Source organism: Rhinolophus sinicus, chromosome X, assembly GCF_036562045.2.
Source record: "Rhinolophus sinicus isolate RSC01 chromosome X, ASM3656204v1, whole genome shotgun sequence".
Lineage (NCBI taxonomy): Eukaryota > Metazoa > Chordata > Mammalia > Chiroptera > Rhinolophidae > Rhinolophus > Rhinolophus sinicus.
In genome coordinates this window covers 35,733,488-36,021,845 of record NC_133768.1, presented here as the reverse complement: position 1 = coordinate 36,021,845, position 288,358 = coordinate 35,733,488, and the positions used below count along the sequence as shown (strand labels likewise).

Genomic DNA, 288,358 nt, shown 5'->3' with positions numbered 1-288,358 from the left:
AACTAATATTGTCATCATCATCACAAAGTATCTACACATGTCCATGTGCTATGGAAATAAATTTTAAACTGGTAAGATGTTTCCTGTAAGAGCTGACGTTCTAAACCCTACTTATGTTTTTAGGTAACTAAATTCTTAACAATGTCTTCTCTTCAAGTTTGGTCTATACCAGGAGTGTGTTTTTCTCATAATCCTAACATCCGATTCTTTCCTCTTTCACATTGGGATGGTCTCCTTCTCTTTTCTTCATTAGATTCTACAACTCCATTTGTGATTCATGGCTTTTTAGGTACCTGTTGTTTGAAGAGCCATGAAAAATCACAGTACTAAAAAAATCACTGGTCTGAAAAGAAACATGGAAGGTATGCAATTCAACTCTCATTTTGTAGAGGATTTTAATCCTGTGTCTCCTGACTTCTCAATCAGTGTTCATACTATCAGCCAATGCTGTGTTCTTGATTCTTTTTGCACGACAGCTTCCCATGATCAACACAGCAGGATTCTTCCCTATTGTCGAAACCAACATTCTAAGACTTTCTTTGGCTATTTACCCACTTTTACCTACTGACTTATAGTGCTCAGCACACATACCATCATTATATGATAAGAGCATGAAGACTGGGGCGAGACTGCCTGAGCTCACATCCCTGCTCTGAGGTTTGTTAGCCATGTGACTTTCAGGAAAGTTATTTGGTCTTTTTGTACCTTGGATTTTTTTACCTTTTTGTACCTCAGTAACATAGGATGAGTTTATGTATAGACTTCATGGTGCTATTATGAGCATTAAATGAGTTAATGTATGATGTGTAGAAACCTAGAACAATGCCTGACACCAAGTAGCACTCATAAGTACTAGCTACCATTTGCATTATGCATTCATTGCTCAAACAAGTTGTAACTTCTCAAATACAGCTTTAGTTACACTAAACATTATTCTTATCTTTATTTTTCCCAAGCAAAAATTATGTATTCTTAAGATTTCTTGTTTTATTATTCTACAATAAAGTTTTAATTTTTAAGTTTTTAGTACTAAATTGATATAAATAAATCAGTGCTGTTTATTTTATAGCTTAATTTTTAACTTGTATATTCTGCCTTAAAACTAAATTCACACTAGTGGCAGAAGACACCTTTTAGATCATTTTATTAGCACTCCTACATGACTGAATAAGAATTAGATGGAAACAACTAAAGCAATGAAATGTGCAAGTTTCTCAATAGTTTTTCTGGGAAATTTATTCTGAAATAAGTGTATAGCCTTCTCTTCCTCCCATCATCCAATTATTCTCAGAAACATTGTCTTCTCTACCCCTGCCCCTTTAATAATTCCTCTTACAGTTGTAAATTAACAAGCCTAATCTGAAATATATTCTGAGTAGTGGCCTGCTGAAAGAACCTCATGAAGGCAAATTTTTAGTTAAATTTAAATTTAAGAGCAGCAAAGGGTCAGGGGCTATATGTTTCACCCCAAGGAAGGGAAGATTATAGTATAGTACAAATTAATTCATGTAAATCATTTCTTGTTTACTTTAATTTCTATTTTTCCAGAAGAGTGCAACTATTGATTAGCACAATTTATGCATTTTTTCCAAAACAGCACAATTATTGTTTTCTAAATTAGGTTCAGGTGTACAAAACAACCCAGTGATTAGACATTTATATAGCTCACAAAGTGATGACCCCAATAAGACTATTATCCATCTGACACTGTACATAGTTATTACAATATTATTGAGTATATTCCCTATGCTGTACTTTATATCCCTATTTTTTATAGTTGACATTCAATATTATTTTATATTAGTTTTAGGTGTACAGCATATTGGTTAGACATTTATACAATTTATGAAGTGATACCCCTGATAAGTCTAGTACCCATCTAACACTATACATATATATTTTTTAAGTTTATTGGGGTGACAATTGTTAGTAAAGTTACATAGATTTCAGGTGTACAATTCTGTAATACATCATCTATATATCTGCGTTCACCACCCAGAGTCAGTTCCATCACCATATATTTGATCCCGTTTACCCTCATCTATCACCCACCTCCCTCCTTACCCTATGGTAGCCACTAAACAATTGTCTGTGTCTATGAGTTTTTGTTTCTTCATTTGTTTGTCTTGTTCTTTTGTTGTTTTCAGTTTTATATACCACATGTCAGTGAAATCATATGGTTCTTGACTTTTTCTGTCTGACTTAAACATAATAACCTCAAGATCCATCCATGTTTTAGCAAATGGCACTATTTCATCTTTTCTTATGGCCAAATAGTATTCCACTGTGTAGATATACCACATCTTCTTTATCCATTCATCTATCGAAGGACACTTTGGTTGTTTCCATGTCTTGGCCACCATAAATAAAGCTGCAATGAACATTGGAGCACATATATCTTTATGGATAAATGTTTTTGGATTTTTTGGGTAGCTACCCAGGAGAGGGATTGCTGGGTCTGTGTACCAAAATTAACTCAAAATGGATCAAAGACCTAACCATAAGACCTGAAACAATAAACTGCATAGAAGAAAACATAGGTACTAAACTTATGGACCTTGGGTTCAAACAGCATTTTATGAATTTGACTTCAAAGGCACGGGAAGTAAAAGCTAAAATAAATGAATGGAACTATATCAAACTTAAAAGCTTCTGCACAGCAAAAGAAACCATCGACAAAATAAAGAGACCACCAACTGAATGGGAGAAGATTTTTGCAAATAACACCTCCGATAAGGGGCTAATATCCAAAATATATAAGGAACTCATACAACTCAACAACAGAAAACCAAACAATCCAATTAAAAAATGGGCAGAGGAACTGTCCGAAGAGGACGTAGAGATGGCCAATAGATATATGAAAAAATGTTCAGCATCACTAATCATCAGAGAAATGCAAATAAAAACTACAATGAGATATCACTTCACACCAGTCAGAATGGCTATCATCAACAAGACAAATAATAACAAGTGTTGGAGGCTGTGGAGAAAAAGGAACCCTCATACACTGTTGGTGGGAATGCAGATTGGTGCAGCCAATATGGAAGGCAGTGTGGAGGTTCCTCAAAAAATTAAGAACATAATTACCATATGACCCAGCAATCCCTCTCCTGGGTATCTGTGCATAGTTTTTATAATATTATTGACTATATTCCCCATACGGTACTTTACATTCCCCATGACTATTTTGTAACTATCATTTTGTACTTCTTAATCCCTTCACCTTTCTCATCCAGCCCCCAAACTGCCCTTCCATCTAGTAACTATCAACTTATTCTCTGTATTTATGAATCTGTTTCTGTTTTGTTTGTTTATTTATTTTGTTCTTTAAATTCTGCATATAAGTGCGATCAAAACAGCACAATTATTGATTAGCGTAGTTTAATACATGCAAATCATTTATCTCTTACATTACTTCCTATTTTCAAAACAGCAGTTGTCTCTTACCCAAAGCCAGAAAACTTTGTAGCAAGTCTTGGATTTGAACAAAAGGTGGAATATCAAATTATAATTTGAAAATTACTATTCTGTATTCCCTAAATCCATGCTGCCTAATAGAAATTAAATGTGAGCCATATAAATTATTGTTAACTTCCTTAGTGGCCTCATTAAAAAAATAAAAAACAGGTAAAATTAATTTTATCAACATATTTTACTTTATTCAATATATCCCAAATATTATTTCAATGTGTAATCAATATTAAAAGTTATTAATGAGATATTTTACATTATTTTTGTCATACCAAGTCTTTGAAACCTGGTGTTTATTTTATACTGCGTATCAATTTGAACTATATATTATTTTTGAGATTTCATGGATGCACTGAAATCCCTGAGAAAAAAAGCAAATATGGTAGAGAAGTCTAAGAACAAGAGCAAAGCAGGTAAGCCTGCAAATTATGCGTGAACCAGCTTAGAACCTGGGAAAGCAATAGTTACTTGGACATTTCAGAGACTTTATTACCAATGTGGCTTTGCCCAACAATACCCTAATAGTCAGGAAACCCAAATGCACTCCTGCCTGTACCATTAACCAGCTGTGTGATCCAGAGCAAATCCCTTATGCTTTCCATGTCTCAATTTCTTAGACTAGATTGCAAAGATCTCTTCCCATATCACGAATGTTCTTTCTACACACACACACACACACACACACACACACACACACACACACACACTTGCTCTAACACTTATTCTCAAGGTAAATGAGCTTTAAAAAATCTGTTTCTGTTGTGTTTTCACTACTAAGAAATCTTATACTTTTACTTATTAAGTTTCTCCATTTTTCTTTTTTCTCCTTACAAGAGTTGTGCATGAGTGATGTTTTATATAAGTGATTAAAAAAACGGGAGTAAGCTCATTAAAATATTGCTTTGACTAATCTCAGAACATAGTGAATTGCTGATAATGAATCATTCATTTTGAGAATTGAAAAATTTAAATAGGGTATATTTCATTTAAAAAATATGTTATGTATTCCCTTTGCTTTTCCTCCTAGCTCACTCTTCCTCTCTTCCCTTTTAACAAAAGTGGCAAGCAGCAGATTGATGAGAAGGGACGTTCAGTGGTGGGTGGGTGGGTCAGTCATATCTTTGCTTTTGTGTATTGATACACTGGATATATGCCAGGGGTCTTTGAGGTTTTTTAAAAAGACTGCAGTACAGGCTTTTAGGCAGAGTGCTTATTCATAATTAAGTTGCTTAGTGGCAGGGCCATCAGAGGAAAACTTCAAATATCCTGACAGCAAAGCCACCTGTGCTAAAAGCAGAAGCAGGATCATGCAGGGGAAACATGGGGCCAATGGCAGATACTGAGGAAGCACTGAGCAGAGAAGACATTTTGAAAGACAAAAGCAAAAGCCTGAGCTGTGTGTCCGAGGAACCTGGCAAGCATTTGTTAGGTCTGAGACTGCAATCTATCACTGGGGCCTGTGCTGATGTGCAATAAATGCAAGCCTTTCTTTGGATACTGTGTGGCCTCAAGCAGAGGAGTGATTTTAAAGTAATAAGCCAATGACATCACTCATAGAATATTTGCTCTGCATTGAGCAGTGTGCTAGGCATGATGGGTATAATATCCCATTTAATCCTCTCAACAACTTTGTTGTTAGAGGCATTTTGAAGACTGGGAAACCAAAGCAGTTCCCATGATTTGCCCAGAGTCTCATTACCAGTAAGGTAGTGAGATTAAGATGTCTGCTAAATTTAAGATTCTTTTTCTTTTTGCTCCATCCATCCTTTGTTGCACCCACTTAGGTTTACCCTCAGACAAAATGCTTTTCCACTGGATTATGGCATCAGAGGGCCTGGGTCAGGATCAAAGGTCAATCTTTTCTAAAAACCTCCTACCACTCAAGCCTTTTTAAAGATCAGGCCCTATTTCTAAAAGGTCCTTGGGAACTTCTAGAAAATGCGGGGACTCCAGCTAGCCAATAGGGCCCCGTAAACTTCCCAGGGAAACTTTAAGTCAGACTTTCCTTGGGCTTAAATCCAAAGGATTTGGGTGAAACTCAGCTGTGCTTAAAAATTCCTTAACAGAAATCTGCCTAGATCATTTTATTTTCCCCCCTGCAATGATATGAAGTAGAGTTATGGGACCACGCCATTTACATTGCCTTCCCAGAACCCGAGGCCACACTGATGGAAGAACAGGAGACACCCCTAGAGATAATTTAGTTGAATGGCCTTGTTTCATGCATGAGAGGCTCAGAAAAATTAATGTCACAAACCTAGTGAACAGCAACACAGGACTGGAGCTTCCGTCTCTGCTGCCAAGGCTAATGGGTATTGGATGACTATCCCATTCTCCTAATACCATTTCCTGTACCACCCTACTTCCATGCTCATGGCCAGGTTCAGACTAGGCCTACTGGCAGAGTGAACTTTCTGAGTTAAAGAATAACAGATACCTACACAAGAAAGCAAGACAGCACAGCTTATGATAAACATGCCTCTTCTTTCAAACACCAACCTCTCTAGGAATATAATGGTCACAGACACACAGCATGTGTCTGCTTCAATATAGGTGGGCAAAATTTTTCACAAAGTCAGTCTCCCAAAGAATCATGTCATCACAGCAAACAGCATTTTGAGCATCATTCACACTGGCAAGACATTTGATATGCAGCCTTTAGATGGTGCTAATGTTCTATTATAACACAGAATCTGTAAGAACTCTTTATACTCAGAATCAAATTGGTGGAAAGAACCCAAACAGCTAACTATATTTCAAACCTCCTGTGCTAAGCACTGGGAACATACCCACAAACATGTCTGGAGGGATCTTGATAAAAAATACATTTCTGGTGCTTTTGTTGCTACAGCAAGGTTTGGTAATACTAAATGTACCAGCCTACTCTAGGCAGGTCTCATACAATCTATGCTATCTGTCAATACTTTAAATGTGAATACATATCCTCAGAGTTCAGATTGTGTCTATGCATTGACTAGAGCTTATGGCAATTTTGGTTCATAATGTTGTTAAATTGTGTGATGTGATGGAGCCATTTATTTTGTGTGACAGTGTTCTTCAGGAAAGCCTCACTCATTCACTTAAGAAAGAATTGGTGAAACTTACAGTCATTCATTTTTCTTCCTAGCTCTGAAAAGAGGGGTGGAGAAAAACATATCACACCACAGCAATGTTTCTGCAGCAGGCTTTTGTGTCTTGTTTCTTCTCTTTTCCACACATTGTGAGTTCCTGAGGCTCCATTTGTCTCATAGTCTTGCCAAAAGAGACAATACTTTGCTGTCCAGTTTTTCTTTGGCATTGCAGCAGGTTACAGGCTGTGTCACAGTCACATTGAGAAGCCCTGGACATTGTTGAGGTTTTTTATGCAGGGAAGAAAATAAGTCCTTATCCATTTACATGGATGGCTCTGCACATGTGGGAGCCGACAGAGGTTCCCAACGTATAATATCACACTTAGTGTATGTATGTGGTGCTTGTGGGTACGTGTGTGTGTGTGTGTGTGTGTGTGTGTGTGTGTACCTGCCCTGAGTAGAGGAGAAGGAATGAGGAGCAAAGAGGGGTGAAGGTCAGCAGGGACATGAAGTTCTCATCCAGATCATCTGGTGAGACAAAGATTGGGAGAGTCACGATACCATTGTCTTTAATGTTAGAAATTCTATTATCATGGGGGAAAAGTCAGTTTGTCCAGAAAGATAATGTAAGGGGCAGAATTATAGCCAAAAGGATGGAAATCTTTGGGAGATAGATTTCAGTTCAATTTCAGCAAGAACATTTTTTGGTTAAAAAATATTTCTAATTTACAGGAGAGCTGCAAGCAAAGTACAAAGAATGCCCATATGCTGTTTACCTAGATTCCTCAATTGTTACTATTTTGTCACATTTGCTTTATCTCCATATATGAATATATATTTTCCTGAACCACTTGAGAGTAAATGGCATTATAGTATTCCTAGATTCCTAAATATTTCACTATGCATTTCCTAAGAATAAGAATGTTCTCTTAAATAATCAGAGTAAAAATATACACTCCATACCCAAATTTCAGCAATCGCCCCAGTGATGTCCTTTACAACAATATTTTTTCCTCTAATCCAAGATCCACTAGGATACATTACTGGTGATGTTAATAAGTATGAACTTTTTAATATTTATGATTTTCAGAAATGAAAGGGACTGTCTCAGATATCAAATTTCAAATATCAGCTTGGTAAGTATATCACATAGAGCTTACCAACATAAATGTGTGGCAGAATAAATCACCTATTCACATAAATAACCTAAATAGCAAAAAACTCTTATAGCTAATGCTTTTGGTGTCCTGTGTATAAAATTTGCCTGCCCCCAAATCATGGAAATATAATTGTATGCCTTCTAGAAGAGTTATAATTTCAGGTTTTACATTTGGGTTTATAATACATCTCAAACAAAATTTTTTGTGAATGGAGTGAAGTATAGTCATGCTAATCATCAGGTCTCTTTCATAGATGAAGAGATTTGGCCAAAGGGCTGTACCCAGATCTAGAGCTGGGAAGAGAGGGCATTGCATTGGGGCGGTGTGGTCATATAAGGGACAGAGGGATTGCATTCCTTTGCCTTGAACTTCAGTGGTTGAGGATTAGTCCTGGAAGTCTGAGATGTATTTGTGCTAAATTTCAGAAGAAAACAAGAGACTTGCTTGTTGTTTCAGAAAACACCTGTCAGTGGCCTGGCCAAATGGTAAGTTACCACTCAGGAAGGTCATGATTCCCCAAGAAGCACCCCTACTCCAAACACAGCACAAACACAACAACCATCTGCAGATCACGTTGTAGCTCATACCAAGTAGTCCCAGGCAGGGCGCAGGAAGTAGCTGAACTTTGCCTGCACCAGAGCCCATCCAAAGAGGACCCAGAACCAACACAAAGTGTGGCCAGCTTCAGACCACACTAGAGGACCACCCAATAACCTCCACAAACAATGCACCCAAGCTGCAGACTAGGCAGGCACCAGAAGCCTGGTAAAGCAAATCCTGCTCTGTGGGGTCAGCCCCTGCATAACAGCTCCTCCACTGTAGTCATGGCCAGTCCTCATAGCCAATCGGCCTGAGGGTCAATCCCTCCCATTGACGTGCCAACAACAGGCAGGGCTCAACTATAACAGGAAAGCACACACAACTCACACAAGGGACAAACTTGGAGTGTGTGGCTTAGGTGACCAGAGAGACTGCACCACTGGGCATAAGGCTGCTCCACTAAGACCAGGAGACATGGCATCTCTACCTAATACACAGAAATAAATACAGGGAAGCCACCAAAATGGGGAGACAAAGAAACATGTTCCAAATGTAAGATCAGAACAAGGCTCCAAAAAATGAACTAATCAAATTGGAGAAAAGCAAATAACCAGATGCAGAGTTAAAAATACTAGTTATAAGAATGCTCAATGATCTCAGTGAGAGCTTCAACAAAGTGATAGGAAACATAAAACTGGAAATAGAAAACATAAATAAAGAACCAGTCAGAATTGGAGAATATAATAAATGAAATGAAGAATGCACTGGAAGGAATCACCACCAGACTAAATGAAGCAGAGGGTCGAATCAGCAATTTGGCAGAAAAGATAGGAGAAAACACCCAATCACAACAGCAAAAAGAAAAAAAAAAAAGTAAAGATAGTTCAAAGGGCCTCTGCAACAACATCAAGCATACCAAAATTTTCATCATAGGAGTACCAGAAGGAGAAGAATTGAAAACCTCTTTGAAGAAATAATGACAGAGAAGTTCCTAACCTGGCAAAGGAAATAGACATACAAGCCCAGGAATTGCAGAGTCCCAAACAAGATGAATCCAGAGAGGCCCACACCAAGACACATCATAATTAAAATACCAAAGGTTAAGAAAAAAGAAAGAATCTTAAAAGCAGCAAGAGAAAAGCAGTTAGTTACCTACAAGGGAACTCCCATAAGACTGTCAGCTGATTCTTGACAGAAACTTTGCAGGCCAGAGGGATTGGCACGAAATATTCAAAGTAATAAAAAGCCAGGACCTACAACCAAGATTACTCTACCCAGCAAGGCTATCATTTAAAATTGAAGGATAGATAAACAGCTACCCATACAAGAAAAAGCTGAAAGAGTCCATCTCCACCAAACCAATACTACAAGAAATGTTAAAGGGATTTCTTTAAGAAGAAGAAAGAGATTAAAAAAAATATGAGTAATAAAATGGCAATAACTATGAGGTGTGATAAAAACATACAGTAAATGTTTAAATGAAAAATATCGGTTACAGTAAAAGACACATTGCCATTAATCCCCCTTAAAATACTCCCACTCACTTCAAACACACTTATCCCATCATTCTTGACACTTTCTGAAGCAGTTCTGGAAGTCCTCTTTTGTGAATGTTTTTAGTTGTGCTGTTGTGTCTGCCTCAACCAAATGTATCAGGGCAATCACTTCGTAAGTTACAGAAATGTCTAATCACTTTGCTGCACACCTGAAACTAATATAATATTGCTTGTCAACTGTAATTGAAAATTAAGAATTTTTTTAAAAAATGAAGCAGGCCCTGAGAGTCCAGCAGTGCAATTGCTTTAATACAAAATACAATTAATACAAAAGCAATTAATAGGTGGGAATTCTGAGATGGATTTTACCTGCAAAGTAAATGGAATACCATACGAGTTCATTTGGTTGGGGGGCGGGGCTTAGTCAGAAGAGACATTGAAGCTGAGAATTGAAGGAAGGGCAAGAAAAAGCCAGGGTTGAGGAGGGTTAAGACGACACCAGCCCATGTGGGGAGATGATATGGAAAGGCAGGCAGTAGCTGACTTGCCCCTCCAGGGACTTTGCATTGAGCTAGGAATTTTAGACTTGATTTTAGTTCTTTGAAAAATTTTAAGTGCTAGTGTCTTTTCTGTCCAAGGAGCTTTCATGCACACAAAAATATTCTTCGAGTTACTTGTATCTTACTATTTAATTTATCAAAGTAATATACATAAAACCTCTATTTTAAGCTTTTAAGCTCAACTTATAAGTTATATTTATAACCTTAGTGATTTTTGTATAAGGAAAAGAACCATCAATTTAATTGGTTATTTGATTAATGTGCACTTATTTCATAAGTTTGACGGATCAAATTCTCCTAAATATTTAACACCAGTTCCATGTTTAATTAATCAAATTACTTTAGATATTTCAAACTGCACTTACAAATGTAGTGTATTTGATTTCCCCACACTTACAAAGGCAGACTCACAAATTTAGCATGAAAAACCTTCGTAAAATTTAATAGATCAAATTATCTTAAGCATTTCAAGGATATTAAAAAAAGAAAAATGAGCCTCCTTGGAGTAGCACAAGGAATGGGTGAGGTAGGGTAGGCAAAACAAAGCATGTTTAGGATTGAATAGTTTGAATAATTTTAGCAGGCTCTGGGCTATAAGGTGGTCCTTAGTTGTCTGGTACCTGGCCTTGGAGTGATTTAGGACAGGGGAATAGTGCCCTGGACTACAGGAGACTGATAAAAGGATGTAGATAGTGGATATAGACTCAGAATTGGTTGGTTTTCAGAAACTTGTTTGCTAGCCTGAATTAGCTAACCTGAAAAGGGGAAGTTCCTCCCTGAGTCCTCAAGGCCCCAAGATGTCAAAACATCATAAAATATAAAATATAAAAAACATGATTAATACACCCTGGGAATCCTACCCACGATCAAGCAGGCAACTGTTGGGAAAGACTCTTTTTTATTTAATTTTTTTTTTTTTGGGGGGGAGGACTCTTTTTTTGTAGTCAGCTTTTTTCTACCGTTTTACCTGTCATCTGGGGCTGAACCAATTACACAAATTTCATTTTCTAATAATATAACATAGCATAATATTTGTGATCTGAAATCATTCATTTATTTTATTAGCTGGGGCCCTTTTTGGGCCCTCTGATTGTAATTCCCTTTTGTATAATCACTGGAAATGCCCTACATACATTAGGACCTATTACACTATACGTAGATGGAATTTTGAATGTTGTACTCTGGCTTCAATTGCATTTTTTTTCTTGTTTCTTTTTCTAGTTCTCATATGCTTCATGAATTGCTCTTCTGTTACTGTTTTATTCATTTATTTGTGCAACAACCAATTATTGAGGTTCCACTTTGCACCTGGCACTGTTCTAAGTGCTGGGACACACCAGAGAACAAAACAGACAAATATTCCTGTCCTGTGGAGCTTTTATTCTAACAGGGAGACAGACAACAAATAATGCCGACAATAAATAAGTTAATTGTACAATATATCAGAAGGTGGTGTCATAGGAAAAAAGTAGGGCAGGGTAAGAGGGATTGCAAATGTTGGCAAGGGTGTGAGAGAAGTTTGAAATAGAGTGGGAAGTGTAGACCTCACAGAGAAGGGAGAATCTGAATAAAGGCTTCACATTTACTAGTAGAGTGATGCAGTCATATATGAAGATCAAGGCTGAGGTTCCATTGGCTATATCTGTCATCCCCTAAGGGTTAGATGAGGACATAATAAGAAGAGTACAGAGAAAAGGGACATGTGACTTAAAGATGAGATGATGTATTTAGATGTTGAAGGCTGAACTAGGATGGCCCTTTTGTGAGTTGCCCTGTACATTCTGGAGGGAATGGGGTGCTAGGACCTTAGAAGTGCTGTGCTGGCCTGGATAAGATAGGGGTCAGACACAGACACAAGTATAGCAGTCTTCAGTCCAGAAACGGTAGTGGAAGCCATGAGAATGAACAAACTTAAAAGGGACCCACATTTAAGGGGAAGGTAGAAAAGGGGGAACTGATGGAGACACCTGAGAGGTTTCAGCCAGAGATGCTGAGGCAGGACCAGAAAAGAGGGAGTTGAGGAAGCAGAGGTTGGAGAAGATCCAGGGAGTGGTCAATAGTGCATCACTTACCAAGGACTGCGTGAGGAGTGGGAGGGTTTGGTGGCATTATGGGGAGTCTTTGGTGACTTTGGCCAGAGATGTTTCATCAAAGTACACAGGAAAGAGGATAGATTGTCAAGGAAGTTGGGCTTCAGTGACTGGAGGTTACATAAATGGAGCCAACAAGACAAGTCTACTGTGTGTTTTGCAGATTCCTGGGCGGGGAAAAGGAAAAGTCCTATGTGGTGAGCTCCTGTGGCCTGCTCTGTCCTGTCCAGGACCTATTAACTCATACCTATTATTCTCCACCACCTCAATTTCCTTTTATACAGAACTTGTTGCCTTACATTAGTCTGTATAGTCAAGAAAACTCTCCTCTGACCCTCAGGGTCATTACCACAAGGAAGCAGGAAAGTGATAAGAGTTCTCTTGTTCTATGATATGACTGCACACTTTGGTGATTACTTTCCAGCATTTTTTTTTCACTTTCCAGCATTTAAATCTTGCCTCTGGCATCTTTAAAATATAGTTTCAAATTGTTATTAAGTGAATTCACTTCTATCTTTCTCCTTTTAGCGATCTCTGTTAAGACTTATTTTGATCAGTTTTAAAGTAAATTGCTCTTAATAACTATAGGGGTTTACAGCTATAGTTTTCACCTGGGAACATTTCTGAGAAAATCCACCAGTGGCAACATGAATTTCCATTTTCCGATGGACACCTTTTATTCGACCAGTTTATTTCACTTAGACCTTTTTTTTCTCTTTTTTGATCAGGTTCTGCTTCTGGAATGTTGCATTGAGGATTAGAATAAAAGGTGTTAAGTACGTACTTTCCATCTGTTTCCAGTGTGTAGTTTAATAACAGCAATAATCATCTGGAAATACAGGTATTTTGATTTCAGTGCATGGTGTCTGATTGCATCCTACCTCCTCGTGACACTGAGCAATCAATGATTATGAAAATGAGCTTGTCAACGTCTAGTGTGCGGATGTTGCATTCAATGTGGTCCAAGCAATGAAGGGGCTTTAGTCCCTCTCTTCCACAGCAACACAAAGTAACATGTTCTGTGGTTATGCATGTTCTCATAGACATTATCTCATTTGATTTCTATGATAACTTTCTGGCTTAGGAAGGTAGGTTTTATTATTATTTATCAATGTTGTTTTACTGAAAAGAATTTGGGAAAGACACTGCTGCTGGTATTCAGCATTGCTTTTGAATCTTCTCACATAAAGAAAATATAGAGCAACTAAGATAGTAACACTAGAAACATCTACAACAAAACTAAATGGCAAGGGGTCTTCACAAACCCTGGTAAATAAACAGATTTGGTACAAAACACCAATAGCAACAAGATTCAGCCACTGTGAAGAATCAGCCACTGTGAAGGAGGAAGTGGAGGAAAGGAATAGGAACTTTCAGTGACCCCAAGAAACAGATAATACAAAAATTTCCCACAGATTTTAAAGTACACACACGCACACACACACACACACGCGCGCGGGTTTTCAGGCCAGAAGACCGTGTCATTGATAAGGAACACAAATCAGATTGACATTAGTCAATTTATGCACAGAGGCAATGGATTAGCATATTCATATATGACATTAAAGGAAAGAAAATGTGAGCCAAGGTTTTTATAAGCAGCGAGGTTAACTGTAAATTATAAGGCTATGGGCAAACTGCTGTGAGTCTATAAGAACTTGGGGAATATTATTCCCATGAGGTATTTCTGAAAAATCTAGTAGACAATAAACTTCAGAAAACCAATATAGAATCTAAAACTAAAATCGTGGTAAGAAGTAAGTAGCTTGTAATGGTTATCTCTGACAATGTAAATATAGTAAAGTATTCAAAAAACTACTTTAGAAAGTATCAGTATGAAAATATCAACTGCCTTTCTGAATGCCAAGTGTTTAATTGAAAACATTGAATGAGAAAGGAAAGAGCACATAGATAATAGGATGGGTTTACTGACTGTTATATATGCGGTTTGACAATTAAGTTCGCGAACTCATCCTAGAAAAAGTGCTACATAGCTCAGTGCTGAATATCACTATGGTCACATTTGAAGTACTCCCCTTGGTAAGCTAATCACCAATGCCAGCACTTAGTCCACTCTTCAGAGCAATTTTGGAACTCTTTTTCTGGAATGGCCATGAGAGCTGTCGTCGTATTACCCTTGATGTCCTGAATGTCATCAAAATGTCTTCCTTTCAGTATTTCCTTTATCTTTGGGTAAAGAAAGAAGTCACTGGGGGCCAGACCAGGTGAGTAGGGAGGGTGTTCCAATAATTATTTGTTTATCTGGCTAAAAGCTCCCTCATAGATAGTGCCCTGTGAGCTGGATTGTTGGCAAAGAGTTCAGGTTATCTAACTTTTTCATGCAGCCTTTTCAGCACTTCCAAATAGTAAACTTGGTTAACTGTTTGTGCTGTTGGTACAAATTCATAATGAATAATCCTTCTAATATAAAAAAAAAAGATTTGATCTAGAGGAATAAATCTTGTCTTTGAGGTAAATAATAAGTGGGCAGACATCCAGTTAACTGGTAAAATGGAGCCATCTGTTAGTGGCCTGCTTCCACAATGGGCACATACTTATTTGCAGGCTAAAGCCGTTTGTATATACAAAGGTGGAACAAGCTTATCTGTTCTAGATGTGACATGTCAGTGTGGATCAAAATAAATACCTTGATATATTTCAGTTGACATGTGAAAGCATGATGAGAATTTTTGGCAAATTCATATTCAGTGAATCATGACAGCCCTGTTCTTCCAACATCAGCATAAAATATAGAGTTGTTATGTAATTAAATGCCATGACTAAGAAAATAGGGGTGACAGGAAGGCTTAAAGGGATGAAACTCTTTAGACCAGCATTGACATCTCTAAGAACAGAAGGAAATTTTCGTAAACTCAAGAAAAAGTTCACCAGCCGGTAAGGGGGGTGCGGAGTGGGAGATGAGGGTAAGGGGGATCAAATATATGGTGATTGAAGGAGAACTGACTCTGAGTTGTGAACACACAATGGGATTTATAGATGATGTAATACAGAATTGTACACCTGAAATCTATGTAATTTTGCTAACAATTATCACCCCAATAAATTTAAAAAATAAATTAAAAAAAAAGAAAATAAAAAAGAAAAAGTTCACTCACAACAGTGATATTTTCCCCTATGTTCTCTGTCTGTTTTTAAACTTTATTCTCTATTCTTTTCTACATTTTTAGGGTTTAATCCCTTTGTTTATTAATCTTTCTTTCCACGTCTTTCATTTCTCCCATCCCTTTTCTCATTAAAAAAAATTCCCCATGAGAAGGGCACAAGTGGCCAGGTCCAGTTCTGATCAACAAGAAGAATCAATGCAAACAACAGGCTAATTGCTTTCATAAAAGGAATGAAATGTCACATATATTAGTTTGCTAGGGCTGTCCTAACAAAATACTACAGACTGGGTGGCTTAAAACAGAAATTTATTTTCTCACAGTTCTGGAGGCTGAAAGTTCAAGATCAAGGTGTCGGCAGGTTTGGTTTCTTCGGAGGCCTCTCTCCTTGGTTTGCAGATGGCTGCCTTCTCACTGTGTCTTCATACGGTCCGCCCACTGTCTATGTTGTCTGGGTCTTAAACTCCTCTTCTTATAAGGACACCAGTCATATTACATTAGAGCCTACACTAATGATCCCATTTTAACTTAAATTACCTCCTTAAAGATGTTATCTCCAAATGTTACATTCTGAGGCACTTCAACATATGAATTTTGGGGGATATAATTCAGCCCATAACCCCATGCTACTGTAAATCAGTGTCCATCTGTAGATCAAGGTGAAGAGAAGACTTTACGCCTGTAGTATTTCTTCTTCTTTAGCAGCATCACCACCACCATTGTCACCATTTCCCTTCTCCTTCTCTTCTTTCTGGACCATCTCTTGTCATGAAATATAGCATCAGGGAAGGTTAGACTGGGAACCAGAAAGCCTGATCTGGCTTCTAGACCTGCCTCTGACACTGTACTTTGGGGAGATTCCTTCAGTTTACTGGGTCTTGTCTTCCCTCTCTAGGAAGTGTTGGTGGAAAAGAATATATATTCATAACATGGGCTCATTTGTATTTGGGAGTCATACTCATTTTTGTGTTAATTATAATTTCTCTTTAATTTACAAAAAGTTATTAACACAGTGTATAAATGTTTATTGAAAACAGTTTTCTCAACTTTTCTCATTAGTATTTAATAATTCTTGACAAGTAGTTTTTTATTTTTGTCAGTCAGATCTGTCTATTATTCTGTGTTTCCTAACAGTTTTTAATTTAAACTTAGAAACTCTGCCTGGAGAGATAAAATAAATATTCATGTCTATTTTTTTGTATTTGCTTTTTGTACTTGCTTATTTTTGATTTACAGTTATTCTTTACTCCAACTGAAATTTATTTCAAGTATTTTGTGTGGTGAGGATATAGACTAATTTTGTTCCCAAACAGTTAAGTAATTTTCCAACTCATTTTACTAAGTCCTCTGTTTTGCAACTGATTTATGGTGCCACTTTCATTATACATTGCATGACTATGTGTCAATGATATACATATTTATTGATCTGTCAAAGAAATTTTGCATCTGTTTTTTCAAAAAGCTTTTAATAATTGCATCATTGTGATGTATATTACAATTTTTTATTTCATTATTATTTTTTTGAACAAAAAATTTTATTCTTTTTTTTTTGGAAGTAAGCTGGAAATTTTTAATAACAGAACAGATTCTTCATCAACATTAACATCCATTTACATAATTAAATATTTTTTTTATTAGTTTCAGGTGCACAAAACAATGTAATAGTTAGATATTTATCATTTATATACCTCACACTGTGTCAGCCCCTCTCCCCCAATCCACTATCTCTCTGACATCGCATACAGCCATTACATTTCCACTGTCTCTATTCCTAAGGCTGTACTCCACTTCTTGTAACTATATACATACATACATGTCAATAATGAATGTCAACTACAAGTTTTTATACATACATGTATATAAAAACTCATACCCATTAGTGGGGTATGAGAGTACTGTTTGCTCTTTAATATCACCAATACTTGGTATTGTCATCAAACTTTCCCAACCTCAAATCCCTATATACATATAAACTTGTAGTTGACATTCATTATTGTTCAGCTTTAGGTGTACAGGCATCTACATCTTCTCTGAGGTGGTCTCCCTAACGAGACAAGTGTCCATCGGATACCCTACAAAATCTTTACAACATTATTGATTACATTCCCCAAATTAACTTTCGTAAGCCCGTGGCAATCTTGTGGTTACTGACTGTGCTTTCTAATCCCCTCACCTTCCCCTTTATCCCCAACCCCCTTCCATCTAGCAACCCTCAGTTTTTCCTCTATGTCTCTGAAACTGTTTCTGATTGGTTCATTCATTTATTCTTTTCTTTAGATTCCACATATAAGTGAGATCATATGGTATTTGTCTTTCTCTGTCTGACTTATTTCACTTAACATAATGTTCTCTAGGTCCATCCATGTTGTTGCAAATGGTAAGATTTCGTTCTTCTCTATGGTTGCATAATACTCCATTGTATAAATGTACCACAATTTCTTAATCCAGTCATCTACTGATGGGCATTTCGGTTGTTTCCATGTCTTGGCTGTTGTGTATAGTGTTGCAATAAACATAGGGGTGCATAAATTTTTTTGAATTAGAATTTTGGATTTCTCTGGATAGATACCTAGGAGTGGAAATGCTGGATCATAAGGTAGTTCCATTTTCATTTTTTGCATGTGTCTGTCCAGGTTTCCCAGCACCATTTATTGAATAAAGTGTCTTTACCCCACCGTAAATTCTTGCTTCCATTGTTGGAGATTAAATGACGATATAGGCATGGATTTATTTCCGGGCTCTTTATTCTGTTCCATTGATCTATGTGTTTTTATGCCAGTTCCATGCTGTTTTAATTACTGTAGCCTTGTAGTATAATTTGATGTCAGATATTGTTATATCTCTCACGTTGTTCTTATTTTCTCAAGATTAAAAATTTTTGTTTTATTCCCTTTTTATTTATTAAATTTATTGGGGGTGACATTGGTTAGTAAAATAAGATACAAGGTCTGACCATTAAGTTTGAAACTCATGCTAGAAAAAGTGCTACATACCTCATTGTTGATTATCACTACGGTCACATTTGAAGTACTCCCCTTGGGAAGCTATGCACTGATGACAGTGCCTAGTCCACCCTCCTTCAAAGCAATTTTGGAACTCTTTTTCTGGAATGGCCATGAGAGCTGTCATCGTATTACCCTTGATGTCCTGAATGTCACCAAAATGTCTTCCTTTCAGTATTTCCTTTATCTTCGGGTAAAGAAAGAAGTCACTGGGGGCCAGACCAGGTGAGTACGGAGGGTGTTCCAATAATTATTTGTTTATCTGGCTAAAAGCTCCCTCATAGATAGTGCCCTGTGAGCTGGATTGTTGGCAAAGAGTTCAGGTTATCTAACTTTTTCATGCAGCCTTTTCAGCACTTCCAAATAGTAAACTTGGCTAACTGTTTGTGCTGTTGGTACAAATTCATAATGAATAATCCTTCTAATATCAAAAAAAGATTTGATCTAGAGGAATAAATCTTGTCTTTGAGGTAAATAATAAGTGGGCAGACATCCAGTTAACTGGTAAAATGGAGCCATCTGTTAGTGGCCTGCTTCCACAATGGGCACGTACTTATTTGCAGGCTAAAGCCGTTTGTATATACAAAGGTGGAACAAGCTTATCTGTTCTAGATGTTACATGTCAGTGTGGATCAAAATAAATATCTTGATAAATTTCAGTTGACATGTGAAAGCATGATGAGAATTTTTGGCAAATTCATATTCAGTGAATCATGACAGCCCTGTTCTTCCAACATCAGCATAAAATATAGAGTTGTTATGTAATTAAATGCCATGACTAAGAAAATAGGGGTGACAGGAAGGCTTAAAGGGATGAAACTCTTTAGATCAGCATTGACATCTCTAAGAACAGAAGGAAATTTTCGTAAACTCAAGAAGAAGTTCACTCACTATGGTGATATTTTCCCCTATGTTCTCTGTCTGTTTTTAAACTTTATTCTCTGTTCTTTTCTACTTTTTAAGGGTTTAATCCCTTTATTAATCTTTCTTTCCACATCTTTCATTTCTCCCATTCCTTTTCTTATTAAAAAGAATTCCCCATGAGAAGGGCACAAGTGGCCAGGTCCAGCTCTGATCAACAAGAAGGATCAATGCAAACAACAGGTTAATTACTTTCATAAAAGGAATGAAATGTCACATATATTAGTTTGCTAGGGCTGTCATAACAAAATACAGTTATTTGTTTACTGGCTAGAAACTCCCTCACAGATAGTGCCGTGTGAGTTGTTGCATTGTCGTGATGCAAGAGACATGAATTGTTGGCAAAATGTTCAGGTCTTCTAACTTTTTCACACAGCTTTTTCAGCACTTCCAAATAGTAAACTTGTTTAACTATTTGTCCAGTTGGTATAAATTTATAATGAATAATCCTTCTGATATCAAAAGAAGGGTAGCAACATTGTTGCAACAAGTCCATGAACTTAATTGTCAGAACTTCATAGTTTTCAAATGTACATTTCTATAATACACCATGTATATACTGCATTGTGTGTTCGCCACCCAGAGTCAGTTTATTGAATAACAGGGACCTAATGCAATTTTTAAAAATTTTATTGGGGTGACAATTGTTAGTAAAATTACATAGATTTCAGGTGTACAATTCTGTGTTACATCATCTATAAATCCCATTGTGTGTTCACCACCCAAAGTAAGTTCTTCCATCACCATATATTTGATCCCCCTTACCCTCACCTCCCACCCCCACCTCCCTTACCCTCTGGTAACCACTAAACTATTGTCTGTGTCTATGAGTTTCGGTTTCTCATTTGTTTGTCTTGTTCTTTTGTTGTTTTCGGACAGATAATATAGGAACATTTGTGACAACATGGATGGATCTTGAGAGTGTAATGCTGAGCGAAATAAGTCAGACAGAAAAAGCAGAGAACCATGTGATTTCACTGATATGTGGTATAATGCAATTTTTTTAATGGAAGAAAATATATGAAACAAAAATTTTCAAAGATTGGACCTCAGGCAGTGCAGGACAGTAATCCCTGAAAGAGTATAAACAAATGAGTTGAGCCCTAATACTGCCCCAGGTTGCTACTCAAAGAGGATTTCCTGGCAACAGTACAGGGAGGGGGAACCCCAATGAAGCCTAGTGATCTCCATGAGTTGAGTTGCAGGACAGAGTACCTAAGAAGAGAATGTCCAAAGAGAGTTTTCCAGAGCTCCACATAGGGTCCCCTTGACTCTCTAGCTGTGAGCTGACACATGCATGTGCATAAGGAAATTCCCAGAATCTCGGGGAAAGAACAAACAAAAAATAACAGAAGATAAAATACCCAGAAGTCACTCAGAATCAAGAATAGTTTGTATTCCCACTAGACAGAGAAGAAAACCTCATAATTCACAGGACATCAGATAGAGTAACCACATGGATATTGACTGAATTGTGAAACAAAATCAGACCTACACCAAAAGTTACTCAGGTCTCACCTACCATGTTTCCCTGAAAATAAGACTGGGTCTTATATTAATTTTTGTTCCAAAAGACACATTAGGGCATATTTTCAGGGGATGTCTCATTTTTCATGTACAACAATGTACATTTATTCAAATACAGTCATGTCATCTTCTTCTGGAACATCATAATGTACTAAATGCATCCATCTGGCTGATGATCTTAATGGGGACTTATTTTCAGGGTAAGTCTTAGTTTCAGAGAAACATAGTTCCAAAGCTTAAAACAGAGCCTCAAAATAATCAAACTGTTTCCAAGTATCTTAACTACATTGTAGAATAGAGCTCGAGAATTTTTAGAAACACTAAAATATCCAACTACTGACAAGGTAAAATTCATAATTTCCAACAACTAGTCAAAAAATTATCAGGTAGGCAAAAATGCAGGCAATTGTGAGCCAAAATTAGGAGAAAAATCAATCGATCAAAACATATGCATAAATGACAAAGAAGACAGAATTCGTAGACAAGGATATTATAACTGATAATTATATTCCATGTGTTGTAGAAGGTAGATGATTAAACATATTAAGTAGAAATATGATGAAACAGAAAAGACTGAAATGGAATGCTAGAGCTAAAAATGACAATATTTGAGATGGAAAATTCTCTTGGCAAGACTAACAGCACATTGAACTTTACAGAAGGAAAGACTGGTGAACTTGAAGACACAGCAATAGTAAGTATCCAGAATGAAATAGAGTCACAAAAAAGACTGACAAGGGAGTGTCTTACATAAGCTGTGGGACAATGTCAAGTGACATATGTGTATTTGGGATCTCCAAAAGAAAAGAGAGAGAAGGGAACAGAAAAAAATTAAAGTAAAAAATAAAGTTCAATTTTGATGAAAACTATAATCCCACAATTCAAGAAGCTCTATGAACTACAAGCATGAGAAATAAGAAGGAAACTACACAATTTACAATACCAGGGGTGCCAAAAATATTGTATACAAGTGGACACTTTAGTCAACATTGCTCAAGCAACGTTGCTCGGGGAAAGACCCAGTATTATATTAAATTATACTATATTATATTATATTATATTATATTATATTATATTATATTATATTATATTATATTATATTATATATTGTACATGTTATATTAGACCGGGTCTTATGTTATAGTAAAATAAGACCAGGTCTTATATTTATTTTTGCTCCAAAAGACGCATTAGAGCTGATGGTCGGGCTAGGTCTTATTTTCGGGGAAACAAACATGGTAGTAAATCTTACATTCAGCAAGGTATTTGATGAGACTTTTCATTACATCTTTGTGTGAAAAATTGTTGGATTAGTAGCTATTTGAACAGTTTTACCCAAAGGATGATGAATTGATGTCAACCAGGTGTATCCAGCAGGGAGCTCAAGGACTCTGTACTTAGCCTAGCTTTAAGAACAGGGAGGATTTGGATAGTTATGAGAGAAGAAGCAAACATCTTAAGCAAGAAGGAAAGGTTGAGACAAAGATTTTTATGCCAGATTATAAACAGAATGATTTTTTTAAACAGAATGATTTTGATATTTATTGTTCCTAAATATTACAGTTTATGAGTAGATGTTTGTGCTTATCCTTTTTAAGTTAAAATATAAGCATCATGTACCTTTAAAGATTATTAAGTAAACTATCTTAAGGAAATATCTCTAAGAAGATAAGCTTGTATTATTACAGGGCAATTAGAGACTTTGTAGATTAAGAATAAGGACAATACACAGTAAAGAGCTAAGAGCGAGATTAAGTAAAATGGATATTGGAAATTCAATGAGATTGGCCAAGAAAGAATTTTAGATTTAAATTCTTTGAAATTTAATATACTTTGCCCTGGGTAAGATTTATGGCCTGCATGCAGTGGTTTTGCATTCTTAGTGAAATACATCTAAGGCAGAGCACAAGGACAGCAAAGAGAATGAGTTTAAGCCCAATATTCGGCAAAGGAAGCCCTTTAAGGTGTAGGGCACATGAGGTATTAATGCCTACTGACAGGGCAGAGGTCTTGGGATCCCAGTGAACTTACTACTGATAATAGTAAAACTATGTCAAAATTTGAAGTGAGTGGCATTATCGTGATTCAGCAAATAAAAGCCATTTTTTCCACCTGCTTTTGTCTTTAATAGAAATATAATCGTAAGATGTATAGGGATGTTTGAAAATAAACAGATGAAAACAGTCCTTCCTTTATTCTCAAACTGGGCAGGTCCATACTAAAATGCCATATCCATTCTACATGATCTAATGTAGGAAGAATCTAAAGACCTAGGTAAAAGTTCAAAGGACAGTCACTTTGCCCAGTAGAACAAGCTCCATAAAAAACTGTTTTTATTTTTGTCTGAAAATGAAATGACTTAGGAGTAAACTTAATAGTGCTTTAAATAAACAAAGCACAGGTTGATGAGAGTGAGGCTTATTTTTCCTTTTCATTGAAAGAAGAACCAAAGTGAAATGTTTAACAGAATGAAGAACTTAGTATGAAAGGAAAGAAGGATTTTTTGATAATAAAGATCTTCTGACAAACACTTGAATGGATTACTCCGTGATCTTGGAAAACTTCCATCAAAATCTTATGTAGACAATTACAAGAGCACTGGGCTGGAGATCAGAAGAACTTTAACCTTAGTAGATAATTAGTTCCATAACCTTGGGCAAGTTACTTAGCCTCTCTGTGTCTTAATTTCTTTTTCTGCAAAATGACAGTTTTGGATTAATAAAGAACACTTTTCACTCTTAGTTAGATTCTCATCTTGCTGGGATGATTCTAATTTCAAATCAAGGAAATGAGCTAGAGTTCGTCATTAGGCTATTTAATGGCTTACAATAATGCTTTTCTGTTTCTTTCTTTTTTTGCTGTGAACTTTGTTTTATTAGTTCCAGGTGTAGGAAACAATGTAACAGTTAGACATTCACACCCTTCACAAAGTGATAAACCTTCCCCCAATCTACTACCCCTCTGACATCATATATAACTGCTACAGTTCCATTGACTTTATTCCCTATGCTGTACTTCATATCCCGTGATTTCATATATATATATATATATATATATATATATATATATATATATATATATATATATATATATACACATATATACACATATATATGTATATATACATATATACATATATATGTATATATACATGTATACATATATATGTATATATATATAGATAGATATTAAATTATAGTTGACATTCAATATTATTCAGCTTCAATTTCAGGTGTACAGCACAGTGGTCAGGCATCTACACCATCCATGAAGTGGCTTCCCTAATAAGAAAAATGCCCATCTGATACCCTGCAAAATCTTTACATCATTATTGATTATATTTCCCAAACTCTCTTTCATATCCCCGTGGCAATATTGTGACTTCCAATTTGTGCTTTCTAATCCTCCCACCTTCTCCCTCATCCCCACCCCCTCCCAACTAGCAATGGTCAGTTTTTCCTCTATATCTCTGCGACTATTTCTGTTTAGTTTGCTCATTTATTCTGTTCTTTAGATTCCACATATAAGTGCGATCATATGGTATTTGCCTTTCTCCATCTGACTTATTTCACTTAGCATAATGTTCCCTAGGTCCATCCATATTGTTGTGAATGGTAAAATTTCCTTCTTCTTTATAGCTGAGTAACACTCCATTGCATAAATGTACCACAGTTTCTTCATCCAGTCGTCTACCAATGGGCATTTTGCTTGTTTCCATGTCTTGGCTATTGTGTATAGTGCTGCAATAAACATAGGGCTGCATATATTTTTTCAAATTAACATCTTGGATTTCTCTGGATTTTTACCATATTTAGGCCAGGAGCAGAAACTTTATCTTAAAAGCCATCTTGTCTTGGTCCTGTCTTTCTTTATCTACTAGGGGCCTGTGATCAGTGGGCTCGGGTGGTCTAGACGGCAACCTAGGGCCGGGGGGAGCTGGAGGGCTTGGTCATGTCCTGAAACCCTTTGTCAACGAAAACCCCCTGAAGCATTGAAGGGGAAACAGCCTCGTTTACCCTCTCTTATAAAACTCCACACCCCTTTTTTATGATCTTTTCTAGTCTGACCTCCTGCAGCTCAACATGCCAAATAAATTCTAATAGACCAATTTTGGTCTCCCGTGCCTCATTCCTCCGGCCGTGCCTAACATGGACAGATACCTACGAGTGGAATTGCTGGGTCATAAGATAGTTACATTTTCAGTTTTTTGAGGTACCTTCATACTGATTTCCATAGTGGCTGCACCAGTCTGCAATCCCACCAACAGTGCACGAGGGTTCCCTTTACTCCACATCCTCGCCAGCAATTGTTGTTTGTTGATTTATTGATGATACCCACTCTGACTGGGGTGAGGTGATATCTCATTGTGGTTTTTATTTGTATTTCTCTAACGATTACTGAGGTTGAGTATTTTTTCATATGTCTGTTCACCATCTGTATATCCTCTTTAGAGAAATGTCTCTTCATGTCCTCTGCCTCTTAAAATCTTACATTTAAAACTTTAATCCATTTTTAATTGGTTTTTCTTTTTTTTTTTTTTTTTTTTTTTTTTGGTGTTGAGTTGAATGAGTGTTTTATACATTTTGGGTATTAACCCCTTATCAGATGCATCATTGACAAATATCTTCTCCCATTCAGTAGGATGCCTTTTTGTCTTATTGATGGTTTCCTTTGGTGTGAAAAAACTTTAAAGTTTGATGTAATCCCATATGTTTATTTTTTCTTTTACTTCTCTTGCCCGAGGGGATATATCAGTAAAAATATTACAAAGGGTAATGTCTGAAAATTTACTTCCTGTATTTTCTTCTAGGAGTTTTATGGTTTCAGTTCTTACATTTAAGTCTTTAATCCATTTTGAATTTATTGTAAATGGCGTAAGGAGGTGGTCCAGCTTCATTTTTTTTTTGCATGTGTCAGTCCAGTTTTCCCAGCATCATTTATTGAATAGACTGTCTTTACCCCAATGTAAGTTCTTGCTTCCATTGTCATAGATTAAATGACTATATAAGAATGGACTTTTGTCTGGGTTCTCTATTCAGTTCCATTGACCTATATGTCTGTTTTTATGCCAGTACCATACTGTTTTGATTACTATAGCCTTGTAGTATGATTTGATGTCAAGTGATGTGATACCACCCATTTTGTTCTTATTTCTCAAGATTTCCCTGGCTATTCGGGTTCTTTTATGGTTCCATATAAATTTTAAGATTATATGTTCTATTTCTATGAAAAATGTCATTGGTAGTTTGATAGGAATTGCTTTGAATCTATATTTGCCTTAGGTAACATTGACATTTTAACTATATTAATTCTTCCTATCCATGAGCATGGTGTGTGTTTTCCATTTATTTGTAAGTTCTTTGATTTCTCTCTTCAGTGTCTTATAATTTTATGAGTGCAGGTCTTTTATTTCTTTGGTTAAATTTATTCCTAAGTATTTTATTGTTTTGAAGCAATTGTAAATGGGATTGTTTTCTTAGTTTCTCCTTCTGATAGTTTATTATTGGTGTATACAAATGCAACTGATTTCTGAATATTACTTTTGTGTCCTGCTACTTTACTGAATTCGTTTATTAGTTCTAATAGTGTTTTGGTGGAGTCTTTGGGGTTCTGTATATATTGTATCATGTCATCTGCATACAATGACAATTTTACTTCCTCCTTTCCAATTTGGATGCCTTTTATTTCTTTATCTTGTCTGATTGCTGTAGCTGGAACTTCCAGAACTATGTTGAATAAAAGTGGTGAAAGTAGGCAACCTTGTTTTGTTCCTGATCTTAAGGGAAATGGTTTTAGCTTTTCCCCATTGAGTATGATGTTAGCTATGGGTTTATCATATATGGCCTTTATTATGTTGATATATGATCCCTCTAGTCTAGTCCCACTTTGCAAAAAGTTTTTTTTTTTATCCTTTTTTTATTTTTTATTTATTTTATTTTATTAAATTTGTTGGGGTGACAATTGTTAGTAAAATTACATAGATTTCAGGTGTACAATTCTGTATTACATCATCTATAAATCCAATTGTGTGTTCATCACCCAGAGTCAGTTCTCCTTCCATCACCATATATTTGATCCCCCTTACCTTCATCTCCCACCCCCCAACCCCCTTACCCTCTGGTAACCACTAAACTATTGTCTGTGTCTATGAGTTTCTGTTTCTCATTTGTTTGTCTTGTGTTTTTTTTTAATCATAAATGCTGCTGGATTTTGTCAAATGCTTTTTCTGCATCTATTGTTATGACCACATGATTTTTTTTCGTTTTGTTAATGTGGTGTATCATGTTAATTTATTTGCAGATATTGAACCAAGCTTGCAGACAAGGAATGAATCCCACTTGATTGTGGTATATGATCTTTTTAATATATTGCTGAATTCTATTTGCTAATAATTTGTTAAGGATTTTTACATCTGTGTTCATTAGGGATATCGGCCTTTAGTTTTTTTGTTGTTGTTTGTTTTTGTGTTTTTGTTTTGTAATGTCTTTGTCTGGTTTTGGGATCGGAGTAATAGTGGCCATGTAGAATGTGCATGGGAGCCTTCCTTCCTTCTTTTTTTTTCTCAATAGTTTGAGGAGAATAGGTGTTATTTCTTTTTTGAATGTTTGATAAAATTCACATGTGAAGCCATCTGGTCCAGAAATTTTGTTTGTTGGGAGCTTGTTGATTATTGATTCGATTTTATTGGTAGTAATCAGTCTGTTCAGATTTTCTGTTTCTTCTTGATTCATTTTTGGAACACTGTATGTTTCTAGAAATTTATCCATTTCTTCCAGTTTGTCTAATTTGTTGTCATATAGTTGCTCGTAGTGAACACATAATGTGATACATAGAATTGCACACCTGAAATCTATGTAGCTTTGCTAACAATTGTCACCCCAATAAACTTTAGTTTAAGATAATTTTTTTTTTTTGTATTCCTGTGGTATCTGTTGTCACTTCTGCTCTTTCATTTTTGATTTTATTAATTTGGGTCCTGTCTCTCTTTTTCTTGGTGAGTCTGGCTAAAGGTTTGTTGATTTTGTTTATCTTTTCAAAAAAACAGTTCTTTTTTTTTATTGCAATTTTTTTTTTTTTAATTTATTGAGGTGACAATTGCAACAAGACAAATCGTAACAAATGTTGGAGAGGCTGTGGAGAAAAAGGAACCCTCATACACTGTTGGTGGGAATGCAGACTGGTGCAGCCGTTATGGAAGGCGGTGTGGAGGTTCCTAAAAAAATTACGAATAGAATTGCCATATGACCCAGCAATCGCTCTCCTGGGTATCTACCCAAAAAATCTGAAAACATTTAGAGATAAAGACACGTGTGCTCCAATGTTCATTGCAGCTTTGTTTATGGTGGCCAAGACATGGAAACAACCAAAAAACCAGTTCTTGATTTCATCTTTTGTATTTTGTTTTCTGGTCTCTATTTCATTTATTTCTACTCTGGTCTTTATTATTTCCAATGCTTTTCCTTTTAAAGCGCTAATTCCTTCACATTTCTTATCATTTCAGCAACATTCTGAGATAGAAAAATGCAAAATATCTTTTTAAAATGTTTCATATCAAACATATATTTACACAGACAAGCTAAACTTGTAGGTTGTTTGAATTTTGATGTTTTGCAAAGAATACTATGTGATTTCTTGAAGCTCTTTACAACTGCTCTTTATGTTTGAATAGCGTGTGGGCTCAGCTATCAGAGTCTTGTATTTCTTTTCTTTTATCACTGGAGAAACAGAAAGAATAATGGCAATCTTTCCTTTTAAGCCTCTTTGGACTGGTATGTTCGGGATGTTTATTTGTAAGGCTACAGATATTAAGGTCAACCAATATTCATTGAGCAGGCTTCATGCTGGGAATACAGAGTTCCATTAGGTCCTGGAAAAACTTAGAGACTAATGGAGGACAATACTGCCTCAAACGAGAATTTCACAAAGATGTGCTATATGCTATGATGAAGGCACACACATAGGTCTAGAAGATATTCAGACAACCCAAGGGTTTGGGGTAGGCTTCCTGGGGGAAAGGACATTTGAAATGTGTCTCAGAGAATGAGTAAGAAAGCATTCCAGTTAGGGTGGCCAGATACAATACAGGGCACACAGTTAAATTTGAATTTTACATAAAAAAAACAAAATTTTAGTATAATTTTTAGTGTCAATATGTCCCAAATATTGTATGGCTCACACTCACTCTAAAAAAATATTTACTGTTCATCTGAAATTCAAATTATACTGGGCATTGTGTATTTTTATTTGCTAAACTTGGCAACCCTAATTCCAGCCTTAGCTCCATCTGCTCTTCTATGCCCCTGACACACTACATTACTTGTCTCTCTCCAAGGTGAGTACTACACAGCTTCATCCCTCCCTTCTATAGCTTCTTCTTAGAATGGCCATCCCTGACTAGTGTGCCTCACCTCCATTAAAGTTAATTACTCTCTACTTTGTGCCAACACCATCTCTTAACATTAAAATCTCTATCAAGACTTATTGCACTATATTGCAATTATTTACTTAATGTTTATCTTGCTATGAGAACACAAATATCTGGAAGACCATATATTACTTAACTTGGTATATTCAAAATACATGGAAGCAGACAAGATCTCCATGAACATACGGGGTCAGACAATTAAGTTTGCGAACTTTCCACCATGTAAGTGCATAGTGATAAGTTCGTGAACTTAATTGTCTAACTTTTCATATGTTGACTAAGTGAATATATGGATGTAGGTATGAGTGAATGGTCCATGCAGCACTGATTTCCACAGTAATCGGAGGACAAATAGAAATGACACTTTGAACAAGACCATATATATGTATTTTTTCTATTTTCTTCTGCAAGTTAAGTGTATTGGGCATTTATCATGTAGTGGACATTTTTCTCCCTTTTGACTACCCAGGGACTAGAGTCTCTTGCATTTGGGAAATCTGCCATGAAATTTACACAATGACATGGGAAACAGGTAGTGGTAGCTGGGACATGATCAAGTGACCCAAGTCCAGTCAATTAATGTGAACTTCAAATTCAGAATGCATTCAGGGCTTTGAAATCAGCATGAATGATCAGGGAAGTTTAGCCTTTATTCTGGTGGTACTAATGGTGGATAACAGTGTCCAGTGGTGGCACTGTAACCAGGGAATTTTCCTTCTTCATGACTGTAATAGTACTAAAAGCTGTTTGTCAAACATTTCCAGTTATTTCCTCCTTCTGGGTATATGGCACAATTTCATTTCCTGGCTGCCTTGTGATTGAGTGGAGCCATATGACCCATTATGGACAATAAATTGGGCTAGAAATGATGAATGTTACTTCATGGCTGAGAATCTAATTGGTTTAGTGAGACCCTTCAGAATTATCTTTTCCTTCTGACATGGCTACTGCAAAAGTTTGAGACTGTGGCTGCCTTATCAGCCTGGGGCTCAAAGTGACAATATTGAGCAGAAAGTCTCTGTTAACCTAAGATAGACATGTGCATTGAGCAAGAAATAAGCCTTTATTGACATAACCTAGTCAATCCTGTAACTGGTTCCAGTTTATTTATTAGCCTAGTTCTTTAGTCTTCCCACTGATTCTGTGAGCCAACCTGTAACCTTTCAACAAGTTCTTTCTTTCTTAAGATAGATAGGATTAATTTCAGTTGTTTACTACCAAGAATATCAAGTGGCCCACTAGGAGTACATGGACAATTGACAAAAGCTGGTGATTGCAATGTCCTAGTTTCACTTTGTAAGAAAAGAGTCATTTTGGCTTAATACCTGTTACCAAATTATTATGGACAAGAAGTAGAATGTCCCGGAAGAAAGAACATTGTTGGAAATTCTAACATTCTATGCCTCGGTAATTAGGCTACCTCTGGAATATAGCTGCTACTTCTACTATTTGAAACGTTTTCCTCCAGGGTTGGTATGAAGGTCAAATAAGAAACATCATGTGTAAACGTTCTGTAACTTTATCAAAGCTGTACAAATGTGCCTGTTCATACCTGACTCAGGCTAGAACTGAGCCAATCTAGGTCATGGAGAAATTGAGGAGTCCCATTGCAGTGACTTATTAAGTAATTATGCAAAAAGCATGTTGCTGCAGCTGCTATGTAAATGTGAGTGGAGATTAGGAACCTTGGGAAGGGAGAAACCCTAAGACATCAGCTATAGTTTCAGTGGGCTTGGGTGCATGGTGTGATAAAGGAACACCTGCTTGCCCATCCCAGCTGTCACTGGGATGAAGCCAGAATCGCTATAAACTAGTGGGAATAGCGTCACATCCAATTGAAGTCACCTGGAACCTTGTTTTTTATGATAAGGCAACTATTTCTGGATTCTTCTTCTACTTAACAAAAGCATTATACCAGACCCCTCAGATGCCTTGCCTCACATCCTCCTAGCACATCTTTTGCCCCAGCCATTGAAGTGGCAACCAGTTTTGCACAGGTATAAGATCACAGCTCCTCATCTCAACTGCGTCTTGCACTTCTCCTGCCCCAGGGTTCCTCTGGCACCACTGTATGGGATACCTGCAGAAACCCTCTTAGTACTCATATATGCATAAACTGGAAGTGTGGGACACTTAGCAGCCCACGATCAACTCATGGCTAATGAAGGATGGGAGTCAATGGATAAATGTTCCCTTCTTCCGCACCATTGGCAGATGATTGTGAGGCACATTCTATATAGCTCCCAATGAAGGTCTCAGTGAAATTAATTCCCAGGTGCCCATGTTGTGTTCCTCCTTCCTTATTTCCCTTTCCCCAGTCCACATCACCATTCTCTGGATTCACTTCCCTAATTAAACTATCTGCATGAACACTCTTGCCTCAGGCTGCTTTTCATGGCAAACCAGGCTAAAGAAAGCACCATATTTATACAAAGCTGAGACAAGAAATTAATGGTCTCCAGGCTTATCCATCCTAGTCTCTCCTTTCCTTGTTCCCAGAATTCCCCTCTAAAATCCCCATATTCCACACTGGCTTTCCCTATTTCTCTCTTTTACTTTTTGTGTGTCTTTCTCTTTCCTCTTTCACGTACACTTACACATGCACACCACAGATTTTGGCACTCTTTTATTAAGATCAGTCATTTTTTGTCTCAAAAATGCAGAATACTCAGACTTGGAGATTTCACAGATTGATATAATTTACCTAATAATAATAGTAATAACAAATTGGTTGACTGGTGTAAGGTTGTCAAATTTTAATTCTGAAAATACAGATATTCTAGAGAATATCTTCTTTTGTCATTATTTTATAAAATAAAGGACATGTTAACGCCAAAAAAGCTGGAAGGATGTAATCTCAGACTAGGTGATGGTCCCCAAATTAGCATAGTTTTTGCTTTCTATTTCACTGCAGTGTTCTTTGTCTTCCCATTTTGAGAAGGATTGATAATACTTGTTGAGTACAGGGATTACCTGTTTCCTCTGGGGTCCTACGTGCACTCTGCTATTCCTCTCTCACACTCTTCGGCCCCTGTGACTCCTCCCCCCCCCACTCCCTTCCAATGCTGCCACCCAACTCTGTTGCGTTCACTATGTGCAAAAGGATTTGCATCTGTCCCACCAAATTCTTTTTCCTAACTAGACATAACATTTCTGAAATTCCAAAACCAAGAAAATAAGTCAAAAACAAAAACAGAACAACAAGGATATTTTGTGCTTAATTGCTTCACTATTTTTTTAAGATGAAAATTCAGGGAAATGATAGAAATCTATGTTCTTGATGTCAGAAGACCAGAGGTGAAGTAATAGCTCTGTCATTTATCAGTTGTGTGATGTTGGAAAAGCCCCCATCCCTAGTAGACATAGTGTACTTGCGTGGGTGCGTGTGTGTGTGTGTGTGTGTGTGTGTGTGTGTGTGTATGTGTTTACCAAGGGGGTTCCTTGGGTTTCAAGTCATCTTGTAAATAGACAAAGGGTAGGGCTGTGACCTCTGGCATTTGGACTCTGCTACCCTTGCCCCTCTGACATTGATGACCTCTGCCCAGGCCCTGACGTGGTGACTCTCCCTTAGGAGTTCTCACCAACTCTGTTATTAGCTATGTGGCTGTTATTTTTCCTCACAGTGCTTGGGTATACATTTACTTTATTCTAAAAGTATTCATAGCTTGTTGTTTTTGTGTTGGTTTCGTATACTCTTACTTGATGTAGCTTATTTGAAATTATTTTTATGTGAATTAGTACCCTATTTTTTATTCTTTGATTCTCTAAGATTCATGCTTTTAAAAAACTCTTCCCTTTGAGTAGCTTTCACTTTATACGACCTTTTATTTTTAAAATCACCTTTATGTATTTCCATTCTTTTCCTTTTTACTTTCAATGCACTAACAAACCTTTTGATTTCAACTCCTTCCATTTTATCATTTTGTTTAATTTTATTTAATAGTTTAATATGATAAATATCTTTTTTAAATTATAAGTCTTTAACTGTTACTTTTTCCCATTATTTCCATCATTCATTGTAACATTCTGTTACAGTTTTTTAGGCAGAAACTTTTTTTTTTATATGCATATCCCAAGCTATGTTCTTTTTCTTCTACCTTTCAGGCAAGTGGCTTGTGTCCAATGAGCCCTTTCATTGACTCATTCCTTCTAGTGTTTGGGCTTCATTCAAGGGTCTCAATTCCAACATCTCATGCAGCATGAATCCAAAGCATTGCTTCCTTTCCTGTGCTGCCCTCAAAAACCAGTTCCTTTCATTAGGAAAATCATCAAAGGCCCCAGATAGCTGTAGTTTCAGATGATCACTTGTGTTTCCATCTGCCTCCTAAGTTTTGGCCCCTTTTGATTTCTATCACTTTCTTATTAAATTGGTTATACATTTTTAAATGTTTGTTATGTCTATATTTTTTTATTGTGGTCACACTCATGCAACATGCTATTACCATTTTGAAGTGAACATTTCAGTGACATTTAGTGCATTCACAATGTTGTGCAGCCACCACCTTTATCTACTTTCGAAGTATTTTCATAATCCCAAAGGGAAACCCTGCAGTTGTTAAGCAGTTAATCCCCCATGCCCCCTTCCCCCAGCTCCTGGCAATCACAGCTCTTCTTTCTGTCTTTTGGATTTACCTATTCTGGACATTTCATATAAATGGTATCATAAAATATGTGACCTTTTGTGTCTGGCTTCTTTTATTTAGCATAATGTGATGTTTGTTGTGTTTTTATCTAGAATTTTTAGCTGTTTTGCATTGAGAGAATTTTCAGGACATCTAGTATATATATATCATATTGCTGGAAACAGAAATACTACATCACATTATTATTTAATGTTACTGTGAGTAGGAAATTAACAGACTTTATTGAAAATCCATTTGGACTGATATTTATCTGTCAGAGTTCTGAAACTTTCACTCAGTGCTTTACGTTTTTTAAAAAACAAGGATAAGAGAGTTTCCTCTAATATTTGGTCCATAATTCCATAAAAACAGTGGGCATTCAAAATATAAATCCATTTTATTCATATTTTGAATCTCATACTAAATTTAACTTAATAAATTACCAGAAAAAAATTCTTTCTAATTTCACCATAAGAAAAATTAATTTCTTGAAACAAGAAAAAAATACATTGTGAATATATGTCCTTGCTTATCTCTTCCATAGGGATCAATTCTTAATGAGCTTCCAAATAGTAATTGGAAGTAGTAATTGTTTCTCAAAGTGATGAAATAATGTCTCTAGCATAGGATGACCAAAGGCAAACAATATGGGATCTATCTGATTTGCTAGAATGATTTTGAATGTGCAAATTTCTTAAGGGATTTTGAACTGACAGAACACAGTGTTTACCACCTGAGGAGAAATGCCTCTCAAGAGGGACTCCTGATTTTCAAAGTCTTTTTTTTCCTTTATCATGGGCAATTTTTCTTCTGCCCCAAATTGTACATAAATAAAGTTTATTAAATGTAGTAATCCTTGTAATTAGCCAGTAACAACTTGCCTTTGTCAGGTACACTTATTTCAATGAGTGAAATAACTGAGGTTGGCCCAGAACCACTGAAGTCAGGAGCTTTGAAGTGAATGTATGTGGTCTTAATAGATAAAGTTCATCATTTGTCTTTTCATCATCCAGTATTCATGTCTGCCAGCACTTTCATTCATCTTAGACACAAGCTTTTCAAAGGAATAGGCTTTATTTGTTTAAATTGTCCCTTATTTGTCTCAGTTGGATAGGAAAAAATTACATTAGTGACTTCTTAGATATCTAATTCAACTGGTACAGGATGCTTTCATCTAGACCGATGGTTTTCAACAGGGCATGATTCCATCCCCCACCCAGAGGTCATTTGATAATGTTTGGAGAAATTTTTGTTTGCCACAAATAAATTAGGGGGCAGTGTTACTAGTATCCAGTGGGTAGATGCCTGGTATGTATTAGTGTTCTCCAGAGAAACAGAACAACAGAACCAGTAGGATGGATATAGATGTGTATGGATATATGTATATGTATATGTATATATATATATATATATATATATATATATATATATATATATATATATATATATGGAGAGAGAGAGAGAGAGAGAGAGAGAGAGAGAGAGAGAGAGAGAGAGAAATTGGATTACATGATTATGTAGGCTGAGAAGTTTCACAATTTGCCATCTGCAAACTGGAGAGCCAGGAAAGCCAATGGTGTAATTCAGTCCAAATTTGAAAGCCTGAGAACAAGGGGAGTCAGTAATTTAAATTCAAGTCTGAGAGCTGGAGAAGATGAGATGAGATGTGCCAAGTCAAGCCTGCAGGCAAGAAGGAAAAGGGGAAAATTACTCCTTTCTCCACCTTTTGTTCTATTTAAGCCCTCAACAGATAGGATGATGCCCACCTACATTGGGGATGGCAATCTGCTTTAGTAAGTCCACTCATTCAAATGCTAATCTCATCTGGAAATACTCACAGACACATATGAGTATATCCAGAAATAATGTTTAGTGTGGGCACTCTGTGGGCCGTCAAGTTGACATGACACCAAGAGTGCTACTAACCATCCTACATTGCACAGAACAGCCCCCATAACAAAGACTTTTCCTGTCCAAAATGGCAATTGTGCAGAAACTGAGAAACCCTGATCTAGCCTGAAGCAATTCTAGAATTTAAATCTTGCTCCCTTTTGGTTTCAGATTATTTTAATTAACTGTTAAAAATGCATTTAAAGTCTTCCAGGACAAAGAATACGCTGTTCGTATTAACACTTTCGTATCAAAATGTTAAAAGTCTAATATTTAGTCTCTTGCTTTTCATTTTTCCAGCTCAAGAATCTTAATACGTACCTATATTCTAGTTGAATGTTTCTCAAAATACAATCCTTATACCACTACTGGGTGACAGGGGTTTTCCTGAAGAGCTATAAACAGACCTAAACATACAAATCTTTATGTCATATCCCTGTTTCTAGGAGTATCACATGCAATTCCGTAGACTTTAAGTTCTACTGGAAAGGACAATGCATAGATTCAGCAGCTGTGGAATCTTTTGCTCTGCCCAAGTCATTCTCAGTTAAAAACCAAAAAAGTTCGAGAACTTTTTTGCTATCGAAATTCTTTGTAACAGCTACTCCTGCCAAGAAGGATATGTCCATTCCTTCTCTCTGCTACTCTTTACCTGCGGATCTTGGTTTTCCTTCATGACTCACTTCAAGTCCCCTCACAGTAATTGATGTATTTATTTATTTGTTCATTCATTAGACACATTGAGAATCTAGTAAACACCATGCCCACTATGCTAAAGGCTGGGGACATAGGACAAACCTGCTAAGACAGAGTTCCTTGAATAGCTCATTGGAACAATTCTGACCTCTGTTAACACTTCCCTTTCCTTATACCCCACAATTTAATACTGGATCATATCCTGCTACTGATTAGTCTCAAATTGATTTCTTTGTGTTGATTTCTCCTTCTGAACCAGAACAAATTTTTTTTGGGGGTGGGGTGGGGTTAGGGTTGCCAAAGTATAGGACATCCAGTTAAATTTGAATTTCAGATGAACAATGAATATATTTTTTTAGTATGATTATGTTGTAAACGTTGCATGGGAAACATTTGTTTTCAATTAAAGTTTACTAGGCTGACAATTGTTAGTAGTTACATAGATTTCAGGTGCACAATTCTGTATTAAATCATCTATAAATCACATTGTGTGTTCACCACCCAGACTCAGTTCTCCTTGAAACATTTATACTAAAAAATATAATTTACTGAAATTGAAATGTAACTGGGCATCCTGTAATTTTATTGGCTAAATCTTGCAACCCAGTTTAGGACAACTGTTCTCTAATATTTTCTCTACATCTTCAAGAACATATGAAAGAGAACTGGCTGTGCAGTCAATACTCAAATAAGTACATAAATAAGCAGTTGTCTTCTTTTCGGGTAGACAGAAAGTTAAAATATTCTTCCTCTAAAGGCAGGGACAGTGAGTAATTTGTCCTAATTATACTCATATCATAGCAAAATCAGTTGTGATCTGAACTAGGAGCAGGCTTCCAGGGAATGATGGAGCTTAGGATATAACTTCAGAAATGACAAGTTAGGAGAGGTTCGTATCCAGGCCCTAGGGATTTTTTCCCCAGAAAAATACAGTGGGTGAGAGTTTGTCTTTTAGTCCCATTCATTCCAAGCCTGAGTTTCATATAGGACATTGGCATCTTGACAAACCAGGAAAACAACTTGTTTCAGTCTCAGCTATTAGAATAATTAAATTTAACCCCAAATAGTAATTTTTATCTCTAGCACTTGGCTATCAGTAAGTTATACTATTTCTATAGTGAATAACATGACTGAAAATACCTGGAACTGCTTCTAAAATCTCAGCACTGATGAAATGACTTGACTTAAATGCCCCGGCAGCTTTTACATAAACTTAAGGGTAACCACTCAAAAAAAAAAAAAAAAAAAATCCAGAACTGAAACATATACTGTAATAAAAGAAGAAACAAAGGGAAACATCATAGAATACCACCACACAGAAATAATAGACAACAACAAAAAGGCAAAGAAACAATGGAGACACAGTCTTACCAGAAAACTAAAGATAGAATGACAGGAAATCCTCACATATCAATAATCACACTAAATGTAAATGGACTGAACTCACCAATAAAAGGCGCAGAGTAGCAGATTGGATCAAAAAACTAAACCCAACCATATGCTGCCTCCAAGAGACGAATCTCAGCTACAAGGACAAGCGTAGACTCAAAGTGAAAGCGTGGAAATTGACACTCCAAGCAAATGGTATCCAGAGAAAATCAGGTGTAGCCATAATGATATCAGATTAAACAGACTTCAACAAGACACAAAGATGGACATTTCATAATGGTAAACGGGACTACACAATAAGACATAACAGTCATGAATATGTATGTCCCCAATCAGGGAGCACCAAAATATACCAAGCAACTACTAACAGAATTAAAGGGAGAAATAGCAGCCCTAAATGACACATTACATGAAATGGACATAATTGACATTTATAGAGCACTTCATCCTAAAACATCAGACTATACCTTTTTTTCTAGTGTACTTGGAACATTCTCAAAGATAGACCATATATTGGGATCTAAAACTAACCTCAGCAAATTTAATAAGATTGAAATCATACCAAGCATATTCTCTGATCACAAGGCTTTGAAATTGGATATCAACTGCAAAAAGAAAGCAGGAAAAACCACAAATACATGGAGATTAAACAACATACTTTTAAAGAATGACCAAGTCAAAGAAGAAATTAAAGGAGAGATGAAATGATACATAGATTTCACTTAACATAATATTCTCTAGGTCCATCCATGTTGTTGCAAATGGTAAAATTTATTTCTTCTTTATGGCTGTGTAATACTCCATTGTATAAATGTACCACAGTTTCTTAATATAAATGTCTAAAATGTCTTTGTTTTATGCACCTGAAACTAATAAAAAAAGATACATAGAAACAAATGGCAATGAAAATACATCCTACCAAAATTTTTGGGATGCAGTGAAAGCAGTTTTGAGAGGGAAATTTATATCATTACAGGCCTATCTCAAGAAACAAGAAAAATCCCAAATAAATAACCTCATGTTACACCTTAAAGAACTAGTAAAAGAAGAACAAATGAAACCCACTGTCAGCAGAAGAAAGGAAATAATAAAAATCAGAGCAGAACTACTGTTGGTGGGATTGCAGATTGGTTCAGGCACTATGGAAAACAGTATGGAGGTATTTCAAAAATCTGAAAATGGAACTACCTTATGATCCAGCAATTCCACTCCTAGGTATCTATCTGGAGAAATCCAAAACTCTAATTAAAAAAACTTTATACACTCCTATATTTATTGCAGCACTATACACAATAGCCAAGACATGGAAACAACTGAAACACCCATTAGTAGATGACTGGATTAAGAAACTGTGGTACATTTATACAATGGAGTATTACACAGCCATAGAGAAGAATGAAATCTTACCATTTGCAACAACATGGATGGACCTAGAGAACATTATGTTAAGTGAAATAAGTCAGACAGAGAAAGACAAATACAATATGATCTCACTTATATGTGGAATCTAAAGAAAAGAATAAGTGAATGAACTAATCAGAAACAGTTTTGGAGATATAGAGGAAAAACTGAGTGTTGCTAGATGGGAGGGAGGGTGGGGATAAAGGGAAAGCTGAGGGGATTAGAAAGCACAGTCAGTAACCACAAGATGGCCACAGGGTTTGATAATTAATTTGGGGAATGCAATCAATAATGTTGTAAAGATTTTGTAGGGTATCAGATGGACACTTGTCTCATTTGGGAGACCACCTCAGGGATGATGTAGATGTCTGATCTCTGCACTGTACACCTGAAGCTGAGGCTAAACAATAATGAATGCCAACTATAATTTTATATATATACATATATGTATATATATGTATGTATGTACTTACAAGAAACGGAGTACAGCATTAAGAATAGAGACAGTGGAAATGTAATGGCTCTGAGCGATGTCAGAGGGATAGTGGATGGGGGGAGGGGGGTGACACAGTGTGAGGGACATAAATGATAAACGTCTAAGTATTATTCTGTCTTGTGCACTTGAAACTAATAAAAAAATGATGACAAAAAGTTTTCTAAATTTCATCATAGAAAAACTCAGAGATTCAGGAAGCTCAGTAAATTCCAAGCAGAATAAATAAGAACACTAATGCTTCTTTCAACTCTGAACTTGGGAGATTTTAATTACAGAAATCATTTGTTATGGATCAAACTGAAAATAAATGAACTATTTTATAAATCATTATAGAAGTAAAAAAAATCATACCAGAACTAAATGAAACAGAGAACAAAAAGACAACAGAAAAACTTAATGTGACAAAGAGCTGGTCCTTTGAAAAGATTAACAAAATTGACAAACCCTTGGCTAGGCTCACTAAGATGAAAAGAGAGAAGACACTAATTTAAAAAATCAGAAATGAAAAAGGGGAAGTTATCATGGATGCCACAGAAATAAAAAGGACCATCCAAGAATACTATGAAGGACTATATGCCACCAAATTCAATAACCTAGGAGAAATGGACAAGTTCTTAGAAACAGATAGCCTTCGTAGGCTGAACCATGAAGAAGTGGAAAATCTAAACAGACCGATGACCAGTAACGAAATTGAATCAGTCATCCAAAACCTTCCCAAAAGCAAAAGTCCGGGACCAGATGGCGTCACTAGTGAATTCTACCAAACCTTCAAAGAGGATCTAATTCCAATCCTGCTCAAACTCTTCCAAAAATTTGAAGAAGAGACAGTAGTCCCTAACTCATTTTATGAGGCCAACATTACCATGATACCAAAACCTGGTAAGGACAACACAAAAAAAGAGAACTACAGACCAATATCTTTGATGAATACAGATGCAGAAATCCTAAACAAAATTCTAGCAAATAGAGTACAACAATGCATTAGAAAGATTATTTGTCATAATCAAGTGGGGTTCATCCCAGAAGCACAAGGATGGTTCAACACACACAAATCACTCAATGTGATACACCACATAAACAAAATAAAGGACAAAGATCATATGATTATATCAATTGATGCAGAAAAAGCATTTGACAAGATACAATATCCATTTTTGTTTAAAACACTTAATTTATTTTAGGCATAGAAGGAAATTACCTCAACATAATAAAGGCCACATATGAAAAACCCTCAGCTAATTTCATAATTAACGGTGAAACACTGAAGCCATTTGCTCTACATTCAGGAACACGACAGGGATGTCCCCTATCACCTCTGCTTTTCAACATAGTGTTGGAAGTCCTCGCCAGAGCAATCAGGCAAGAGAAAGAAATAAAAGCCATCCAAATTGGGAATGAAGAAGTTAAATTGTTACTCTATGCAGATGACATGATGCTACATATAGAAAACCCTAAAGACTCCACCAAAAAGCTATTAGAAAAATTCAACGAATACAGTAAAGATGCCGGCTACAAAATCAACGTAAAAAGTCCATTGAATTCCTGTATACTACCAATGAAATCGCAGAAAAAGAAATTAAAAAGAACAATTTCTTTTGCAATTGCAGCAAAAAAAAATAAAATACCTAGGAATAAACTTAACCAAGGATGTGAAAGACCTATATGCTGAAAACTACAAGACATTTTTTAAAAAATTGAAGAAGACACAAAGAAATGGAAAGACATTCCATGCTCATGGATTGGAAGAATCAACGTAGTTAAAATGGTCATATTACCCAAAGCAATATACAGATTTAATTCAATCCCCATCAAAATCCCAATGGCATTTTTTAAAGAAATAGAACAAAAAATCATCAGATTTGTTTGGAACCACAAAAGACCCCGAATAGCCAAAGCAATCTTAAGAAAAAAGAACAATACTGGAAGTATCACACTCCCTGACTTTAGCTTGTACTACAGGGCAACAATAATCAAAACAGCATGGTTTGGCAGAAAAGCAGACACATAAACCAATGGAATAGAATTGAGAACTCAGAAATAAAGCCACATAAATATGGACAGATAGTTTTTGACAAAGAAGCTAAAAACATACAATGGAGGAAAGACAGCCTCTTCAATAAATGGTGCTGGGAGAATTGGATAGCCACGTGCAAAAGAATGAAACTGGACTGCTATTTGTCACCATGTACCAAAATGAATTCAAAATGGATCAAGGACTTAAGCATAAGACCTGACACAATAAATTACGTAGAAGGAAACATAGGTACTAAACTTATGGACCTTGGGTTCAAAGAGCTTTTTATGAATTTGACTCCAAAGGTAAGGGTAGTAAAAGCTAAAATAAACGAATGGGACTATATGAAACTTAAAAGCTTCTGCACAGCAAAAGAAACCATCGACAAAATAAAGAGGCAACCAACTGAATGGGAGAAGATTTTTGCAAACAGTGCCTCCGATAAGGGGCTAGTATCCAGAATATACAAGGAACTCATGCAACTCAACAACAAAAAAACAAACAACCCAATTGAAAAATGGGCAGAGGACTTGAAGAGACCTTTCTCCAAAGAGGACATACAAATGGCAAATAGACATATGAAAAAATGCTCAACATCCCCAATCATCAGAGAAATGCAAATCAAAACCACCATGGGATATCACCTCACCCCAGTCAGAATGGCTATCATCAAGAAGACAAATAGTAACAAGTGTTGGAGAGGCTGTGGAGAAAAAGGAACCCTCATACACTGTTGGTGGGAATGCAGACTGGTGCAGCCATTATGGAAGGCAGTGTGGAGGTGCCTCAAAAAATTAAAAATAGAATTACCATATGATCCAGCAATCCCCCTCCTGGGTATCTACCCAAAAAATCTGAAAACATTTATCCATAAAGATACGTGTGCTCCAATGTTCATTGCAGCTTTATTGACGGTGACAAAGACATGGAAACAACCGAAATGTCCTTTGATAGATGAATGGATAAAGAAATTGTGGTATATATACATAATGGAATACTATTCGGCAGTAAGAAAAGATGAAATAGAACCATTTGTGACAACATGGATAGATCTTGAGATTATAATGCTAAGCGAAATAAGTCAGACAGAAAAAGCAGAGAACCATATGATTTCACTGATATGTGGCATGTAAACCCAAAACAACAAAAGAACAAGACAAACAAATGAGAAACAAAAACTCATAGACACAGACCATAGTTTAGTGGTTACCAGAGGGTAAGGGGGGAGGGGAGTGGTAAATGAAGGTAAAGGGGATCAAATATATGGTGATGGAAGGAGAACTGACTCTGGGCGGTGAACACACAATGGTATTTATAGATGATGTAATACAGAATTGAACACCTGAGATCTATGCAACTTTACTAACAATTGTCACCCCAATAAATTTTAATTAAAAAGAAAAATGCCCCATCAGCACAAAAAACAATTGCCAAATGCATTTGTTCTGAGCCCAGCAGGTTAGAGTTTCTATTTGCAACAACTACAACTATTATTTTCTGAAGCTTGATAATGCCCTGTTAGCTGGAATTTGTTGGCCAATGTCTCACATACAGCAGAGTATTATATGACTACAGTCACAGAAAATGCTATGACAATTTCACAATATTTCAGCTTTTTCGTACTTGTTTTTCATAGCCAGGAATCCTGTATTCTAATCTGGGCCATATAATTGGTGTTGTGGTTTGCAGTAGAAAGGGTTTTCAGAGATGAAATTACTTCCTGTTCTTATTTAGAGCCTTCTGGCTGTTCTACTGCCTCACTGTTAGGGCCTGCTTGATGCTGACCTTACTCCTTGTCCCCAAGTCTTTAGAAGGGCCACTGTAAGGAAGTGACGGCAGAGATGTAGACCAAATAGCTCCAAAGGTCTTTTCCAGCTCAGTGGTTCACATTATCAGTTCTTTTAAGATTGAAAGGTATTAACTTCTCATATGTTTTGAGGAGATGGAAAGTTTATTTGTATTTGTTCTGGGTAATTTCATGTGGAGAAGAAAGAATCTGAACAATTTGCTAAAGTAGGAAGTAAAGGACATGGGAAAAGTTCATTTGTTTAGCAAATCCTCTATTACCCAACATAGTTGAACAATATTTTCCAAATTAACACAATTTTATCATTCCATTATCAACTTTCAAATCATTTGAACATAATGAAATATGCTTAATAAAATTATAGTGAATAGATTAAAAATATTTTATTCTGGAAATCTTCATAAATGAACACAAGTAGAAAGAATAGTATATTGTATTCCTCATGTACCTACCATCCAGCTTCAATATCTATCACTATTTTGCCAGTCTTGGTTTATTTACAGCCGCCATTATTTTTTCCTAGTATGTTTTATACCAACTCTCAAACATGTTTTTCACCCTCGAATATTTAGTATACATCACTAACTGATAAGGATATTTTCATATAACTACCATACCCTTACCGCATATATCAAAATGAAAAATAATTGCTTACTACCATCTAGCAGCCAGTCTGTAGTCAAATTTCTCCATTTGTCCCCAAAATATAGTTGGTTTACTCTGTCAAGACTCAAACAAGTCTACACATTGCATTTGATTTGGTCTCTTGTTACTTTTATAGTGAGTATATTCAATCTGTTTTGTTGGTTAATTTAGGAAACAGGCCAAGATTTCAGAGGCTCTTGGAATCCTTGGCCAGATTCCGTAAGTGGTTATATTATAAGAACATCAGACTGTAGTTTAGAACTTTGGGATAGAGAACTTCTTCCATGTGATACACAAAGAACCAAAGTGAGACCATAGCCTTTGTTATTTTGCCTTTTTCATAAAATGTGTAAAAGGCTTAGGTGAACTTTGTTGGCTTTGTTGTGCAAATGCTATAGCCAAAATTTTCCAACTTAAAACAAATACCAGAGGGTAAGGGGGGCGGGGGGTGGGGGGTGGGAGATGAGGGTAAGGGGGATCGAATATATGGTGATGGAAGAAGTGACTCTGGGTGATGAACACACAATGGGATTTATAGATGATGTAATACAGAATTGTACACCTGAAATCTATGTAATTTTACTAACAATTGTCACCCCAATAAATTTAATTAAAAAAAACAAACAAACAAATACCTACAAAACACTACCTAAAATCAAGACTGTCTATTAGAAAAATCACTGTAAAATTTGAAGACATTTCTACTGCAGGATTTTTATAGGTGCAAGATATTTCAAGGAAAGGCTCATGGATCATTTGATTTATTGAGAGAGAAAACACAACATTTCCAGTAAAATAAGAGCCTTTACCAAAGTGGCTGAGTAGCTAGGCTCGGGAAAATGGAGAAATCTTGTGGACAGGGAACCAAGAAGGAAAAAAATCAAGCAGGCATAATATAGAAGTTACAAGATGATTCTGCAAAGTGACTCAGTAAAGGTATGTTAGCATAAAAATTAAAAAAGGGGTAGCCTGAGGAAGGCTAACAGTAGAAGACAAAAAAGTCCTGCCATTGTGCATTAACCTGCCATAACCAAGTACCATAGACTGGGTGGCTTAAAGTAACAGTTTTGGAGGCAGGAAGCCTGACATCAGAATGTTCACAAAGTTGGGTTCTAGTGAGGCTTCCTGGTGTGTAGATGGCCACTTTCTCACTATATCCTCACATGGCAGAGGGAGAGAATGAGGGGGAAGGAAGAAGTGAGGGAAAGAGAGAAGGAGTGAGTGCTCTCTGGTGTCTCTTCTTAATAAGGGTACTAACCCCATCATTAGGGCCCCACCCTCATTTAAACTTAAACACCTCTCAAAGGCCCCATCTCCAAATACCATTACACTGGGGCTAGGGCTTCAATATATGACTTTTTTTGGGGGGCACAATTCAGTTCATAGCATATGAGAACTGTGAAAGGGAATGAAAAGCATAGTTCTGTAAACCCCAACATAGCACCAATTGTCTCAAGACATGAGTGGCACTATTCTCCTGGGAAACGCAAAGGCAGAAAGCATATTTAACAGTTTTTCTAGTCCCTAAGTAGGAAATGCAACCTATGCATGCCTTGGATGGAAGAGGAAAAAATAAAAGTGATAATGTAAGAAGCATGATGCCAACTTATATAGAGTATAAGAAAGCAAGGCTCGAAAGGCAGGCAGCTCTTTGGATTTTCCACTAATTTAGGGTTCAGATAAAGCTAATGGATAGCTGGACTTAGCAAGTTGTTAAAAACTAGACTGAAAGCTCTGTAAGGGTAGGGTCTGTGTCTCTACATTGTTACTGTTTCTAGCACTTAGCAGAGTGTCTGCCCTGTGATGGGTATTCAATTAATACATGAATATGTGAAGTATTTAATCCTCATGGAATTAAAGTGACGACACATGTGCAATTGTTATTGTGCACCTGTCAGCCACTCTGGTTATATCAGGAGCTGTGAGGATGTGAATGTGTGTTCCCCGTCCTCAAGAAAGACATGTATTCAACAAATACAGTTTAAACTGAGTGATACTACTGGTGTTTAGGGATTTGGGGTAAGGGGAGATGAAGTGGGCATGAACACCTGGGAAACTTCATGGGAACAGAGAGATTGATCTAGACCTTGCAGGAGAGGCAAGGAATTGGGGGAGGCAGAGGGAAGAGAGAGTAGTCTGGTGATGGGTTGACAAAGACAGAGAACGGGGAAAAAGCAAAGATGCAGAGGCTATAATTGGTCTGGGTGATGGCAAAGAGGCTTGCTTAAAAGGCTGTGCATTTGGAATTGTGGGGAGGGCTGCTAAAAGCAGGGGGATGAACGTCAGCTCAAGGGATGCCGTGAAGCCAGGTAGAGAAGTTCTTAGATGTCATGCAGACCCCATAGGGCAAGGTTGATCACATTTATTCATCTTTTCTCTCAATATTTCTGAATTTAAGTCATTGTTAGGAAAAATTTCCCACTCCCATTTTATAAGGATTTCACCCATGTTTTCTTTTAGCACTTGTATAGTTTAATTTTTGTTCATTTTACATTTAAATTCCTGACCTATATAGAATGTATCCTGGTATGTGATGTGAGGCACGGATCCAATTTTCTCCTTTACCTTACAGCTATCTAGTTATTTCAATACCATTTATTAACAATTCCATCTTTGGAGGGATATGTCAAGAAGACAGAGAAGTCAGCTTGAAGGGGCATCCATTGGCCGATTCAAAGGCAATTTGAACATCAAAATAAATAAAGATAATAATGGATTATAAACCATTTAATAAAATAGGGCAATTTGAACATCAAAATAAATAAAGATAATAATGGATTATAAACCATTGAATAATATAGCAGTCCATACTGCTATAAACAATAAGTGAATACAATGAAGGTTTGATGAAGAATAAGATTATTTAGTTTCAAAGTACTTCTTCAGAAAATAGTTATTAACTACAAAAGAAAAAAAAGTACCTTTATAGTAGAAGCCTGGAAGATGGCATCATAACCAAGATATCAAAATTAACATCACTAGTAATCAGACCAATTTAAATTGTACCCGAAAGGATGCAATTAGAAGAAGAGAGATACAGTTCTGTGATATTTCTACCAAAGATGTATGATACAAATCTAAACACAAGGAAACATCACACAAACCCAAACTGAGGGACATTCTACAAAATTCCTTGACTAAAGTCTTCTGAAGTGTCAAGGTCATGAAAGTCAAGGCAAGACTGGGAACTGTTTCAAATTAAAGGAGTCAAGGAAATAGCACAACTAAATGCAACATGATTCAGGACTGGGTCCTTTTGATAGAAAAGACATTATTGGCACAACTGGCAAAACTTGAATGGGGTCTGAAGACTAGGTGGTAATTATGAGTGAACGTTAATTTTCCCATTTTGCATGTCATATTGTGGTTCTGTAGGAGAATGACTTTGTTCATAGGAAGTACACACTAAAGTATTTTGTGGAGGTGATGATGGGACATCATGTGAACAACTTATTCTCAAATGCTTCAGGGAAATAAAGGTTCTTTGTGCTGTACTTTCACTTTTCTGTAAGTTTGAAACTGTTTAAAATAACGTAGTTATGGAGAAAAACAACCTACATCATTTCCTCACTGATTTGAAATTCACCTTTTGTCACATAGCAAATTTCCATGTGTAATTGAGTCAATTTATGAATTCCATTCCATTGGTTTGTCTATTCATGAGTTAATGCCACTCTGTTTCAGTCATAGAGGCTTTTTAAATATGTTTTTATACCTAGTTAGTATAAAACTAAAGGGAAGCTTTCTGCTTCCCTTTATTTTTCCTCCTCTTTTTCAGGATTTTCTTAGTTATGCTAAGGTAAAATTGTCTTTATTTGCATTATCTTTTATGTAAAACTCAAATTAATGGAAAAACTACTGCAAGTGACAAGAGATTTTGATAAAGTAATAGGTTATAAATTAATTCTACAAAAATGAAAGTCCTCCATTTTAAAAAAAGGAGTATTATATTCAAAGATATAATGAAACAAAAGGTCTCATTCACAATAGAACAAAATAAATAAAAGAAAATACCTAAGGGACAAGATCCAAGATGGAAGCATAGATAAATACTGTGCTTGCCTCATTGCGTGAACACCTCAAAATTACAACTAAATTATAGGACAATCAACCTGGAGAACCATCTCAAGTCTAGCTGAACAGAAGTTTTATAGTTTTATAACTAAGGATATATAGAAGAAGCCACATCAAGACTGGTAGGAGGAGCAGAGACATGAAACGGGCTGGCCCAAAACCTCTGTGTAGCAGATGAAACTTGGGAAGGATATTTTGGCCACAGATGTTCCCCAAGGAGGAACAAGTGACCACAGCCCAACACTAGCTCCCCAGCCTTGAGTACTGGTGTTGGGAAGAGGAGCCCCCACAACATCTGTCTGTGAAAAAAAAGTGGGGATTCCAACCATCTAGGTGGGATAGAATGCTTCAGGAAACCCAGATGTCCTCTTAAAAGGCCAGCACAGATGTGCCTGCAGGCACTCACACTGGGCTCTGGAGGAGGGACAGTGACTCAGGGGGCCTCACAGACAAACAGAGGGGCAGACTGAGGTTTGTGGCTGCAGGTGAGGGCTGGAAGATAGTCACCATTTTCCCTGTATGGGGTCCTTCTCCCATGCAGCCAGCAGTTGTACCACTGTTCCTGTGTTGAGGCATCCCCTATGCTCATGGCCAAATCAGCATCTAAATTGGTCTGGTTAGCTACTATTGCTTCACCCTGGTGCCTCACTGAGACCTCATCCCACCCAACTCCATACTGCATAAGGCTTTATCAGCAGCTGAAACTTACAGGAGTTGGCAACTGGCAGCAGGCCTCAGTGTGTCCTGGCTTTTCGTAGCGATATCCCAGACCCAGATGTTCTTGATTCACAATTTGGCCTCTCCCATGCTCCTCAAGGTCCAGCATAGTCAATGACAAACTATGGATAAATTTATAACTCCTACCAGGTAGTCCCTGACTGGGCACAGGCAGTGGTGACCTGGGCCTGCACTGGAGCCCCTCCCAAGAGTCCCCAGAACCAACGTACTTGCAGGTTGGCATTAGACCACTGCAGAGCACCACTCATTTAACCCCACAAGTAGCACACAAAAGGTAGTCTCAAAAGACACCAGAGCCCACGGGGGTGAAGTGGGGGTGGCTAGGAAAACTGCTTCATGTGGTAAGCCCCCCCCCCCCACAGAAGCCCATAAGCTGTGTTCCACAGCCAGTCAGCCTGAGGGTCAATCCTACCCACTGATGTGTTAATAGTAATCAAGGCTCAACAATAACAGGGAGATCCATGATGACAGAGTAGATAAACACCGTGCCTGCATCCTTCCATGAACACATTAAAATTACAACTAAATTATAGAACAAGCAACCTGGAGAACCATCTGAAGTTTAACTGAACAGAAGTCCTATAACTAAAAATATAAAGAAGAAGCCACGTTGAGACTGGTAAGGGGGTGGAGATTCAGAAGGGGTCCCAAACCTCCCTGTGGAGATTCCCCCCAGAAAAGCGAGGGACCATGGCTTCCCACACCAGGCTCACCAGCCAGAGTACTGGTGCTGGGAAGAGGAGTTTTCACACCCACAACACCTGGCTGTGAAAAACAGTGGGAATTCTGACCATGCAGATCGGACAGAGGCTGTGGGAAACCCAGACGTCCTCCTAAATAGCCTGCAAACGGTCTCACTCACTCCCAGGCACTCACCTTGGGCTCCAGCAGAGGGTTGGTGACTCGGGGAGCTTCAGAGACATACGGGTTGCAGACTGAGGTGTGTGGTTTTGGGGAGGACTGGAGGAGAGTAAGCATTTTCCTGGTGAGGGGGTCTTTCTCCTGTGCAGCTGGCAGGTGGGTGCCATATTTCTTATGTTGAGCCTGCCCCTACCATGGCCAAATATGAATCTGATTGGCCTTGTGAGCTCTGCTGCTCTGCCCAGCGGACTCATCTGGAACCCTGCCCCACCCAACTTGCACACAGCTGGAGGCACTTTCTCTGCGAGCAGCCAGCCCCTCCTACATTGCACTCTTTCTTGGAAAACTATTGGAGTCCATAAGCCCCAGGTGGGCAATGACTGGTGTCAGTGTGCTCTGTGACTTTTTCTGCATTGCTCCAGGCTCAGCACTGGCACCAAACCAGAGTCTACATTAATCTGGTGACCACAACTCTTCCCACTCTAGTGACTCCCTGAGATACTGCCTCACAGAACTCATGTATTGCACAAAGCTTTATCAATGGCTGAATCTTATGGGAGCCAGCAGATGGCAGCAAGCCTCTGGGTGTCCTGGCATTTTGTAGTTACCCCAGGCCTGGTACTGGTTGTAGCCATCCTTGGTTTGCAGCATGGCCTCTTGCAGTATGGCCTCCAGTTTTAACACAGGCAGCGAAGAACTATGGATTGTTTGTAGCTCCTACCATGTAGCCCCTGGACAGTTACAGGCTGTGACTGACCTGGGCCTGAACCAGAGCCCCTCTGGAGAGGCACCAAACCAATATACTTGGAAGATGGCTTTAGACTATAGCAAAGCACTGACCAATCAGCCCTACAAGTGGCACACTCAAAGGGTGGCCTCAACAGGCACCAGATCCCACTGAGGCGAAGAATCCCACTCAGTGGGGTAAGCCTCCTGAATAACAGCACATAAGCTGTGGATGTGGTCAAACCCCACAGCCAGTCAGCCTCAAGGTTAATCCCACCCACTGACATGCCAATAGCAATCAAGGCTCAATTATAACAGGTGAGCACACACAACTCACACAAGAGACACTCCTGGAGCACCTGGCTCAGGTGACAAAAGAGACTGTGCCACTGAACCCCACAGGGCACCTACCACACAACGCCACTTGGCCAAGACAGGGAGACATAGCAGATCTACCTAATACGTAGAAACAAACACAGAGAGGTAGCCAAAATGAGGAAACAAAGAAATGTGTCCCAAAGGAAATAACAAGAAGTGAATCCAGAAAAAGAACTAAACAAAATGGAGGCAAACAACCTACCAGAGACAGAATTCTAAACAATTGTTAAAAGGATGTTCAAGGAACATAGTGAGGACTTCAACAAAGAGATTGCAAGCATAAAAAAAGACAGAGAAACCATAAAAAAGAACCAGTCAGAAGTGAAGAATATAACAACTGAAATGAAGAAGGCACTAGAAGAAATCACCAGCAGACTAGATGAAGCAGAGGATCCAATCAGGAATTTGTAGTACAAGGTAGCATAAAACACCCAATTGGAACAGCAAATAGAAAAAAGAATCCAAAAAGAAATAAGGGTAGTTTAAAAGACCTCTGGGACAACATCAAGTGTAACAACATTCACATCATAGCAGTACAAGGAAAAGAGAGAAATCAAGGGATTGAGAACCTATTTGAAGAAATAACTGAAAACATTCCTAACCTGGCAAAGGAAATAGACATACCAGTCCATAGAGTGCAAAGAGTCCCAAACAAGATGAACCCAAACAGGTCCATACCTAGACACATTATAATTAAAATGGCAAAGGTTAAAGACAAAGAGAGACTCCTAAAAGCAGCAAGAGAAAAGCAAATAAGAGAGCTCCCATAAGACTGTCAGATTTCTCAACATAAACTTTGCAGGCCAGAAGGGATTGACACAAAATATTCAATGTGATGAAAATTAAGGACCTGCAACCAAGGGTACTCTACCCAGCAAGATTATCATTTAAAATTGAAGGACAGGTAAAGAGCTTCTCAGACAATAAAAAGCTAAAGGAGTTCATCACCACCAAACCGGTATTACAAGGAATGTTAGAGAGACTTCTTTAAGACAGAAAATAATCAAAATTATGAATAATAAAATGGCAATAGCTACATATCTATCAACAATTCCTTTCAATGTAAATGCATTAAATGCTCCAATCAAAAGACATACGAGGACTAAATGGATTAAACAAACAAACAAACAAACAATCAAACAAACAAAAACCCTTACATATGCTGCCTACAAGAGACTCAGTTCAGATTGGAAGACACACACAGACTTCAAATAAAAGGATGGAAAAAGTTAATTAATGAAAATGAAAGTGGGGATAAGGGGAAGGTGAGAGGTTTTGGGAACGTACAGAGGGATAGTGGATGGGGGGAGGGGGGTTCACACAGTGTGAGGGATATAAATGATAAATGTCTAAGTTTTGCTTTGTCTTGTGCACCTGAAACTAATTAAAAAAAAATGTAATTCAAAATGAATCATAGATATAAAAATAATGCATAAACTACAAAGCTTCTAGAAGGAAACTTAAATGAGTATCTTTTTAATCTGGGTGTAGACAATGTTATTTTCCAGATACTACGCAGAAAGAAATACATAGAAAAGGAAACATATTTGTCAACTAGGCTTAAGGAGAATGAAGAACTTCTGTCTATCAAAAGATACCATTAAGAAAATGAATAGGTAATCCAAATGCCTTGAGAAAATATTTATAAAACTTATAATAAAAAGGTGGGAAATAAAAAAAAAAAAAAAAAAAAAAAAAAAAAAAAAAAAAAAAAAAAAGAAAGTGGGGGAAAAAAAGCTGGGATAGCAATAATTATACCAGACAAAATAGAATTTAAAACATAGGCTATAACAACAGACAAAGAAGGACCCAGTAATCCCATTTCTAGGTGTTTATCCAGAGAAACCCAAAACGCTATGTCGAGGGGACATGTGCATCCATATGATCATTGCAGCATTATTTAAAATAGTCAAGATGTGGAAGCTGCCTGGGTATCCATCAATGGATAAATGGATAAAGAAGAGATGGTACATATATTCAGAAGAATATTGCTCATCCATGGAGGAGATTGTGTGTTTGCTATCTATCTGCGGTGGCGTAGATGGACCTGGAGGGTACAATGCTGAGTGGAGTACATCAAACAGAGAAAGACAGATATACTGTGATTTCACTTATATGTGGAATCTAAAGAACAATATAAACAAACAACAAAAACAGAAACACACTCATAGATACAGAGAACATTTTGATGTTTGACAGATGAGAGGGGGATTGTGGGGTTGGGTGAAAAAAGAGGAAGGGATTAAGAAGTACAAATTGGTTGTTACAATGTAGTCATGGGGATGTAGAATATACCACAAGGAATATAGTCTATAATATTGTAATAACTATCTATGGTGTCAGATAAGTACTAGATTTATTTGGGTGATAGATTGGAGGGGTGTTGGGGAACAGGGTGAAAAAGGTGAAGGGGTTAAGAAGTACAAATTGGTAGTTCTATAATAGGTATGGGGATGTAAAGCATAGGGAATATAGTCAATAATATGATAATAACTATGTATAGGGCCAGGTGGGTAATAGACTAGTCAGGATCACTTCTCAAGTTATACAAATGTCTAACCACAATGCTGTACACCTGAAATGAATATAAAATAATATTCAATGTTAAATGTAATTGAAAAATTAAAAAGGGGGGAAGGTGAAGGAGAATAAGTGGTTCAAAATTCCAGATGTAAAACAAATAAGTTATGGGTATGTAATGTACAACATGGGAAATATTTTCAATAATATTGTGATAGCATAGTATGGTGTGAGGTGGTTCCTAGACTTATGGTGATCACTTCTTTAGGTATATAAATGTTGAACAACTATGGTGTACACCTGAAACTGGTATAATGTTGCATGTTAGCTATATTTTTTAAAACAAAAATCGTTTTTAAAAAAGAAAATACGTAGGCATAAACTTAACAAGATAGATCCAAAATCTATATGAGGAAAGTTACAAAACAGTTTGCAATACACAAGATCATACTTGAACAAGTGGAAAAACATTCCATGTTGGTGGATAAAAAAGAGTGAACATCTTAAAGATACTGGTTCTCCCTAAGTTAATTTTATAAACAGATCTCAATAAATTCATGTCAGCCTTCTTGGGGGATTGTCTCAGCTTCCGAGAGCCACATTACCATCCCCAGGCAGCCCACATCCAATGAAGGATCGAGGCAAGAGTACAAAGGCCTGTCCTCTGTTCCAAGGGGAAACAACTCTGCAGGGCTGCTCCAGTGCCAGAGCTTGGCTGAGGCTTCCATTGGGACTCTATCCAGCTCAACTTCTTCAATTTCCTGTTTCTTTCCTTTCCCTTGTGCAGGCATGGATCCTGAGAGCACTTCCTAATAAATCTCCAGCTCACTAACCTCTCTTAAAGTAGTTAAACAAGGAATCCATTAGACTGTGGTGGCTCTGATGCCTTGTAAGCCTACACAAGCATACCAGAACCTAAGCCAGAGTCAATGCGCTTGTATCTGAGAAATCAAAATTGAAGAACAACCAATTACAAACAGTCATCTAGGCTTTCCCAAATAAGGCAGCCTTAAGCTCTAGCCAATCAAATGATCTCCTTGCTTTCACATCTGCCCTATAAAAGCCTTGCCTCTCAGCTCCTTTCATGGAGTACTCCTACCCACTTCCTGTTTGGCGCTGTCCCATTCAAATAGATGTTTGCTCAAATAAACTTCTCAATATTTTAATGTGCCTCAGTTTGTCTTTTAACACTTGTATGTGCTTCCTGGGTAATCCAGGTGCCCTCAACCTCGTGCTTTAGGCACAAGGCTATTGTCTACCACTGGAGAGAATCACCTCAGTCCAATTTTGAAACCACTACACTCCTGAGGAGTGATAACTTCCTGTAGTGCCTCCAGTTTTCCCTCTCTTGTAGAGTATTTTTCTTCCCTTGTAGATGCCTGGCTTACAAAACATGATGATGCTGCCTATTCTGAAGAGGCCCTGTACCACTAGCCATACTCAGCTGCTGATCCACAATCTTGGTTGTACTGCCACAGACAAATGGGTCTTGGTGAGAGCTTCTAAACACCCTAATTATGTAATATGCTACATATATTTAATATGTATTATTATATATTATCATTATAACATAATTATAATACATATTTAATATATCATTATATATTATAACATTATAATTAATATGCAATACATTAATTTATGTAATATATTTGCATTATTATATTTAATATTATTATATATCAGAGGTATGTTCACGTTTTCTACCTTTTGTAATACATTTCAAGTTTTTGCAGTATATTGCCCATTTTCTACCTCACTTACTTTTATAATTGTTCATTGTTTAAACTCCTAACAGTCACAACATCCATAGTGTGAAGAATAATTTTTGTTCTTAAACACCTTCATTGCATATAAACTGGATTTGTATTATTTAGAAGAGTTCAAGTCAACTCAAGGGCCAGCTACTAGCATCATTTTGTATTGTGTAATTCTCCCCACCTGTAACATGCGTTGTTGTGGTAGCCATCTATAAATGAAGCTCTTTTTTCTCATCTGATTATCATAGTTACCAGACTATTGATTGCAATTGTTATCTGGATTCTATATGATATAAATTTCTATTTATAAGAAAACACGGAGAGATTATTTAACTCAGGACTACATAAAAATAACCAAAGGATTGATTTTGCATCAGTGATGTTACACTATGAAATTAGGATAATATAAATAAGAATAATTAATTGAAAATAACTCTGTTCAACAACCAATAATTAGAGTACAATGGACCTCTAATATTAATTTCTAATTTCCTCTCCCAAAAGAATTGGTGAAAACCCTTAACTTGTTGTTCTTAAGAAATGTCTGTTCTGATCTTCTCTTCTACCTGAGCTGTATATTTGTTGTTTGCTCTTCTTCTGTGTGTCCAACACAGTCCTTGTCATGTTATTTGTTCTGATATGTCACTCCTTGTTTAGAAAATCTTATGATTTGTGGAAATATTTTAAGTCTTGACATCAGTCATTGTAAAAATGTCACTTTGGGTACAGTTTGTTTAGCACTTACATTGCAAATAGGGTTTGTTTTTCTTCAGCATGCTATGCAACATGTCTAGGTATGACCTCTATCTTTCTGAAGCTTTGTTGCTTGGTGTCTCTGACTGATTCATATATTCTGGGGCTCACCCCTCTGTGTTGTGCCCCTTTGTCCCTGTCTTCCTCATGCTATGGCAATTTGGTCATTGGGGCATGAGCTATATAAACTCTGCTTCTTTAGGCAGGAAGAGTTGTTTTTCTACCATGTCAACCTTGTCTCTTTAAGCCAGTTTAATGCATCCACATAGCTGTCAGCTTATTAAGGTGAGTCATGAACAGCCACTTGTCACCTGGCTTGTTCCCTGTCAACTCTACTTTGATCCAGTTCCTGACCAGTTTCCTGGTCCTGGGGGATGTGTTTCTTTTGGCATCTTAAACCAGCCTATGGACATTTAAGTTGGATCTCAAGTCTCTAGCCTGATGTCCCATGAAGAGCTTTGCTTGGATTGAAGCTGGGTGCCCTCAACTCTTAGGTTGCTTGAGGATGTGATTCCCCTATTAAAAAGTCCTTGAGGTCAAAAGCAAGGCCTTGGCCCATTGAAAGTTCCCCTATTGTCTTCTTGGAGATTTGGACACTCTCATATTAAGATCCAAGCTGATGATGGATACTTTACTGCGCAGAATCAGAGGCCTTATTATTTAACAATTGTTAAATTGTTAAAATTCCAATTTAACATTGTTAAAGAGCTGTCCTGGCTTCAATGGCTGACCGTTTCATCATTTGATCCCCCTGTGTATGCTTAAAAAAAGATTAGCAGAGAAGTTGGGAAAAAAGAAACTGATAAGCTCTAGAGAATTTTTTTTTTTTTTTGATTTCCATCCCCTGTCAAGCTTCCAGTATTAAAAAAAAAAAAGATGAAATGCACAACTTAGATAATATCAGGTGAACTCTGTTCTGCACAGCCTGCCTCTTTATTGAAACCTCCTGTGGCATCATAAGAAACTCACTGAAACATCCGTTAATGAAAAGCTGGACAGCACGAAAGAAGTAATAAGGACATTTTATCTCTTTGGCAGTCTTCTAATAAAAAAATGAAAGGAAAGTAAGTTTATTTTAATTGAGAAACATGGATTTCATCAAGTTGAAAAGGCAAATAAACACTGCTCAGGGCAAACAGCATTCCTCTGTGCTTCTTGTTTAGAGGTGTTGAGCATTGCTCCATTGGAACATAAATTAGGTTTATTGTAATTGTCTGTTTTCATATTTGGTTTTCCTGGGATTAACATCATTTCTTATTTGTAAGGGCTTATTTCCAATTATAAGTGCCTGACACAGTGTTGGTGCTCAATAAATTGTTCTTGAATGGATGAGTACAAGATAGTGCATGATCCCTTCCTGTGGGACTTTATTATGGACTGGGAAGAGAAGACACAAATACACACAACAATAATGGTGCTCCCTATCATTTTATTCATTGTTATTTTTTCATTGTTATTATCCAATTAATCAGTATTAGTTTTGTGGTGTTTGTAATAAGTCCTAAAGGTGTTCAAAGATGTTCTTTGTACCCTGGACTGTGTCCAGTTTTTCCCAATATTCCAGCCTCAGGCTTACCTCCCAACTCTTCCTCAGTAGTTGAGTAGCCCTGATTTGTCTTTCATGTCCCAGCAGGAAAGTCATTTTCTTCTGGGGGTCCTCTGTGATTGCCTGGGCTACATTATCAGGCCCTGATGCATGTTCCAGAGCAACATTCAGATTTATATTCGTGATCACTCTTCCTGGATGTATTCCCTGACAAGAGTGTGAGCCTCAAGAGGGCAGGGGAAGCCTCCATCTTGTTTGTCTCTTCTGCAGGGCTCAGCATAGCAGGTGTCCCATAAATGCTTGTATAATGAATAGACTTCGTCTCATTATGATCATCTTGAGATAAAGGGCTCTGGAGCATGGAGCTAGTTCTAGAATTAATGGAGAACAGAGGCCTGGAATAGAAAAGAATGTGCTCAAAGTGTGTGATCCATGGACCAGCAGCACTAGCATCACCTAGAGCTTAATAAAAAATGCAGCTTCTCAGATGCCAACCCAGACCTGAGTGATCTGTACACATGTTCAAATTTGAGAAGCACTGCTTCTAGGGGCCTCATCTTGCCACACAATGCTGAGGGAGAAGACAGACTTTGGGAATTACTCCATCTAAGAGACTTAGAACCCTGAACAGGCCTGGACTACTGCCTGGATGTGGGGATAAGGGGGGCCTCGGAGACCCTCTAAAGGCTCCTATTTTCCTTATGACCAAGGCTGGATTTCTAATTCAACAAATTTGTGACCTCATGGAATACAAGGTAACTGATTACCTTTGTCTGGGGAAAATGCTGTTTGTTAGTGAGTTTTCTCCATAGACACCATGAAACTGCATTTTTTTTTCCTGGCCTAGATGCCAGTTGAACATCAAGAAGAAATAGCCTGCATTGGACTCAAAGTTTTAGATATCCAGGCCCTCGGCTGACTTGGTGTTGCTGGAGCCAAGCAAAACAGAACCCAAGCAGATCTTACAAGTATCATTTCCACCCATCCCACTGGACATGTGATTGACTTGCAGGCTAGGTGAGGGGACAGAGCGTCCACAGCTAAGGAACTCATACAGCTTCAGGGTCCTGTCAATAGAGGTGGATAGGTAGGGATTATCACGGAGGAGGCCAGCATAGGCTGTCTGCAGGGTGAGACAGTGGAGACATGGGCTCAAGGTTCAGGCTCTGGGGCTGTTTTACACCAAAGCAGAGGAGATGGAAGTTTCTAGAATCCAAGTCAGAGCTGGATCAAAATTTTCCCTGTCACTAATGACTTCTCAGTCACAGACATGTCCAAACTCTGTTCTATTCTGAGGACAGCATAAGCTCAGGATATGTTGGTTGCAGGTAGATACATAGACTGGGAGAATCTTACTGGCGGCTTTTTTTTTTTCTTTCTGGCCTTTTATCTTGCCTTCACCCCTCTCTAACTACTTTATCTCATTTCCCTCATTTGTACAATGGGTTATTGTAGGGTTTAGTTGGAATCATACAATGTTAAGCGCTTAGTAAGATGCCTGGACCTGGAAAGAGCTTAATTAATATTTGCTATTATCTGTATTGCTCCAATCTGGGGAGTAATTGGGGTGCTGGAGGAAGACACCCCAATCTGCCACCCTCCCACTCCCCAAGCTCAATGGCACACTAGGAAGGCTGATGGAAAAATACTGTGCAGAAGAAGGTCAAGGGGTGGTGGTCCCAGGGAGGGACTTTTGCAGGCCCCAGGCGGCCTCTTCCCCCAGGCGTCAGGTCTGAGCTGCCGAGCTGCCGGTGGGGGCGGTAGTCCAGAGCTCTGTCCAGCCAGCGCTTGGGCGGCGGGCGGGGCTCGGTTTACCCGCGCCCTGGGCGAGCTATATAGCTGCTCCACTGAGGTGGAAGTGGGCGGGGGCAGCGCAGCAGGCGGGGGCCGACACCGGAGACCAGAGCAGCAGGCATAAGGGCGGCCTGGAGAGGGACGAGCGCCATGAGCAGCAAATACGACGTTGTCGTGGTGGGGGGCGGCATCTCAGGTCAGTTGCGGCTGTGCGCCCTTCTTTTTCCTCCGGCGCTCGCTCGGAGAAGTGGCGGCCTGGGGAGGCGCGCCGTAGGAGGGGGCTGCCCACAGGAGCCCCTAGACAACCCGTGCACCGGCCGGGATCTAGAAGTTCCCAAGTTCCGAGCACAGAACCCTTCCTCGGAGGAAGGATTTGGTGTGCCCCTGCACAGAAGCAGGGAGCTGGAAGTCTGTTGAAGGTCTGGGACCAGACTTTGAACTATTCCCCTGAAAGGCTGCCAAGCCTCCGCTTGCTGGCATTTTCGAAGCGACGGGAAAGGAGGGTGGGCAGGCGAGAAACTCCTAGAGGGTACCGCAAAGGTCTGTCATTTGCCTCAAGCATAGGTCAGTTATTTGCTCCAACTTGACCTGGGCATTCCGCACCCTCGCTTGGAGCAGGCGTGCACCACAATATATTGCTGTTATACTGACACCAGGAAGACGACCTTGAACAGCTCCCAGTTCACAAAGAAGGGGTTGGACTCCTGGGCAGTCGGTTGCCAAAGCCCCTCCTGACCCCGATTCTCTGTGGTTCCGTGATTGTCATGGGTCTACCTGAGGCTACAGGATCTTCTTGGCAAATGCCTCTTCTCTTCTCATCCACTCCTCCCCACCTTCCAGCGCAGGATCACCAGCCGCGGGCGGAAAAAACTTGGCTCTCTGGCCCAGCCCATATTGGGCAGTTATGGTGACATAGACTACCTTCTCAGACGAGGGGAGGGGTAAAGTGGGGTGGGGGCCCGTTCCGCACAGCAGGGCCCCCGAAGACAGAAATCAGAAGGAAGGATAGGGTCAGTGGGGGGACCCATCCTCTGAGGAGGGTCAGGTGGATTATATGGGGTGGGGTCAGTAGGAATCAGCAATGCTCCCAAAATAGCCTGGCGATGTTTTGGCCAAACTTCCAGGGCCTCCTGGTGCTTGAGCAATAATTCTGACACCCATGGATATGTTGGCTAAGACTTGCCCTAACCAGCTCTGAGGAGCATGGGTCTGCCTTACCCCCTGTAAAGCAGGCAGGGCAGAGGTGCTTTGACTCTGCTGTGCCTGGATGGAAACCAGGGCGTTGGATGTTGGGTGCTGAACCTGATCCTGGGCAACTTACTCCACTCCAGCCCTCCTCACCTTTTTCAGTCAGATCTCAGGCTACCACTTCTGTCTGCCTGGCCCTCCTGAGCTCACCTGTGCTAGGTTTTGTGCCCAGTGCCGCAAATACATAGATATAAACACAACAGCATGCTGAGGTGGGTCAAGGCTATACAGATTTAGTTTTCTTTTAGCGTTTTTGATATCTTTTTTCCTGGAGGAACTTGAATTTAAAAGCAGATTTACCTAGGTGTTTTAGGAAATATTACTAAGTGCTTCTCGATGCTGCCTTGCATAGCACCCCATCTTACGGTTCTCTTTCCAGGCCCCCAAAGTCTTTTTCTTGCCCAAAGTATGTCTAAAGGGTTCAGATTCTTCTATTCTCCCCTTATTTTGCCCTTTCTGGTTCATATTCCAAATCTTCAAGTTTACTCAAATCATTCATGTTAGACTTATATGGGAAGCACAGATACGGGTTTAGCTGTTTTCACAAGCAGTGGTGAATCTCTACATTCATTCCAAACTCTCCAAACAAGGAACTGAGGAGTAGACCTGCCTTTTCTCATGAACATCACATGGAATAGGCATTGTTCTAAAAACCAAGAAAGCAGAGTTCCAAAGCCTTATTTAATTGCTTCATCTGCTACATAAGGATAACACCAATTTGTCATGGCTAGATTACAGGGTCATTGTGAAGGGCAAGTGAAGCAGTGTGTAAAAATAGCTTTATAATTGTAACATATGACACAAGGTCCTACAAGAGTTTTGCTGCTTTATTCAGACAATAGGCACTAGGGTAGGCTGTGGTAGGCGATGCAAAAATAGATCACATTGTTATTGTCATGGAAGATTTGTCAATACAGGAAGGGAGATGAGATACCCGAATAAAGACTATACAAGGTGTAAAGTGGTATGTGCCACAAAAAGAATCCATTCATTAATTCATTATTCATTCATTCAATGAACATTTACTTCCTGTCCCACATCTTATGCCAAAAAGAATGAAGGGTGAATTATACAGGGCTGTTGCCCCTGGGGTTCTCACAAGCTATTGTGGGAGGCAGAGTCATGAGCAATTAGTACTAATGACCTATGATAGATGCTTTAGTAGCATATGCAAAAAGTTTTAGAGAAGGTGATTGGAGAGAATGTCTAACTCTGCCTGAGACAATCTGGGCATACTTCACAGAGGAGATGACATTTGAAGTAGGTCTTAAAGAATGACTATGAATCCACCAGGTGACTAGATGAAGAAAGCATTTTAAGCTAAGGAACAGCTTCAGAGGGCAAGAGGGTGGAGGGGTAGGCAAAAAAAAGTGGAAGGGATTAAGAGGCACAAATTTCCAGTTATAAATGTCACAGGGATGTAATATACAGCATAGGGAATATAGTTAATAATACTGTAACAACTTTGTGTGGTAGCAGATGGTTACTAGATTTATTGTGGATCACTTTGGAGGGTATATAAATGTCAACCAATATATTGTACACCTAAAATCAATATAATATTGTATGTCAACTACAATTTTTTAAAAAATTAGTTAATTGAAAAAGGAAAAAATCACATATATGTGAAAGAACATGGTAGCATGCTTAGAAACCTTAAGAACTTCAGTGTGGGGATTTGGGGGGGTCTGATGAGAGACCAAGCTACAAACGTCAGTTGGGATGAATTATAGGGTGTCTTGTATGTCATCCCTAAAAGGTTTAGTTCCTTCCATGGTCATTGAAAGACAACTGAGGATTTTTCATTCACAGAGTGACATGTGTCAAGTGACAGTGTTGGCAAAAAGAGGGACATGAGGAAGAGGAAGAGCAGGTTTAGGGGAAAGATGGGCCATCTGGAGTCGGAGGTGCTGGAAGAACATCCAAGGAGAGGTGTCTAGCAGTTGGAAATGCAGGGAAGAAGTTGGGCTTACAGATGTGTGTGACAAAGAAGTTTTAGTTGAAGCCACTGAAGTAAATGAAATGACCCAAACCAAGACTGTAGAGAGAAGAGAGGAGCCCTAGGACAGAATTGGAAAAGAGGGTGCTTACCTCCACTACCGGGAGGAAGCAGATATTTCAGTCTTTCTCCATAGTTTGATAAGAGAGATGAAGAAACCGAGAAATTGAAAAACACTTCGTTAACCTTAGATCTTAGCTCAGAAGTCATTTCCCAGGGTGGTCTTCCCGAATCCCCCCAGGTGGGATTAGATGCCTCTGTTTAACTCCCCTCTGCCAGCTTGTTCTTTTCCATGAGTTTTTAATTGTTCACTTATTAGTGTAATTACAGGCATACATTGTGTTGTTGCACTTTGCTTTATTGAGCTTCACAGATAGCGTGTTTTTTATACAAATTGAAGGTTTGTGGCAGTCCTCCATCAAGCAAGTCTATACGTGCCATTTTTTCAACAGGTTCAGATGATGGTTAGTATTTTTTAGCAATAAAGTATTTTTTAATTAAGGTATATACATTGTTTTTTAAAAGACAATGCTATTGCACACTTAATAGACTACAGTATAGCATAAATATAACTTTTATGAGCACTGGGAAACCAAAAAAAATTTTAAAAATCGTATGGCTTGCTTTATTGTGATATTTGCTTTATTGTGCTGGTCTGGAACCAAACACACAACACATCTGAGGTATTCCTGTATTTGTTCAATATCTTTCTTCTCCACTAGGCTGTAAGCCTCTAGAGCCCAAAAAGGTGTCTCTTTTCCTTCCCAGAGAACCTCCAATCTCCAGCTCCATAGCTCTGCCTGGCCCAGTTGGCACTTAATAAATGTGTTGAATTAGTGAACATTAATTTTATACCAACAAAGTAGCAATTGATTGGATCTGAAATTCACATCCATTTACTACCAACCCATTTGTATTTCCTCCTAAATCATTTTGAGAATGGGAAACATGGTAAAATCAGAATTTTAGAATTAGTTAGGTGACTGACCCAATGATTTACATTTAAAAGTATCTGAATTTGACTCTGATTTTTAAATTTTGTTAATTATTAAACTTGATACATTCTGGTAATTCCCTGATAGTTTTTAAAGCTGTCAGCAAATTTTAGTCACTCCCATTGAGATAAATAGAGATATACTGGGGTATAACTGGTTAAAATATAACTTCCTTTTTTGATGTTTGAAAAGTTCCAAGGCGATTGTGAAACAGTTTTTTGGAAATGTGTGTGGTATCTATATGCATGCCTATTGATACCTTTTCACCCAAAGGAAAGTCATATCTGGAAACTTGCCAGAGCAGTCGCATTTTCCACATGGAACTGGGCTGCAGCACATTGTTTCTGTCCTGAGGCTTGGTTTTAGTGTTGGATTTGTGGAACCATGGAAACTATCTTTTGTAGTTCTGGAATGGCTCTTTCTTAATCCTCAAAATAGAAGTGAAAAAAAGGGAAACTTGAAACAGAAAGGAGAAAGTTTCTGCCAGACTTGAGAGGAGATTCACCCGTCTGAGGGTGGCACACACTTGGCTGAGATCCTGGAAGAGTTGGAGCTGGCCTTCCAAATTGTAACCAACACCAAGCAGGTGAACTGTGTGGCCAGGAGAGCAAGCCTGCTGCAGGCTGGTGGGACTGGCTTGGTCAGGGAGTGTCAGAGATAGCTTTCAAGGGATGATGAGTTGAGGGATGCAATAGGCAGATATGGCCCGTGTGTTATTGTCCAAGTCGCCTCATCATCTTTGATGAAGAAAGATGGAGAACATCCCTGGGCTCCTATGACCCACCCGAATGTTTAAAAAATAATAATCGTGTAGAAGTGCTTGGAAATTTGTATATCCCAGTAAAGAAGAGGATATGGAGAAGCAGTATGGTAATGTTAAAAGAGCATATACTTTAGCGTCAAACAGACGTGTTGTCAATCCCATTTCCCATATTACCTATTGTGTCACCTTAAAAGTTCTATTACTTCCCTGTTTTGCAGTTGCATTTGCTTTAAGATGAGGCTCCTAATGCCTTTATGGCAGAGGATTAGCAATGATGCACATTATGGACTGTACACAGTGCTAGGATTAGAAAAAATGCACATGGTGGACATTATGGCTTCAGCTGTACATTCTGGAAAATCCATCCTTGTTTAGCTTCTAGGGTTTTTCTATCTATGGGAGCAGAAGCAGACATTTTAGTGTAACCACTTCTTCCTTTTCACCAACTAGTGATTTTTCTTGCTGTGAGGCATTTATAAGGTGGTAACAGGATGCGAGGTATATGTGCAGGCTTCAGCAGGAGCCTGCCTGGTTCCAGCCTTACCTTGCCACAACCCCTTCCCTTTATTACAAGGGGCCTGAGGAGCTCAGACTCACACTGGCTCTGTGGTCTACTGTGTTCCTGATCAGGAGAAATTTTGGAAGCCCTAGATCTGTATTTCAGCATCACTCCAGCCTTGCTGTTATTCCAATTCTGACCTGGTCCTCGCTTCAGCAACCTGACTCCTGTCTTAATTATAATAAATAAATGTATTAATAATACATGATAATGCTATTTATTAATATTAACTATTTAATAATTATAAATAATAATAAAAACTAGTGTACTGAGTATTGTTTACATGCTGGGCAAGGCATTAGGAGCTTGACTTTTCTGGGTGTAGAATGACAAAGCCCTGTTTCTTCTGCTTGATTCTATTACCTGGAGCACATTGATAGGAGGGGCCTGCTTGGCGGGCCATGTGGGCAGACCAGGTGCCACTAAAGCCATAATTTCTAGGTCTTTGTATATTCTCAGAAGTCACCAGAGCACGTTTAAGGCTTGACTTGTTTATTATCAATTAGCAACAATGTCTTCTCCTCTGGCTCGGTATTGAGGTCTAGGCTCCCTGTCATCCGGGGGCAGTGGTACAGCATAGAAGGTTAAGATCTTGGTGTCTACCCTGGTTCCACTACTAAGTACCTATGTTACCTTAAGCAATATTGATGACCATTTCATGCCTTAGTTCTCTCATCTGGAAAACAGAGATAATAATGATATCTACTTCAAAACATGGTTGAGAGAATTAAAAGAGAAAATGCATGTAAAGTGCTTGGGATGGTGCTTGGCATTTGGCAAGCACACAGTACATGTGGGCTTTATTGTTAAGTGGGCTGACAGAATGGCCACTAAACATTAATGGGTCTGAAGTGCCACTGTGCCAGCTGACTGGACTCGACTGTCAAACGTTGGCTTAAGGAAGTGGTTATTGGCTGTGTATGCACATGCAGTAACAGGGACGCTGCTTCCCAGCCCTAATTTCTTGATTCCATATGATTTGCTAACGTAGATGATGTAAGAAACCCAGCAGCTAAACTTAAAGAAAAAGCTTAAGGTCTAGTTATTTTTTTTAAATTTTATTTTATTAAATTTATTGGGGTGACAATTGTCAGTAAAATTATATAGATTTCAGGTGTACAATTTTGTAATACATCATCTATAAATCCCATTGTGTGTTCACCTACCAGAGTCAGTTCTCCTTCCATCACCATATATTTGATCCCCCTTACCCTTATCCCCCACAACCAACCTACTTACCCTCTGGTAACCACTAAACTATTGTCTGTGTCTATGAGTTTTTGTTTCTCATTTGTTTGTCTCGTTCTTTTGTTGTGTTTGTCTTATATACCACATATCAGTGAAATCATATGGTTCTCTGCTTTTTCTGTCTGACTTATTTCGCTTAGCATTATGCTCTCAAGATCCATCCATGTTGTCACAAATGTTCCTATGTCATCTTTTCTTACTGCTGAATAGTATTCCATTGTGTATATATACCACGACTTCTTTATCCATTCATCTATTGAAGGACATTTTGGTTGTTTCCATGTCTTGGACACCGTAAACAAAGCTGCAATGAATATTGGAGCATACGTGTCTTTATGGGTAAATATTTTCAGATTTTTGGGGTAGATACCCAGGAGAGGGATTGCTGGGTCATATGGTAATTCTATTCGTAATTTTTGAGGAACCTCCACACTGCCTTCCATAACGGCTGCACCAGTCTGCATTCCACCAACACTGTATAAGGGTTCCTTTTTCTCCACAGCCTCTCCAACACTTGTTACTATTTGTCTTGTTGATGATAGCCATTCTGACTGGGGTGAGGTGATATCTCATTGTGGTTTTTATTTGCATTTCTCTGATGATTAGTGATGTTGAGCATTTTTTCATATGTCTATTTGCCATTTGTATGTCCTCTTTGGAGAAATGTCTCTTCAGGTCCTCTGCCCATTTTTCAATTGTGTTGTTTGTTTTTTGTTGTTGAGTTGCATGAGTTCCTTGTATATTTTGGATATTAGTCCCTTATCGGAGGCACTGTTTGCAAAAATCTTCTCCCATTCAGTTGGTTGCCTCTTTATTTTGTCGATGGTTTCTTTTGCTGTGCAGAAGCTTTTAAGTTTCATATAGTCCCATTCGTTTATTTTCGCTTTTAGTTCCATTGCCTTTGGAGTCAAATTCATAAAATGCTCTTTGAACCCAAGGTCCATAAGTTTAGTACCTATGTTTTCTTCTATGCAGTTTATTGTGTCAGGTCTTATGCTTAAGTCTTTGATCCATTTTGAATTAATTTTGGTACATGGTGACAGATAGCAGTCCAGTTTCATTCTTTTGCACGTGGCTATCCAATTCTCCCAGCACCATTTATTGAAGAGGCTGTCTTTCCTCCATTGTATGTTTTTAGCTTCTTTGTCACAAATTATCTGTCCATATTTATGTGGTTTTATTTCTGGGTTCTCAATTCTATTCCATTGGTCTATGTGTCTGTTTTCTGCCAATACCATGCTGTTTTGATTATTGTAGCCCTGTAGTACAAGCTAAAGTCAGGGAGTGTGATACCTCCAGTATTGTTCTTTTTTCTTAAGATTGCTTTGGCTATTCGGGGTCTTTTGTGGTTCCAAACAAATCTGATGATTTTTTGTTCTATTTCTTTAAAAAATGCTATTGGGATTTTGATGGGGATTGCATTAAATCTGTATATTGCTTTGGGTAATATGGCCATTTTAACTATGTTGATTCTTCCAATCCATGAGCACGGAATGTCTTTCCATTTCTTTGTGTCTTCTTCAATTTCTTTCAAAAATGTCTTATAGTTTTCAGCATATAGGTCTTTCACATCCTTGGTTAAGTTTATTCCTAGGTATTTTACTCTTTTTGCTGCAATTGCAAAAGGAATTGTTTTTTGTATTTCTTTTTCTGAGATTTCATTGTTAGTGTATAGGAAAGCAATGGACTTTTGTATGTCTATTTTGTTGCCAGCAACTTTACTGTATTCGTTGATTGTTTCTAATAGCTTTTTGGTGGAGTCTTTAGGGTTTTCCATATATAGCATCTCATCTGGAAAGAGTGACAATTTGACTTCTTCATTCCCAATTTGGATGCCTTTTATTTCTTTCTCTTGCCTGATTGCTCTGGCAAGGACTTCCAACACTATGTTGAAAAGCAGAGGTGATAGGGGACAGCCCTGTCGTGTTCCTGAACGTAGAGCAAAGGGCTTCAGTTTTTCACCATTAATTATGAGATTAGCTGAGGTTTTGTTATATATGGCCTTTATTATGTTAATGTATTTCCTTCTATACCGATTTGTTAAGTGTTTTAATCATAAATGGCTGCTGTATCTTGTCTAATGCTTTTCCTGCATCAATTGATATAATCATGTGATTTTTGTCCTTTATATTGTTTTTGTGATGTATCCCATTGATGGTTTTGTGGATGTTGAACCATCCTTGTGCCCTGGGGATGAACCCCACTTGGTCGTGGTGAATAATCTTTTTAATGCATTGTTGTATTCGATTTGCTAGAATTTTGTTTAGGATTTTTGCGACTGTATTCATCAGAGATATTGGTCTCTAGTGTTCTTTTTTTTGTGTTGTCCTTACCAGGTTTTGGTATCAGGGTAATGTTGGCCTCATAAAATGAGTTAGGGAGTACTGTCTCTTCTTCAATATTTTGAAGAATTTGAGAAGGATTGGTATTAGATCCTCTTTGAAGGTTTGGTAGAACACACTAGTGAAGCCATCTGGTCCTGGACGTTTGCTTTCGGGAAAGTTTTGGATGACTGATTCAATTTCGTTACTGGTGATCGGTCTGTTTAGATTTTCCATTTCTTCATGGTTCAGCCTTGGAAGGCTATATGTTTCTAAGAACTTGTCCATTTCTTCTAGGTTATTGAATTTGGTGGCATATAGTCCTTCATAGTATTCTTGGATGATCCTTTGTATTTCTGTGGCGTTCGTGATAACTTCCCCTTTTTCGATTCTGATTTTGTTAATTAGTGTCTTCTCTCTTTTTATCTTAGTGAGTCTAGACAAGGGTTTGTCAATTTTGTTAATCTTTTCAAAGAACCAGCTCTTTGTCACATTAATTTTTTCTATTGTCTTTTTGTTCTCTATTTCATTTAGTTCTGCTCTAATTTTTGTTATTTCCTTTCTTCTGCTGACCTTGGGTTTCACTTGTTCTTCTTTTTCTAGTTCTTTAAGGTGTAACATGAGGTTATTTATTTGGGAGTTTTCTTGTTTCTTGAAATAGGCCTGTAATGATATAAATTTCCCTCTTAAAACTGCTTTTGATGCATCCCAAACATTTTGGTAGGATGTATTTTCATTGTTATTTGTTTCTACGTATCTTTTGATCTCTCCTCTAATTTCCTCTTTGACCCAGTCATTCTTTAAAAGTATGTCATCTAATCTCCATGTATTTGTGTTTTTTCCTGCTTTCTTTTTGCAGCTGACATCTAATTTCAAAGCCTTGTGATCAGAGAATGTGCTTGGTATGAATTCAATCTTCTTAAATTTGCTGAGGCTGATTTTATGTCCCAATATATGGTCTATCCTTGAGAATGTTCCATGTACACTAGAAAAGAATGTATAGTCTGATCTTCTAGGATGAAGTGCTTTGTAAATGTGAATTATGTCCATTTCATCTAATGTGTCATTTAGGGCTGCTATTTCGTTATTTATTTTCTGTTTGGATGATCTATCAATAGCTTTCAAGGATGTATTTAAGTTCCCTAGTATAATTGTGTTTTGGTCAATTTCTCCCTTTAGTTCTGTTAGTAGTTGCTTGGTATATTTTGGTGCTCCCTGATTGGGGGCATAAATATTGATGACTGTTATGTCTTCTTGTTGTATGTTAGCCTTTACCATTATGAAATGTCCATCTTTGTCTCTTGTTATCTTTTTCACCCTGAAGTCTGTTTCATCTGATATCATTATGGCTACACCTGATTTTCTCTGGGTACCATTTGCTTGGAGTGTCAATTTCCACCCTTTCACTTTGAGTCTATGCTTGTCCTTGTAGCTGAGATGTGTCTCTTGGAGACAGCATATGGTTGGGTTTAGTTTTTTGATCCAATCTGCTACTCTGTGCCTTTTTATTGGTGAGTTCAGTCCATTTACATTTAGGGTGATTATTGATATGTGAGGATTTCCTGTCATTCTATCTTTAGTTTTCTGGTAAGGCTGTGTCTCCATTGTTTCTTTGCCTTTTGTTGTTGTCTATTATTTCTGTGTGGTGGTATTCTATGATGTTTCCTCTGTTTCTTCTTTTATTACAGTATATATTTCAGTTCTGGATTTTTTTGAGTGGTTACCCTTAAGTTTATGTAAAAGAAAGTTTGATATTTAGAGTATTCCATTTTCTTCAGCACGCTTACTTTCTCCATTCCCATATTCCGTTCAGGCCTTTACTCTCCCCTTTTTATGTTTTGGTTGCCACAAATTGTCCCTGTTGATGGTGGTCGAATAGCCTCCTTTAGTATTTCTTGTAGTGCAGGTCGTGTATTAGAAAATCCCCTCAGCTTCTGTATATCTGGAAAGGTCTTTATTCCTCCTTCATATCTAAAGGATATCTTTGCTGGATATATTATTCTTGGCTCATGATTTCTCTCTTTCAATAGTTTGAATATTTGGTTCCACTCCCTCCTGGCTTGTAGAGTTTCTGCTGAAAAATCTGATGATAATCTAATGGGCTTTCCTTTGTAAGTTACCGTCTTCTTTTCCCTGGCTGCCTTGAGGATTCCTTCTCTGTCATTGATTTTAAACAGCTTCAACACATTGTGTCTTGGAGAAGGCCTGTTGGGATTGAGGTAATTAAGTATTCTATTTGCTTCTTCGATTCGAGGATCCAGTTCTGTCCACAAGTTTGGGAAGTTCTCATCGACAATTGGCTTGAATATATTCTCTGTTCCTTTCTCTTTCTTCTCCTTCTGCTTTGCCCATTATTCTTATATTGCTCTGTCTGATGGAGTCAGAATGTTTTTGTAGAGTTCTTTCATTTCTTTTAAGTCTCAAGTCTCTTTCTTCTTCCGTCTGTGTAATTTCCAGGTTTCTATCTTCGATGTCACTGATTCTTTCCTCCATCTGGTCAACTCTACTACCTAAGCTGGTTATTTCATTCTTAATTTCTTCTATTGAGTTCTTAATCTCCAGAAATTCTATTTGGTTCTTTTTAAAAATTGCAGTCTCTTTCGTAAAATGCTCATGTTTTTCTTTGATTGTGTTTCTGAGTTCATTAAACTGCCTTTCTGTGTTTTCTTGCATCCCATTGAGTTTTTTCAGAACTGCAATCTTGAATTCTCTGTCATTTAAGTCACATATTTCCATATCTTTAAGTTCCTTTTCTGGAGACTTTTCACTTTCTTTCTGAGCTGTCTTGTTGCCTTGGTTATTCATGGCAATTACTGATTTATTATTTCTCTTCCTAGACATCTACAGGAGTGGCTTCTGCAACAGGTTGATAGGAAGAGGTCTTTCTTTTGTTTTCCAGTACTTGTTGGTAGAATGTTTTATTTTCTCTCTGACTGCAGCCTTTTTTTCTCTCTCTCACATGGTAGTGCTATGTTTTCTCTGCACTATTCCAGCTTCTCACACAATGGGGGGATTCCCTGGGATATGGGTTTCTCCTCTGTTAATAGTTCGCGTAGATCACAGGGCACAGTGTCTGTGTGGGTATGCGGAGAGCTTTTGAAGTTCCAAAGCTCTTCTTGCACCAGATTCAGAGACTGTATGTTTCAGCAGTTCTGTTTACTCCTGCAGGGATCCGCCCAGATAGGTGGGGCCAGGGGCGGGGTGAGTTGTGAGAGGTGGCCCAGAGCAATGTTGGCGACCACCACCACAGCTGGTCCTGCTTTCACAGCTCCCTCCCCTTTGCCAGAACTAGTTGGGCTGCGAATCTGTGTCTGCAGTCCACAGTTCTCAGAACAGCAAATATTCTGTTCTTTTGATCTCACACTGCTACTGTTCCGCTTCTAGCTCTGGGCAGGTGGGTGCGTGGCGAGCTCTGGGAGGGTAGGGAGGGGGCGGCTAGTCTCAGTGCCTAAGGCTTCTGTTCTCTGCTCGGTAGTGAGGGCTTAAACCACTGTTTTCAGCCTTCTTCCCTCAGTCTTTTCTCCGAAGTGTCTGCCGTGAGCGTTGGATTCATCCGTGTTATATGCTGCCCCCTCAGCCCTGTGGGCCATAAGCGGAGCCCTAGCAGTCCGAGTTCTTCCCTCTCCCGCAGGTGCGGTAGTTCCGGGATTCAGCGAGCTCGGAGCACCTAGGTAGGTCTGCGTCCTGCACCCGTGCGGCACCATCTTTGCACTTCTCCCTTCCCTCCTCCCCCACTCGCGTGATTCGCTCACCTTTAGATAAATTCAGTAGTGTGCCTCTTCGTCTTGCCTGTCTCCTGTGCAGGGAGTCCTTTGTGGAGTTACAGTCGTTCTGTTAGTTGTAAATTCCAGGGGAGATTTACAGAGTTTCACCTCACGCCGCCATTTTGATCTCTTGTTCGTTCTTTTGCACATGGCTTTCCAATGTTCCCAACATCATTTATTAGAGGCTTTCTTTTCTCCATTGTATGTTTTTGGCTCTTTTGTCCAAAATTATCTGTCCTTATTTATGTGGTTTTCTTTTCTGAGTTTTCAATTCTATTCCATTGGTCTGTGTGTCTGTTTTTCTGCTAATACCATGCTGTTTTGATCATTGTTGCTCCATAGTACAAGCTGAAGTAAGGGAGAATGATACCTCCAGCATTATTCTTTTTTCTTAGGATTGCTTTGGCTATTCAGGGTCCTTAGTGATTCCATACAAATATGAAGATTTTTTTGTTCTATTTCTTTAAAAAATATCATTGGGATTTTCATGGGGATTGCATTAAATCTGTATATTGCTTTGATTAATATGGCCATTTTAACTATTTTGATTTTTCCAATCCATGAACATGGGATGTCTTTCCAAGAATGTTTTTTGATATCATTTGTTCACACTCACATGGCCGCAAAGGCACAGACTGAGAAGATTTTTGTAAAGTGTTTACCTTATGCAACTGATATGCATGTCATCAAAGTTTGTTTTAAAATATACTGCAGCTTATAACTGAAAATCAACTGTTTTAATGATTCCTGTATTTTTGACTATAAATACATAGATAGCCTCTGAGCAAAAATTTATCCTATGAATTTAAAGAGATAATTTGGTTTCTAACTTGCTTTTCTAACATTTTGGACCTCTAGCATTTTGGACTTCTAGCATTTGGACTTCTAGCATTTTCATGTTTCATTGACATAGTAAAGTCCATGTAATGATTCAGTGTCAAGTATTATTTTTTCCAGGTATCAAAAATGTTAACTAGTATGTTATCACAAAATTCTAATATGTTAGTGCATTTCTTTATTCCTGTCAAGATTCAAACTGTGGAGGCATATACACTTGACTGATGTACATTGATTTAGAACTTCTATAGTTTATTTAAATAACATTTAAAATTAGCAAATTATAAGCTATTACAGGTGACAAGATCATACGATAATGGCAGATGTCAGTCAGCACCTGGGACAAATGACATCTGTAGAGTTGCATTTGATCCTGTGTCAGAACTGCCACTAACTTCAGTTGCAGCTCTAGATTTGATGGCATTATACATATAGTCTTAGCAGTGCTCCATATCTCAATATCTCTATTACTACATGTCATTTATCATGTTTAATTTAAACTACCTTTTTAAGCATCTGTGAACCCTCACCCAACCATAGGCTGCCCAAATTCTGGGACTTTGTATGATTTATCTATCTCTGGTGTTTAGCAAGGTACCCATCCACATAGCCCCTAGAAATTGAAATAAATTGGTAGAATCCCTTGATCAGGATCATGGGTCTTCTCAGGTTTTGGACTTAGAGAAGGTAAACTCCATAACCAGAAATGTACTGAAAGAATGGAGCGAACCTTTCACCTTCTGGAGGAAGCCAGGTAACATAGGAGTTAAATGGTTCAAATCCTACAGTGTCCCTACATGGACTATTTCCTCAGTCTCCAGATCCCCTCTTATAAAGTAGAGTGATGGTCCTGGGGCTAATTCTTAGAAAGCTCAATACATTTTAAGTCTGCTATTTTTACCAGTCAACTGGCAATTCTTAACTGAGGGGATCCTGGAAATATACAAGATTTAGTTTTCTTCTAAGTCCAAAAATGAGCCAAATTGAAAGGCTGTGTTCAGAATGACTGTTTTTATCCCCATAACAGAATGCTTTCGAGATTTACTCATGTTAAATGGGCAACATTACCATTATTCAAGGGCCCTAAGTTTGTTAGGCTTAGGTTTTTAGTAACATGTTTGTATAAAAGTCATTATTTCCTTTAAGAGAGGGGACATAATAGTATAAAAGTCATTCCTGAGTTTGAACATTCAAATCACAAATAGCTCTTCCCAGCTAAAAAATATTTACTGTAATAGAATCATTGGTGACTGAATATGGAAGCATCTTTAGTGTTCTTAGCTACTAGTGAGAGCACCTGGTTTTCCGTCCAAGGAAAAGCAGACCAAGAGAGGCCAAAGGGTTGGCTCCAGGCCTCACAGCCACGTCCTTTGAATAAAATTACTGTCCTGGGGGATGAACCCCAGCTTTATGAGTAAATGCAATTTGAAACAAGAACATGACCAAATGGTGCTGAGTGCAAAGTAAAAATCACTATTACTTCGAAAGCAGTGTTTCTACTTTCTACTTTCATGTTCACAAAATGGATCCATCTTCAGCCCCCCTCAGTTAACTAAGTAAACAAAGGCACTATAGAAAACCAAGTCCTAGTAGGTAATGTTTCTAAAGCCAGCATGTATTTATTTACTGAAGGGAGGTCAGAAAAAGGGTAAGACCGAATTCCCACCCTCAGGAAACTTAAAATGCAGCTGGAGATACAAGACCAGCACATTCAAGCTATAAGGGATGATTCATAATAATATATACTTGAGTTCTGTACTGTGGGACTCACGGGCTAAGTTAGATAAAAGAAATCAATGAAAACCCAAGGAGTTGGAAAAAGTCTCATTAAGGGAGTGGAATTCGAACAGGTCCTGAAGAATAGTCAGGGTTTGGGTAGGTAGACAATAGAGAGGCTTTAAAGATCAGAAGGATAATATAAGTTATAGAGCCACAGGCTCCAGGTCACAGCTGATATTTCTATTTATAGGAAGGTAGAAAACCCAGCACAGAATAATGGGATGGGGAAATACTGGTAATAAAGTTAACAGAAGGAGGATCAAACAATGAGACACTGGAAAGCAAAGTGAGTAGTTAGATTTTTCTGGAGTTGGAAATAGGGAGTCATTGAAAATTTATGCTATAAAAATAAGGTGTGCAGTTGTGTGCCTGATAGGTAGAAAAGGGCAACCCTAGAGCCAAGGAAGCCAAGAGACGGGTAGAACTTCAGGAACAGGTTGAGAGGTGATCAGCTGTTTATAATGAATTGGTTTATTTCAACCCTCTAGGTAAGTTGCAAAAGGAAAAGGGAGAGGGGAGGCAAGAATGGGAAGGAGAAGGTCTTCAAAAGCACACGTTGCTTTCTTCTATTTTGCTGAGAGCCTTTCCAGAAAACAAGTATCCAAAAACATATATTGTTTTTCCTCTGAAGCTTTATCATTGAAATTGAAGAACTTGACTATATTCAAATTTTTGCTTAAAAAAAACCTCAAAGAGATTTTCCTCCCAAGGGCTTTGACCCAGTTTACTAAACGAAAAACACACATTTTGGGCAATCTCAAACACAAAGTAAATGGTTTATCCTATTTTTTTATATAAAAGTTGTCATTGAAACCTATTTTTTTGTGAGAGAGGGGGCATAATCAGAATCCATCTTTGGGTAGGCCTGACCTTTCAAATGTTAGCCATGTTACCATAGTCTCCTTTTAATAGCACCTTAAATGTCATACTCTAATTAATTTCCCCATCATGTCAGAAGTTTAAGCTCTTCATCTTATGTTAATGTCATCTCTCACCAAGGCCCTTTTCCCACTCTGACCTCATCATCATTACGAACATTTATTAGGATTGCACAATGGTGAAGGTGACCTATTAGGGTCCTTAGTTTTATTTGCTGTCCTTCCAGCCTAAATAATCCCCCCTTTTGGTTTACCTCAAAAACACTTCAATGATTCTTTCATATTGAATTTGGAATCCTGTCCTCATCTTTTGGAGTTGGAGCTACTTTTTATTCTAGTGACCCCAGTTGTGTTTTTATCTTAAATTGTGTCTTTATAAATATGTCTTTAATTATATCTCACTTTTGTGGGTTATTTTCCAGTTTTTTACTGGAAAGAGCAATAAGCTCTTTAGAGGAGGTTTTGTTATCCAACAGGGCCTCTTTTTCAGATAACTTAAGATACAGTGAAGAATTAATAACCAAATTAATTAATAACCAAGATTCCCTAAAAAATTTTTAAGAAAGGCCACTGATGTAAATGAAAGATGAAATCATATTCCTTCTTGGTGATTTTTTTTTGGAGAGGTGGAATCATTTTTTTAATAGTGTAAATTGCAGGAATAGTACATATTTATTGTGAAAAATCTGTACATTAGAGAAAAAAGCAAAAAGAAAATGAAAATTATGCATAATTAATCTTACAAAAGAACTAACCACTGTTACTATTGCCACCTACATTTTCTTTTTGCAAATTATCTATCGTATTTACTGCATACATTGATAGCCCTTTTAAAATAAATAATAGCATATTTTGAATGTATGTTTAATCATGTCTTAAATGTTCTTCTTTCATACAATCTTGATAACTTTATAATACTTCATATGATTATATTTAGTTTAACCAATCTCCCATCACTGAACACCTGTATTTCTAAATTTCTGCTATTTTAAACAAAGCTATTATGAATATCCTTATATCGAAGCTATTGTGCATAATTGTGATTATTTCTTTAGGAAATTCCTAAAAACAAATGTTGGTAATCCTTTGAAGGCATTTGATAATTATTGCAAAATTGTTATCCCCAGAAAGTTTTACCAATTTACTTTATGGCAGAATATGTGGGATATAAAACTGAAAGCAACAAACAAACAAGACAAAGAAACAAAGAAACAAAAACTGATATACACAGACAACAGTGTAGTGGTTACCAGAGGGTAAGGGGGGAGAAGGGAGGTAGAAGAGGCAAAAGGGGTCAAATATATGGTGACAGAAGGAGAAGTGACTTTGGGTGGTGAACACACAATGCAATGTACAGATGATGTATTGTACAAATGTATACTTGAAACCTATATAATTTTACTAACCCATGTCACTCCAATAAATTTAATAAAAATTAAAAAAAATGGATTTCTTAATTACTTCAATAGGAAACCAGCAACCCCCACCCTGGCACAATACAGAGAAAACCATAGTTCTTCCCAGTTTATAGTTGTAATTTCGTGAAGTTTTAGGTACTATAAATTACAAATATCTTTAGTTTTGTAAAATTTCACTGGTGGCAAGTAAGTTCTGCTTTTTACAGTATATAGGCAAACAGGTTTTTTGTAATTAATGTTTTATGCCTACCATTGTTTACTAGGAACACATATCATATATTTTTTATAGTATTTTAAAAAATTTTGGATACCATTTATCCTGTGATTCTAGAAGTTTACCATCATTAATTAGATAATTCTGTTGTTTCAGTGCAGAAAATAAAATAAAATAGCTCTGTAACAAATCATTTTCTATGGTTAATTATTTTTACCCATCAAGATAAGACATGAATATAGCCTTTGTCCACAGTCTATTGTAACAGCTGATCAAACAGCTGTTTCCTGTTTTACATTTTAATTTCCTCTCTTGTTTGCATTCAAATCCTATGATAGATTTTAGTTTATTTAGGAGTCCTGTAAGATACAGTTGACTGCCTCAGTCTTGAATAGCTCTTTTAAGCTATGCCAGTTAGTCAAAATCAAACAGCCCTTTTTAAATACTGATGATAAGCACACACAAAGGGGTACACTGAAATGAGTTATCCTTGTTCATCAAATGTGTTTTTCTATCTTGTTGTTTCTGCCAGGGAGAAAAAGAAGTCAAATTTGCTCATTTGTTCATTCATTCAATGAACCTTTGTAAATGCCCTATTTACCAAACATTGGGCTAGGTGTGGAGATATACAAATGGGAGGGGTACACCAAGCAGAGGGAGGCATATACAACTGCATACAGGTAAATGCTCTGAAGGGTGGTGGGAAAGAAACCTGATAAAGTTCATTTGATTCAGATGACAGAGGAGAAGAGGATGGCACCTTCACCTCAGAGCCTCAAAGGACCTGAAGGAAGATTTGGTGATAGGATTTATTGGAGAGATAATCAGCCAATTAAAATATTCTTCCTTAAAATGTAGCTTTAAGCAGTTGAAACTGAAATCTATGCTGTAATATACACAGGGTGTTGAAATTTCAGTTTCACTCTTTTTACTGTTGGCCCTAAAGTGGCTGTGTAGTAGATGCTGTAGTGGGCTGCCCCAGCACCCTTCAGAAGTTATTCCCCTGTGTTGGGTGCTGTTGGTTCACAACTGAGCCCCTCTTTGGAAATTGCCCTTGACTTTGGGGATCTGACTCACCTAAGGGCATGCCTCTTCCCTTGGAGTACCCTGCAACAGGTGTGCGGGTGTAGAGGCATAGACCCTTGCCTTGATTCAGGACGACTCTGAAGGGTCATCTCAGCTTTGGAGCTACCTATAGTAGCTCTGTTGTGACTGACTGCATCTCAGTTCAAGTCCTTCCTCTGCTCAGTACTGCTGAGGCCTCTGTTGTGACTGACTGCATCTCAGTTCAAGTCCTTCCTCTGCTCAGTACTGCTAGCCTTACTGATTTACACGTGTCGAACCCTAATAAAGCTTCTACATGCAAATCTGTTTTAGAGGCTGCTTACCATGGACCCTAATCTAGACAGATAATAATTGAACATTTTTGTTCTGCATGTCACAAGGTGTTCTAACCATGAAACTTTAGTCAGTTGGAGGTGAAGGCCATTAAAAGACTTGACCTCTTTTAGGATTCAAGAAACCGAAAGGGCCTAGGGAAAGTGCCGAGCCTCATCAGTTTTGGATAACCTCTTTTAGGTGCCCTGAGCCCTTGGAACAGGGGTGGAGGGTGGAGGCTGACTGCTACACTGGCCCAAACAAGCTCCAGGGAATCTAATTCTTTTTTCACCACTCTGCAGGCAGATTTAAAGCTGAAATTCATAGCCTCTGATCTGGAATTGCTACAAATATGAATTTCTTCCTTTATTGGAAAAATTTGTGATAGTGCAGGCAATGGATAAATTATGAAACAGACAACCCTGATCTGTGACTACTAGATAAAGAAGGTCATGGGCTGTCCATCTATCCCAGGCTACCATTTTGGGTCCAGCTCAGATTCTGGGTTTTTGGCAAAATAGTGCTGTTGATGTGTACCTCTATTCTTTCCCTAATCCTACTACTATTTTATCCAGCATTCTGTAGGATTTTTCACAGGGAATTGAAGATAGTAAAAGTGATTGTAAACATGGGCAATTGAATCCTGAAGACACAGAAGAAAATAAGACTGTGAGGGATCTGGTTGGTAGTGTTTGAGTACAGGGCTTAATAGATTGGGAGTCTTTGGTTAAAGGACATTCATATTAAAGGGATTTGAGCAACTTAAATAAAAGGATAGGTGATTGTGAGGGAATATGCTGTGGAGTTTTGACAGGTAAGCTTTTGATTGTGCTTCTTGGAAATGACCATTGATAGCATTTAAATGAGTTACAACATTTTGAATTGGCATGTCCAGAGATATGATCCTCTGTGTAATTCAACACATGATTTAAGGTCCAGAAAAATGTCTTTTTCTAAAGAAATACAAAAAACAATTCCTTTTGCAATTGCAGCACAAATAATAAAATACCTAGGAATAAACTTAACCAAGGATGTGAAGGACCTATATGCTGAAAACTATAAGACATTTTTAAAAGAAATTGAAGAAGACACAAAGAAATGGAAAGACATTCCGTACTCATGGATTGAAAGAATCAACATAGTTAAAACGGCCGTATTGCCCAAAGCAATATACAGAATTAATGCAATCCCCAGCAAAATCCCAATGGCATTTTTAAAAGAAATAGAACAAAAAATCATCAGATTTGTTTGGAACCACAAAAGACTCCGAATAGCCAAAGCAATCTTAAGAAAAAACAACAATGCTGGAGGTGTCACACTCCCTGACTTTAGCTTGTACTACAGGGCTACAATAATCAAAACAGCATGGCATTGGCAGAAAAGCAGACACATAGTCCAATGGAATAGAATTGAGAACCCAGAAATAAAACCACGTAAATATGGACAGATAATTTTTGACAAAGAAGCTAAAAACATACAATGGAGGAAAGACAGCCTCTTCAATAAATGGTGCTGGGAGAATTGGATAGCCACGTGCAAAAGAATGAAACTGGACTGCTGTCTGTCACCATGTACCAAAATTAATTCAAAATGGATCAAAGACTTAAGCATAAGACCTGACACAATAAACTGCATAGAAGAAAACATAGGTACTAAACTTATGGACCTTGGGTTCAAAGAGCATTTTATGAATTTGACTCCAAAGGCAAGGGAAGTAAAAGCTAAAATAAACGAATGGGACTATATGAAACTTAAAAGCTTCTGCACAGCAAAAGAAACCATCGACAAAATAAAGAGGCCACCAACTGAATGGGAGAAGATTTTTGCAAACAGTGCCTCCGTTAAGGGACTAATATCCAAAATATAAAAGGAACTCATGAAACTCCAACAACAAAAACACAAGCAACCCAATTGAAAAATGGGCAGACGACCTGAAGAGACATTTCTCCGAAGAGGACATACAAATGGCAAATAGACATACGAAAAAATGCTCAACGTCACTAATCATCAGAGAAATGCAAATAAAAACCACAATGAGATATCACCTCACCCCAATCAGAATGGCTATCATCAACAAGACAAATAGTAACAAGTGTTGGAGAGGCTGTGGAAAAAAAGGAACCCTCATACACTGTTGGTGGGAATGCAGACTGGTGCAGCTGTTATGGAAGGCAGTGTGGAGGTTCCTCAAAAAATTATGAATAGAATTGCCATATGACCCAGCAATCCCTCTCCTGGGTATCTACCCAAAAAATCTAAAAACATTTATCCATTAAGACACGTGTGCTCCAATGTTCATTGCAGCTTTGTTTTCAGTGGCCAAGACATGGAAACAACCAAAATGTCCTTCGTTAGATGAATGGATAAAGAAGTTGTGGTATATATACACATTGTAATACTATTCGGTGGTAAGAAAAGATGATATAGGAACATTTGTGACAACATGGATGGATCTTGAGAGTATGATGCTAAGCGAAATAAGTCAGACAGAAAACGCAGAGAACCATATAATTTCACTGATGTGTGGTATATAAACCAAAAACAACAAAAGAACAAGACAAAAAAATATTAGCACTTAGAATTTAAGCCAGTCTTCAAATCATGCATTTTATATATATATATATATATATATTCTTTTTTTCTTTTTTAGTTAATTAAAGTTTCTTGGGGTAACATTGATTAGTAAAGTTACATAAATTGCAAGTGTACAAGTGTATAATACATCATCTGTATATCACATTGTGTGTTCACCACCCAGGCAGTTCTCCTTCCATCACCATATATTTGATCCCATTTACCCTCATCTACCACCCCCCACAGCTGTTATATGTATCTGTGAATATGTTTTAGATCATATTATTCACATTTCATCCTGAAGCCTTTAGCATTGAATGTAAAAGACCTGGCATTTGCTTTAAGATTTCTCAATATTTTCCCCAAGGAATTGCTGAACCTTTCGCAAAATATCTGTAGACAAGGTGTTCGCAAAATCCCTGCTTTATATATTTCTGCATAGAAATTTACTGCTTTAAAATCTTAGAAAATGGTATGGATTACTGTAAGACATACATTTTTTTCACAATAACCATACAAAGCACATGTCTACTTGTAAATTATTCTTATATGTTCTGGCAGGGTAAGTCAGGTAAAAATTAATAATATGAGATTTATTAATATTTAAAATATATATACAAGTGATTTATGATGCAAATTCCTCAAGTGGTTTTTGATTAGTATTCATCTATTTACTTATAAATTCTTTTTTTTTTTTGGCAACCATCTCCTTTGGCAACCATCAGCTTGCTTGTTTTCTATAGCTATGAGTCTATTTCTCTTTTCTTTTGTTTATTCGTTTATTTTGTTTTTTGTTTTTATTCCACATATAATTGAATTCATATGGTATTTGTCTTTCTCTGTCCTGCTTATTTCACTTATCACAATATCCTCTAGGTCAATCTTTGTGGTTGTAAACAGCAAGGTTTCATTCTTTTTATTGCTAAATAATATTCTAAAAAATATTGCATTGCATATATACCGGGGGTGTCAAACAAATGTATACAAGTGGACACTTTGGTTAATGTTGTTGAAGCAGTAGTTTGCCATAATCAGAAATGTCTGGATGCTGATGGTAACCCTTTTTTTATGGGTATATGTTGAGTATTACAATTTTTATACAGTTTTCCTTACTTAAAATGCGTACACACACACCACATCTTCTTTATCCATTCATCTATTGATGGACATTTAGGTTGTTTCCATATCTTCGCTATCACTAGTAATGCTGCAATGAACATAGGGGTATAGATATCTTTTTGAATTAGTGTTTTTGTTTTCTTTGAATACCCCGAAGTGAAATTACTGGATTGTATGGCAGTTCTATTTTTAATTTTTTGAGGAATCTCCATTCTGTTTTTCATCATAGCTGCACTAATTTACAATTCCACCAACAGTATATAAGGGTTCCCTTGTCTCCATGTCCTCCCTTTCAAAATATAGCTCAGACCTGTCCACCTCATTGTTTTCGTACCCCTCCTGATCTGGGGTTTCTCATGTGGACCACTGTACTTCCCAGAGTCTGCTCATTTACATCTCACCATTCTATCCAGCCATTCTACAGTCTGCTTTTTTCCTTTTTTATTGTGATAAAATATATATAGTACAAAATATACCATTTGAGCCATTTTTAAGCATACAATTCCGCAGCATTAAATACATTCACATTGTTGTGCAACCATCAGCACCACCTATCTCGAGAATTTTGTCATCATCTTAAACTGAAACTCTGTGTCCATTAAACACTAACTCCCCATTCCTTGTTCTCTTCACCCCCTGGCATCCCCCATTCTGCTTTCTGTGTCTGTGAATTTAACTACTTTGGTAACTTCATATAGGTGGAATCATATAGGATTTGTCCTTTTGTGTCTGGCTTATTTCATTTAGCATAATGTCTTCAAGGTTTCATCCACCCAGTTCTTTCTTACACTGAAGGAAGAATAGGTTGTTTTTAATGGGAAAACAAAGTTAACTTTGATATTTTTAAGATATAAAAAAGTGTTTATTGTCAGAAGTGAAGGAAATGAAGTTGTTCAAAGACAAAGCTGATTATCAGTTGGCCTTCACCCCATCCTAACCGTCTTGAGGTGACCCGTGATAACAGCCTGGCATGTATCCTTCCAGACTTTTCTCCTGGCAGGGCAATCTTTCTTAAATATAAAGCTAATGAGGTAACTCTTCTGCTTTAAACCCTTTAGGGGTTTCCCATTAACTCCAAGGTAAAGTCTGAAGTGAAGACTGTGGCCCAAGCACGCTGCCCAGGCCTGAGCCCTGCCTGCCTTGGAAGCCTCACCCCCCATCACTATCTTCCATTTGCTCTGCAGCCATACTGGCCCACTTTCAAGTCCTTGAATAATCTACCACAGTCTCTGGCCTTTGTACTTGCTCTTCGTCGTGTGGAATCTCTGCCTAGCTCCCCTCTCTCCCATCGACCACTTTGGTAATTCTTGACCATCTTCTAGAATTTATTTTAAAACTCACTTTTTTGTGGTCTCCTTATCTGATTGCCTTTTGCAAGCTACACTGCTCTTCCCAGTTATACCTTTCTGTGGCACCTGGTTTTATACCTTTTCTGCCCGCCCCTATTATAAGCTCCGGGGGCAATGGACACTCTGTGTCCTTCTCCACCTGTCACAGTGCCTACACCTGGTAGGTTCACAGTAAATATTGTTTGGCTTATTGAGTCTTTGAGAACTAAATTTAGAACTTTGGATTTCTTTGGGCAGAATTTTATGGTTTTATTAACAGAAATACAATGTGCACACAAGCTATTTATTCATTTTCTTTGCTGTGCAGCCTGGTGTTAGGATTGGTGACGATGGCCAGCTGGGCTGCTCTTTCCACAATGGCTTTGCAGTTCTTTAAGGAGATGTTGTGAGCAATCTCAGCACAATAAGCACATCAGCAGCACTTCAAGCTCCTTGACGTTGTGGACCAGGAACTTCTGAAAGCCACTGGGCAGTATGTGCTTTGTTTTCTTGTTACTCCCATAACCAGTGCTGAGCATCACGATCTGGCCCTTGAATCTTCTGCACACCCTATTGTCAGTGCCTCTGAGTTTCCACCAGTTATGCTTAATTTTGATATGTCTGTCTGATTGGTGCAGGTTGAACTTCTTGATCCTCTTTTTGAAGATCTTGAGCTTCACCAGTGGTCTGAGGGCAGCCATGATGCCAAGTAGGAGATGGCTGCCACCACCGTAGGCAGTGCCGAGGAAGAGCTAGAATTTTGGATTTTAAATTGCATTTGGACCCTTCTGTGTTGCCCTCTTTTCTGAGTAACAGATAACTTCCGTATAACACGGCTGTTAGGTTTCTAAAATGCCGTGTTATGCGAATCCGTGTTATACGAAGCAAAGAACTAGTACAAAAAAGGGAGCTAGGTTCCAAAAATTAAAAAAAAAAAAAAAACCCACATAGATACCCAGGAGAGGGATTGCTGGGTCATAGGGCAATTCTATTCGTAATTTTTTGAGGAACCTCCACACTGCCTTCCATAACGGCTGCACCAGTCTGCATTCCCACCAACAGTGTATGAGGGTTCCTTTTTCTCCACAGCCTCTCCAACACTTGTTACTATTTGTCTTGTTGATGATAGCCATTCTGATTGGGGTGAGGTGATATCTCATTGTGGTTTTTATTTGCATTTCTCTGATGATTAGTGACGTTGAGCATTTTTTCATATGTCTATTTGCCATTTGTATGTCTTCTTTGGAGAAATGTCTCTTCAGGTCATCTGCCCATTTTTCAATTGGGTTGTTTGTTTTGTTGTTGTTGAGTTTCATGAGTTCCTTGTATATTCTGGATATTAGCCCCTTATCGGAGGCACTATTTGCAAAAATCTTCTCCCATTCATTTGGTGGCCTCTTTATTTTGTCGATGGTTTCTTTTGCTGTGCAGAAGCTTTTAAGTTTCATATAGTCCCATTCGTTTATTTTAGCTTTTACTTCCCTTGCCTTTGGAGTCAAATTCATAAAATGCTCTTTGAACCCAAGGTCCATAAGTTTAGTACCTATGTTTTCTTCCATGCAGTTTATTGTGTCAGGTCTTATGCTTAAGTCTTTGATCCATTTTGAATTAACTTTGGTACATGGTGACAAATAGCAGTCCAGTTTCATTCCTTTGCACGTGGCTATCCAATTCTCCCAGCACCATTTATTGAAGAGGCTGTCTTTCCTCCATTGTATGTTTTTAGCTTCTTTGTCAAAAATTATCTGTCCATATTTTTGTGGTTTTATTTCTGGGTTCTCAATTCTATTCCATTGGTCTATGTGTCTGTTTTTCTGCCAATACCATGCTGTTTTGATGATTGTGGCCCTGTAGTACAAGCCAAAGTCAGGAAGTGTGATACCTCCCTTATTGTTCCTTTTTCTTAAGATTGCTTTGGCTATTCGGTATCAAATGTATGGTGATGGAAGGAGAACTGACTCTGGGTGGTAAACACACAGTGGGATTTATAGATGATGTAATACAGAATTGTACACCTGAAATCTATGTAATTTTACTAACAATTGTCACCCCAATAAATTTAAAAAATAGGTTAAAAAAATTTCTCTTTAAAAAAAAAAGCATAGAATTATATTTTTATAATTAAGAGAAATATCTTTATTAAAGCAATTTTCACCCAAAGTATAACATATTAATATGTATTAAATAGTGTTTTCTTTGTCATCACTACTAAACACCTTTAACTGAAGGCATTTTCTTTTTGACAAGGTATCTTCATCCTCTGAACTTAATACCCCATGAACAAAATAGGTTTAAAATTCTAATAAATTTTAAAATTCTGCAGTCAAATCTGATACGACATCCATGCTCAAATGAAAAGTTTCAAATGAGTTATCTTCTGCTCTTAAAAGCTTTTATTACGTTCCATATTATTCGGGGATTTCCCTAATTTCGAATGAGATATTTTTTGCTCTTAAAAGCTCTTATTACGCTTCGTGTTGTTCGGGGATTTCCCTAATTTCGAATGAGATATTTTTTGCTCTTAAACAGCTCTTATTATGCTCTGTGTTGTTCGGGGATTTCTCTAATTCTCAAACTGTGTTAGACTGAAACCATGTTCTAGGATGCTGTGTTGTATGAGGGTTTCCTCCCAATGCTTGAACCGAGTTAGAGCGAAACCATGTTATAGAAGTGCTGGGTTATACAGGGGTTATTGGTACTTGAATATAGTTGTATGATGGGTTAATAATTATTAAACCACCTCGTTGGCTAGGAAAATTATATTTTTAATGAAGAGGGTTATTTCATTTTCACCGAGTCTTCCTGTCCCATTTTCTTCTATTATTATTATTATTAATTTAAGTCATTTTTATTGACATTTGCAAAACCATGGAGGGCTAAAACCAGTAGATTACCTCTAAAATATTCTATGGGTGACTTTGGAGAAGGCTTTTCACGTAATTGTATACCTTCACAGGTACACAAAATGTCCTTGAAACTTCTACCCTGGACTTAGACAAATTTCTCATCTTAGAGATTCCCAGGAAGAATTATTCCAGAGCATATTTTGTTCGGAGAGCATATATGCAGAGATCTAGATTACAATCGTACATACAGATTTCTCCATTTTGAAATTTATCAAATTACTTTTTTTACTACAAACTGTCTTGACATTTAGTGCTTAGCTGGAATTTTGGGATAGTTTTTAATAGAAATTGGTCTCCAGACACGTGTGAGTGGTAAATATTAGCTTAAGTTAAAATTATAAAGTACCTAAATTTTCCTGTTCCACTTGCAACACCCATGTCCTCAGCATTTATGTCATTGCAGCTATGGTTCTAATCTACCATAATACAGGCCACAGTCCATTATCTGCATTTCCCAACACCCAGAGCTATGAAAATTGAAAGTATTTTCTGGAGCTTTCAGCAAAACCTGACTAGAACTGATGTGTCTACTTTGCTATTAGTCATATGTTTTATTGCAGACATAATAATGCAGATGATGTCAGTGTGGTTGTTCCAGTTGTCACTAGGACTATTATATAATATATACCTATGTACTACTTTGTCTCTCTAAAATCTGAAAAATTCAAAGTTCTGAAATTCATTTGGCTCCAACGGCTTCAGGTTAGGGAAATATCATAAAATATAAGCTAGGAGGGTGGCATATATTGGAAAATATAATACCTGAAATGAAACAGTCATACACTTGTTATGTGCATTAAGAGTTTCTTGTTTGTTAGTTGGTGTCTTTTTGCTAATTCATAGGGTTCGTTGTTTTCAGAAAAGACCTGATATTTTCACCAAACTTTTCAGCAAAAATTTAATATGTAGGAGTCCCAACAAATTTTCCCAATTTTATACTTTTAATACCTTTATGACAATGCTTTCATGGTGTCTTCTTTTCTGTCCCTCTGAGTAGGGCTGTCATGCAAACTGAACCCCAGAGGACAAGGAGTGGTCCCAACTCACCAAAACTTGGCTGATTCTGGAACTTTCCATGTGCTAGTGTCTGCCAGCTCCAGTGTCCCTGCTGTGCTATCCTAAAGCCCTTGTTGCTGTTCCCATGGGCTGGAGACGCGGTAGTTGCCTCTTCCACAGCATTGCACTGGGAGATGCTGCTCCTACAGCATCTCTGAGGCTGAGGCCTCAGAGTCTTCTGCTCTGACCCCTCAGGGAAGGCAGTGGCTCCAGAGACCCCTGCTTCAGACACCACCAGATTTTCCATGCAGCTTAGTGTGTAAATATTGGCTGCAGCTATTACAGAAATATATGGAAATTGGGCATTATTTGTAAACACAAGTCAAAAAAATCTAATTCTAAATCTATCTCTCTGTGTTGGCTGAACATATAACCAAATAAATTTTCTTTTAATTACTTAACTTATCATTTCAGCTTGTTCTAGTGGAGCAAGATAAGGATATTATTTGAGAAGGAAAGAAAGAGTAACTTATATCTTGTCTTGGCTTCCCTTAGAAGCTGACCCTGAGACAGGATATGACTGCAAGTCATTTATTTGGGAAGTGATCTCAGCAAACACCAGTAGAAGAGGGAAGGAAGTCAAGAGAGGGTGCATATTCAATCAAGCCTGTTTCCACTGTGGGTGACCAGAGCTCAGTCCTGCTGGGGACCTCAGGGAGACAGTGTAGGATACTTCTCAGTTGTCCCCACTGAGGTGTGAGGCAGATGAGGTACTTAATGTGTTAGGTGGCATCTGCAGACAGAAATAAGCCCTTAGGCAGAGTCAGTCATAGGCTCAAGTACAAGTGAATGAAGAGAGAATATGGGTGGTACATTGACAACACCTGCTACATCTTTCACTAAAACCTCAAAATAACTTTAAAAAGTAATGATAAACCTTATGAAGTTCTAAAATTTCATCTTAAAATTTTTAAATAAAGTCTTTATTGATACACACACACACAGTGCCAAAAAAATCTATATACATTTTAAGAAAGGAAAACTGTATAAAAATTATAATAATATATACCAATAACAAAAGATGAATACAAGTCACCTTTGATTTCAAGAGGTGCTCAAAGTGGTTACCATCAGCATCCAGACACTTCTGATTACGGTGAACTGCTGCTTGAGCAATGTTGACCCAAGTGTTTACTTGTATACATTTTTTGGCACCTCCAGTATATTTCACATATCCTACACTTCACTAATTTAAAGGATACAATTTAATGGTTTTTAGCAAATTCACAGGGTTGTGTAATCATGACCTTCTTGTAACTTTTGAACATTTTCATCTCCCCAAAGGAAATCCACACCCATTAGCAGGCATTCTTCATTCACCACCACCACCACCACCACCATCACCCAGCCTCTGGCAACCACTAATCTAGTTTCTTTCTCTACATATTTGCATATCCTAGACATTTCATATAAATGGAATCATACCATATATGACTTTTTGTGTCTGGCTTCTTTCACTCAGCATAATGTTTTCAGTGTTCATCCATGTTGTAGCATGTCCTTTTTATGGCTGAATAATGTTCCATTGTATGGATATACCACATTTTGTTTATCTTTTCATTAGTTGATAAACATTTGGGTTGTTTCCACTTTTTGGCTATTGTGAATCACGCTACTATGAACATTCGTGTACAAGTTTTTGTGTGGACATATGTTTTCATTTCTCTTGAATATATATATATATATATATATATATATATATATATATATATATATATATATACCTCAGAGTGGAACTACTGGGTCAGATGGTAACTCTATGCTTAACCTGAGAATCACTTTGTTAAGATTTTAAAATGTGATTTTCAGTGATTTTCTATATACAACATGGTTTGGGTACACGTAGAAAGTCATTATTTTGTGTTGCTTTCTGGAAAGAGAAGGAACTGACTGCATTAGTGGAGGAGACTGGAATGAGACAGGAGAGGCCTCCAGTTATAGTAAAGGCATGTGAGTATACGTGCCTGAGTAGCTGAGCTGCCTGCTTCTTCCATATGCTTTTCCCAGATGGTTAGGGCTGGAAGAGATCCTTTAGGCAAAATGTTCCAATGTTTACAGGAAAACCCTGACAAAAGAAAATACTTATATGCATATTTAAGTATATACGTATACATAAAATGTGTATATTTACATGAATATATTTATGTATTATATTTAACATGTAATAAGCATTTTCCTTAGTCACAGTTTTCATACAAATGTTGGGGCATTTTAGTTGGTCCATGAGCCTGAAGTTACAGATCATGATGCCAAATTCAATCCCTTAATTGGTGAACAATAATTACACTGTATTCATCAGTTTAGAAAGCACAATATAAACAATGTTATTAAGTTCCAAAATTTACAAGGTAATCTAATAAAGATGGTTTTCAAAGAAAAAGCCATTAAGGTAAACAGCTCCTGAGCCTTGAAAACATAAGGTACATCTTTCTCTCTTTTCCCCAATCTGATCATTAGGTTGTAATTGAAGTAAATTTCATAAAATATCAAGTGGTTGAGTTTATTTTTATTTGATTTGATATAGAGTTGACCTTTGGGAAAACACTTCTATCAATTCACTTGCATACAATTTTTTTCTGAAATAGGAAGGGTTAGTGACAATATAAAGGGAGATAGACTGTGATTTATAGAGAAGTTTTGTGCTTATGTGACTCTAAGTGCTTAATTTTTGGTCTCTAGAAAGTATAAATTTATACCAAAAAGTCAATCACTTATACAGCGAATCCTGGATATAGTCCAGTAAATGAAATTACTCACATGGTATCATGAGTAAATCAGCTTTTTTTTGTTACTAAGTCTGAATTAACTATTTTTGTAAGTTTAATTTTAAATCTTGTCATCTAAAGACAAACACTCTTAACATATATTTTCTTCCAGCCTTTTTTCTTGCATTTGTTTTTCTCTCTGTGTGTGTGTGTGTGTGTGTGTGTGTGCGCGTGCATGCACCACACATGTATTTATAGTCATATTACAGAAAAATGTTATATCTTTTCACCTGAAATTAAAAATTAAATATTTTCCACATTACAGTCTTTATGAACATAATTTAATTAATATCAAATAGGTGTACCATAGCTTACTTAACTAATACCAGATTATTAGGCATTTATGTTTCACGTGTGTGTTGTTATTATAATTAATATTTCACTAAAGATCTTTAGGAATAATCATTTTTTTCCATTTTGGTATTATTTCTTAGAATTGAATCATGAAGTAATAATTTCCAATTTAAAGATATGGACAGTTTAAAGTTTCTGATAGTTACTGCCAAATTGCTTTTCTCAAGCATCTTACCAATTACTATTCTAGCCAGCTTTGTTACATCACATTGTTAGCAGCATTTAATATCATCCTTTTCTTAATCTATCTCAAATTGAGAGTGAACATGGTATTTCTCAGTTTCTCAAACTGAGAGGTGAAAATCTTTTTTTTTCCATTTTTAATTACTAGTAAAGTTGAACATTTTTCTTGTATCTATTATTCAATTACATTTTCTGGTAGGGCTATGTTTATTTTACTTTTTTCCTTGACTTGTGGCTAGAATATGAGTAGAAGCCATTCTTCTTTTTAAATAAACCAGTGTTTAAGTTTATGTTTCTGAACTGATAGGTAACTCATACTAGAAACATTTTAGCCAAGATATTTAAATTCTCTGTCTTTGAGAACCATTATGTCCTTGTAATGCATGTAGTCTTCTGTGAGCCTCTCTACCACTTTCAGTGTACAGATTTCACACCCAGATGTATGGACCATAGACATAGGATGATTCTGATATTGCAATTAAAATGGCCTAATTCAAGCACTGACTTCCTGGAACATATTTTCCTTGTGGTATTATTCTATGTAAAGTTTGTGTTGTGATTCTACTACTTTTACAAGCCTTCAGGGAAACTCAGTGGTTTGAAAACTTGCTTGTACTAAAATGAGTCCCAAATCTCTGTATATTTTCAGCAAAGTCAACAAATGGGAAATAAATAATTATTGGCTTTGTGTTTGGGTCAATGAAGAGAAACAAAAGGAACTGGGGGAGTGTGGGATGGATGTAGTAAGACACAGAGCTAAGAATGTACATGGAGACGAACTCCCCCTACACACACATACACAAAGATACACACATAGTAAAGGACCCCCAGAAATAAAACCTTGTGGAATCAAACAGAAATCCAGAAAGACAAACGGGCACAGAAGAACATAACATCACAGCATAATTTTCCAGATTTAGAATTTTGCTACTAAAGGCTTTTAAATGTATTTTTGCAACCACTGGTGTAAATGGTGACATTGGCATTTTCAGTTATGTTTGCTCCTTTGTCTAAGAAGAATTTGTGAAGGCTCACGGGATCCCCAGGTCTGGATTACACCTCCTTTCAATAAGATGGAATTACCCTCTCTCGTTAGAGATGGCTTCATCTTTCAACTTGGAATGCTGATTGATATTATAGTTTTGGGTTATGCCCACAGCTTGGGAGTACAGAGAGTTTGTTTAAGGTATTTAAACACACACACACACACACACACACACACACACACACACACACACGGTTTCAGCTAGAGCATAATATTAAGACATTTAATATATAAGAAATATCACTTTGTGAGGTATATAAATGTCTAATCCTATGTTGTTTTGTACACCTGAAACCAGTTTAAAAAAAGAAAAAAGGAAAAAAAAGATTGTAATCAACCTCTGGGTTCTTTATAAAAAAAAAAAAAAAAAAGAAATTTCTGTAAGTAGCTAGTACAACATAGACCAGATACCTTTCTGTTCTTTAATCCAATGCTACAAGTGTAGAATTTAAATTTCATAGAGTAATTAATATTTAACAAAACCCTTAAAATACCTCTAAAACATCAGATGCTTGGCAGAAGAAGCAGTTTAATTTTCTAACCAGTGCCAAGATGGTGTTATTGATTAAAGAAATCTCTGTAGACTCTAGATGTGAAACAGACAGGTTATGGAGCTGACATGTACTGTCAATATTTGGAGACCTGTTTGAATCCTTGTCCAGTTGGGAGACTCCATTTTTATATTGGTACATTTTTCCCTTGCAAAAATTTTGTACTAAATTTGTAATTAAAAACATACTTGGAACAGAAAAGTTGTGGTTCAAAATTTTAAAGGGTATTTGTGACTAAATGTTCACATTGACATTAAAATAAATTTTGTGATTCATCAGATTTTGAGTAGAACTGCATTGTGATAAACCCATTAAAATTTTACTAACAATTGTCACCTCAATAAATTTAATTTAAAAAAAAAGATACACAGAAAAAAAAATGAGCCTCTCTTCTTCCTTCACAGCTAAATTAATTCACTTGTCTGATTTCTTTCATGCCAGCAGCAAACATTTATTGAAGATGTGTCAGATATTCTCCCAGGTATTGGGGATAAAACAGAAAACAAAACAAGTAATATCCCTGCCCTCACAGAATTTATAATCTGGTGAGGAGTGTCACACAATAAATAACCAATGAATCAACCAAATAAATACCTACTTACCTGTATACATGAATACATATATACAAAGTACTGCCAGTGGTAGGTAACACATGAAAAATAAAATAGATGAGGAGATGGAACAGAGTCAGGAAATGCCTCTTTCTTAGAGATGAGGTGTACGCTCAGATCTGAGATGTTGAACGTGTAAATATCAGGAGGAAGAGTATTACAAGAAATGGGAACAGTTGGTGCAAAGCCCCTATTTTGGGAACAACTTTCATATGTTCAAGGAACAGAAAGAAAATCAATATGGCTAGAGTGGAATGAGCAAAGGGTAGGAAGGCAAGGTAAGTAGGCAAGAATGAGGTCATATGGGGCCTCATTAGTTAAGTAATGTGCTGGAATTGCCTCTTTCTAATGTAAGTCATTGGAAGATTTAAAACAGGGAACTGTTGTGAATTTGATTTTGTTTCAAAAGACATTCTTTGCTGTGCAAATTGAAAACTTAAGAGAAGGAAGAGTGGAAGTAGTTGCAAGACTATGCAAAAGTCCAAAGGAGAGATATCATCTTAGACCTTGAAGGTAGTAGTAATGGTGCTAAGAAATGGTTGTATGCAGGTAGAGTTGACTTACTGATGGAGGACAGAGTGGTCAGGGGGAAAAAAGAATCAAGGATGATTCCTGGACTTTGGCCTGAATAACTGGGTGAACTGTGGTACCATTACTGAGATGGAAAAGATGGGAAAATAACTGATTTGAGGGAGGGACTTGTGAGCTCTGTTTGGGATATGTTAAGTTTGAGATGATTATTAAATAGCTGAATGCACAAATAAGTAGACAATTAATATCAAGCTTGAAGCTTCAGGGCTATGGGATTTGGTGAGATAATCTTGGAATGATTAAATAAAAGAGGTACAAGAACTGAGTTCCGGGGCTTTCCAACAGTTAGAGATTGGGAAGAGAAGTATCCAGCACAGGAATCTGAGAAGGAGGAATGAATTAGGAAGAAACCAAAGGAGGTGTGTGGCCCAGAAACAAAGTGAAGACAGTGGGACAAGGAGGAAAAGACTAAAAGCTGCTAAGAGATCAAGTAATTTAAAGACAAAGTCTTGACCTTTGCATTTGGCAATATAAAAATCACTGGCATCCTTGACAAGAGCCGTCTAAGTGGAATAGTAGGGATGAAAGCCTGACTGGAGTAAGGTGGGTAAATAGAGGCAACGTGTATAGATAACTCTTTGAAGAAGTGCTATAAAGAGATGTAGAGGGAAGCAGTTGTAACTAAAAGGAAATGTTGAGCCACAGTTCGGTTTTTTGAAGATGGGAGATAGAAGAGCAGGATTATGCTCTGATGACAGTGAACCAGGAGAGAGGGAGAAATTGATGATGCAGAAGAAAAAGTATATGATTAGAGGATCAAAGCCCTGGGAGGAATAAGACCCAAAAAGAGTGGGGGAGGGTTGGCTTCATTAAACAAGCCACTTCATTTAATTCGTAGGAAATAAAACAGCACATGCAGGCACAGGTGAAGGTATATAGGTAGATTTATTGTGGAAAGATGAATGAGTTATTTCGTTTTTCTCAATAAAAAATGAAGCAGAATCACAATGGGATTTATAGATGATGTAATACAGAACTGTACACCTGAAATCTGTGTAATTTTACTAACAATTGTCACCCCAATAAATTTAAAAAATAAATTAAAAAAAATGAAGCAGAATCATCAGCTGAAGAGGACTGGGGGGTGATATCATGTAGGAAGTTTGAGAAGAAAAGGTATGAAATAGCCATTTGGACAATGGGAAATGACACACTAAGGTTCAAAAATGTCATTCATTTAATTGCATGAAGTTATCTGTCAAATACAATGTTCTTAACTTTAGTAAAGAGATGTTAAAATATTCTTTTTGATGATGATTAATCAAAAGATAGTGCTTTATAGATTGCTCCAAGTCCATAAAAATGTTACCAACAGAGAAAAAATTGCTTTACCCTTCTCTGCTATGGTCGGTGGGCATTTGTCCGATCCATGATACAATTTATCCATTTGTTTTGTTATAGGTTAAAAAGAAGGTAGTTTAAGATCCAGTCATTTTTTGTGTGTGTGATGCACAGCTTAAAGAAATATTAAAACCTGGGAGGTTATGCCAATATAGTAAGACATCTATAAAAAAATTACCTACACTGAATCAAAGGATGATGAGAGATGCTGTAAAAATCCTTAAGTTGTTAGTGTTTGTAGGGAGATGGAAGTGAAGGAGAAGTAAAGGCCTGAATAATTCCCAAGCCTGGCCTACCTATCACCAGATAGCAAGAGCAGGCTCAATATATGCAAGTAATTTTGTGCACATAATCTTTGCATCAACTCTGCCTGCAAGGTATCATCCCTGTTTTACAAACTGAAATGAGGAATTCAGAAGTTACTAGCCCAGGATTCTACAGTGCTTAAGAGACAAAGTGGGGTCCGAACCTAATTCTTCCAATTTCAAAGCTAAATACTGCCTAAGGAGTTGGACTTGTTTATTCATGGAACAGATATTTGTTGGGTATTTACCATGCAACAGGCAATGTGCTCAGTATTTATATATTTTGCCTCAATTTCTTTTCACAGCTATTCGATGAAGGCAGGGGTAAATATTTTCACTCTTTTACAGGTCAGGAAATTGAGGTATAACGAAGGGGATAAATTTGATTACCCAACCAATGACGGGCTCAGAATATGAAAGATGTCTAACTTTTAAGAAAATTTTCTTCTTGAAGTAATACAAAGTCAATTTAACATAAGGAATTAAGACAATTGGATTGGCAAAGGTTGGAGCCCACCACTAAGCGTGAAATATACATATTCTGGCTAAAAGTGCCTGAATTAGTTTTTGACTTCGGTAACTGAGCAGTTGTCCTAAATTGAATGGGGAGACTGTATCCCAGCTGCAGACACCTCTGAAATAATTTGCCCAGACAGCAATAGTTATTTTGTTTTTCTGGAACTCTTTGCACTAGTGTTACTTTATGTGTGGCAGGTTCTCTTCTGATATTTACCTTGACAACTGAATCCAGTGCCTCTCACTGATTTAGAATGATATTTTTTTTGAAAGTATTATTTTCCATAAAAAGCATTGAATTTAATAAACATATAAGTAATTTCATCTGAGTTTCATTTGAGGACTTGTCTTCGCAAACATTGATGGCTTGTTTTGGCTTTCTGTTAAATCTTTTATCAAACTACAAACTGGGTTTTGGCCAGACATGGAGAGGTTTCAACATATCTCCAATCTGTTGCTATAGAATAACAGGAAGAAGGGGGAGTAAAAAGAAATAACAGGAAAAGCCTCTTTCCAAAAATAATTTGAGTGAAAAGTTTGAAATTATGAGGTGTGATCAAACAATACAGTGAATGTTTAAATAAAAAAATTATTAAAGACACATTGCCATTAATCCCCATCAAAATACCCCCGCCCCTCACTTCAAACACACTTGTCCCATTGTTCTTGCCATTTTTTGAAGCAGTTCTGGAAGTCCTCTTTCATGAGTGTCTTTAGTTGTGCTTTCATGTCTGGCTCAATGTTCTGAATCATTTTGACTTTGGGGAAGAGCCAGAAGTTGCACAGTGCCAGATCCAGTGAATAAGGTGGATAAGGACACACCATGTTTTATTTGACAGAAATTGCCATATACCAGAAGCGATGTGTGACACGGAGCATTGTCATGACGGAGGATGATTTATGGCACACTTTAAAACACACCTTCTCACAACAGTAGCTCACACCCGACTGACTGCACTGAACAAGTTGAAACTTGTCATACACTGTTGCTAAGGTTCATCACGCCGCTTCCCATATTGAAGATCCCTGCCTTTCTGTTGTGGCACTCAGCGGCAGCATTCACCATATTTTATGATCACAACAGAAAGGCTCTGTGTCACACATCACTTCTGGTACGTCAATTCTGTCAAATAAAAACATTACGGTGTGTCCTCATCCACCTTATTCACCAGATCTGGCACCATGCGACTTCTGGCTCTTCCCCAAAGTAAAAATGACCTTGAAAGGTAAACGTTTTGAATTGATTCAGGACATCAAGGCAGCCACAAAAGTGCAACTAAAGACACAAAAGAAGACTTCCAGAACTGCTTCAGAAAGTGGCAAGAATAATGGGATAAGTGTGTTTGAAGTGAGGGGGGTGGTATTTTGAGGGGCATTAATGGCAATGTGTCTTACTGTAATACATTTTTTAAAATTTAAGCATTCACAGTGTATTTTGATCACACCTCATATGGAGCTCCCAAAAGATGCTTGTGGATTTAGGTGCAAACTCTGCCTCAGCCTCCCTTCTCCTGGCCCACCATGGTCTTTTGATTTTTATTGTAGGTGATCTAATAAGGAAACTCCAACTTGGGGGCTTCTAACACACCATGGGGTTTGGTTAGATCAAGTTGTCTAGAAATTAAGGTACATTTTGAGGGATGAGGTGTAATTAGGTGAAATCTTACTGGCAGAGCAAAGGCCTAGAAATACTAACTAGTATGGGGTATGGAAAGAACCACAGGGGTGTGGGCGTTCAGTATTGCTAGAGTATAGGGTGCAAGGTGGGAAGCAGATGGATAAGAGGCTAGTGAAGTTGGCAGGGGCCAGGGCATTCTGGATCTTGCAAGACATTATGGTAAGATGGGACAAGGGACCAGGAAGACTTGATGAAGCCCAAGGTATAGACCAGTCATTCTGGATTAGGGCCCACCCTAATGACCCTAATGAGCTCCTGGATAAATGACTGGGACAAAAATCTGGGAAAATGGCTATGATTTTGTCATTAATTGGTTTTAAGTTTGTCAATTATCCCTACATTTAAATATGACAAAAACTAGGGATTTCCTTAGTGGTTTGATGAAGAGCCCTGCTTTGGAACAGGAAGAGCTACCATCTTTGAAGCCATGCAGAGAGCTGACGAATCAATGAAGCCACAGGAAAATGGTGCCCTGTTAGTGAGATTAGGCCCAGATTAGGTTTAGAGCAGGTATTCTAAACTGATGGTCCACAGGCCAAGTCTCTCATAATTTGCGAATGGCTTTCCAGTGTTTAAAATTTTATTTTAGTGCTTTTGTTCAAGGTACATAGTCTTTAGTACTCCACAGCCCTTTGCCCTGGCTGTTGTTTTATACCTGCCCACTTCACACTTTACCTACTCTGCCCTGCTCCCCAGTGCTTTTGGATTTTCAGTCCCTTACTTGGAATGAAAAGTGAAGGCAAGATCTTGCCAGAACCTCAATATCCGTAACTGAGAGATAAACCCAGGCAATGTCACTTCCAACAGCTAGCACTTGGGAGATGTGAGATGGAAGTAGTTTGCCAGAGCAGCTAGAAATTGGATGAAAATTCTTTGTAGCCAGATTGACAGGTGCTTTTTCTTTCTTAGGAAGGCAGAGCCCAGAAAAAGACACACCGCACTTTTGGGAAAGTGCTTTTGGGCTATCAGCCTTGTCCTGAGTTCTGATTTTATGTCAAGATGGTCACAAAATGTGCAGTCTGTATTGAGGTGCTAGAGAACACTTTCTAGTAAATGTTGTTGATAGTGGGATGCTAGTGTGTGTGTGGGGAAGGCCTGGGGTCCACTGCTTTCTATTTTAAAAGGAAAAAATCCACAATCAAAAATTTAGCAAAATGGTACAAATAAGAGAAAATAAAATAAAAATAAATATAAACATGATGTTAAAGCTGGTATAATTGAATTTTTAAAACTAGGATTTCAGCAGTTTCTTTTATAAGAAGTGAAATAGATGAACACTTCTTAAAATATAATGTAGGGGTTTTTTTCCTTGAGGGCAAGTTCTTGAACCCTGGATGGAATTAATATATTTCTCTGGTGATAGAGGAGATATTTTGTCGCCTCAGATCTAGGCTGCTGCCAGAGACGCTGACCTTAGGCATGGGGCTGATAAAGCGGGGATGGTTTGCTTCAAGGCTAACATGTGAAAGCAGCTTCTCAGAAAGCACACCTTTGCCCCTGTCCCCTCCTGGCAGCACTCCTTCCTTATCTCACACTCCTTGCAGGACACTTACCTTAATGGTGTTTGCCAAGAGAGCCATACCTTCTCTTTTTCTTCATTGCCCTTTTTCACAGGTTTAGAATTCTGATCTAGGATACAAGATCTGTTCTAGTTTAGTCAATAAAAAAAAACATGCAGAACAATTCTAATCTTTGGTGTTATGAATTTACACAATCCTTGTTCTCTTTCTCCAACTCCAGTTACTTATCATAGTGGTTTTGTGTTTTCTCCCTGTTTTAGCAGGAAGGGTGACAACCTTTGACAGTGCAGGAACAGTGGCAGCTTGTGCATTGCTGCTGCCATCCCACTGCCATCCCTGGGTAATTGTACTGGTTATGTATACTAACTATGCAGAGCTTCAGTGTGCACACACACATACACGCACACATACACATTCATATGCTAGACACTGAACACACATGTGAGATACCGTGTTTCCCCGAAAATAAGACCTAACCAGAAAATAAGCCCTAGCATGATTTTTCAGGATGACATCCCCTGAACATAAGCCCTAATGCGTCTTTTGGAGCAAACCTTAATATAAGACCCGGTCTTATTTTCGGGGAAACATGGTAGGACAATTAAGTTTGTGAACTCATCCTAGAAAAACTGCTACATAACTCATTGCTGAATATCACTATGGTCACCTTCAAAGTACTTCCCTTGGGAAACTATGCACAAACACCAGTGCCTAGTCCACCCTTCAAAGCAATTTTAGAACTCTTTTTCTGGAATGGCCATCAGAGCTGTTGTCATATTACCCTTGATGTCCTAAATGTCATCAATATGTCTTTTCAATATTTCCTTTATGTTTGGGTAAAGAAAGAAGTCATTGGGGGCCAGATCAGGAGAGTGTTCCAATACAGTTATTTGTTTACTGGCTAAAAACTCCCTCACAGACAGTGCCATGTGAGCTAGTGCATTGTCGTGATGCAAGAGCCATGAATTGTTGGAGGAAAGTTCATGTCATTTTTGTCTAACTTTTTCATGCAGCATTTTCAGCACTTCCAAATAGTAAACTTGGTTAACTGTTTGTCCAGTTGGTACAAATTCATAATGAATAATGCTTCTGATATCAAAAAAGGTTAGCAACATCAATGCAACAAGTTCATGAACTTTGTTGTCAGACCTATACATGTACTCCTATGTGTGACTAAGTCTACACACTCTTCAAGTGGCACTTTCAGGTTAGATTAAAAAAAACACAGGTTGTGCATGGCCATGATTATTGGGGCTAATATTTTAATGCCAGAACTGCTTCCTCCACCTCTTTTGACTTCTGATTAAAAGTGGTTAAAACCTTAAAGGACAGATTTTCCTATGCACACATTTCCAAATAGCTCATTCCTGGCCAAGTTCACACCCTTGAATTGCCACCATTTCTATCCTACCAGGTCTTGGTGCCCAGAGACCTGGAGGGAGCACCTGAGCTGGAAAAATGAAACCTGTCATATCTGGATGTGTCACAGCTTTTCCTTGGCACTGAGAAAAGCAATGAGACTGAAGCCAGAGTTTTTCTCAATAAGTTAAATAGTTTCATAAATGGTGTTGACTATCATTTAATTTTTGAGTAGTTTAATGACACACTTAAACATCAGACATTCTAACAATACTATGGAATTTGTATGAAGCAAAGTAATGCCAATTTCAGAAGGTTTCATTCCTCAACTAGGTTCTAGATCATTCACTCACTGTCTTTATTATTTAGTTCTCTGTTGAATCAGAAAAGGCCTCTCTTTTATTATGTTGCTTCCAGTCCCAAGGCTGAAACTCAGATCCTTAAGTTTTGTTACCATGAGAATCACCCAACTGCTCATGCAACACCTGCTTGGGCTAGTGCCTCATTCCCCATGTCCAGAAAGAGTACCTCTTGCAAACTTTGCTCTGTCTCTGCCATCTCACCCCTCTTCCCACCTACTAGCACTGCTGACAACATAAATGCCAAGGCAGCCTGGCCAACTAGGAGTTTCATCACCATGTTATCCCAAAGTTCAGTTAACAGTGAAATTACCTTAATATACAAAGTAAAATTTCCCGAGATCCAAGGTGGCAGAGTAGAAAAGTGCTGTGCTTGCCTCATCCCATAAACCCATCAAAATCATAACTAAATTATAGAACAATCAACCTGGAGAACCATCTGAAGTCTAGCTGAACAGAAATTTTATAACTAAGGATATAAAGAAGCCATGTCGAGACTGGTAGGAGGGGCAGAGACGTGAAATAGGCTGGTCCCACATTAATGTGTGGTGGTTGAAAATTGGGAGCGATATCTCGGCCACAGAGGTTCCCTACAAAGGAGTGAGGGACTCCAGCCCCCCACAACAGGCTCCCTAGCCAAGGGGAATGGTGCCAGGAAGAAGAGTGCCCACAACTTCTGGCTGTGAAAAACAGTGGGGATTCTGACTGTCTGGGTGGGATGGAAGGCTGCCAGAAACCCAGGTATCCTCTTAGAGGACCTGTGCAGGCACTCACCCTGGGCTCCAGCAGAGGGACCGTGGTTCTTGGGGTGTCAGAGACATATGGTGAGAGACTGAGTTATATAACTTTGGGGTGAGGACTAGAGGAACAGTTCCCATTTTCCCTGTGTGGGGCCCTCCTTCTGTGCAGCCGGCAGGTGTGTGGCATCTTTCCTGTGTTGAGCTCACCCCCACAGGCCAAATCTGAATCTGATTGGTCTGGTGACCTCTGCTGCTCCACCCTGATGACTCATTGAGAGCCTGCATAACAGTGGTTATAAGGATGCTCAAGGAACTTAGTGAGAACTTCAACAAAGATATAGCAAGCATAAAAAAGGACATAGAAAGCATAAAAAAGAACCAGTCAGAAGTGAAGAATACAGTAACTGAAATGAAAAATGCACGAGATGGAATCACCAGCAGACTAGATGAAGCAGAGTATCAAATCAGCAATTTGGAAGAGAAGGTAGCAGAGAACACTCAATTGGTACTGCAAAAAGAAAAAAGAATCCAAAAAACTGAGGATAGTTGAAAAGACCTCTGGGACAACATCAAGCATAACAACATTCATGTCATATGGGTGCCAGAAGAAGACAGAAACCACAGGATTAAGAATCTATGTGAAGAAATAATGACTGGAAACTTTCCTAACCTAGTGCAGTAAATAGACATACAAGTCCAGGAAGTGCAGAGAGTCCCAAACGAGATGAACCCAAACAGGCCCACACCTAGACACATAATTAAAGTGCAAAGGTTAAATAAAGACAAAGAGAGAATCCTAAAAGCAGCAAGAGAAAATCAGTTAGTTACCTACAAGGGAGCTCCCAAAACTGTTAGCTGATTTCTCAACAGAAACTTTGAAGGCCAGAAGGGATTGGCAGGAAATAGTCATAGTGATGTAAAGCAAGGACCTACAACCCTGGGTACTCTACCCAGCAAAGCTATCATTTAAAATTGAAGGACGGATAAAGAGCTTCCCAGACAAGAAAAAGCTAAAGGAGTTCATCACCACCAAAGCAGTATTACAGGGAGGGACTTCTTTAAGATGGAAAAAAAAGATAAAAAATATGAATAATAAAATGGCAATAACTGAATATCTATGAATAATTGCTTTCAATGTAAGTGGATGAAATGCTCCAATAAAAAACATAGATGGTGAGCACACAATGTGATATATAGATGATGTATTATAGAATTGTAAGGGGGGTGGGGGGTGGGAGATGAGGGTAAGGGGGATCAAATATATGGTGATGGAAGGAGAACTGACTCTGGGTGGTGAACACACAATGGGATTTATAGATGATGTAATACAGAATTGTACACCTGAAATCTATGTAATTTTACTAACAATTGTCACCCCAATAAATTTAAAAAATAAATTATATAAAAAAAGAATTGTACACTTGAAACCTATGTAATTTATTAACCATTGTCACCCCAATAAATTTAGTTAAAAAACGTAGAGTGACTGAATGGACAAGAAAACAAAGCCCTTATTTATGTTGTCTACAAGAAACTCCCTTCAGATTGAAAGACACATACAGACTGAAAGTAAAGGGATGGAAAAAGTTATTTCATGAAAATGCAAACAAGCAAAGAAACAACAACGAAAAAAGTTGGGGTAGCAATACTTATACCAGATGAAATAGATTTTAAAACAAAGGTTATAACAAGAGACAAAGAAACCCCCACTAATCTCACTTCCTGGAATTTACCCGAAGAAACCCAAAATACTACTTTGAGGGGACTGTGCATCTATATGTTTATTGCAGCATTGTTTACAATGGCCAAGATGTGGAGGTAGACTGGGTGTCCATTGATAAAAAAATGGATAAAGAGGAGGTGATAATATATACAGTGGAATATTGCTCATCCAGGGAAGGGAATGGGTTCTTGCCATCTGCATCTACTAGATTTATCGGGGTGATAGATGGCAGGGGATTGGGGGGCATGGTGAAAAAGGTGAAGGGATTCAAAAGTACAAATTGGTTGTTACAAAATAATCATGGGTGTGTAAAATAAAGCATAGGGAATATAGTCAATAATATTGTAATAACTATGTATAGTGCCAGGTGGGTGCTAGACTAGATAGGGGGATCACTTCTTAAATTATATAAATGTCTAATGATATTCTGTACACCTGAAATTAATGTAAAATAATATTGAATGTCTACTGTAACTGGAAAATTAAAAAGGAGGGGAAGGTGAAGGGGAATAAGAGGTTCAAATTTCCAGGTATAAAAATATAAGTCATGGGGTTGTAATGTACAGCATAGGGAATATAGTCAATAATATTGTGATAGCGTGGTACAGTGTCAGATGGTTGCTGGACTTATGGTGATCACTTCTTTAGGTATATAAATGTTGAATAACTATTGTGTACACCTGAAATTTATATAATATTGTATGCTAACTATATTTTTAATAAAAATATTAAAAAAATAAAATTTCCTATGTGTATTGGTTTGCTGGAGCTGCGATAACAAAGAACCACAAATTTGGTGGCTTAAAACAACAGAAACATATTGCCTATAGTCCAGAACTCCAAGATCAAGGTGTGGGCAGGGTTGGTTCCTTCTGACAGTGTGAGGGACAACCTGTATCATGCGTCTCTCCTAGCTTCTGGTAGTTTATTGCAGTCTTTGGCCTTCCTTGGTTTGTAGAAGCATCACCCTGATCTCTGCTTTCATCTTCACTTGATGTTCTCCCTGTGTGCATGTTTGTCTCCAAATTTGCCCTTTGTATAAGTAGACCAGTCATACTGGATTAGGGCCCACCTGAATGACCCTATTTTAACTTACTTACCTCTGTAAAAACCCTATCTCCCAATAAGGTCTCATTCTGAGGTTTTGGGTGTTAGGACTTCAACATACTGAGAATTTGGGAGGGCATAATTCAACCCATAATACCATGCTTCCCAAAAGTACTCATTTGGTTTTCCTTTGGCTAATTTATAGCACATCAGAGGTGGCAACCAACTTTTCCCCTTCTTGGGGCTCCAGCTGTGGTGTTGCCCGCAAGGCTTTCCAGATCCCTGGACTTCTATCTTCAGCCTGCCTTTCCCTGGGCAATCCCACTGCATGTCCTAAAAGAAGAAAGAGAATCTTCCAGTCCTTTTCTTGGTGGGACACTGTCTGTTTCCTTTTCATTTCACCATTTCCCACTTTTCTATAACTCGACTGAGCTTAGTACATCTCCAGCCTCCCAGGAAACTCCCTCTTCAAATACATTATGGTCTCCTTCTTCCTACCCACATGGTGCCTCTCCTGTTAGGCTTTGTTCTCTTCCAGGAGCAGGTCCTGTCTTGGACATCAACTCCTTGATAATGTACAGCCTAAGGACAATGGTAGTGTAGTGCTGTTGAGAATGTTTAATTTGTTGGGGGAAAGAGAAGAGGAATTTTTTTCTTGAGAGGCAAGTTCTGTGACAAACCCACCACCAGTTGTAGCCACACTGATCAAATGTCCCTGTTTCTTTAAGTAGTGTTTCCCAAAATGTGTAAGGAGCCATTTCTGTCTTCAAAAAAAATCACTTCCATCCCCAGTCCTTGAGCAAGATATAGAGACTAAGAAATTATGTAAATGGTATACATAATATGCCCTAATGGAGATATGCAATATATTAATTAAAGGTTCCGACAAGTCCAGCAGAATGGAATCTGGCTTAACGGTTTTTTCCATAATTTTCTAATGAAAATTTTCAAAAGATTGTGCAGTCAACATATATACCTACCAAGTAGATTCTACCATTAAAGATTTTCTCTATTTGCTTTGTTCCATTGTATCCATCCCTCTCTCCATCTATCATTTCCTCTTTTTTTTTTTTTTTTTTTTTTGATGCATTTCAAAGTAAATCACAGACATCAGGACCTTTTGCCTCTAATTACCTCAGCATACCTATCTTTAACCAGCTTTGTTTAAATCAGCATTTCATTGTCCTGCGTGAGCACAAAAACTAGTTTTCATTAACACTTATTGATGTCACCCATATTTCATGCTCCAGAGGGCAGACTTCGGATCAGATGCTTTGGAGTTATAAAGATACCACCTATGTAATGAAATCTCAGCTTACTTAAAATCATTGTCCTGTCTCGTTTAGATTAGTTACATTATCACCTCAATTTATAGATGGGGAAAGTGAGGCCCAGAAAGGTGAGGACTCTTGCTCAAGGTCATACAACCAGGCAGTGGCTTATTAGGCATAGAACTTTTTCTACAGAACAGCAGTGTTCTGCCTTGTCCTTGAACCAGGCTGTGTTTCCCTTCTACTCTGGTCCTTGCACACTGCTGATTGCCTTAGTCTTTTGTTCACAGGGGTGTTTCAGGGGCAAAGTAGAGCTCCTGGGCCAGGCTCTGCACAGGTCTCCCAGAAGATGGAGGGCATCACCAAATGACTCCTTTTTATCTTCATTTCTTCCAGCTACTTGCTACATCTCACGCAGATTTCTTTTCCTTGGCAACACCCACATTTTATCCTCTCCTAGAATTCCTAATTCATCATTTCACTTTTGGTAAAAGGAAATGTTTAAATGGAGAAATATTCAAAGTATTTTACAGTAGGCTTCTGACCCTCTTCAGGCCGTTTGTAACACCCAGCTCTTTCAGAAACTAAGATCTAGGAAGTGGGTGAGCCAAAGGGAGTATAGTATCTCTCCAATTTTATATTCTACCTTGAAGATGTTTGTGATTCTAAAAATCGTGTTGGTAATCCATAGGAGGGCTACTATCATGGGAATGAGATACTGCATCCTCAGATCACAGTCAAGGAAACCATCATGATTATGTTCTATACTTAACCAACAGCATTCTTAAAAAGAGTTTGTTTTTATTTATTTATACAGATTCCATTAAATTCCCAAAAGGATTCAAGGCAGATTTAGTTTAAAAGTTTAATTTTGTGTAACAGTTTAAAAATGGGGAATAGAGCACACAAACTCGAGAAAGACAAAGTTTTCATTTCTGGACTTACACCCTTTTTTCATGGGAGACCATGTTGAGGTAAAGCAAAAACAAATTTTGTCTACCATGATTACAATACACAAAAGATATTCCACCCCTTTCAAACAACAAAGGGTAAAGACAAAAGCTTGGATATGGAACAAAACTCATGATTGCTGACATTTTTGGAAAATGCAATAATTTGCATGTAAAGCATGATGAAGAAACAATTTTTTATGGTTTTAGATGTATTCTGAAAGGCCCTGGAAAGCAATCTCATTCTAGTATGTCAAAGCAGCCGCATCTGGAGAAAGGTTTCTATGGCAACTCATGAAAGCTTGATGTTTTTATCCTTTTCAAGAGCATAAATCATCCTGTGGCCTAAGGCTTTTTTCCTTTATTTTAGAAGCTTTGCCATTTGTTTGTGTGTTATATAGTTCGACTGTCCAAGGAGGCGTGGCATCTATCTTTTTCATATTTGGGGGCAAGATGTGAATAACATAATTCTAGACTTTACTTCTCAATGATCAAAATGATGGTACACACTGGTATGTTTGGTTTATATCATGTATTGTTTTGATTTTCCAAAAAGTTGTGATTGGTGCGTTCTCAGGAAAGACAAGTCAGTTTGTACTTAGGAAGAAGAAATGTTTGGCCAAAGCACCTCTTAATGAATAATAGTTCAGTGGAGCTGTCCTAGAGGGCCTAGTATTGCTCCAAATGCTTTCAGATTTTCCTGTAATGATATGGTCTCAGGGCTTTGAGCCCAGGTGGTTTTTTAATGAATATATTCTTTCCAAGAAAGTTAATCAATAAATATTCTAATTTTTAAACTTGGTACACTTTGAGAATTTTTTTTTAACAACTTAGGTTTTTGTGTGTTATAGAAAGTAATGTGAGTCATGAAAAACACATAAGGACACAGAAACAGAACTGGGTTTTAGCTTTAACTCTGCCATCGCTAGCTGTGTAATACTAAGCAAGCCCTTGAATCTGTCTGAGTTTCCATTTTCTACTATGAAAAATAGGAATAACAATTTCAGCTTCACAGGGTTATTGTTAAGGACTGAATGTGTGTGAATATTGGAAACTGTAGTGCCATATGAATGTAAGTTGGTTATGATTATTGGTTGGCTGGCTTTCTTTCCAGCTCTTGCTCTTGAAAAGGGTATTCTTTATCAGAGGAAATCAGTTCCAGATTGTGTAAATATTTTAGTTTCTTATACTATATTAAATATATTATGTTTATATGAACACCATTGCAGCCATTTATTTATTTATCAACTGAGTAATTAAATGCCATCTTTGTTGAAGTGTATTAAATGAATCCATTCAACAAACATGTAAGTGCCAACTGTGTGTTAGCATTGAGGAGACACAGAATAGCTAATTAAATTCTTATCATTCAGGAAATAAGTTTCTGAATTTCAAGGCCACAGCAGAAGCCGTTTAGGCAGTACCCTGCACAAGGGTGCCCAGCTGAATTGATGAAAGAAAGGGTACAATCCAGTCCACACTCTGCCAGCCAAGCCGTTTGCACCAGGTAGGCTGCATTTATCTGAAGGAAGGATGTCTTTTTAAAATTTATCTGCCAGGAGTGTGGCCGTCTTGTAATTTACACAAAGGCATGGAATGTGCTAGCTGTGGCCCTGATGCTTGCTTGTATGGTCTGTGATGTTCAGTGGAAGGCTTCAGTGTTTCAGTATTTAGTAATGAAGGCAGCTGCTGGGCATGCTTATTATCTGGAGTCAGACTGTCTGGATTCGAATACTGGCTCTGTCACTTGTTAGCTGTGTAACCTTGGGCACATGACTTTGCCTCTCTGTGCCTCACTTTCTGCATCTGACCACTTCACAGAGTTGTTGGGAAGAGAAATAAATTCTTATATAAGAAACACTTAGAATAGAAGCTGGAATATAGTCAGTGCTCCATACTATGTTAGCTGTTTTTACTGATATCTTTACCTGCCTTTCTACTCTGTGTTGAAAGCTCAACAATTAATATCTGAATTCCGCCTACAAATACCACTTTCCTTTAATGAATTAAATTTTACATTGAGGATATTTTTCTTTTTGCCCCAGGCCTTTTTTTGGCGTGTGTTTGTGTTAAAGAACTGAAAAGCATTCTCTTTAGAGACATAAAAGAATTCCAGTTGTTTGATCAGAAGGTCACTAGGTTGTTTCTAGAATTTCCTCATAAAACCATTGCTTTCTCAGAAGTGACCAGAAGGTAATGAGGGCTATTTGCATAGTTTTGTCTTTTTCACCTTTCTGGGAAGGCCTATATAGCTTACCAGGGTGATAGGGTTAGAGATGCTTTGAGGTACAGTGAATTTCACTGTCAATTTTAGTTAACTTTTTTTTTTTAAATTGGGACGAAGTCCTTATGTAATACCGAAGTACAGATATTGCATGTTTTCAAGACAATTAACTTTTCATTTTAAAACATTTTGTTAAAAAGCAGATTTTTGATATGAAGGACATGAAACAGAATGACAAAGCAAAGAATGAGGCAGATGATGATTTTGATTTTTCCCTTCCCTCCAAATCCTAACCTCTCTTAAGATACTTTGAGGAGGCCCCTCCATTAACTGCACTGTGTATTTTACAGTCTCCTACAGCATCTAACTCTTGGCCATTTTCCATGGCACAAAATTGGAAGCATAGACGGCTAATAATGCTATACACCACAGATTTCCAATCTTTAAAATAATTTGGGTGTGTAATCTCAATTGAGGTATCCTAATAATTGAAATAGTCATCACTTTGATGAAACATTTTCTAAGTAAACAGCTCAGGAAGAGAGATGCAATATTTTTATAATTTTATGGCATTAAGCATTAGTCTACTCTTATTCCTGTGTGCCATGCTATGATTATTCATCCAAGGCAGACTCCCTGAGCCAAAATCCTATGGACCCTGTACCATTTGGAAGCAACAAATGAGAGACTCTTATCAGAGGCCTGTCAGGGGCAAATAGGGGCTGCTTCTGAAAGTGGCAAATGATACTTCGTTTGTGAAATATTAATTGATCCTGCATGTTAAACTCAAGTTTAACTAGCTTTTTAAAAGTACAAAGTGATTTTAAGTTTGATCCTAAACTGGTTGCAAAAGTTAAATATCCATTTAAGAGAAGAACTGATATTTTAAGATTCCTATATTTATTTGGAGAGCAGAATGTTTTAAGGCACTTTGCATCAGTGTATCTAGTTATTGTATTTTTAATTTTCCCTTTTTGGTACCAGGGTGGTGGCTAAGAGTTCAGGTTTGGGGCTGAACTCTGACTCAGCCATTTACTAATTATGTAATCCATGGGAGATCAGTGAATGTCTCTAATCCTCCCTTTCTTTCGTTTTAAAATGAGGATAATCATACCTGTCAGCATTATGGTGAAGATCGGAAGTGCTTTGTGTGTAAAGCACTTCACACAGAGCAAAGCAAGTGCTCAATGCTTTCTGATGGTAGCTATTATTATTGTGGATATTTTCTTTTCTTTTCTTTTCTTTTAACTATTATTGCATCGTGTCAGGAAATGATTGCTTAAATGTTTAAACAGTGCCGATAACATTGTCTAGTGTTTTAGGGCAAATGTATTTCTGCTACTTTATGATTTTTTTGGCAATAGTATCGTATTTTAAAGTTCCCAGACTTACTAGAGAATGCACTATCTCTCATATTTATGTTTTATGGCAAAATGTGTTAAAACTTCCAAACAACCGACATAGAAATAAACTCTTGGGGTGGCTCTCAGTCAAACTATCAGTCCTTTCACCAGTTATCACTGAGGAATCCCTTGAGAGCTACTTCTTAACAATGTTAATCATGTCATAACCACACCAGAACTCCTCAGATTCTCGGGTACTCTAACATCCCCTCCTAAATTGCAGTGACTTCCCTAAGCCACTGATATTTGGCCAATTATTTTTCAAATCAGTTTTTGTCAGTTGATGTCTAACAAGCATTTTAAATACCCCCCTGTGAACGTTAGTGAGACAAATTGTGAGATATTTCCAATATTCTCTTATATTTCTCTATTTAAAGGTATTTTTGCTATTTTTCTGTTTATGATTTTTTAAGGCACATGAGCATATACAACTCTATTTAATGGTTCGATGAAACCCTGGCTTGTTTTAATAGCTGTTTATGTTTAGTATCAAATACTATTGGGTAACTGCCCTTACTAAAAGACAGTACCCTTTGTGAAATATAAAATGGTAGTGTATATGAGTGATGTTGTATTTCATTCTGAAACCTTTTGTTTAAGGCTCAGCATTGCAGTGTGTCTGTCTGAAGTCCCTGATAACAGCTGTTGCCATGGCTGCATCTTATTTCATTTTTCATTTGTTGAACCGATGCTTGATAAGAGAAATGTCTTTGAATTGTCTGCAATTTTGAATCTAAATAGAAGTGTTTTCTCTCCTTTTTTTTCCTTCTGGAGGTAAAATTAGGAAACTGGAGTTAAAATTCCAAGCCCTGTATTCCTAAGTAAGGGTTATGCAATGCTCGTGCACACTGTGTCGGGGACTGTGGACTTTGGGACCCTTACCCTGCCACTAACTGAAAAGCTCTGGCCCCACCCTCAAGGACAGGGAGCAGATTATGGATTAACTTAAATAAAGAAATGTCAAATCAGTCTCTTTAAAAAATGGGTTTCTTCTTTTAGGTTAGCTGATAGGTGGTGAATGCAGCCTCGGCTTTCCATTATGGCTTTTACAGTGGGTTCATGTCTTATGTTCCATGAATTGTTATCAATCCACAAGATACAAGTATGTTTTAAAAACACATTGATCAAATAAAGTGAAAAATATCTTTTGAAATGTAATTTCTCCCTGAAGCAAAAATTGAGATATGTGGTCTACAAAGAGAATGGCTCTGAGAGACCATTGGAAAGCAATACTCATAGTGGTTATAAATACTGACACTGGAGCAAAATGTCCAGGCTTTGAAGAACTTATATGACCTTAGACAGCTCTCTGCTTCATTTCCTCAGCCATAAAGTAGGAATATCAATAGTACCTTTCCTCAGTGGGTTGCTGTGAGATTCACTGAATTAATATATTAAAATCTTTAGAACAGCTTCTCAAATGTAGTAAGCACTATGTGACCACTTTTATAGGAATCTTTTTTTTCACATTAGTGGGCTCTAAAAGTCCCAGAACTATTATTTTTGAAAGACAAGATAGAGGCTGTTTCATTTATCTGTAAGGCACATCTTGGCATTTCCTTGATTTTGTTTGGTCTCATAAAAGCAAATGAGTAAGGTGATTGGAACTGGGAAAATTCAGTTTATCATTCAGAGCGTCAGAGTTCTGTTGTCTGAGAAAACTCTTACTAAACCCTGTAAGAGTGGTTTTAAAGATGCAGGCTTTTAAGACCTCTAAGATCAAAAACTACATCGAGGATGAACTTAGGCCATACATGACCTCTATACTAAGCTTTGTACCTTGTCAAAACTCAATGGGTAAAGTTTATTGTATGTAAATTTATCTCAATAAAGCTGTTTTTTAGAAAGCTAAATTTATGGTGGTAAGCATGTAGTAGGCATTCATTAGGTATTTTTGACTACATTAATAATTAAATGGATGAATGAATGGAGTAATTTCATTCTTCAGCGATGGGTCACATGCAGAATTAGGACTTAGAAGGGGGTCAAATTGTATGTCCTTGGTTTTGAAACTTTCCATCAACCTCTAAAAGTCCACTATAACTATAAATCCTAGGTCCTCTCACATGCTTTGATGGACCACTCTCCCCCCAATTTACTTGTTTTTCAGATTTACCTTGTTAATGAAGTCAGTGGTTATACCTGGTCTTGTGTCTGTTGGGACTTATACATTTCTCTTAAATGTGGCCTTCATCTGTGTTGTCTGATGTATAATCATGCAATTTAGTCCTTAAAGATAGACATTTTTATATAGTGACCAAAGCTGTTTTTTAAGATTTGAGATATTTACCAAAAATAAAATCCCTTTTGTTCTTTCTACAAACAGTAGCTGGTTTCTTAGACTTGGAATTTGGACCTCTGTTCAAAACCCCTAGCCACTGTAAGTTAAACATAACAGTAGACCATGTGTGTGAGCCAACATGGACTTTTCTCATTGGCTGTCAGCATGAGGAGCTTACCTGGAGTCCCTATAAGGTGTTAGATTCTGATTTCCTATTGTATTTTCTCCCAGGTATGGCAGCAGCCAAACTTCTGCATGATAATGGCCTGAATGTGGCTGTTCTGGAAGCCCGGGACCGTGTGGGAGGCAGGACTTACACCATTAGGGTAAGACATTAAGGATAAGGTGGAGAAACATGGGACTAAAGCTGAGTTTTTCCTTTTTCTTGCTGAAAGTCTTGAATTCCATTAGACTCTTCCTGAAAGAAAATTACTCTGAAACATTTTCTGCAACCTCTTTCCTAATTTTTTTCCTTTTCAACTCTTTCTTCTGTTCCTTTTCTCTTCTAACTGTATGACACTTGGCACTTGCCAAGTGAATAAAACAAAGATCTCCGCCCTTGTGAAACTTACGTTCTTTTTGGGGGTGGGAGAGCTAGACAATAAAAAAACAAAAACAAACAAACAAACAAAAAAGAAAAAAGGGCCTTCTCTGGCATCTCTAATAGATACCCAGTTATGCTTGGACACGTTCAGACATCGGGAGGCTTTTCTACTCACTTCTTGGTCAAAGGTTGGTCCTTAGTCACTGGATGTGATGCTGATTCAAAACCATATAGATCATATGGTAATTCAAGACAAACAAACAAACAAAAATTCAGTCACAGACAACAGTTTAATGATTACCAGAGGGTAAGGCGAGATGGTAGAAGAGGGTAAAGCATCAAATACTTGTATATGGTGATGGAAGGAGAATTGCCTTTGGGTGATGAACACACAATATATAGATGATGTATTATAGAATTGTGCACTTGAAACCTATGTAATTTTACCAACCAATGTCACCCCAGTAAATTTAAATAAAAAACCATATAGAAAACTTGCTATTGAACATAAGAACTATTTCAGAGTTTCAAATTATGATCAAATATTCCCTGATGTTATCTTTTAAACATGGAATAGCAAACCACATAAGAAGTGATCATTTACTTTCTTGCCTTTCTTCTAGCATTAGGTGCCTAAAAATTAGCCTTAAGTACTAAGTAAAGAGAAATTCACCAATAATTCATAGCTTATAAACTCAAGGCACTAAAAACAAACCATGTTGTGGTACATGGTGAATGATGGGGTTCAGAAGTCTCCTGCTTATACAAAGTTCAATCAATTTGGCCTTAAATTAAGAAATGATTTAATAACTGTTAAGTTGCATAAATGGAGTTGAGAACAGAATCCAGTTTTACATGGATACACCTCAAGATGTGTCTCCAACCTGTGAAATGCCAATTTGCTTATTTTAGGATTCTCTTTTTTAATTTAGGAATAACATTTTCACAGCTATTTGTTTTTATTTTTTTCCATGGAAAAACAGAACCAAATGGTTAAATATGTGGACCTTGGAGGATCCTATGTTGGACCAACCCAGAATCGTATCTTAAGATTAGCTAAGGAGCTAGGATTGGAGACCTACAAAGTGAATGAAGTAGAGTGCTTGATCCACCACGTAAAGGTAAGCCTGGGCCAGCCTTTGAAGGATTTGAAGGCTACTCCATGAGTATTCCCAGATCATTCTCTCATGTGAATGATGCCTATGTATTTTATAAGTGTATTTCAGCCACTCTGAGAATTTTTTTCACTGTTATCAAGTGGAATTAGGTGAGAATTCTAATCCTATTCGGGAAGGTAATTGATGAAGTAGTGTTGGCCATTGAATAAAAAGTTAAACAAAACTAATAGAGCAAAAACACTTGTGATTAATTTATTAAATACCTCTGGCTATTTCATGTGATATGAAAGCTTGTGTATGGTTTTATAAATGCTGTCCTAGACATCACATTATACAAAGTATTTGCAATATGTCTAATGTACTATTTTGAACTTGTATCGTTGTGTTCTATATATCAGTTAATGTTACTCTCCTTTAGAGATTTACATAAAAGTGGTTCAAACCCCAAATTTCATTGTTTTTTGAGGAAGCTCCATTGATCTCCACAAGATTTCTGTGAGTTTATTAGGTCTTTCACATTCCCATGATCACTTGTGGTTTATAGTTCCTGATTCCACAACACCTATGCTCATTCGTGTCTCATGGCCTGTGACTCTTCTTTCTTTTTCTCTATGCCAACCTGGGTTCAAACTCACCTCTTTGTCGTGATTTTCCTCAGACCACCCCAAGCATTTATGTGCAACAGACTTGACTGAAATTTTGAGCAATGGGGAGAGCGGGGAAGAGGAAGGGAAGTTAATTGCAGAAACACAAACAGTCGAATTGAGTATTGGGCATTCTAATTCTAATAGGCCCTTAGACCTATGCGTCCCTGGGGACTTCTCACTGGTCACATTTCTCTGTGGATTCCAGTCTCCCACCATGTTGCTGGCCTTCAGATTCCTATCACATCTCCCTGATCCTGTTTTTCCAACATTGTTATCTTGGTCCAGAAGTCACTGATGTTCTCTGACAAGCAGAGTCACCTACTCTCGCACCCTCCCCCTGAATCCCACAGAAGAACTGGTGGAAGTTTTGAATTTCCGTCTTTTCTCTCTTCCTCACTTGCCTTCTTAGGTTGAAGTAAGCAATATAAAGACATATTCCTCACTGGTAGAAGTCATCCCCTTAGAAGACAGAAGAAACTAGGAACAGTCAGTTTGATTCACATAACAATTTGACACACATATTTGTGAGTGATAATATCAAGAAGGATAAATAACAGACTGTTCATTATGAATCATATAATAAAACAGGAAATAAACATCTATCTAATTTGGCATAATTCAGGTGAAAGATTTTCTTAATTAATACATAGATGTTTTGGTTGAACTTCAGATGTTGTTTTATAAGACTTTTCGCTTTGCTTCCACATGTGTCTAGCAGAAAAAGAGACACCTCATTTAGAAATGAAAATGTAGCATGGTGGTAGTGCAATTTGTTGAACATCAATCAGCAGCACTTAATAAACATCCTTCATTGGGTTCCTTGCACTTAAATGTAGGTCACATTGACTGATTTCTTCTGTCTTCCTTGTCCTAATGTGTTAAGACTTACAGAGACTTAATTCCCTGAACACTGGGATCCTTTTTCATTTTTCCAGACAAAGGAGATGACTAGAGATTATATTCATTTTTCTATCTTTGTGTGTGCAGCGTTTCTTGGCAGTCAGGAGCTATGTTCAGGATGTTTGTTTTTCTGGTAATCTTACGGCTGACATTAAGTTCCTTGTTTAAAAGAGATCGCTTACAGTCATCAATTATGAAAATGATGTTACACAATATGTTTTCAGAGTTATGGCCAAATGTGCTGCTTTTTTAGATTATTTCAAATAATGTATGTGCAGTTACAAAAATACAGGTAATTAAGCAGTATCTCTAACTTGGTGCCAACAGTGCTCTTCATAAAACTTAAAATATATGTTATTGCTTTTTAATTATTACAAAAGTAAAGCATATTTATTGTAAAAATATAATTACAAAATGTGGGTAAGGACAAACTGAAAAAACCCTCCATAATCCTATCTAGGGAAAATCACTCTAAAACATTCTCTTGGTTCACAGATTTTTTCCATATTCCTGTATTGCTATCTTCTGACCTCTGCTGGAGGAAATGAGACATATCATGCACTTAAAAATACTGCATTCATATGCATATGTATATGTATACATGTTTGATATACTAACTTGCTAACTCTAATGAATTCTCACTAATGACACAATTGTAACACTAATGAGGATATGAAACAAAGGTTTTTTTCAATCTTTTTTTATTATTATTTTATTATTATTTTTTAAATTTATTGGGGTGACAATTGTTAGTAAAATTACATAGATTTCAGGTGTACAATTCTGTATTACATCACCTATAAATCCCATTGTGTGTTCACCACCCAGAGTCAGTTCTCCTTCCATCACCATATATTTGATCCCCTTTACCCTCATCTCCCATCCCCCACCCCCCTTACCCTCTGGTAACCACTAAACTATTGTCTGTGTCTATGAGTTTTTGTTTCTCATTTGTTTGTCTTGTTCTTTTGTTGTTTTTGGTTTATATACCACATATCAGTGAAATCATGTGGTTCTCTGCTTTTCCTGTCTGACTTATTTCACTTAGCATCATACTCTCAAGATCCACCCATGTTGTCACAAATGTTCCTAAATCATCTTTTCTTACCGCCGAATAGTATTCCATTGTGTATATATACCACAACTTCTTTATCCATTCATCTATCGAAGGACATTTTGGTTGTTTCCATGTCTTGGCCACAGTAAACAAAGCTGCAATGAACATTGGAGCACACGTGTCTTTATGAATAAATGTTTTCAGATATTTTGGGTAGATACCCAGGAGAGGGATTGCTGGGTCATATGGCAATTCTATTCGTAATTTTTTGAGGAATGTCCACACTGCCTTCCATAATGGCTGCACCAGTCTGCATTCCCACCAACAGTGTATGAGGGTTCCTTTTTCTCCACAGCCTCTCCAACACTTGTTACTATTTGTCTTGTTGATGATAGCCATTCTGAATGGGGTGAGGTGATAGCTCATTGTGGTTTTTATTTGCATTTCTCTGATGATTACCCCAAAGGAAGGGTATCTTTCTCAAGAAATGATGACTCCCCACATGTCCAGTTCCCTGGTAGTTGTTGGGGAAATGGTCTGCTGATAGATAGGTGTGTTCATGCCAGATACATAACAGAAAACCCTTGGTGTGCTGTGATGTGTAATCTTCTTTACTGTCTGTCTCTGATCTGTTAGGAATGTTTATATCTACTGACTGGCATTCATTTTTAGTGCTACTATAGATCTGTCTTATGTTGCTAAAATGTGAATAAACCTTGTTGGTGAATAAAAGATTTGATACCAGGCTATATTGAGATTTAATTATCAGTGGGAAAAAATTATCACTGCAGCTCAAATCTGTATAATTTAGAAGGTGTTTCCTCACTTCTGAAACAGTGATACAGCCATTAGTGCTTAACAATTTGTTAAGCATCTACTGAAGTTTTTAATCTGTTTTACAAATAGTCATGCTAATTTCTGCTAGTATAATTCAGAAGGTAGCTATTTAGATGCCTTGGAAGAAACTTGCTAAAATTGTTCCTTTTTTAGAGACTATCTCATAATTAAAAAGACAAAAAGTAAAAACGTCTTAAGGAACTTTGCTATGTGTTGACTTATGCCTTTTTTATCTTATGTGTGCTTGTGTGTATACATACATGCACACATGTGTGTGGCTGTTTTGTTGTTTGGTTTTTGTTCTTTGGGGTTTTTACTTTGAAAAAGTTGGATAAAATTCTGAAGTTTGGTACAATTTAGACTATTAGCAAATAAAGTTTCTCTGTCTCAGAAGCTTTTATCAGTCTAAATTTGGAACTAAATCTAGTCAAAGTATGCGTGAAACTGCTTTAGGCCTGAAGGCTGAACTGTTAAGAGGTTGGTAAATTTAAAAATGTAGTGTGACTAAATATTAAGAGTTCACGCTGTAGTGTGACTAAGTAGTGTGACGAAATATTAAGAATTTCATGCTGATAATAATTTCCAAACTTCAGTTATCTGGAGAAACTGAGAAAAAAAAAGGTGCTCTGGTATTAGTCTGCTTCCCATTGGGCAGAAGCCAAGCTCATTGTCAAAGTCATTTTTGTGTTGTATGTGGTCAGCCTCAATGCTTCAAGAGGCATCTGAGTAAGGAGACATCTCAAATATATTGCCTACTTATTGCCACTGTTACTGCTATTACTCAAACAACCTCATGGAAGAGGCAGCATTTGGTACTGCCCCTAAATTTGTTGAGAACTCTGAAATCCAGTAAAAAAAAAAAAACAGTACACAGAAAGCACATAAAGAGAGAGATCCAAGATAGCAGAGTAGATAAACATTGTGCCTGCATCCTTCCATGAACACATTAAAATTACAACTAAAACAGAACAGTCAACCTGGAGAACCATCTGAATTCTAGCCGAACAGAAGTCCTAATACTAAAAATATAAAGAAGAAGCCACGTGGAAACTTGTAGAAGGGGCAGAGACACAGAAGGGGCCCAAAACCTCCCTGTGGTGGTTGAGAATCAGGAGGGATATCTCAGGCATGGAAATACCCCCCTGAGGAGTGAGGGGACCCCCAACCCCCCTACTCCAAGCTCCCCAGCTGGGAATACTGGTGCTGGGAAGAGGAGCCACAACAACATCTGACTGTGAGAAACAGTGGGGATTCTGACCATGCCGGTGACACAGAAGGCTGTGGGAAACTCAGATGTTCTCTTAAATGGCCCATGCACAGACTCACTCACTCGCAGGCACTCATCTTGGGCTCTAGTGAAGGGATGGTGAATCAGAAGGCATCAGAGACACACAGGGTAGCAGACAGGTGTGTGGCTTCTGGAGAGGACTGGAGGACAGTTGGTATTTTCCCTGTGTGAGGTCCTCCCCCCATGCAGCTGGCAGGCAGGCGCCCTCTTTCTTGTGTTGAACCCATCCCCACCACAGCCAAATCTGAATCTGATTGGCCTGGTGAGCTCTGGGGCTCTGCCCTGCTGACTCACTGGGACCCCACACCACCGAACTCCCCCAATGCCAGAGACACTTTCTGCATGAGCAGCCAGCCCTGCCCACATTGCACTCTTTCTTGGAAATCTGTCAAAGTCTGGCAGGCCACCAGTGGAGAGCAACTGGCCTTGGTGTGTTCTGAGACTTTTACTGAGTGACTCCAGCTTCAGAACTGGCACCAAACCAGAATTTACATTAAGCTGGTGACCACAACTCTTCCCATTCTAGTGACTGCCTGGGACATTGTCTCACCCAACTCACACACTCCACAAGGCTTTATCAGCAGCTGAACCTAAAGGGAGCCAGCAGGTGGCAGCTGGCCTTGGGGCATCCTGGCTTTTTGCAGAGCTACCCCAGGATTAGTAGTGGTGGCTGACATCCTTGGTTCATAGCGTGGACTCTCCCACACCCCTCCATGTTTAGCACAGTCAGCAAACAACCATGGATCACTTTGTAGCTCCTATCAGGCAGTCCCTGAATAGTCACAGGTGGTGGGTCACCTGGGCCTACACTGGAGACCCTCCAAAGAGGGCCCCAAACCAACATACTTGGAACTTGGCTTCAGACCACATCAGAACACTGCCCAATTAGCCCCATAAGTGGCACACACAAAGGGTGGTCTCAACAGGCACCAGAGCCTGCTGGGATGAATCCTGCTCAGTGGGATAAGCCACCTGCACAGCAGCCTGTAAGCTGTAGATGGGGCCAAACCCCACAGCCAGTAAGCCTGAGCATGAATCCCACCCATTGACATGCCAATAGCAATCGAGACTCAACTATAACAGGAGGGCACCCACAACTCACACAAGGGACATTCCTGGAACACCGGAGCAGGTGACCAAGGAGACTGTGCCACTGGGCCCCACAGGAAATCTACTACATAAGGCCACCCAGCCAATACTGGGAGACAGACTTGAGCTACCTAATACATAGAAACAAGCACAGAGAGGCAGCCAAAATGAGGACTCAAAGAAATGTGTTCCAAATGAAAGAACAGGAAAAAACTCCAGAAAAAGAACTAAATAAAATGGAGGTAAGGAACCTACCAGAGACAGAGTTCAAAACAATGGTTATAAGGATGCTCAGGGAACTTAATGAGAACTTCAACAAAGAGATTGCAAGCATAAAAAAGGACACAGAAACCACAAAAAAGAACCAGTCAGAAGTGAAGAAGACAATAACTGGAATGAAGAATGCACTAGAAGGAATCACCAGCAGACTAAATGAAGCAGAGGATCAAATCAGCAATTTGGAGGACAAGGTAGTCGAAAACACCCAAGTAGATCATTAAAAATAAAAAATTCCCCCCAAAATGAGGATAGTTTAAGAGACCTCTGGGACAACATCAAGTGTAACAGCATTCACATCATAGGGGTGACAGAAGGAGAAGAGAGAAAGCAAATGATTGAGAAGCTATTTGAAGAACTGACTGACAACTTTCCTAACCTGGTGAAGGAAATAGACATACAAGTCCAGGAAGTGCAGAGAGTCCCAAACAAGATGAACCCAAACAGGCCCACACCTAGACACATTATAATTAAAATGGCAAAGGTTAAAGACAAATAATTCTAAAAGCAGCAAGAGAAAAGTGGTTAGTTACCTACAAGGGAGCTCCCACAGAATGTTAGCTGATTTCTCAACAGAAACTTTGCAGGTCAGAAGAGATTGGCGCAAAACATTCAATGTGATGAAAAGCAAGGACCTACAACCAAGACCACTCTACCCAGCAAAGCTGTCATTTAAAATTGAAGGATAGATACAGACCTTCCCTGGCAAGAAAAAGCTAAAAGAGTTAATCACCACCAAACCAGTATTACAAGGAATGTTAAAGGGACTTCTTTAAGATGAAAAAAAATCAAAATTATGAATAAAATGGCAATAGCTACATATCTATCAACAATTCCTTTCAATGTAAATGGATTAAATGCTCCAATCAGAAGACATAGGATGGCTGGATGGATAAGAAAGCAAAACCCTTACATGTGCTGCCTGTAAGAGACTCACTTCAGATTGAAAGACACACACAGACAGAAAGTAAAGGGATAGAAAAAGATATTTCATGATAATAGAAACAAAAACCAAAAACCAAAAACCTGGAATAGCAATACTTATACAGACAAAATAGACTTTAAAACAAAGGCTGTAAGAAGAGACAATGAAGGACCCAGTAATCCCACTTCTGGATATTTATCCGAAGAAACCCACAATGCTACTTCGAAGGGTCGTGTGCATTCATATGTTTATTGCAGCATTGTTTACAATGGCCAAGATTTGGAGGCAGCCTGGGTGTCCATCAATGGATGAATGGATAAAGAAGAGGTGGTATATATATATACAAGGAATAACGCTCAGCCATGGAAGGGAATAGGTTCTTGCCATCTGCAGTGACATGGATGGACCTGGAGGTTATTGTATTGAGTGGCGTATATCAGACAAAGACATATGCAATGTGATTTTGCTTATATGTAGAATCCCAGAACAAAATTAACAAACAAAACAGGAACAAACTCATAGATACAGAGAACATTTTGATAGTTGACAGATGGGGGTTGGGGGGGTTGGGAGTATGGGTGAAAAAAGGGGAAGAGATTAAGAAGTACAAATTAGTTGTTACAAAGTAGTTATGGGGATGTGGGGTATAGCATAAGGAATATAGTCAATAATATTGTAATAACTATGTATGGTGTTAGATGGATACTAGATTTTTTTGGATGATAGATGGGAGGGGGTTGGAGGCACGGTGAAAATGGTGAAGGGATTAAGAATTACAAATTGGTAGTTACAGAATAGTCATGGGGATGTAAAATAAAGCATAGGGAATATAGTCAATGATATGTTACCCACCTAGAACTATACGTAGTTATTACTAGACTTGTCGGGGGAATCACTTCTTAAATTATATAAATGTCTAACCACTATGCTGTACACCTGAAATTAATATAAATAATATTGAATGCCAACTGTAATTGAAAATAATTAAAAAGGGAAGAAACGGTGAAGGGGAATAAGAAGTCCAAATTTCCAGTATAAAACAAATAAGGAATATAATCAATGATATTGTGATAGCCTTGTATAGAGTCAGATGGTTGCTGGACTTATCATGGTGATCACTTCTTTAGGTATATAAATGTTGAATAACTGTGGTGTACCCCTGAGTATAATATAACATTGTGTGTTAGCTATATTTTTAATAAAAATCTTAAAAAAAACAAATGAAAGAAAGAAAAGAAAGGAAGGAGCGCATAGAGGCAGAGAGTGGTGGAAACTAGATCTCCATCTACAAGATCAGTTCAGTGAATTTCTTGGAAGAGATCACAGGCATTAAAGTGTTTCTCAGTATTGGGGAACAGCAACAAAATTGGAGCCAAAATATTGAGAAATAAAATATTAGAACTATCATTACATTAAATGGAAACTGTCCTGTCATGCAGGACCCCAACATCTCCTGAAATCAGCAGACCAGAATGTCCAGTCTTCTTAAGGCTCCAAACCCCTTTTCCATGACTCTACCTCCAATGTTATTAATCCAGGGAAGCCTGGCTCAAAGTCTAGGGTGCACTTGCTTCCTTCATGATGACAGAAATCTCCAGGAACAGGTTAGACAAATGCTTGTATTGCACCCAGAAACAGCTGCCCATTTCACATGAACTTCACACAAGCCACACAGAGCTCACTAGCTCCGACAGTCTGCCCTAGTTGAGATAAGTGAGCTTCATGAACCTTCTCTTCCACCCCCACCCATTTCATTTCTTATTTGTTGGAAACAAATATGTCTTATTATCATGGGAGATTTTTTTTCCCCAAAAAATATGGAGGACAGTAATTTCCTCTTTAAAAAGTGAAACCCATTTGTCTAGTAATCATTCTGAAACTTATGTTAAGTTATTCTGGAAACCAAAGTACTCATTTGTGTTCTTTAGAAAATAAGGCAGATTTTTGGCATGTAATAATTTGCTGAAAATTATGCCTTCAACAGCTGGATTTGGAACAATATTTTGGGATATGAGATAAACTTATTCTAAGTCTCCAAGGTTTCCATTTGAAACTTTAAATATGATAAAATCTGTAAACATATCTTCTGTACAAATATATGCACACATCTGGATAAACTTAACAGTGAATAGAGTTGTAGGTAACACAGAGTTAATTTTAAATTACGCTGGAAGTGGAGGGTAGAGAAAGAATGTATAGAATTCAGTTACAATGGTAAAACTCACTAAAGGAAATAGGCCTGTTAAATCTTGTGCAACATTTTACAGCATCTATACTGTGTTATCATGGGGTATTGCCAAGTAGTCCAAAGGAGATGCAATGAGAAGGGCCCAGCTCACCAAAGGATGGTGACTAATAAAGGCGACCATGTAACAGGTCAACTAACTTCAGCGGCCTTCAGTACCGAGGGATTGGTAGGAGGTACAAGATGGCCTGAAGTGTGTTAACCCCCCTTTCCACCCGCTGCCTACAGAAAGGCTTAGACATGATTTCTAGTCTGTTGACCACAGAGCCGATGCCTTTCTCTTGGCTTCTGCTGCAACCAGAAAATAATAACAATGGTAACATCAGTCTGGTATGGATATCTAGAACCTACCAAATGCTTTCACACATGGTATCTTATTTGGGCCTCACAAATGTAAGTCCCAAGTAACTGAAAGTTATTTGGTTGTGAATTAGAAGTTTTATCCCCATTTAACAGATGAGAACATAAAGGCTATACACAGATTAATTGTATATGGCAGGAAGCGATGGGGTCAGAGCATGAATTGAGGTCTTCGGGTTCCAAGAAATTACCATAAAGAGCTAATGTCCCTTGGATGGGAGGCTTTCTGTCATTTCCTTCTGAGCCCCAGCAATTGGCTTGCCTCCCTATCTTCCTGCCAAACTTACACTATCACATCTTGGAAAAATCCAGTTTAAGATTCTCCTTTCTTTAAAATTTTCCATAATTGACTACAGTTATTCCACTGGCTCTTTCCCAAGCCCTGTATCTTCCTCATTTTCCTAATTATACTTAGTAAAAACCTGTTTGGAAGTAAAATGAATAATATTCTGTTATTTGTACTTCAACATTATATATACATATACATATACAGCATATTTTTTTATATTTCACATTCTTGGATTTCCATTTTTATACTTTCACATAAAGCAAGTTTTTAGGTCTGCTTTTTCACTTATAAATATTTCACAAATGTTTTTCAATATCATTAAAAGTTCTTTGTAGGTACCATTTTAAATGGATAAATAATATTCTGTCATAAGAACACTCTGTAATATAGTGGATATTTTGCCAATTAGTTACTATTAATTAAGCATCTACCCTCTATTCCAGTCATTCAGCATGTGTTGTACATCTAATATAGGTTACTACTATGCAAGACTCCGGGCTTAATAATTTAATTTGAAACAATTTGTTTTAAGAATTTTTTTAAATTTATTGGGGTGACAATTGTTAGTAAAATTACATAGATTTCAGGTGTACAATTCTGTATTACATCATCTATAAATCCCATTGTGTGTTCACCACCCAGAGTCAGTTCTCCTTCCAGCACCATATATTCGATCCCCCTTACCCTCATCTCCCACCCCCCACCCCCCTTACCCTCTGGTAACCACTAAACTATTGTCTGTGTCTATGAGTTTTTGTTTCTCATTTGTTTGTCTTGTTCTTTTGTTGTTTTTCATTTATATACCACATATCAGTGAAATCATATGGTTCTCTGCTTTTTCTGTCTCACTTATTTCGCTTAGCAGTATACTCTCAAGATCCATCCATGTTGTCACAAATGTTCCCATATCATCTTTTCTTACCGCCGAATAGTATTCCATTGTGTATATACACCACTACTTCTTTATCCATTCATCTATCGAAGGACATTTTGGTTGTTTCCATGTCTTGGCCACCGTAAACAAAGCTGCAATGAACATTGGAGCACACGTGTCTTTATGTATAAATGTTTTCAGAATTTTGGGTAGATACCCAGGAGAGGGATTGCTGGGTCATATGGTAATTGTATTCGTAATTTTTTGAGGAACCTCCACACTCTCCTGTACACCTGAAGCTGAAGCTGAACAATAATGAATGTCAACAACAATATATATATATATATATATATATATATATATATATATATATATATATATATATATTTACAAGAAGTGGAGTACAGCATTAGGAATAGAGGCAGTGGAAATGTAATGGCTGTGTGCGATGTCATAGGGGTAGTAGATGGGGGGAGAGGGGTTATCACTGTGTAAGGGATATAAATGATAAATATTTAACTATTACATTGTTTTGTACACCTGAAACTAATAAAAAAAGTAAAATAAAAAGCTCTCCTAAGTTTACAGGGAGATTCCATGTCCTTAAGATTTTCATGAATGAGGCAGCCAGCAAGTTGGAATTAAATGAGGTTGAGATGGTCAGAGATGCTCCCATAGAGAATGCTTTGAACACTTCTCAAAACCTTGAATGGCATTGCTAAATAAATTTAAGGGGATAACTTTATGGAGATGGTAAATACTTCTCATATAGCATCATTAAAGTTATTAAATTGTCCCTGACTATGACTTCACTTAAGGGAAACGATAGAAATTGGCTCAAAGTGCTATAAATTATGATTGTCTTAAAATATAGTTTGGGAAAAGTCCCACAGTAATGATCTGTAGAGAAGATAAGCCTATAGTTCAGTGGAAGAAATTTATTTACTCATTTCATCTTTTCAGCACACACGCTCCATGCAGAACCCTGAACAAAAGGGCTGCAGAGTGATCTGGAGCCTTTTACTGCTGACATTTACTGTTTCCCCTTTGTTAAGTTGGCAAATGTTAAGGGCAGCTGCTACAGACAGCGTCTAGTCAGTCACATGCAAAGAAAGAAAAAAATCTCAACTCATAATAACCTATAATTTAGGCTCTCACGTTGAACCAAACATCCATGTGCATTGTGGCCACTGGAGATTCAGTTCAAAATCAAATTAATAGTAAACAGCCAACACCTTTTGAGATTTCAGTATATGTAATGCACCATTCTATGCATTTGATATGGATTATCTCATTAATAGTCAGAAAGCCTGATGGTTATCATTATCCCTTATTTACAAATGAGGGCATTGAAGCACAAAGCATCTGGGTGATTTGCCCAAGATCCCCCAGTTGGTAAGTGATGGAGTGGGGACTCCAACACTGATTCATCTCACTCCAGAATTCATGTACTTGGATCCTCAGCTGAGGTGCTGACCTACACAGAAATTGTACTTAAAAGTGGGGAAGTCTCAAGAAAGACAAGGAAAAGGGTGAGGTGTTGAAGATTAAACTGTGGGGCAGGGACTCAACTCTCTCTTTTTTGCTCAGGTACTTACTCCCTAATGCTACCTTTTTCTGTCTTATGCCCCATTGCTGATTTTTTTAAATCCCCATTTGACCTCCTGAGACCCACCTGATTTCCTAGTGGCATTAGGAGCCCATGGAGGACACTGACATGAACTGTCTCTATTTGGTTAAATCAAGGGCTATGGAGAGACATTGAAATGCCTCATTTTATTCTTTTGTTTTAAAAAAATCTCATTTCATTCTTAATCCAAGAATTTTAAAAAGTATTAAAGCTGCTCATTCTGGTAAGACTGCTAGAACTCGGTCATATTAGATAAATATGAGTAGACACCCATACATGTATCTCATATTCATTTCATTTTTCCATTGCAAGTTGTAAACATAAGAAGGTTAGAGGAAGCATTGCTGTTGTGTACAACTTCCTTCTTAGAGAAGACAAAACCATATATTTAAGAGTGACCTATGTAGAGTAGATGTTTTGGCAGTTGAAGGCTATCATTATGATACCTAATGACATCAATCCTTTGGATTAGAAAGGATGAGAGTCCATCTAAAAGCAACAGGTTGTTTTTAAGCTGCTACCTGTCTTTCTAAGGCCAAGATAGTTGTATTGCTGCTGTTTTAGGGGCCTTATATTTCTCCGTTATTGCTTTCAGGCATTTCTCCCAGATCATTGTTGACATCTTGTCTATGTATCCGGGCTGGAGCTAAGGTTTCTTGACTAGAGAACCCTAGAGGAAAAAGCAATACAAAATAACTTAGAAAAATGAATGAAATTAAATTTTTATCGTGGCCCACCAGTATCTATGTGATATACTCCTACCGACCTCTTGACCCAGCTTACTCTAGTCCAGCCACTCTGACTTCTGGTATGCCAAGTTTATTCCTACCCCAGGGCTTTTGCACTTTGAGGTAGATTAAAAATAGCCACTTACTTTTGACGCTCTTTCTATAAAGAAGAGGTTGGTTCTATGCTACTTCCTCTGAATCTAGGAGGTATCTGTCACTGCTTTGACCAGTAGACTATGACAGAAGTGATGCTATTTCAGTTTGCGGGCACAGGCCTTAAGAAACAGGCAGGCTCCATTTCTCTCTTGAAACAATCACACTTGGAGCCTTGAGTTCCACTATGTAAGAAGTCCAAATACCCTGAGACCACCATACTGGAGAGGCTACATGTAGGAGGCACTCTGGTCACCTGTCCCAACTAAATCTAGCCTTCCAGCCATCCCTACCAGGACACTAGACTTGGGAAAGTTGTCTTGGACCTCCAGCACAGTAAAGCCTTCAAGTGACTCCAGCTCTAGCCACTCTCTGATGCAGCCACACAAATGACCTCAAGTAAGAACTGCCCAGCTGAGCCCAGTCAACCCATAGAACTATAAGGGATAATAATAGATTAATATTTGAAGACATAGGGTTATTTCTTTACGTAGCAATAGAGATAACCAACGTATGCTTGCTATTCCCTCCTCTTGGAATGTTCTTTCTTGGGTTTCAGCTCAAATATCTCCTCCTCAGAGAGGCCTTCCCTGATAACCTGATATCTTAAGGAGTAGCCCTCCACCCCTACAACCTGGTATTCTCTAGCCCTAATTTATCCCTTCCCTGCTTCATTGTTTTTTCATAGCATTTACAAATGCCTAACATCATATCGTATATGTATTTGTTTTCTGCCTTCTACTGGTACAATGTAAACTCCATGAGGGCAGAATTTTTTTCTGTTTTGTTCACTGTGGTATCTCCAGCATTTGGATAATGACCTGGCATATAGTAGGCTTTAGGTAAATGTCTCTTGCATTAATGACTGAAATAATGGGTGCCCCTATATTAGCCTGTCCCGTTTAGAGCACAATTGGGCAGACCTTGATTTGGTATTGCTTTTAGGGGAAAACTGAAATATTTTCATTACAAGTAATCTAGTACTACAGGAAAACAAGTGCCTACCTCATATGATGTCAAGAAACCAGGAACCCTCCCCCCCCCGCCCTGCCCCATTTCAACACATGCACCACCAGCTCCCACTAAGATTCTACAACTGAAGTCTATTTTCTTTGTTCACAGTTAAGTTACAAATCAACTTACAAATATAGAAGCAAACAAAACATATAAAAATCCTTGTCTTTATAGAGCTTATGTGGTAGCTGGGGAGGATGGGCAATAAACAAACAAATAAAATATATAGGAAAAAACAATTTGTATACCTAAAATAAAATTGGAATTGACCATGTTTGATTTCATGTTGCTTTGCCTTGCAGTAACAAGCACAATCAAGAAATATATAAATTAAAAAATAAAAATGGTATGAAATATGGATTTTCTTAAAATGAGGTTAATTCAGATATACCAGAAATTCATATACTGCTTTGTCTGAAAATTTTTAAAATGTTAATTTTTAATTTAACACTCTCAACTCTAATGGGTATATGAGTTGATGTTCAAATATATTTTGGAGTTATAATTTCATTAACCACCAATTTGGTGAATTGTGCAAAAAGCTTTGGCTTTCAAAATCTATTACTTTTCCACACCTGCAAAGGGTTTGAATATTTGAACCACATCTATTAAATCACCCATATACATTAAAGCAATGTGCAGTAAAACATCTGCTCAGCAATATTTGAAAAAAGAGAAGCAATTATCAAAAGTCCTGAGTGCTATGGAAAGGGGGGGTAGAGTGGTGGTGTGAGAGAGTGGGATCTGAATTCAAATAGAATAGGCAAGTAGGGCCTCACTGAAGAGGGTTAGATTTCATCCAAATCCTAACTCTCATTTAAAGGGTTTGTATGGTGTAAATACTTCAGCATGGCTCATGTCAACCTACTAACTTATCAGTTAATGCAGAGACAAGAAGAGATGAGCACAATCAGTTGGTCTTGTAAGCCAGTATGCATGAGCCCCAGCACAACACTGGAAGGTCAGAGAGGTAACATCCACCACCAGATGGCAGAGGGTCTATAGGCAGTTATAACATTGGTTTTCACTCTGGGTGATATGGGAAGCCACTGGAAGATTTTAAGTAGAGAAGTAACATGATCTGACTTTTGTTTTAAAAGTAATATTCTACAGAAGTTTGCTAATGAACAAATAAATACTCTGCACATGTGCACACATATGTGCACACAAATGCTTGGATATGTGTATATTTCTTCGTCATAGAAGTCATGTCACTCCAGCTACCACTCTGCTCTTTCTTTTGGGCAGATACAAAAGAAGAATACACATCTATTCCTGTGAAGGGCTGATCCTCTTTCTTCATTCAGGCATTTAACCAAGAACCTTTTGAAATACAAATGCCATATATTATCATGATTTTTTTTTAATTAAATTTATTGGGGTGACAATTGTTAGTAAAATTACATAGATTTCAGGTGTACAATTCTGTATTACATCATCTATAAATCCCATTGTGTGTTCATCACCCAGAGTCAGTTCTCCTTCCATCACCATATATTCGATCCCCCTTACCCTCATCTCCCACCCCCCACCCCCCGTCCGTGGCTCATTCAACCCTAGAGCTTCTCATAAAAGTGAAATTCAGCACACGTTGTTAAGCCTTAAGTTGTCATTACAATTAGTTATATTACTTCGTTTCGTTAATTGGTGATGACAGTATTGTTAGAGCCCTGCTTTGTTCTCTAACTCTGAAGATCATAGCATTCTATTCAAACTGATGTATGTACCTATGAGAAACATAAGGGATGTCAGCAGACATTCAATAATTTTGAAGAGGAACATTTTGAAATTACACTTAAGACCACCCTGCGTTTCATATTACCATGGTCATTGTTTAAACCTACATTAGCTCAGTATAAGTTAGATAGCACCTTGTGGCCTGCTTTGGAATTTAAATTAACCATAAGAAACAATATCCCTGAATGGAATTTTAAAATTCAAGCTATGCATAAGAATGGTGTTGGAGGTATTTTAAGAACCTTCTAAGTTAATTAGATTAATTTCAAATGAGTCTAAAATGAAACAGCTCAAAGAAAAAGAAAATGCTTGTACAGTGACAGACTTCCTGGGCATAAATAATAGGCTTGAAAATGGAAAAGGTGAGAGAGTTGAAAATAACGTCAAGAAGGAGAAAGAAGTAAATGCTTATAAATTTAATAGTACATCTTAAAGAGTGTCTCTCCTCGCTATGACAGAAATAGCCTTTGTCCCAATGGTCTTTTGCTAATATCTTCCAACAGCTAGAAGACATGTTGGTATTATCATATCAAAGTTCCTCTTGAAAAATATATATTATCAAGTGTATTTTGGGGGTAAAGTCAAAAGATAAAATGACCGGTCCATCTGTAGTATTATAGAAATTGGGATCATAGGCTTAGAACCTAGAAGGCCTAGATTTGAATTTCCAACTTTCTACTTATTAGCTGTGTGATTCGAGCACATTTCTTAACCAATCTGGACTTCTATTTCTTAATCAGAAAAATGAAGATAATAATAAACCTTCCTCATTGTGTGTTGATAGAGATAAATGAATTAAATTTGTAAAATCTTTGAAAGAGTCCTTGATTCAGAGCAAATGTTCAGAAACTGTTAACAATGATGATGATGAAAATGATGATGATGATGATTGTGGCGGGGAGAGAGTAGTGGTGGTGATGGTAATTACGATGCTTGCTTATCACAGTCCTTATTTCTCTTACCTACTTTCTTCTTGATCATGACTTCTCCTTTGCAGTGGTGTTTTTTAAAAATTATTTTTAGCATATGGATATCAATCAAAGATACCCTTTAGAATGAAGAAGTTAAATTGTCACTTTTTGCCGATGACATGATGCTATATATAGAAAACCCTGAAGACTCCACCAAAAAGCTATTAGAAACAATAAATGAATACAGTAAAGTTATCCGGCTACAAAAATCAGCATACAAAAGTCCATTGCATTCCTATATACTAACAATGAAATCTCAGAAAAAGAAATAAAAAAGAAAACAATTCCTTTTGCAATTGCAACAAAAATAATAAACTACCTAGGAAAAAACTTAACTTAGGATGTGAAAGACCTATACACTGAAAACTATAAAACATTTTTAAAAGAAATTGAAGAAGACACAAAGAATTGGAAAGACATTCGTGCTCATGGATTGGAAGAATCAACATAGTTAAAATGCCCATATTACTCAAAGCAATATACAGATTTAATGCAATCCCCATCAAAATCCCAATGGCATTTTTAAAAGAAACAGAACAAAAATCATCAGATTTGTTTGGAACCACAAAAGACCCCGAATAGCCAAAGCAATCTTAAGAAAAAAGAACAACAATGGAGGTATCACACTCCCTGACTTTGGCTTGTACTACAGGGCAACAATAATCAAAACAGCATGGTATTGGCAGAAAAACAGTCACACAGACCAATGGAATAGAAGTGAGAACCCAGAAATAAAACCACATGAATATGGACAGATAATTTTTGACAAAAACATACAACGGAGAAAAGACAGCCTCTTCAATAAATGGTACTGGGAGAATTGGAAGGCCACATGCAAAAGAATGAAACTGGACTGCTATCTGTCACCATGTACCAAAATTAATTCAAAATGGATCAAAGACCTAGACATAAGACCTGAAATAATAAACTGCATAGAAGAAAACATAGGTACTAAACTTATGGACCTTGGTTTCAAAGAGCATTTTAATGAATTTGACCTCAAAGGCAAGAGAAGTAAAAGCTAAAATAAATGAATGGGACTATATCAAACTAAAAAGCTTCTGCACAGCAAAAGAAGCCATCAACAAAATAAAGAGGCAACCAACCAAATGGGAGAAGATTTTTGCAAACAACGCCTCCAATAAGTGGCTAATATCCAAAATATCTAAGGAACGCATACAACTCAACAACAAAAACAAACAAACAATTCAATTGAAAAATGGGCAGAGGAGCTGAATAGACATTTCTCCAAAGAAGACACAAATGGCCAATAGACATATGAAAAAATGCTCAACATCACTAATCATCAGAAAAATGCAAATAAAAACCACAATGAGATATCACCTCACAACAGTTAGAATGGCTATCATCAACAAGACAAATAGTAACAAGTGTTGGAGAGGCTGTGGAGAAAAAGGAACCCTCATACACTGTTGGTGGGAAAGCAGACTGGTGCAGCCGCTATGGAAGGCAGTGTGGAGGTTCTTCAAAAAATTAAGAATAGAATTACCAGGAATAGAATTACCATATGACCCAGCAATCCCTGTCCTGTGTATCTACCCAAAAAATCTGAAAACATTTATCCGTAAAGACATATGTGCTCCAATGTTCATTGCAGTTTTATTTACGGTGGCCATGACATGGAAACAACTAAAGTGTCCTTCAACAGATGATTGGATAAAGAAGTTGTGGTATATATACACAATGGAATACTATCCTGCCATAAGAAAAGATGAAATAGTACCATTTGCGACAACATGGATGGTTCTTGAGATGATTATGCTGAGTGAAATAAGTCAGACAGAAAAAATCAAGAACCATATAATGTCACTAATATGTGGTGTATAAAACTGAAAGCAACAAAAGAACAAGACAAACAAATGAAGAAACAAAAACTCATAGACACAGACAATAGTTTAGTGGTTACCAGAGAGTAAGGGGAAGGGGGTGGGAGATGAGGGTAAGGGGGATCAAATATATGGTGATGGAAGGAGAATTGACTCTGGGTGGTGAACACACAATGGGATTTATAGATGATGTATTACAGAATTGTACACCTGAAATCTATGTAACTTTACCAATAATTGTCACCCCAATAAATTTAAAAACAGGAAAAGTACACCTTAATTGACTTTCTTTGAAAATTCTTTTTTCATGAAAATAATTGTTTCAAATATGCAGATGCCTCTGGGATATCCCTTTTATCTTAGTCCAGTTGGCAAAGTTTTAATTCTCTTAATGTGTCTCCAGGGGGCCTAGCATGTAAAACTCACAAGTTTCCTCTTTGCCAGACTTGCCTTTTCCTTTATCTGAATCTCACTCCAGATTTCTCCTGCCATGTCATTTCTCTACTAGACCCCAGAATATTCTTCCAATCAAAATCCACCCAGCACCCACTCACCGAGCGACTGTCCCTAAATCAACACAATTTCACCACTAAGGATTAATGATCATAGCAGCAAAGCTCCTTCTGAGGTCAAGGAAACCTTTCTATTTATGCATAAAGTCTCCTTTGATTTATTTCAAAGTGGAGTTCTTATTTCAAAGTATTGAATTTCTTTGGGAGGAATCTTCTGACTCATTCAAGTGAATTATCATTTTGATTTGTACCATTAGAGAAAGTAAATATTTTCCCCAAACAATTTATGGAGTGAAAAGTTGGTATCTGTACCAGCATTAATCAGAGGCCAACTTTGGAACTGGGTGAGTTATTCAGTGCAGAGAATACATATTGTGTTGGATACATTCAAGGATATGAATTTTCATCTTGTGAGGACCTCTCTGTAGAGATAGGCAGACGAACTCTGGAGTCACAGGTCTCTGTTGAAGTCCTGGGCTTTCGATACATTCAGTGTGGACCCTGGGCATGTAATTTACTGCTTCTTGTAAGCCTCAATTCCTAGTCTGTAAAGTGGGATGATTAGTTTTTATCTCTTAGGGTTGCCATGGAAATTAAATCTGACAATATATAAAAATGACTTTATAAATATCAAGTACTTTCACCATTTTAAAAAATCTTCTGTATTACATCATCTATAAATCCCATTGTGTGTTCATCACCCAGAGTCAGTTCTCCTTCCATCACCATATATTCGATCCCCCTTACCCTCATCTCCCACCCCCCACCCCCCGCCTCCCTTACCCTCTGGCAACCACTAAACTATTGTCTGTGTCTATGAGTTTCTGTTTCTCATTTGTTTGTCTTGTTCTTTTGTTGTTTTTGGTTTATATACCACATATCAGTGAAATCACATGGTTCTCTGCTTTTTCTGTGTAATTTTACTAACAATTGTCACCCCGATAAATTTAATAAAATAAAATTAAAAAAAAAATCTTATGTGGTAGTGAAACCCCTTAGGAACGGATTTTTTTTTTTGATAAATTACTTTTTAGATACAATTCTTCCAGACTCATATCATCACATATTCTCAAATTTCAAAGTGATAGGCTGGTAACCCAAAGATGATAATAATTGACAGCTGAGGAGAAACCCATTTTGAGAAAAGTCATTTATTTTAGAAGTCTTAATATCCCCTTCTCCTCTTTTATATTGTACTATGTTTATACCCAGGTTACACAAAACTTTTTCATCTTCTCATTACTCTATGTAGTTTAGGGACATCAAAAGTATTTGTATAATATCTTTTAAAGACTAGGGACACGTGTGTCGTCTGGCACCTGTGACCCCAGTGAAACTACAGTTGGGCTAGGAAAGTAGTGCAGTTGTTTGGGATTAGCTGAGCTGCTCTCCGAGGCTGGAGTTCAGGGTCCAGGCCTAGAGGTTCAGAGAGGGCTTGATCAAGGTGACTGGATGAACACCTTCCCTGACAAGGGGATGCAGGGGTGAGCAGTTGGAGATTGAGTTTTCTGCTGGTAAATACCAGCATGCTGAGTGATGCTGTCAGGGCAAAAGCTTTGCACCTTCTGCTACAGAGTCACCCTTGGGCTCATACAGTGGAATTTCCCGAGAGGACTCAGAGAGCTCTCGATGTGTTTATAAAGGGGCTTTGTGGTATCTGTTAAAATAATAACAATAGAATCTTTCTAAGCACTTTATATATATTATCTTAATTAATCCTCACTTCAGCCCTGTGCCTTCCCCCAGACTTTACAGATAATGAAAGTGTCAGAGATGTAAAGTAACTTACCTAAGCTCATACACTTAGTCTGCGTCTTGAGCCAATGCTCTCAACCTCTCAATGACAGTTGGCAATACCTTTTGTAGAAAAAAAAGTATAGGAAGAGTAATGATATTAGTCAGTATTTACACATTTACTATGTGCAAGGCACTCTGTTAGGAGATATATATGTATCATCTCACTGATTGCCAGCAATAACACCATGATAGTGATTCTATTTACATCTACCTTATACAGAGGCCCAGGAGTTGAAGTTGTTTGCCTGAGTTCACATGATTACCTAGTGGTGTGTTGAACGTGACAAGCTGTGCTCTTACCTCTAATAGTATGCATGTCAGCATAAAAATGTATCTTTTTCAAGTATTTTCTGATGTTTGAATAATCCAAAATAATGATTTGCAATGTTATGGTTAAGCCGAGTGTCCAGTTTTTGCTAAGACTATTGTGTTTGGTTTTATTTCTTTACTTCCCCACGATTAAATCACCTAAATAGCACTTTACATCTTCTTTTTACAGTTGACGTACAACATTATATTAGTTTCAGGTGTACAACATAGTGATTATTATACATTTATGTAACTTTGGAAGTGGTCACCTAGATAAGTGTAGTGCCCTTCTGACAGCATGCTTAGTTATTACAATATTATTGACTGTATTCCCCGTGTTGTACTTTACATCCCCATGATTGTTTTTATAACTGGCAATTTGCACATCTTAATTAATCCCTTCCCCCTTTTGATCCATCCGCTTTACATCTTAACATGATCTATTTCTTACTTACAACACTTCTGACACCAAATGTATAGTTTCCCCCCCACACAACAATCTACTAATTCATTAACCCTTTGGACACCAACTAGGTATCCTACAATTCAATTGAATTCTGACACTAACTACCCAAAGTTAGTGTAGACCCCACAGGTTAAGGACTCAGTCTCACAAAACTTCCCCCACTTCAGATACCAGTAGCAAATTCCAGGTCTCCTGTTCTTCTGACTGACAGGCTATAAATCGGATGTTTCCAGGACACCCTCCTCAGGTTAGAAAATTTTCTAAAACAGCTTACAGAACTCAGAGAAAACAGTTTACTTACTACTACTGCTTTGTCATAAAGGAGACAGATGAACAACCAGATGAAGAGGTACATAACACAAGCTTCAGAAGCGTCCTGAGCACAGGAGCTTCTATCCCCATGGAGTTTGGGGTGTACTACCCTCCAGGCATGTGGATGTGTTCTTGGTCACCAGTTTGGAAGCTCTCTGAACTCTCCTGTTTAGGGGTTTTTATTGAGGTTTCATTATGTTGGCATAAATAGGTACAGGGGTAGGGCTGAAAGTTCCAAGCTTCTAATCACATGGTTGGTTCCTCTGGCAATCAACTCCCAACGTGAAGTCATCTAGGGGCCCAAAAAGAGTCACTTTATTATAAACTCAGGTAGGGTTGAAAGGAGCTTGTTATAAATAATAAAAGATACTCCTCCCACCCCTATCACTGAGGAAATTGTAAAGGTTTTAGAAAATCTTGTGCCAGGAAATGGGGACAAAGACTAATTATATATATTATCACAGTATCACACTTCTGTAGTAAAATTTTCCAAACTGTAACATATCTATAGGAGCATGAAATTTTACAACTTTTTAACAATGGGTATTTTAACAAGCACTTTATATTTTTGTGTGTGAAAAACCACATCAAATTTATTAATTAAGCTGGAATATTAGAACTAGGGAAACTATCTTTTGTGTAAATTATGGAGGATTTTATGAAGTGTTTTAGTGAGACTAAAGTGTTCTTTTCTCTAATTTAAAATTACATGTAAGCTAATGTAGCTAGCAGAGCTTGTTTAAATGCATGGAGGAGAAGATTTCAATATTTAGACTGATTTAAAATTCATCAGAATTTGGAAATCATGTGAATTTGAAATCCAAGGTCCTTTCCTAAATAACTCAAAAACATATAATATGAGGTTTTTTTGTTGGTGTTGTTTTTATTTTTTAAGGTCCCTGGAGACATTTTTAAGATGGTAAATTCACTCTTGCTCCTGGCAGAAACCTTTTTATGAACATTAATGGGATTTTTAAATTATCACCTATGATGTAAAAATGAGCTTTGCCTTTTAGGCCTTAGATTTGATTACAAAACATTTTTCTCTCAATTTCTCCCTTTCAGTCTGAGTATATTTGTAGCAGCTATTGCTGTATTTCTCATTTCCTTTAGCAAGTTGCTGGTGAAGATTGTGGAGAAGAAGAAGATTGGGAACTCCCCACTAGTCCTCCCAAAAGAAAACACCCTATTTTCATGTGAGGTCCTATTATGCCTGGGTCTGCAAGATTTTCATGAGGTTTGGACCACTCCAGAGCCCTGGGATTGAGATTCTTTACACATTGCTACAGTTTGTTGTGCCCGTTCCAATGAAGGGCTACTGTGGTGGAATTCCCCAGGAAGCTGACTCTGAGATGGAGATTACCATTCAAGAGGGTTATTAGGGGGTGCTCTGAGGATCAACAGCTGTGGATAGGAGGGGAAAAGGGGAGGAGCCAACAGAGGGAGTAGTCAAACTGTAATGTAATTTCATTGGTAGCCTCAGACAACGTTGCAAGGGATTCTGAAGATGGAATGTCCCCTCACATCAATCAGTCATTGGAAGTGGGTTGCTGGGAGAAGGCAACCTAACCTTGGGCAAAATGGTTTTTCTGCTGCTGGGGTAATTCCTGAAGGGGGCTAAGAACCAAGGGCTGACTGCCAGGAACACTCCTAGCAGCTGAAGAAATAACTCCTTTATTTCTGAATGGGGATATGGGCAAGCTTATCACAGCGTCCACCACATTGACCACTTGGATAGTCCACTCTTTAGTGGTTTTAGACCAAGTTTTACTTATTGAGGTTTCTGTAGACCTTGCCACCCGCCTAACAGAATGGCTCTTGATAGAGAAGTGTAGGGGTGTCTGGGATAAGATAGATGCAGTCATGGATCTTGCTGACTGTGCTCTCCATGAAATAGCTCCCTTATACCCAAAGATGGGGGGTTCTATTAAGGGGCTTTGCAATACACAGCCATGTAGCCAGGTGATGCCATGAAACCAGCCATGTTCCATGTTATAATTATGGTGCTATAATTGTCTGTTTCTATGGACCTGCCTCTCCAACTAGACTTTGGAGCTCTTTGAACCTGGGACTGTCTTATTTTATTGTTGTAACTAAGAGCATTGCATGGTACCTGTTTCATACCTTGTGGTTTATACAGTTTTACTGAATGAAAGAAATAATTGTCCAAGTGCTAGTAGCATGATGCCTAGAGATTTTTTCCTGGGCCTATCCAAGCCTATCAGTAAGACCATTTTGATTCTCTTCATTGTTTAGCTAAATACAGTGTTGGTGCTAATTCGATAGTTATCTTTTGCTTTGTCTCTCTGTCTACGGATTTTAAAGTCACAATTACATTTAAGCAGACAGAGTAGAATGGCTATCAGGTGGCCATGTTAATGCCCATGCACCAGTGACTATTCAGATCTTGGATCTCCTGCTGCATGAAAGGTGACATGAGCTGGGGAACTAGCTTGACTTTAAGCAGGGGTGAATTTGAACCCCCCTTATTAGCTGTGTGATCCTGGAAAAGTTGTTATCCTAAGACTCACTCTCCTCATCTGTAAAATGAATTAAAGCACAAATGTTCATGTACCATTATTCTAATAGCTAAAAAGTGAAGAAACCCAAATGTTCATGAACAGATGGATGGATAAATAAAATGTGGTCTACCCATAAAATGAAATATTATTCAGCCCTAAAAATGAAATTCTGGTATGTGCTACAACATAGATGAACCTGGAAAACATTATTCTAAGTGTAATAAGACACAAAATTCACTTAGATGAGGTACTAGAATAGGCAAATTCATAAAGACAGAAAATAGAATAGAGGTTACCAGGGGCTAATGGGAGGGGGAAATGGGGAGTTAGTGTTTAATGGGTACGAAGTTTCTATTTAGGATCATGAAAAGTTCTGAAAATGGATAGTAGTGATGGTTGTACAACATTATGAATGTACTTAATAGCACTGAATTATACACTTAAAGATGGTTAAAATGGTAATTTTATGTTATGTATATTTTGCTGCAATAAAAAAGCAGATTAAGTTTATGGTATATGAATTATATCTCAATAAAGCTGTTATTATAAGATAGGGTTAATAACAGCACCTATCCCACAAAAGACTTGTGAGGGTTAAGTATGATATATGAGAAGTACAATGCACATGGTCAGTGCTTACTAAAATGTAGTTGTATTAGGCATGGCCTAGAAATTAAGCAGCAGTTGCTTTATGCCAAAGACCCCATAATTCTTAAAGGCACTGATGCTTAAGTTCTTTCTCTGGCTCTACATGGGTGCAAGAGTCTTCTCTAATAATCTAATAATCATCTGTATACACACTTAGGTGAGCGCAGTCCTTTCCCAGGACATTTATGCTGCCCCATGGCACCTGGACCTACCCTAAAAGAAAAAGAGCACCTGTTTTACACTGGTCCCTTCCCTCTCACTAGCCTGAAACTCCATGTGGTCAGTGATAAGTGTTGTCAAGAAACACTTGCTGGTGTTTCAGTTAATCACCATGGGACAGTGACTTCACAAATAAAGAATTCACAGCGAACATCTTCCAGATATGTGATTAAGGCATAGCTACCCTCTTGGCATCATTACTCTGCTATGAATCTCCTCTGGCCTCTAAACATGGTTTCAGATGAACACAGTATCAAATTTTTATTTATGGGTGGTTGCAGATCACTCTCATTGCTGTATAATGTTCCATTGTGGGACTATAACTCTATTTATCCATACTGACGTTAATGAACATTTCACACTCTTGTGTATGTGTTTGGAGAACATTTTCTTGGGCACGTACTTAGAAGTTGGTCATAAGCTATGTGCATGCGCAGCTTTGGTAGATACTGACAGTTTCTCAAAGTGGTTATACTGCATTATGCTCCCATTAGTGGGGTATGAGAGTACTGTTTGCTCTTTAATATCACCAACGCTTGGTATTGTCATCAAACTTTCCCATCCTCAAATCCCTGGACTCTTAGGTAAGGGCCCAAGATAAACTTCAGGTACACTCCCCGGTTTTATGTACAGAGTTGTTTGTATGTGTGCACTTTATTGGAGAGATTCCGTGGTTTTCAACAGATTATCAGAGGGGTGCTTGTACCAGAGAAGGGCAAAAACCACCGCTTTAAGGTTTCGGCTTTCTTATAATTCCTAGCATTGTGATAGTACAGCCTTCTGTTTGAGCCAAGATTTCTCTTGGAAAAGCTATAGCTGCCGGGTAGCTGTCTCTATTTTTGAAAAGTGCGTTATTCAAGGCCAGAGCTCTCTGGAATTTTACTAGTGCTGGTGCATGTTGGGCAATATGTTGGGGGTGTTCAAAGTTACCTCCTCTAAATAAAGAGATGATATTTATTGGGATATTTTAGATACCTGTGCTATTTGATCAAATAAACACTGATGTGTCTACAAATTGAAAGAATGAAAAAATTGGCACAGGAAAATGGATTTTAGCTGTGGGCATTATTTGGCTTTGAAAACAACATCTTGGCATCAATGGTGTATCCTGATGGCTTGCAATGTGGTATGACTGGAAATGACTGATGTGAGCAGCAGAGGATTAGGGACACAGAACCCTGCATCCTTTTCAACACACTCTTATTCTTTGAAGAAACTGTATGGGCTAATTTTGGAGACTTTCCCCTGTGAAATTCAGGCCTATCTGTCATGGCAGGTGTATTTACAACATATTATGATAATAAAGAGGACAACAACATTGATGAGGTCTTTTGGGGGAAGAGTTACAATTTTCAGCTTCCTAGTTTAAACACGTATTTAAATTTTTTCAGAAGAAATTTATTTTGATTGTGTTTAGAAATCATTAAGTGAGACTCTGTTTCAGGCCCAGAAGAATTCCTCTTCTTATTTAAATACTATTTTCCTTAGTCGGTTTGGAGTGCTATAACAGAATACCATAGACTGGGTGGCTTATAGACAGCAGACATTTATTCGTCACAGTTCTGGAGGCTGGGAAGTCCAAGATCAAGGTGCCAATAGATTTGGTGTTGCCGTCTTCTTGCTGTGTCCTCATATGATGGAAGCTCTTTAGAGTCTCTTTTATAAGGGCACTGATCTCATTCATGAGGAAGCTCTCATGACCTAATCACTTCCCGAAGACCCCACCTCCAAATACCATCACACTAGGTGTTGGGTTTCAACATATGACTTTTGGGGGGGACACAAACATTTAGTATACAGCACTGTTCATTCAATCATCCATCTATCTGTCCATCCATCCAGTCATCCAGTTATCCAATACTTGTCAAACACCAATCAAATATATAACACTCTTAAGCATTATGGAAGGATGCACATGATTGGTTTCTTTCCTGAAGAGCTGGAGAGAGAAGAGAAACACGAGTGGAATACATAGAGAATAGTATCAAGATAACCTGGGCAAGTACAAGCTAATATGGTAGGGACTCAAAATGAGTGAACTTTATGTTTAGAGCACTGACCAAGGGTGAGGTGAATTTTGGAAGGCTTCTTGAAGAAGCTGAGTCTTGAGCTGGGCATAGGAAGTGGTTTAAGCTTTGCACTGATGGAAATTAAAAGGCAAAGGGCCTTCGAGGGAATATGCAGCAATAATGCAGTGGTGAAGTTGACTTGCTGAGATCAGGGACACTGCCTGACCAGAGCACAGAGGCCATCTCTTGGCAACCACCTTCTCTGGAAACCTTGAGAACCAGGGTCAGAGCCTAGATGTGTTCCAGTGAGCAAGGGGGCATTACTGTAGAAGGAGAAATAGGATGAACCTGCCTCCTTCCCATGCCTTGTACAGTCTATTTATACTCCCATCTCAGCACACTTGCTGGGGCCTTTGCCTGAAGGCTCTCCCCCTAGATAGTCACATGGTTTGTTTCCTCTCCTCTTTTATCTTTTCACTCAAATATCACCTCTGAGTGAGGTCTTCTCTGACCACTTACTAAAAATTGCAATCAACTCTAAACCGCCAACACTACTTTGCCTTCCCTACTCTCTCTTTTTTTAATAGCACTTATCACTTTCTAATATACTACATGATTTCCTTATTTATTTTGTGTAGTGCTTGTTTTGTTAGTGTATTTTGTTTTACACCTAACAGCAGACACTTTTGTCTGTTGTCATTCACTACTGTGTCTCCAGAGCCTGGAACAGTGACAGGTACATAGGAGATGCTCAAGAAATATTTGTTGAATGAATGAATGAGTGAATGAACTGATGTGGCAGCCATCTGAAGATGAGCTGGACTGGTCCTTGCCTGGGAATAGGAGGGACAGCCACAGAAAATATCTGGCTGGTCATTAAACCCATCCTTAGCTTCTACCTGTTTTTTAAGAATCTCAAGTGGTTACTTGATCTTAAATACCTTCCAGAGATCGTCTTTAAACCAACCGATCAGTGGCTCATAGAGCAGAGACCTAAGTAAGAACTTGAACTCTGAATACACAAACATGAGGTCAAATTCTGTTTCCACCACATACGAGCTGTGTGACCTTGAATAAGTTACTCAACCTCTCTGTGCTTCAGAACTCATCTGTAAAATGAAACACACAATTAGCGGTTTACTGACTGGGTTGTTGTAAAAATTAAATAATTAAAACTTTTAGCATAGTATTCAACAAATGATGTTCAGTACTGATAATTATAATTCAGAAGCTGGGAAGCTTCATTATCAAGAGCATAGGCCTTTGAATGTCTGAATTTAAATCCTCCTGCCACTTATTAGTTGGGCAAATACTTATTTCATCTCTCTATGCCTCAATTTTTCCATCTGAAAAAGTTGTTGTGAAGATTAATCAATACAGGTAGAGTGCACAGAACAAGGCCTGAACAGACTAAACACTCAGTGTGAGCTGTTGTTGTTTTGTTTGTTATTATTATTCCTGCAGGGCTTTGCCTAGTTTCTTTGTCACTACCACCCCCATTTTGCCCATTTCTTCTTACATGGACAATTCCAGGTCTTTCATGTGCTTCAGTGCTACTGGCCAGTTCCAAAAACATTGCCATTGTTGCCTGACCCTCCCTCCATCTTCACCCATGTGATGATGCAAACAGAAGGCAGTATCAGTGCCAGCTCCGGGTGTTTAGAAATGTGAACACAGAGGAAGAAAACCATTTGCTTAAGTACATCTTGCTGGACTGCCTTCCATCCTCATCCATGGGGAGGACTAAGTTTCTTGTCTTCCAAACTAGAAATAGAGATCAAAAGTAAATCTTTATGGCCCAAGCATAGTCCTTGCTGATAGCTGTAAAAATGATTGTGTTCTAGAGCTCTGGACGGCCTACTCCAGCCCCACACAGTGAGGAAAGCATGATTTCCTTGAATAGCAGAGGAAAAACCTGAGAGGCAAAGGCCACTATTGAGGAATCAGATCTAAGAAGGGCCAGGCTACTTTTTCATACTGGTAGAGACAAGGGTCAGTATTGGGACTAAGTTGGCAAAGGGGCTTACCATATGGGACATAAATTAGTGTGTGGGGCCTGGCTCCAGAGAACAAGGGTTAGGAGAAGAGCAGGAAATCTGGAGCATTGAAGTTGACATTAGTGATGTGCATGTCGCCAAGCCAGCCTGTTTCTGAGGGCTGCTTGCCCACTTACTAGGTGGGGAATCCAGAAGGCAGATTTCAGATTTTTTTTTACTGAGCCTGCTGAGGCTCACGAGGTATAAATTAAGGCTGTGTGATAATCAAGTTGGTTGCTGTTTTCAGCAAGTCTGCTTTAAAAAATCAATCATAAATCTTCATGGCAGGAATTCTGATTCTAGGAATGTATCCAAAGAGGATTAATAAAAAATGTGGACATGGTTTATGGGTAATAAGTTGTATATAAATGATGGGACATTCGTCATGATTACAGAACCGTCAGCAACATCCATTTAGTGAGCACATCCTGTTTGCCCGGTATAATCTCAGTTAATTTCTACAATAGCCTTGTGAGATGGGTACCATTATTCCAAATCTAAATATAAGAATACATAGATGTTGAGCAACTTGCCAGTACTCACACAGCTATCAATTTTCAGAGCCCGTTTGAATCAGTTCTGTTGGCCTCTTAAAAGCCATCCTGACCATATGACCTAGCAATCCCTCTCCTGGGTATCTACCCAAAAAATCTGAAAACATTTATACATAAAGACACGTGTGCTCCCATGTTCATTGCAGCTCTGTTTACGGTGGCCAAGACATGGAAACAACCAAAATGTCCTTTGATAGATGAATGGATAAAGAAGTTGTGGTATATATACACAATGGAATACTATTCGACGGTAAGAAAAGATGATATAGGAACATTTGTGACAACATGGATGGATCTGGAGAGTATAACGCTAAGCGAAATAAGTCAGACAGAAAAATCAGAGAACCATATGATTTCACTGATATGGGGTATATAAACCAAAAACAACAAAAGAACAAGACAAACAAATGAGAAACAAAAACTCATAGACACAGACAATAGTTTAGTGGTTACCAGAGGGTAAGGGGGTGGGGGGTGGGACATGAGGGTAAGGGGGATCAAATATATGGTGATGGAAGGAGAACTGACTCTGGGTGGTGAACACACAATGGGATTTATAGGTGATGTAATACAGAATTGTACACCTGAAATCTATGTAATTTTACTAACAATTGTCACCCCAATAAATTAAAAAAAAATGATTGAGAACCTCAATGAGCTTTTGCTCATTGTATTTCCCTTATTAGGAATTGGAACTGAGAATTGTTAACAATATCTATTAATTCTCCTAAAATAACAGAAACCCTATTGCAAGTTAACATATTTTTATGAAAAAAAAGTTTATAAAAAAATAATTAGTGAGTGTCATTGATTTACATTTCTGCATATCTCTTTCACATCTGGCTTGATAGGAGACAGCTCGATTCTCATATCTGCATTGGCCTTCAAGGTGTTGCAAAGTGTTGTTTTGGTTGAAATACATGAAGAAAACCTTCCCTCATGTGTGGTTGGAAAGGGGAGACCCTCATAAACACCGTGAATGTGTTTAGGGTAACTTAAGGGGTCCTCGGACCACAGTTGGAGAACTACTGTTCTGTGCACATTATGGAATTGTATATAATAATAAGGAAAGTATCCCTAATGAATAAATGAATGACATGGGAAATGTTTAGGATGCAACATTCACTGGAAACTAGTAGGACAATAATAGTGTATACAATAAGACCTCAACTGTACAATGTATAAAACATATGAAAAGATGAACGAAACATGCTGAAATGTTAATGGCCATGATACAGTTCTACTTGGTGGGATTATGAATGCTTACTGTTTCTTTATAGTTTTCTTTGTCATCTAAAATTTCTGTAAGGATAAAACACATACATACATGTGTATATGTATATATGTATGATATGATATATAACATTTACATGAAGAATAACTTCCAGGTTTTGCTTTCTCCCCACCAGCAGGGATGTATGCCTTTCATCCTTGGCTCTCCACAAGTGCCCACCCTCCCTGAAGTGAGCCCTGAAGAGCTTGGAGCTGCTTTGAACTCCTCTGTACTACCTGTTTGCCCCTAAATTCCTTCCACTATTTCTTTTAGAGAGCCCATAGGACAATGTACCTTGCTCTCAAATCCCAGAATCCCTGTGTTGGTATCTCTTTCTCATGGTGCTTGCTATGGACACTTAATTTATATCACAGAGATTTTAATATTAGTTACCAGTATATGCTTAACAACTCTAATGAATGGTTTGTGCTGATTTGCCAGACATTCCCATCCCCCACCCACCCACTTGTGACCTTGACAACTACTGTAAATAAAATTGAACCTCTAGTAGTTTCCACTCATGAGCTGTAAGATCACGAACCAGTCCTTTAAATTTATGTGAGCTTTATTTATTTTTTCCTATAAAAGGAAGAAATAACTTCTGCTGGGCCTACCTCAAAGGGCTCTGTTGTGAAGTTAAAACAAAAATGCTGTATGTATTTAGACTTTGTAACACAGGAGCGCCCTGAACTGGGGACTTACTCTGATGTCTTCTGATGATTTCTTCAGGAAAACAGGCCTCCTTGGACAGTGTTCTAAATAGTAACAATCACTGGACTGTTTTTCTACAAGTGCCAAATCTGAGGCACAGAACTCTTACAGTGCCTTTGGTTGTGTAAAATAAATTTAGATATTCCCTCCTTACTCTACTTATTCCCCGAAGCTTGAAGATTTGAGTTTTTATGGGTCTAACAATAGCTCTTTCCTGTGTTTATCAGAAGCTTTCCCTAATCTTATAAAAGAATAATCTCTTTTATAAATTTGAGTAAGCTGTTACCTCAAGCACTGTCAGTAAATAAGTACATAAAAGGGTAAATGTTGTCTTCTTCTTCTTCTTCATCATGGTATATCCTGCTACTTTACTTAATTCATTTATCGGTTATAATAGGTTTTTTGGTGGAATCTTTGGTGTTCTCTATATATAGTATCATGTCATCTGCATATAATGACAATGAGATTATATTAGGAGATGGGACCTTTGGGAGATGATTAGGTCATGAGGGCAGAGTCCTCCTAAATGAGATCAGTGCCATTATATAAGAGACTCCAGAATGCTCCCTTGTCTCTTCCAATATGTGAGGACACAGTGAGAAGATGGCCATCTATGAACCAGGAAGTTGGTCTTCACCAGACATTAAATCTGTTGGTGCCTTGACCTTGGACTTCTCAACCTCAAAAACAGAATACATTTCTTTTGTTTATAAGGCACTCAGTCAATGGTATTTTGTTATAGCAGTCTGAATGGACTAAGAGAAAACCTAAATATAAAAGATCATTTTAGAATTCAGAACACTGTGTGTTAGATAACAAGTTCAAGGTCACACAGCTAAGATAATATCAAATATTTATTGTGAAATTACTGTGTGCCAGCAATCTGTGCCAACAGGCCCTAGGCATGGAAAGATTATAACAGTAGAAGCTGCAGTAATAACAACATTTATTGAGAACATACAACATGACAGCCACTGTTCAAAGTAACTTACATGGCTCAATTCACTTCATCTTTCCAGTACATCTGTGAAGTAGTTACTGTCATCCCATTTGACATATTATTAAACTGAAGCACAAAGAGGTTAAGCAACTTAACACAGCTAGTGAGTGGCAGATCCATGACTTGACCCAGGTAAACTGGCTTCAGAGCCCATGTTCTTGCAGCTTAGAATCCAATGGATGACACACAATGGTAAATACATGATGCTGGTGCAGTGAAGTTACTGGCAGGTAAAAGGTAAATGGAAAGCTCTGGGTCACTGAGAAGGCCACCTAACCCAGCTGTTCACAGTAATCTCAACATACTTCTTGGAGGAGGATAATGGGGCCAAGAGACATTTAATTGGTAAGATTGCTATCTGGGCCCAACGACATTATGCAACTCACTTGCTCTGTGTCAATCAGCTTAGTAGAGGCAGAGCTGGACTGGTTTCCACATGTTCTTTATTGAGAGTGACCCATGGATCAATCCATAGGTTTCTGCTGAATAAGTTCTGTGCTGAGCTCTGATGGAGTCATACGAGGTCTGACAATTAAGTTTGTGAATTTGTTGCAATGATGTTGCTAACCTTTTTAGATATCAGAGGGATTATTCATTATGAATTTGTACCAACTGGACAAACAGTTCACCAAGTTTACTATTTGGAAGTGCTGAAAAGGCTGCATGACAAGTTAGATGACCTGAACTTTTTGCCAACAATTCATGGCTCTTGCATCACGACAATGCACCAGCTCACACAGCACTGTCTGTGAGGGAGCTTTTAGCCAGTAAACAAATAACTATTGGAACACCCTCCCTACTCACCTGACCTGGCCCTCAATGACTTCTTTCTTTACCTGAAGATAAAGGAAATATTGAAAGGAAGACATTTTGATGACATTCAGGGCACCAAGGGTAATATAACAACAGTTCTGATGGCCATTCCAGAAAAAGAGTTCCAAAATTGCTTTGAAGGGTGGACTAGGCACTGGCGTCAGTTCATAGCTTCCCAAAAGGAGAACTTTGAAGGTGACCATAGTGATATTCAGCAATGAGGTATGTATCGCTTTTTCTAGGATAAGTTTATGAACTTAGTTGTCTGACCTCATACATAGAGGTTTATAAAAATCAGCATGCAAATTGTGTAGCATGTTATGTGAATTATATATTAATAAAGCTTTTTTTTTTAAGCTAACATACACCTAGCAGCCAGAAGTTGCTTCCAAATACTATTCTTTTGATAAAAGGAACAAAGACTTCTTGGAGAAATGGCAGTTCCTAGGGCTGGGGCAGAGATGAGCCTGAGGAGTCTTCTAGTGCCAAAAATGAAGGAAGTGCTCAAGAAACAAAAGGATGGGAGAATGTCAAAAGGACACAGGAGTTCACAATGGCCACTGGTGGAACAACTTGAGCAAAAAATTAAATAATTCTAGTATTGGATTATAACCCAAAATATAAAGTAAATATATGTAAGTCCATACTGATATAAATAAGTGAATAAATAGATAATAGGGGAAAGAGGCAAATCTTCCTTAGAGAAGAATTTTTTAAAAATATGTGGATACTCTCCCTCTAGGAAGTAGAACTTCCCACTATCTCCTCTTGAGGATGGGCTGAACTTAGTGACTCTTTTCCAAAGCACCAAGCATGGAAAGGGGAAAATAGTAACTTTACAGTGGAGAAACCTGATACGCACTACCTTAACCAAGGAATCAAATTAACATCCCTAATGATGTCAAGAGGCTATCATGATGTGATGAGAAGGGCACTTTGGCCCTGTTCTGTTCTTCCTCCAAACTCCAAACCCCCATCTAAAAATGAGAAAAACCTTCAAATATCCAAATAGAGGGACATTCTACAAAATACCTGACCAGTGTCAAGGTCATGAAAAACAAGGAAAGACTGAGAAACTGTCACAGACCCGAGGAGACCAAGGAGACTTGACGACTAAATGTAATGTGCTATCTTGCATGGGATCTTGGAACACAAGAAGTACACTAGTCCACAAACTGGTGAAGTCCAAATGAAGTCTGAAGTTTCATAAATAGTGATGTACCAGTGTCAATCTCCTGGTTTTGATAAATATACAATGGTAATATACGATGTTAACATTAGAGAAAATTAGTTGAGAGATATACAGACACTTTCTATACTGTCTCTGCAACTTCTCTGGTAAATCTAATATTATTTAACATAAAAAGTGTATTTAAAACATAAAGCATAAAAGAAAAGTCCACAGTGTTGGTCAGGATGTGGAGCAAGTAGAACACATACATTGTTGGTGAGAATGTGAAGTGGTACAACCACCTTGGGAAACTTAAAAAGTTACACATACAATACAGCTCTGCCATTCCATTCCTAGGCATTTACCCAACAGAAAGGAAAACATGTACACAAAATGACCTGTACAAGAATGTTCATAGCAGCTTATTCACAGTAGATCAAAACTAGAAAGAGTTATCAACAGGGGAATGGATAAACAAACCATGGTACGTACATATAATGGAATACTACTCAGCAATAAAAGGGAACAAACTGCAACATGGACAGACATCAAGAACATTATGTTATGCCAAGCAAAAGAAGACAGATAAACCTAGAATCATACATATTGCATGATTCTGTTTTTAAGAAAAAACTAGAACAGGCAAAACCAATCTATAATGACAGAACACTAATTAGTGGTTATCTGGGGCTAGAAAGCAGGCAGGGATTGACTGGGAAGGGGCAAGAGAGAACTTTCTGGGGTGATGGGATTGTTTTATGTGTTGGTTGTGATGATGGTTACACAGGTGCTTGCATGAGTCAAAACTCCCCAAATCATGCATTTAAAATAATTTCATTGTGTGTAAATTACACCTCAATAAAGTTTATTAAGTGGTGTGATGGTTAATTTTATGTGTCAATTGACTAGGCCACAATAATTAGACATTTCGTCAAACACCATTCTAGTTGTTTCTGTGAGGTATTTTTTAGATGAGATTAACATTTAAATCAGTAGACTTTGAATAAAGCAGATTACCCTCCATAATGTGAGTGGGTTTCACCCAAGGGAATTCTGACAGCAGACTGCCTTTGAACTTGAATGGCAACTATTCCCCGGGTCTCTAGTCTGCCAGCCTATCCTACAGATTTTAGACTTGCCAAACCTCCACAATTGCCTGAACCAATTCCTTAAAATTAACCTTCCTTTCCCCACTCCCCCCACCACACACATCTTATTGGTTTTGTTTCTCTGGAGAACCCTAATGCAAGAATAAATGGAAGCCTGTGTAATAACTCTTCCCTGAGAATCTTATGGCCTTGTTGGAGAGAGAGGAACAAGATCACAGAATTACTACAAGAATGAACATGATTAAGAAGTACAAATTTCCAGTTATAAAAATAGTCTTGGGGATATAAAGTACAGCATAGAGAAGAGAATACAGTCAAAAATATTGTAATAACTATGTATGGTGTCAGATGGGTATAGACTTATCGAGATTACTTCATAAGGTATATAAATGTCTAGTCACTATGTTGTACACCTGAAACTAATAAAATATTGTATATCAACTGTAATTGAAAATAAATTTTAAAATAAAGAAAGAAATATGGTTTTCCCTCAAAAAAAACAAAGAAACATGATATCTCATTCACAACTCTAGTTTCTCTTCCTGCAAAATCAACATGAGATAAATCTTTGCTGAATGACTGAGAGTTGTGAGATTGGTTAACTGTGGACCTTGAGTTTTTTCAATTCAGTTGAAAGTTGATGTCAGAATGCACAGCCTGGTTTCTGACTCAGGTTTTCAAATGGACCCAAAGTGGTTTTTGTGCATGTCCCTTAACTGTCATCAATGAATTAAGCCTCCCAGAGATGACTTAAAGGTTGTCTTATTATTTACCCTTGGAGAAATGTGTTTCCTTCATCTCTGTGTCAAGGTGTCCCTGCCCTGCTGGGAGAGCCAGGTAGAATAAACATGTCCCAAGGAGAGATGGGAAGCAGTCTCTTCTTTCTGCTTTGACCTTGCTGATCTCTGAGAACTCCTTAGTTGATGTAGGGCTTCTGATTCCTTGGGAAAGCTTCCTAGGCCCTGTTTTGTGGCTCTTTCTACAGATGGTTGCATTTCTGCAATTGATTTTTCGTCTACTTCTACCTTGTGTAATGTTTATAGTTTGTAATTTTCTGACGCTCCAGGTATACAGGGTCTCCTGACACTGAGATATTAGCAAGCATTGTTGGCAAATGAGATTAATTTAGGTAAACTCACTTCTGTACTTGCATTTAAATTTTACATGGTAAGGGTTTCAATTCAGAAAGAAATTTTTTAATTGTGTTTGTTATAGCACCAAATTTATTTAGGTAACAGAATTTTGTTTGAAATATCTATTCCGAAAAGTTAAGTAGGGCTCTGAGGCCACAAGGAACTGAAACACTTGAGTGTATATTACATATTGATGACTAACATGATTTTGCTTGCAGGCATTTACCTACTTGGCATATTTAAGTACTTTTACACTGTAGTAAATGTTTCCTTTTAAAAATATTTTGTATCTCACAGGGCAAATCATACCCGTTCAGGGGCCCATTCCCATCTGTGTGGAATCCAATTACCTACCTAGATCATAACAACCTTTGGAGGACAATGGATGAAATGGGACAAGAGGTAAAGCTTCCTAAAGCTTCTTTGACTACATTTGCATTTTTCATAATACGTTTAAAAGAAAGAAGATGCAACATATCACCAATGTGTAGCACATTGTGTAGCACAGAGTAACTTTCAGTAATGATTTATGAAATGAATGAATGAACTTGTTTCTAACTCCTAAGAGAATGAGAGGTCCAACAGACTGCTGTATACTACTAATGAAGGGGGAGAAGATCATATGTTACTCAGCCTTCCTGGGATGATGTTTCTAATCTAGAAAATCCTCAGGACATAATAAATTAAGACTTCTGGGTCTTTGAGTCGCCACCATGCCCAAACCTGCAACTCATAAGTAAAAACACACAGAACCTGACCTGAAACCCCAATTTAGACATGATTTGGTACAGCTGTCTGATCTGTGTTAAGGAGTTGAATTTATAAATATTCTCTCTAAGTAAGTACCATGTTTCCCCGAAAATAAGACTGGGTCTTATGTTAATTTTTGCTCCAAAAGACACATTAGGGCTTATGTTCAGGGTATGTCATCCTGAAAAATCATGCTAGGGCTTATTTTTCGGTTAGGTCTTATTTTCGGGGAAACACGGTAACTTAGTAATTGATATTTGGGAACAGACCAATTACAATATAGCCTCCATTTATTGTGCAGGAAGTGTTATCATCAATTAAATATTGATCACGTGCTATAGGTCTATAATAGGAAAGCTACACAGACAGCATTGGCTGTGCAGTAAGTCACCATTGGAGGATTTGGAAAACTTACACTTTCCGTCTTTAAGTTAGAGTTTTTAATATGTACTTTTGAAATAGTTTTTTTTTTTTTAAGTAGAAAATTACATTCCCCCCACTCCAAATCCTTATCTGAATGTAGATTCCCAGTGATGCTCCGTGGAAGGCACCCCTTGCAGAAGACTGGGACCACATGACGATGAAGGAGCTGCTAGACAAGATCTGCTGGACTGAGTAAGACTCTCCATTACACACAGACATGTATTGTGACTCTTTTAGGTTTATTTAGCAATATTATTCAAGATGGATTGGGCAAGTAGCTGCTTTGTGTCTAAACCCATGCCATTTGGCCAGGTAAAATGCTGAAAAATATTGGAAATGGGTCCTGCCCTAAAGGTATCTACACATCGAACCTACATCTTTGGAATAGTTTTGCACCACAAAGCTGGTATTATCCCATGAAGTCCTCAGAACAGACCAGAATGTGCCAACTCCTTAACTTAGAACAGCTTAAAGACCATTTGCTTAAAGATCTAACTTACCAAGTTGTTAATGTAGGAATACTTTTGTGAACTTCACTGGTGGTCAAGTGTAGAGATGGTGCATTACCATATACATTTGAAACACCTTATGGGTACAACTCTTCAAGGATTTGAAGAGGAACTTCTAGAAAAGTTCTCTGGATAATTCACAACTGTAGAGGGAAGAAGAACATGGTGAATTTGTGGTAAACAAAGTAAGAGAAATGGATGGTAACTTCCAGGAGATTGTCCTTTCATGCTAAATAGCATGAGTTGGGAATATGTTTGGCTCAGGGGTTGATGTCTTCGTTTCCTGTGCACTGGGGAGGGAAGCTGGAGCACTGACAACTAAAAATAAAAAACAAGTTTTTAGGAATATCTCAATCTAAGATATGGAAATAATCAAAAGACATAAAATTTATATACTACTTGATATACAGAGGGTGGCAAAAAATCTATACACAATTTAAGACAGGAAAAAACTATTAAAATTGTTATACTGAATATATACCGAAAACAAAAGATGAATACAAGTCATGTGCATACATTTTTTTTGGCACCCCCAGTATAAATTCAACTTCTTACAATATAGCTTAAAGAAGGAGAGAGAAAAGAAGACAGGGAGAAAGACACACCGGAAAGGAGAAAAGGAGAGAGAGAAAGGGAGAGAGAGAGATTCAAATTACTATTTTTAAAAGGGAAAATGTAAATGTCTAATAATACAAGATTGGTTAAATTAATTACTGGACATCTGAAAAATGGAATACTCTACAGTTTTTAAAAATCATGTTGTAGAAGAATATTTTCTAAGGTTTTTATTACTAGTTTCAGATGAACAAAACAACATACAAGAATATTTAAGGGCTTTAAAAACTGTATTAAACACATAGAAAAGCAAGCTGGCATTGAGTATATACAGTGTGATACACATTCTCATTTCTAAAAAGGAAACTATGTGCACTACAAAAGCAATGGTCATCCATCAAAATGTTTTTAACCCCTAATATTACAATACAAAATTTATCCACGTCTTTAAAAATAATTCACCAAACATAATATTTTATGGTTGCAGAATATTCCATAGAAAGTGAATACCATAATGCATTTATCCATTAATATCTTATTGGTCATTTTGGTTACTTCTAGTTTTTCATTATTATTATTATTATTATTAATAGAGAGTTATCTGTCATAAGCATCTTTGTGCTTCTACTATGTCTTCAACCGTTAAAAGGAACCAATTCTAGAGTAATAAAATCCATTTATTATCATGAAATCAATGCCTATTAATTATATACTTTTTAATACTTATCTAATGCTATTCACCACTCTTTTGAGAATGTAATTTGTAATATAATTTATTTTGATTATAACAAAGGCACAGAATTTACTTTTTAATTCTATACATTAGATTTTCAAAATATACTCAGTATTTAATTAGCTGCATTTGTTTTTTAACTTATGTTATGAAAAGCTTTTTATTAATTTACTGGGGTGACAATTATTAGTAAAATTACATAGATTTCAGGTGTACAATTCTGTATTACATCATCTATAAATACCATTGTGTGTTCACCACCCAGAGTCAGTTCTCCTTCCATCACCATATATTTGATCCCCCTTACCCTCATCTCCCACCCCCCTTACCCTCTGGTAACCACTAAACTATTGTCTGTGTCTATGAGTTTCTGTTTCTCATTTGTTTGTCTTGTTCTTTTGTTGTTTTTGGTTTATATACCACATATCCGTGAAATCACATGGTTCTCTGCTTTTTCTGTCTGACATATTTCGCTCAGCATTACACTCTCAAGATCCATCCATGTTGTCACAAATGTTCCTGCATCATCTTTTCTTACCACAAAATAGTATTCCATTGTGTATATATACCATAACTTCTTTATCCATTCATCTATCGATGGGCGTTTTGGTTGTTTCCATGTCTTGGCTACCGTAAAAAAAGCTGCAATGAACCTTGGAGCACATATGTCTTTATCTATAAAAGTTTTCAGATATTTTGGGTAGATACCCAGGAGAGGGATTGCTGGGTCATATGGTAATTCAGTTCGTAATTTTTGAGGAATCTCCACACTGCCTTCCATAGCGGCTGCACCAGTCTGCATTCCCACCAACAGTGTATGAGGGTTCCTTTTTCTCCACAGCCTCTCCAACACTTGTTACTATTTGTCTTGTTGATGATAGCCATTCTGACTGGGGTGAGGTGATATCTCATTGTGGTTTTGATTTGCATTTCTCTGATGATTAGTGATGTTGAGCATTTCTTCATATGTCTATTTGCCATTTGTATGTCCTCTTTGGAGAAATGTCTCTTCAGGTCCTCTGCCCATTTTTCAATTGGGTTGTTTGTTTTTTGTTGTTGAGTTGCATGAGTTCCTTGTATATTTTGGATATTAGCCCTTATCGGAGGCACTGTTTGCAAAAATCTTCTCCCATTCAGTTGGTGGCCTCTTTATTTTGTCAATGGTTTCTTTTGCTGTGCAGAAGCTTTTAAGTTTCATATAGTCCCATTCGTTTATTTTAGCTTTTACTTCCATTGCCTTTGGAGTCAAATTCATAAAATGCTCTTTGAACCCAAGGTCCATAAGTTTAGTACCTATGTTTTCTTCTATGCAGTTTATTGTGTCAGGTCTTATGCTTAAGTCTTTGATCCATTTTGAATTAATTTTGGTACATGGTGACAGATAGCAGTCTAGTTTCATTCTTTTGCACGTGGCTATCCAATTCTCCCAGCACCATTTATTGAAGAGGCTGTCTTTTCTCCGTTGTATGTTTTTTGCTTCTTTGTCAAAAATTATCTGTCCATATTTATGTGGTTTAATTCTTGAGTTCTCAATTCTATCACATTGGTCTATGTGTCTGTTTTTCTGCCAATAACATGCTGTTTTGATTTTTGTAGCCCTGTAGTACCAGCTGAAGTGAGGGAGTGTGATACCTCCATTATTGTTCTTTTTTCTTAAGATTGCTTTGGCTATTCGGGGTCTTTTGTGGTTCCAAACAAATCTGATGATTTTTGTTCTATTTCTTTAAAAAATGCCTTTGGGATTTTGATGGGGATTGCATTAAATCTGTATACTGCTGTGGGTAATATGGCCATTTTAACTATGTTCATTCTTCCAATCCATGAGCATGGAATATCTTTCCATTTCTTTGTTTCTTCTTCAGTTTCTTTTAAAAATGTCTTATAGTTCAGCATATAGGTCTTTCACATCCTTGGTTAAGTTTATTCCTAGGTATTTTATTCTTTTTGCTGCAATTGCAAAAGGAATTGTTTTTTGTATTTCTTTTTCTGAGATTACATTGTTAGTATATAGGAAAGCAATGGACTTTTGTGCGTTGCTTTTGTAGCCGGCAACTTTACTATATTCGTTGATTGTTTCTAATAGCTTTTTGGTGGAGTCTTTAGGGTTTTCTATATATATATAGCATCATGTCATCTGCAAGAGTGATAATTTAACTTCTTCATTCCCAATTTGGATGCCTTTTATTTCTTTCTCTTGCCTGATTGCTCTGGCAAGGACTTCCAACACAATGTTGAAAAGCAGAGGTGATAGGGAACAGCCCTGTCGTGCTCCTGAACATAGAGCAAAGGGCTTCAGTTTTTCAGCATTAATTATGAGATTAGCTGAGGATTAGTCATATATGGCCTTTACTATCTTAAGGTGTTTTCTTTCTATACCTACTATATTAAGTGTTTTAATCATAAATGGATGTTGTACCTTGTCAAATGCTTTTTCTGCATTAATTGATATAATCATATGATTTTTGTCCTTTATTTTGTTTATGTGGTGTACCACATTGATGGATTTGCGGATGTTGAACCATCCTTGTGCCCCGGGGATGAACCCCACTTGGTCGTGATGAATAATCTTTTTAATGCATTGTTGTATTCGATTTGCTAGAATTTTGTTTAGGATTTTTGCATCTGTATTCATCAGAGATATTGGTCTGTAGTTTTCTTTTTTTGTGTTATCCTTACTAGGTTTTAGTATCAGGGTAATGTTGGCCTCATAAAAATGAGTTAGGGAGTTCTGTCTTTTCTTGAGTTTTTTGGAATAGTTTGAGCAGGATTGGTATTAGATCCTCTTTGAAAGTTTGGTAGAATTCACTAGTGAGGCCATCTGGTCCCAGACTTTTGCTTTTGGGAAGATTTTGATGACTGATTCAATTTCGTTACTGGTGATCGATCTATTTAGATATTCCCATTCTTCATGGTTCAGCCTAGGAAGGCATTATGTTTCTAAGAACTTGTCCATTTCTTCTAGGTTATTGAATTTGGTGGCATATAGTCCTTCATAGTATTCTGGATGATCCTTTCTATTTCTGTGGCATCCGTGATAACTTCCCCTTTTTCATTTCTGATTTTGTTAATTAGTGTCTTCTCTTTTATCTTAGTGAGTCTAGCCAAGGGTTTGTCAATTTTGTTAATCTTTTCAAAGAACCAGCTCTTTGTCACATTAATTTTTTCTATTGTCTTTTGTTCTCTATTTCATTTAGTTCTGCTCTGATTTTGTTATTTCCTTTCTTCTGCTGACCTTGGGTTTCACTTGTTCTTCTTTTCTAGTTCTTTAAGGTGTAACATGAGGTTATTTATTTGGGATTTTCTTGTTTCTTGAGATAGGCCTGTAATGAGATAAATTTCCTCTTAAAACTGCTTTCGCTGCATCCCAAAATTTTGGTAGGATGTATTTTCATTGTCATTTGTTTCTATGTATCTTTTGATCTCTCCTCTAATTTCTTCTTTGACCCAGTCCTTCTTTAAAAGTATGTTGTTTAATCTCCATGTATTTGTGTTTTTCCTGCTTTCTTTTTGCAGTTGATATCCAATTTCAAAGCCTTGTGATCAGAGAATATGCTTGGTATGATTTCAATCTTCTTAAATTTGTTGAGACTGATTTTATGTCCCAATATATGGTCTATCCTTGAGAATGTTCCATGTACACTAGAAAAGAATGTATAGTCTGATGTTTTAGGATGAAGTGCTCTATAAATGTCAATTATGTCCATTTCATCTAATGTGTCATTTAGGGCTACTATTTCGTTATTTATTTTCTGTTTGGATGATCTATCCATAGCTGTCAATGATGTATTTAAGTCCCCTAGTATAATTGTGTTTTGGTCAATTTCTCCCTTTAGTTCTGTTAGTAGTTGCTTGGTGTATTTCGGTGCTCCCTGATTGGGGGCATAAATATTGATGACTGTTATGTCTTCTTGTTGTACAGTCCCCTTCACCATTATGAAATGTCGATCTTTGTCTCTTGTTATCTTTTTCACCTTGAAGTCTGTTTCATCTGATATCATTATGGCTACACCTGATTTTCTCTTGCTACCATTTGCTTGGAGTGTCAATTTCCACCCTTTCACTTTGAATCTATGCTTGTCCTTGTAGCTGAGATGTGTCTCTGAAGACAGCATATGGTTGGGTTTAGTTTTTTGATCCAGTCTGCTACTCTGTGCTTTTTTATTGGTGAGTTCAGTCCATTTACATTTAGGGTGATTATTGATATGTGAGGATTTCCTGTCATTCTATCTTTAGTTTTCTGGTAAGGCTGTGTCTCCATTGTTTCTTTGCCTTTTTGTTGTTGTCTATTATTTCTGTGTGGTGGTATTCTATGATGTTTCCCTCTGTTTCTTCTTTTATTACAGTATATATTTCAGTTCTGGATTTTTTTGAGTGGTTACCCTTAAGTTTATGTAAAAGAAAGTTTGATATTTAGAGTATTCCATTTTCTTCAGCACGCTTACTTTCTCCATTCCCATATTCCGGTTCAGGCCTTTACTCTCCCCCTTTTATGTTTTGTTTGCCACAAATTGTCCCTGTTGATGGTGGTCGAATAGCCTCCTTTAGTATTTCTTGTAGTGCAGGTCATGTATTAGAAAATTCCCTCAGCTTCTGTATGTCTGGAAAGGTCTTTATTCCTCCTTCATATCTAAAGGATATCTTTGCTGGATATATTATTCTTGGCTCATAATTTCTCTCTTTCAGTAGTTTGAATATTTGGTTCCACTCCCTCCTGGCTTGTAGAGTTTCTGCTGAAAAATCTGATGATAATCAAATGGGCTTTCCTTTGTAGGTTACTGTCTGCTTTTCCCTGGCTGCCTTGAGGATTCTTTCTTTGTCATTGATTTTAGACAGCTTCAATACAATGTGCCTTGGAGAAGGCCTGTTGGGTTTGAGGTTATTAGGTGTTCGATTTGCTTCTTGGATTCTGGGATCCTGTTCTGTCCACAAGTTTGGGAAGTTGTCATCAACAATTTGTTTGAATATATTCTCTGTTCCTTTCTCTTTCTTCTCCTTCTGGTATGCCCATTATTCTTATATTGCTCTTTCTGATGGAGTCAGAAAGTTCTTGTAGAGTTCTTTCATTTCTTTTAAGTCTCAAGTCTCTTTCTTCTTCCATCTGTGTCATTTCCAGGTTTCTATCTTCGATGTCACTGATTCTTTCCTTCATCTGGTCAACTCTACTACCTAAGCTGGTTATTTCATTCTTAATTTCTTCTATTAAGTTCTTAATCTCCAGAAATTCTATTTGGTTCTTTTTTAAAATTTCAATCTCTTTCGTAAAATGCTCATGTTGTTCTTTAATTGAGTTTCTGAGTTCATTAAACTGCCTTTCTGTGTTTTCTTGCATCTCGTTGAGTTTTTTCAGAACTGCAATCTTGAATTCTCTGTCATTTAAGTCACATATTTCCATATCTTTAAGTTCCTTTTCTGGAGACTTTTCACTTTCTTTCTGAGCTGTCTTGTTGCCTTGGTTATTCATGGCAATTACTGATTTATTATTTCTCTTCCTAGATATCTACAGGAGTGGCTTCTGCAACAGGTTGATAGGAAGAGGTCTTTCTTTTGTTTTCCAGTACTTGTTGGTAGAATGTTTATTTTCTCTCCAAAGCAGCCCTTTTCTCTGTCTCACATGGTTGTGCTATGTTTTCTCTGCACTATTCCGGCTTCTCACACAATGGAGGGTTCGCTCGGAGACGGGCTTCTCCTCTGTTAATAGTTTGCCTGGGTCACAGGGCGCAGTGTCTGTGTGGGTATGCAGAGTGCTTTTGAAATTCCAAAGCTCTTCCTGCACCAGATTCAGAGCCCATATGTTTTAGCAGTTCTGTTTACTGCTGCAGGGATCCACCCAGACAGGTGGGGCCAGGGGCGGGTTGAGTTGTAAGAAGTGGCCCAGAACAATGGCGGCGACCACCACCACTGCCGGTCCTTCTTCCTCAGCTCCCTCCTCTTTGCCAGAAGTAGTTGGGCTGTGAATCTGTGTCTGCTGTCCACAGTTCTCAGAACAGCAAATATTCTGTTCTTTTGATCTGACACTGCTACTGTTCCGCTTCTAGCACCGGGCCTGTGATGGCAGGGGGAGCTCTGGGAGGGTAGGGAGGGGGCGGCTAGTCTCAGTGCCTAAGGCTTCCATTCTCTGCTTGGCAGTAAGGGCTGAAACCACCGCTTTCAGCCTTCTTCCCTCAGTCTTTTCTCTGAGGTCTCTGCCGTGAGCATTGGGTTCAGCTGTGTTATATGCTGTCCCCTCAGCACTGTGGGCCACAAGCGGAGCCCTAGCCATCTGAGTTCTTCCCTCTCCCACAGCTGCAGTACTTACGGGATGCAGCGAGCTCAGAGCACTGAGCTAGGTCTGCGTCCTGCGCCCGCGGCTCCGTCTCTGCACTTCTCCCTTCCCTCCTCCCCCGCTGGCGTGATTCGCCCACCTTTAGGTGAATTCAGTAGTGGCCTCTTCGTCTTGCCTGTCTGCTGTGCAATGCGTCCTTCGTGGAGTTATAGTTGTTCAGTTAGTTGTAAATTCCAGGGGAGCTTTACAGAGGCTCACCTCACGCCGCCATTTTGATCATGAAAAGCTTTTAATAAATTGAGTTAAGTCTTTTCTCACCAGAGAACTTTAGAGCTCCTTGAAGATAGGACTAATTATATTACTTTTGGGGTCATAGAAATCTGAATTTTTCTATCATAGTCCTTGGCCTAGTCCTCGCCTTAGTGAAATTCTAGTTGTTAGCTGACAAAATAAAGCATTCTGAGACATTAGGAATATATGAACACAATGTAATGTTGTAACTTTTTCTAGGTAAGATGTATATTTCCTGGTTTTAGAGGAAGTAATCCCAGAGTATTCAATCAATCATAATTCAAACTAAAGCATAATCATACATTCAAAGACTAATGTTGATTACTCTTTCAGTTATTATTTATAAAATACTTTACAGAAACACAAATTAAATTCAGAATGTTGTCATAGCTTTGTAAATACCCTTTTTAAAACCTATAATTAAAAAAACTGCATCAAAATGATACTAGTGACTATCTTTTGGGGAGCAGAAATATGGAAGACACTCATTGTCTTACCTTTTTATTTTATGAACTTTCCAAATTTTATATGTGTATCTATTTTTCATGTAGAAAATATAATGACATTTATCTTTTAAAAAGTCAATGGGGCAAAGAGTACAAAAATATCATTGCACTATCTTCCTTGACCGTCCTTCCCTCAGATATTGTTCTTCTCATTTCTTTTCTCGCTGAAGCTCCCAGAGTAAATCAAATAATGGATTAGGAATGGACTGGTCCTCCAGAGAAAATTGCCTTTAGATCTCCCTCCATTTCAAACCAGGATTATATCTTTCTCACTAAATCAGCAGCAATAACAACTGCAATCGCAGCAATATTTTTGTTTAATATTGGCTGTCTGGCTAGGGCAACGTTAAGTTTTAGTTATTTATTACTCCCTTTACCTTTTGCTGCCCCAATTCACCTATAAAAGAAGGAATAAAAGAAATAAGACATCAGGGAACAGCAAAGGATGTGTTCACTTAGAAGTGAAACCGTTTTAAACCAATGTTTGGATATTTGCTTTCGTTAGATGCCACAAATTGCTTCTGCAAAGAAATTTTGAGTCAGCAATTTCCATCCCTGCAGTTATCATGAGGAACCTTATAAAACTAACTCTAAATCACTTGAACATATATATTACACTATTTGCTGGCTAAATTATGGGGCTGTCATAAAAGTTTTGTGAGGTTATTATGGCTGAAAATCTAATACAGTTTGAAAATCTAATGCAAACACTGTCAGTAACTGGTATGTGTGTCAGTGTGATTCTACAAACTTCCAGAGTCAAGGTACACTAGAGTAGAGAGATGCCCTGATTCAACTTGTCAGTAGACTAATAATAAAGCATTTCGAGGTATTAAAAACATGAGGTTTGAATCAGATATGATGTAGTTTGAAGTTGTACCATTGAGTGAGCTGCGTATTACATATTACTAATCTCTTTGAGATTGTTTTGGGGCTTGTGAACTGGGGAAAAATAATTGCTGTCTTATAGTTATTATAACAGTTCAATAAGACAATAGATTTAAAAACCATAGAATGTGGGGGGAAAAAACAAAGAGTGTGAAAGAGTTCAATAAATGGAAGACAGTATTATTTATTTCACTTATTGTCAGCACTACCTGGTGTCAAATTCTGCCTCAGACATAACCATGTTAAGAACACACAAACTTCATGTCAAAGTCAGAAGGGGGATTGGTGCTTATTAAATATATTCCAGAGTACACATTACTACTGGTGAATTTTCGGGTGTGTTAGATATAACTGAGTCATTGGAATTGCATGAAATCATTCACTTTTTGGTGTGCCTGTAGGTAGGATATAACCTCTCACCATTTACCTGACAACTCCAAGTAAAAGTTCACCTATCTATGCTCTATTAATTGCTTTCCCCTCATCCATCCTTTGCGCTTGTCCCCCATTAGGCAGTAAAATATCTGAATAGATAACTGACTAATTCTGTGTTTGGTACAGTACCTAGTATATTCTTTGTGCATTATAGATAATTTAAAAAATATTTAATTGATATTTCTCATCAACTATTCATTAATTTTCCAAAAAGTAATTATTGAGTGCTTACTATGTCCCAGGCACTTTTATTAAAGAGGACACTATGGTAAGAAAGAAAGTTAAGATTCCTGTTCTCATTTGTTGATATTCTAGAGGGGGAGACAGCAATAAAAATAATGATAATTAAGAAAATTTCAGACAGTAAAAAAATTTCTAAAGATACGATACTATGGGAAAATGATAGAGAATGACAAAGTGCTGTGACTGTGGAAGCCAGTGTTCATTTTCAGATACATATAAGAGTTCACCTCTGAGGAGACATTACAATTAGTAGAGAGGCTCTAGGATGATATAGAGAAGATAGGAATGGCCTTTATGACTTAGAACTTTGGAAGCCACAGTAAAGTCTCTGAATCTATTTTTTTACTTTATGGGGGTGAAAATTGTTAGTAAAATTACATAGATTTCAGGTGTACAATTCCGTATTACATCATCTATAAATCCCATTGAGTGTTGACCACCCAGAGTCAGTTCTCCTTCCATCACCATATATTTGATCCCCCTTATGCTCACCTCCCACCACCCGCCCCCCTTACCCTCTCGTAACCACTAAACTATTGTCTGTGTCTATGAGGGTTTTTTTTAAATTAAATTTATTTCTGTTTCTCATTTGTTTGTCTTGTTCTTTTGTTGTTTTTGGTTTATATACCACATATCAGTGAAATCACATGGTTCTCTGCTTTTTCTGTCTGACTTATTTCGTTCAGCGTTACACTCTCAAAATCCATCCATGTTGTCACAAATGTTCCTATATCATCTTTTCTTACCGCCAAACAGTATTCCATTCTGTATATATACCACAACTTCTTTATCCATTCATCTATTGAAGGACATTTTGGTTGTTTCCATGTCTTGGCCACCGTAAACAAAGCTGCAATGAACATTGGAGCACACGTGTCTTTATGTATAAACGTTTTTAGATTTTTTGGGTAGCTACACGGGAGAGGGATTGCTAGGTCATATGGTAATTCTATTCGTAATTTTTTGAGGAACGTCCACACAGCTTTCCATAATGGCTGCACCAGTCTGCATTCCCACCAACAGTGTACGAAGGTTCCTTTTTCTCCACAGCCTCTCCAACACTAGTTGCTATTTGTCTTGTTGATGATAGCCATTCTGACTGGGGTGAGGTGATATCTCATGGTGGTTTTTATTTGCATTTCTCTGATGATTAGTGATGTTGAGCATTTTTTCATATGTCTATTTGCCATTTGTATGTCCTCTTTGGAGAAATGTCTCTTCAGGGCCTCTGCCCATTTTTCAGTTGGGTTGTTTGTTTTTTTGTTGTTGAGTTGCATGAGTTCCTTGTATATTTTGGATATTAGCCCCTTATCCAAGGAACTGTTTGCAAAAATCTTCTCCCATTCAGTTGGTTGCCTCTTTATTTTGTCGATGGTTTTTTTTTGCTGTGCAGAAGCTTTTAAGTTTCATATAGTCCCATTCGTTTATTTCAGCTTTTACTTCCCTTGCCTTTGGAGTCAAATTCATAAAATGCTCTTTGAACCCAAGGTCCATAAGTTTAGTACCTATGTTTTCTTCTATGCAGTTTATTGTGTCAGGTCTTATGCTTAAGTCTTTGATCCATTTTGAATTAATTTTGGTACATCGTGACAGATAGCAGTCCAGTTTAATTGTTTTGCATGTGGCTATCCAATTATCCCAGCACCATTTATTGAAGAGGCTATATTTCCTCCATTGTATGTTTTTAGTTTCTTTGTCAAAAATTATCTGTCCATATTTATGTGGTTTTATTTCTGGGTTCTCAATTCTATTCCATTGGTCTATGTGTCTGTTTTTCTGCCAATACCATGCTGTTTTGATTATTGTAGCCCTGTAGTACAAGCTAAAGTCAGAAAGTGTGATACCTCCAGCATTGTTCTTTTTCCTTAATATTGCTTTGGCTATTCGGGGTCTTTAGTGGTTCTAAACAAATCGGATGATTTTTTTGTTCTGTTTCTTTAAAAAATGGCATTGGGATTTTGATGGGGATTGCATTGAATCTGTATATTGCTTTGGGTAATGTGGCCATTTTAACTATGTTGATTCTTCCAATCCATGAGCACGAATGTCTTTCCATTTCTTTGTGTCTTCTTCAATTTCTTTTAAAAATGTCTCATATTTTCATCATATAGGTTTTTCACATTCTTGGTTAAGTTTATTCCTAGGTATTTTATTCTTTTTGTTGCAGTTGCAAAAGGAATTGTTTTCAAATTCTTTTACTGAGATTTCATTGTTAGTATATAGGAATGCAATGGACTTTTGTACGTTGATTTTGTAGCCAGCAAATTTACTATATTCATTTATTGTTTCTAATAGCTTTTTGGTGGAGTCTTTAGGGTTTTCTATATATAGCATCATGTCATCTGCAAAGAGTGATAATTTAACTTCTTCATTCCCAATTTGGATGCCTTTTATTTCTTTCTCTTGCCTGATTGCTCTGGTGAGGACTTCCAACACTATGTTGAAAAGCAGAGGTGATAGGGGACAGCCCTGTCGTGTTCCTGAACGTAGAGCAAAGGGCTTCAGTTTTTCACCATTAATTATGAGATTAGCTGAGGGCTTGTCATATATGGCCTTTATTATGTTAAGGTATTTTCCTTCTATACCTATTTTATTAAGTGTTTTAATCATAAATGGATGTTGTATCTTGTCAAATGCCTTTTCTGCATCAATTGATATAATCATATGATTTTTGTCCTTTATTTTGTTTATGTGATGTATCACATTGATGGATTTGCAGATGTTAAACCATCCTTGTGCCCCGGGGATGAACCCCACTTGGTCGTGATGAGTAATCTTTTTAATGCATTGTTGTATTCGATTTGCTAGAATTTTGTTTAGGATTTTTGCATCTGTATTCATCAGAGATATTGGTCTGTAGTTTTCTATTTTTGTGTTGTCCTTACCAGGTTTTGGTATCAGGGTAATGTTGGCCTCATAAAATGAGTTAGGCAATGCTGTCTCTTCTTCAATTTTTTTGAAAGAGTTTGAGCAGGATTGGTATTAGATCCTCTTTGAAGATTTGGTAGAATTTGCTAGTGAAGCCACCTGGTCCCGGACTTTTGCTTTTGGGAAGGTTTTGGATGACTGATTCAATTTCATTACTGGTGATCGGTCTGTTTCGATTTTCCGGTTCTTCATGGTTCAGCCTTGGAAGGCTATATGTTTCTAAGAACCTGTCCATTTCTTCTAGGTTATTGAACTTGGTGGCATATAGTCCTTCATAGTATTCTTGGATGATCCTTTGTATTTCTGTGGAGTCCTTGATAACTTCCCCTCTTTCGTTTATGATTTTGCTAATTAGTGTCTTCTCTCTTTTTCTCTTAGTGAGTCTACGCAAGGGTTTGTCAATTTTGTTAATCTTTTCAAAGAACCAGCTCTTTGTCACATTAATTTTTTCTATTGTCTTTTTGTTCTCTATTTCATTTAGTTCTGCTCTGATTTTTGTTATTTCCTTTCTTCTGTTGACCTTGGGTTTCACTTGTTCTTCTTTTTCTAGTTCTTTAAGGTGTAACGTGAGGTTGTTTATTTTGGGATTTTTCTTGTTTCTTGAGATAGGCCTGTAATGAGATAAATTTCCCTCTTCAAACTGCTTTTGCTGCATCCCAAAAATTTTGGTAGGAAGTATTTTCATTGTCATTTGTTTCTATGTATATATTCTGTTCTTTGATCTGACACTGCTACTGTTCTGCTTCTAGCACCGTGCTGGTGGGGGCAGAGCGAGCTCTGGGTGGGTAGGGAGGGGGCGGCTAGTCTCTGTGCCTAAGGCTTCCATTCTCTGCTTGGCAGTGAGGGTTTAAACCACCATTTTCAGCCCTCTTCCCTCAGTCCCTTCTCTGCCTTGAGCGTTGGGCCCAGCCGTGTTATATGCTGTCCCCTCAGCCCTGTGGTCCATGAACAGAGCCCTAGCAGTCTTAGTTCTTCCGTCTCCAGCCGCTGAGGTCGTTCCGGGATGCAGTGAGTTCGGGCCACTGAGCTAGGTCTGCGTCCTGCGCACAGGCGGCTCCGTCTCTGCACTTCTCCCTTCCCTCCTCCCCTGCTCGCGTGATTTGCCCTCCTTTAGGTGAATTCAGTAGTGGGCCTCTTCGTCCTGCCTGTCTGCTGTGCAGGGAGTCCTTTTTGGAGTTATAGTCGTTCGATTAGTTGTAAATTCCAGGGAAGATTTATAGAGGCTCACCTCATGCCACCATTGTGATGATGTTGAAGTCTCTGAATCTTATTCTAGTTTTGATAGGGTGCCACTGGAGCGTTTTAAGCAGGAATGACAGGATTTGATTTACATTTTAGAAAAAGCACCATTGAGGAGAGGGAGGTAAAAAGCTGAATTTGAGTCTACTGAATAGATACCAAGTGAAGAAAGTGGGGGTAGACACCAGTCTGTAGTAGATAATTGCAATGCTCCTGGCAAGAGATTATGCTAAATTGGTGATGATGAAGGTGGAGTCATGTGCTGAAAGACAACAGGACTTACTGATAGATTGGATGGGGGAGAGTGATGGAAAGAGAGAAATTAAGGTTGATTTCTAGAGTGTTGGCCTTAGCAATTGGATGAATGGTGATGCCTTTTAGTGAGGTAGGGGTCACTGGAAGAGTAGCAAGTATGTGGGGAGAAATCATGACAGCACAGAATATGGAGTGCAAGCTGAATCTGAGTAAGGTATTTTGGTTAAGGGGAAAATAAATCTCATACTCCCCAAATCTCTGCTGCCTTTTTTTATAATACAGGATTCTAGTGACAATTTTCTGTGACTTGTCAAATTGTGCCAAATTTAGCCAAGTAAAATTATTGCTTGAATAATTTCCAGAGAATTACCATGATGTTCTCTTTCATTTGGCAATTTTACTCTTGTTTCTTCCTGAGCAGATCTGCAAAGAAGTTTGCTACTCTCTTTGTGAACCTGTGTGTCACTGCAGAGACCCATGAAGTCTCTGCTCTCTGGTTCCTGTGGTATGTGAAGCAATGTGGGGGCACGACCAGGATCATCTCAACAACCAATGGAGGGCAGGTACCCATCCATACCCCCACCATTCCAACAGAAAACTACCACTGCCTATATGAAAGATTGGCATCATCCTTCAATCATGAACAGATGAAACAGGAGGCAGGCTTGTGGCTTTTAGAATTTTCTCTTGAGAGCTCAAAGTGGCTTTTGTGAGGAACAGTCTGTTGTTAGGTATTCAATGTGAGAACCCATCAGCCAATGTCATTTTAAGATTAGACTTGTCTCTTTACATGTAGTTTTGCAATTTTCCAATTAGGTATACATTTGGTTATTATTTCATAGGTTTGTAGATCATCTGATGAACATAACTTGAGCACTTTTTAGAAAGTAAGAAACACATTTTCAATTTAAAGCACACACAGCAAATGGAATTCATTCATTCATTCATTGCCTGTTTCCTGACCCCCAACATTATGTAAGGCACTACGGTAGGCACAGTAGGAAGTGGATTAGAGTTCTTATATAGTCAGCTTGATAGTCATTTTCCTTTCCTCTCTTTCTTCTTCCTCCCCCAATTCTCCTCATTTCCCTCTTTTGTCCTTCTCCTCTCCTCCTTTTCTTCTTCTTCTCCTTCTCTTTCTTCTTCCTAAACCCATTTGAAATAGTCTTTCAAAAATTAACTGGACTGAAAATTTAGGAGGAGACAGTGAGTGTATGCATGATCATGAAGAACCTTTGGAAGCTTTAGCAGGGCTTGGGCAGGTGGGTGCAGTGAGGTAAAATGACCTCACTGACCACAGAAGCAGCAGGCACCTGACCCAGGATGAGATGGGCAGCCGGCCACAGGCAGTAGGCTGGCCTGGGGATGGGCCGGCCAGAGAGGTTCTGAGCCTGAGTAACAAGGATGGGGAAAACAAGCTTAGGCAACTGGTGGCCCAGCTGTAGTTAGAACTTCACCAGATCCAGCAATCCAAGAAAAGGAGACAGATATGACACAGAGCAGGGGTAGTGACCAGACAGGTGGGGTATGAGGTCAGGCTGAGGTTGTTGAGCTGAGGTTGGAGACTGGAAATCTTCAAGAGCATAGCCTAGAAGGTGACTGTTAGAAAACCTATAACTTTGTCAAAAGCCAGCAATAACTAGTTAGAAAACAATGGTGAAAGACACTATTCACAACAGCAAAATGAAATTTTGTGTATCTCACGTGAAGATTTACAAGGAAAACTACTAATTTAATAATTTATACGCATTCCTATATTTCCTACCTAGCTCTTGAGTCCTTTTTTCTTTTTCAGGAGAGGAAATTTGTGGGAGGATCTGGTCAAGTGTGTGAGCGGATAATGGACCTCCTTGGGGACCGAGTGAAGCTGGAGAGGCCTGTGACCCACATTGACCAGACAGGAGAAAATGTCCTTGTGGAGACCCTAAATCATGAGGTGTATGAGGTAACCAAGAGCCTGAAACTAGAGGGAAGAGACTAGAGTCCCATAATAACCAAAGCTCAAATAAAGCCAAGAATATTCCAGACTTCATAGACAATCCCTTTGCCAAAAGTGAAAAGGCCAACTCTATCTGAAAAAAAAGAAAAGAGAGCCAGAATATTTGGGAGGGGGAGGGCTATAAAAACATATTATTAATCTTCTGTATTGGACTCCTACATAATTAGAAAAACAAAGAAAATGTTTATTTAATAATAAATATCAAGAGCCTCCTATTTGCCTGGCATTATTCTAGGAGTTGGGAATATAACAGTGAACAAAACAGATAAAATCCTCTGCCTTTATGTGACTTACATTCTAGTGAAGGAGAAAGGCCATAACCAAATATATAGTTAAAATATAGAGTATGCCAGATAGTGATAAGTACCATGGAAAAAATCAAGCAGAGGAGGGGGAGAGGGTGTGCCAGAAGGCAGGGTGAGACAACTGGTCATGAACTTTTAAATTGGTCATCAAGGAAGGTCTCACTGATGTTTGAGCACAGCACCAAAAGAGATGAGGAATTGATCCATGTGGCTATCTGAGGGAAGAATATTCCAGGTAGACAGAATAGCCAGTGCAAAAACCCTGAGGTTGAAGCAATCCTGACATGATGAAAGAACAGCAAGATGGTCAAAGTGGCAGAACTAAGGATTGAGGGGAAGAATAATAGGAGGTAAGATCAAAGATATAACAGGGATCCATTTCATGTATGGACTTGGAAGTGACTGTGGAACTTGGTTTTGATTCGATTCTATGTGTGATGGGAAGTCATTGGAGGTTTTGAACTAGGGAACAATAAGGGCTTATTTTGGTTTTAACAAGATCCTTCCACTTTTTCTATTAAGAAGAGACTGAAGGAGGTGACAAGGGTAAAATGAAGGAACAACATTAGGAAATACGCAAAAACAAGCCATGAACAATGTTTAACCACATTGTTTTCTTTCAGGCTAAGTATGTAATTAGTGCTGTTCCTCCTACTCTGGGCATGAAGATTCATTTCAATCCCCCTCTGCCAATGATGAGAAACCAGCTGATCACTCGTGTGCCTTTGGGTTCAGTCATCAAGTGTATCGTTTATTATAAAGAGCCCTTCTGGAGGAAAAAGAGTAAGTACTCTCCTTAAATAAAGATCTTTGGGAGAAGGTCAAAGAAACTTGGTGTAAAGACATGCATTTACATGTAACTGTTTTTATTAGAGTACTGGAAATAAAACATTAGTCCAAGTTCCAAGTACAATTCTATCAAATAAAATATATTGGCAGAAGCTCATGGAATTGACTTCCCTTGGAATATGACCAACTCATTTTATAATTCAACACGAAGTTTATTTAATCCTTCCACAAAATCTTGTGAACATAGTTTATTAATATTTTCTATTACAGTTTTTAAAAGTATGAGTTTATAAAGCTATTCACAAAGGTGAGTATTCTGAAAATGTTCAGACTATTTCTTATTTATGTCAAGATTCTACTATATTAAATTAAATCAATTTGTTAATTTGTATATATTCAACAAGTGTGTTACTGTACTGAGTAGAACATTACAGGGATACTCACTAAAGTGCTAGATTCCGGAATGTTGAACACTTGAAATGTAGCTAGTGAAACTGAGAAACAAATTTTTTCTATTTTATTTTGTTTTAATTGCTTCAAATTCAAATGTAAAAAGCCACATGCAACTAGTAGCTACTGTATTGGATAGCACAATGCTAGAGTCTTACCACATTTAGTCTTCTCACATCTACTTCTCTTCCAAGAGGAGGCTATGTATGAAAAATCAGTACCTGGGACTGAGGGCCAAAGGATGGATGGACTGAAATGAGGAACTAGACTGCAGAAAAGAGAAGAGGTTATACTGGAGGCAAAGGGGGGAAAGTTTCATAGTTTTACCTTAGGGCAGTTCTTTCTGTAGCTACGCTTTTTCAGTCACACCTCAGCCTCCTAATTCTCTACCTTTGCAAGAAATGCTATTTAGAACTATTATTGGATTGTTGCATCAGTTGAACAAGTAATCGACCTTTTGCAAAGGACAGTGTAATGAGTGTAGTGACCCACCATAAAGAGCCTGCTGTTGCTAAACTGTTTCCTCTCATGACCCAGGTGATCCATTTTAGGTAGCTGGCTGATGGCAAGTAGATAGTGTTTAGGACCATGGAATAGAGAATTTTCTACTAATTACTTGAATGCCTTTATTTGTGGACAGAATCTGTAACTTTCCATTTGTGTCTGCAAACATTTATCTTAGGCCTGCTATGTGCTAGGCAAGTTCATTCTTGGGTACTAGTGTCAAAAGGAAAACCCAAGTTCTCCACCTTTAAGAAGAGGCTGGGTCTGACTCGAGTTAAACTTTTAAAAAATAATTGTAGACATGAAAGCCTCACTAAAGCATTTTCAATTTATCTGAGTTACTATCTAAACGTATTTCAGTAACTGATCACTATTGGACACCTATTGTATGACAGGTGCCATGCGAGGCACTGGGAATTCAAAGGCACATTTCCTTGCCCAGAAAACTCAGATTCAGGAGGAAGACAGTCATGTAAACTGATAATTGCATGACAGTGTATTCAGTTCAGTATTGGGGTTCCCGAGGCTCTTGTAGCAACACGAGGGAGGCTACAGCTTGTATAGCTTGTAGCAAAACTCATATCCAGTGATTCCTATTACATTGATAGTTGATTCAATAACAATATCTTGAAGGATTCAATAAGGGAATAAAATCTAATGAAGCTGACTCTTATAACAGGGTCTTTGTATCGTGTCAGACTTTCAATGCCACTACTGAAGACACTGTGATTAACGAGTAACACAAAAGCTCAGGGGATATTGAGCTAACCAGATAAAAGGGAGTAAATTTTGCAGCCCAAACAGCCTAGCACAGTGACTAGCATATATTGGGCACTCAGCAGCCAATCATTCAATATTTTTGTTTGTTTGTTTGTTTGCTTTGTTTTATAAATGCAGTATGGTTTGGGTTATTAAAGAGAAGGTAACTTTTTGCATTTTCATACAGACAGCCCTAGCCAGTTCTTAATTGCTTGTAGATTGATTATCCCAGGAAATGCTTCCCAGTCTCTTGGTGTGTAACATTTTTGTGAATTTGCAAAGAGGGACCCCTCTTCTTTGCTGGCCCTTCACCAAGCCATCCTAAGTCCAGCACTTTCACCATCTGTATACCACCCTCCTGGGGTCCCTGCAGGGATGGGGGGAGCATCATGTCCACCATAGCCCTTTCTCCCTTCCCCACTTACTTGGAGAGAGCAGGCTGTGACCAATGTCTTGAATCCTTTCAGTCTCCCTTGCTTTTGCTCATCTATACCGCTTATACTTTCTCTTAAATCTAATTTATATAAATTTCTGTTTAAAATGACAGAAGAAATACCTGCTTTTTACAAAAATTACAGAAGTAAACTTGTTCACTATAAAACTTTCAAAAAAATAAAAGTGTAAGAAAAATGTCCCTCTCTTATTGTCCCTACCTTTAGGGAACCACTGTTAAAAATTTGTTTATCCTTAGAGAGTTATTGTATATATAGCTAATACTTTAAATATATGTGTACATGTATACCGACATATATATATATATATATATATATATATATATATATATACTTTTTTTTATTTTTCAATTACAGTTGACATTCAATATTATTTTAGATTAGTTTCGGGTGTATAGCATAGTAGTTCGACATATATAACATTTTTATAAAAATTATATTTGGATATAAATGTTATACATATACTTTAATACGTACTTAAAGACATATATATTAATAAATGTTACATATTTCCCCAAAAACATTATTTTTAAAAAACATGATACATATTATACTGAAATGTGCATTCTGCTGTTACCAGTATGCCATAGACATTTCTCCACATCAGTACATTGAAATCTACCTCATTTCAACAACTGAATAAACAGAATTTCACTTTATGGCTCTATCAAAATATACCCAATAGGTATGCTGTTGATAGGTATTTTGATTATTTCCACGTTTTTGCTATTACACACTATGCTGCAATAAACCACTGACTTCATATAGTTCTGATTTGTATAGGAACATTTCTTTTTGTTAAATTTATAAAAGTGGAATTATGAAGTCAATTGACTTGTGTAAACCCAGCTAATAATATGTTTAACTATTCCAATCAGTAGGGAAAAATATTTCATTTATCTGTAATTTGTAAGTTTTATCATTAGCAAAGCATAGGGACTATATGAAATCATTTTGTAAACTACCTGTTTATCTCTTGCTTATTAATTTTTTTCTGTACATGTTGCAAATATTTTCTCCTGGTGTATCAGTTTTTAAAAATGCATTTATGACCAGAGGGTAAAGGGGGAGCGGGGTGGTAGATGAGGGTAAAGGGGATCAAATATATGGTGATGGAAGGAGAACTGACTCTGGGTGGTGAACACACAATGGGATGTATAGATGATGTAATACAGAATTGTAAACCTGAAATCTATGTAACTTTACTAACAATTGTCACCTCAAATAAACTTTAATTTTAAAAAAATGGGTTTATGATGGTTTCACCCTACTAAATTCTCATATGTACATGGGGTTCTTCTGGAGCAATTCTATTCCACTGGTCTTTGTCATTGGGCTTCAAATATATATATATATTTAAGTGTATTAGGGTGACAATTGTTAGCAAAGTTACATAGATTTCAGGTGTACAATTCTGTAATACATCATCTATATATCACATTGTGTGTTCACCACCCAGAGTCAGTTCTCCTTCCATCACCATATATTTGATTGCCTCTACCCTCATCTACCACCCCTTTTCCCCCTTACCATCTGGTAACCACTAAACTATTGTCTGTGTCTATGAGTTTTGTTTCTTCATTTGTTTGTCTTGTTCTTTTGTTGTTTTCAGTTTTATATACCACATATCAGTGAAATCATATGGTTCTTGACTTTTTCTGACTTATTTCACTTAGCATAATCATCTCAAGATCCATTCATGTTGTCACAAATGGCACTATTTTGTCTTTTCTTATGGCAGGATAGTATTCTGTTGTGTATATATACCACAACTTCTGTATCCAATCATCTACCAAAGGACACTTTGGTTGTTTCCATGTGTTGGCCACCATAAATAAAGCTACAATGAACATCGGAGCACATATAGCTTTATGGATAAATGTTTTCAGATTTTTTGCGTAGATACACAGGACAGGGATTGCTGGGTCATATGGTAATTCTATTCTTAATTTTTTGAGGAACCTCCACACTGCCTTCCATAGCAGCTGCACCAATCTGCATTCTCACCAAATAATATTCTTAATATTCCTCTTTATCACCTCCCATAGCTACAATGCCTTCTCTTTTCTCCCTGAGGATGTTGCTTGCCACTTTGAGGGAAACTTCTTCTACTCCTTGTCTTTTTTTCCTGAGAGCTCCTTCTTGTTTGTTACTGTTTTTGTCTTTGCTGTCCTTGTTAAGGACTTTGTTAAATGTCTAGATGTCCTTGAATGCTCCTTCCTTTTTAAGAGTGAGGCAGGACCAAGCTAACTGGAGGTCCCAGAAGTCCTGTGTGCATAGGCGGGGCTCCTGAGCTCTCTACCTACAAATAATAGAAATGCCACTGGTGCCACATGGTTTGTCCTAGCATGAACATGACTCCTCTCTGCCACTTGCGCTTTCACTTTTGCCCAGTGCACCTGCCTGGCTCAGAGGCCAGCTTTGCATTGGGAAAGATGTGTCCAAGGAATCCCGCTACCCAAAAAGCAGGGCCTCTGCCCTGGACAGCCTGGTGTCCTCTGCTATCTCTCCATCCAATCCAGCTGACCCCCACATGATTAGTGTGCACTTTCTCTTTTCTCTTATCACATCCTGTCCTGTTTGTCTCCTCTCTTTCTTCTCTTCTAACAGGTGATTCCTTAGCTGTTTCTCTTATATTATTAAATCTTCTTGAGTTCTTGGATGAACTTTAAACATTTCTCCTTCCCACATTTCAGTTTTTCTCAATGTTTTTCCTGCCCCAACACAGCTGAGGGGCATGCAAGCACCCCGCAACCCAGTGGCTTACTGGGACTTTGATTCTCGTGGATGTGCAGTGGGGAGGAGCGTGGGAGGAGAGACAGATGTAAGTGCTGAAATTGTTTCCCAAGTTTTCTGGAGGTCATGTTTGAAATGAGGGTTTGGAACTCTGTAGATTTTAAAATATTTTTTTACCCAATAGCACCATGTCCTCTCTGCCCATGTCTCCAGATAATCAAGAGCTAGTTAATATAGACTAGGTGGCTCCCCATAAAATGTGAACGTTCATTTTCTTCTATTTTACAGTTATGAACTCGTATTTCTTTGACACATTTTTGGTTTTATCTGATTTTTTTTTATAAAAGAGGAAATAGAAGAGGCAACTATTAACGGCAAAGGAAACAAGATTTCATTAAAGGGTGGCCTAGATTAATGCATAGTATCACGTTGCTTTATTTTTTTGCAGAGAGGAGCTTAAAGTTTGATTTTTTCCACAAAATATTGGCTACTTAGCCTTCCTTTTGACATCAGTTTGTTTTGTCTCCATATATTTAGAATATAATATCATATATTTGGCCTTTGAGCTTCTCAAGTTGAAAAATGTGTGCTCATTGTAACCACTATGGATAGCTTGGTAAGGTGATGAATATCTTCTCCCATTTTGCTGTTCTCCAGATTACTGTGGAACCATGATTATTGAAGAAGAGGAAGCTCCAGTTGCCTACACATTGGATGATACTAAACCTGATGGCCGCTATGCCGCCATAATGGGGTAAAGCACAGTTATAGTGGCATGAATGCTATTTGGTGTTGGCAATGTATTCCCAAACTATTAATAAATGTGCCCCAAACTTTTTGAAAATATTTTTTACCCAATGGCATTATTCTTTAAATCCAATAGTAGGAAAATTCTTTTAAATAGTGTCTTTCAATGAATAAATATTTAGAAAGGAATTAGAACGCCAATAACATTTTATAATTTGTTATATTAAGTTTTTGCTTTATATTTAGTGCTATGGATTGAACAATTTTGGTAAGCTGTCTTTTGTGACAGCAATATATGAAGAATTAACTTAGAGTGTTTTAGTGAGAGGGCTTCTTGTGGAGGCTTGTGTGGACATCAATGGTATTTATGTGGGATGTTGAGATTTTCCAAGTTCCACTAGAGAGGAGCAAAGACCAGCCCAATCCTCAGCTTGGCAAGGAAGACCAGCACAGAGGGGGAATGTCTTGGAGGAGATCAAAGACAGTTTTGTGAAGTTGAAGGCAATCATAGGGCTAGGAATGGAGGTGGATTCTAGAAGGCTGAGCACTAGGGAGATGCCATTCTGGAAATACAACCAAAGGGCAGGGGATGGATGAAATTTGAAAGGCTCAGGGTTCATTCCTATCAGCCACCAGCCATGTAGGGGAAGGTGGGCCAGTCATAGTATCGCCCTAGGCAGAAATTATGGCCAGTCTTCTGTCTTTAGTCCCTTGAATCTCTAAAGGTAGAAGATGCCTTTTAGTGTCAGGAATGTAACATGTAAATAGTAAAACATTGAACATAAAATAAGCTAGTGCATAATTTGTTTCTTTGGGTTGACTTTTAACTTGTGCACAAATGCAGCTATAGAAATAAAGCCAAGATGAAAGCAGTAACTAATTTCCCCTCTTTTTCGTGTTTGTATATTTTAGATTTATCCTTGCCAACAAAGCCAGAAAACTGGCACGTCTTACCAAAGAGGAAAGGTAAGACAAAAAGTCCCTCTTCTTTCTTCCCTCCCTCCCATCCTCCCTTAATTCCGTCCTCTACTTCTGTCCTCCTTCCTGTTCCCTCCCAAACCCTTTCCCCTCCTTCTCTTCTTTTCTCCTTTTTTAAAATTTTCTGCCTACTTGCCTGTCTTTCAATTTTACTTAACTTTTTAAGATAGATATTGCCTAATAATATGAGTGTTCCCAATAATACGTGTCTGTTATATTAATTATAAGTGTCTTGTATAAAGGCACAGTGCTTATAACTTAAGAACCAAATATTCAAATTAATATTTATTGAGTTTATTGTACAGAAGATACCATGCAAGGGGCTATGGGAGAATACATAATACACATACCACCTGAGAACACAAAAATGGATATAGCTCAGGAGCTGACAATTTACTTGGGGACGGGTGCAATTATAACAAGTTCCAGTGTGCTCCTGGGACCACACAGTTTTACATCATTAATGAAAAAAATCATGTGAGTTTGTTGATAAAACTAAAGCTCTGAGAGCTTAAGTAACCTGCTCAAAACCTTACAGTAGTTAAGAGGCAGAAGCACAATTCAAAGCTCTTCCTGCTCCTTCCTCTTTTCACTCTGGCCATTGCTTTGTAGTGGGGTAGGAGGAGGAAAGGGGTGAGCTATAATTAGGTCTTAACCCTCCCCAAATCTCCAGTACTGAGCAGATTGACTGACACTTAAGAGATACACAATTGTTTTTGAGTAAATGGATAAATTGCCGGGTGACCCCAGTGATTCAAGAAATGCATCACTTTATTTTCTTTAAATTTATTTATGACCCCATAGATTTAAGACATTTGAAATAGAACAAAGTGGCTTGTTTTGAAAAACTGAAATGAAATGTCCAGTGGAAGCAATGGCTCACAGAGTGTTTGTGAATGAGAGGATAAGTGCCTCTTTCACTTTTTCTTTCACTTCCTTCATATTTACTTTTGTTCCCCGCCCCCTTCTTCCATAGGTTGAATAAACTTTGTGAGCTCTACGCAAAAGTTTTAGGCTCCAAAGAAGCTTTGCAGGTAAGACTGTTTCACAACCCTTTCCTAAGAGAGAGAGATCTTGCTTTGTCCTCAAGGGCTAGCAGGAATAGGCTCATAAGTAGGGCCCTAGAGCTCATGTTTCCCCTGATATATTCTCGGAGGGGTCTGCACAGGGTTGGTCAACTTATAAGTTGTCCCAAAGAGTATGGGCCCCAGATGTGCTGGTGGCAGCTCAGGAACCCTGCAACACTGCTGTGTTTCAGGTGGTACCCTGCTTGTCTCTGAGTTCACAACTCTTCCTGGAGCAAGGCATTGGACCATTTTGCTCTCAGCTCTGTCAGGTGGAAAAAGAGGGGAGCTTCTGCTACCCATAGTGAGATTCTATATCCTAGCAGCCAGGATGGGGATGAAAAGAGTTTTCTACTTCTCTGTTGACCTTGTACAAACCAGAGTCTCATTTGTATTTATAAACTAGCATACAAGCATTTCCTAACACCCATCCCACTCCCCATTCCATTGAGAGTAAAAACAGGGTGGCCTGCCCCACTTCTGCACATCCCTTTTTGCCTTGCTTTACCCTTGAACATTAGGGGTACAGGGAAGACATGCTGATTGACTCAAAGTGAGCCCTGTCAGCTGAGTATCGTAGACATCATTGGAAGCAGCCTAAGGAAACTGATCTTCAAGTTAAACTAGTAGTACCCCACAGATGGTCAAAGGAGGGGTGAAGGTGGAGTAGGGAGGCAGTGAGTTAAGACGTTTGATGGTAGAGGGCCCAATGTGCTCATGACCAGTAGCCATAACTGCCTCCCTCATCAATATTTAAAGCCATAAATTGGTGTTCTCATTACATTTACCAGATTGCTGGGGTTTTTATGTTTTGACATGGATTAAATCATCTTTGGAAAGTGATTATTAAATCCAGTTGTCCATGAAGTATTTGAAGGCAATGGAGACTGCTGTACAAATGAGCAGTTAAAGTGTGAGAAAAATCTAATGAGGGGTCTAAGAATGTTTAACTTGTTAAGCTTCTTAAATCCAAATTTCTGCAGTGTGCACCATGACCTAGTTGAGCAGCTACATGGCTTAATCTTTATTCTAACACTTATCTTGCTCAACTTTGCAGTGACTTGCTTTCTCCTAGTCAAGTTGTGGCTTTTGAATTTGTCATTTTTGTTCATTCTTTTCAAGTAAAAATTTGTTGCTACTCATTGATATAGGTGAAATATATGCTTTTAAGGATTTTTGAAGTTCTTTCTCAGCAAATGAACAAGAATAAGTAATTTATTGGTTTGGAGAAAAATAATAATAATGAGAAAGGTGTTTTGTTTCTTTTTTTTGCATTCATATACCATTTAGCAAGTTTAAATATAAGTATAGCCTCTAAGTTCAAGAGTAGTGTGAGTGAAGTAGCAAAACCAAATTTATATATACACTAAGGAAACTTATTTAACATCTGTTAAAAATTACTGGGTTTTCTGTTTAAAAATGCTGTTCAAGCAATTTTACCCTGGTAGATACTTCAGCTTTTTTGAAGTTATGTTCTGAGATACTCTCAGGCTGAAGCAATTTATAATAGAAATTCTTCTGACAACCTGTAAGGTAGTTGTTTGTTGAACCTTAGTTGGAGAGGAAAGAAGTTGTTCTCAAACTTCCAAAGAAGTTGATCATTTTAATTTGGGAAAGTCTCTTTTTCCTAAGAAGGATGTGGATTATTAATTGCTGATGATAAAAATGAGCTGCTCCTATCCTTGTTTGCTTTTGGCATAGAGAGGGACACTTGCTGTACTCCTGCTTTGTTACCTATTGTCTGAAAAGAAGCAAGTCCTGGGAGCAAGAAAAGGTGAAAGATGAAGTCCAACCTTCTGATTAGCAGGAAACAACCAGAAAAGAGTGCTCATGAGGTGGTTGTCCCCTCAGATGCAAAGAGGGAAGACGGCTAGCTATGAGATTTGGGAATACTAGAGGCCTGGAGCAACTTACATCCCTCAGGCAGGGCCTAGTGCTTTGTAAATAGGACATATTACAAGTGACTATCCAAAAGTCCTATGTGACTGCAAGTTTTTTAAACAAAACATTTTTTCAAAATCTATTTTTAAACTAATATTTTTTCCTCTCAAAACTTGTCATGTTGATTTTATCTTTTCAAAATCATGTGTAATGATAATGCTTATGTTTAGTTATTTTAACAAAGAGCTCAAGTTTATAAAAATCTCATATAATGCTTTGTCTGTTCATGGCAAAAAACATATTTTTCAGATCAATAGTTGTTTACCAGTAATACCAACAGAATTGTCTTAATCTCATGAAAACATTAATTTGTCTGTTTAGCTTCCTTCAACAAAGCTCAATTCCACCAAAAACATGAATCTTCTCGTCCCTTTTCCTTGACAGACATGTTTTTCTGCTTTTTCCTGCTCCAACCACTCCAGAAGCATAAATTCTTTTTTAAACTTGTCTTGAAACCATTAGGCACTAAAACTTATTAATAGTTAAAACCAATTTAAAAATGGAACTAAACAGTTGCAGTTTATGGACAGTACCTGAGACATGAATGAACCAACTGAGAAAACTTTCTGAAGTCAGAATTTCTTAAAAGTGTATTACCAGGGCATTTATCTGCCCAAAGACATATCTCTAAAAACATCTGGATGATAAGGCTCTACTTCATCCAGAAGCTTACTGGACTGTGTTTGATTTATTCTAGAATAGATAGTTTCCTTCAGGCTTTTGTCACTCTGCCTTGCAGCCGGTGCACTATGAAGAGATGAACTGGTGTGAGGAGCAGTACTCAGGAGGCTGCTACACGACCTACTTCCCCCCTGGGATCATGACTCAATATGGAAGGTATAGTAAAAGTGTGCTAAGCTCTGACTGAAATGCCCTGAACCTGAATCCAAACTCTAAACAGGTTCATGTAGCACTTCTGTTTCTTGGAAATGCTAGAAAAAAAAAATCCCCACTTTCCATTTTATCTTGTGAATCTCATGAATGAAGTCATAATTCTGCATCATGAGGGTACCTGTCACTCTTAATTCCTTTGAGGAAGCAATCCCAATCAATGTAACCAAAGAAGGTTGCAGCATAACAATAGGAATTTAGTCAGAGGGTTCACTCATATTGTCAGAAAAAGTATCTTTATACTGAGTTTAGAGCTCAGTAAAACTTCCTCAAATGGATCTGTGTAAGTGCCAACATGGGTACAGTATTAGAAAGCAAAGGGAGTTCTAGACTGAATGTGAAGAGGCTTGGGTTCCACTCCTGATTCTACCGATAACTAACTTTGTCATCCTGGATAGGTCATTTCACCTCTCTGGAGCTCAGTTTTCTTAGCAGGTGTATAAGAAAGCACAAGATGGCACTTAATCAACAATAATCAGTATGTTAATAATCAGTGTGTAATTTTTAAATATATTTATTGTTATAATTCACATACCTTTTAATTCACCCATTCAAAATGCATATTTCAATGATTTTTAGCATTAACAGTGTTTTGCATCCAAGTATGGCTGACTCATTGGTGTTTAGTTAATTCTATGTGATGATAACAGCAAGGTGTGAATTAATGGTATAGCAGTAATTATTATGACTATGGAAGTAATACTAAACCAAGCAATAATTTAATGCCAAGAGCTCAATCTAAACAAAATAGGAAATGTAGAGTAGTGAGTAAAAGGCTTTTGAGAGTAATTAAGAGAGGGTGTGAGTAAATGTAGATAACCAATCAATCTGTCCATGAAAGCTAGTCAAAGAAGGGTTAAAACCTACTTGTGAGAAGATACATAACGACTTTGGGTAGTACTTTCCTCATATTCCTGAAGATAGCAAAATATCATCTATGAGAACATTATGGTGCCAAAGGGCACCACCTGATCAGCTACTGGGTCATTAAGTTAATTTTTGGATGTGGTGAGGGTAGAATATGTCAATAGTAATGGTTTCATTCAGCGTATTTTGGCTAAGTGCCAACCATTTGCCAAGCCTTGTGCTGAAAACTTTGATATGAGAAAAGCCCTCTCTGATGTGAAAGAGCTGATAGTGTTGGGAGTTGGGGTGGGAATGGAGAGAGAAGAGAATATCAAACACTGACTGTACTGCGCTATGGTGAGTACTCTAATAAAGGGGCATACAAATGCCATGGGCACCCAGGGAGGGACAGGCTATCCTTACCTAGAAAGAAATCCGAAAAGGTTTCATAATACCAATACCACCTGAGGATTGTAGAGGCAGAGAAACGCTATTGGGGGATGCACTCCAGGCAGATGGAACTATATGAGTAAATGCTTGAAATCCTACAAGTTCATGGAATGTCTGGGAAAAGTTCTGCATGGCTGGGCTCTGGGTGATATTGAAGAAGGAATGGAGAATCAGAATGGTAGATAGGATTCTTTGCCTCATATAGCACATTCAGGAATATAAAACTTAACTTTTCAACAGAGTAAAGCTTATCAGAGGATTACTTTTGTTTTTGGTTTGTGATGTGATTAGATTTCTGACCACAGAGTGGTAAATTTCATGCTCAATGCCATAAGGTGTGTCAGGAAAATGCCTTTAGGCAATGGAGTGTGGGGAGGAAAAGGACACTCACTCACCTGCCCCTGACCACATGAGAAAAGCAAGATAAACCTCATTGTATCAGGCATTAGTGGTGACATGGTAACACCCTTTTTCATCTTTATTCTTTCCCAGGGACACGTGTCAAGCTTCTTATCATTAGCTATAATTTGTAGGGTAGAAACTAAGGCACAGCATATCTTAGTGACATAACTCCCAGCCTGTGCAAGGACTACCTGCCCACAATGCTTCCCTTGACCCTTCAGATCTATTACATTTGGGATACTGAAAAGAATTTTATCATCATGGCCCTGGAAATATACAGAAAATGTTCCACTTCCAGATGGAAGACAGAGAGCAGTATTGACAGTACAACTTTAGTGTAGAATAAACACATTTCTTAAAGAATTTTACTTCTGGATACACTGAAAAACGGATTGCAGCAGTAAAGCAGAAAAACACATAAAGTGATGCTTTACTCTACCAAGCCATGAGAAATACACATGGAAAATATGTTTTTCCATGAATGAGTATTATCTGTTCACTCACCTGCAAAAGAAGGAGTAGGGATTTTCCTGCTCTAGCTGTTGGGCTTCCGCCCCCCCCCCCCAATGGAAGATTTCCAAATGAAAAGTGGAGGAAAAAATATCTCTGTTTGAAATTAATTCTTGGTTTTTACATTTTTGCATTCTAATTGTTAGCACAATTAATTCTCTAAGCCTTTATTCGCTCTTCCAATATTTAATTCTAGGATTTGGCCAGGTCTCAGTGCAAGAGGTTTCCAATTTGGAGTTAGTACCCTTTGTTTGAAAAAAGTCAACCTGTGGTGAAAACAGCATTGTTTGATGAACATGGAAAAAGCAAATTTACTTTCTTTTCCAGGGAACCCTTCCTGAATACCCTTATGTTCTCCAGCCCATGCTGGCTATGGATCACTCCAGATTATTCCATGTATTATCATCAGTATTATAATATTCTATAATATCTTCTCTACTCTTTTCTACTCCTTTTTTATTGCTACATTATGGCTACAGTAAGGGCCTGTGAAGGAAAACACACACATTCAAGCCAGCCCGTTTGGCTTTCTGATAAAAAGCCTGGTAGTGTACAGTGTTGACTAAGGTAGAGGGCATGGGTGTTAGCTCTGGACATTCCCATCCCTTAATATAATGGAAACCTGGGATAAGATGAATAATGACATGTTGACAGTGCTTCCCTTATGGCATTTTTGTCAGGGTAACAACAAAATGCCCCTCTTAGACGCCAAGTGCAGTGACACTTCTGTCCCTTTGTGTAGCATATGAGAACTCTTTCTTAACTAGTGATGATGATATATTGGGCAAAGCGTAGAAGATAAAAACAGAGGTCTTGACATATGATAGACTTAGTTCAAATCCTAGCTCTGCTATTTTCTAACAATGCGCTCTTGCAGTCACCATACATTTCTCCAAGCCTCCATTTCCTCATATATAAAATGAGATAATGATAGTTAGTAGCTATGTCATAGAGTTCTTTAAAAATATTAAAGAGGTGATATCAGAAATATGGCAGCATGAGGGGTGCTCCTTCATATCTCCCCTTGAAGTTACAACAAATAGAACAGCTATAATTCAACAGAGGATTCCCTATGCAACACACAAATACATCTGAGAGATCAGATCCAAACATCTGAAATGGGCGAATCAGGGCAAACAGGGGATGAGGGAAGAATGAAGTGCAGAGACGGGGGCTGCGGGACACCGCCTGAATCTCACTGCGATCCTGGGAGAGGGGAGAATTGAGACTGAAGGTGCACTCTCTGTGGCCCAAGAAATTCTGCCTGAAGGACTGGCATATAATATGGCTGAACCCTATGATCAGGGCAGAAACCTTAGGGCAAAGACCAAATACAGAAGTGGAACAACTGCAGTCTTCCAGCCCTCACTGCCAGGCAGAAAACAAAGCCACGGAGCCTGGCCAACTCCACTCAACCTCTCAGAGCACACCTCCCCCACACCCTCCCAGTGTATGCAGTGAGCCACAGAAAAACAGTAGCAGTGTCAAATTAAAGAGCAGAATATCTATTGCCCTGAGAACTGGACAGATAGTTCCTGAGTGGTAGATACACAGTGTGGCTAATTTCAGTGACAAGGGAGGACCTATAGGGATGAGGCAGTTGTGGTCTGGCAGTCACTATTACTTGGAAGAGTACAAAGCCACAAACACACTTGCTGCCTTTCCCAGCCCACCCTGCCCCCACCTTTCCCAGCTGATCACAGCAAGGACACTCAGGGATGCTGAGACTCACAGCTCTGCATCTAGCTACAGGGGCAGCACTGGGATTTCAGAGGCTCAGAACCCAATCACCCACCACATCCTCCCATGAGGGTGGTGCCCTGAAACCAAGGCCACCTGGTCACAGAGGAGAAGCCCACCTCCCCCAGGAAATCTCCCACCATGCGAGAAACCACAACAGCACAAGAGGAAATAAAATGCTCCTGCACTACCTATTGGGAAAGTCTCTTCATATCAACCCGCTGCAAAATTCACTTCCATAGATGCCCAGGAAGAGAAAGAATCCATTAATGGCCATGAATAACCAAGGTAACAAGGCAGCTCATAAAGAAAATCTTTAAATCCCCAGAAAATACTTGTAAACTTAAAGACATGGAAATATGTGACTTAAATGACAGAAAATTCAAGATTGCAGCTCTGAAAAACTCATTGAGCTGCAAGAAAACTCAGTCAATTTAATGAATTCAAAAATAAAATCAATGAACAAAATAAAGATTTTACCAAAGAGATTGAAATTAAAAAGAAATAGAAATTCTGGAGCTGAAAAACTCATTAAGAGATGAAAAATCAAATAGCCAGCTTAGGAAATAGAACTGAACAGATGGAAGGAAGAATTAGTGAGATTGAACGTAGAAATCTGGGAATGACACAGATAGAACAAGAGAGAGACATGAGAGTTACAAGAAATGAAAGAACTCTACAAGAACTAACTGAATATATGGTGATGGAAGAACTGACTCTGGGTGATGAACACACAATGGGATTTATAGATGATGTAATACAGAATTGTACACCTGAAATCTATGTAATTTTACTAACAATTGTCACCCCAATAAATTTAATTAAAAAAAAAAAAAAGAACTAACTGAATCCATCAGAAAGAGCAATATAAGAATGATGGGTATACCAGAGGAGAAGAGAAGAAGAAGGGCACAGAGAGTCTATTCAAACAAATAGTTGATAAGAACTTCCCAAACCTATGGAAAAAACTGGATCCTCGAATCCAACAAGCAAACAGAACACCTAATTACCTCAATCTTAAAAGGCCTTCTCCAAAGCACATTATATTGAAGCTATCAAAAATTAATAACAAATAGCAATGGCCAGATGGTTCAGTTGGTTAGAGTGCGAGCTCCCAACAACAAGGTTGCTGGTTCAATTCCTGCATGGGATGGTGGGCTGTGCCCCCTGCACCTAAGATTGAAAATGATGACTGGACTTGGAGCTGAGCTGTGCCCTCCACAACTAGATTTAAGGACAATGACTTGGAGCTGATGGACCGGGGAGAAATACACTGTTCCCCAATATTCCCCAATAAAATTTTTTAAAAAAGAATAGTTTCCCAGTATATTACAAAAAATAATAACAACAAATAAAGAATTCTCAAGGCAGCCAGGGAAAAGAAGAGGGTAACTTACAGAGGAAAGCCCATTAGATTATCATCAGATTTTTCAGTAGAAACTCTACAAGCCAGGAGGGAGTAGAATCAAATATTCAAACTATTGAAAGAGAAAAATTACCAGCCAAGAATAATATATGCCACAAAGTTATCCTTTAGATATGAAGGAGGAATAAAGACCTTTCCAGATACACAGAAACTGAGAGAATTTTCCACCAGAAGGCCTGCATGACAGGAAATACTGAAGGAGGCTATTCAACCTGAAACAAAAAGACAACAAGATACAAAACTATGAGCAAAATTACTAACAGACAGATAGAAGCAGGAAATGGCAACCCCCACACAGAAAATGGCATTATACATTTAAACATAACATAAAAAGTAAAGAAGATAAAAAGATAAAAAAAGAAAAAGAGAAGAAGGCAATTTGTACTGCAACTCAGAAATGAACTAACAGCATAAATAGGGATAATTTGTGACAACAAAAACATAAAAGGGGAGGGAGTAAAGGTCTGAATTTGCAAAGAGGAATGGAGATAAGTTGCATGCTGAAGAACAAAGACTACTGTATATACGAGGTATGATAAAAAGTACAGTGAATTTTTAAATTAAGAAATCATTATAGTAAAAGACACATTGCCAATAAGCCGCCTTGCTTTTAACACATTTGTCCCATTGTTCTTGCCACTTTCTGAAGCAGTTCTGGAAGTCCTCTTTCATGAGTGTCTTTAGTTGCGCTGTTGTGGCTGCCTCAATGTCCTGAATCAATTCAAAATGTTTACCTTTCGTTGTCATTTTTACTTCGGGGAAGAGCCAGAAGTCTCACAGTGTCAGATCTGGTGAATAAGGTGGATGAGGACACATGATAATGTTTTTATTTGACAGAAATTGCCATACCAGAAGCAATGTGTGACACAGAGCATTGCCATGACGGAGGATGAAACCATTTGCCCATTTCTCAGGCTGTTTCCTACACACATTGTTTCTTAAACACTCGTAAAGACATGCACAAAAGCGAACTTCCAGAACTGCTTCAGAAAGTGGCAAGAATGATGGGATAAGTGTGTTTGAACCAAGAGGGAGTGTTTCGAGGGGGGTTAATGGCAATGTATCTTTTAGTATTTTTTTTTTATTTAAACAGTCACCATATTTTGTGATCACACCTCATATGAAACTTTCTTTTACATAAGCTAAATGGTAACCACTCAAAAACAAAATCCAGAACTGAGACACATAACATAAAAAAAGAGAAAACAGAGGGAAAAACATCATAGAATACCACCAAACTAAAATAACAGAGAGAAACACAGCGGCAAAGAAACAATGGAGACACCAAGCTACCAGAAAACAAGATAGAATGGTGATAGGAAATATCAGTAATCACCCTAAATGTAAATGGACTGAACTCACCAATAAAAAGACACAGAGTAGCAGATTGCATCAAAAAACAAAACCCAACCATATTCTGCCTCCAAGAGATACTTCTCAGCTACAAGGACAAATATAGACTCAAAGTAAAAGGGTGGAAATCGATCCTCCAAACAAATGCTATGCAGAGAAGTGGGTGTAACCATACTTAGATCAAATGAAACAGACTTCAGGATAAAAAAGGTAACAAGAAAGAAAGATGGACATTTCATAATTATAAAGGGGACAATACAACAAGAAGATGTAACACTTACCAATATATAAGCCCCCAATCAGGGAGCACCTAAATATATAAAGCAACTACTAACAGAACTAAAGGGAGAAACTAACAAAAACACAATTATAGTAGGGGACCAAAATACACCATTGACAGCTATGGATAGATCATCCAAACAGCAAATCAGTAAGGAAATACCAGCCTTAAATGACATATTAGACCAAATGGACATAATTGACATTTACAGAGCATTTCATCCTAGACGACCAGACTACGTTCTTTTCTAATGCACATGAAACATTGTTGAAGATAGACCATATGTCGGGACATAAAATTAGCCTCAGAAAATTTAAGAAGATTGAAATCATACCAAACATATTCTCCAAACACAAAGCTTTCAAATTGAAGATCAACTGAAAAAAGAAAGTGGGAAAAACCACAGATAACGTGGAGACTAAACACCATGCTATTAAAGAATGACTGGGTCAAAGAAGAGATAAAAGGAGACATCAAAAGATGCATAGAAACAAATGAGAATGAAAATACATTTTGTCAAAATTATTGGAATGTGACGAAAGCAGTTTTAAGAGGGAAATTTATCTCATTACAGGCCTATCTCAAGAAACAACAACAACAAAAAAATCCAAATAAACAATCTAACATTACATCTTAAAGAATTAGAAACAGAAGAACACATGAAACTCAAAGTCAGCAGAAGGAAGTAAGTAATAAAAATGTGAGCAAATTAAACGAAGCAGAAAAAAAACAATACTAGAAAAACATTAATGCAACAAAGAGCTGGTTCTTTGAAAAGGTTAATAAAATTGAAAAACCTTTGACTAGACTCACTAAGGAAAAAAGAAAAGATACAAATAAGCAAAATCAGAAATGAAAGAGGAGAAGTTACCATGGATACCAGAGAAATACAAAGGATCATATGAGAATAATATGAAGCACTATATGCCACCAAATTCAATAGCCTAGAAGAACTGGACAATTTCTTAAAAATACATAACCTTCCTAGACTGAATCATGAAGAGCTGGAAATCTAAACAGACTGATCAACAGTAAGGAAATTGAAACAATCATCCAAAACCTTCCCAAAAGCAAAAGTCCAGGACCAGATTGCCTCACTAATGAATTCTACCAAGCATTCAAAGATGATTTAATACCTGTCCTCCTCAAACTCTTCCAAAAAATTCCAAAGAAGAGGTGAAACCTCCTAACTCATGTTATGGGGCCAATATTACCCTGATAGCAAAACCTGGTAAAAAAAAAAATAGCACAAAAAAGAAAACTACAGACCAGTATCTCTAATGAATACAGATGCAGAAATCCTAAGCAAAATACTAGCAAATCGAATACAAAAATACATTAAAAAGATTATGCATCACGACCAGGTGGGGTTCATCCCAGGGGCACAAGGATGGTTCAACATACATAACTCAATCAATGTGATACACCACATAAACAAAATAGAGGATGAAAACATATGACTATATCAATAGATACAGAAAAGGCATTTGACAAGATACAACATCCATTTATGATTAAAACACTTAATAAAATTGGTATAGAAAGGATATACTGCAACATAACAAAGGCCATACATGACAAACCCTAAACTAATATCCTGCTTAATGATGAAAAACTGAAAGCTTTTCCTCTAAAATCACAAACAACACAGGGAGACCCCTTGTCACCACTATTATTCAACATAGTATTGAAAGTCCTAGCCAGAACAGTCAGGCAAGAAAAACAAATAAAAGGCATCTAAATTGGGAATGAAAAGGTTAAATTGTCACTTGTTGCAGATGACATGATTATTTATATAGAAAACCCTAAAAACACCACCAAAAATAATATTAGAAACAATAAACGAATACAGTATAGTTGCAGGATACAAAATCAACGTACAAAAATCCATTGCATTCCTATATACTAACAATGAAATTTCAGAAAAAGAAATGGAAAAAAAAATCCTTTTGCAATTGCAACAAAAATAATAAAATACCTAGGAATAAAGGATATGAAGGACCTATACACTGAAAGCTTTAAAACATTATTTAAAAAAATTGAAGACACAAAGAAATGGAAAGATATTCTGTGTTCATGGATTGGAAGAATCAACAGAGTTAAAATGGCCACATTACCCAAAGCAATATACACATTTAATGCAATCCCTATAAATAGACAGTGGCTTTTTTTTCAAGAAATAGAAAAAGAAAGCACCAGATTTGTATGGAATCACAAAAGATCCTGAATAGCAAAAGCAATCCTAAGAAAAAGAACAAGGCTGGAGATATCACACTCCCAGACTTCAGTTTGTACTACAAAGTGACAATAATCAAAACAGCATGGTATTGGCCGAAAAATAGACACACAGACCAATGGAATAGAATTGAGAGCCCAGAAATAAACCCACATATATATGGTCAGATAATTTCGACAAAGGAGCCAAAAACATACAATGGAGAAAAGAAAACCTCTTTAATATCCTTTATTTTGTTTATATGATGTATCACATTGATGGATTTGCGAATGTTGAACCATCCTTGTGCCCCGGGGATGAACCCCACTTGGTCGTGTAATACAGAATTGTACACCTGAAATCTATGTAATTTTACTAACAATTGTCACCCCAGTAAATTTAATAAAAAAAAAAAAGAAAACCTCTTTAATAAATGATGCTGGGAAAATTGGAAACCCACATGAAAAGCAATAAAACTAGACTACTGTCTGTCATCATATACCAAAATTAACTCAAAATGGGTCAAAAACCTAAACATAAGACCTAACATAATAAATTACATTGAAGAAAGCATAAGTACTAAAGTTATGGACCTTGGGGTCAGTGAGGATTTCATGAATTTTACCTCAAAGGCAAGGGAAGTAAAAGCAAAAATAAATGAATGGGACTATGTCAAACTAAAAAGCTTCTGCACAGCAAAAGAAGCCATCACCAAAACAAAGAGGCAACCAACCGAATGGGAGAAGGTATTTGCAAACAACGCCACCGATAAGAGGCTAATATCTAAAATATATAAAGAACTCATACAACTCAACAACAACAAAAACCACAAACAATCCCATTAAAAATGGGCAGAGGACCTGAACAGACACTTCTCCCAAGAAGACATACAAACGGCCAACAGATATATGAAAAAATGGTCAACTTCATTAGCTATTAGGGAAATACAAATGAAAACCATAATGAGATAACACCTCACACCTATTAGAATGGCTATGATCAACAAGACAAGTAATAACAAGTATTGGAGATGCTGTAGAGAAAAATCAACGCTTATACACTGCTGGTGGGACTGTAAATTGGATAGCCACTATTGAAAACAGTATGGAGGTTCTTCAATAAATTAAGAATAGAATTACCATATGACCCAGCAATCCCTCTTTTGAGTATCTACCCAAAATATCTGAAAACATTTATCCATAAAGATATATGTACCACCATGTTCATTGCAGCATTGTTCACGGTGGCCAAGACATGGAAACAACCAAAGTGTCCTTCAATAAATGATTGGATAAAGAAGATGTGGTATATACCGGGGGGTGCCAAAGAAATGTATACAATTGGACACTTTGGTCAAGCAGTCACTCTCTGTAATCAGAAGTGTCTGGACGCTGATGGTAACCGCTTTGAGCACCTCTTGTAATTACAGAAGTCAAACGTGACTTGTGTTCATCTTTTGTTATCAGTATATATTGAGTATTACAATATTAATAGTTTTTTCCTGTCTTAAAATGTTTATATATATATATATATATATATATATATATATATATATATATATATATATATATATATATGTTTGGCACCCTCTGTATACACAGTGGAATAGTACTTGGCCTTAAGAAAAGACTTTAATTAAAAAATAAATAAAAATAAATAATAAAAAGGGAAACACTGCCATTTGTGACAACATGGATGGATCTTGATATTATTATGCTAAGGAAAATAAGTCAGACAGAAAAAGTCAAGAACCATATGACTTCACTCATATGTAAGATATAAGACTGAAAGCAACAAAGAAACAAGACAAATGAAGGAATAAAAACTTATAGACACAGACAACACTTAAGTGGTTACCAGAGTGGGTGCGGTAGAAGAAGGTAACGGATCAAATATATGGTGCTGGAAGGAGAACTGACTCTGGGTGGTGAACGCAGAATGCAATATATAGATGATGTATTATGGAAATGAACACTTGAAACCTATATAATTTTAGTAATCGATGTCACCCCAATAAATTTAATAAATAAATAGAATATTTAAGAAGTAATTCAATAGAGGGAAGAAGTATAACCAAGTTAAGTCTGTGGTTTTTGGAGTCAGATGGCCTAGGTTCAAATATCACCTCTGCCACTTACTAGCTGTGATGTACAGTAAATTACTTTGTCTTTGTTGCTGGTTAGATTCCCCAGGAAGCAGACTCTGAAACAAAAATTAGCATACAGGATACGTACTAGGGAGATCCCTTGATATCAATACCTGTGAGAAAGGAAAGACGCAAGGGTGAGCAGAGGGAGAGGTTGGGCTGTGATGCAGTTCCAGTGAAGGCCTCAGCTGTCCCCCACAGGGTGCTCTGGAGCTTTTAAGAGTTGTTCCAAGTGAGACAAGGGGGTCAGGTCTTTGTGGCCCCATGATGATCAGTCACTGGATGCAGCTGCTGCTGGAAGGAGGCATGACCTTAAGCAACGCAATTTTCTTAAGCACTGGCAATCTCCAAACAGGGCTGACATTAAAAGGCAATCTTCTGGCAGCACTTCCAACAGCTGAAAATAAGCCTTTCATTCTTGAAGGGGGTTTGAGGAATGCATCACAATGTCCACCACAGTCTCCCTACCTCTATATTCTCTTCTGCAAAATAGAGATAATAATTGTGACAACCTCATAGAGCTGTGCTGAGGATTAATGCCCTTAGAAGAGTGCTTGGCACCCAACAAATGTTAACTGTTGTAATTTAATGCAGTAAAACTCTTAACACTAGTAGAGGTAAGTGCTGAATGAATGGTAGTTTCAGAGCCATAGTCAGACTTACAGATTTGTTACATGTCACTGATGGAAAAGAACTTAGAAATCATTGGACCATGCCCTTTAAGCTATGAGGAAGTCAGAGCTCAGTGAGAGAAAGTGATTTGCCAAGTTCATTGGTGGAATAATCAGGTAGGGAACTGGGCGCCTGTGTCAGCTTGTAAAGAGTTAGTGAGCCATTGAAGGAGCTACACGTGGTTGGGCTCTTATAGTCTCTCACTTCATGTAAGTGAAACATACATGTCCCATTGATGTCAGTCCCTTTACATATAAGCTGTTGGTACAGGAGTAGACTTACACTTTTATTCCAGTTTGTCTATGACAAGGATCATGCAAGAACTGGAGGAACCTGTGAACATTATTTCAAAATTGACACCATACTCCTGATGTTTAGAATCTGAGGAAACCGACCAGCTTTGTGGGAAGGTTCTTCTCTGGTTCTCTGAGACTGACCACTTTACCTCTCTGCTTTTGTTTCAAGAGTTCTACGCCAGCCAGTGGGCAGGATTTATTTTGCAGGCACTGAGACTGCGACACATTGGAGTGGCTACATGGAGGGGGCTGTGGAAGCTGGAGAGAGAGCAGCCCGAGAGGTAGGGTGTGGGGTCATGGACTGTGGGGAAGGTGACAATTCATGGGCCTGACACAGGTCAAAGATGTCTGATATCCTGGAGGCCAACTCACCAATAACTTCCATCTGAAGACCCATGAAACACAATTTTAATAATAGTCTTAGGTAAAGCGAGCACCTTAACCCAAAAATAACAATGAAAATATCTATCATGTCACCCAAGGTAAAGAGCTCATGGGGCTAAAAGATCACTATGGCTATACTTGAAAGATAACCTAGGTCTAACATTGTAGAACCAAACATGTTGCTATTGGGACTCAGAATTCATTTATGTATTTCCCGACAATTCCTGTGATATCATCCCATTAAGCCATGTTCAAACTATTATAATTTATGGTGAGCCTAATGATCAGAGCCTCTTATGACATCAATAAAAGACTTTTTGGAGTCTTTTAATGGTTCAGTGGACTGTGTTAGCTTTTACCGTGGCATTTTTGATGGATGTCCCGAGACTCAGTTAGTCCTTTATTTAAAGAGCAGATTAAGAGAAAGATGGTGCCACTTTCTCTTAAGAGTATTCATCAGGATACTCTTTCTTTTCAGATTCTGTATGCTATGAGGAAGATCCCAGAGGATGAAATCTGGCAGTCTGAACCAGAGTTTGTAGTAGGTTATATTTTATTTCATTAATTTAAATCTCTTTCCTCTAAAAGCAATTATTTGCAAAAATAACACACTTGTATATATTCACATACCTTTCCCTAAGTGATTCAACCCATGAATGTTTAAAGAGTTAGGGCAGAGGTGAGAGATTTAGAAGTATTTTCATAAAATTGTAGCTGTCACATTCATTACAGATTGTTAGGATACACACACACACACACACACACACACACACACACACACACGGTGCCAAAAAAGTATACATATTTTAAGAAAAGAAAACTGTATTAAAATCTTAATACTCAATATATACTGATAACAAAAGATGAATGCAAGTCACGTTTGACTTCTGCAATTATAAGAGGTGCTTCAAAGTGGTTACCATTAGCGTCCAGACACTTCTGATTATGGTGAACTACTGTTTGAGTGACGTTGACCAAAGTGTCCACTCATATACATTTTTTGGCACCCCCGGTATATATATATATATGCCTCTAGACATATTAAGCTCTAGACATATTAAGAACTCAACACATGCCTGTTTAATAAATGTGTAACCTGGTGATTCTCAGCAGGAGGTAGGAAATTAAAGGAAGATATGTCAGTATAACCCTGTCCAGCGGCAAAGGGATGAAATGAAATGGAGCAGATTTAGATTAAAAATGCATTTTTGATTTATTACAAAAATAATAGTGCATATAACAACAGGAAGTCTTCCTGAATAGACAGAAGGACACATACAGGATAGAGTGAAATGCATCGTATAGGACAAGGGTCAAAAAAGGTCAAAGTTATTCCTCTATCAAGTATGAAGTCAAAAAGGATAGCCCTGCCAATCCAAGTCATTCTCTTAGTGCTTCTGTCAGAGATGGAATTGAGGACTGAGTTGGCCATAGATTCATTCAACTCAACAGCTATTTATTGTGTACCTACTCTGCACGAGTTGCTGTGATAAGGGTAATAGCAGTGCTTTCACAGAGCTCAACATGCAGTTGGGAAAACAGATGATAACCAAACTGTGCAAGTGTGATGAAGAAGACATGCTGAGAATGTAAAAAGAGGGATCATCTTAGCCTGGAGGCACAGGAAATGCTCCCTGAGGAGGTGATATATAAACTGAGACTGGAAGGATGAGTCAGAATTAGTTAAGGAAAGGGCTCAGGCGGGTATGGGGATGAGTGTTATGACTAGAGGGAATGCTATGTTTAATGGCCCAGAGTTTGGCAAGAGGGGATCATGTTCAGAGAACTGGAGGAAATACAGACTTATTGGAGTGAAGTACACAAGCCTTATACTGACACCAAATGTTCTCTGAACCCAGGATGTCCCTGCGCAGCCCATTACCACGACTTTCTTGGAGAGATATTTGCCCTCTGTGCCAGGCCTGCTGAGGCTGATTGGATTGACTACCATCTTTTCAGCAACTGCTCTTGGCTTCCTGGCTCACAAAAGGGGGCTACTTGTCCGGGTCTAAAGAGAAGGCATCTGTAACCACACCCTCTTCCTCTTATCTTATAATCTTCCAAGTTCTCTGCATTTGTCCTTAGAATCCTGTATTGTTATAGCTGGAAGACCTTAGAGACCATCTAGTCCTTATCTTCTGTTTTACGGTTGAGCCAACTAAAGCTGAGAGAGGTAGAACTTAATTGTTCAAGGTCCACAATAAGCCACCGATATTTTGGAGACTAGAACACAGGTCCATTGCTTTTCCCACCTCCTGGGATATATGCCCCAATAATCCACCTCTCCTCTCTGCCATGGTTGCTGATGGTGTCTCTTTGTATGAGTTTATTCTGTACTAAGTTGTTAAGTACTACAACTATAGTACTTCTGCTGTTGTTATGCAATAAAGTTGATTCACCAGATGTCTGTTGTTGTTTTTTTGGGGGGGTAATGACTTTCAAGGTTTTGACAGATCAATTCAAGATCCAGCATTAGAGTATATATATATAATTGTGGCTTTAAAGCATTTAGTCAAAATTTCCTTGAAACACAGGTGATGCATGCATTTTGATTGTGCTGTCCATCGTGGGTGTTGTGTGTGTGAACACTTGGTAAACGATGTATAATGATATGATAAGGAGGCTAAAAGACAGCTCCTTGCTTTAACCCCCCGAAAAATACTGTCAAAATAATTGACATATTAATAAACAAGATTCTTTAACTATTAAGATAATTACAATATTTCATCTGACCTTTCATATTCCTTACTAGTGCAAAGCTTTTTATTAGGTACACTAATTACTTTAAAACTACAGTTTCACAGTCCATTAAATTCTATTTGAACTACTCTTCAAATAGTATCATCATTTCAAAGGACTCATACCTCTCAACCCCTAAGGTCAGTTTTTTATCAGGATATATTTTAAATCCATAAATAACCATTCTCACACGCTCCCTTAGAAAATGAAGCTTATTCTTAGCATAAATGTAATTTAAGAAATCCCCTAGGATTAATCAATAACAGTATAGAATTTCTGATTTTACTGTGACATTTACATTTATGAATTTATAGGAACTTTGGACACCAAATGAGGGAATTAGAGAACCCACTAAGACTTTCTTTGTAAATTTTGTGCTTTGAATCTGTCTAAAAATGTAATGTACTTGACATAACAATGTCTTCTTGAGCATGTTCCCTCCAAAGAGATACCTTCCTCTAGTAGACACATCCATTAAATCAAAACCACAGTGAGATATAACTCATGCCTATTAGAATGGCTAGCATCCAAAAGACAAAAGAAGACACATGTTGGCAAAGATGTGGAGAAAAAGAAACTGTGCACTGTTGGTGGGATTGTAAATTGGTGCAGCCACTATGGAAAACAGTATGGAAGTCCCTCAAAAAACTAAAAATAGAACTACCATATGATCCAGCAATTCTACTTCTGGGTATTTATCCAAAGGAAACAAAACCCCTCTGTCTAAGAAATGATTTATACCCCTATGTTCATTACAGCATTATTTATAATATCCAAGATACGGAAGCAGCCATAGTATCCATCAACAAATCAATGGATAAAAGTTGTAATTTATTCTCTCTCTCTCTCTCTCTCTCTCTCTCTCTCTCTCTCTCTCTCACACACACACACACACACACACACACACACACACACACACACCAGAATATTCAACCATAAAAAGGGAGAAATTTGCCATTTGTGACAACATGGATGGAACTTGAGAGCATTATGCTAAGTGAAATAAGTCAGACAGAGAAAGACAAATATGGTATAATCTCACTTATATGTGTAATCTAAAAAAAAAAAAAAAAACTCTTGGAAAAAAATATCAGATTTGTAGTTATCAACATAGGGGAGGGGGAATTGGATGAAGATGGTCAAAAAGTACAAACTTCCAGTTATAAAATAAATAAGTACTAAGGATGTAATGTACAACATGATGATTATAGTTACTGCTGTATGGTACATATGAAAGTTGTTAAGGGAGTAAATTCTAAGAGTTCTCATCACAAGGAAAATTATATATATATATATATTTTTAATCTATATGAGATATTGAATGTTAACCAAACTTATTGTGGTAATCAATTCTCAATATGTGTAAGTAAAAACATTATGTAGTACAGCTTATACAATGCTGTATGTCAATTATATCTCAATACAACTAAAAAAAAAGATTTATTGAGTGAAAGAAAAGGTCAAATAAGGAATTACCTTCTCTGGGAATCATCTGGACCATTCATCCCCCAGTTGAGAGAGGTGGCCTTTTGTTTTCCCAGTGCTACATGCACAGATCTCATGTCCTGCACTTATACTTTATAATGCAATTGTGCCATCTTGTTAAGTCATATAATTTGACTGAGGTTCCAAGACACATTAGATATCAGTTACCAAGGTAATGCTGAGATAGACATAAATTGGAAACTTTAAAGGAAAAAAATATCAAAACCAGTTTCTTTTTTGTTGAAACTCCTCACCAGTTTTGAGAGTATAAAAAGAGTGTATTTCTAAACAGGGTAGATTTGTGAAAAAAATCTCTTTAGAGAGAGCTGACATGCTTAGGGTCCAATCTACCCCAAAGGAGAAGGAGAGAGTGCTTGCTATCTTCTCATCTCAAGTCTAGTGAGAGGAGTTGCAAGGAGACCTATTTGAGAGCTTGACACACCCCTGAAGAGACTAAAGCCCTGGATCTTCTTTTTTTTTTAAGTAAAGTTTATTGGGATGACAATTATTAGTAAATTTCCATAGATTTCAGGTGTACAATTCTGTATTACATCATCTATAAATCCCATTGTGTGTTCACTACCCAGAGTCAGTTCTCCTTCCATCACCATATATTTGATCCCCCTTACCCTTGTCTCCCACCCCCACCCCCCTTACCCTCTGGTAACCACTAAACTATTGTCTGTGTCTATGAGTTTTTGTTACTCATTTGTTTGTCTTGTTCTTCTGTTGTTTTTGGTTTATATACCACATATCAGTGAAATCATATGGTTCTCTGCTTTTTCTGTCTGACTTATTTCGCTTAGCATTATAATCTTAATATCCATCCATGTTGTCACAAATGGTCCTATTTCACCTTTTCTTACTGCCGAATAGTATTCCATTGTGCATATATACCACAACTTCTTTATCCATTCATCTATCGAAGGACATTTTGGTTGTTTCCATGTCTTGGCCACCGTAAATAAAGCTAGAATGAACATTGGAGCACACGTGTCTTTATGGATAAATGTTTTCAGATTTTTTGGGTAGATACCCAGGAGTGGAATTGCTGGGTCATACGGTAATTCTATTTGTAATTTTTTGAGGAACCTTCACACTGCCTTCCATAGCGTAAAGCCCTGGATCTTGCTTAAAATGCTTTTGACCAGAGTGAAGGAAAGCCACAGATACTTCAGGAAAACAGAAGCTGAATGGAGATCAAAATTGACTAACCAAAGGAGAGGTACTGCCTGTGTTGTGGTTATCAAAGTCAGAAAAAGATATCTCAAAAGTCTCTGAAACACACACACACACACTCACACACACACACACACACACACACACACACACACACACACTCACACACAAAGAAAAACCGACAAGAGGTCCTATAAGAGTTAATTCTCATAAAAACCAGACCCCGAACATATGAAACTTTTACAAGACTACCAGTCAACTAGGAATGTTCAGTAAGCCCCTTTCCCCCCTCTGTTTCCATGCCCAACCCAGAATCAACAGTTGACAAGCTAAGCAAGGAATAGAGAAGGAGAGGGAAATTTGACTACAGGCTCCTTCAAGATGGCACACCAGCCACTGAAGCTGGTCCTAAGTGGAAGAGGGGAGAAAAATTGAACTCAAAATCAAGTTCAGAGATTTGATCGTTCCACAATTTTCAAAATTCAATTTATTGAATTGAAACTTTGGTTTGTGACTTAAAGAAACTTTAGAATTTCTTCTAATTTAAGAGTGATTGGTAGAGTCATCAACCTGCCAGGATTTTCAAACAGAAAAAGGGGAGAAGCTTCCCTCACTGAGCAGGCTTAAATGAACATTGGAAGATAAAGTTGTGATTTCTTTACATTCTATTCAATGCATTGATGTTCTCATTTATTTTTTAGAGCAGAGACTGTTTTCTATTCATCTTTTCATCTTTTGTATCTCCTATGGTGCTTAAGTCATCATAGTGTCTCAAAAATATAAATGAATTAATTCCTGTAATTTTCATTGTAATTCTGGGTTTGACAATCCTGTCATACCCACTATTTGTAAAGTGAGTGCTTCTGTGCCATCTTTTGCAGAGAGATAATTTTCACACTCATTTTGAAAGTATCAATTGTCTTGACTATATTTTAGTTGAGGTAGCACTAATGACTGGTTGGATTCAGTTTCCTTCTTGGGTAGACTGATGAGTCTAAAGCAATGATTCTTAACTGATAGTGCACTCCAGAATTACTGGGGTGCTTTGGAAAGACCCACATGCTTAAGCTTGGAGAGATTAATTTAGCAAGTTGGGCAAGTGTCTTTATAGGCCTTCTCTATGAAGGTCTCAGCCAAAGGCTAAGAATCACTAGTTCAAATGTATAGTAGGGCTTGGACATCTGGAGTTGAGCCTTATTCACGGGACTGCTGCTCCGTCTCCATTCTTTTGCAGTTACCCAGCTATATTGGGGTGAGAAAAAGATGCTTATAAAAAACTGGAATAAAAGAAAACAGTGTTGCTCTCTGAAACTTAAGCATTAATTCAACAAATTAAAAAGTAAGACATATTTCCTGGATCATAGGAACTAATTGGCTGGAGGAAGACTATCTTGATTGGAAGGCATGGCTGTCTTAGGCTGGGTCCTCCCCAAACTCAGAGCTTGAAACAAGGCCTCTTATGTATATAGTTCACTTTGGGAAATGAGCTCAGAAAGAAGAAATGGAACTGGAATGAGTGAATCAAGGAAGGATGGAAAGACAATCCAAGGGTGTGTTAACGAATTGGTCACTGCTGTGGGCTACTGGGGCTCAGTCCTGCCAGGGGCCCTCTGAAGAGATGTGCATAATGCATCTCAGAATATATCACCTGAGGTAACTAAAGAAGGTAGTATTTATCTTCCATTAGTCAAAGTATTCCTTGGAATGTTAACTCCTTTACACTTCCAGGTTTGCCCATGTATCAGAATGGCCACTAAGGAAGGTGATGTCAGTAAGTTGCACATCTGGTTGCTGGTTACTACAGCAATGGCTGGAGTGAAAAGATAGGCTGAGAGGATGTGGTCATGCCCAAGAGGTGTCCTAGATATAGGGGCCAATATACAACTTAAAAGAGAAGGGGTTGTTTTGTACGATAAGGGGTTGTTTTGTTTGCTTGCTTGTTTTTGTTCAAGAGAGAAATTCTGAATCTTGGGGGGAGGGATCTGTTCATGTGACACCCTTGTGGATATTTTAGTTATCAAAGTACATCCCAATTTGAGATCTTCAAGGCTGTACAGCTGAGGTAATTGCCATCTATTGGCAAGGTCTCATGCAAGAAGGGTATTTATGAAATATTGAGTGCTTGCTATGTCTGTGGTCTCCTTTGTAAAAAAGTGGTTAGAAGTGGATCCTTGCAGATAGATCATCTGCTTTTCTGATATGTTACCCTGGTTACAATTGATTGGACTAGGGTTGATTTCTGAGTCAAGGACAGCCTTCTATTAGTGGTCAGTATTCAAAGATTTCACCTGGCCCAAAACATCTCTGTGGCAGTAGTGAAGACAAAGTGGATACAAAGAGAGGGCAGACTAAGTCACTGGAATGGGATAATGATGCTCAATTTTGTGGGTGTGACAGGAGAGGGCAGCTGTGTCACTTGACCTACAGAGGCATCTCAACAGCAGTGACCAACATTCCAGGACATCATGAGACTTGACTGAACCACAGTAGGCTAATCTCCCCTACTTCCTCACTGCTCCTAGTGTTTCTATGGGAACTGAGTTTAGTTAACTGATAGAGAAGTCTTTCCTCTGCTAACAGTCACCTCCCTCTTATCTGCTTCCTTTCAAACTTCAACTCTGCTTATCTCCAATTATCAAGACTTCTGTCACTGCACACCCTACAGGATCTTGTTTCTTGGACAATCTGTTAGGATCCTTTTACTTCCTTCTTAGCCTTGGCTCAAAACTAAGAAGGACAAGTCCTCATTTCAACAGTAGAGTAAGCCTTATAATGAAGTAGAATAGTCCAGAATACTCTGGATTCTTGGGGACTGTGTAGACAACTTGGGGTAATATTGTCATGGGTTTGCTTTTCTGGTTTGTTTATTTCCTCTAAGTTTGATTTTTAAGTGCTGAAGACTCATCTAAGTTGAAAATTCTCCTGGAGAGTGATCTTACTGACATTTTAGCCTGTGGATGCTAGAAGCCATGCTCCTGTATCGGAAATAACTGATCTAATTAAACCCTTAACTTATCTTGGGCTGCTACTTTTTGGTGTGATTGCTCTTGTCATTACTGCTGAGACTATGCAATGAGTCAGTGAAAAGTAATATACCACTTTAGCAGAATGGCATTTCAAACTCTGGCCTCCATCCATGATCTATTTGACCTCCTGTTTCACCTTTCTTTACATCTCTAACCATCAACAATTTCTTCCCTAACTATTCTGGTTCAGTTTATTCTCCTTGAAAATCCATTTCCTGCAAGGCAAAATGTTGAGTGGCTCTGAGCTTTTGCTCTTGAGTTTGACATATCTGTCTTACTTCTAGGCTATTTCATTATATTCTATTTTTACTTTTCCTAACCTGCTGTAAAAATCTTTTTAATACCAGAATCTTCCCTAGGTTACAGAAAATCAAGGAGAAAGTTCTGGAGTTATGTGGAAACAGTGGGAAGACCACCAGCTGTTTCAGGAAATAGAGCTGACATGGACTACAAGCCCTTCATCCCCATGACCCGTCTCCCCATCTCTCTTTTCTGACCTCATGTTGTCCTCTACCTACTCTTCTCCTCTTCTGCTGCTCTACCTCCAGTGCTACCAAATGCATGGGCCCTAGTCCACTGGTCAAAGCTGGGTTTGAATAAATATAATACCTTTTGGAGCCCAAGATTGACTGGTGATATTGGCCCCTTGGACAATGCATCTCTGTGTTGTGGAAGCACTGCAAGGACAGGATTGTCTTCAAAATAATATTTTCTAAATGTTACTTGAAATGTTATAACCAGGAAATAAATTATGTGTCCTTAAGTAATATAAGAGTGTCCCTGCCAATTCCGTGCATCCTTCAGCCCCCTTTATTTTAGATGCCCAGTGCCACAGACACTACTTAAGCAAAGGACAATGTAGGCAATGAAACCTGCCATAGAGAGGAGCAGTATAGGAAGAGCGTTAACAGAGAGGGCTCTAAGTTTTACAGGCCATTCCCACTGCCAGTGGTTGGTCATTTCTTTTTGAAATACAAGTGAGGACAGGATGTTGAGTGTTAGACTTACTCAATCTCCATCCTTCTACCTCTTTGATAATGTATTGAGTTTGTTCAGCTATTTACTTCTATGCTTCAGAATAGGTAGGCTGGCCACACCCTCGGTCCCAAGAGACAGGTACTGGATAGTCTAAGCCAGTCATGGTGGGCCTATTTCCTTTGTCAATGATTGACTTAAGCCTGGGTATGTTATGCATTCTGGCTAATAGCACAAAAGGAGAAGTCTTCTTGGTGTGCGGGAGGGAGCTTCTGGGAAAGGGTCCCTCATTCTTAAAAACAGGCCTATGAAATAAAAAGTTCTATCCCATCCTTCCTCTGGACATTACAAATGCCTGGATATGACACTGGTAATCACTGCAGCCATCTAACTTTCAGGCTAAGGATGAGGTCCATACACAGAATAGGTCAGGGCCAAAAAAGTCACAGAAAGCAAATTGCAGCCCTGATGCACCCTGCTTACAGCATACCCTGTCTTGGGATGGCTGGTCATATGAGAAATTCAACAAGTTTAAATATGAGTTTTCTGGTACTTACAGTCCAAAGTATCCAAAAAAACCCACCTGACTTGACAACATTTAAGACCTCTTTACAAGACTGTCTTTGGCTAGTATCATGTTTATTATCAATTATAATGATAGCTACCTTTTATTAAACATGTATTATTTACATGACACTGTACATCATCTCATTTTATCCTGAAATCACTCCCATCATTTCCATTTTACAGATGAGAAATCTGAATCTCAGAGAAGCTATGAGATAAAGGTCTCAAAACTAGTGAGAGGTGTACATGGACTTCAAACCCACCTGGGAGTTGTTCTAAACCTGTGAGTGTTCTCTGCACTGTCTCTATTCCATGGGCCACTTATTCAGAATACCAAGAACCTGACTTTTCTGAATTCTGGTATTACCAAAGCTACAGGTAACCCCCGTATAACACAGTTGTCAGGTTCCTAAAAAAACGTGTTATGCGAATCTGTGTTATACGAAACAAAGAACTAGTACCAAAAATATGGGGTTAGGTTAAATAAAAACATAATATTTTTTTATAACTAAGAGAAACATGTTTATTAAAGCAATTTCACCCAAAGTATGACATATTAATATGCATTAAATAATGTTTTCTTCGTCATCACTACTAAGCACCATTAACCGAGAGTGTCTTCTTTTTGACAAGATATCTTCATCCTCTGAACTTTCTTCAGCACTATCTTGACTTCTATTCTGTACTTTTTGCAAAAAAATCTGTTATTTTAGATTGCTTGCTTTTAGCTGAGAGATCTTTATAGATTTCATTATATGGTGCTAAGTACTTGTGAAGTTCTCTCTTAACCTTTGTGCTTCTTTCAGTGGAAGGATCTTCATTTAGGAAATTCTGCAGTCAAATCTGATATGACATACACGTTTGAATGAAAAGTTTCAAATGAGATATATTTTGCTCTTAAAAGCTCCTGTTACGCTCCGTGTTCTTGGGGATTTCTCTAATTCTCAAACTGTGTTAGAGTGAAACTGTGTTCTAGGATGCCATGTTGTACAAGGGTTTTCCCCAATTCTCAAACCGTGTTAGAGCAAAACCGTGTTATAGAAGTGCCGTGTTATACGGCGGTTAGCTGTATCTTATTTTCAAAAGAGTTTTTCCTTACCCTCTTACCACTCAGTTTAACTCCAGCATCTTGCTAATAATATTATTTTGTCTATTCCACTACATAGATTAAAGAACAATAGACAGCAAATAAATAAATACATAAATACATAAATACATAAACACTATCAGTGGAGAGAAATGTTATCAAGAAAATGTAACAAGATTTCTGGTAAGATGGTGGAGTACATAAACACTGTGCTTGCCTCCTCTCAAGACTACATCAAAATCACAACTAAACTACAGAACAACCACCATGGAGAATCACCTGAAGTCTAACTGAACAGAAATTCTACAACTAAGGACATATCGAAGAAGCTACCTCAAGACTAGTAGGGTGGGCAGAGATGTGAAACAAGCTGGTCCCATACCCACATGTGATGGTTAAAATTCGGGAGAGATATCTTGACTACAGAGGTCCTCCCTGGAAGAGTGAGGAGTCCGAGCCCCACACGAGGCTCCCCAGCCCAAGTTTCCAGTGCTGGGAAGCAAACTCCCCATAACTTGAAAACCAATGGAGATTGCAGTTGAGAAAGACAGAGCTGCTGGAGTCCCAGGCATTCCTCTTAAAGGTCACTCTACTAAGACTGGGAGACATAGCAACCATACCTAATACATAGAAACAAACACAAGGATGCAGTCAAAATAGGAAGACAAAGAAATATGTTTCAAATGAAAGAACAGAAAAAAGCTCCAGAAAAAGAACTAAACAAAATGGATAAAAGCAATGTACCAGATGCCGAGTTCAAACCACTGGTTATAAAGATGCTGAATAAACTTAGGGGAAGATTAGATGAACTCAGTGAGAACTGTAACAAAGAGATAGGAAACATAAAAACGAAGATAGAAAACATTAAAAAGAACCAGTCAAAAATAAAGAATACAATAACTGAAATAAAGAATACATTATAGGGGATCAACCATAGATTAGATGGAGCAGAAGATCAAATCTGCATTTTAGAAGTTAGAGTAGTAGAAAACACCTAATCAAACAGCAAAATGAGAAAAGAATCCCAAAAAATGAAGACAGTTTAAGAGGACTCTGAGACAACATAAAGCGTACCAAACATTTGCACCATTGGGGTACCAGAAGTAGGAGAGAGAGAGAGAGAGAGAGAGAGAGAGAGAGAGAGAGAGAGAAAGGAATTGAAAACCTGTTTGAAGAAATAATGACAGAAAACTTCCTTAACCTGGTGTAAGAAATAGACACACAAATGCAAGGAGCACAGAGTGTCTCAAACAAGATGAACCAAAGAGACCCACACCAAGACACATTATAATTAAATTGCCAAAGGTTAAAGACAAAGAAAGAATCTTAAAAGCAGCAAGAGAAAAGCATTTAGTGACCTACAGGAGAGCTCCCATAAAACTGTCAGCTGATTTCTCAACAGAAACCTTGCAGGCCAGAAGGGGTTGGCACGAAATATTCAAAGTGATGAAAAGCAAGGACCTATGACCAGGATTATTCTACCCAGCAAACCTATCATTTAGAATTGAAGGGCAGATAAAGATGTCAGACAAGAAAAAGGTAAGGAGTTCATCACCACCAAACCAGTATTACAGGAAATGTTAGAGGGACTTCTTTAAGGAGGAGGAGGAGGAAGAGAAGGAGGAGAACAAAAATGAATCAATGAATAATAAAATGACAATAACTACATATCTATCAACAATTTCTGTATATGTAATCTGATTAAATGCTCCAATGAAAATACATGGGGTGAAGCCATAAAAATGGAGGAATGAGGTGAGCCTCTTGAAATCTCCTGTGGAATTTACAACAAATTGAACAACTATAACTCCACAAAACACTCCCTGTGAAGCAGACAGGCAAGATTAAGAGGTACACTACAGAAATAACCTAAAGGCAGGCAAATTGTGTGAGCGGGGGACAAGGGAAGGGAGAAGTGCAGAGACGGGGCTGCACGGGTGCAGGACGCGGACCTAGCTCAGTGCTCCTGCCTCACTATATCCCAGAACTATCACAGCTGCAGGAGAGGGAAGAATTTGGATTGCTAAGGCTCTGCTTATGGCCCAAAGGGCTGAGGGGACATCATATAACACAGCTGAACTCAATGCTCACAGCAGAGACCTCCAAGCAAAGACTCAGGGAAGAAGGCTGAAAACGGTGGTTTAAGCCCTCAGTGCAGCAGAGAACAGAAGCCTTAGGCACTGAACCTAGCCGCACCCTCCCTACCCACCCAGAGCTCACCCCGACCCCACCTACCCAGTGCTAGATCGGAACAGTAACAGTGTCAGATCAAAACAACAGAATATTCGCAGTTCTGAGAACTGTGGTCCACAGACACAGATTCACAGCCCAAATAGTTCCCGCAAAGAGGAGGGAGCTGTGGAAGCAGGACTGGCTGTGGTGGTTGTCGCCGCCATTTCTCTGGGCCACTGCTCACAACCCACCCCACCCCTGTCCCTGCCTATCTGGACGGATCCCTGCAGGAGTAAACAGAACTGCTGAAACACACGGGCTCTAAATCTGGTGCAGGAAGAGCTTTGGAATTTCAAAAGTTCTCCACATCCCCACACGGATGCGGTACCATATGACCCAGGTAAACTGTTAACAGAGGAGAAGCCCGCCTTCCAGGGAATCCCCCCATTGTGTGAGAAGCTGCAATAGTGCAAAGAAGACATAACACTACAGTGTGAGAGAGAAAAAAAGGCTGCAGTTGGAGAGAAAATAAAACATTCTACCAACACGTACTAGAAAACAAAAGAAAGACCTCTTCCTATCAACCTATTGCAGAACAAAATTCCTGTGGGTGTCTATGAAGAGAAATAATAAATTATTAATTACCATGAATAACCAAGGAAACAAGACAGCTCAGAAAGAAAGTGAAAAGCTTTCAGAAAATGAACTTAAAGATATGGGAGTATGTGACTTAAATGACAGAGAATTCAAGACTGCAGTTCTGAAACACTCAACGAGATGCAAGAAAACACAGAAAGGCAGATTAATGAACTCAGAAACACAATAAAAAAACAACATGAATATTTTACCAAAGAGACTGAAATTTTAAAAAAGAACCAAATAGAATCTCTGGAGATTAAGAACACAATAGAAGAAATTAAGAATGAAATAGCCAGCTTAGGTAGTACAGCTGACCAGATGGAGGAAAGAATCTGTGACATCGAAGATAGAAACCTGGAAATGACACAAATGGAAGAAGAGAGACTTGAGACTTAAAAGAAATAGAAAGAACTTTACAAGAACTTTCTGACTCGATTAGAAAAGAGCAATATAAGAATAATGGGCATACCAGAAGGAGAAGAAAGAGACGGAACAGAGAGTATATTCAAGCAAATAGTCGATGAGAACTTGCCAAACTTGTGGAAAGAACTGAATCCTCGAATCCAAGAAGCAAATAGAACACCTAATTACCTCAACCCCAACCGGCTTTCTCCAAGGGACATTGTATTGAAGTTGTCAAAAATTAACGACAAAGAATCCATATGATTTCACTGACATGTGGTATATAAACCAAAAACAACAAAAGAACAAGACAAATGAGAAACAAAAACTCATAGACACAGACAATAGTTTAGTGGTTACCAGAGGTAAGAGGGGTGGGGGGTGGGAGATGAGGATAAGGGGGATCAAATATATGGTGATGGAAGGAGAACTGACTCTGGGTGGTGAACACACAATGGAATTTATAGATGATGTAATACAGAATTGTACACCTGAAATCTATGTAATGTTACTAACAATTGTCACCCCAATAAATTAAAAAAAAAAAGAATCCTCAAGGCACCAAGGGAAAAGAAGACAGTAACCTACAAAGGAAAGCCCATTAGAATGTCATCAGATTTTTCAGCAGAAACTCTACAAGCCAGGAGGGAGAGGAACCAAATATTCAAACTATTGAAAGAGAGAAATTATGCGCCAAGAATAATGTACCCAGCAACGATATCCTTTAGATATGAAGGAGGAATAAAGACTTTTCCAGACACACAGAAGCTGAGGGATTTTTCTAATACACGACCTGCACTACAAGAAATACTAAAGGAGGCTATTCAACCACCATCAACAGGGACAGTTTATGGCAACCAAAACATAAACAGGGGGAAAGTAAAGGCCTGAACCGGAAAATGGGAATGGAGAAAGTAAGCAGGCTGAAGAAAAAGGAATACTCTAAATATCAAACTCTCTTTTACAAAAACTTAATGGTAACCACTCAAAAAAAAAAAAATCCAGAACTGAAATACATACTGTAACAAAAGAAGAAACAGAGGGAAACATCACAGAATACCACCACACAGAAATAATAGACAACAAAAAGGCAAAGAAACAATGGAGACACAATCTTACCAGAAAACTAAAGATAGAATGACAGGAAATCCTCACATATCAATAATCACCCTAAATGTAAATGGACTGAACTCACCAATAAAAAGGCACAGAGTAGCAGATTGGATCAAAAACTAAACCCAACCATATGCTGTCTCCAAGAGACACATCTCAGCTACAAGGACAAGCATAGACTCAAAGTGAAAGGGTGGAAATTGACACTCCAAGCAAATGGTGCCCAGAGAAAATCAGGTGTAGCCATAATGATATCAGATGAAACAGACTTCAGGGTGAAAAAGATAACAAGAGACAAAGATGGACATTTCATAATGGTAAAGGGGACTATACAACAAGAAGACATAACAGTCATCAATATTTATGCCCCAATCAGGGAGCACCGAAACATACCAAGCAACTACTAACAGAACTAAAGGGAGAAATTGACCAAAACACAATTATACTAGGGGACTTAAATACATCATTGACAGCTATGGATAGATCATCCAAACAGAAAATAAATAATGAAATAGCAGCCCTAAATGACACATTAGATGAAATGGACATAATTGACATATATAGAGCACTTCATCCTAAAACATCAGACTATACATTCTTTTCTAGTGTACATGGAACATTCTCAAGGATAGACCATATATTGGGACATAAAATCAGCCTCAGCAAATTTAAGAAGATTGAAATCATACCAAGCATATTCTCTGATCACAAGGCTTTGAAATTGGATATCAACTGCAAAAAGAAAGCAGGAAAAACACAAATACATGGAGATTAAACAACATACTTTTAAATAACGACAGGGTCAAAGAAGAAATTAGAGGAGATATCAAAAGATACATAGAAACAAATGACAATGAAAATACATCCTACCAAAATTTTGGGGATGCAGCAAAAGCAGTTTTAAGAGGGAAGTTTATATCATTACAGGCCTATCTCAAGAAACAAAAAAATCCCAAATAAATAACCTCATGTTACACCTTAAAGAACTAGAAAAAGAAGAACAAGTGAAACCCAAGGTCAGCAGAAGAAAGGAAATAACAAAAATCAGAGCAGAACTAAATGAAATAGAGAACAAAAAGACAATAGAAAAAATTAATGTGACAAAGAGCTGGTTCTTTGAAAAGATTAACAAAATTGACAAACCCTTGGCTAGACTCACTAAGATAAAAAGAGAGAAGACACTAATTAACAAAATCAGAAATGAAAAAGGGGAAGTTATCACGGACACCACAGAAATACAAAGGATCATCCAAGAATACTATGAAGGACTATATGCCACCAAATTCAATAACCTAGAAGAAATGGACAAGTTCTTAGAAACATATAGCCTTCCTAGGCTGAACCATGAAGAACTGGAAAATCTAAACAGACCGATCACCAGTAATGAAATTGAATCAGTCATCCAAAACCTTCCCAAAAGCAAAAGTCCGGGACCAGATGGCTTCACTAGTGAATTCTACCAAACCTTCAAAGAGGATCTAATACCAATCCTGCTCAAATTCTTCCAAAAAAATTGAAGAAGAGACAGTACTCCCTAACTCATTTTATGAGGCCAACATTACCCTGATACCAAAGCCTGGGAAAGATAACACACAAAAAAAGAGAACTGCAGACCAATATCTGATGAATACAGATGCAAAAATCCTAAATAAATTCTAGCAAATCGAATGCAACAATGCATTAAAAAGATTATTCATCACGACCAAGTGGGGTTCATCCCTGGGGCACAAGGACGGTTCAACATCCGCAAATCCGTAAATGTGATACATCACATCAAAAAAAATAAAGGACAAAAATCATATATTATATCAATTGATGCAGAAAAAGCATTTGACAAGACACAACATCCATTTATGATTAAAACACTTAATAAAATAGGTATAGAAGGAAAATACCATAACATAATAAAGGCCATATATTTATTTGACAAGCCCTCAACTAATCTCATAATTAACGGTGAAAAAGTGAAGCCCTTTGCTCTATGTTCAGGGACACGACAGGGCTGTCCCCTATCACCTCTGCTTTTCAACATCATGTTGGAAGTCCTTGCCAGAGCAATCAGGCAAGAGAAATAAATAAAAGGCATCCAAATTGGGAATGAAGAAGTTAAGTTGTCACTCTTTGCAGATGACATGATGCTGTATATAGAAAACTCTAAAGACTCCACCAAAAAGCTATTAGAAATAATCAGCGAATACAGTAATGTGGTCAGCTACAAAATCAACATACAAAAGTCCATTGCATTCCTATATACTAACAGTGAAATGTCAGAAAAAGAAATAAAATACCAATTCCTTTTCAATTGCAGCAAAAAGAATAAAATACCTAGGAATAAATGTAATCAAGGATGTGAAATACCTACATGTTGAAAACTACAAGACATTTTTAAAAGAAATTGAAGAAGACATAAAGAAATGGAAAGACATTCCGTGCTCATGGATTGGAAGAATCAACATAGTTAAAATGTCCATATTACCGAATGCAATATACAGATTCAATGCAATCCCCATCAAAATCCCAATGGCATATTTTAAAGAAATAGAACAAAAAATCATCAGATTCTTTTGGAACCACAAAAGACCACGAATAGCCAAAGCAATCTTAAGAAAAAAGAACAATAATGGAGGTATCACACTTCCTGACTTTGGCTTGTACTACAGGGCTACAATAATCAAAACAGCATGGTATTGGCAGAAAAACAGACACATAGACCAATGGAATAGAATTGAGAACCCAGAAATAAAACCACATAAATATGGACAGATAATTTTTGACAAAGAAGCTAAAAACATACAATGGAGGAAAGACAGCCTCTTCAATAAATGGTGCTGGGAGAATTGGATAGCCACGTGCAAAAGAATGAAACTGGACTGCTATTTGTCACCATGTACCAAAATTAATTCAAAATGGATCAAAGACTTAAGCATAAGACCTGACACAATAAACTGCATAGAAGAAAACATAGGTACTAAACTTATGGACCTTGGGTTCAAAGAGCATTTTATGAATTTGACTCAAAGGCAATGGAAGTAAAAGCTAAAATAAACGAATGGGACTATATGAAACTTAAAAGCTTCTGCACAGCAAAAGAAACCATTGACAAAATAAAGAGGCAACCAACTGAATGGGAGAAGATTTTTGCAAACAGTGCCTCCGATAAGGGAATAATATCCAAAATATACAAGGAACTCATGCAACTCAACAACAAAAAAACAAACAACCCAATTGAAAAATGGGCAGAGGACCTGAAGAGACATTTCTCCAAAGAGGACATACAAATGGCAAATAGACATATGAAAAAATGCTCAACATCACTAATCATCAGAGAAATGCAAATCAAAACCACAATGAGATATCACCTCACCCCAGTCAGAATGGCTATCATCAACAAGACAAATAGTAACAAGTGTTGGAGAGGCTGTGGAGAAAAAGGAACCCTCATACACTGTTGGTGGGAATGCAGACTGGTGCAGCCTCTATGGAAGGCAGTGTGGAGGTTCCTCAAAAAATTACGAATAGAATTACCATATGACCCAGCAATCCCTCTCCTGGGTATCTACCCAAAAAAATCTGAAAACATTTATGCATAAATGTTTTGTGTACTCCAATGTTCATTGCAGCTTTGTTTACGGTGGCCAAGATATGGAAACAACCATATGAATAGATAAAGAAGATGTGGTATATATACACAATGGAATACTATTCGGCGGTAAGAAAAGATGAGATAGGACCATTTGTGACAACATGGATGGATGTTGAGGTTATAATGCTGAGCGAAATAAGTCAGACAGAAAAAGCAGAGAACCATATGATTTCACTGATATGTGGAATATAAACCAAGAACAACAAAAGAACAAGACAAACAAATGAGAAACAAAAACTCATAGACACAGACAATAGTTTAGTGGTTACCAGAGGGTAAGGGGGGTGGGGGTGGGGGGTGGGAGATGAGGGTAAAGGGGATCAAATATATGGTGATGGAAGGAGAAATGAACACAGAATGGGATTTATAGATGATGTAATATGGAATTGTACACCTGAAATCTATGTAACTTTATTAACAATTGCCACCCTAATAAACTTTAATTAAAAAAAAAATCTTCCTGGGAGACTAATGGAGAGGAAAGGCTGCGGATATTAGACATTCATATTTTTTATCCATGTTGCAGCTGGAAAGTAAGAGAGCCCAGGAAAATGTGTTTGCAGGAAATTCTGGTGGATGTGACACCTCTTAGTTCCCCAAAGACTAAATTGTCTTGAATATTTTAGGATTTTTATTGGAAGGAAAAAATAGTGTTTCACCAGTAGATGGCACTCTTTTAAAACAAATTTAGGAGTTGGGAGGATACCCTCAGATGATAAAGATCTCAGAGTGCAGAGAAGGACTAGGTAGTAAAAGACTAAAGGGGTGAACAATGGCCAATGGAGCAAATGGGAAATGAAAAAAATGAAAAAATCATTCAGCATTTGTTGATGATGCTTGTGGTTTTCTTTACCATTGAGTCATGCCATCTGATATGATCTGAATGTTTGTGTTCCCTCCAAATTTGTATGTTGAAGTTCTATCCCCAAAGTTGATGGTATTAAAAGGTGGGGCCTTTGGAAGGTGATTAAGTAATGAGGGTGGAGCTTTCATGAACGGGATCAGTGCCCTTATAAAAGAGACCCCACGGAGTTCCCTTGCCCCTTCCACCATGTGAGGATATAGCTTAGAAGTCTATGAATCAGAAAGCAGGCCCTTACCAGACATGAAATTTGCTGGCGCCTGGACTGTGAGAAATAAATTTCTGCTGTTCACAAGCCGCCCAGTTTATGGTGTTTTGTTATAGGAGCCTGAATGGACTAAGACACCATTTCGTTATTTTTTATTTCCTTTGTCTGCCCTATGCAGTGTCTTTACTGACGTGCTACACAGTAACATTTACGGAGGCTTGAGGACAGATCCTAGAAACCTCCCCTTAAATCTCATGTCCTTCTGGAAACTTCCCCTGCATTCGTTCATAGTTTCTTATGTTTTTCTGTCATAGCACTGGCCAGAGTCACAATGTGTTGCTTGGCACCTACAGTAGACCATGTGCTCCATGTGGTGGGCTCTCTTGTTCACTGCTGAGTTCCAACATGGTGCCTACCAGCACATAGTAGGTGCTCAATAAGTATGTGTTGAATGATGGTAAAAATACAAGGTAATAACTACTCACAAAATTTTAAAAAGTACCTTATTTCTGTTTCTATCCTGAAAAGTCTATGGATAATAGCTAATACTTATAGAGAGTTTGCTATACTAAGCCTTTACCTATATTACCTCACTTTCCCCATCAACTCTATAAGGCAGGTACTCTGAATCATAGAGTAAATGACACAAGGTTCAGTGGTGCCCTATTCACTTTGGTGGTATCAACCCATCAAAATTCTCACCGTATTGCTCTGTGGACCTTTAAGCAACCTATTTATCTTCTCTTTTTCTTGCTCCCACCGCACCACCCAAGCATACGCCCACACCACTATACTCTACCACCACTTCATCTATGGATCTCTGTTTCTTGGAAAATATCTGAGGCTGGTTAATAGGAAAACTTGGTTCCCATTGAGGTGTGGCTATAAATGAGTGTAAATAAATAATAGTCTTGTATGGGTCATACATGCATTGAGTGGAGCCTTGCTTGAGTGGTCCGCCACCTACCTTGAAGGAATTCCAACTTTTTCATGAGCCCCCAAAGCTGCCTTTAGAAACTTGGCTCCAGGCTACTAAGACAACTAGTTCATACCACCTGTCACTTTGAGACCTGCCTTCGAATTCTGAAGAGAATAGCCTTGGTCAAGGAAGGGAACAAAGCCCTGAGCTCTGATAAAGGAAAAAGAATTGTTACTGTTACCCAATACCTTCTTTTGTTTCTGTCCTTTTCCTCCAATATTTCTGGGCTAAGGGACATGCCTTGCATTTTTATCACAACCTGGGTGTAAAGTGATCAGTATAGTTTTTTAAAAAATTCTTAATTTATTCAATGTTGATGTCCTGCTTACTGGAATTATTCAGCAGAGATTAAATGCTGACAAAAGAGCTGTGATTTCTATATCATAGTGAGTATGTGATGTTTCCGATAAAGTTTGACACTGCTCTTGTCAATCACGACATTCACATTGCAGGAGATAAGCATTGCCTCAGGATGGACTGCAGGGAGGGTTATTTCTTTAGGGAGATTTCTTTCTGATTTAAGAGAGTTTTTTTTTGTCTTTCCCTTCTTCTTGTCTTTTTGCCCTGTACCAGACTTTTCTTACCTGCTCCAGGTAGTTTTCAAAAAGGTTGCTGGTCTTGGTGTTCATTTCTCAGAAAATCAAAAGCATCCAAAAAGAATTTGTCATTCACGTGATGTAATACCAAACGTTGCATTTATTTATCAGAGACTTGAGAACAATTTGAACATGTGAACACAGCCTTCATATGTGTCTTGATTGGTTAGCAATCTTTAAAAGGAATTTGAATATAAATACTCGTCTTTATATTTATATTCAAAAGAATATATTTATATTATATTATAAATATATGATCTGGGGCAGAAACTCCCCAGGTCAACCACTGTCCCCAATACTCCCTAATGTCTCATGCCTTCTCATTTTTGGCCACCTGACTCCTGAAGACATTAGATTTTGGACTTATGCTTATAAATGCATACTCCCCCCTCCCTTTGATCTTCCTATTATTAACCTGTAGCAAGGGCTCCTTCATTGAGACAGAGGTTGAAATACTTCCAGAGTTCCTTCCAAATCTGATTTTTTTTTCTCCCACATAAATAATAGTGCAGAAATACAACCTTCTAAAGCAGTTCCCTTACCTAGCAGGGACAGGTTCACAGAGATAGCTCCATTCTATCTGTAAAAACCAAAGCTCAAGTCCACAACATCTTATATGTGACAAAGGGCAACTCTATATTTTCAGGGAAAGTAAAGTGGATACTGTGGGTGCCCCTTCCTGGGTCCCCCAGCTGCTGGGAATGCTGGCTGATATCAGTTCACAACTGCAGTTTCTCAGCCTAGGTAACACCCCCTCCCAGAGGGAAGCTAATGAAGGGATACAGGGGCCAGACCCCCTTTCCTCAATGGAAGATAATTCTGAACGGCTTTCTCAGCTCCTCCTTAGGATATGCTGAGGCCTCAGTTGCAACTGAGGTCAACTTCTGCCCAATCCTGCTTTCCTTACCCCCAAGATTGTTATTCCTGAGAGCTGTCCCCAATAAACTCTCTGCCCTGACTCATGTCAGAAAACCCAACCTAAGACAAAGGAGTGAACCAAGATAGAGAAAGGCAGAGAGACTTGTCACTGCCATACTGACAAACATACGAGGTGTGATCAAAACATGCCGTGACTGTTTCAATTAAAAAAAATAATTACAGTAAAAGACTCATTGCCATTAATCCCCCTCAAAATAGTACCCCCCTCACTTCAAACACTCTTATCCCATTGTTCTTGCCACTTTCGGAAGCAGTTCTGGAAGTCCTTTTTTGCGAGTGTCTTTATTTGCGCTCTTGTGGCTGCCTCGATGTCCTCAATCAATTCAAAATATTTACCTTTCACGGTCATTTTGACTTTGGGGAAGAGCCAGAAGTCACACGGTGCCAGATCCAGTGAGTAGGATGGATGAGGACACATGATAAAGTTTTTGACAGAAATTGCCGTATCAGAAGTGATGTGACACGGAGCACTATCATGATGGAGAATGAAACTGTTTGCCCATTTCATGTTAATGCGTTGTGATCCATGATTTATGGCACACTTTAAAACATACCGTCTCTCAACCAAAGCTCACACCTGACTGACTGCACTGAACAAGTTGAAACTTGTCGCACACTGTTACTAAGGTTCAATGTGCCACTTCCTATATTGAAGATCCCTGCCTTTCCGTTGGATGGTACTTGGCAGAGGCATTCACCGTATTTTCCAATCACAATGGAAAGGCTCCATGTCACACATCACTTCTGATACAGCAATTTCTGCCAAATAAAAACATTACGATGTGTCCTCATCCACCTTATTCACCAGACCTGGCACCATGCGACTTCTGGCTCTTCCTTAAGTCAAAATGACCATGAAAGGTAAATGTTTTGAATTGATTCAGGACATTGAGGCAGCCACGACAGTGCAACTGAAAACACTCATGAAAGAGGACTTCCAGAACTGCTTCAGAAAGTGGCAAGAATGATGGGATAAGGGTGTTCGAAGTGAGGGGCGCATTTTGAAGGGGATCAATGACAATGTGTCCTTCACTGTAATAATTTTTTTTTAAATTTAAACATTCACCATATTTTTTTTTATCACACCTCGTAGAGTGCTAGCAACAAATGCATAAATCACATAATGTTGCCATAAAAGAATCCTTAGGTGCTATCAAGTGTAACCCACCTTTTTACAGATGGGGAGACTGAGGCAGAGAACCAAAGTGATTTGCTCAAGGTATAATAAGCTAATTAGGTGAAAAAGTTTGATTAGACTCCACATTGACTGATTGTTGCCCAGGTAGACAATATTCGAGCACTTAATCAGCTCCCAGGAAACCTTGGTAAAATATGAGTTAAACCGAACTATGAGAATTTGGAATCAATACGAAGTGGCTTTTTAAGCCCATCATCCATGGACAATGCCTCATTGTGACCTCCTGCTGTAAAAAGCCATTTAACCTTGGGACTATCAACTAAATAGAGGAGACATGTCTGAGTCAGGGGTGGTAGTGCACTTTATTAACAAACAAAACTACCATACAGGCAAAATCGTACTTCAACGGCAAAACACACACATATGCATACTCCCACGTGTAGCACTGGGGCACATTTTAGACAGAACATTAGGCATTGAGTTCACAAACAAACTTAATGTAGTTCAAAATACTTTGATATTTTTTCCTCAGTGTAGTATAAGTCCTTATTTAACAATTGGCAAAAAGGTTAACTTTTAAAATATAACTCTCGATCTTACTATGGAGTGAGGCCAACTCAGCCTCCAAAACTGTGAAGCAGATGCCTTAACAGGGCCATGCTCTATCGGCTGCTTAATACTGACTAGTTTCTCTGGGTTGGAGAAAAAAACCTGTGGTATCTTGGTGTTGGACAATCTCCTATATGGTGGGAGTTCTCAGCTCCGATTTCATGTCCATGCACATCGGGACTGGCATTCATTTTGATACTCAATCTGCAGCTTAATAGGGCTGATCTAATTAGGATAAATTAATTGGTTGTCTAAAAAGTTTAAGGGTAAACCACATACTCAGCTCGTCAACATTCAAGACATGGATATATTAACAACCTGATTACTATTAAAACTGTTGGCAGTTAAGAAGTTTTCCCCAAAAGGTGTGTCAGAACCAAGTTAATCAGTAGGTGAAGAGAAACAACTGAAATAGATCAGGGATGTGATTTATCAAAGCAGTTAGGTATAATATGTGATAACTCCTTGTGTACTGGAGCATATCCAAGACTTTACCAAAATTCCTAAGTTAGCTAAAATGCTTTTCAATTGAAAGATAAAGAGTGGCAGAAAAATCCTGCTCTTTGCTCTTAGGATAGGCAAAACAAATACTTAAGTCCTGACAGTAGGGCCATGACTTAATTTTGGATTTATGATAAGGTTGATTATGAAATACACCTGGGTTAGTTTCCTCTAGCAGTCTTTAATTCTCATTCAATAAAAAACAGATTAGGTTATCACCCTGTGAAGTGTGTAAATGTCTAATCACTGTTGTTTTATACACCTGAAACTAATAATGAAAAATATATAAAAATAGATTATGTTAAGAGGTTTTAGGCGATGACCAGAATATGAAATAAAATATTGAATATGGGAGAAGATAGAAGAAGCAGTAGACCCAACAGCTAAAAAACAATCATGTGACATTTTGTAGAGTGGCAAACACAATGGTATCACTCTATTATAAAAGTATAATTGAGGCATATAATGATTGACCTGATTAATAAAAAAAGATAAATTTGAATCTTAGCTTGTTTAATAACATGCTGAAATATGTCCATCAAAATTTTTATTGATAATTTGTGGCACATAAGAGTAAGCTTTAGCTATCTAGAAACTTCATTTAAAATGAAATGCTCATCAATGATGCAGAATAAGTTATTACTGTGTATCTACCACCTGTGTACCTGAGTTTATTGAGTCTTCTCAACTGCTTTATTTGATCGCATCTGTGTTTATTTTTTCTCATGTACTTATATTAAGAAAACAAATGTTTTATGGCCAAAACCTTTGGAAGGGGCTTTTGAAAATCTGACAGTTTTTAAAATGGGAATGAAAAGAGGTGGGCACTGTTCCTGGCTCACATTACTCCTTAGAGAACTTAGTCTTCATATGTGAAATCACTCAATTTTTTAAATAGAACTTAATAACTAAAGTAAGTGAATTTATAATGTAGAGCCCTAATTTCCTTTCTGTATTGATAGTCTCAACAAATAACAATATGAAATTTATAATGTGTATTTCAGTTATTTGAGAGAAATTGGCATGCTAATATTTACTCAAAGGTAACCATTTTGAAGATACATTTAAGTTAACAGATATGCCTCATTCTACTATGGTCATAGGAAAAATGAAAAAACATATATGCCAGTAAGGCCCTTCAAACAGCCAGGGTCTACTTGAAAAAAAAGGAAAATATTGCTTTCCTGAAATCGGTAGAGAATGTTATCATTGATGATGAGTGAAGTTATGTCTAGCCATCTTCCAGGAGGAAGAGAAGATGCCACATGCAGAGCTAGTCAGGGAGGCCTCATGGGCACATTCCTGCCATTAGTTTACTCTGCTCACCTGGGGAGCTGCACAAAAGTCACAGCAAGTCAATTTAATCATTTATGCTTTGGTAAACACAGTGCTTTCTAAGAAGCAAAAGGGAAAAATATACAAACAAGCTAGTGCTAAGACTACATGTCTAGAAACTTCACAGGAATTAGAAGTGGTCAAGAGATTCCTGAGGCAACAGCCCACAAAATGTTCCCCTATTGGTCTGCTTCCATTGCTTTCATGTATTACACCCTCATCCAAAGTGGGAACTGTTCACTCCAGGAAGCTGTGAGCCTGTGGGCTGTGGATCTACACCTCACCATTTCCTAAGGACTGAAAAGATCAGGCTGGGCCTTCACCTACTCAACCTCTACAGACAGCCAAATGTTTCATTTCTGCAATCATCAGGTACTTTATGTTAAAGGGGAGAAAAAGAGGACACAGACATTGTTTCCGATGAGCACTTTAACTTGAAATTAAGAAACTGATCACAAGGTTTTTTTATACTATCAATCCACACAAATCAGTCTACACAGACAAATAAGATGGAGCTTGATCTTACTGATTTTAATGAGGCGATTCTGTAATGTAAGTTGTTGTTACATTAACACTAGGACTAAACTGAGGGTTACATCCAGTGCACTTAAAGACAGTCTAGTGACATTGCCATTAATTTGTCAACATTTTGCTTCCGATGGTACAGGAAAAGAATAAGCAGAAAGTATGAGCCTGAAATTTCAGGATCGTGTCAGGGGCCTAAATTTGTACACCAGAAAACACAGGACAGTTACTGATGTGGAAAATCCAACGATCTTCAGCAGGCCTGGCACTGAAGGCAGGTTCCTCTCCCAGAAGGTGTGGGTGATTTCAACAGCTGGAACATCCTAGGTGAATGAACACAGATCATTAGCAGAAAACTCTTGCACTGACAAGGAAGGGAAAATACATATCTGTAAAATGAGTGCACAGATATGCCCTGGAGAGTGGCACCTAAAATTACACCAGAGGCTAGGAGATGAAAGGTAAGAGTTTTATGTGCAGTTACTGGTCTATGAAGATGAAGATGCTAAACTTACCTCTGATTCGGGCTCTTGAATGTATACGTCTTGCTTTTCCAGCTTGCCCCAAGCATTCAAGATCTGAAAGAAAGTGGCAATGGTATTATGAAATGAGGTTCTGTAGTTTTGACAGATTCAAGGTCCTGCTGGCCACAGATGAGCCCCATAAGTGGAGTGAGAGGGCAGAAAAGTAGACATATAGATTTATCAGTGTCAAGATCTAGAAAGACCAGATGCCAAAAAACACTAGTGGACTCAGGATGGAGAATGGCTTGCCTTCCTCTCTTACCTGTCTAGCTGCCCGTTCTCCTGCTTCTACTGCTCCCTCCATGTAACCGCTCCAGTGTGTGGCTGTCTCCGTTCCAGCAAAGTAAATCCTGCCTACTGGTTGGCGAATCACCCTTCAAGGGAAGAGTCACACAGAGTTACCTGAGAAGGCACTGAGGGTTAATGGGCCAATCGCTGCCCTCATTTACCCCACAGAAGACAGGGTAACTCAAATTGTTTCAAAAACTCCTGTGAGACTCAGCCAAAGGTGAAAGGCTCCTCCTTGTTTCCTGGACCTGCACCCAAGGTTCTGAACTTTCAAGCCAGAGAGAATCAGGCTGTCAGATCATATATTACTAAGGTGTTGTTGACCTTTTCCTAGCCATCCAGAATTAGAATATAAGAACATGTATTAAATACACAATTGGATTTATTTGCTATATGTTTCCTGTTTGCAGTCCATTCTGCTCCCTACACTGTCTTTTCAAAGGGGTGCATTCTTTATGAGATCACATCTGATGGCAGACCCCAGCCATGGGTACTCTTAGGGTGTCAGGAGGAACTGTAGTGGTGAGTGGGAAGACAGGGAGATTAAATGATTTCTGGCAAAGGAGAGACCTGAGGGATTATATGTCTATCTCAGCCACAAGATGTAAAGTACAGCATGGGGAATATAGTCAATGGTATTGTAATAGCTATGTATGGTGTCAGACGGGTAGTAGACTTGTTGGGGTTATCACTTTGTGAGGTGTGTAAATGTCTAATCTCGTTGTTTTGTACACCTGAAACTAATAAAAAACAAACAAACCTCTGTACAGTTAGTGTCTATAAATTTATCTGGAGTTGGATGGGGGCAGGGAAATGGGCCTTGTCTTACAAAGAGGTCTTGGTGAAGAGAACCATGGAAGGACTAGGCTGAATGGGCAACTCTCTTTGACGCCTACCTCATCTACAGCCACTTTCATGAAATCTCCTAAGCTGCACATCTCCACTCCAAAGGCCTTCACCTCAACCTACTATCATGCCTTTTTCCAATTCAGGAATGTTTGGCTTTATCTATTCTTGTTCCTAGTCCCATCTTACAGACTTTTACTTTGACTTCAGAACTACTCCACTTAATCAAGTGTCTTATCACTCATAAAGGGTATTTGATTCAATTAATAAAACAACAAATAAACAAATAAAAATCTTATGTAAGGAAAAGGTTAACAAATTCTTCCTTCTCTGGACAAATGTGACCTTGAGTTAACTTTCTAGCTCTGTCCCTTTGGAAACGTGATGAAGGGATAATGTCATCCATATTACCAGACAGTACTGCTTATGCTAAAAATGCCTCCTCAGCCTCACAAAGGTAAATTGCATCTGGGCCAGGAGGACTGGTATGAATTGTAAATACCAAAGTAGGAGGTTATCACTTTGGGCTTTGTTGAGTGTTGTGCCTCTTATAACTGGGCATGTCCCTTGCAGGGAACCGGGACACTATGCCTATGAGGCTGTTATAAGAGACAATGGCTCCTATGGGGCATGAGGCTTCTAAGCCAAGGCAGACTCCCCCACCTAGTGTGATTATCACCTCCTCACACGTTAGGTGCATAGTGGGGACGCACCATCCCCCCAAAGAGGAATAGATGATGTTGCCCTGTTGGCAAGATGTGTTTAGCCCATGTCCTTCTGCGTAGATTGATGCCCAGGAGCCTAGGGTAATCGTGTGAAACTAAATATCTAATTGAGCTCAAGAAGGCCCCTTGGAGCACACTGTAGCTTCTAGAATTTTCACATGTACTGCTGATATCTGAAATCCTCACCAGTGTTCTGTTATCATTCCATGTGCTGACAGTTATTGTTCTATGTACCTACATACTTATTTTCCTATGGACATCCAGAAATATACAAACTAATTACCTGGGACATTAGAAATAGGAAGGCTGGCTACTATTTCTAAAGTTCCCATTGAACTTATCTTTTTAAGTTTGGTGCATGTCTTGTATTAATCTGTATAGTGTCTGGGTAGTACCTTCCATATTGGGTCATGATCCCAGGGGGGAAGTAGGCAGTGTAGCAGCCCCCGGAGTACTGCTCTTCACACCAGTTCTTTTCTTCATAGTGCACTGGCTGCAGATCAGTGGGGAGAAAATGCCAAAAGAAAGACAAAGCGGAAATGCTGCCAGTCAACAATGAATGCTCTTTTGTATTTTACTTTAACAAAAAGTTCACACTTTTTTTAAAAAGGTGGTCCTGTTTTTCTAATTTAAGGGGAAACACGACAGTATCAAGTAATGACCTTTTATGAGGTACCAAGTGACAAAACATGTATACTTTGACTTTCTCAACTTCTTGACTAAGAGAGACATGAAGTATTTCAATATATGAAAAGGAGGGCATCTCCACAGATTCTGAAGTCTTTAAACCCAAGTCTACAGGAAACCCCATCAACAATCGGGTTCTGGAAAGGTGTGTTCAAATCTCTGGATTCTCTAAATAACAGACTTTACTTCTCCATATACCAAGGAGGTAGAAGATAAGCACAGTATATATGAAAGATTTTTTTCCAGAACACTTCTCTCAGCTAGAAAAGTGAATGATAGGAATCCTGCTAAAAAGGGGGAGAATTAAAGATAAAAATGTTTCTCAAGGGGCATGAGAGAATCTTCTCTGATTTCTTCCCCTAACACATTTTGCAAGTTTATTATTTGAACAGTTCAGAGATAATCCCCTAAAAGAGCCCCTAGATATTTAGTAGGATCTTCAGAAAGAATTTCATTCTTATAATTGCTTTCAGTGGTGGATTGAAAGCACTGAAATTCCTAAATGAGCTGTGAATTGAGTCTACAGATGGAAAAATAAATTAGTATGACTTTGGCCTGGGCAGAGAGTTTAGATTCAGTTATATTGTCAAGTATATACTACGGTGCTGTTGCCAACAAATGATGACATCTCTGGGATTTCATTTCACAGCAGCCAGTTGACACTGACAGGAGGGCAGGACCTCAGTTCTGGGAACGGATTTCATCCACCCTGGAGGTAATACCTGCAGCTCAAGGCTCTGATTCCAACTGGCTGCCAGTCATCCAGTGAACATTTAAAGAGCCTGAGGATCCAGTGCATCAGAAATTGCTTGTACCTGACAACAGCTTTCAATGGCCTTTAGTGATTGCTGAAGTTAATCCTCCAGTAAACACATTCCTTTATACTCTCTTCCTAAGGCTTTCAGGAAACCAGAATCTGCTTTGCTTTACCGTTTAGAGCACATAGAGCAGAATCTGCTAGGTATTAAAACTGGGGATTCTTACATGTAAAGCTTCTTCGGATCCCAGAACTTTGGAGTACAGCTCACAGATTTTTCTCTTCCTAAAAAAAAAGAACCAAAAAAAAAAAAAAAAGTTAACGAAGTAATTAACTGATGAGTATAGAATAAACACAGTGAGTTTCAAGTTCTTGTCAATGAACCAGATTTATCAAGGAAAAGTTAAAATCAGTGGCCTTCTGCAACTACACAAAATAAACACTTCTGTGAATGTCTGCATTCAAATTAAATCTATGCCTTGATACAGCCATTTGATTTAAAGATTCAACAGTACTTTCCTTTTTTAAAACATCTTAACATTTTTTACTACCCAATACCATATCTATTCAAGATTAAAATGGGGAAATTATTTTAAATTAAATTCAGTCATTTTAGGAATTGATTCTAAATCACTTTTCTGGAATATGTAGAATTCTAGAATAATCTCTTTTGTAAGTCTATAGTATGTATGACAGTATCTCTTAACCATCCTATATTTATGTTTCACAGGTCCTATGAACATATGATGCTCATTTAATCTTTTAAGTATAACATAAAATATGCTATACCAGGAGAGGTCTATAGTTGTTGCAGTCCAGTAATCTGCCACTTGAGAGAATGGTCTGTGGACATAGTATTCCAAAGGCCATCTGGGAAGTGGGCATGATGCTTTAAGGAAGTGACGTTACCTTAAACAGTTGCTAGTTACGCTCCTAATTCCTTATGTAAATGCCATGGCACAGATTATGTTTTAAAAATCAGTAGCTTAATTTATCTAAGGTCCTCTTGAAAAAAGATATATTTTAAACTCACAAACACTCTTGGTGAAATTAAAAAGTTCTAATTTACTAAAATCACCTATTTTAGAAATGAATGGTTCTATGTAGGGATTTGTTTGAATAGGTTCACACTGAGGCCATTGTTAATATATACTTTTGGTATTTACCTTCTTTAGTCTTTATATAGCTTAAACATTGAAAGTGCTCTGACAATGTTGACCAAAGTGTCCACTTGTATACATTTTTTTGGCATATATATATATATATATATATATATATATATATACACACACACACACACATATATATATACACACACACACACATATATATGCTCTCCCTGTCAATTTATCTACATGTTTGTGTGCCGATGCTTGAGAAAGGCCTTGACCTCTCAGTATGTGAAGATGTAATGTTTCTGTATTTCTGGAGGCTTCTATAAATTAGATTGTAATGTTCAAAATAAAAGAGATCTCTTTGTGTTGGTTGTCTAGCTGACACTCTGGGCTTATAGAATCAGGTCTGTGCCTTTGATTACCTCTGAGGAGGCTATTTTACAACTCTGTGAGCAGTAGAAAACTGATAGTAATATAAATTATTCTTGTCTACTGAAATGGAAATGATTTTTTCCAGTAGAGATACAATTGATATCTGCATAATAGAAAAATGTATTCCAAAGATTGTTTTATTTCCCTAGTTTTGCATCTGTAAATAGTCATTCCAACATTCTTGAATGTATCTGCATATCTATATCTATATCAACATCTCACTCTACACCTGTTCCTCAGATTCTCCTGTATACCAGCTTTAACCTTTTATAGGCACTCATTAATTAATGAACTAAATAAAATCTTTGACATCTCTTCAAAAAAAAAAAAAAGTGCTCTGAAATATTTGTTATAGGCTAACAAGCAACAGGAAAAATATTTGCTGAAAAATGTGGCAAAGGGTTTAATTCAAATCTGTAAGGCAAGCATTAAAAGCTGAAGAGACAAATGGCCAAAATGGGGGGCATGGGAGGGAGGAAAAAGGTTATACTTACTAGTAATAAAAGAAACAGATTTTAAAGATGATGTAATATTGCCAATTACATTAGAAAACATTTTTAAAACGTGTCCCCAATTTCCCTGAATAATGTTGGACAAAATGTAACCTTATAAATTTATCCGAATGCTCATGTTTACACCATTTATATAACTCTCAGAACGTCTATCTTGTGGATATACTGTATTAAGTCAGGAGGAGGAGGTGGAATTACAAACACTGCTTATTGCCACCATTTTACCATGGAAAAATTTAAGGGAGAGACATATGCCACTCCTGAGGTGATGTCACACAACATTTACGTAGCTATGTAAGTTCCGGTATAGACAGGAATAGTTTGGTTTCCCTTCAAGAAGCTGTTCACACTACAGATCAATAATAATAAAGGAAAAGAAGAACTGGAAATCTCAAAACTACTATCCTCCTGTCTGTCTCTGTCTAACCCAAGCCCCTCATTTCAGAGATGAGGAGGCTGAGGTTCAGTGCACTCAATAGAACTGTTCAACATCATTCAGCTAATTAATGGTAGGCCTGAGGCTCAACTCTCCTAAGCATCCTGCCTGTTGCAAGTGCTCAATAAAAATTTATTGAATCAAAATCCATCCTCAGGTTTGTACGGTATCCTCTTTCCCACTCTATGAGATAGATGACTGATTCTTACCTACTTCACATGAGTGTTACAAGGAATAATTCCAACATTTTAAGTCAATTAGAAAACAAAAAAACTATTGGCAATGAGGCTTAACTTATTTTGGGGACATGTAATAAAATCTTTATTAAAACAGAGGCAAACCTAAAATCCAATCAACCGACGTTACAGCTAATTTTTTATTCATGAATGATAAATCAGTAATAAAAGAAATATTCTTTACTGCATTTCATATGATTAGATGAGTCAAGGATGAGTTCATGCAAACAGTTCAAGAAATTATCTTCCCCATCCCTTCCCTTCCTCTCATTAAAATTAAAACTGCTTGGAAAAATTATGTAAGACAAGGATGTTGGAGCAATGCAATGACTGACTAGTTGGGCTCTAAAAATAATAGAACATATAATAATGATGGCCCAAAAGGCCATTGTATGAATCATCTTGTAGTTGAATTAACCCACTGGTTTCTAAATCTGGCTGCTCATCATAATCATTTGAAACGCTTATTAAAAAATACAAATACTCAGGCCCCACTCCTAACCTACCAAATCATAATCTACCAGCCTCAGAAAAATACATTTTCCAAACATTGCTTTTTAAATTTAAGTATAGTTCGTATACAATGTTACATTACTTATAATAGTTTCAGGTGTACAGTATAGTGATTGGACATTTTTATATCTTACAATGTGATTACCCCACTAATTGTAGTAATCATTTGTTAATGTGCAAACTAATCACAATATTGACTATATTTCCTTTTCACCTTTTCACCCATCCTCCCACTCCCTACCCTCTAGCAAACATCCTTTTGGTCTCTATTTCTGAGTCTGTTTTTGTTTTGTTTATTCATTTGTTTCTTCTTTCTCTTCTTCTTCTTCTTCTTCTCCTCCTCCTCCTCCTCCTCCTCCTCCTCCTCCTCCTCCCCCTCCTCTTCTTCCTCCTCCTCTTATTTTTCTTCTTCTTTTTTTGGATCCCACATATAAGTGAAACTATATGATATTTGTCTTTCTCTCTCTGGCTTATTTCACTTAACATAATACCCTCTAGGTCCATCCATGTTGTCTGTCCCAAATGGCAGGACTGCATTCTTTTTTATTGCTATATAATATTCTATCACACACACACACACACACACACACACACACACACACACACACACACCACATCAAAGATCCTTTGGGAGATTTTGATGCAGCCTGGTCTGGGAACTGTTGCTCCAGTCAATGACATATTCAGAGTTCTAAGGGTTTTGTCTTATACAAATTTTTGAGAATTTCAAACACCATGTGGAATCATAACCAAATGTCTACATCCAGGCGGGTATTTAGTTTACTATTAATAAAGAGTGAAAGCAGAAAATCCAAAAGAAAATGTCAAGCTTAGTGTGGTGTAATGAAAGAAAGTATACATTAGATGATATTACTGAATTTGTCACAAGCTAGCTGTGGAGCCTTGGCCAAATCATTTCCTGTCAGTGGACCCTAAATTCTCCCTCTACTGTGTGAGTAGATAGACACAAAAATAGTTCCCTTCCTGACATCAAATCTCATGGTAGCTCAAATAAACAAATCTGTGTGCAAATGTGGGAATTTCTATAGTCTATCCCTGATTTCCAAGGTCATCAAAATAACTCTCAAAGCAAGGGCTGCTAGTGGAGTTGCTGTTAATTTTTAAATTAAATGTGGAGAGAAGTACACATTGGTGTGTATTAGTTCTCTTCAAAAGCTAACAAAGGATTTAGGGCTACCCTAAAGAAGGGAAGCAGAGAAGTTCCCAGAGGCAGCTCCCCCAACAGCCAAATGACTGCTTCCAGGTAAGATTTTATTTGAACAAATGATTCAAAGGCAAAACAAAACAAGAAAAATACAACAAGGAAGAAAGAAAGAAAAGGAGAAAGAGAAAAAAAGTCATTGTCCTGAAACTGTTTTATACTAGGAAGCTCTTGGGAGAAGGGGACATCAGAGCTGTGTCCTAGAATATAGGATATAAGGGAAATATAAGGGAAATACTTTTACATACATAAGTTGAAACACAAATGTATGGATTTGCTTTTCAGAAAAAGTACATGTCAGAGAACCTTGGAAAAGGACTAATGGTCTTGCAAGGTGATTGGGACTCAATCTCTAAAGCTTTTTTTTACAGATAATGTCTTTCATGATTTTTATCCATCCATCTTACATGAAAACCCTACCTCTCAACCACTGTAAAATAATCACAAATATGTAAAACTAAATTAATATATGCACATAGACAAGGACTGAGTCGAGAAGGCTGTAGCAAAATACAAAATGGTTGATTTTTTGGGATTTTGAGAATATTATTGAACTACCGTGTTTTTCATAAAGCTATTATATTGTTGTTAGTGCAAAAAGCACAATATAAAGCTAACCTGTTACATATGTTTCAGAAGTAAATTCTTACCTTACGTCTTTATGGAGTTTAGCAAGGTGGATAGCTTTTCGAGCAAGGATGAAACTGGAGAGAGAGGTTACATTTGAATGATTAGGTGACAGTGGTTTATTTTTTTTTAATTAAAATTTATTGAGGTGACAACTGGTTAGTAAAATTACATAGGTTTTAAGTGTGCATTTCTATAATACACCACCTATATATATCACATTGTGTGTTCACCACCCAGAGTCAGTTCTCCTTCCATCACCATATATTTGATCCCCCTTTACCCTCATCTCCCACCCCCCTCCCCCCTTACCCTCTGGTAACCACTAAACTATTGTCTGTGTCTGTGAGTTTTTGTTTCTTTGTTTGTCTTGTTCCTTTGCTGTTTTCAGTTTTATATCTCACATATTAGTGAAATCATATGGTTCTCGACTTTTTCTTTTTTTAAAAAATGCATCCAACTTTACTCTTATGATACATGCACTTTTCTGTATGTTACATTTCAATATATATTTCTTAAAATTTTTACTGGGGAACACTGGGGAACAGTGTGTTTCTCCAGGGCCCATCAGCTCAAAGTCATTGTCCTTCAATCTAGTTATGGAGGGCACAGCTCAGCTCCAAGTCCAGTTGTCGTTTTCAATTTTTAGTTGTAGAGGGCGCAGCCCACCATCCCATGGAGGAATTAAACCGACAACCTTGTGGTTGAGAGCTTGCACTCTAACCAACTGAGCCATCTGGCCACTCCTGTTCTGTTCTTGACTTTTTCTGTGTGACTTACTTCGCTTAGCATAATAATCTCAAGATCCATCCATTTTGTGCAACTTTATCTTAAGAGTTGCCTCTTTTTGAAGTGTTCTTGACTCCACCTGCTCAGCATTAAAATCACCCACACCCTCCCATTATTTCCCTTTACTAGAGCAAATGCCATGCTGTCTTCAGTCTACCTCTGTGTCCAAAACCCCTGGTAGGCTGTGGGCTCCTAAGTGACAGGTGACCTCCTACTCAATATTTTACCCCCAAAGTTTAGCACAGTTCTTGGCATACAGTAGGAAATCAAATGTCAGATGAATTAATGTTGGATTAAGTGAGTATCCTGGTAATGACTGTTGCCTTCTGCCACAGGCAACAGTCATTACCAGGGTATTCATTTTATGCTTGATAAAAGCTGAAAAACCAAATATAAATAAGTGCCTATAGTGGATGCCATGATGGGCCACCCTGATCCCTCTTCAGAACCAAGCACTCATACCCTCAGCTCATAGCTGAACCCTTCCCCAGCAATCTCACTCTGCAGCTGAGAACTGACTGACTCAAGATCCCCCACTCTCCCCACAATGACTGGCTGGGGGGGGTGCGGTGGGTACCAAAGCCCACCCTCTTGCCTCAGTGCAAGGTGCCTCGGAAGGACCACCCAGCTCGAGAGTTCACTATGGGATGGCTTAGGACTCCATTGGGACAAAACTGGAGCCCAACTTCTCCCTTTGCCTGATCCTGATTCTTTCCCTTACCCACAGGCAGTGATCCCCAGAGCACTTCCCAGTGAACCTCCTGCACCCAAATCTCCATCTCTGAGTTGGCTTCCTGGGAAATTGGCCTAGCACAATTCCCAAATTTAGTAACTCAGTAAAATTCAGTTATAATCTGTCTGCTTCCCTTTAATCAAATAGATTCTATTTATTATACTGATACTACTAATAGCATGTATATTTTAAAGAATTGATTTGTGACAATAAGTCCTTAGTTACAGTAAACTATTATTAGAAAGCTTTCAAAAATCCAAATAAGCTAAGGGACAATGAAATTATTTATTCATTTAAAAAAGTTGAAAAATTGTATTTCTTTTGTTCTAGACAAAAAAGACAAGTAGACCAGGACTGAAAATGCAGGAGATGAAAACAGATATTCCATCCTCTCCCTCATCCCCAAATTAAACTGTTTCTCAATTTGATTGGCAATTCCTTTAGACTTGTTATTCGAAATCATTCTGGGAAGCAAAGATACAAAACATATTTGTGCTACTCCAGAGAATAGTATTTCAGAGGAAGTTCTGGACTGTTTAAAAAATTTGAACTATTGAACTTTATGGGATATAGTCATAATTTTGCTTATGTTATCACATGCTAGTAATGATTTTAGTTAAATTTTATGTTTATGTAAGAATCAATCATCTTAGACTCATGCAGTATTTCAATGAAATTCACCAGTATCTGATGAAAGTAAATTCTTTATCTGAAAACCTTTCTAGATTTTGGATGCTTTTTATAGTTCCTTTTCTAAAGGGCAGTGAGTGTTGGCTATTTCTGCCAAATCTCAAGTCAAGAATGAAATAAACTCTTTGATCTAAGTCTAACTGTGCACAACTATCCTTTAAGTTCACTTGGTGTTTTATTGAGGAAATCAAACATGCTGGCTTTGGGTTGGGAACATTTCACAGCTCTAAAGTACAAGCTCCTCTCTAGTTTCCAAAAGACCTTAGTTACAGTTATCACAAACAGTGCTGGGCAATTAACATCCCTATCTTCAAGGCTTTCCTTGCCCAGAGCAAAGAACAGGGTGGAGGCAATATAGTTTCAAGGCAAGAACAGGGTGGAGGCAATTGTTCAGATAAAACAGATGAGGATATCACCTTTTAGAAACTGCCTAAATAATCCCATTACCATCTGGAAGGCTTCTACCATACATGTTCTTGTTTAAAAAGCTGAAGAAAGCCAAGAAGGGCAGGTGCCACAATATCTAACTCTCAGGGCAAGAAGAACACCAGTGTTCTTCCATCCACAGTTGGACTGGTCTTGAATGAGTCTCCTAAAAACTCTACTTCAGTCTCCTGCTTTCCTTTGGCATAAAGAAGGTGATGGCAAACTGCACAATCTGTACCCTTTCCTGCCCAGAGAGGTTAGAGATGAAGCGGATTTATTGTTCCTGTGGTGATTATGTTGTGAGCACCTGCCCTTCTCAGGGAGGCTGGTGCTGCTTCTCATATTTTACAGCCAGAGAAGTGGTTATAAAATGTTTTGTTGGCAGTCTGGTAGCACAGCCTGTTTTCTAAGTCTGTTGGGTCATAGGTCTGCTCCTTTTGGTTTTGTAATTTCCCCTCAATGATGCAATGCGCAGGAGCTAAACTCTCCCAGCAGTGAAGAAGGGAACCACTGGGCTCTAAAAGTCACTTGAATGGTATAGAAGCTGTGCTCTTCTGTTGCCGTGTAGTAGAATAAATAGCCCTTTTGTTCATATAGCTTTTTTTTATTATTAAATTTGTTGGGGTGACATTTGAAATTTGAAGAGGGCTAAAAGGCACAGCAACTGGGAGGCTGTAGCACTCCTTAGCAATTCCTTTGTGAGGGTCCCGCATCCTTCTCTGGATCCCTAATCCTCCAAGGGAAGAGCAGTTGTGTGCCAGATTAGGAGGAGAGGAAAAGTGCTCACCTTTTCCAGGCACAGAACCTCATCCTGGACCATCCCTGGTGAATGACAGCCACAAAGTGACCTACTGGGAAAAGTGTCATCCACTTGAGGCCTGGCTCTGCTTCCAACTGCACTTCCTAATTGGCCATCCATCTTATATCCCAGGGTAACAATTAACATATTAACATTTGCAATGTAGTGATATTTGGAATGGAGAAAAGGATAAAGTCCAGAAACCCTAACTTTGGAAAGTTTTACAGGGTAAAACAGTTCTTATTCCAGAATGATTATGGACATTCTGCCTCTAGGTGGGATTGTCTACCATATTGCCTGTCTAGCTTCTTCTTTTGCTGCCCTTAATATATAACTTTTATGGGGGAAAGAAATATATGGGCACAAGTTCAAAATGGTGTCAAGATTACTAAGCTTCCCAGTGCTTTTGTGTCACATACAAAACACTAATATTTTAATACATGGAACCATGATATATTTCTGTAGGGTTATTTATCATTGCTTGAGCTTGATTCCAAAACAGTATGCTCTGCCAGCATCCACACCAATACACCAACACAATCTGGAAAATACAAACTCCCAGTTCTAACTTACCCCATGATGGCGGGCAGCGACCCATCTGGCTTGGTGTCATCCAGGGTTATTGAAATTGGGGCCTCCTCATCTTCAATGATCATACAGCCACAGTAATCTTAACCAGGAGAAAATCAATGGGAAATTGAGACTGATTTCAGTAGAGATTTAGGTGGAAAATTATACATATATAAAAAACTATTTTGCTAAGAGGAAGGCAGCTTAAACTATTATTCTTGGCCCCAACCCTAGAAGCTATTTCCTATAGATACATACATTGTCTATACAAGACATCTGTTCACCCAGACACATGGGAAATGATGCATCTCGATGACCCTTACATAAACGTCATGTATGACTAATGCATGGCTAAAATTGTAAAATGGCCCTCAAGTCCTGGAATACATAGGGAAAGAGAAGGATATATTAGAAGAAATCACCCCTATAAACCCATAGAAGAAATACTTTGAGTATGAGCAAAAGGCTTATCAACAATAGCCACCATATCTGCCCAGACCCTGCCTCATTTAATCCTCACAATATTCCTGCAGTAGGTCTCATTGTTACTTACCATTTGACACAAAGAGACTGATGCTAAGAAAGGTGAAGTGTCACACCACAGGCCACACAGCTAGTAAGCAAGTGAAGCCCAGGAATGTGTGACTTCAAAGCAGTACTTTTTCATGGTGCCCCTTTGTCTCACTCTGTTCATAAAGAGTAAGTAGCAGAACATATGCCAGGAGCCAGGATAATGGTGGCCCTGCAACAGGTGGGATCTCTTCCTTCCCTTTCATTGTCAGCAAGTGCTCTTGAGGTCATTTTGTGTTGCCAGGGGCTATGAGGAGGTCAACCAAGACAGAATGAAATTTCTGATCCTTTCACTACCAATTTGAAAGCACTTATATTTTATTCTGTTCAGTGTCTAGTATAATGTTCCTAAAAGAAAAAGTGTGGTTCCTTCACTTAATACAATTTAAACATGAGTAAATGCAACCTACCCTTCTTCTTCCAAAAGGCCTCCTTGTAATACATCATGCATTTAATGATAGCACCCATTGGAAGACGCTGGATTAACTGGTTTCTCTCAGATGGCAGCTCGGGTCTGAAGTGGATCTTGGCCGTCAAAGTTGGAGGGATGGCACAAATTACGTATCTGCACTAAAACACAACAAACACAAAATACCACCTCAAACGTGAGTCACTGCATTTGCAGAGGGCATGAAACATCATATCTGTCATTTTGAATGACACAGAGCAGTACCAACATACAAAATGAGGCCTCTGTGAGGCAACAAAACAATAAGGCAGGTCAACCAAGTCTCATAATTTGGAAGACTGAGTTGGAAACATGCCAGCATTAATTATGCCACTGCTTGGATTATACTTGGTTAGAAACTGCAGAAGATACTAGGCCTATTTAATACATGCTCCTTTTGACTAAACTGAATTACCTCATAAACTTCATGATTCAATGTCTCTATGATGATCTTGTCACCTGACTGGTCAACAGAGGTGACAGGACACTTCAGCTTCACTCTGTCTCCGAGGAGGCTCATTATCCGTTCGCTCACTTGACCAGATCCACCTACAAACTTCCGTTCCTACAGGAGACAGCAGGCAGGGAGGGAAACATTATAAAAGCCCAAGGAACAAATATCATATTTGCCACTGATTGGAAAGTCACAGGCCATATCTCTACTCTCTGCACTCTTAACTGTTGGAAGAACTCATTAGAACAGAGGCAAAGTCTACCAAGAGACCTTGACCATCATGCTCTGCACAGTTTCTGGCAAAGATAAGGCATTACTAGGTTATAAAGTGACAGAATCAGAAGAAATGTTCCCCTATACCAGTGTGCCCTTGCCTGAATGCAAATATAACCAATCTGTGGGCTTTAAACGCCTAAGAGCAAAGTGCATGGGAAACAGAAGGTACTGTACATCTCTCCCAGGGGATGTGGGGTTTGCTTTTTTTAAAATTAATTATTTGTTTCTAGTTGTATTGAAATGGGGATTCAGTTTCTAACTCCGCTTGGTTTCTTAAAGCTCCAGCCAATGGGTTTCCAGGAAGATTAAAATGTTCTCTAAGAGAATAGGCTCATGGTGCTCTTAGAAATCATCTGGTCATTAGCAAATGATGTTCTAAGAATCTAAATCTCAGATATTGAGTAAATTTTTACAAAAATGTCTGGAAGTTTCAATAGGGGGCATAGGGGTGAAAGCTAAGCACCTGCAGGTTCCTCCAGACATTGTTAAATAATTACCTTGAGCAACCATGTAAGACTATGAGCACTCGGTCCCACTGCAATCTGATGTATTCACCATGGAAATGGTCCTGGCTTAATCTAAGAAGGTAAGCCCTTAATACAATGCATTGCATCAGAACCAGGGGATATATTCAGTTCATTGCATAAGATTCTCTGAATGGTTAGAAATACATGTAGGTAGACTGAGGCACAGCCCAACATTTGACAGTCATGCAGTGACTTTTTATGCTTTTATAACTGGCTATTGTTCTAATTACACCGCCAAAGTTCTTTATAAAAATATTATCATACTAGTTCAGACCTACATTCATGATGTGTCTTTCCTCAAGAAACTGGGACCATTTAATTTATAATTTGACTTCTGTTTCCCAAGACTTACTTTGCATTTTAGTATAGTAGAAAGACCATGGACTATTTCCATCTTGTTCACTGTCCACCCCTCCATGTCTAGTATTGATTGAATTAAATTATTAAGGGATAAATCTAAGTTCTTTACAAAGATATTGTGATAATTGTTTGAAATCCATAATCTGAACTGTGCTTTCCAAAAGGTCGTGTAGGGTTTGGCTAGAAGTATCTTGCCTCCTCTGAATGAGGAATATAAACACAAAATATGAAGCGAGATACGTCAGAAAGTAAAATAAAGGTTAAAAATAGTAATGTGTAATTTCTGCCTATAAGTAAAGACACAAAAAATGTAACTGTCTTACATTTGCTAAAGCTAAGGGTCAAATGGGCAATAACTCTTGGGGCCACAAGAACAACTTGGGGACTTATAGAGATCTCCTAGTGATATGAAGCTGGGCAAATGCTAGTTGGCAGCAAAAATTTGGAATCCAAAATGTAAAATTTACTATTGAAATAGTGGGCATAAATTACTATGTGAATTAGAGGAAAGAAGAGTCACTTCCATTCTATAACAGTTAACATAAAAGAATAACAAACACAGAATGCGACAAAAAATTCTTACGTCTGGAACAGAGGATGACTAAGTACAATAATTTTACAAGTACAGTAGGCACCTCCTTCTCTGCAGGGGATATGTTCCAAGACGCCCAGTGGATACCTGAAACTTCAGATAGTACCAACCCTATACAGAGGGTGCCAAAAAACTGTATACACATTTTAAGAAGGGAAAACATTGCATTAAAATTATGCTGATGGTAACTGCTTTGAGTACTTCTTGTAATTGCAGAAGTCAAACGTGACTTGTATTCATCTTTTGCTATCGGTATATATTGAATATTACAATTTTAATATTTTCCTTTCTTAAAATGTGTATACAGTTTTTTGGCACCCTCTGTATATACTATGTTTTCTCCTATACATACACTTTATGGCTTCTCTTTGGCATATCTGAATTGCCAGCATTACTATAGTGCCATTTGAAGTAAAACAGACTTACTTGAACACAAGAACTGCGATACTGTGACAGTTGATTTGATAACTGATGGCTCTTAGTGACTCATGGGCAGGGAGCATCTACAGTGTGGATACACTGGACAAAAGGACGACTCATGTCCCAGGAAGGACAGAGCGGGAGGGTACGAGATTTCATCTCACTTCTCAGAATGGTACACAATTTAAACTTATAAATTGGTTATTTCTAGACTTTTCCATTTAATATTTTATGACCATGATTGACCACAGGTAACTGAAACCACTGAAAGAGAAACCGTGGATCGGGGTCGTGGGCAACTGAACTAGGAATTTTTGGAAATGAGTCATTTCAGTAATTTAGCTCCTCCTATATAAATGATTTATTTTACCTACCTCCAAAAGGAAAGAACTGAAATTCCAAAATCGAAATAATTCAAAATGAACTATTCTTTAGCTGTGAACTTATTTTCAGGAATGAGAAATTTTGTTTTCAGACGTTTTTTGAGATCATTTCAAGCTGCTAATTATTCATGTTTCAAAATATGGAAGCAATTATTAAGATGCTGATATGGGTGAGGGCAAAAAAACACAAATGAAGTTATATTTGAGAATGGACCCTCCATACCTGGCCCCCGTTGGTAATCGAGAATATCCGAGTGGTGCCACCACACTGCTTCACATACCACAAGAACCACAGGGCAGACACCTCGTGGGGCTCAGAGGTCACATTGATATTCACAAAGAGAGATGCAAACTGCTTAGCAGTCCTGGTCACAGAATAAGAGCAGATGTCAGAGGAAAACACATACATGCTTCACAGGACATCATCTTTTTAAAACACAATTTAGTATGGGTAGAAAACATTTCTATGGCTTTTCAAAGAAACCCATAAGCTAGCTCAATTTCTGAAGGAATGCATATTTTAACTCTTGGGAAAAATAAAGTTTCCTCTTGCTTTTAGAAAATTATGGGGTATCTCCAAATATGCTAATCCTGGTACAGTCTAAAGGGTCAATGTGAATCTCAGGGATAATTAAGGATATTTGTTCCCATTAATTTGGATAACCATCCTATATTCTCCACCTCCACTGCCCCACCCTTGTCGAGGTTACCACTGCCCGTCACCTGGGTTACAACAATCATAGCTCCTCATGGTCATCCCTACCTAGTCATCCTATATTTCCTCTTGATGTTTCTCTATATTATAGTCAATGAAGACATTAAACAGTCCAAAACTCAAAAACAAAACAAACAAACAAAAACCTACTCTGTGTAAAATCCTTCAATGGTCTTAATGGTAAAAGACAAAAGTCATAAATACGGCCAAATTTATCTTGCATCATCTGCTTCTCAACCACTTCTCCAAAATCCCATTACATCACTTTGTCATGGCATCTATATGATCCAGGGATACCATCCATACATTGAAACAAAATTGCTAATCTTCTAATGTCATGTGCTTTATAAGAGCTGTTCCCTATTCTCTCTACCTAGAAAATAACTTCCCCCAAACCATCCACTGTTGATAACTCAGACCGTTCACTGTGGTTTATATGGAAGATACCATATGCACATACCGTCCATTGTTCCTGTCTGGCCCCATCCACTGCTGCTCATTCCTAGAAGATACTATCCCCCCACACAATCAATCCCTTCTGTCAACCGTCCCCCTCCCCCAACAGTCACTGTGGGGCATTCCTGGATGATACCATTCCCTCACCTAAACTCTCTTTTTGTACCTCCCAAGTACTGTGGCTCATTCCTGGAAGATACCATTCCCTGTACCACCTACCCTTCACCTATCCACATGGACTGTGGTTTATTCCTAAAAATTACCATCACCCACACCATCCAATCTTCCTGTTTCCCTCACCATGCAGCAGCTCATTCCTGGAAAATACAATTCCCCTACACCATCCATCTTTCTTGTCCCCCCCATCCACTATGCCTCATTCCTAGAAAGTACCATCCCTACACACCACCCATCTTTCCTATCTCCCCCATTCACAGTGGCTCATTCCTGAAAGATGACATCCTCTCACACCATCCACTCTTCTTGTTGGCCCATCAACTGAATCATTCCTGGAAAATACCATTCTCCCACAACAACTATTATTTCTGTCTCCCCCAACCCACTGTGACACACTCTTGGAAGATACCATCCCCACACACTAGCCATCTCTTAGGCTCCCAATATCCACTGTGGCTGACTCCTGCAAGACACCATCCCTCCACACCATTCATCCTCCAATCTTGTCTCCATATCAACTTGCTCATTTCTGGAAGATATCATTATCCCAACTATCCATTGTTCCTGTCTCCCCTCATCCACTATGCCTCATTCCTGGAAGATACCATCTGCACACACCATCCAACTTTCCTGTCTCCCGCAATACAATATTGCTCAATCCTAGAAAATATCATCTGCCCTACCCATCATCTATCCTTCTTGTCTCCCCCCGTCAATGTAGCACATGGCTGGATGATACCATTCCCTCACATAACTTTTTTTTCTCTCCCAATCCACTGTGGCTCATTACTGGAAGATACCATCCCCACACACCACCCATCTCTTATAGCTCTCTATATCCACTGTGGCTCACTCCTGGAAGATATCATGCACCCATACTATCGAGTCTTCCTCTCTCTCCCCATATCCACTAACTCAATCCTGGAACATACCATTCCCTCATTCCTGGAAAATACCATCTCCTCACTCCATCCAGTCTTCCTATATCCTCCATCCCATTCATTAGTACATTCTTTGAAGATACCATCTCCTCACAAAACCTCTTTTCGTCCCTCCCATTCACTGTGGCTCATTCCTTGATGATAACATCCCTTCTACTATCTAGCCTCCCTCTCTCCCCATGGACTGTGGCTGATTCCTGGAAAATACCATCTGCACACAATATCTATCTTTTAAGTCTTCCCCCCATCCACTATGATTCATTCCTAGAAGATCCCATCCCTTCATACCATCCATTGTCCACTTTTCTTGTCTCCGTATCAACTTGCTCATTTCTGAAAAATAGGATTCTCTCACACCATCCATTTTTCCTGTCTTGACCCATCCACTGTGGTTCACTGCTGCAAATACCATCTAAACACATATTCCATCTCTTATGTCTACCCTTAACCACTGTGGCTCATTCCTGGAAGATACCATCCCCTCATACCATCAATCATTTCTGTCTTCCCCCTCCCCATGTCACTGTAGAGCATTCCTGGATGATACAATCCCCTCACATAAATTCTCTTTTGTACGTCCCCATACCCTGTGGCTCATTCCTGGAAGATACCATGCCCCCACAACAACCATTGTTCCTGTCTCCCCCAACGTGCTATGACACACTCTTGGAAGATACCATCCCCACACACTAGCCATCTCTTAGGCTCCCTATATTCACTGTGGCTGACTCCTACTCCTGCAAGACACCATCCCTCCGCACCATTCATCCCTAACTCTTGTCTCATATCAACTTGCTCATTTCTGGAAGATACCATTATCCCAACTATCCATTGTTCCTGTCTCCCCTCATCCACTATGCCTCATTCCTGGAAGATACCATCTGAACACACAATCCATCTTTCCTGTCTCCCACAATACAATGTTGCTCAATCCTAGAAGATATCATCTGCCCTACCCATCATCTATCCGTCCTGTTTCCCCATCCCAAAGTCAATGTAGCACATGGCTGGATAATACCATCCCCTCACATAACCTTTTTGTCTCTCCCAATCCACTGTGGCTCATTACTAGAAGATACCATCTGCACACACCATCCATCTTTTATGTCTTCCATCAACTATGACTCATTCCTGGAAGTTACCATCTCTCCATAGCATCCACCCTCTACTCCTTGCCTCCACATCAACTGGCTCATTACTGGAAAATACCATTCTCCTACACCATCTATTGTTCCTATTTCGACCCACCCACTGTGGCTCATTGCTGCAAACACCATTTAAACACATATTCCATCTCTTATGTTTCCCCCTAACCACTGTGTCTCATTCCTAGAATATACCATCCCCTACAGCATCTAGCTTTCTTCTCTCCCCATGGATTGTGGTTTATTCCTGGAAAATAGTATTCCCCCACACTATCCATCTTTCCTGTCCTCCCCCATCTACTATGCTTCATTCCTGGAAGATACCATTGCCCTCACTCCATCCAGTCTTCCTGTGTCCTCCATCCCATTCATTAGTACATTCTTCGAAGATACCATCTCCTCATATAACCATTTTTTGTCCCTCCCTTCTACTGTGGCTCACTCCCGGACGATACCATCCTCCCACACCATCTAGTTTTCTTATGTCCCCCACCCCTATCCACTAGCTCATTCCTGGAAGATAGTATCCCCTCATTCTTCTTTTCTGTCTTCCCCCATCCACTGTGGCTCATTCTTGGAAGATACCATTCACACACACCATCCGTCTCTCATGCCCCCCCTTCTACTGTGGCTCATTCCTAAAATACACCATTTGCACCCTTCTTGTCTCCCCCCATCCTCTGTCACTCATTCCCAGAACATGCTGTTTTCTAAAATCATCCATCTTTCTTTTATTCTTATCCACTATGGAGCATTCCTGGAATATACCATACCCCCAGACCTTCCACCCTTCTTTGTCTCCTCCCACCCTCTGTGGCTTATTTTTAGTTGATGCTCCAACTTTTTAGTTTCTGTTTAGAGATCGCTTCATTAAAGAATATCTCTTTTGTTCTCTGACATTTCAGGTTCACTGTTACAGTCACTCTCCTAGCATTACATATTTTTTTCTGTAATGCCAGTCTCCTGCTAGAAGAATATAAACTCCTTGAGGGTATGGGCCTTGTTTAACAAATTCACCACAATTCCTCAGTGGTTAGTACAATGCCTTCACATAGCAGCCCCAAAATAGTGACTGAAGGATCTGTAAGTAACTCAGCTAATAACACAGATTCTCTCTGAAAACGTATTATTTATATTTTTTGTTAAAGTAAACTAGTGTCCCTCCAGTCTCATATTTTTATATGTATTTAGAATTACTTTAATATCTTTCCAACCTGCTTCTGTAGCTGAACTCTATATAATCTGAAAACACAGTTACTTGTTTTATTGTAAATCGCAAGACTCTTTCATTAGAAAAAGTTCTACTTCATTCACCTACTTTCTCCTTATGTTTTAGATTAATTTTATGTTCAAACCTGGTATGAAATCTTTAAAGTGCCCACAAAGTTGCTACTGACTGAAAGACCGTTAGGTTTCCTCTTAACGTTTTTCCTATAACTTATAAAGAAAAGAAATTTACAGTTCAAGATAGGATAGAAAGGATCAGAAGGGAAGATAAAAAGTAAATTTTAAATAGTCAAGATTACTTTGTCCAGCAGATTTTATCAATGAGATCTTTCATTGTCATCCGGTCCCATTCTTCAGCATGTGGGGCATCCCATGGTGCATCAGCTGGAATCTGCAGAGAAAGAAGAGTCCATATCCAGGTGTGATGGTCACTGCCGACTGCCCTGCCAAGATGCCCTAAGAAGAACCTCTGAAAACGGGTCTTTCTGTCCATGTTGGAATGTGTGATTGGCATACAATTCAATGTATAGATAGTGGTGAGGTGGATATGGATAGTTCTTTGGATTCTATGTCTCAATGCTGTTGTAATAATAATACTAATAATAGCAGCAACATATAAATGCATATAAATATGTAATATGGAGATCTAAATCAATAATTTTTGATGATGATGATCATTATTATTATTACTGAAAGCAAACACCCATTTTAAGTCATCAATTTGAGTCTGAGAAAGCGATGTTATAGAGTCTGAGGCTAAATTACAAACCTTGGTAGAAACGAATCTTTCTTTCCTTTACTGCTAAAGTGGCATCTCATATGGGTAAGACAACTATAAGTAGGGGACCTGGCAAAAACACATGACATAATTTCTCATTGGTATAGATTGGAAAGCACACAGGCATTAGTATCAGACAGATGTGAGTTTGAATCCTGGTTCCCCTGATGTGTGGTCTTAGGGAAATCACATAACCTCTTGGCACTCGTTTTCTTCATTTGTAAAGCAGAAATACTACCAATTTGGCAGAGTTGTTGGGTGCATTGGAAATGATATGCAGCATTGTCCGGAACACTGTTCCCTGCACTGTGGAAGGTTAGTAAACAGCTGCTATTGTTATTTCAGAAACAGGTCATGTGCAAGCTGAACACACTTTACCTCCTTTCCCATATTATCCATTGTCCGCCAGAGATTGTTGTAATCCAGATATGCAATGGGGTTCCATACTGGAGGGAAGGCACCTCGAAATGGGTAAGTTCTCCCCTATAACATAGAAATAAAGGATAATGCCTTAAATTAGGATGGCATTCTAAAAAAAATCCCAAACCAACCAACCTAAGAGCAATTTTCAAAGTAACAGGATTCTCTACTGTGTTAAAAGTATCCCCTTTGATGTAGTCAATGTATTTTACCTATACAGGCCCAAAATTTCAATAAAAATTGGCAAAACTTCCCTGGTATCTGTTACCTGCTTTTAATTTATAGGACATAATAGATTTGAACTTATTCTGCTTATGTAGAAAAAATATATAAACATAGCTCATCCTAGTGTCTAATGCTACAATATTCTCAACTCCTGAATTCCTAATTAACCTCTTTGAAGGATGTTCCTACTCACATGAGAGCAAGATGATGACTATCTTTGGCCCACATAGAGGACTGGAATAACAAAGCACAATACCTCAGACTGTGTTTTAAAGTTCACACAGGCTAAACACAGACTGGCTAGATGACAGACCGTACCCAAAGTCAAGAATCAAAATATATGAAAAATGGTATAATGAGTATTTGCCATTTTTGGTTGCCCAGCATCCATTCCCCTTTCCTAGTAGTACCTTGGTTTCTTCTTGGGAAACTGCCTCTCCTCCTCTGCAGATAGATGTGTTTTTACCATCTCCCATTACAGCAGGTAATAGGCTAGATACTTTGTCTCCCCTCTGGCTCCTGGTGCAGCCAGGCTGTGAGCCTGTGATTTGAGCTTGGCCAATCACACACTCAGAGGACTCAGACCCAGGAATAGGTCACCCAGGGACAGAAGAAGGTTGACTCTTCGTTGTCTTTCCCCATGGCAGCATGCTGAGCAGGTGCTTTGTGCTATAAAGATCATGGTTATGGTTCTTGCCTCCAACTTGCAAGAGCTCCCCTGGTCTCTGCCTGTTCTCAAGTGTGGCCCTCCAGTCTCTCATCAATTTTGTGGGCCCTGATACCCTTTCAGTAAATCTTTTGTTAGCCTGAGTTGGTTTCTATTGCTTGGTACCAAGACCTCTAACACAGAGAGAGCTGATTATTAGCCACCATTTACTTCATTTCAGTTGTGTGACAGGCGCTGTGCTATGCAAATCCAGGGGTGAGGGGAGAGTGAATCCTAGGAAAAGAGATCAGGTCTGGGTCGTTTCTAAGGCCTTATTTCCTAGTTTAATTCTTTTTTATTTAAGAATAAAACATCTTGTAAATCTTCATAAGGTTGCAATACTGTCTACTAACACAATTTTGCATGAGAGTCTGGTTTTTTATCAAATAAAAACATATTTGATATTTGTAGAAAGCCTACTATGTGCATTGCATGACATTGAGAGCTGTGTTAGATTTTTCAAAATGGCTAAAGCAAAACTCTTGACCATCAAAGCAGGGACACAGGACATAACAGCATTTGCATTCGTGTGTGCACACTTGCAAGCATGTGCACACACACACACTCCAACTGAGTACAAATATATGGCAACCATTAAGTGACAAAGAAATAATTTTCCCTTCCACAGTAGCAAATTCAAATAACCTTGACAGAATATATGATCTGATTTCTTACCTGAAAATGCTATGTTGTAACATTGTAATACAACTTTTTGAGTCTCCAAATCCTTTATCATCATCACTATCACCATCACCACGTTACTAATATTTATTAAGATCTTTCTTCATGCCTAGCACTGGCCTAAGCTCTTCATTTGCATTATCTCATGTAATGCTTACCTCAACCCTGGGAGGCAAGCACTATAAATATTTCCATTAAATATTTGAGGAAACTAAAATCCAGGGATATTAGCTAGAAAATATAACAGAAGTTTCCTGCTCCTAAAGGCTTTGCTCATAAACATTAAGTTTTCTGGCCTCTCATATGGTTGTGATGGAAAGCTGAGATAGGCTTGTTCTAGGGACATCTTAAACTTCCCAACTAAAAGAGAGAGAATTTTGAAATGTGAAACTTATAAAACTTCCACTCACATCTTTTATTTTTTCTAAGGAGTAAAAATGGGACTAAAAAGCACTGGGGTGTAAGGTGACTGCTGAGGAAACAGGGTCAACTTTGGAAAATGTTGAAACATGTTCTGAGAGCAATGGACAGAGACATTTTACACAGAACACAAAAATACGGTAGCTATGGAAAGGTGAGAGACCGAGGTTAAGTAATAGCTCAGAGACAGCCTTCAGAGCAGCTGGTTCTTGTTATAATCCTTCCCTTAATTGAAACTGGGAAAAATCTACATTTTCCCCTATGTTTATACTCAAGTAATAGTCTCATACAAAACTGATCTTTGCTTTAAAAAATATTTTAAAAATTAAATATGCTCATCATCTGGGGGCATTAAGAAAAGTAAGGGGGGTGGGGGGTGGGGGGTTGGAGATGAGGGTAAGGGGGATCGAATATATGGTGATGGAAGGAGAACTGACTCTGGGTGATGAACACACAATGGGATTTATAGATGATGTAATACAGAATTGTACACCTGAAATCTATGTAATTTTACTAACAATTGTCACCCCAATAAATTTAATAAAATAAAATTTAAAAAAAAGAAAGAAAAGTATTATAAATATAATTCAAAACAACGTGTCTCACATTCCTAATGTAGCTCTTCTCAGGACTATGCCAGCCACAGTATGATTTCACACAAGGTCCTAAAGACCCCATAATCTGAGCTTTGATAAACAGAGGTGGCACGAGAAGTAAAAAGTTCAGCGAGAGAGGAGTCTAGCCTGGTAATGTTTTTAGTCATGGAAGCCATGGAATATTCTAAGAAGATCATAAAGACCCAAACATTTTTTAAAAATGTTAATTTTTATCCTGTTGACAGAGGCACCAAGTTAATAAAGGGATTTCATTAATTAGTTTCATTCTTAGCATTTTCTGGCTTCTCTGCACTTATTCCACAGAAAACCTAAATTTGCTAAAGAAATGTGTGTGTGTGTGTGTGTGTGTGTGTGTGTGTGTGTGTATAAACAGGCACTTACATGTCATCTCTTCCTTTCTCACAAGCCTCTGGAAGGCTTATTCCCTCCATGGGCTGCTTCTAAACTACCTGTAGATAACTCGGGACTACTTTTTGTGTGTGTGAACCCCCAAAGAAGTGCAGCGAGAGGGCCTGGAGATAGGCTGTCTCTTGGCTGAAAACTGCCTGCTTACCAGACCTCCTCAGTCTCTTAAATGTACTAATCCCATAGTTTCCTCACAAAGGTGTCAGCAGTTTCTCAATCTTAAATCACTTATCAGCAGAAATGCCTTTATGACTTAAGAGTGAGGCAGGAACTCTAGGAATACTTCCAAATGGTTACTGCTGTTTAAAAATAAAAGGAAAAAAATCTTGAGTAAAGGTCAAGTCCATTTTGTGCCTATACTCTGAAACCTTCCTACCTTTCCAAAGTAGCCTTTAATCTTAAAGGATAATATCTTTGACATAGCAGAAATTGTTGATGTCAAGTAGAACTCAATGTCCCTGGAACTGTGCCCAAAATACTTAAGTCCCTTTTAGAAACCACATCCTCAATCTACCAATGTTCATAATAATGAGAGACTATTCCAGATGAGGACAGTTTATGGCTCCCACATAATTTTTCATTGTTGGTCATATAAGATAAACCAAGTTTATAGTAAGCAAGTAGTACTTACTGATAGGCATGTTAGAGACTTTCTTCTCTCTCTATTTTTATATTTTAGTTAAACAAAAGGAAGTGAGTGTTATTAAAGAATATAATGGGGAACTGAGGAAAGCTGCCAAATATTTTTCTTTAATCATCTAAAAAATAAACAGACATGTTCTGGATTGGTTGAGCAACATGTCTGTCCAACCCATATGAATTCCATGGCACCCCTCTAGTCCCACTGTTTTATGACAAACCTGTAAGAGAAATCTTTTGGTGGTTTCTTTTCTATAGTTCATAATAATGCTTTAAATAAAGAAATCATCTTTTAAAAGACCCATTAAATAGGATAGCAATACTGTGTTGTATTAGTAGTTAAAAAAACAATTTTCTTCCTCTTTCCAAATGCAGGTAGCCAAATTCCCTTCAAACATAAACAGTTCTACTCTACCTAGAAAAAGCTATTATATTCGACATGGAAAAATCTATCCCATTGGAATGTGCTGGTTCTCCCAAGTCTTCCTCTAGTTCCTATCTTTGCAAGACCCTGTCTTCTCCCACCTACTGACTCCCCCAGGGCCTGATCCCCAGCCTTTTCCTTTTCTCTCTGCCCACCCATTTCCCTGTGGAACTCATCCAACATCTGGGTTTGTTATTATATTTGCATAGTCTTATGGTTTGCATTTGCATGCTTCTGCTCCCTCTATATTTATGAGTACTAACAAATTGTTATCTATAACCTCTCACACAACTTCAAGGGCTAGCAGCATGTTCCTGAGTGTTTGTTCATGACCTGATATTTCATCTTATTCTTAGCCTCCTCTTTCAGGACTTGCACAGCATCAGCTAACACAGTGGGCACTTGAGTTATACAGTCCCGTCTTTGTAAAACGAGAACTATTAAGCTCTGGTATAATTGATAACACATCATCAAGAATGAAAGGTTTCAAATAGTTATGCCATCTTTCCCAAGGGATCCTAGTTATATAGAGAAATCACAAACAAAGCAATTACGATAGAAACAATATGTGTTCTTCTGGAGGCTCTTGGGTAAGTAAAGATAATTGACAGAGCATTAAAAAAATATTTTTCTGACTCTGGGTGGTGAACACACAATGTGATTTATAGATGATGTAATACAAAATTGTACACCTGAAATCTCTTTAACTTTACTAACAATTGTCACTCCAATAAAATTTAATTAAAAAATAAATATTTTTCCTCGTTCACATATGCCATTGACTCAGGAGAAACAGGCAATTAAAAAAAAAAGATGAAAATGTTACACTGTGAGGACGAGTGGCTGTTTTTCTTTAACAGCTTTAAGATATTCACATGCTTTATAATCCATCCATTTAAAGTGTAAAATTCAATGGTTTTTGGTATATTTACAGAGTTGTGCAATCATCACTACATTTAATTTTAGAACACTTTTGCCACCCCAAGAAGAAACCCTTACTCATTAATAGTCACTCTCCATTTTTCCAAAACTGTTTCTGATTAATTCACTTATTCTTTTCTTTAGATTCCACATATAAGTGAGATCATATGGTATTTGTCTTTCTCTTTCTGACTTATTTCACTTAACATAATGTTCTCTAGGTCCATCCATGTTGTTGCAAATGGTAAGATTTCTTTCTTCTTTATGGCTGCGTAATACTCCATTGTATAAATGGGAACGTACAGAGGGATAGTGGATGGGGGGAGGGGGGTTCACACAGTGTGAGGGATATAAATGATAAATGTCTAAGTTTTGCTTTGTCTTGTGCACCTGAAACTAATTAATAATAATAAAAAAAAAAAAAAATAGTCACTCTCCATTCTCCCCTACCCTATTTTGAAGAACTGTCAAACTATTTTTCAAAGCAGTTGCACCATTTTACATTCCCACCAGCAATGTATGAGGGTTCCAATATCTCCACATCCTCACCAATACTTGTTATTGTCTGTTTTTTGTTTGTTTTGTTTTTTATAGCCATCTTGGTGGGTGCGAAGTGGTATCTCTTTGTCGTTTTAACTTGCATTTCCCTAATGACTAATGATGGCCAAAGTCAAATCAGTATTGATTAATGGATGGTCATGTTGCTGAACTCATCCTTGATGCCATGACATTTTTTATGTGAGCACACTGAGCAAGTGACAATGGAAAGAGATGGTATGATGGCTTTGTAGTGTGTCAAATTGTTCAGGCTGAACTAGATTTTCCAGAACTTTGTTTCCTATGTATTTCTGGTTAGGGTAGGTCACAAGAAAGATTCTTATGGGAGATTTAGGGAGCAAAAGTGAAGCAGCATTCATTTTGTAGTTCATAAACATTGTTGCTCATCCTCATGGCACAAGATAGTGGCCCATGGCACCTTGCCATTTTCTATACTGCATTAAACTGATTTATGTACATATTCTACTTTCCTGACTTAGTTTCAACACACCTGAAAACAAGGATTATGCCTCACATAGGTTCTAATCTCCTATATTGCCTTGTGAGTACCAAGGTTCCAATAAATGTTCATTAAATGAAGAAATAAGAGGAGGGATGGAATTCTTGCTTTTATAGCCCATCTTGTATCACATCTAGCTCTCCCAGGCTCCAGAAAGGGTCCAGTCTTTTTCTATGCAAATGACTCCCTCTTTTCCCAACTCAGACAAGACTTTCTAATGAATGCCAATTTAACACTAACATTAATATCAGTCCCACAAACATACCTTTTCTAAAATAGCCATAATCGATATTATCATCAAATTTAGTATAACTCACTATTTGTAAGGTACTGTGTGGAAAAGAAATAAATGGAAGACTCAGTCCCTTAGGAAACCTAAACCTCTAAAAACATTTCCCATGTTAGCATTTCTCATTCTGATCTTCACGGATGCTATATGAAAATGGGTTCCATGGTCATAAATCTGGGAAATCCTGGCTTATAGTTAAACAGCTTTTTTTTTTTCTTTTTTACTGCCAGTCGTCATAAGACTCGTAATTTACTAATGGACATCTTGGCTCTCAAAGACAGAATATGGAACATTTCCAAAATTTATCTGATCAACAAACCTTCTCTTTGGCAAAGAACTTTCAGGATTAATGTTGCTTAGAAAATATTCCCTTAGGCATTCTTTCTTTGTATTCTGGCTGACACTGGCAGGGGTCAGAGAAAACATGGGAAAACATGAGCTAGAAAGAGGAGCTCCGATAACTAGCGTTATTTTCCAAATGCTACAAGTGGAAATATATTCTTACATGTACCTCTCCTGGACAACAGGGTACATCGTCCCACAAGACTGAGTCGAATAGGAAAACAAAATGAAATCACTTGCACATCTAGCTAAGACTGCAAGTACTCTGTGCTCAGTCTCGGGCCTGGGCCTCTACCCCTTGGAACTAGGCAGTAGTTCCAAGTAGTTACGTCAGAACAGGTCGAGAGGGTCAAGGGCAAAGCAGAACTTCTTGCCACATAAGTTATTGACTGAATGCATTCGTCTAGTGTATCCTAGTGACTGGGCAGAAGCAGCCGGGTCCCTCTACTGGATGGATTTACCTCAGTGATGGCTCCTGTAAATATAATGGTGAAGACACAGGGGGAAGGAGGGTGGACTAGGAGCCATCAGATTCTTAGCACCACCTTCCCAACATTTGTACATCAGAAAAGTATTTTTTTAAAAAATCTACATATTAGAAAAAGTCAGGACTTCTTTGGTGGGTGCCAAATAATTATGTAGATTGGCAACTGCACTTATGTCTGTACTTTGGCAAACACATCAAATTAAATCTCAGCCTGAGGTTCACTGTGTATCATTTGAGCCTGACAAATTACATGAGAGCTTTGGGAATGAACGGAAATGGACTAGCAGTTCAGTAATTGTTGTTTGTTTGAAAAACCTGACATGAGAAAAGTCTTTTAAATGAAAAGGACTCAGTTCCACAGCTTGCAGGATCGAAGTGTTCATTACATTTCACTATAATTAACACTCAAATTTTCTGTGATTCCACCTAGAATTTTCTGCCCCTAACTGCATTAAGCCCAAACACACAGCAAAAAAAATAAATAAATAAAATGAAATGCTATGAAAACAGTACCGGACTGCTAAAATACCAAGTATCAACATTATTATCATTATTTGTCTCTTTTCAGTTTCAAGTTCTGTGTTTGCTAAGGTTAGTTGTCAACTAGGTTTTCACATCTATCTGTGTGTCTGTCTGTCTGTGTCTCTCTCTCTTTCACTTCTGTTGGACCCTGAACCAAATACTTGCATTCTAACTACTTTCTCCCATCTCTGAAGTAAGGATAACTGTCAATTACTAAAACTCTGAGGTCCACTAGGTTTTCAAAAGGTATTTGTTCATTTAGTTTGACACAGAAGTGAAAAGGCTTGGAGTACACACCTGAGACAGAGGGCTATATAGCAGCATCAGATCTGTTAAGTGGCAAGACAAGGCAACAACAGAAAAGATTTTCTCACTGGTCAGTGTGCTCATGGGCCTGTGGAACTTCCCTTCTTAACAAAGTGCCCAGAATTGACGAGGTATGGGATTTATAGGACATTAGAGGGTTTTTCAGGTTTCAACTGTTCGAAGGCTATTCTACAAGTCTGATAATTCAGGACTAATGATTAAGCCTTTGGTTGGGGAAGTGGGTGCATGTTCTGGGGTAGGGGTAGGGGCTCCAGAAGGAGGAAATAAGGAGGAAGTAGAAAGCAAGGAGGGGGGAGGAAGGAGGAGATTTTAACTTCAAATTGGCAACTACATTCTAACCTGAAAGGTCAAAACCTCCAGGAGTTGGGTTGTCATGAAGATTAGAGCAATTTGTCTTGAGAAAGCTGCTTATGAAATGTTTTATTCCATTCACAAGTTTCTTTTTGCCATTAGCCAAAAGGTCGAGGCCCTACTTGAGGAGGTGATTGAAAAGTTCCATAGCCTTAGTGAGAGAAATCCTTTGTGTGTGACCTAAACCCCTTTTTATGCTGCCACTGAAGGTCAATCCAAAGCAGGAGGGTGACCATAGACTACTTCTCAATAAATGGTTAGGAAACAATTTCTGTAGTAATTAACTCCCCATTGAAAATTAATGGAAGGAAGACAAAAAGAGTTCTGTGGATGGATGATGGTAGCACAACAATGTGAACGAAATTAATGTCACTGAATGTACTCAATGTCACTCGATTATATACCTAAATATGGTTAAGATGGCAAATTTTATGTCATGTGTATTTTACCACAATTTTTTAAAAGAAAAAATAAATGGAAGGAAAATATCCAATAATTAACCTAACTTTGCTACATATTGGGTGCCACTTCAACTGAGTAGAAACTTTATTCTCTTAGAAACTAAATCAGAGACTTAGCCCTGAAAGTTTATAGGGAAAAGAAAGGAGCCTTTTGAGAGAAAATGGCTAATGCTGACCTAGCTTTCTAAACAGTACAAGGTTTTAAGAGTAATTTCTGTCATTAAGTTTTCCTGTGACCCACAAGAAGTAGATTAAGTCTTTCTAAAATGGAGGGGGGAGAAAGAAAGGACATTACTAAAAATTATGTTTTACAAGCTACGTCAATATATCTTTATACTGCATACTTGGTAGATCAAAGTAAAAATATGTAAACATTTTGTTTCTCTGCTTTTAAAAACTTACGTGTAATTGTAATTTAGAGAAAAAAAAGAATAATCCCTCTTGCATTACCTCATTTCTACAATCAAAACAGAATTTCTCATCATAAGCACAGGCCCATTACCACTTGCTTGTCCTTACCTAATTGTCTTTTTATCATCTTCTACCCTGATTTGTAGAAATTATTTTAAATCCTTTTTTCTTTCTTTTTTAAACCAGGCAGGGTATAATGGCATAAAATAAAATACTCACTGCAATATACTTTGACTAATAAGTTTACATAAATGATTTACCAGAAAGAATATATAGCCAACAATTCCAAACCACGCCTTAGGCCTTTGGACTTAGTATTTTGACACAATAATAGAATCTATCTGTAGTCTTCAGCCAGCTGAGCCTAACTGGGGTGCCTTGGGGGTTGCTCAAGTGTCAGGCGCTCACTGAAGGCCAGAGTGACTACAGAGCTACAACTCAGGGTACGAGAAAGAAGCCACTGTGGTGCATGGCATCACATATGGCTCCCAAGCATACACCCCAGGTCCACAGGAGCCCCTGACAAAGTGGCAGGTAACTTGTCACATCTTGGAGCAGTTTATTAGAGGGGTTCACAATTTGACTTTCTGCCCATGGAATAAGGAACATTGTGATGTAGCCCACAGAACCCTGATCTTAAGAGCTAGAAAGCCTCACTTTGGCTCCTAAACTCTCAGAGGCTCATTTTTCTCATCTGTAAGATGGGGGGAAATAATGCTTATTATTTCATAGGATCATTGGGAAGCTCAAATGAGGCAGAACATGTGTAGGTACATTACAAATAGAATGCAATAGAAACGCATGGAGTCAGGTGAAATGAATTTAGGTGACTAACAGAAAGGAGAGAAAGACATGACAAGTAGCATCCCTACAAGTGCCTAACACCTTTGGCTTCTAGAGAGGGATTAAAAGTAAAACTTTCTTTGAAGACAAAAGAAACAACCTCTGTGAGCTGATATGGAAAGGTGTTAAAAGTAGCTTAAAAACAAATATCCTTAATCCAAAAGAAACACACTATTATAAGCAAGGGGTCAAAGATACAGTTATACCTGGCAAACATTAAGACAAACAACCCAAAAAAAACACCCCACAAAAACACATCCTCTGCTTTCAACATAGCCTGCTGGCTCAACCAAAGTTCACCTCTTAGCAACAACAAAAATATTACTTAGTATTCCAGAACACACATAATCTGTAAAGCCTTTGATTTCACTCGTTGGCATAAAAACCTGGGACGACTAGAACAACTACAAGGAAAAATTGCTTGCTGAGCTGTTACTATCAGGGAAGCCAATGTTGTTTCAAATAAATCTTTATCACACCATTCTCTAAAAACAAATGTGTGGTATATATTTATAGTCTCTAATTTTATTTAGAGAAGATGTGAAAAGCAGGGAGAAAGTGAGAATGCGTGAATATGCCAATTTCTCCTTCAAAGAAGCTCCTGCAAAATGCCTCATTCAGTGTTCTCTGTCTCCAGATCCTACCTGCATTATTATGATCTGGAGGAACTGATGAAAAGCAAAAAAAAAAAAAGGAGAAGAAGAAGAAGAAGAAGAAGAAGAAGAAGAAGAAGAAGAAGAAGAAGAAGAAGAAGAAGAAGAAAAGAATCAAGCATTTCTCCTTTCCTTACCCAAGACTTGGCACTGCAAAATTTAACAAAATGTCTCCACAACCCACTGAAACCCACTCATAAAACAATCCTAATGATGGTGCATCTTATTTACTAATTCAAGTAATGACTCAATCAATCCAAGAGGCATTCAAGTCCACCTGCTTCCCTTACACCACCCAAAGAAAAAGAACCAATTAAGACATTTTAAGCATATCTAGCTGATCCCACTTCAAATTCACCTTTTAGGTTAAAGTCATATTATTAATTTATATTAATTTCACAAATCAGAGATAATCTCCCAAATAAAGCTATATCAAATTCACAACATTCATAAAACCTGTTCACTGTCGAAACCAGTCAAGAAACTATTATGTAAGAATCAGGATCTACTAAACCAGAATTAGAATAGGGATTCTATTCACAAGATTCATGAAGGACAGACATGTTAACTAGTATTATTTATTTATTATTATAGTTTACTTGTCTCCTTCCTTTAGATGGCAAGCTCCATATGAGCAGACCGTTTGATCATGGGCCCACCACTCTATTTCCAGCCTAGAACAGTATCTGATCCAGAGTAGATTGCCCAGTATGTATTTATTGAATGGATGAATGCATTTAGCATAATGATGTGAATCTTCTATGACTAAAGTACATAGACATAGCCTCTTGCGGAAGGGACAGGGTGGTAAACACCACGAAACATCTGTGCCCAGGGCTCAGCTCAGAGGCTCAGGCTTCGGACTCCACCTGGTCATGTCAAAACTTGCACGGTAAACACAAGCTAGCAAAGGTCAAGAATAGTTCTTTGGTGCATACTATGTACATCATCCTAGAGTTGGTTGAAACTGGATGCACTACAGCTTGCTGACAGAAGAAATAACTGAGGCATTCTTTAAAGCTGCATGTTGAGAAAATAGAAGAGCTGAAGCAATCCGGATCATTAAGAATACTGCTTTGTTAAATTAGACAGTGGCAATCTTCCAGTGATTCAGCCACTTCATTATGGTGTTATTTACTGAAAAGAATGCACTGTATTATACTACAGAAGCCAGGGTTGTCATGAGAGATAATGCAATTTGCATTATTAACCCAATACACTGTCGTGTTGGGAAAAAGTCCATTTTTTCCCTAGAAGAGGACAGAACAGTAAGGGTTAGATATTTTTAAATAAGTGGACTTGTTTTTTGCTATACAGTCTATTTACAGTCTTACCTGGAATATTTAACTGATTGTCTTCCTGCTTTTCTCTAATCTGACCTGTTCCCTTTAAAGTTTCCTGGTTATCATAAAAACATCCACTGCACTGAATATTTCTCATTGCAGAAAAGATTTAATTAGAAAAACTAGCAGAAATGAGGCACTCATTCAGATAAAATAAACACAAACCAACCCGCTGCATTTTTTTTTAACTTAACATTAGGTTAAAATATGTGTTCTTTGGCAGGTTAAAGTATGTGAGAGGATGGTTTAATGGTATTTATATTCTCCATCTTTTTGTCAGATGAGACTATATCTTAAATGAAAGGAAGAGCATTTAGCATCTTAAATATGTGCTTATTTGTAAGTAAGTACTAAAAGTCAATCTAGAGCTTTAATACTCATTGTCTGGCCCTTACATGACTGTTTTCCAGTTACTACATCAATCACAACAATCAAGACACAATGACTGTATCATATATAGCAGATAGCTACACTGCTCCTCCAGGCTCACAGGCCAAAAGACTGAGCAAAGTGATCCCCAGCATTGCATTCAGCCACATGGTGAAGGACACAATGTCTCTTAGCAGAGAGCCCTCAAAGAAAACCAGGGCAAGCACAAACAGTAAGGCAGCTTCCTGGAGTTCAAAGACACACCAAAATCCCTGGCACAGGAATCTGGCACAGCACAGAAAAGTGGAAAGACCTTGACCTTTCTAGCTCTATGGCCCTTACTCTTGAGTAGGTTTCTTGGCCTCTGAGCTTCAGTCTGTTTCTGTGAAATGGGGCTACAGCCCCTGCCTTAGGGTCCTTGTGAGGATTAAGATAATAGAGGTGAAGACCCTGGGATAGGACCTGGAACATAACAAGGATCTCAGTAAAGGAGAGCTAGGGTTGTCATTACTACAGGAGTGTTGCTGACCTTCAGGTATCAACCACTATGGCCACAATTTCAGTGTGCTCTTTGTTGTCCAAAGTTCAGGTTAAGCAGGAGTCTTAGCACCAAGCCTGCCACATGCTGTGTGTTCAATAATTATGACAGAATATAATTACTATTGTGTTGACGTGCATGGCTATGCAATGGCAAAGGTTCAAGGTTAATAATGCCTTACATTCTTGAAAGCAGTCTCAAACTACCGAGTCCAATGCCACGATATGCCTTTTCCAGTCGGTTATGTGACAGCTCAGTCATATTTATATTTTGGGAAAGAAAAATATGGTGGCAGTTGTGTAGCTCTGTCTTATGGAAAGTTGTTTTTCAGAAACTGGGTTACTGGGGATGAGTGGACCTGACCTTAGAGAGAGGGACTCAGCAGCAGCAACCAAGTGACCCTGGACGCTACTGTTAACATTTCTCTTTCCTTACTTAGGCACTCGATGTAGCATTTCCTTAATTCTTTTCAAATTCATCCTCTACTAATGCTTGCAGCAGGACCTTCTCAAAGTATGGAATAATCACAAGTAGATTTCTGAAAGCAGGGCTTCACATGAAGCCCAGAAAATTCCAGAGGCATCAGAATGACCGAGCTAAAGATACTTAACTCATTAAGGTCCTGTCAGGAAGGCTGGAAAGCATGCCATGGTCAGTTGATAATTTTCAGGCAAAGTCAAAATTCTCAAACAGCATTTTCACATTTTATAGCCCTCCACACTCTCCTCTACCCCCACCTCCATCAGGAACAATGAGGAGTTGAATTATTACAAAAGTTGGCTGGGTACTGCTTTCAAAATCTCATCTTTGCATCATGTATTACAGAGGGCATAGCTGGGAGACTAGCAGGTACTTAGTTGGAGGACATAGCTACACATTTTCAGGTTTTCCTTTTCAAAATGTACACAAAGGAACATGAAAATAGAAGAAGAGTAAGAAAGTGAAAGACACATGCTCTTTCAATAATTGTATCTATTCATCCTTTGAGCTGGGACTCAGTGAAATGGATGGTGAGATACTGTACAATGGATGTGTGCTCAGCCAAACAAATATGAGAGGCCCAGCACACTTTGTCTAGACCCTCAGTTTCGTTTCTTAGGCCATATATTGGGATCATAAAGAGCATGCAGTCAGGGTAAGCAGATCATTACTAGTTTTATGACCTCTCCTAACGTCAGTTTTCTTCTCGGTAAAATGGGGATAATCATGCCTGCCTAGCAAGGGGGGATATAAGGATTCAATGAGTTGATGCATAAAAAGCACTTACCGTGTTTCCCTGAAAATAAGACCTAGCTGGACAATCAGGTCTAATGCATCTTTTGGAGCAAAAATTAATATAAAACCTGGTCTTATATAAGACCCGGTATTATATTACATTACATTATATATTATAAAAAGCCAGTCTTATAGCAAAATAAGACTTGGTCTTATATTAATTTTTGCTCCGAAAGACGCATTAGAGCTGATTGTCCAGCTAGGTCTTATTTTCGGGGAAACACGGTAGTTGTTTATTGTGAGGTTCCAGGGAAAATAAAAATCTCTCAGCACCTGAATGTTAGGGAAGACGAGATTATAAGCATGAGTCTGCTCAGATTCTGTGATAATCACCAGATTCATTTCTTTCCCAGTTGGACTGGAGACTGAATTACATGACTGCTTAATTAGTAGTTGAGTACAAAGGATTTGGTCTCTCTTCCTGTATTAAATATGCTAATATACATAAAAGTATTCAATATGTTAGCTGCTATTATTCTTACCATTGTTATTGCTTACTAGTCCTGAAAAATACCATGCTGTGCAGAAAAGATAAAGTGGGGAAGCAAGGAGGTTTTTGCTTCTTGATTGTGGCCTTCTGAAACCAGTATTCCCAAATACTTTATATAATGTTTTATACTTTCTTCATTCCTTCGTTGACCTCTGAACTCCATTTTTCTAAAGGCTACTGGTTTGTTTTCTCCCCGTGTGTCATTGCCAAACTCCCCAAGCATCCCAAACCACCTGGTTATCAGTTTCCCAAGATTCCAGATCTCCCCAGTTGGGCATCGGTGTGCATACATCACAAGTATCCTATATTCCCAGCTCCAAAAGCCCAGGGAGACACCAGAATCACATGATTGCCTGGGGTGGAGTGTGGGGGGTAGATGTGTCCGTTGAGAAATGATGCATTTACTGGCATGGGAATTCTAGCATTAGAATGAGTAGACGACCCCTGCCCAAATGATGCTAGTTCCAGGAAGTGGGTTGCAACGTCAGATTGGAAACCTGACTTCTCAAGGCACATTTCCAGACTCCAGCTGCTCCATGTTTGGTTTCAGCAAGAAAGAAAAACACTGGCAACAGCTGCTGTTTCTTGAGTGGATATCAACAGAGTTTAAACAATCTTGTTTCAACAGTAGGAAACTGCACAACCAAGCTAGACTTCCCCAGAGTCAAGGATAGAGACAGAGGAAATTATCAAGGTGTGTAAAGAAATGTCAGGTAAGAAGGAGGATGAAAAAAGTGGTCTCAAGCTATTGTGTTCTTGGGGCCTTAGAATTGCCTCATTGGTGCTTCCGGGTCTGCCTGGGGCTGTGTGTGTGTGTGTGTGTGTGTGAGAGAGAGAGAGAGAGAGAGAGAGAGAGAGAGAGAGAGAGAGAGAGAGAGAGAGAGGTGCCCACCCCCCAGGGAGGGGAGGAAAGGAAACTGAAAGCCTCCCACTTTTACTCCGGTTGGACTGTGAGGGTGGGGGTAGCTTTCAGGGGCCACAGTGAGTGATGCGGAGGCCAAACTAAGGCATGACCCCTTGCAGTGATTCTAGGAGTCCACAGCGATTTTTTTAAAAGAGAAAGAAAAGAAGCAAAGAGGCAGAGTACTACTTTAAAGCCAACTGCCTATTTTTAGGATTGCTTTGAGAAACAACAAAACAAAAACAAAAGCAAATGCTTTTCCAAATACTATACGCCCTACATTGGTCCCTTGAGTAAAACATCAGGCTTACCTTGACATATTGTACAAGACGCTCGTTTACGTTCACTTTGTAAGTTTCCAAACCCAGCTCCTTAGATAACCTTAAGATTCTGTTCTGGGTTGGTCCCACATAAGCCCCACCAACATCTACGTAATCAACATGTTCATTCTGTAGAAGGAGAAAAAGCGATGAGAAGACTTTAGTTAAAACTTGAAAAAAAAGTTTGTCTTATAAAAATCATTTGTTTTTTACAACTTAAATGTGCCTTACATCTCTCTGATAAATTGCAACTGAAAATAGCAATCCTTTCTCCTCCACTCCCAAGAACTGGGCACAACCCTGTATGACATTCATGACCAAACAATCCCACTTGTATAGTTATTGGTGAGGCCGATTCAGTGACAACTAAATAAAAAATATAGAGGGTGCCAAAAAAAAATGTATACACATTTTAAGAAAGGAAAATTGTATTAAAATTGTAATATTCAATATATACCGATAACAAAAGGTGCATACAAGTCACGTTTGACTTCTGCAATTACAAGAGGTGCTCAAAGTGTTTACCATCAGCATCCAGACACTTCTGATTATGGCAAGCTACTGCTTGAGCTACGTTGACCAAAGTGTCCACCTGTGTACATTTTTTTGGCACCCCCAGTAAAGAACACTGTGTAGTACATCCTGCTGATCTAGATCTTTTTCAAAGCATTTAGGTTATTTTCCATGCATTTCTTTGGGGTTGTTGCTGGAGAAGCCATGCACAGATTTATTAGGCCTCATTCTCTGATTTCCAGCAGATGAAATCTTAAATCAGCCCACTCTTGATGTTAAAACCCTTGCAGAGAAGAATGCATCATAGGAAAACAATACAAAAAGGTATAAAAAGATTCATACACCTAACAAATTAGTTTATAAATATGCAAACATTTATAAAACTCAAATTAAATTTCCCCCTCTTAAATGCAGTTCTACATTTTCCCCCAGCATTTTTATTAACACATTCCCAAATGATTTAATCAATAAATTGAATATTGGTGAGTTATAATTCCTCTATGTATTTGTAATAACTTCTTATAGATCTGTTTCTACTTTGTTGTTTATACCAGTTCTCACTCATGTTGCCTCTTCGTTTGTCTGATTATTTTTAATTGCATGCCACTCATTGAATTTGAAAAAATATGGATATAATTTGAATACTAGGAGGATACCTTTCTCAGAGAGAATTTCTGTCTGCTTCTGCCAAGCACCTGGGGGTGCTAACAATACCAGATAACTTTATTGCGTTTTCTGTGCCTGAGAAGCTGGGCTGAAATGTACACACAGCCCAGTCCTCTTGCAGTTTGCCCTTAGTCCTAGGACACAGTCCAACCCAAAGAACAAGGACTTGACTAACACTTGCCTCCATATACACATGCTTTGCTGGGCTCTGGACTTGAACTTCAGTTCCCCTAGCTTTGTAAGACTTTTGAAAGCACTACTCAGCCTCTCACTTGCCTCTTCAGTGGTCAGCAAACTCCATCCCCCACACACATAACCCCCTCACCCACAGGGGAAAAGTAGGTCATTCTTTTCCTTCCGGATGTTGGCCCAGTGATTCTTCACTACCTTGTTAGGTCTCTTATGCTTTGACGATGTGTGTGTGTGTGTGTGCGTGTGTGTGTGTGTGTGTGTGTGTGTGTGTGTGTGTGTGTACACAGAGCAGTTTGTCTAATCTCTTTGTATTTAGTAGATGGGTGGAACCAATTTACCGAATCTGTTATTTCCAGAAAATTTATTGTCTAGTACCGTGTTTTCCCGAAAATAAGACCTAGCTGGGTAATCAGTTCTAATGCATCTTTTGGAGCAAAAATTAGTATAAGACTTGGTCTAATTTTATTATAAGACTGGGTCTTTAATATAATACAATATAATAAATACCAGATATAATAAAATATAATATAACATAATATAATAATATAATATAATATCAGATAATATGATATAATACCAGATCTTATATTAATTTTTGCTCCAAAAGTTGCATTAGAGCTGATTGTTCGGCTAAGGCTTATTTTCGAGGAAACATGGTATTATTCAACCTTGCCTTCCTGGGCATCTCACAGCTGAGATGAGAAAACTGAGATGTGAAGTGCTGATAGGACTTACCCAAGGTAAGACAGTGTGTCAGGCCAGTCCAGAGGCCTGAATCCCAGTCTCCTCTCTCCCAGACCAATACTACATCTGTAGTCCTCCCCGTGGACTACATCTGAGAATGTACTTAGAAATTCTCCGAATAAAATTAATCTGGATTTACATTAATTTAAAGCAAGCAAGTAAGCAAGCAAACATACACTATAGAGCAGCACTTCTGCAGTACTCCCTGGGGATCTTGTCAAAATGCAGATTCAGATTCAGCAGATCTGGGACAGGGCCTGAGACTCTGCATTTCTATCAAGCTCCCGGGTGATTCTGAAGCTACTGCTCTACAGGACACTTTGAGTAGCAAGGCTGGAGAGCAGTTTTAGAGTTGAGCAAAGTGAAAATAGGCCCAGGATACATCCCTGTACATTTACAAAGGTAAGAAGCAAATGACAGAAGGTTGTGACTGAAATATCTGGTACAATATCCTAGTTTACATGTTGTTTGGCTATTCTATATCCATTCATATTCCCTTTCCCATGCCTGCTTATTATGCAGCCTGGAAATATTAAATACTTGTGTTTCCAGGCTCCCTATTAGCTAAAGGTAATGATGTATCCCAATTCTGACCAATGAGACTAAAGCAACTATCTGCTGGGGTCTTCTGGTAAAGGAAAAAAACATAGTTGCAGATAAGACTGGGGAAACCTTTACATGCTCCTTCCTGCCTTGAATGAGGACCTGATACTGAGAGATGCAGCAGCCATCTGGTTACCACAAGGCAATAAGCAACATTCGAAGAAGAGTGAAGACAGAAAGAACCTAAAGCCTTGATGACAAAGTTGAACCCCTGCACCAGCCTGGACTACCCTACCATCAGACTTTCTGTGTAAAATAAATGAATGCATTGCTTAAGCCATTGTTATTATCACTGCATAAGCCATTCTGTTTTAAGCCTGATACATCTTCTAATTAGATAGATGTTTCCTCTCCTTCCAGTCACTTCAACAGTTTAGTTTTGTCCTTACTGCCAATCCCCAGACTTTAACACTCTATTTGTGTGCTCTAGCAAAGGGTTTCATTTATGTCCTTTTAGCTGCCAAACACAAGGACCTTTTCAAGCTTCATTCTATGTCAAATGGTCCTGGTATTTGACTCTGTTTATTATCCCTTCCTCTTTCCCCTACTGATTTGCATGGCATTGCTCTAGTCTGGTCCTCCTCCTCTGCCTTTACTGCTTCTCTCTGACTCTTCTGCCTCTGACCCCCATTAAATCTACATGCTCCCAAAACTTCCATCTTTGACCCTATTTCCCTCCAACCCTATGTCCTCCCTCTGTGTACTTCCATCAGCTCCCACAGACTCGACCACCTGCAACCATTTCCTTGAATAGTGGTAAACAATAGTTAGCATGCATTTTTCCAGAATGGTGGCGTAAGCCCAAGTATAGGCACAGCTCAGTGATATTGTGGGTTCAGTTCTGGACCACTGCAATAAAGTGAATATCCAATACGGTGAGCCACATAAATTTTTTGGCTTCCCCGGGCATAGAAAAGTTATGTTTACACTATACTGTAGTCTACTAAGTGTGCAATAGCATTATGTCTAAAAAAAAACACCAATGTACACACCTTAATTTAAAATACTTTATTGCTAAATATGCTAACCATCATCTGAGCCTTCAGCAAGTCATAATCATTTTGCTGGTGGAGGGTCTTACCTTCAATTTGTAAAAAATGTAACATTTGCAATATGCAATAAAGTGAAGCACAATACAATAAGGTATCCCTGTATAAAAAAGGAGTGATGTAGTGAGAACTAGGCTTCTTTCTCATGTTTAGCCAACCCTACCAGAGCAAAAAGTGTTTCTGGCAGCAGCACTCTTAGGGAACAAGGACCAAGGAAAAAGTTGCACAAAAATATGCTCCACATATCTCTGCTTACTATATAGTCACACTTCTTTTCAGTTGTGTAACCTTTGATAAATAAAGAAGCTATACTAACTGTGTGCGTATGTGTGTCGTAGGTGTATGCATATATTCACTTCAAGTACAAACAAAGTGCAACCCCACCTGAGACACTACACTGAAGTTATTTGTTCATGTTTGTTTTTTTCCACTAGAATGTAAGCTACTAAAAGTCAGAGGCTATCACTCTTTGGCGAGTGCTTATTGAAAAGAAGGGACACTTATTTGATGGAGTAGTTTAGGGCTATTGAGGACAACTGGATTCCCTGCATGAACTCTTGAGATCTCTTCTAGCTCTGTCTTCCAATGACCTCTCTTCTAGTTTGTGAGAGATAGTATATGTAAGTATTTAAATCACTTACCCTTATAGTGTATGTTCTACCTCCGACTCTGTCCCGGGCTTCTAAAACCAAAACATTAGCTTCATATTTAGCTAAAAGTTTAGCAGCAGACAATCCTAAAAGGAAGAGCAAAAAGGAAAACAAAATCGAGGAACATATTAATGTTTAAATGTGAAACACCTAAGACTTAACCAGGTCTACACATAAAATGAATTCAGAGCATTGTACACAATCCATTAATGTTATTTTCTTTCTAATAAATTCCATTACACTGTGATTAACTGAGCTACCTATTTTACAATCTATCATATATTACCTTATCTATTATACTTTTATTATCTATCATAAGGTTGGGTGACAAAATGTAGTAAGTTTTAAAATATATTTTTTGTTTTGGATGATAATCGAATCATATTTAAGAGGACTTGTTGAATCCCTAAATCAACCTTTATTGTGCACTTCTTCCAGAACTCCTGATTGTATAAACAGAAGAGTATGTTTTTCTGGAAACTTCTCCTGGCTACACCAGCACTCAGTATATCTGTGCTTTCCTCAACTTAAAAACTCCCTATAATCACCTCCTATGTTTTAATATCTGTATTACATGCTTGCTACATCATGTTTTCCTCACTAGATTCAAAGTTACCAAAGGTAGGAACCATGCTTCACACTTTATTCATTGGTTTAAAGCTGAGAACAGGTTTTACCTGTAAATAAAAACTTTCATAAAAGATTGATTTTAAGCCAGTATGGTAATACCAGAAAAGTAGAGACAATATTGTGGATTCACGTTATATTAAGGGTACATGCTATCAACATGACTTATCATCTTATCGTGGATGTTAATCTTGATCACCTGGCTGAGGTAGTGTTTTCCAGGTTTCTCCAGTGTAAAGCTACTCTTTTATCCCCCTTTCCATGCTGTACTCTTTGGAAGGAAGTCTATGCACAGCCTACACTTAAGAAGTGTGGAGTTATGTCACCTTCCTTGAGGGTGAAGTATCGATATAAATTATTCAGAATTCTGCTCAGGAGATTTGTCTCTTCTCTCCCATTTATTTATTTATTTATTTATTTATTTATTTATTCATTCACTCATTCATTTAGTCATTTATTTATATCAGCATGGACTCAATAGTTGTTTTATACTTTGGATTATAATCCAATACAATATTATTTATTTTGTTCCTCAAATTGTTCCAGCTTTGGTCTCTGGGAGCTCTTTTAATTGGCTCCTGTGTTTCTTTGACATGCACCGATCATTGTGCAGTGTGTGAGTGTGAGTGAGTGTGTGTGTGTGTGTGCACTTCCTTAATTTCTGTTATTACAAGAGGTTCCAGCCTCTTCTTGTAGTTCTCTGCCCTAGCCCTAGAACCAGCCATTTCTCCAATGAGCCTTGGTTCCTTTCATTGGAGAATAGTATTAGAAACTAAGATCAGGGCTCTAGGTGTGCCCATTGCTACTGGGATGTCATTGCTTCTAGGTCCTGTCAGCTCAGAATAAGGAAATATATGTGTGTACACACTTATTTTTAAATCTACATTTTCTGTACTTCTAATGTTATTTCATACCTAGTTATCTTTATACTTTTAATACAAAAAAATGAAGCGGACTACAGAGATAAACACACTTCAAGGAGAAAAAAAACAAAACATTAGTTAGAATATAAGGGTGAAAGAGAAATAAGAATGACACCAGGGATAAAATTAGTAAAATGATACAAATGATATCAAAATATGTATACAAGTGGTTGAGGAGAGGAAATATTCTAAGTGATTTTTAAGCCTAGTAATTTGATAGCTCACTTCTAATGGCATATACCCAAAAGACAAAAAAAGAACCATAAACACGTTGTTCAGTAATCATTTCATTGGTACTAGTATTGGTATTGTTATTTCAAAGCAATTATGTAGGTAGTGTGGGATAAAGAGTCTGACAACATTCAAAATGCAAAAACCTGAAAACAGGAAAATAGCGGATTATGGTAAGGCAAATCTTTAACAATTTTGCAATTTAAATAGGAATGATGAGTTTAAAACAATACAATTCCTTTGCTGATTTCTCTCTCTTCAATGATTTGGGTTTTACAGAGACCAAAATAAAATAGGTTAATGGATTTATTAGGGAGCTTTAAGAAAAAAGCAAGTCTGCTAAAAGCACACCTCGTTTGAGAGTTCAGACAATGGTAATCCCAGTTATTAGATCAAGAGAGCCTGGGTGAGATGCATGCAGCCAGCTTTGGGGTTGCCATGGCAACCTCAAACCAAGCTCTAGCTTCTTTCCATGCCACTGCCCATGGAAACTGTATTCCCCCAGATTCTGCAGTATTTCCAGTGTCCTGAGATGGTTATTGTCCCCATAGAAATGGTACAGGAAATGACTTAACCCACACAGTACCTGGAGAAGGAGTTAATAATATCTGCAATGAAGCTTTCAAGGAAATGGTCCTATTTACATCCCTTCCTGGAATGTAAATCTCAAGTATCCTGTCACTGTGGAACCTAGCTTCACATTTATCCCTGAACCAAGGGCCTTTCCTTTACCTTACCTCTTTAAGCATATTCACAATGCTGTATTTCAGAAAAAAACAGAAAGAAATTGGTCCATTTTGCTCGTGTGACCATTTCCAGTTCAATATCTGTTTTTCCTTCTACAACAAATGCTCTAGAGTCTCATCTTCTTCACTAGAACAAACCTGGAAATATAGTGTATTCCTGACAAAAAATGTCCGGTAACCCTACTGTCAATAAAGACAAGTGATATAATCATCTGCCATACTCTGTCCCTGTTACCGTGTCTTATTTTTCTTCTTAGCACACATTGCTACCTGGCATATTATAAATACTAATAGTCCGCAGATTCCAAATACTACTAGTACATTTTCTGGTTTTTGAACCAGTATAGTATTGCACTTTTTATCAAAAGAGAACAGAGAATATCAATATACATACATGTTTGTCTGATACATACAGCTATTCTAGCTATCCCAACATTCAGCTGTATTTTGTGCTTCCTTTCAGAAATAATTCTCTGCTTTTGAAAATGCCAAATCTTTGAATTCCTTTGATAAGCTCAAAGACAGTGTTGTCTCAAATGATAAATAGATGAAAGCTAACAATTAACTTCAATTTGCCCTGAATTAGACAGACTGGTTGTCTAGACAGTCCTAATTTATTTGATTATTGTTCAGCATTCATCTTCACTTTAGATAAATAGATCTCACCCAAGTTATGGAATGCAATTACCCCTTAATTCATTATTCTCCCCATTCTTTCATTGAAACTTAAAATACACCAAGGGCGCTCCACACCACTGTCCTCAGATTCTACACACTAAGTTGCACTGTGGTTTAAAGCAGTAGGTTTCAAAATGTTTTATGGAAACCTAGTCCTCAAGATGCTGCAGGGAAAAGTATCAATATTCATGGAGGTTGGGACATCTTACGCTGTTTCTCCCAGTGTGTAGTGTATACTGACATATTAAAGGCCCTGGTAAGTACTACAGTGGAGAGACCTGTTTAACACAACATTTCTCTACTCTCTATCATAAAAACAAACAAACAAACAAACAAACAAACAAAAAACTATACCTCAAAACACACTTTGGGAAAGCTGATTTCATCTCTTAAAAGATTGTTCAAATATTTACTGTAATAAACTCCCCTGGGCAGGGTCTCAGGTGAACAATGCCTAGAGCGCAAGCTAGGAGTATTGAAGCAAAGCTTTAATGTAGCCTTGGCTTATGCTCTGTTGACTCTCCTAATTCTTCTTGTTTATTCCTAAAAGTGACATGTTCTTCAACTCTGACATCTGTCACCACCTAGTAACATGTATAGTATACATCACATATTAAAATTTTAAAGTTAATTATCTATTATTCAGTGAAGTGGTATCTGGCCAACAGAATTCTTACGTAACTGCACGTTTGGACTTTTGGACGTTTGGACTTTTGGACGGAATACTCTGAGGACAATAAAAAGTAGAGTCAAACATCAGCTCATACTGAAGTTTTAGAAGCAATATTCCCGAAGCAGAGAGCAAAAATCATAAATTTTGCTCAAGGTGCACATAGTGACCACCCAATCAAGAAATATTTATTAAATGAATGAACAAATGAATGAATAAATGAAAACATGCAAAAAAGTCTCTAAGCCACAGCTCACAGTGAACTCGTTTGATCTGGAAATGGTTACTTTAAAGGTCATCTTTGTTACATTTCCAAATTTATTCAAAATTTACAGTACTTCTGTCAAGCATTACTTCCTCCATGAAATCTTTTCCTTGTCACTCATTTCCTGCTCTCTTTTCTGTGTCACCACTGAACCCTTGAACCAACCTCAAGCACCAAGAGCACTTCAGGCTCGTAGTTGTAACCACCACTACATAAGAAAGGTCCAATGTTTCATACAGTCACTGGAGAGACAAATGAATTGACAAATAAACTAGAGAACTTAACCATTTGGGTCTGAATTTTGTCAAATGCTTCAATTGCCAGTGGTCTTTGTAACTTAATTACACATGTTTATTAAATTAGAAACGTATATAGACATGCAGAGTATAATGACATTTCAGTTAATGACAAATGGGCATATACGACGGTGGTTTACCATAGAGCCTAGGGGTGTAGTAGGCTATACTATCTAGGTTTGTTTAAATGCATTCTGATATTTGCACAATGATGAAATCGCCTAATGATGTATTTCTCCGAACATATTCCCTCATTAAGCAGTGCACGGCTGTATTTAACATCAATGGCTTCACTTCAATATGTGAGATATGCAAATACAAATCTTGGAAAACTACTGAAAAAAAAATCATGTCAACCACCACAGCCTTCCATTTTCTTCACCAATGTTTTCTCCCCAAATTATTTCTTTTCAAACCATGTCAGGTTCACTGTTCTATTTACCATGGTCTTAATGTAAGAAATGCAGATGCCTTACTTTTCAGCCAAGCTATCTTGACTTTTTATCACTGTCTATTTATAAATTCATTAGTAACTGTCTAATAATGTAACAAATCTTTTTAATTCTTATTTTTCACCACTTCAGTAAACTCTTAGTATGAGCCCAAAATATTTACACTATAAAGGCAATGACACTGAAGAGGTTTCCATAACATCCGATGTTGGCCTGGTGCAGGAAAAAAAGTCTATGCATAAATTATGCATATTTTTTGGTGAAAAGTTCCAATATCATTCATCAGCTAGTCAAAGGGACCTTTGATCCAAAGTTTAAGAACCACTGATCTAAACTATTCAAACAATCACTACACATTATCCTAAACACACTAGGAATGACTTTTTAAAAAGGAAATACATTCTTTATATGAAAGTCATTTGACCTAATAGGGTGCTCCATATTTTTAATTTAAATGTTCATGAAGCAGAAACATTATATGTAATATATTCTAAAATATAAATTACTGTGAAACAACTGTCCCTAGGTTTTAGAGCATCAAGCCTCAAAGTAAAGCAACAATAAAATTTACTGCAGTTCTATGAATGAGCCTATAGAGCAAGTCCAGTGAGGCAGGGTATAGAAAGAGCACTGTCTTGTTCGTCAATATTTTAGGGGTCCAAGGTCAAATTATGCCGCTAACAATTTTGTGGCATGTGGTAATTCACTTCACCCCTGTGAATCTCCATTTTGGTCCTGTTGAGCTCTTACAGGTTGCAATTCTGTGACCCTTGAACATGGTTAGTATGTAAGTCAACTCCCAAAGCTTATTATCTGATTTTTATGTTCTTATTGACACTGTTATCTAATCAATTGATTAATATTGCTACAAAGTAGGGTTTTAATTATTCTGGCCTAGCAAGAACTAGAAAAGGGCTTTTAACTAAGTCTCAGAGGAGCCATGGGCAAAGTATGAATGAGCACCTATAAGAAAGATCCAGATGCTGATTTAAGTTAGTGTAGAATGTCAGACTACAACATGGAAGAAAAAAATGTTGAGGGGGTGGGGTCTGAAAGAGAAAGCTGAAGAGACAGATCTTTAGAAAGCCAACTAATTACTGAAAAATATACTGGAAGATATGTCATATTGAACTTAATACAATCTCTAATTTTACAAGATGACAAAACTGTGGTTCAAAGATTTTAAGCTGCCCAGTTTCATAATGTTAGATGACAACATAATAAGGAATAGAGCATCCAAGGAAAATACAAATTGTTGGTGAAACTATAAAATATTTTTGAAAATAACAAGACAAAACAGTCCTAATAATCATCTTGTCTCAGACTTTACATTTAAAAATGTAACTAACCTTCTTTTGATTCATTTTATGCAGCTGTAATCAAAGTTAAAATGAAAAGTAACTGTCATTATGAAATCTATCCATTTCATATACATGCAAGCATAGTCTTCAAACAAGTGCTGATTGGATGTCTACACTCTTGCAAACCCCTGTATGTGATATAAACCTACAATATAACTTCAGTCTTTCTGGGTACACCTGAATCCAAATACTGGCAAGATTTGTCATATGTAAATGTTTGTCATGCCTACACGACGACTGTATGAACCAATATTCTCCAATAACAGGCTTCCACATTTCTTTTTTTCAATAATTGGTCTCTGGGATCCAATTATACTATAGTTATTCTAATACAATTATACTTTACATCTATTGCTAAATATACTTTTCACATTAGCTGATGATTATGTATATAGACAAATCAATTAGTATTGGCAAAATGCTAAAACTGCCCTTTAAATGTCAAATAAACTCCAAAGTTAATTAAACTATGAAGATATCAAAAAATCAGAACCCAAATAAATGTAATTCTTGTATTCTGTGATCAACATAAAAAGTTTATAAAGCATCTTAGTTTATTTTTGAGAAAAAAATATAAAATAGGCACAGAGAAGTATCCTAAAAGGCACAAAGTTCAAGCTCAGCCAGCATTGAATCTCAAGAGTATCTAAATAACTAAGACATCAAAAATAAGCAGCATTTTTTTGATGTAAGCATTTCTTAATCACTACAAAACCACAAGAATGTGCTGCCAAATTCTGGGTTAAAATGCTCTTAGCAGAAATGATTCCTCAGAGTGAAGTATTTTAACAAAAAGGGAAATTGTGGTATGTTGTGGACACAATTGTCGAAATTCAAAACACTATTAGTCAATCTTCTTGCAAAATGGCTTTTGCGTCTCATGACAGATTCAAACCCTGCTGATTTTATACAGCACCGAGTTCAAGGCCACTCATGCTCTCATTTCTTTTAGTGGAGCTCAGCACGTGGATAAAAATATAGGGGAGTTCTGTACTGCTTAAACACTATTTGGAAATATCTCTTTCTACATGACACTTGGAACTTAATTTCAAGAAAACATGATAAAACTCTCTAATCAGCAAGGACTGTCTAGCGTCATGGCTAAAGTGTTTTTACTGTGCACTTGCTAACCATTCACAGCTCACCCAGGCACAAAAACTATGGGCAGATGTGGCACACTGGACTCACCTCAATGGCTACCAGGATCACCAGAGGCACAGTAGGCAACTATTTTCCTTCCCTGGAACTTTTGCCATTGGTTTCAATGAAACACTGCTCATGTATGGCTCACAGCCTCATGACTCTGTATCTGTGCTCCTCCAGTCTCTCCTGTTTGGTGTGTCTTTTTTATATCCTCTTAAAGTCCTACTTACCTGTTAAAGCCCTACTTACTTCTCAAGGTCCCAGCACTTTGCTCATATTCATAAATTAATATTTCTCTCACTGTATTAATATCAATTATTTTCCCACTTGATTACTTCTTGCAAGAAGACAGGGCCTCTTTTCTCATGATCTAGACAGTGCTTGGCATATGGTAGAGGCTCCCAAAATGCTTGACTGAGTCCAAGCACCAGAGCCACCTCTGCTCATAATGAGCTGCTTTGAGGGATAGAGCATTCCCCTTCCCTAGATGTGTTCAAAGCTACAGCCAGATAATCACTAAGGAGATGCTGTGGAGAGGATTAAAATCTTATGTGATTGGACTAGACTGACATTTAAAAATCCCTCTGGCCCAAAGAATCTTAAGTATGCAGTGTCCCCTGGAGGTAGGCTTTTTTTTTTTGTTTCTCCCTAAAGAGAGTCAACTCAGACATTCTCAGTTAAGGGCAGATTTTAAAATCTTAGGCCACTGGGTTTTTGTCATTTGTTACATTTGTGTCAGCCCATGAGTAAGAATTAGCATTTAAATTCAGCGATTGAACTGTTAAACTAACAGAAATAGAGACAAAATAAGTGTGAATTGTTAGAGATAGATTACAAGATCTACAAGAGAGAAAAATCAAGGGGAGCCAGAGTGATCAAGGAAAGGATCTTTAATAAAGTATTAAACAATAGATAAGATGTAAATGGTCAGAGAAAAGCACTTTCGTGCTAAGAAAATCAAAAACAGGAAAGGAATGGAGGGACAAAATAAACCTAGCATATCACTGACAAGAGAGCAGTGTGACTAAAGCTCAAGTCAGTGTTGGGGAAAGTGGGAAATGCTACTTGTCCAACAAAGTGGGGCCAGATAATTGGTGGTGTGGAGGGAAACTTCAGCAGCTGGTATTAGACCATTGAAGATCCGGGGCAGAAGAGTAAGGTGATGAAAGACGTGTTTAAAAAATCAAGTCTGGGAGAACACTGCAGGATGGACATTAAGGGAGAGCCCAAAGTAAAGGGGAGATACTGGGAAGAATGTCATAACCTAGTGAGCTGAAAGGGTCAACGTTCGGTCCTGGGGACAGGGGAGTCACTGGGAATGGAGAAGAAAAGAGCCCCAAAGAGGAGTTAGAAGGATCTATTGACTGGGCATAGAAGTTATAGAAAAGGATGTGTCAAAAATGATGGAAATGATGGTCATGCCAAGACAGTCAAGGAAGTGAGAAAGAGAAGCTAGGTTGGAGGGCAAGGAGGCTTTTGGAGGTGTTGAATATGAAGTAAGAACAAGACATGTAAGTGTGAAATATCCAGGAGCAGATAAACTATGGGACAGGAGTTTAGAGAAAGAAAAGGATTCAAATTAGAGACATAAGAGCTTTCTATAGATAAAGGAAAGCTGAAAATGAGAAAGAGAGGGAGAGAATGCGTAAGAGCACAAAAATGATGAACAGCTGAACCTCAATGCCATTTCAAAACTAGAAGTTCACAAGAATATGGGCACGATGAAAAGAATAGAAAAGGAGCAATCAGTGTGTGATAAAAATTCAGGATCCAATAGTGTTACAGAAAACATGAAAAGAGTTTCAAAAAGGACTTGATGATGATAGATGATGGATGATAGATAAGGGCCAGAGCATGTAAAAGTCACAATTATATTACTTACAAATGAACAGGGTTTTTTCTCCTCTCAACTACTGACATGTAGTATATAGAATTATTTAATTGGTCAGTGAACAGAAAAAGGCATTTTGTAACTGCAAGCTATGCTATTTTATGTATCTTAATGACAAAAGAGAGATACATTAAGATGTTTGTATTCTTTGTGCAGTCAAAAATAGTCATACAAAATGAAAGATAATTTTGTTAATATGGAACTAATTTTGAGGAATGTTGTTTAGAATTTGTACTCTTCTGTGAACTAGTTTGTTATATAACAGGAATAATATGGCAGATGTTGAGTATTGGCCATGTAAGTTTGTGGGTAACATATTAAAATGTGCAAGTCCTAACAAAACTTATAAGAAACATCCAAAACCATTTAAAACTGATATAGGGACTATTAAGTAACTCATGGGATACTGCTAAACACAGACAAAGATGATGTGTTCCTGAGTTCTCAAGAATCCTTGGGAAGTAATGCCTCTCATCTGCTCATGAAACACCCAGTCTGTGTGCAGGGTTTATCCAGAGTCAGACTTGCATCTGTGACCATCTGGGAAGGCACCATCCCCATAAGGCAATGTTTCTGGTCAGTTTTGGTGTTAAAATCACTCAAATCTGACTGATAAAGACGATATCAGAGGAAGCCCAGTGCCTTTTCCACTGTCACTGATGGACTAGAAACTGGCTTCTGGAATAGGAGTGTCAACTCCTGTGCAAGAAATGCCCTTTACTTCCCCCAAATGGAAATCAACAAATAAATAAATAACAGCAACCATGGACAGATCCAGGTTTTGAGGGGCCTGAAGCTTATAGAATTTGGGTGCCCCCTTTAAGGAAACAGAATGCAAAATTACAGGTCCAAGATTCAGTATGGCACTGGTTATTTAGTTAGAATGAGAACCAAAACGGACTGAAACATCCAGAAGCCTTTAAAATTGAGAGAGGGACCAAAAAGCATAAGGATCATCAGCTGCACGGTGAATCCACCTCTGCTCACCACCAAGAATTTATAGTAAAGTGTGGAAAGGGAGAAAGAGCAGGTAATCAGGCAAGGAAAAATTAAAGACAAAACTATCCTGAAGAAATAGTGGCGCACAGAACAAGAAAAAGACAAGAATAAAATCCCAGAAAGAACCCTGAATTGTAAATATGGATGGTATGGAGATAGGAGGCAGAACTCCAAATCAATTTGCACAACACATACCGTATTTATTTTCCAGTGATCCACAAACATATTGCGTCTAGGTTTTTGGAAACACCAATCCACTTCATTGCAGGCACTCAAGTGTTTGTTGAATGAATGAATGATTGAATGTAAACAAGGGAAATACTTCTTTTTCTTACTCTCCACCAGGCTCTGCTTTCCTCTGATGCTCCAACATACATGCATGTTTTTGCCGGCACTGGCTGGAGTTGTCAAAGCAACAGCTTATGCCAGTCACTTCCCTGACAATTAAGACTGTTTATTCTCAACAGGTCAAGTCAAAAGCTATCTTCACCCAAAACTAATTTGTAAGCATGTGCCGTCTCCTCAAAAGGATTATACATAAAAATGGCTACTGTGGGGCTACCCTACTTACTCCCTTCCACCTTCTTTCTCCCCCTTTCTAAATCAGATCCTGCAGGTACACTTCAGAAATTAACACCCTCCTTGGTCATGGACAGATTAGTGTGGGATTCTAGCTAGGGCTGAAACACAATTCGTAAATTTTAAACATTTTTACCAGTTATGACAACATAAGTAACAATTTAATATATCAGCCATGATGAGGTTTCCAGGAAGATACTGAAAAGCCTCATGCACACTCCATTGGTCAGCTACAAACCCCAGCCAAGACCTGAGAAACCCAGGCTCACCAGCTGGCTCAACACAGGACAAGATTCAGGGGGTGGGAGTTCTTATTAAAGTACACGACAGGGCATTTGCTGAGCTGCACTTGCCCCCTGCTTCACAAAGGGATTCCCTTTGAGCAATAAATGTCCTATACCTTCCCACAAGTTCTTTAAAAACAGCGGGAATAGGTTAAAACTAAGAGCCCACCCCTCTTTTTCTTTTTCTATTGTTTTTTTTCTTTTAAATTCAGGTAACATAGGTTAATAACATTATATGTTACGGGTATACAACATTATAATTTGATATCTGTGTACATTATAGCATGCTCACCACCAAAAGTCTAGTTTCCATCTGTCACCATATATTTTAACGTTTTCCTTAGATTCTTCCTCCTTCCTCGTCACTTACCAAATTTTCTAAGGAAAAGTGCTTTTAAAAAGAGCAGGACTGGAATAACACTATTGCTACCTCAATACTACAAAAATCCGCGTACTGATGTCCTTTGCCAGTTTAGGGCATGAGGACTTGAAATTAGTGAGGCAAAGCAGCCATCTCAGATATTAGAAGTGAGAGTCTTAAATGGGAGAAAATCATTTAGCCACTTCCCGGCTAGCTGATTTGACCCGAAACTCTCCAGACCTCAGTTTCTTGGTTTTGAAAAACGGGGGTTAATATATTACCCAGCTCACAGGACTGCTGAGGATTGAGAAAATCAACATCAAGTGCTAAATATAATTAACTGCACAGCAAGAGCTAATTAAATGTCAACATTTAGTAGTAGCAATAAATTATTGTTCCTACCTCCCCCAGTTCACACCACCAGCAAAGCTGGCCCAACCCCCATTCCCGCCTAGCCCGGCAGGGCCAGCCACTGTTGAACTCTCCAATGCAGGAGACAGACCACCCCCAAACGCCAGGGCGCTGCTGCAAATTCCCCACCCCGGGACCAGCAGGGGCCCTCAGAGGCCCTGAAGCTACCGCTAAGGTTCACACTAACCTGAGATGCCGCCTCCTATCACGACTACGTCGAACATGTGGCCCTCGACACTCGCCTTCTCCCGACTCGCCATGCTCTGGTTGACAATCTCTCCCGGGGTGGGTAAAGGAGAGAGGCTGGCCAAGGGCGAGGCGGACTCTTCTACCGACTCTTGAGGGGAGCCCGGGGGCGGAGCCGACTTTTCTACCCATAGCCAGGCGGAGCCCGGCATTGAGGGCGGAGCGTACCCTTGTATTGATACTCTGGGGGAGTCCGGGGGCGGAGTTGCTCCTTCCACCAATATTCGAATGGTACCTGGCACTGAGGGCTGGGTGGACCCTTGTGCCAACGCTCGGGAGGAGTTCCTACGCATAAGAGGTCTTTGTACCGAACCCAGGAGGGAGTTGGGCACTGAGGGCGGGGCGGACTCTTGTACCGACTCTTGTGAAGAGCCATAGAACGTGACAGATCCTTGTACCGAACTCTGGGAGCTGAGCACTGAGGGTGGAGGGGACCCCTGTATTGACTCTAGGGAGGAGTCCGAGAATGTGACAGATTCTTGTACTGAACTCCGGGGGGAGCTGCGCACTGAGGTCAGGGGGGACCCCTGTACAGGCACTCTTGGGAAGCTCGAGAACGTGACAGATTCTTGTACTGAACTCCGGGCGGAGCTGAACGCTGAGGACCGGGGGTACCCGGATACCGATGATAGGGAGGAATTGGAGAGCGGGACAGATCTTCGTATGGGTACCCAGGGGGAGCTGGTCGTTGGGAGCTGGGTGGACCCTTCTAATGACACCTGGCGGGTGTTATCTGGTGTAGGAAGTACTTGGAACGAACCCCGGGAGGAGCTGGGCACTGAGGGCGGGGCGAACCCATGTACTGGCAGATCGGGAGTGTTACTGGGTGTAAGAGGTGTTGGTGGTACCGATACTCTGAGGAAGCCGGGCATCAAAGGCTGGATGGATCCTTGTACCGACTCTCGGAGGGTGTTATTGGATGTAGAAGGTTCTGGTACTGATACCCGGGGGTTGTCGGTGTCCAGGTTGGACTTGGGGGCGGCTCCCTCGGAGGTGCTCGACTGGGTGGCAGCCTCCGGGATCCAGTCAGTCAGACCGTAGGCGGCAAAGCCCCAGAAGCCAATGTCGTAGTCGATGTCAATTCCCGGGTCAGGACTGGAACTGAGTTGGGAGGGCGCGCTGTTGTTCCAGAAGTCGGCTGCATCGGGTGTGGAAGTGTTCACCTGGTGACTGGAAAGCAGATGAGAGGTGGTCCGCGACTCAGAATGGATGTTCGACCCGGACACAGAGGACCGGGCCGCGCCCAAGGTGGAGGCTGGGTCCGGGATCTGGGCTGCGGAGGCCCCAGCTTCAGGCGCTTGCTCTGCCTCTCGCCCACTCCCGCTGCCACCGCCACGGTGGCTGCCGCTGCCCAAGGAGGCAGCGGAGTTGTGTGAACTCATAGTTTAGGAGTGCGCGGGGCGGGGTTGGAGGTGACTTTCTGCTCTCCTCAGCTCCTCCTCCTAGGCCCCGGCTTTTGGGGCCCGGCTGTCCTAGATTCGCACTCACGAAGGCCCGCCCCAGGAGGCTGGACCAGTCAGGGGCGGGGAGACCCGGCGCTGGTGAGGCCGGGCTCCGTCTTCCCCGTCTGCCTGCCGGGCGCTTGTGAGCGGCTTTCGTAACCCCAGTTGCCATGGGGCCGGGCGAAGCCACGAGGGGGTGGAGTGGGGGGGTGGCGGTGGCCTGTCGACAATGTGGTGGTGGCCGGGCGAGAATGTGGGCGTGGCTGTTTGGGGATTTCAATTTTATTCTTACGCTTTAACTAAAAGGAGACTAGACCGGGGTGGGCTTAAGGAAGCGGGTACTTGAAGGAAGCGAACCTGACTCGTAGGGTCGCAGGACCGCCACCGACTTGGTTTGGCTCGTTTGTGACGTCACAAGGTCCGGGTGAGGACTGCGCAGCCGCGCCCCCTCCCTAGGGAGGGGGCGGGGTGAGGTTGTAACCGTCACTTGGGGAGATGGCAATTACTGGTTTTCTATGGGGTTTTTCAAGCTGGGGTGCTTAACCAAAATCGAAACAAGTAGGCGAGAAAATTGAGAACTCAGCTATCACAGATTAAAGTGGGACCTGCAATTTAAAAGCGAAGGTCAAGGGATGGCTAAGGTGCAGAAACAAAACAAAACACATGGTTCCCCATCCTACTGAAAAGAGATATCTAGTGCATATATTTTACTGTACCGCCAGCCTCTTGTCTTGCTAGTTTTATCCCTTAAATTTCCACTTTATCCTCCTAGAGCTGAATTTGTCATCATTAAACACTCAAAAATAGATGTAATCATGACACGAATTCAAAGTAAATAATGAGAACTCTAGAAACTTAATTTGTATCCGTTCCCACCTATAAACATTTCTCCGGACTACCCCTCACCCCATTCTGTATCAAACAATATCTTGTTGAAGAAACTAAGGAAATACAGATTTAGTCTTTTCTTTATCCAGTTTTAATAGCTTTTACTTTCTAGAAAAGTAGTTGAGACTTATGACTAAAATGGTATCATTTGTGTCTTGTTACTTTGAAGTGAAGCAAGAGGAAATAATAGATATAAAGAATTCAGCCCTTTCAAATATGATCCTGTCCAAATTTCTCCTTATTCCTGTTGTTTTCATTTCTTTCCATTCAAATATTTGATTTCATACAATGTGCTAGGCACAGAGCAAGGCACTGAGGATATACAGGTGACATAAGACAGTTGGAGATCTTCGCTGATCATGCAATCACTATAGGAGCTAGTAGAGGAAATAGACAACCACATACTTGATTGCCAATCCAAACTCTGATCAATGATATATTGGAAACATCTATAGTGATAAGAAAGTGTTAGGGTGTCCTGACCATTCTGGAAGTTAACTTTGGGAGGGATAGTGTAAAAATGTTCCAGAAAGAAGGAACAATGTGGGCAAAGGCCAGGTGATAGAAGCATGGTTCATTGGAGTGGCTGAAAGCCAGCCAGTGGAGCTGTAGCAATGGGAGAAGCCAGAGACAAATCAGCTGAGGTGAACTGGGCCAAAGAAAGAGCCTCAATCTGTGGTATAAAGCAATGGAAGCCACTGCAAAATTTTAAGCAAGGAACAATATGACTAGATTGCATTTAGAAAAGGTCTATCTGCCGGCTCTATGAATAATGAGTTGAAGGGGACAAAAGTAGATAGATACAGAGAAACCAAAGTTTGGAATTTGTCAAAGAAAGAGGTGATGGTGTCTTGGACTAAGGTGAGTGGCAGCAGTGGAGCTGGAGAGATGTGGACATATTAGAGACATTTACATGTAAAATTAAGAAGATTTAGTTGTGGCTAGGATTTGGAAGACCATGAGCATGGTTCTGGACATGTTGAGTTTCAAGGGCCTTTGAGACATCCCGATGAAGGTTATAGAATAGGCAGTTGAACATAAAGTCTGAGACTCAAAGCAGGACTTTGAATGGAGATAAAAATGTGGGAATCTTATTAAATAAATAATGGATGCAAAATATGAATACTTTCTTCATTTTACTTGCTTATATTGTATATTTTGCATGTCTTTTGGAATAAAAACCATGTTATTTTAAAATAGATATATAAAGAAGTTATTGTGATATATCCTACAAGTATTATTTCCTCTCTTGTGTGACCTGGGGCAAATTATTTAACTTCTCTGTGACTGTCTCCTCAAACATAGAATCTCATAAGTTGTAAGGGTTCCTGCAGGAAACAACAAACTTTAGATCATTTGAAGACAGTTATCATAAAGAAAGTATTTTAAAAGATGTGGGCAAGATGGAGAGAAACTACAAGGAATTGTAATTATGCAGTACCTCCAGACTAGTGACAGTAGGAAAGCAACACTGTAGGGGAGAAAGCAGTAATCAGAACCTGGCGACAAAGGGTTTTTTGGAAAAGGCTGCCTGACACAAGCTGGGGCCTTCAGTTCAGAGAGGCAATCAGCCCACAGGAAACCCACAGAGAGGGAGCCAGGACAAATGAATACCAAACTTCCCTCTCCTCCCTCTCCCCAATCTCCTGCTGGTCCTTTCCATTGACCTACCTCAACCAGAAGCCAGAAGGCAAGGGAACCTGTTGATGCAGTCCATACAAGTCAGTCTTCAGTGGACAGAACAGGCTAGAGAAGAGTGGTGGGTGTGCCTGGAAAGGCCAGGGAAAGATATCCAGTACCATTGTAGTGAGAGTTCAATGAGCAAATAAATATAAAATACTTAGACAGTTACACAATACATACTCACATGACTACATTATATTCATGTCATGGACTGTAATTTACTTAACCAGTATCCTCTAACATTAAGCATTTAATACTTTCCATTTCTTAGTATAACACATAACATAGGGTTGAACATTTTTGTGCATAAAATATTATACATATTTCTTAGAATTCCCTTGTGATAGAATCCTAAAAATAGAATTATGGGGTAAAAAAAAGTAGGAAAATTTTTAAAGCTCTTTGAAATTACCAAATTACAGTACTTGCCCAAGAGATCATACAAATTTATACCCCATTAGCGGTTTATAAGAATGGCTGTGTTCTTACTGCTCCCACTCCGACATTAAGCAAATTAACTTTTTCACCTTTCTTACCTTGAAAGGTGAAAAATAAGTATGGCATTGCTATTCTAATCAGCATTTTCTTGATTACAATTGAAACACTTTTCTCATATATTTATTAGCCATTTCATTTTCTTCCATTGTGAATGATCAGTTTATGCCTTTCTGTTGTTGATTTCTGTAAGTGCTTTAATAATAAGATATTAATCCCTTGTTTGGTATTTTTATTGCAAATAATTTATTCCAATTATATTTTAGCATTATTTATGGCATTTTAGATATACAGAAATTGTAAGTTTATGTGCTTATACCTATTCTTTAGTGATTTCTTCCATTGTTTTAAACTTAGAGACTGGAAGAATAAAATCTGTCTTCTTATGTTTTATTATGGTTTAATATTTTTAAATTTACTTGTTTAATCCAAATTTACTCATATGTATTTTGTTATGTTTTTTGTAGGGTGAGGATCTAAATAGACACCTCCATACAAACCCAAATAGTTAACTAATCATAACAAAACTGTCTATTGAAAAATCCTTCCCTTCTCCACAGATTTATTTTCCTCATATAACATAAATATTGAGATCTGATTTTGGACTGTCTCTTCTGTGCATAAGGAATTGTAATTGTGCAGTACCCTCAGACTAATGACCTGCTTATTCTTTTCACTTTGTCATCAATGCCACATTGATTTACTTATTGTTGCTTTATAGTAGACTTTACCAGATGGAAGGATCAGTCTCTTCTCAATACTCGTATTTACAAATAATTTATGACATTCTGATATATTCTTTCCACTAATATAATCTTATATATTTAAATGAATTTTAGAATCATTTTATAAATTAAAAACTGTCTTGGTTAATTTAATTGGGATGATAATTATTCCTAAACATTAATTTAGAAAATTTATATTTGACAGTTTCATTTAACATTTTTTAAAAAGATGTCTTTATTTCCAGAATACTTACAGGAAACTGTTTTATTTGTCCCTGAAATTAAACCATTTTTGTGTGGATAATACGAATCTATGTGTAAGTGCATGCTCACGCTCAGGGATGCATGTATGCATAAACTCTTTTGATTTGTGGATTTTTAATTTTGTGTTTTTATTAATTCCCAAGCTAGGACAGTTTTCTTCTACTCTAACATGTATTATTGTGTCTGTTGTAAATGGTTTCTTCCTGAGAAAAACCTATAATTATGTTATTAGAACATTATTCTATGTCCTGTATCATCTTTGTCCTTTTCTTCTGAATTCTGAGACAGGTAATTAAATTTAGCCTTCATATTACTGATTTAATTGTTTGCAGTTCTAATTCTTTTCTTTACTGCTTCTACTGCAGATTTTGACTGTGCCACTTCAGTTTAGTTTTTTATTTTTTATTTTTGAACTTTAAATGCTTATTTCATCCAACTCACTTTTCATTTACTCCATGTATGTCTCAGTGTATTTTCTCCTGTGACTTCCTAATTCTGTTTCACAGAAACCTAGCTTTATGCATTTTCTGGGGACATGAACTGTTTTTGAAATGCTCTACTGAGCAGACATGTATTGTACTCTCATATACTGCTAGCTCAAGTGCAGAATGCTACAACTCCTGTGCAGAGGAAATTGGTAATATCTAACAAAATCACTTATGCATTGACCCAGCAGTCCTACTTTAAGGAAATCACCCTAATGACACACTTCCAAAAACAGGAAAAACACATGCACAATGTTATTTATTGCAGAATTATTTTTAATAGCAAAATATTCAAAGCAATTTACATGCACATCCATAGGAAACTGGTTGCATAAACATTGATATGACTACACAGTGAAATACTATGCAGCTATTAAAAAAGAATGAGTAGTATTCCATTGTATATATATGCCACATCTTCTTTACCCAATCACCTATCAAAGGACACTCTGGTTGTTTCCATGTCTTGGCCACTGTAAAGAAAGCTGCAATGAACATTGGAGCACATGCATCTTTATGGATAAATGTTTTCAGATTTTTGCTGTAGATACCCAGGAAAGAGTTTGCTGGGTCATATGGTAATTTTATTCTTAGTATTTTGAGGAACCTCCACACTGCCTTCCATAGCAACTGCACCAATCTGCATTCCCACCAACAGTGTATGAGGGTTCGTTTTTCACCACAGCCTCTCCAACACTTGTTATTATTTGTTTTGTTGATGATAACCATTCTAACTTGTGTGAGGTAATATCTCATTGTGGTTTTTATTTGCATTTTTCTGATTATTAGTGATGTTGAGCATCTTTTCATATGTCTATTGGCCATCTACGTGTCCTCTTTGAAGAAATGTCTACTCAGGTCCTCTGCCCATTTTTAAATTGGATTGTTTGTTTTTTTGTTGTTGAGTTGTATGAATTCCTTATATATCTTGGATACTAGCCCCTTAGCAGAGACATTGTTTGCAAAAATCTCCCATTCAGTTGATTGCCTCTTCATTTTGTTGATGGTTTCTTTTGCTGTGCAGAAGATTATTATGTAAGTGAAATAAGTCAGACAAAAAGTCAAGAACCATATGATTTCACTGACATGGGGGATATAAAACTGAAAGCAAAAAAGGAACAAGACAAACAAAGAAACAAAAATTGATACACATAGACAATAGTTTAGTAGTTACCAGGGAGTAAGGGGGGAGAGGGGTGGTAGATGAGGATAAACGGGATCAAATATAGGGTGATGGAAGGAGAACTGACTCTGGGTAGTGAACACACAATGTAATATATAGATGATGTATTACAGAATTGTACACTTGAAATCTATGTAACTTTACTAACAATTGTCACCCCAATAAACTTTAATTTTAAAAAATGAAGATGATCTTTATGAACTAATATGAGTTATTTCCAGAATATAAGCGACAAAATCAAGATATTAAAGATAAAATCAAGATATATATATATATATGTATATATATGTATATATACACACACACATATATATATATATAAATTTACAAACACACGCACATAAAGATTATTATATATATTATATATTTCTTATGTATTATATATATTATATATTATATATATGTGTATATATATAAAACTTTTATGTGTGTGTGTTTGTAAATTCATATAAGAAAAATATGGGGAAATGTGTGAGAATGGGATGCCGGAGCCTGGAATGCATAGGGATGGGAGTGAGATTTCTCTGAGTGTTCTTTTTAAAATAGTACAGTTCCCATTAGGGGTCTTTGTGGGTTCAAGTAAATCTTCAGACTCACAAAACCTCCATGGGCCACATTTGGCATCAGTCTGCTCAGAGAGATACAGCTTGCCAACAGGACAGTGTTTATCTTCCATGTGCGTCCTTATCGCAGCTGATCGGAGAGCAGTCCAAATAGCAGTACTTCAGCCATTCTCTTTGTTTCCCCAACTGGTAGTTCAGGTACAAGGGAACAAGTTTTACATCAGACAAGTGTGCAACCTAGCTTGGAGTAGCAGCCTTATGCCCCATAGGAGCCAATAACTTTTGTAATTGTTCCACAGGCATAGTTTCCATAGTCCCTCATACGAGACATACCCAATTATAACAGTCACCACACTTAGGCCAGCCCAAAATTACGGCATTTGCATCAAGTATTTATAATTGATTTATAGTTTCAACGAGTCTAGATGCTATTTACAAATCAGAGGGTACTATTTTTTTTTTGCCATAAGTAATTTGGCTAATAAAATTGGAACAATTTGAGCATCAAAAAGAATTATGATAATAATTAATAAAACATTAATAAAAATACATTAGGGCTGGCTGCAGGGGAAGAGAACCCACACAGGGAAAATGGTGACTGTTTTCCAGCCCTGCCTCAAAGACACACGCCTCAGTCTGTCCCGCGTATACCTCCAAAGCCTCTGGAGTCACCATCCCTCTGCCGGAGCCTGGAATTAAAAAAAAAAAAAATCAAGTGACATCATAGTAATGGCAGAAGCAGGGCGCACTTTTTGAGTTCTCCTCTGTATCTTATCACAAATGGGACATCTATAACCCATCAAAGGATTCTCTGCTCATCACGCAGAACAGCTAAGAGACTCGTGCAAGGATTACTTGAAGGTGGGCAAATTGGGCAAGCAGGGGAAGAGGGAAGGGAGCAGAGTGGAGACGCAGCCCACATCTACGGCTGGCTGTGGGGACGTGGCCCGCATCTGCGGCTGTGGAAACACGCCCGCATCTGTGGCGGTGGAACCGCGGCCGGCATCCGCAGCTGCAGAGACACAGGGGATACCAGGACAGAACAGAGAACACAAAATCCAGGAGGTGGGCTCTTTCCCTGCGTCCCACAGCTGATCTCTCCTGCCGAGGGGGCAGCATATCCAGCATTTGAGGCAATAACCTCAGCTGAGACCACCAGTTGGGCCTTAGGCTGGACAAAGGACACAAACTCCATACCTGGGCCCCTCCCCTCCTCCGCTCTTCCAATCCTACCCCCGCCCTTCCAGAGACTTAAACTGGCCCCTGAACTGAGGAGTAGTGTCAGATTACAGAGGAGCCTTAGTGCTCAGGATCTGGGGAGACTGGCATGCAACTCTGACCCAGGGAAGAGGCTGGGAAGAGTGTGATTTTTGCTGGGCTAGGAGAGAAGGGACTCCTCCACCCCCAGCCACCACTTTTTCATGCCTGCCTAGGGAAGACAATTACAACTGCAGAGGCACTCCCAGGGATCAGCAGTAAGCGGCAGACACAGCTCTGGGCTTTCAGCAGCTCAGAAATGTCCCACCCACCACACACAGACACACACACACACACAGGGAAGAAGTGACCTAAGACTCCGGAGAACTGGACACAGGGCTGGTGGTGCTACTGTCAGTGTGCATATGTGCAAGCAAGGGCAGAAACTGCACTGACTTTGTAGAAACTACCATCCAGACCCCTTAGCCCCACGCATCTAAATCTGGAGTCCCAACGTCATTCTGGGCACCAGGTGACCAGCTCTGCCTGCACAATACGCAGAGGACTCTTTGGTACAGCAGAGGACAACCTGGAGATTACTTGGTGGGCTTAAGCCAAGACTGGCATTGCTTTTTGTTTTGTTTTGTTTTGTTTTGTTTTGTTTTGTTTTGTCTTTATATCTTTGATATCTTTGCCTGTGTTGAGTGGGGGTTGTCGGTTGTTTTTACATGTGAATGTATTTGATTTTTTCTTTGTTGTTGTTGTTGTTGTGCTTGGTGATTTGCTTTGTTCTGAAATTGCCCTACCAGCGCCCCAGGGCCCAGTTTAAGAGGCACAAGATTCAACATAACCAGAGGCCAACTCCAGACCAAACTAGACTACTACAGGGTTTGACCTACATGTGACACACCCAGGGGGAATTCTCTACAGGCACAAGAGACCATAGAGGCCAAACTATATTTAAGTGGTCAACCTTTACGCAGCAGAACACCCTGCGGTGGGCAGAGCCAAGTCTCACAACTAGTCAGCCTAGAAGTTAACCCCACCTATTCACAAGCGAAAAGGAACTAAAGATCTTCTTCAACAGGACAATATACACACGCAAGAGTCACCTTTGGAGCACTCGCAGAGGAGAAGAACGAAGTAGTGCAAGTCCAATATAAAGGACGCATACTACATAAGATAACCCAGGAAGAACTAAGAACTCTAGGGGATCTACTTAATACATCGAAACAAACACACAGAGTCAGCCAGAATGGGGAAACAAAGAAACATGTCCCAAATAAAAGAACAGAAGAAACCTCCAGAAATGGAACCAAATGAAACAGAGGTAACCAACCTATCAGAGACAGAGTTCAGAACACTGATGATAAGAATGTTTAAGGTGCTTAGGACAAAAAGAAGGATGTAGAAATCATAATGAACAACCATATAGAATTAAAGAACACAATTTTTGAAATAAAGAACTCACTTGAAGGAATTAACAGCAGGTTAGATGAAGCAGAGGATCGAATCAGTGACTTAGAAGACAAGTTAGCAGAGATCATCCAAACAGAACAACAGAAAGAAAAAATAATAAAAAACAATGAAGATGGTTTAAGAGACCTATGGGATAACATCAAGCGCAACAACATGCACATCATAGGAATGCCAGAAGGTGAAGAGAGGAAGCAAGGGATTGAGAACATATTTGAAGTAATAATGTCCGAAAACTTCCCTAACCTGATGAAGGAAACCAACATACAAGCCCAGGAAGTGCAGAGAGTTCCAACCAGGATAAACCCAAACAGGTCCACACCAAGACACATTATAGTTAAAATGGCAAAGGTTAAAGACAAAGAGAGAATCCTAAAAGCAGCAAGAGAAAGACAGAGGGTTACATACAAGGGAACTCCCATAAGACTATCAAATGACTTTTCTACAGAAACATTGAAGGCCAGGAGGGAGTGGCAGGAGATACTCAAAGTGATGGAAAACAAAGGCCTACAACCTAGATTGCTTTATCCAGCAAGGCTATCATTTAAAGTTGATGGAGAGATAAAGAGCTTCCCAGAAAAGAATAAGCTAAAGGAATTTATTACCACCAAGCCAGCATTGCAAGAAATACTAAAAGGACTTCTGTAAATAGAAGAAAGATGAAAACAATCTAACTACAAATTTAAAATGGCAATAACTATGTACCTATCAATAATCACTTTAAATGTAAATGGATTAAATGCTCCAATCAAGAGACATAGGGTGGCTGAGTGGATAAGAAAGCAAGACCCTTGTATATGCTGTATACAAGAGACTCACCTCAGATCAAAAGACACACACAGGCTGAAAGTGAAGGGTTGGAGTAAGATATTTCATGCAAATGGAAATGAGGAAAAAGCTGGAGTTGCAATACTTACATCTGACAAAATAGACTTTAAAATGAAGAACATATTAAAAGACAAAGATGGGCACTATATAATAATAAAGGGATCGATCTGACAAGAGGACATAACCCTAGTAAACATCTATGCACCCAACATAGGAGCACCTAAATATATAAAACAGATATTGACTGACATAAAGACAGAGATCAACAGTAACACTATCATAGTAGGGGACTTCAACACACCTCTGACAACAAGGGACAGGTCTTCCAGACAGAAAATCAATATGGAAACAACAGCCTTAAATGACACATTGGACCACTTGGATTTAATCGATATTTTCAGAGCATTTCACCCCAAAGCTGCAGAATACACGTTCTTCTCAAATGCTCATGGAACATTTTCCAAGATAGACTATATGTTAGCCCCAAAACAAGTCTTGATAAATTTAAGAAAATTGAAATCATACCAATTGTCTTCTCTGACCACAGTGCTATGAAATTAGAAATGAACCACAGGGAAAAAACGGGAAGACACACCAGTTCATGGAGGCTGAATAACATGTTACTAAATAATGAATGGGTCAAGCAGGAGATCAAGGAAGAAATCAAAAGATATCTGGAGACAACTGAAAATGAAAACATGATGACACAAAATCTATGGGATGCCGCAAAAGCAGTCCTAAGAGGGAAATTCATAGCATTGCAGGCCTACCTAAAGGAACAAGAAACATCACTAATCAACAGTTTATCTTCACACTTAAGGGATCTG

The 288,358-nt window shown here is 38.2% G+C and overlaps 2 protein-coding genes and 1 pseudogene across 2 annotated transcripts; 1 reads left to right on the top strand and 2 right to left on the bottom strand.

Moving 5' to 3' along the window:
- Positions 1–59,534: 59,534 nt before the first annotated feature.
- Positions 59,535–196,573, top strand: MAOB (monoamine oxidase B). The gene is made up of 15 exons (XM_019717754.2): positions 59,535–59,691; positions 112,927–113,021; positions 114,223–114,360; positions 152,116–152,220; positions 153,092–153,183; positions 168,257–168,398; positions 169,631–169,780; positions 170,763–170,922; positions 176,487–176,583; positions 177,489–177,542; positions 178,531–178,588; positions 181,299–181,396; positions 193,956–194,067; positions 194,649–194,711; positions 196,030–196,573. The coding sequence occupies exons 1-15, from the start codon at positions 59,646–59,648 to the stop codon at positions 196,180–196,182; spliced, it is 1,563 nt and encodes a 520-aa protein (XP_019573313.2). The 5' UTR covers positions 59,535–59,645; the 3' UTR covers positions 196,183–196,573.
- On the bottom strand, positions 84,221–84,617 carry LOC109438129 (large ribosomal subunit protein eL32; annotated as a pseudogene).
- Positions 196,574–218,262: 21,689 nt separating the features above from the next.
- On the bottom strand, positions 218,263–277,636 carry LOC109438127 (amine oxidase [flavin-containing] A). The gene is made up of 15 exons (XM_019717753.2): positions 276,244–277,636; positions 264,131–264,225; positions 259,714–259,851; positions 243,664–243,768; positions 242,807–242,898; positions 238,070–238,211; positions 235,250–235,399; positions 234,797–234,956; positions 233,820–233,916; positions 229,833–229,886; positions 224,944–225,001; positions 223,668–223,765; positions 221,676–221,787; positions 221,405–221,467; positions 218,263–221,212 (listed from the first exon to the last, which is right to left on the bottom strand). Exons 1-15 carry the CDS (start codon positions 277,172–277,174, stop codon positions 221,066–221,068), a joined length of 2,442 nt encoding a protein of 813 aa, XP_019573312.2. The 5' UTR covers positions 277,175–277,636; the 3' UTR covers positions 218,263–221,065.
- Between the last annotated feature and the right edge of the window lie 10,722 nt (positions 277,637–288,358).

Coding starts and splice junctions, on each gene's coding strand:
- MAOB (XM_019717754.2), top strand. CDS start 59,646: ATGAGCAGCAAATACGACGTTGTCGTGGTGGGGGGCGGCATCTCAG. Junction 113,022..114,222: donor GCAGGACTTACACCATTAGG/GTAAGACATTAA, acceptor ATGGAAAAACAG/AACCAAATGGTTAAATATGT. Junction 169,781..170,762: donor TAAATCATGAGGTGTATGAG/GTAACCAAGAGC, acceptor GTTTTCTTTCAG/GCTAAGTATGTAATTAGTGC.
- LOC109438127 (XM_019717753.2), bottom strand. CDS start 277,174: ATGCCCGGCTTCCTCAGAGTATCGGTACCACCAACACCTCTTACACCC. Junction 259,852..264,130: donor GTAGAACATACACTATAAGG/GTAAGTGATTTA, acceptor CTCCTTCTACAG/AATGAACATGTTGATTACGT. Junction 234,957..235,249: donor TGAATCATGAAGTTTATGAG/GTAATTCAGTTT, acceptor GTTGTGTTTTAG/TGCAGATACGTAATTTGTGC.